Raw genomic sequence first — 288,358 nt, forward strand, 5'->3', positions numbered from 1 at the left:
AGTGGTTCTTCTCTATTCTTTGTGCTTCAGTCTCATCTTTACTGTTGTTCTCCGGTCCGCCCCTACCTCAGAGGTAAAGAGACTGGGGCTGGGAATAGGACCCAAGGGGGTGCACTTTACCGAGAGAGATTGACAAGTGCAGGGTTGTGAAGGAGATCTGTGCTGGGATCATTCCTGGTGAAAGGGGAGAAAAATACTGTGATCAGGCACCCTGTGTGTGTGTGTGCACTGCAGTTCCCATGATTGCTACAAACATACAGTACAAAAGGAAGTGGGAACGAACAATGCACACTCCACTGAAGATCACTGATGTAAAGCCAACTTGTTTATTTCAGAAAAGGACACAAGCAGAAGCTGTGGACCCGACACAGCACTGTGTTTCGGCGTCTGAGGAACGCCTGCATCAGGGGTCACTAAACATAAAAACATAACACAACATATTATTATTAATAATAATAACTATATTTTTATATACTTGCCATACCACAAACAGTTCTAAGTGGTTTACAAGAAAAGAGACTGTATACAGACAGCGACATTATAGCAAACTTTCTAATTTACATTGGCTTGTTAAGTTTAGACAGGTTTATCTGGATGTGTATTGAGAATACATCAGGTTGAGGTGGAGGTCAGAAAAATTTGTCAACTAGGTAGGTTTTTATCGATTTTCTAAACGTTTGGTACGAGAGTGCGTTTGAGATGAAGTTGCTTAGACATTTGTTCCATTTGCCTGCTTGGAAAGATAGTGTTCTGTCGAGGTATCTTTTGTAGGTGCAGCCCTTTAGGGATGGAAAAGCGAACAAGTCGGTACTGCGTGTATTAAATCACATCATATAAAAATTACAAAATTTTTCATAAGCCATACAAATAAATCAATACCAGAGGCCAATCAAATAAATAAATACATACATATAAATACAACAAGTGATAAATATGTCACAGATATGTATATGTGACAAACAAAACATATGATAATGTATATGTAAATTCATAAAAACATACACCAGCCTCTCACAAGTGAAGAAAGAATAACTTTTACGGTACTGTTAAGTCCCCTGATCTGACTTTGAAGGACTACACTTGAGTACTCCGCAAGTAAACAGCAGTCCTGTTTAGGTAATTACATCAATGGAGCCAGGTTGACCTATGGCGCATTTCAGAAAAAGGCTGTACTGTTTGATAGATTCATTTCCTAAAGAGAAGTTACACTAATTACAATAATTTTACTCTGTCTATTCTTAAGAAATATGTTGTACTTTTGCTATTTGCATTTTGTATTTCGCTGATTGTCCAGCTCTCTTCAGTGTAAACGGTCTATAAATTGTCTGATTGTGGCGGTATAGAAGAATAAAGTTATGGGAGGGGAGGGGAACAGCAGAGATATTTTGCACAACCTTAAGTTATATATAATGCAAAAGGAGCAAGAATATTTAGCAAGAGGTAATGACAGGGCGTATATTCAGGACTGGAATAACATGAGGAGCTGTCATCACAAATATGGTGGTGGATGCATGAAAATGAAATCGCCTCCTACTGGAAACGAAGACAACATTGAAAATGACAGCAGATAAAAGACCATATGACCTATCCACCCCCCTCCAGATGGTGTGACTAACTTGAGGAAGGACCTAGTGAAGCTTGAAGAATGGTCTGATATTTGGCAGCTAAGATTTAATGCTAAGAAATGCAAGGTCATGCATTTGGGCTGCAAAATAATAATAATAAAAAAAACTGTACAGTTTAAGGGTGAACTATTGTGCATGAAAGAGGAGAGGGACTTTGGGTGTGACAGGAATTTTGAACTGTGTACTGTTTGGATTTTGTGTGGTTAAGTCTGGACACTGATTTTCACTTTTGGGTGGTTTGGGGCAACTGAATCTGCTGCTCATGAGGTCTGTGCTACTCCTATGGGATTACAGAAAGAAGACCATACACTTCTCACTCCGTATTTGCCTCTCCTTCAGGAATAGACCAGGTCTCCCACCATGTTATTCGCGGTTTCACTATATTTTTAATAGAAAACAGCAAATAACATATGAAAAAGTTATTCGCGGTTTTTCTGTATTTACAGTTCTGTTAATCCCCTATCACAGCGAATACGGAGGGAGAAGTGTACATGGATAAGTGTTTTTTGGGTTTCAACTGATATGTTTTGAGCATTTTTGGAGGTAGGAAGGGAGTGCCATGGTGCATTTATTAACACCACTTTTGATTCACTGTTGCCGGTGTTAAGAGGTGTTAATGTGACTGAGGACTATGATTCACTTAGAATTTTATTTTTTATTCATTTAGATAGGGATTTTTTTGTGAGAATTTATATGATCTAAAGGTGGCTAAACAGGCTGAAAAGGCGACAAAGAAAGCTAGGATGCATAGGGAGAGGAAAGGCCAGTACGAAAAAGGAAGTATCGATGCCCCCATATAAGACCGGTGAGACCTCATTTAGAATATTATGTACAATTCTGGAGAGCACACCATAAACAGGATGGAGTCAGTCCATAGAAAGGCTATTAAAATAGTCAGTGGTCTTTGTCATACGGCATATGGGGGCAGACTTAAAGATTTCAATATGTATACTTCAATATGTATACTTCAGAGTAAAGGTGGGAGAGGGGAGATATGATAGGCAACATAACATAACAATCAGCTTATATACCGCAGGACTGTGAAGTTCTATGCGGTTAACAAAAGATTATAATAGTGTAAACAATTGAATAGATTGGAAATTATGTAGTTAAAAAAAATAAAACTAACAGAATAAATTGCTAATGTATGATATCCATAAGCATGGAAATTAATTACCCAGATATTTAAGAAACAAGTATGTCTTTAGGTTTCTTCTAAATTTCACATAACTCGAAGGCACGATCAGATTTTCTAAATCCTTGCCCCATAATGCTGCCTGATACGACAAAAGGTGCTGATGATGTTTTTTTTAAGTTTGAAACCTCTGACGGGCGCAAAGACAAAGTTCAAGAGTGTATGAAATGACATGTGAAACAGTTGCGGACATGTGAAACAGTTTGGGACTTGAAAAGACGGCGCACGGAGGGATCATCATAGAGATCAATAGCAGCCACAACCTCCAGGTCCCAGATAGGGACCCTAAATCATCCAAGGACACAATGGATCCTTGAGGTAATAAAGGCATGGAAAGGGATTTCCAGTTCTCCCAGTCCTGCTCCGAATGGCTATTGACGCTTGGAGCCAACTTGTTCCGAGATGAGAAAGCCTGCTTGGGATGAAACTCCCTCCGTACCAGAGCTGGCGTGCTCGCAGACAGCGCAGTGCTCCTCAAGCCCGTCAAATAGGCTTTCCATAAGAAAAACTGAAAGTCTGAAAACCCCTGGACAGGTGGTCCTGACTGGGGTAGCTGGATCTCCACGCGCCTACATTTCATACCCTTGTTGTGTGTGACTTCTGAAAGGGATCTCTTCTCTGCAGGCCAGGCCTTTTGGGGTTCTCTCGCCCTGGAGGACTCTAAAAGAAGGCTGAGTCCAAAGCTCCCGCCCCTTCCTCCCGTGCCCCGCTGCACATGGAGCACAGTCACTCGTCTGCCAACATAGCAGCGCAGATTGGTTTGAGGAATCCATTACAGATGATCGCTGGGCAAAATGAGGGATTTTGAGTCAGAAAAATGCTATTGAAGACTGATAAAAATCCAAGATGGCCATCGCCAGTAAAACCACACGAAAAATGGCCTGTGGCAGCTATCCTGAAAAGTGAAAAAAAAAAAATTGAAAAAGATGTTTTAGAGGTGGGGGAACCTAACTCACCCCAGAAACCCTCTGACCTTGCCCCTCCCCTCCTGATTTTCTCCATAGGGAATAATGGGAGTAGTCACTGTGGCTTCTGGTGCCTGTCAGCTTGCCTGCCTGCAGGGAAACAATTTATGACTCAAACTGCTGGGAACAAATCCACCACTGGAAATCTGGCTGCTGGTCAGGACGACTCTGACCAAAGACTCTAAGTCACGAAAATCCGCACGGTGCATGGGAGGGAGATAATTGCAGCCGGCTCCCTGATACTTATGGGGTTGTTACACAGGGGGCCCCGCAGCCTGCACTCAAGCCTCTGATAAACCAGCAGGCGAGCAGGCTTCTAGGAAAATGGACCACAAAGCAGGCTAGCTCCACAGGTATTCCAAGAGATTGGCTTGCGGCAGCAGCTGGCCCTCGCAGGTCTGCAGCCTTTCCCTGGAGGAGTAAGCCCAAAAAGAGGATCTCTGAGCACTGAAGCCATTCAGGACAAAGAACTGATGGACAAAAATATCCAAAAATAATAAAAAGAAAGCAGAGCAGAGCAGAACACACCTTCTCAGTTCACTTTGCAGAAGGAAAAATGAAGAGGGAGCTATTCTCCAATGCTGAAGAGGAGTTGAAAGATGTGAGTGATTTCCTTTTGCAAAGTTTGTGACTGAAGGAGGGCAACATTTTCAGTACAGAATCCTATGTCTTTGTAACAGAATGATAATAATAACAATTTATTTATTTACCGCAAAACCGTGAAGTTCTATGTGGTTTACATCATTTAAAATACTTCATTTAGTATACAATAAAAGTTGAAGAGAATTAGAGAATTAAAAACAATGGCTAAGGGAGGCGCTAGTGAGCTCTGGCACATATGGCAGCTTAGCGTGCGAGCTCCGTGGAAAGCAACGTATCATTGTTTGAGCCGTTTTTAGAATCTCTACCTCATCCCACTGTTTCTGCTTCTGATAATGAGATCTTATCAGCTCCTTTGACTGTAGCTACTATTCAAGAAGCTTTACTGCAGATGGCAAAAAACAAAGCTCCAGGACCTGATGGTTTCCCTGTGGACTTTTACGTAACCTTTCAGGATCTTTTGCTACCAGAGTTATACCAACTTTTTAGGCATCTGATTTAATCTGGTGTTGTAAGTGGAACATTCACAGAAGCAATGACGGTAGTACTACTAAAGCCGGAAAAAGATCCTTTACGAGTGGCTAATTACAGACCTTTGGCATTAATAAATACAGATGTGAAGCTTTTTGCCAAAGTATTGGCTTTACGGCTACAACTAGTACTTCCTACTATCATTCATAACGATCAAAATGGATTTATGCATGGTCGTTTATCATCTGAGAACACACGTTTATTTTCACATATTATCCATTATGCTCAGCAAGTCTCGACACCACTGGTGGCTGTAGCTTTAGATGCCGAGAAGGCCTTCGATCGTGTGGAATGGTCCTTTCTCTTCCATGTGATGTCCTGGTTTGGAGTCAGTGCAACCTTTTTAAAACTCGTGAAAATATTATACTCTAATCCTACAACTTACCTTAGGATTAATGGTACTCTGTCTCCGGCTTTTCATCCCACTCGCGGAACCAGACAGGGTTGCCTGCTTTCACCGTTGTTGTTCAATATAGCATTGGAACCACTACTGATAGCGATTAGATCCAATTTACGTATTCAAGGATTTCAATGGGGAGACTTTCATGCCAAACTATTGGCATACTCCGATGATGTCTTACTGTACTCTGTTCCAGAATCTTTACCTGCTGTATTTAGCACTATTGTCAGTCAGTCACTAGGGAGGTACCAGGAGTGCATCTCTGGCTCTGGATGTCTGTATGCTCTTCTACTGGGCAAAGCTTCACGTTCAGGCGCTCTCGGCAACACATGTAGCGGGAGATGACAATATTCAAACAGACTTCCTTAGCTGACAGACCTTGGATCCGGGCGAGTGGATGCTGTCTTTGGAGATGTTTCAGGCCACTATGCACGAATCTCTGGTTATAAGTTGAATAGACATAAAACTGAAATAATGCCCCTTAATAACCTACTGGATGCTGAAATGCTTAACAACTTATCTCTGACATCAGTAGGCCGGAAGATGAAATATTTAGGAGTCTTTTTTGGACCTACTTTGGAAGAAACTAGTGATTATAATGTAAACCATCTACTTCATCTTATTTCATCGCTCACTGATCGTTGGTCCCCATTGAATTTATCTATGGTGGGGACGCTTGGATACTATTAAGATGATATTGACACCTAAAATTAATTACATACTCTCTATGATTCCCTTCTTGTTCCCTGTCAAAGTCTATGCTAAGATTGAATCGAGCCTTGTTAAATTTCTCTGGAAACATAAAACTCCGAGGATAGCGTTGAGGAAATTGAAAGCCTCGAAAGAAATGGGTGGAGTCAATTTTCCAAGCTATTATGAATATCACTTGGCCTTTTTAAATAGACAGGGAGCTCAATGGATTACTGATTCCTCACAAAATGTGATACCATCCTGGCTTCTATTGGAAAGAACGATAGTCTCCAAGGAACAACTACAATTTGTCTCCTTTACTTCTCCAAAATGCTCTACTATCAACCATGCTATCTTTGCCTCCACTAAAACAGCAGTATTGGCCATTGATGCGATAACAGAATACAAATGGAATGATACTCTTCATTCGTCTATATGGCATAATCCTCAATTTAAGATTCAAGGACAATATATTGAATGGAAATCTTGGATAAAATTGGGAATACACTCAGTTGCTCATGTGTGGGATGTTACTAAATTGGCAACATTTCCTATACTTGTAGCACGACATAACTTACCTGCTAATCAATTTTTTCGTTGGTTGCAACTTCACCATTGCATATCTGCATATATCTCTGCAACTCCTTTGAAATGTGATCCTCCCTCGTTACTGAATTGGGCTATGGAATTTAGTGGAAAGAAGGGAGAAGCTTCTGCTTGGTATAAAGTACTAAGAGAATATAAGTACTCTGCATGTACTGCGTTACAAGATATATGGAATAATGATGTTCATATTGCATTCACGATGTCAGATTGGGAAAACATCTGGTTATCAGCTCGTAGATCTTTTCGCTCATCTACCATGGCACAAATGATGTTCTTTGTTTTACACAGAGCATACTGGACTCCATATAAATTATCAAAAATTGATAAACGACACACTAATGTTTGCTGGTCTTGTTCTCTGGACATTGGTACTTTCGAACATATGCTATATTATTGTCCCAATGTTACTAATTATTGGAATTGTGTGTGGAAAATTATATGTGATATTTTGCCGATCCAATCTAAAATCTCATTTCCAGTGGTGATTTTTGGGTCATTAGCTTTAGCAGATATATTAGATTCTCACCAATCCAAACTTCTGTCCTGCTTGTTACAACTTGCACTTAAATCAATTTTCTCCAATTGGAAGGACTCTGCGTCCTTACATTCCAATATATGGTGGAATACTGTATGTTTATTTGTTAAATTTGAGAAAGTAGCTGCGGAAAAAACTAATTCATTGTCATCATTTACTAAAGTTTGGGCTCCTGTTACTGACATATTATCTGTTCCCTAATTATTTTTTGATCTATGATAAGTATGTTCAGACTTATGTAATTATTCACTGTGCTTACTGCTTTTCTGCTTGGTTGTACCATACTGTATCTTTTTGAAGTTTCTGGATGTTTTGACACTTGCTATTATTAGCATTGTTTTCTTCTTTCTTCTATATGTTTTTATTTCTAAATAAAGAAATACATTGAACTAAAACAAACAAACAAACAATGGCTAAAAACCCTAAAAGATCTGATTATTGCCTAATAAAAATGTTTTACAAATTAACCATCTAAATGCTTCAGAAACAAATATATTTTTAGATGTTTTCTAAATTCCCCATAAATTTCATTAAGTAGCAGTTGATCTAAATCTTTGCCCCATGCATACATAATTATGAACACAAAACAGAAATTTACATTTCCATTCATTCCTATCTAAAAATAACAAAATACGACTCCCTCCCAGCAAACAGTCAATACCCAGCCTAGAATATCCCCCAAATAATCAATTTATAGCAAAGACAGCTAGCAATCGGTCTACTTGAAGACTTAAATGACCAGAACAAAAACAGAAACTATAGTACCTAGTCCATGAAGTATATTACTTTATAAGCTGGTATGGCTCTACAAATAAGCGTCCACAAACAGCGGTCAGTGCATAATCTTAGATGTCCCGACAACTTATTCCAGAGAGACACTCCAACCAATGAAAACATCTTAGATTTAGTAGCTCTGCATCTCACACTTTCTTCAATATTCACTAATAATCTCATGCCACCTTGTGATCGCAAAGCTCTGTTTGGTCTGTAGACCTTCCAAAGAGACTGAAACCAGAAAGGGGCTGATTGATACAAAATCTGATATGCCAGAGATAATACTTTGCAGTGAATTTGATTTATAATTAAAATTTAGGTCGAGCTGGGCTTTTGCTATAGTGGAGTTTGTGGATTAATGTATTTGATACACTTAAATGATGCAGGGAAGGACACATTCCTGGAGCAATTCTGCACAAGTGCGCAATGCAGAATTTGCGCAGAATTCCCTACCTCTACAGACTGCACTGAATTCTGTGCAGTCTGCTGTTGTGGTGAGGTGTGGTGGGACCCAAGTTAGCTCCAGGAAGTGATACATAACTGCACATCGAGTCACTTCCTCCTTTTCTGCCGCCTTGGTCCTTGGCTGTTCCTTTAAGCTGTGTGGCTGTACCAAGGCCCGCATGGCTCAAAGGAATGGTAGGGCCCAGGATAGCAGAGGAGGAGGAAGCAGCCTGATGTGTGGCTGTGCAACGCCTCTCTTGTCACTGAGAAGTACATCTTACTTCACTCCAACATCAGAGGATGATCTTTGAAGGCACATAAGCCCTTTCTTCAGCTGAAGGACATTTGAATTATTTTAATATAATAAAAGGTAGAAGAACCTGTAAAAACCCCAGTTTTCTCAAGCAGCAGTTCGACTGCAAATATGCCGGCCTTCCTAGATAAATTATTAATTCCTTACAATACTCTAAAATCCCTGACATTTTTTCGGTTACAGCCCCTCAAATCTGGAACTTACTACCTCTCTACTTACGAGAGGAATCCTCATTAGAAAGATTTAAAAGTTCACTGAAGAGCTTTCTCTTCAGAGACGCTTTTGGAGACTAATAAGTCAGTTGATCAGCAATCGTAATCAGGATTTTAAACTCAGCCTTTTTTCTTTTTTTATTATTCTTTTTTTTGTTTTCTTCCCCTCCCTGCTTGATGTTATTACCTTACATGTTTTCTATTCTATTAAGAATTGTAGTCCTTCCTCTCCTTTTGTGATTGGTTAGTTATTATTTGTTCTGTTCTGTACATGTGATTTTATTTATCGATAATACTGTATCCCCTATTTTTTTAACTTGTAAATCGCTTAGAATTATTGATAAGCGTTCAATCAAATTTTAATAAAACCTGAAACTGTGGAACTTGTTTATAAAGATGGTAATTGCATAAGTAGCATGTGTTTTATGTAGCAAATGACATGCCTACTATGAGATATTTCAGTCATTTATGCATGGATGTGGTCATATAGGCACATAAATGATCTTTTCAAAAATAACCACTGGAACCAGTGTTCCCTCTAAGATGCGTAGCTGGGCAACCGTGCACCTCCTAATAAAAGGTCGTGCAGTTGTTCTGGGACACTGTGCAGCCTACCCACTGGAGACGCTGCTCTTTCTGCTTTCTCGCTGCTGCCACCACTGCTGCTGCTTTCCCAGATCAGCAATGGCAGCAAAAACAAAATACAGGACTGCATTGTACCTAACCTTGGCTGCTGGCCCCGCCCCCTCCAGAGTCACTTCTTGTTCCGGATCAGAGCCGGCAGCCATGGGTAGGTCCAGTGCGGCCCCGCAACAACTATATTTTGTTTTACCGCTACTGCTGGTTTGGAGAAACAGCAGCAGCAGCTGTGGGGGTGTCAGGGAAGGATCAAGATGCTGGATAGAAGTAGGGAAGTGGGACACATTGGATGGAAGTGGCGAAGACAGGGGGCACATGTTGGAAAGAAACGGAGAGGATAGGGGGCATATTGGATGGAAATGGGAATACAAAAACGCACATGCTGGAAGGAAGAAGAACAGGGGGCATATGTTGGAAGGAAATAGGGAGGGTAAGAGGGCTCATTGGATGGAAGTGGGGAGGACAGATGGGCACATGCTGGAAGGAATTGGAGAGGACAGAGGGGTATATGCTGCATGGACATGGGGAGGAGAGAGAGGGTACATGTTGAAGTAGGGAGGAGAGGGGGGCAGATGATGGATGGAGTGTGGAGAAGAGAAAGGATAAATGCTGAATGGGAGTTGGGAGAACAGAAGGCCACATGCTAGAAGAAAGTGGGGAGGAGAAAGACGAGCAGATGATCAATGGAAGTGGGGAGGAGAGACGGCCAGATGATGGAAGAAAGTGGGAAGGAGAGAGGGGCAGATGATGGATGGAAGAGGGGAGGAGAGAGGGGAAGATGATAGATGAAAATGAGGAGGAAAGAAGGGGCAGGTGATGGATGGATGTGGGGAGGGGCAAATGCGTAATGGAAATAGGGAGGACAGAGAGGCACATGCTGGATGGAACAGGGAAGAGAGAGGGAGCAGACACTGGGTGGAAGCATAGAGGAGAAGCAGACATTGGATGAAAGAGGGAGAGAGAGGGCATATGCTGAATGGGGGGAAGAGGACAGAGTTAGAAAATAATTGGAAGTGAAATAGGAGAGTCAGGGTGAGTGAAAAAGGTGGCAAGCTGTGGGTAGACACAATAAAAAAGGGAAATCAAGGATTGTATAGTAAAAAAAAAAAAAATCTGGATGGAGGCAGAAAATTGAAGAAAGCTGAAAGGAAAAGGAAGAGAAAAAACTGACAACTGATCAGGAAATGCTGGCAAGATGAGAAAATCAGAAACCACCAACACAACTGAAAAAAAAAGTAAATAGCCAGACAACAAAGAATGTTATTTTTAGTTTAAGATAAAGTAGAGTGGTAGCCGTGTTAATACATGTCACTAAGATTTAGATTCTTTAAAAAGTGCCGTTGCCAGCGGCTGCCGATTGCGTGTCAATCACACCAAAGCGCTGTTTAGAGAATCGCTCTGCTGACAAAGATAAACACCGGAAATGTAGGCCAGGGTTTTACAGACCTACGTTTCTGGCGCCTACCTTTGACATGAGTCACAACTCTGTAGGCACTGTACGGCGTCTAATGCCATGTCCAACGTTAGCCATGCCTACAATTTTGAGAATAGCCAAGTTTGTAGGTTTTTGCGAAAGGATTGAAGTGAACCTAATTCTCTTAACCTTAGGGGAATATCGTTCCATATCTATGTTAATTAAATGAATAAGATCTCCCTAGTTTACTAATAGAAACAATACCTTTGAGTGATGGAAAAGAAAGTTTAAGTTTTCACATAGTCCTCACCAGACCGTCTTTGAGAATTCCAGGTAAGAGGTACAAGTAGAGAGCATATGTCAAATAGAATCTTAAAAGTTAAACAGGCACATTTAAAGTGTATCCTGGAAAATATTGGAAGCCAATGGAGTTTAGCCAGCAGCGGTGATACATGATCAAATTTACCCTTGTAAAAAATCAACTTAGCTGTGGTGTTCTGAATTAACTGGAGCCTCTGCAGGCTACTCTTGGTTAAACTTAGATAGTTTGAGTTACAATAATCTAACCAAGAACGGATAACAGATTGAACGAGAATAGAAAAATGCTGATGATGAAAGCAGGAGTGGACTCTCCTTAACATGTGGAGGCTGAAGAAACATTTATTTTTTTTTACTAGTGAATTAATTTGTTTAAAAAGAAGAGAAAACAGATGCCCACAGTATGGAAAATATGCATATTTGACTCACTCATTGGAAGTACACATTGCGATGATTCTTCTTCGTTGTGTTGCATATTTCCATACCACTGCAAACAGTGAACAAGGAACAAGGTGTTGATGCACAAATCCCATTTTTCCACTAGAGTTAAGGTGACTTTCCTTGACAGGTCCTCTGTTTTGTTTTCACGGAGCAATGTCTGATGGTATTCCTGGGATATAACATCTTTTTCTAACAGTTCTTGAAGAAACATCTGGACTTCAGCAGGTGTCGCATGAGAGAGAGTTCTTCTAACGCAGGGCAGCACTTCTTCAAAAAGATTCATGTCTGCAGCAGGAAAGATAGTAAAGCGTTTTTCAACCCAAACTTCATCATAAACAAGAGAAAATGCAATTCTGTGCAACTCAAAAGATGAAGTGAAAAGTCAAGATTCACTCTAAACACGTTGGTTTTCTCTGTAAGCAGAGATATTTCCTCATTTGAGCAGACCTATGAATAAATATTATTCCTCCAACTTTTTGGATGTGAAACCACAGAGAAAAGTATTTGAGCCTTAAATCACTCCAAGTAGTTTTAATCAACTTATATCCATTCTGAAAAAAATATAGTGATTGCAACGTTGCATCCATTATTCAGTTTCAAAAATATGGACGTGTATGGTGCACTGTTCCCTATAAGGTGTGCGGGAGTCCTCCACTTATAGTCCTTCCAGTGGGGGGGTGCTGTGTGGTGCAATGGCTAAACTAAACTACAGCCTCAGCACCCTGGGGTTGTGGGTTCAAACTCACACTGCTCCTTGTGACCCTGGGCAAGTCACTTAATCCCTCCATTGTCCCAGGTACATTAGATAGATTGTGAGTCTGCCGGGACAGACAGGGAAAAATGCTTGAGTACCTGAATAAACTCATGTAAACCATTCTGAGCTCTCTTGGGAGAACGGTAAAGAAAATTGATTAAATAAATAATCACATTTTCAATAATGAGAGACAAGCTGGTTCTGCAAGACTCCAGGGAGCCTGCTTTTCCCTAACAATTGAAAACATAGTATTGAAGCAACACCCCATACTGGTAGCAATGCAGTTGGAGGACTCCCACTCAATTTAGAGCAGGGATCTCAAAGTCGCTCCTTGAGGGCCGCAATCCAGTCGGGTTTTCAGGATTTCCCCAATGAATATACATGAGATCTATGTGCATGTGCTGCTTTCGATGCATATTCATTGGGGAAATCCTGAAAACCCGACTGGATTGCGGCCCTCCAGGAGGGACTTTGAGATCCCTGATTTAGAGGGAACAGTGGTATTTATTTATTTAAAAATATATATACCACCTAAGATCTAAGCGGCTTCCATAATATAAAGAAACATAGTTTAAACACAAATCTTAAAATTAACAAACTTCCATTCACTCCAAAGTGAAAATATCCTACCACTCACTCTCAACAAACAGCCAATTCACAACCTAGAGCAGGGGTAGGGAACTCCGGTCCTCGAGAGCCGTATTCTAGTCGGGTTTTCAGGATTTCCCCAATGAATATGCATTGAAAACAGTGCATGCAAATAGATCTCATGCATATTCATTGGGGAAATCCTGAAAACCCGACTGGACTACGGCTCTCGAGGACCGGAGTCCCCTACCCCTGACCTAGAGGTTCCTACAAACAGTTTGTCCACAACAGAGATGAACACACTTAAGGCCCTGTTTTACTAAGGTGCACTAACCGATTAGCGCACGCTAAGCACTAACGCATGCATGTTAGTCTATGGATGCGTTAGCGTTTAGTGCGCGCCAATCGGTTAGCGCATCTTAGCAAAAGAGGGGGGGGGTAAGTGTTTGTGGACTCCAAAAACCAATATGGAAACTATTTTCCATAAGGAACAAACTTAACCTGAGCTGGAGTAGTTAGAAAAAGTGGAGCGGGACAGGTTCTTCAAACTTTCGAAAACTACAAGAACGAGAGGGCATTCGTAGAAATTGAAAGGGGACAGATTCAGAACCAATGCCAGGAAGTTCTTCTTCACCCAACGGGTGGTGGACACCTGGAACACGCTTCCAGAGGGTGTGATAGGACAGAGTACGGTATTAGGGTTCAAGAAGGGATTGGACAATTTTCTGAAGGAAAAGGGGATAGAAGAGTATAGATAGAGGATTACTACACAGGTCCTGGACCTGATGGGCTGCCACGTGAGCGGACTGCTGGGCACGATGGACCTCTGGTCTGACCCAGCGGAGGCGCTGCTTATGTTCTTATGTGTCCACAAACAGCTCATAATCTCATGCCACCTTCTGATCTCAAAGCTCTGTTTGGTCTATATTGTGCTAAATCATTAACATGAATAACATTTTCTTTACCACTCGGTTCAATACAGTGTCACGTTCTATTTAATAAAAGAGAGTAGCTCCTATCCCCTTTAAAATGACTTTTATGCTTAGTGAGCTTCAGTAGAGCTTTCTACTACTAGTTATCGTTTCTATAGTATTACGAGATGTACGTAGTGCTGTACACATTGTTGGCCCCTATTGCACAGATGGCGGTAGTGATTCATGCGCAGCAAATGTGTCGCAGCCCATTCAGTTCCTATGGGCAGTGTTGGCACTTGCTACTGCTGCTATGTAAAAGGGGCCCTGTATGAGGGTACTTTCTATGGCCCTAGTGGGCTTTCAATCAAAGTTTTGTTTGTTTGTTTGGTTTTTCACCTGGGGCAACGGAAGGTTACATAGCAACTTGATGGCAGATAAAGGCCAAATGGCCCATCCAGTCTGCCCTTCTGCTCCTCTTCCTATTGGCTAAGGCTCTTAACATTTCCATCTCCTCTTCCTATAGGCTAAGTATCTTTACACCTGCATTGTGATGTCATAGAACTTTGTGGTTATAGAAACATAGAAACATGATGGCAGATAAAGGCCAAATGTCCCATCCATTCTGCCCATCCGTAGTAACCATTATCTCTTTCTCTCTCCGAGAGATCCCATGTGCCTATCCCACACCTTCTTGAATTCAGACACAGTCTCTGTCTCCACCACCTCTTCCAGGAGACTGTTCCATGCATCTACCACCCTTTCTGTAAAAAAGTATTTCCTTAGATTACTCCGGAGCCTATCATCTCCTAACTTCATCCTATGCCCTCTCATTGCAGAGTTTCCTTTCAAATGAAAGAGACTCGACTCATGCACAATATACGCCACGTAGGTATTTAAACATCTCTATCATATCTCCCCTCTCCTGTCTTTCCTCTAAAGTATACATACTGAGATCTTTAAATCTTTCCCCATATGTCTTATGACGAAGACCACGCACCATTTTAGTAGCCTTCCTCTGGACCAGCAACATCCTTTTTATATCTTTTTGAAGGTGCAGCCTCCAGAATTGTGTACAATATTCTAAAGGAGGTCTCACCAGAGTCTTATACAGGGGCATCAATACCTCCTTTTTCCTACTGGCCATACCTCTCCCTATGCACCCTAGCATCCTTCTAGCGTTCGCCGTCATCTTTTCAACCTGTTTGGTCACCTTAAGATCATCACATACAATCACACCCAAGTCCTGCTCTTTTGTCATGCAACATGAGTTCTTCACCCCCTAAACTACACCGTTCCTTTGCTTTTTTGCCAGCTTGCAGTAAAACGCTCTACTTTGGCTTCATAAAATGGGCCTTAGTTAACTGACACTACAGGGTCCTTATACTAATGTGCACTAATGGATTTAGGCCCGGATTCTCAAACCATTTAAATGACATTTATAACTGAGTTTCAAGGTACCTACTGGTGCCTGAAAAATCAGCACCAGAATCGCGCCTCCATAAGCGCTTTTAAGTCGCATAATACCACTCATGCAAAATTGTCATTTCTTTAATAAGATATTAACTATTTTTTTCTGAGGCCCTCCAAGTACCTACAAATCCAAAATGTGGCCCTGCAAAGGGTATGAGTTTGAGACCACTGCCCTAGAGAAACATATGCAAGTAGAATCTCATTCTATGCTTGTGGTTCTATACTGGAGAATATACTTGCTCTGGACAGTTTCAATCATAGTTGTTTAACTGATGGAATATACATATCTGCACGTGCCAAAGAACTCAACTTTGGAAGCGGAACATATGGCAGAATACTACCCACTAAGCACTTTGGAGCTAGTCCATGCACTCAGAGATACACCCTTACCAGCAATTTGAAACGTATCCGGTATTCTAATATTGCAATTAAATGCTTCAATTTTTCACGCCTTTCAGTAAATACATAAATTTAGTTTAAGCATTTTACTTGTCTCAAAACAGCTAAGGAGAGAACATCCAACATTTACCCTCTCAATGGGGGAGTGTGTGGTGCAGTGGTTAAAGCTACAACCTCAGGATCCTGAGGTTGTGTTGTTCAAATCCCAAGCTGCTCCTTGTGACCCTTGGCAAGTCACTTAATCCCCCATTGCCCCAGGTACATTAAATACAGTGTAAGTCTACCGGGACAGATGCTTGAGTACCTGAATATATAAATCACTTAAATTATAAGTGGTATATAAATACCAAAATAAATAAACTATATTCTCAATCACGGCACTGGTGAAAAAAAAGCCCAAATCCATAGCTTGCATATATTCACAAAAAAATGAAACAGTGCACTTATCTTACTCCTGTTTGGATCCTCATGTGTTTCACCGAGGCTGTTTCAGATGACCCTTACTGCCAAAGTCTTCAACGTGGAAGTGGTCTGTGAAAAAAATATATATGTTACAACCCTAAATACTTAACTGCTTCTTAAACTCACTATAAACATGAAGTCAGGACCCAAAGTGATTAAGACACGTGCATTGTTTCATTTTTTTGTGAATATACGTAAGCTGCGGTTTTGGGCTTTTTTCACCAGTGCCATGATTGAGAATGTAGTTGAGACAAGCCAACGAGGGTTAGGATTTAAGCACGGGCATGTGCATCAGGTATAGAGATGGCGTAAGTGGCCATTCCTTAAATTTAGGTGCACTGTTGATCATTTATATTAGTATTCTATAAGTGAATCTAGGCACTCAGATGCAGTTATGGAATACTAGCTGAGTACGCAGTATTGTTGCGCCTTTTATAGAATTACCTCCACGACGAACAAATGAACTCTTTGAGGGGTAGGCAAAGTGCATAACTGGATGTTTTTAGCGTTATCGGATATCCTCTTTTTTCTTGAATGTAAATAGTTTTTCAAATTATGTCTAATTTTTGGCAAATGAGTTTTCTCCGGAGAAGTGCTTATCTATACTTTTTTCCATCCTACTTATTTTTTTGATTTTGCCATATTTATAGCCAAGAGAAAATTCCACTGAATAGAAAACCAGTTCTCTTGAAAAAAAAATGTACAGTATTTAGAAAAATACAATGCTGTGTGTATGTAAAAGAAGAACTGCAGCAAACTCATCACCTTCCTCTTTTTTAGGGATACATTTTTAAAAAACATTTTTTCTCTGTTTTATGCTTGCTGTGCACATTCTACTGTGCTGCTTCCCATTTCTCAGCACGTTCCATGAATCTAGCTCATAAGCACAGTCTGGGGAGGGCTTAGGAGGGGGCATTGCCCACCAATGTGGCAGGTGCTAATGCTGAATTGATTCCTATCCCCCACTGCCCATATGACTTTCTTGCCCTTTACTCATACAAAAACTCAGTGGCATAGTAAGGGTAGGAGGCGTCCCCGCACCCTCCTCTCTGTACCCCAGCTCTTTCCATACCCTCCCTACTCCTTCCCGCCCCCACTCCACACTCACACTCTCCTTTCCCCCCCCGTACCTCTAAATCTTCACCAGTACAAGTGGCTTTTCTCCAGCATGCTCTTCGCGCCAGTGCTGGATTTCCTCTGATGTCACTTCCTGGCCCCGTGACTCGGAAGTGATTCAGAGGGGAGCTAGGCTGGCGCGAGCAAAAGGCAGGAGAAGTTGCTCACACTAGCGAAGAGCTACAGAGGTACGGGGTGGGGGAAGGGTTGGCGCGAGCGTAGCGTGGTATGGCATCCTCACTGACACGGCACCTAGGGTGGTCCGTCTTCCCCCTTAATACTCCACTGTACAAACTACATCTGTAATTTCAGATTCATGCTGTAATATTCTGTGAGCTATAAGTTCTATTCACAGCCCTGTAGTAGACCAAAGTAGATGGCAGGGCCTTTGTTTTGTATGGACTAAATGTATTTATTTTAAAATGTATTTCCTGCCTAAAACCTAGGCAGGTTATAAACCAACATATATAATTTAATTTCAAAACACAAAACATATAAAACAGCCTCAACTCTTCATAATGAAAAATGCTTGCATAAAAGACTGTGTTCTAAATAGACCAATGTACCTAAACAGGCTACAGGCTCCTTTTACAAAGGTGTGCTAGGGCCTTAACGCGCGCAATTCCTGAACATGCTAACCACTACTGCCTCCTTTTTAGGATGCAGTAGATTTTCGTCTACCGTGCGTAATTTTGTGCGTGCGCTAAAAACCCTAGCGCACCTTCGTAAAAGGAGCCCTAAATGTACCTAAAAGTAGAATGAATGTTGTCACCTGTACCTTTGGCATGTTCTAGCTAACAAGCATATTGAGTCCACATAAGTACTCTCATAAAGTGGACCCTGCATGGTTCTGACTGCAGAGGAAAAGCAATAGGTTAAGAGGTGCTGTGTGCTGAATCTTCATGCCAACTGGAGGACATTGCCCCCCACCCCCATTTCTCTACCTGAAAACAGCTGAATTACCAGGTGTGACAGGGTGAAGTTCCCTGTTACTGGCATTCCTCCAGAGGGAGTCTGAGCAACTAAAAGAAGGAGCCTAACTGATTTGCATAAAAGCTGCAAGTGCTGCTAGGAGCTGTCCACTCACCCTGAGTGAGCTGAGGTGCTGAAAAGGCTAGTTCCTAGGCAGAGAACCAGACAAGAAAGAGTTCCTACAGGAGGCAGAATGTTGGCCTCTGGTCTAACTCCCAGTAAGCCCTGAAGGCCAGTGCTGACTGGCTGACAGGGAGCATGATGTAGTAGAGTGGATAGGCTGACCAGTCCTGGCAGGGGGTCTGGTACAGTGGAGAACTGGTAGTCTGGTGGTGTGAGGGTCCATGGGGACCTATACACTGGCAGAGAGATCTGGCCCTGTAGTGAAGTCTGATGGTGGGAGAGTTCATGGAGACCTATACACTGGCAGAAATGAGCTAGAAGAAGTATTGTTTTTGGAGGGGACAAGAAACAGTGAGGAATTAAGGGGGGGGTGACTTCCCCATATTCCTCCATTGGAGCACTGCACAAAACAAGCACTTTTCTGAAGATTAGATGCCCTGTGGAGCAGATGTACATCCCAACATTGATCTTCATGGACATAGGGTGCATTTTCTTTCTGAAATGGGGAATGCACATTTATAGGCCCATCCTAGTCCTACTCAAAATATGCCCACACCACATCCCCTAACCAGAGGTGAGGTGTTGCTTAGTGCATAGACACCAGAATGCTTTCTTGTTGGAGGGAGGAGGGGGGCAAAAGCTCTGCCCCAGATAGGGTTACCTTATGGCTCCAGAAAAAGGAGGACGGATTGAGACATCCGGGTTTTACTTCCATTGCTTTCAGTGGAAGTAAAACCCGGATGTCTCAATCCATCCTGCTTTTTCTGGAGTCATATGGTCACCCTAGCCCCCAGACCCACACAAGTTCCACCTTAGACCTCACCCCATGATAATAGTACTAACTGTAATGCCATTTCTTCCATTCATTCTTCACATTCACAGAATATAATCGAGATACGTGACCAGACCCCCTGTACTTTGCAAAATATATAGATAGCAGGTGTAAATTTCAAAAACTGACATATTCCAATCACTAGCTAACAAATACAAATAAAACATTCATTGCATTCCAACATCTGATAATTGGTGTCACCATCCATTCAGGGATAGGGGAGGGGAGGGAATAGGGGGGATGATTGTAATTTGTTTGGAAATTTTTTAATGGTATATTTGTTTATTTCATTCAATGTTATAATTGGTAATAAAAGGAATGGGGGGGAGGAAGGGGGGTAGGGAACAGGGGGGTGTAGAGAGGAATAAAATAGGTCTTATGGAAATATATTTTGTAGGAATGATAAAAATATGTATGGATATATTATAATTGTGAATCAAATTGTAATTAATATCTCCTTGTTTGATTTTATTGTGTATATATATTTGATTCCTTCAATAAAATGTTTTAAAATAAAACAAGAAATTGAAAAATATGATACAATTTCATTGGACAAAATACATTTTTTCATTTAGTTTTCAAAAGCAAAATCCTTTTCCTCAGATCAGCACAGTATATTGCTGTTATGGTATCCTGATCTGACCTGAGGAATGTAGGTTTGGTCTCTGAAAGTTAGTCAAAAAATATTAAAATTAGTCCAATAAAAAGATAACACCTCATTTCCTTTTAAAAAAAAATAAAAATTAAGTGACTTCAACTTCTTGCAACTGCAATAGAGATAGAGGAGACTCAACTGGCCAGCTGGCTGGCAGTGCTAGCATATAAGTTTCAAGTTTCAAGTTTATTAAAATATTTGTTATACCGCTTATTCAAGTTTCAAGTTTCAAGTTTCAAGTTTAATTTGCATTTGATGAATCGCTTATAACAATATCTAAGCGATGTACAATTTAAAAACCATCAGAATGTGGCAATACATATAATTTGAACAAGTTAGACAACTGACAAACAAATTGGACGAACAAGAGTAAAATGGAAAGGCAGGGGAAAGTTACAATTTCGTTGTTTGTTAAAATTTTTACATAAAAAGGAAAACACATTGGGTAATAATGGGGTGAGGTAAAATAAAATATTTTAAGTGTGCAGAGATATTAATTGTAAAAGAAGAGAGAAAATGAAAGGACCTTAAAATATTGCATTTCATGAATCAAATGCATCTTGAAATAAATATGTTTTTAAAATTTTTTTAAAAGAAACGAGGTCTTTTTCACTTTTAATAAAATTTGGAAGAGAGTTCCACAGTGTAGGGGCCATCACAGAGAACATATCATTACGTCTTGTGCCTATAATTCTCAACGAGGGGACTGATAGCAATTGTGATGAGGATGATCTTAGAGAGCGGGAAGAATTATACGGGACAATCATTTTTGATATAAATTGGGGTTCATTAAAGATCAATGTCTTATATACCAGAAATATAATTTTAAAGGTAATTCGATGAGATATGGGGAGCCAATGAGATTTAATAAGTAAGGGGGTAACATGGTCGAACTTTCTTGCTTTGTGAATTAATTTAACTGATGTGTTTTGGATAATTTGAAGTCGTCTCTTTTCTTTCTGAGTTATATTGATAAGCAGAGAGTTGCAATAATCTAGTTTTGAGATAATTAGAGAATGAACTAAGATGTTGATTGATTTGGAATCTAAAAAGGTCAAAATTGAACGAAGGAGCCGTAATCTGTAAAAACATGATTTAACTATTTCGCTAATGTGGCTGTGAAATGAAAGATCTGTATCAATTATTACACCAAGGATTTTAAGTTGAGAAACTGATTCTATAGGAGTATTATCTAGTACGAATGGTATTTTTAAAGTTATATCTCCTTTCCAAGTAAAAAGCATTGTTTTTGTTTTTTGAGTATTTAGAGCTAGTTTATTATTGTTTAGCCAGCTTTTTATTAGTTCTAATTTGTCATTGATAATTTTTATTTCTTCGGCGTTTTCTGGGTTGAGAGGGTGCATGAGTTGAATATCATCGGCGTATGAAAAGGCTGTAAAGCCTAGTGACTGTGAAATAGTAATGAGTGGGGATAGAAAAATGTTGAATAAAAGAGGAGATAGTATTGATCCTTGTGGAACACCATAAGATGAGGAGAAGGTAGCAGAAAAGGCGTCATTAAATTTAACTCTCGAAGTACGATTTGATAAAAAAGAGGTTAACCATTTTAGGATTTGGCCTTCTATGCCTAATGATTGCAGACGATTGAGTAGGAGCTCATGATCAATTGTGTCGAATGCAGCAGATAGGTCCAGAGAAAAAAGGGCTACAGATTTGTGGTGATCGAGATAGTAGTGTATGTTTGTTACGAGACCAATCATTGAGTGTTCCGTACTGTGGTGTTTTCGAAAGCCGGTTTGGTTGGGATGTAGTGCGTTCGAGGATTCGATGAATTCAGAAAGCTGTTCAAAGACTAATTTTTCAGAAAGTTTCATTAAGAATGGTAGATTGGAAATGGGGCGGTAATTGGATGCATCGTCATGACTGGATTTGAAATTTTTTATTATTGGTATGACGATAGAGGTTTTCCAAAAGGAAGGGACGGTAGCAGAGGAAAAACTGAATTGGATAAGGGAAAGAATAAATGGACCGAAATAAGGAAAAAATTTCTTTAAAAAGAACGGTGGCAAAAGTTCTAAAGAAGAACCTTTTAGGTTGATTGATTTAAGATGTCTTTCAATGTCATTAATGGATGGTATTCTGAAGTTTGTACATTTGGCTGTTGGAATAGAGTTATTTGTGTTTAAGTTTTCCAATGAGGAAGAGAATGTTGTATTATTTGAGAATTTTTGTCTTATTTTAGATATCTTTTGGCAGAAATAATCGGCTAGCTCTTGGGCATTTAATGTTGATTTTTGGTTAGATATATTCTTTTTTTTTTCCGGATTGATCGACTTTAGAATATTAAAAAGGACCGCAGTGTTTTTAGCTTTTTGGATTTTATTATTGTAGTAAGATTTTTTTGCCTGGGTGAGTTCATTTTTGTAATGAAGAGCAGTGTCCTTAAATTTTTGAAGGTTAGAGGAGGTTTTGGAGGAACGCCACTTCCTTTCTGAAGCACGGAGTTGTGTTTTTATTTGAGATAGTTTTTTGGAATACCATGGGTTTTTAAGTTTTCGGCTGAGTATTGTTTTAGTGATTAATGGTATTTTAGTATTTACTATAGATTCTAAATTTGAGTTCCAGTATTGAAGTTGTTCTTCGATAGTTTTAAATATTGGAATGGTAATAGAAGGGCTGAATTTGGGCGAAATATCAGAAATCTCTAACTGAGAGAAGTCTCTATATGAAAATGTTTTTGTTTTAGAGCAGTGATTTGGGGTCGACGATTGGGAAACATAGAGTTTTAGAGAGATCAGATTATGATCAGACCAAGGAACTGAAAGAATGTTCGGGGCTGAGTGGGAGATCAATTGGGAAGAGGGAATCAAAATCATATCTAGTATGTGTTGGGCTTGGTGCGTGGGTTCATTTATCAATGTTATCAGATCTAACTCTTTGAAAAGCTTAATAGTGTCTATAGTATGTGGGTTATTAAAATTATCAAAATGAATATTAAAAGCTCCCATTATAATTGGACAATTGGCAGTTGAACAAAAATCAAAGAGTAAGTTATGAAATAGTGATAATTTTGAGCAATCTATCGGAGGAGGGATATATAATAAAAGAAGATCAATTTTTTGTTTGAGATTAATTTTGATATGAAGATATTCAATGATGGAATTATTAATGGAATGATCCTGAGGTTTAATTAGGTCTTTGAGAAAAATAATGGCTAATCCTCCGCCTTTACGGTTATGGCGGTGGTTCCATATGAAATCATAATTAGGGGGACAACAAAAGGAAAGGTAAGCTTCCTCTCCATCAGAAAGCCAAGTTTCAGTAATACAAAGAATGTGTAGGTTTTGTTGGAGAATGACTTCTTTTATTAGGTGGTATTTCGTTTTAAGGGATCTTGAATTAATTAAACCTAATTTTAAATTTAAAGATTTGGGATTATTGTGTGTTTGAAGAGATAGAGTAGTTTGAGGAAATGAATCAGTTAATTGAGAATTAGAAGTAAGAATTGGTAAGAGTGTACGTGGAATTGGTCTGGAGGGTTTAGAGAGAGTAGGTCTATTATTTAATTGAACCTGGATTTTTTGAAGGTCCAAATCCATAATTACATTTATCTGGCTGAGTATCTTTAAAAAGTATAGAGAGAAAAAAAGGAAAGTCAAAGATGTATAAGTAATTCGTGTAAGATTGAGTGTAGATCGTTTTGAAGAGATATTAGAGTGGTAGTTTTTAGAGGCGCCCTCGGGAGGCGAACGAAGGAGCGAACTAAGGAGCAGGTCCTGCTCCTTTTGTGTGCTCCTTCGGCGCGCGCCGCAAAGGGTCCTATTATGTAGCACATGCGCTAACCTGATTGGGGGAGGAGTCCGCCGGGTCGCGGCGGCAGAGGTAGAGAGAGCAAACAGACTATAAAACAAATTAAAAACAATGAATATAACTTAAGACAAGTAAAACAGGTAAAAAACCATTAAATTAGTAAGATAGTTCTTCGTGCAGCCTGGAGGTGAGGTGAGTAGAAGTGCAGTAATCAAGGCGTGCGCCGCAAAGGGTCCTATTATGTATTATTCAAATTTCTAAGCAGTGTACAGCAATAAAAAGTAAAGTTTATAAAACAAACATTTAGTATTAAAATAATAAAAACAAGACAGTGTTAGTCTAATAAGGGTTAAACAGGGAGCACGTAAGTTGATTACACACAAGTAGGAAAGGGGGAAGAACTACAATAATTTAAGTAAAGAGAACATTAAAGGTAAAGGCACAAGGTAGGTAGGGAGACTATCATGGTTTAGTCCTGAAAAGGACAATTTTTATCCAAAGGCATCCTTAAATAAAAAAGTTTTGAGGTTTGCCTTAAATTGCTTTATTGAAGATTCCATTCGTAAATAATGAGGCAATGAATTCCACAGGGTAGGCGCGGTAACAGCAAATTTATTAATTCTTAAAGTATTGATAATCTTGAGAGATGGAACAGTTAAAAGATTTTGTGATGTAGAACGAAGAGATTTAGCAGGGTAATAGGGAATAAGTAATCGGTCAATAAATTCTGGTAAACTAAATGAACGAGTGGTGAAAATTAATAGTAAAATTTTATAGCTAATTCTGTGTTCGACAGTGGGCATTAATTATGTTCAAATCTTTTTATTAGAAGGAATAGGAAACATCAAATAATAAATACAACAATGGCAAGGAATAAGCTTCCAGAAATACACAAGTCAGTCCAGCTCCTTGATAAGGGTAGCCAGGCTCCCCTAGAATACATGCTAGCCTCTGTCAACGATGAGCTTCACCCGCATCCACTAGGTATCCTGCTTCTATATCGCCCACCCTCGTCCCCCTGGAACAAATCCTCCGACCTTGTCCTTGAGACCATTACAAACGCCTTCCTCAGATTCCAAAGATTACTAATCATTGGGGATATTAATCTTCACTTAAACGACACTACCAACAAAGATGCATCGGATCTCATCATCTTCCTCACCTCTTTAGGCTTCCCCCCCCCAGCCCCCTCCCCAACCCATGAAAAAGGGCATGCATTAGACATCATCAGCTTCATCGACCTCACTGAATACAAAACCTCGACTGACGACACTCGTTGGGAACCCGTTCCCTGGTCCGACCACTTCCTAGGGGCTTTCTGCCTCCCCATTTTCATGTCCCGCATCGAACCCCCCCCTCGTTCCCCCAATCCTATCACCTTCCGGAAAAAAATTGCGAGCGAATTGTTCTGGGCCAAATTCCTCAACCTAATCCCCACCATCCCCAAAGTTCCCAACCCCGAATCCAACTGGCACAACTGGATCACTCTCTCTGAGACCACCTACCACTCCCTTGCTCCACTTTCCACTAAAACGGTCTCCTACACCCGCAAAGCCCCCTGGTACCTTCCCCTCCACAGACATCTAAAGCAGAAATGTCGTACACTAGAACGAAAATGGAAAAAATCAAAATCCCCCACCGATAGACAGTCCTGGAGGACTTCCATTAAGATCTACAACACCGAATTAAAAAAATCTAGGAAGAACTACTACGGCAACAAAATCTGCAGCTCCAACAACCAAAGTAACACCTTGTGCAATATCTGGCGTTCCATATCCTCTAAACACGACTCCTCCTCATTTCCCTCCTCTCCATCTGCTAATGATCTAGCAACATTCTTCAATGAAAAAGTAACCACCCTACGATGCTCCTTTCCCCCAACCCTTGCCTACAACTCTCTGGTGCTTACTACCTCCACCCCTAATCTAAACGAGGCTAACCATATCCCAGCCGATAGATCCTGGACTGCCTTTGAGCCTGTTTCCGACTCCCAAGTCTCTAAACTTTGCCTCAAACTAAAATCTTGCAACTGCACATTGGATCCTTTCCCTTCCTACTTATACGAGAACATTCCAGCACAGGCCATTGCATCACTCACCAAACTCTTAAACTCCGCCCTGCTCTCAGGCCTATTTTCGACCAAAATGGGACACATCTCCCTATCCCCTCTCTTGAAAAAAGCTGATCTGGACCCCTCCACCCCTTCCAGCTACCGCCCAATAGCCAACATTCCACTTCTGACCAAAATGCTGGAATCCATCATAGCCACCCAACTCTCATCCTACCTTGAGAGATTCTCCATTCTCCTACCCTTCCAACATGGATTCAGACCCAACTATAGCACTGAATCTCTTTTATCCTCTTTAATTTCAAAGGTCCAACTACTCCACGCCTGCAACAAGTTCGCTGTCCTTCTTCAATTCGACCTCTCTGCTGCTTTCGACATTGTCCACCACGACATTCTAATCCTCCAACTTTCCGATATTGGCATAAACTCCACAGTCCTAGATTGGTTCTCAAAATTCTTGCGCTCCCGCTCCTACTTCGTCAACATGAATGGCACCTCATCCTCTCCTTGGAAACCGCTCTGCGGAGTCCCCCAGGGTTCACCTCTATCCCCGATTCTTTTCAATGTCTATATGTCCTCCCTGAAACTCCTCCAACTTTCTACCACTGCGACACTCTACACCTACGCCGACGACATCCTTGTCCTTCTCGAAACTGACTCGAATCTCACCAACCTCTCTGAAAACATCTCAACCTGCATAACTAATCTCCAATCCTGGGCTCTCTCCGTTCAGATGAAACTAAATGAGACCAAAACAAAACTTCTCTGGCTCGGCCCAAAATTGGATCACCTACCCTCCTCCATCCCTCTTTCCTCGGGCTCCAATCTACAGCTTGAGCACTCTAGCAAAGTTCTGGGAATCACCATTGACTCTACATTGTCCTTTAACGACCACATCAACTCCCTAGTAAAAAAATGCTTTTTCAATCTTCATATGTTAAGGAAAATCAGATCCTGCTTTCACCAGCATCATTTTGCTGTCCTTGTCCAATCCATCATTCTCTCCAGACTTGACTACTGCAATTCCATCTACCTAAGCCTAACAAAGAAAAATCTTATCAGACTCCAACGGATTCAGAACACCGCAGCTAAACTAATCTTCACAAAAGGCAAATTCGACCATGTCTCCCCGCTTCTATCTAAGCTTCACTGGCTCCCAGTCTTCCTCAGGGTTCGTTACAAATGTGCCTGTCTTACCTTCAAATCTCTTCACGGCATCCTTCCCCCCCTCTTTCCTTTATCTTGGCTCTCGAACACTCATTCCACCAGATCCACTCAGAAATTCAAACTATCCTTCCCTTCTCTAAATGGCATCTCTCATACAGGAAAGCTCGGAACATCCCTCCTCTTTAGGATCACCGAGCTATGGAACAGCTTTACTGCCCACCTCCGGTGTACGACCTCCCTCCAACACTTCAGAAAACATCTGAAAACCTGGCTTTTCGCCAAAATGTAACTCCCCCCTCCCTTCCCCCCTCACCTTCCTACTTACCAAACCCTCCTCCCTTCCATTGGAGTTCCTTTCTTTGTTTTTAATTCCTGTAAACCGTGTCGAGCTCCACTTCTGTGGAGATGACGCGGTATATAAACTTAAGGCTTAGTTTAGTTTAGTTTAGTTGTAGAGACAAAACAGAACAAAACAACCCCCCAGCCCCAAACTCCCCCCCCAAACAGCCCGTTCCCCCCGTACAAACCCCCCACCCCCATCCCCAACAGCTAACAGAAGCTAAAAGATGTAGCTCCAAATTGCCAAAGACCCGTGTTCTGGTGGCCCCCGGCAGACCCAATGAAAAGCCCATCCCACCCTCAACGAACCTGAAGAAAAAAAAAAAAAATTGCGGTGTCCGATCCCAGGAGAAAGTGCCAAGAACCTCAACCCAGCTAAGCCAGAGGATTCAACAGGAGACTACGCTCTCTTGGAATTAAGGAGTCCAGATATACTCCCCACACAAGCAAAAAACGACGACGGCGACGAGGGTGGCCAACGGCCTCCCGGGCCTCCCACATGGCCAAATTATGCACCATCGCTCTCCAGGTCCAAAAAGAGAGAGGCTCTGAAACAGTCCAGGATTTCAAAATGCATTTGCAAGCAAGGAGACACACCTTACGACACCAAAGCCGCCGTTATACATCGCTCCACCCAACCCCTTATCAATTTAGCGTGTTCGAAGTCAGTAAGGTTTGTCTCCTGCAACATAGCAATATCCGCTCTCTGTCTCTGCAGGTTTTGTAAAATTTTTGCCCGCTTAACAGGTGAGTTAATGCCTCCAACATTCCAAGTAATTAGTTTCACCATTCAACTTACAAAAAAATGAAACAAATACAGTGAAAAAGTGATGAAAAGTATGAGGCTGCCAAGATGCTGCCCCAGCCTACAGCATCTAGCAGAAAACAGAACAAGTCCCCAGGGCACCAACTGGCCCACAACTAAAAAACAAGTATTCAAAGAAAAGGAGTGTCTCCCGGGATCAGGCACCGCAAAAACAAAAAAAGAAAAGCCACCCCACCAAACCAAAAACAAAACCCCCCCACACAACCCCACCCCTACTCTTCCAACCCCCCGACTGTTCCCAAATCCCAACTCAAAACCCATCCCAGAAAAAAAAAACCCCAACCCTCTAAATCCCCCCCAACAAAGGCTTTCCCCAAAGGAAAAGCAAATCACATACAACGCCCACTCCCTACCCCAACCCCAAACACCAAAGAAGCCGAAACTGCCCAATACCCAAACCCAGCAGGAAACCCAAACAGACCCCAAAAGGAACCCCACCAAGGGAAAGCCCAAGGAGAGGGCAAAGAGGCCAACAAACCCCAGCCCTGCCAGGCATCAAACAGAAGCAAGCAGGGACTAATCCAAGCCCAACCAGAACCCCCAGCTCTCTCCACATACAACCTAGGGAAACCCAGGACAATCCACCCCACCCCACTGAGTAGCACCCGCGCCAAATGCAACCTTCAGCCATGCAGATTATGACAGATACGAGACCCAAAAAAAAACAAACTCATCCTCACCTCCACCAGATACTCACAACAACCATCACGCACCCTACCCAAACACTCACCGCCACACTAAAGTCCAAGCCCACCCCCAGTCCCCACCCTCTCAGATCCCTCTAAACACACAGAAGGAGCCCCAATGGAACCAAGACAGCAATTCATCCAAAGAGTCCACAAGGAACGCAGCAAGCAAGAAGAGTCCAAATAGGTAAGAGAAACCCAGGGTCTCCGAAGCTCCTCCGCTCCATGTTCCCAGAGACCAAGAGGAGGAGCTCAAGGACATCAGCAAAAGACCAGAGGACCGGCAGACAGAGCCACACACCTTGCAGAGCTCCGAGGCGCAGGAGAAGTCCAGGCACGGTGCTCTCCACCCCAGGAGGAAACATAAATGGCCCCAGGAATGTAGATATATCAGAAATAGCTCAGAGAACCTCTGAGTAACCAAGGTCAATAAAAAAAAAAAAAAAAAACCACAACAAGGGCAACTGGGCTATCAGTCACTCTGCAGTCAACAAGCAAGCAGTTGCACAAGTCCACTTGATCAACAGGTCACCCCCTCACTCTGCCGGCCCCTCTGAAGATGAAATTGCACTGGTAGAGAGCCCCGCCGTAGGCTCCTGGGCCAGGAAAGACTGCGCCTCCGCCACAGTAGTATAGTAAGTAGTAGCCCCATTGCTCTGGACCCGAAGTTTCGCTGGGTACAACAAGGCGAAGCGAATATTGCGTTGTATCAGCGCCGTACACACCGGAGCAAGGGCTCGACGCTGCTGCGAAACTTTGGCAGAGTAATCCTGGAAACATAAAATTCTCTTGTTGTTATAAGTCAGATTCTGACCCCCACGAAGAGCCTGGAGAATAGCCTGCTTATGAACATAGCTTAACAGTTTAATAATCACCACCCGCGGTCTTGCCAGCATGGACCGCTTAAGGCCCAGCCTGTGAGCTCTTTCAATGCACAGGGGCCCCAAACCAGGTGGCAGAGTAAGGGAGGAAGTAATCCAAGATTCCATAGTAGAACGGAGATCAGACTCTGGCAAATCCTTGGGCAGGCCAACAAACCGCAGATTGCAGCGCCGAGACCGGTTCTCCAGGTCCTCCAGACGATCCTCCAATGCAGCAAGAGTTGTGGCATGGCTACTCAGCAGGCCCTCCACGCCCAGCACGCGGTCATCCAGAGCCTCCACTCGTTGGTGAAAGGAAGACACTTCCTTCGCGTCTAGCTTCTCCTGTACTCGCTCTAGCTTTGCATCAATGGGGAGCAGATGCTTCTCTAATATCAGCTCCATCGTGGCAGTCACCTCAGCAGCAACCTCCGAAACCCACGCCGGACTCCCCGCCACTTCAGGGCTAGCAGGCACCGCCATCTTGCTGTCCCCAGCTTTCTGTCGGTCCCGGTCTTTCCTCGGGGCTTTCGCCGACATCGCAGGCAGCTAAACACAGCCGGCTGGAGTAGGGGCGTTAGGAGATGAGCCCGAACGGCAACGCGGTGGAGGGCACGGAAAAAAAAGTGCTGATAAGAAGGGGCTGTGAGAGGAAGCGGCAGGAGAGATCGCAATCAGCGTCTGTCCTGCTTCATGGTGTCATGTGATCCTCCTTCAGTGGGCATTAATTAGAAGGGGGGAGACATGGTCGTATTTCCTAGCACCGTAAATGATTTTAATAGCAGTATTTTGTATAATCTGGAGCCGCCTTATTTCCTTTTTAGTGATGCCTTTGTAGAGGACGTTACAATAATCTATACAAGTAATTACTAAGGAATGAATTAGTATATTAAGAGATGATAGATTTAACAGTTTGGGAAGAGAACGTATCATCCTGAGACGGTGAAAACATTTCTGGACCACTGTACTAATGTGATTATGGTAAGAAAATTTACAGTCAAAAGTAACTCCTAAAAGTTTGAGAGTAGTGACCACTTTAATCGGAATTGATTCAAATTTCAGGGGGGCCTGAAGGGTTAGTCCCTCTTTAAGAGGGAAAATCATCAGTTTAGATTTATTGATATTGAGTGACAACATGTTGGTGTCGAGCCATAGTTTAATTTTTTTGAGTTTTAGATTAATAGAGGCAATTTCATCAGTATTATTCAGATCAATGGGATGTATTAGCTGCACATCATCAGCATATGCGAAGGTGGTAAAGCCAATAGACTGGCCCACTAACAAAAGGGGAGAAAAGAAAATGTTAAAGAGGAGAGGAGACAAAATAGATCCTTGTGGAATCCCGTATTTAGTGGGAAAAGAAACAGAGGAAGAATCATTAACAATAACCTTGGAGGATCTGTTAGAAAAGTATGATGTAAACCAGGGGTGCCCACACTTTTTGGGCTTGCGAGCTACTTTTTAACTGACCAAGTCAAAATGATCTACCAACAATAAAATTTAAAAAAAAACCACAAAGCACACTGTACGCATAGAAAATGTTAATTATCATTCCTATTCCAGGGTTTTTCAAAGAGGTCAAAGCAGATGACTTAATGCACTGTCACCTTAGTAACAACCATACAAAAATAAGACAAATATACCCCCCTCCCTTTTTCCAAAACCACGATAGCAGTTTATAGCGCAGGGAGCTGCGCTGAATGCCCAGCGCTGCTCTCGACACTCATAGGCTCCCTGCGCTAAAAACCTCTATTGCGGTTTAGTAAAAGGGGACCTTAGTGTAAAATATAGATAGCAGATATAAATTAAGACACATTTTGATCACTAAATTTAAAATAAAATCATTTTTCCTACCTTGTCTGGTGATTTCATGAGTCTCTGGTTGCACTTTCTTCTTCTGACTGTGCATACAATATTTTTTCCCTTCTTTTAGCCTGTAAGCTTCCTCTCCTCCAGACCTCATTCCTTCCCCCAACTTTTCCTTCCTCTTCCCTGCCCTTTCTTTCTCTCTGCCTCCCTTTCTTTTTTTTCTGTTTCTCTTCTTTCCTTCTGTCTCCCTGCCTGCCCTTTTTCTTTCTTTCTCCCTGCCCTCCCCCAAGCCACTGCCACTGCCATTGCCATCGGGGACCAGGACCCAAACGCCACCAATAACAGGCCCCAAGCTCTCCCTGCTTCGGCCAACCAGCATTCCTCTCCCCGACGTCAATTCTGCCGTCGGGAAGAGGAAGGCTGATCAGCCCAAGATCGTGATCAACCTATTAGGGGAAATGCTGCCGGGTCCTGCCTTCGCGGAAACAGAAAGTAGGCAGGACCCGGCAGGAAAAAGAACAAATGCTTCACTAACCTGTCTCCCGCATTAGCCCGTAGCGAACGCTTGCTTCAGGGCTCTCAACATGTGCGTGCCAGCTTCCCTTCTCCCCCCCCCCTCCCGGACATAACTTCCAGTTTCAGAGGGAAGAGAAGAGAAGCCGGCACGCACATGTTAGAGCCCGGAGCATAAGTTCGCTACGTGCTGAAATCTCCAAGCCGGTTTTTTTGGGGTTTTTTTTTTTAATTTTCAGCAGCGGCAGATGACAGCTGGGCGGACCGCCCAGCTAAAAGGCCCTAGGGAGAACACTGGAGAGGAAGGCTGATCGGCCCGTAGATCAGGACGGCAACACGAGTCTATCACGGAGCCCGGGATGGGCTCCTCGATCGACTCACGTTGCCTTCCTGAGCTACTGGTCGATCGCGATCGATGCATTGGGCACCCCTGATGTAAACCATTCCATGACTTGGCCAGTTATTCCTATTTCTTGAAGGCGAGAAAGTAATAAGCTGTGATCAATAGTGTCGAAAGCAGAAGAGAGGTCAAGAGAAATGAGCAGGACTGACTGGTGATGGTCAAGATGGTAAAGTATTTTAGTAGTTAGACCCAATAGGGAAAGTTCTGTGGAATGATGTGGGCGAAAACCGGTTTGATTGGGATGTAAGACATTTGTTTTTTCAATGACGTCGGATAATTGGTGAAACACAATTTTTTCGGTAAGCTTGGCTATGAATGGAATGTTAGCTATTGGGCGGTAATTGGACAGTTCATGGGTACTAGACATATGATCCTTAATAATGGGAAAAATGGTTGATTGTTTCCAAGCTTTGGGTAGATAGCCTAATGATAAGCTAGAATTGACTAAGTCTTTGATGTATGGTCCAAAAATAGAAAAGAATCGTTTTAGGAGAAATGGAGGAATAACTTCAGATTTTGTTCCTTTTATATTAACTGAATTAAGACTTCTTTGTAATTCTTGCAAGGATGGAAGGATAAAGCTAGATAGTGTAGAAAAAGACAGTTTAATAGTTGTAGGGCCAGTTGTATCAGTGACACTATTGGAGTTGAGGGTTTGCGAAAAATTCTCCCGAATTTTTTGTACTTTGTCTGCAAAGTAAGTCGCAAAAGCTTGTGCTGACGGTGTTTGAGTTACTTTGTTTGAATCTGTTTTCTTTGAAGTTAGAGATTTAACTATAGCGAATAGTGCAGAAGTATTTTTTTGCTTTATTGATTAGCTGGGAATAGTATTCTTTTTTAGCTTTATTGATTTCAGTTTTATAATAGGTTGCATGATCCTTAAACTTATTAAGATTAGAAAAACATTTTATTACTTCTCCATTTACGTTCTAGAGAGCGTAGTTGTTTTTTAATAAGATTCAAGCTTGCTGTGTACCAGGGGCTTTTCAATGTACGCGGGAAAGCGTAATAGTGGTCATAGGTGCGAGAGAATCTAGAAGCTTAGTGATGGCAAGATTCCATTCTAAAATTTTATTGTCAATAGAGAGACTAGACAGTCTATCAAGAGTGAGGTCAAAGTTAGACATAATAGAGCCGGCATCCAGATTATTAAAGTTTCTAGAAACGACTACTTTAGGTTTTGGTTTTAAGGTGCAATCTACGGTTAGTTGTTGAAAAGAAACTAGAAAATGATCTGTCCAGGGAACCTGTAAAGTGAGAAGGACATGAAAATTACTGTGGAAAGAAGCTTGAACAAGCACCATATCCAAAGTATGACCGGCAGTGTGGGTAGAATTGTATAATAACGTCAAGAGCTCAAGATCTCTTAAAAAAGTGAGAATTTCTGAAGTTAAAGCATTGCTTGGGTCGTCGAAATGAATATTAAAATCACCTAGAATGACAGGATTAGTAGTAGAGACGCAAAAATCCAATATAGTGGATTGTAGATGCGTAAGAGTTGTAATACTGACTGGGGGTGGGAGGTACAAAAGCAAATATTCTTAAGGAGGGGAGGTTTTAAGCGTAACCTCCATGTATTCCAATGTACTATTATTAGGAGAGACTTCAAAGGCAGCTTGTATGGTGGAACGATAAATGATGGCTAAACCACCTCCTTTTTTACCCTGACGATGATTATATTGATGTGAAACCTGGTGGACAAGAAAAAGACAGATAACATTCTTCCCCTTTGGATAACCAAGTTTCTGTAATAAAAAGAAAATCGAAGTTGTGTTTGATTATAGTGTCATGTATCAAGTGATGTTTTGTTTTGAGAGATCTAGAGTTAATTAAGCCTATTTTCAAGGCTTTCAGAGAAGTAGAAGAAGGTATAGCATTTCCGGCAGGGTAGGTAGAAGTGCCGTTGGGGGGGGGGGGGGGAGGGGGCGGTACATGGGGAGTGAAGGAAGAGAGACTGACTGCGGGAATGCCATGAGAATGATTCCCATTCCCACGGCACTACTGCGGAAGAGTCTACCGTTCCCATGGCATTCCCAGGGGGTTTGCCAATTTTTGGAGGGCCACCATGGCCCCTGTGGCCCCTTCCCATTCAATACCTATGTTAAAACTGCTGCCTCAGCACTCTGAGGTAATGCTGCCCGATTCAGAGAAAAAAACTTTTGATTCGATTTGACCCATTGAATTGATTTTTTGATTCGATTCACTTTTCCTACCCAATTGGTTGTTGGTTTTTTTAACATTCTGGCAGGTTTATTTTGTAGCCTCTTCACCCTCCCCACTTCCCTCTCTCCCCCTCCTTTATAAAGAAGAACACCGTTAAGGGAGGAGATTGCCTTGAAACAGCTTATACTGGTGAAACATGGATTCGTGTCAGCTGAAGTAACACCCCCCCATACGAATACAGATAAGTGAGTGGCTTTCTAAGAGATTATTTTATTCTACAATTGAAAGATTCAATATATGAAAAAAATAGATGAAAATGTACATATTTTGGATTAATGAAGAGATTTGGTGAAATCAACTCCCATTGACAACACTTTGAGAGTGTCACCTCTGATTGTCCTATGGATTAAGTGAAATTGTTTAATAGCTTTTTCTGACATTTATTTGAATAAGCAGTGTTATATTTTGTATCTTACATGATACAAATAACAAAAAAAATGTATGAAATTAAACATTTTTTTTAAACTTTATTTAGTTTTTAATGGCAACAAAAAGTGTAATACAATTTACATACAAATAATAATAATCAAATAAGCATTTATAAATAATCAGAATCTATACAAAAGAAAAAAATTCACTCCCCCATCCATCATTACCATCAGGAATAATACCAAAACAAAAGATATACCCCCTTCCTGCTCCCACCTCCCCTGGATGTGTGGGTGCAATACAATGGAAAATAAAGATAAAGGGCAACTATAACAAATCTACATAAGATGTAAATGGACCCCAAACCAATTTGAATATCTTATTATGCCCCAGCGAGTCAGCATTCATTTTCTCATACTTATAAGTTAAGCATAAGCTCGCCCACCAGAAAGGAAAAACTAAGGCGATCCCAATTCTTCCAATTGCGAGTAATCATTTGCATGGCTATCCCTGAAATTTTTAATACATACGAATGAGAGGAACCTCAAAGTGAAAGAAACTAACATGATCTTTAGGTCCACGAAGCTTGATTCCAAACCTTTCTATGTGCGCTGTTGCTTGTATTTGTAACATCTTTACTCAGGTTTGGAAAATTTCTATATTTTTTCTGTATACTGTACACTGAACCTTTTTAGATATGCATATATCCTTTAAATGTGTTGTCAATCTGTGTTGTATTTTATTATTACATTATGATGTTTATAAATCCGTGTTTTGGTGTTCATCTTTTTATGCCTGTTTGACCCCTGAAGCAGGCGTATGACATGCCGAAACGCAGTGCTGTGTTGGGTCTATATTTTTTGTGGATTGACATACAATAAATGTTTTATGATTACTTTGGTCTTTTTGGCTCTTCTCCTTTTGAAAGACCATTGTCCGATCCCACTTCTTTGTATGACTCTTGTCTTCTTCGTGGGTTGGTCTTCTGTTAGACTTACATGTATTTTGTGTTTGCTTTTCTTTTGTCTGCCAGGCATCTAAGCCAACACTTGTGTTCATGTTCTCCATTTCCCCAGTGTTGGGGTGGGGGGTGGGGCACAGTACTCTTCCAGTGAAGTGCAATCAGGCATTTAGCAGCAGCAAGGCCCAACCATAACAGACGATTTTTCCACTTTGACCTCTTCTCATTGTACAAGCTGAAAAGACAACTCTGAGGTGTGGGGAGCACAGGATCAAGCAATACTGTTGATAAATGATAGGCTACTGCCCACCAAGTATGTATATACCCTCTCTGACGTACCTGTGTTATAATGAAAATATTTCACTTTCCTGCCACAACAATATCTAGAGTTTTTTGTTATAATGATAAAAAAGATGACAGAACAGTTCATTAAGGGCTCTTTTTACAAAGCCATGGTAGAGGTTTCTACCATGGGCTGGCAATGTAAATGTTCCAGCGCTCATAGGAATTCTGTGTATGTTGGAGCATCTACCTTACCAGCCCGCGGTAAAAACCTCTACTGCGGCTTTGTAAAAGCTTGTATAAGTATTAGCATGTACTTAAATTATTTGCAAAAATAATAATTATATCTCAAAGAGGTGAAGTTTTTAATTTCTGTGAAATTTTAGTAGCTAAATTTTCCATACTAATTTTCCGCTAGAGCAAAATATCACACAGAAAATCTAAAATCGTACCCACAAAAAGAAGCCCTTTTTATATGAATCTCAATGTTACAAATCTTTACATAATTGTCTGTTTTTAAACTGAGGTATGCCCTTGCTCTACAGATGGTTTGCGCATGCGCGGGGATTGCTATTGAGTGATCTGGAAAGTCAGATTGGGACGTTCCTCCGATCTCCCCCATCTGCATATTGGGGCTTTGTGAATTCATTGGACCTGCCCAGATCGGGCCCAATCAAGCAGGTTTGTGAATCTAGCCCTTAGTATGAACCATCACTGAACCAAAAAAAAGAGGGGAAAACAACACCACAAGCTGAATATGTAAAGACCAGAGTGGAATTGTCCAAATAAAAGAGATGTGCACTTAAAAAGTGGTCCTCCAATCCGTCTGATGATATGAAGATCTTTATTGTTCAAAACATCTAAATAACACATTCACGACTCAATGACTCGACATGTACATGTTTCGGCCCTCAGGCCTGCCTCAGGAGTCTATAGATAAAATCCAAATGGATTGATAAAATATTAAAAAATTAAAATAATATTTTAATATTTTATCAATCCATTTGGATTTTTAATTAAGGATAATGATGTTTATTGATTTTTTGACAATTTTAGTAAATTTAATTAAAGCGTATGTTTTTAATGTTTGTACATGTGTTTATAAACATAGATATTCTTTTTAGCAATATTCATTGTGTTGTTTAAGTGTTTTATTAAGATTGATATGTTTATGATATATATGCATGTCTCCATGATCTTTAGTGGTAATATATACATATATGTATTTTTTTATTGACTTTTGTTCATTAAGTTATTTATGTTTATATATGTATCTATAAACTCCTGAGGCAGGCCTGAGGGCCGAAACATGTACATGTCGAGTCATTGAGTCGTGATTGTGTCATTTAGATGTTTTGAACAATAAAGACCTTCATATCATCAGACGGATTGGAGGACCACTTTTTAAGTGCACATCTCTTTTATTTAGACAATTCCACTCTGGTCTTTACACCATCACTGAACCAGCCAGGCAACTGTCATTTCCAAATTCTAACACCTATTCTTCAAGTACATAAGACAAGGGCCACTTTTATCACATGGACCAATAAATCTACAGCTCTAGATAATGGCCTTGAAGTTACTTAATCTTGAGTGAAGTTTCCACATCAGAAATTGTTGTAGCCATAGACAGGAGAAATGGCTGGGTGCTGATGGGGGACTTTCCAAGTTGCTGGTTAACTATGAAGAAGAAAAGCAGTGGTTGACCACAACTTCCCTTAAGTACAGCAAATAAAAATAGCATGAAAATACAGATTTTATTTGGTAAGATTAAGATAGCACGTCTTTAAAGTAACATTAAAGTGAATCTCTCAATTAGGTTTCTTTTAAATTTCTTAATTTTGATAGTATGTTGTTCATTTCGGTGCAATCCACAGCAAGGGAAATGTTAATTGGGAGGGCCAAGTCCCCCCTTTGTGATTCTGCCACTGATTATGTTCAGTGCAAAATTAAACGCATTTCTGTTTTTATTTCTCCAATGTTGTAATACTTTCCAATTTTACCTTCTTGATTTCTCAGTTTAATTTTGGAGATACATGTTTCTAATTTGTGATACCTTGCTTTGAATTTGGTAAAGATCTGTCTGTGTTTTGTGTGTGAATAAGTAATTTAAAATTGTTTTATGTGCTGTAGTAGTGGCAAGTCAGGAAATAGCGGGAGGGAGCAAGGAGGAGAGGGTATTGGGGGCCCCTCCTTAATTTCTACCCTGGACTCCAGCATGTCTAAAAATGGCCCTGGTCTAGGCAGTTTACAAAATTAGTAGTATGTAAGCTATGAAATCTTTTTGTGGCCCTCAGAGCTTTTTCGTATTCACACTGCGGCCCTTTACATGAAAAAGGTTGGAGACCACTGTGTTAGGAGGTAGGAAGATGAGAAAGTGATATTATTTTAGGCAGGTTTATGAGTTTATTCATTTGAATCCTGCTTTATATAAAGCGGGTCACAGCAAATAAATATACAGTAATATAAAACATTAATACATAGTATAAACAGTTTTATTGATGGTAAGAGAAAAACAGCCAGATAAATTTTTGCAGAACACTTTCCAATATAGCACGGAACCATAAAGCAACAGTGCCAATGTAGTGAAAAAACCCACCTTCATACATTTTTATACAGAGAGTGCTTCTAACCTCTTCCCTCCCATTCCCCACAAGCCCCTAACGACCTAAAGCACCTACTACATCATGGATCTGGGCTCTTATGGCCCCACATACCCCCCTCTTTTACTAAGGTGCGCTCTGCTTTTTAGCACGTGGTAAATATTAGCGCGGGCTAAACGCTAATGTGTGCATGTTATCCTATGGACGTGTTAGCGGTTAGCGCACGCGTTGATTTAGCGCGTGCTAAATCCACGCTAAACCGCTTAGCGCACCTTTGTAAAAGAGGGCCATAGTACATACTTAAAACAAAGACAAATCAGTGATCAGTGCTCAACATCTACAATGGACTTAATTTTCATATTTCATCTTACAGAACAGGTGTCTCTTCAATAATCACTTAAAATTACACTTCCCCCTCCGTATTTGCAGGGGTTAGGGGAAGAGCCGGCCCGCGAATTTGGAAAAACCGAGAATAATATTCGGGCCGGTTCTGCCCTTATCCCCCGCTTCCCCTGGCTATTTTTAGCCCGGTAAGCCCCCCCTTAAGCCTTACCTGGTCTAACGGGTCTAATGGGTTTTCAGGCAGGAGCGATCTTCCCACGCTCCTGCCCCATGCAGATCGCTCACAGGAAATGGCTGCTTTGAGCTTCCATAGTTTCTCGAGCCATTTCCTGTGAGTGATATGCACGGGTCAGGAGCGTGGGAAGATCGCTCCTGCCTGAAAACCCGCTAGACCACCAGGTAAGGCTTAAGGGGGGGGGGGGGCTTACAGGGCTAAAAATTGCCCGAAAAATGAAAAAAAAATTTTCTGGTCAAAAATTGCGAATAACCGAATCCGTAGATATGGAATTCGCAAATACAGAGGGGGAAGTGTACATACACTTCCCTGCTGGCGTATCTGCACTGGAATCTCATTCCATTCCCTGGAATGGCGTATCTGCACTGGAATCCCATTCCATGCAGGTAAACATGCTCGTCTTTGACATCTTCAGCCTTAAACGCCCAACAGATGGAATATACAAATCAGCACGGCATACAGAATGCAATTTGGGTAATAGAACATAGGGCTGAATACTATCCACCAGACATCTCGGTGCCAATCCAGGCACTCAAAGATAGACCATCACTAACATCTTCTAGCGTATTCGATATTCCAATTTTGACCAATAAGACTTCACATAGTATTCTGACACATGTTCATCCCTCCCTAATCTAAATAGTGTCCTGACAACTAAATTTTGTGCAACCGGCAAAGCACTACAAGTTGGGGGAAGAGGAAGGGGATGTGATTTTGGAGGGGATGGGGAAAGAAAAAAATGATGTAATTATATTAGATGAGAGAGGGGCCGAGGAAGTAATGCAATTATACTTTTATTTATTTTCTATTTTTTTTTCTATACCGCCATAGTCGAAAGACTTCTAGGTGGTTCACATTGAAAGAAGGCTGGACAATCAGCGAATTACAGAATGCAAGAGGAGAAATGTTACATAAAAACTGGGGTTATATGAGAAGTGTTACATGAGGTATTGGAGTTATATGAGAAATTACATCAGGTTTGTGAAGGGAAATATCATAGTGAGAGAAGGTCATTTGTTTAGGCGTAATGTGTGTGTGTGGCGTAATGGGTGGGATCCCAATATGCTTGATTGCCAGAAACCCACCAAATAATTAACCCTGCTCTGATCAGACTAAGTATTTGTATATGTGAGTTGGAGGAGAGGGGGGTACAGGAAGGGAGATATGAAATAGATGAAAAATATTCCCTGATATTTGTGAATGAATGTTAATGGTGCTGGACCTCAGATCTGGCTCTGACTGAGTTGGAATGAGACAGAAGGAAACTGCCAGGTCAGAAACACCATACAAGCAGATTAAGTGCAAACAATACGTATACTTGCAGGGCCATTTTCGATAGAAAATCTAAGTCCAACTTTGTATGTTTTACACAAAATGTACAAAATTGGGAGTGGAGAAATGCCTATTTTCAAACATGGCACATTTAGATGTCCAAAATAATCTTTTTTTTTTTTAATCATCTACTTAGACATCTTGGCTGCCAGGATGTCTAGGCTGCCAAAACATCCAATTTTAACCCCATTTTCAACCACAGAAATGTCCAACTTAAAATCCACACCATTTAGATGTGGGATGGTCACTAGAATAATGGATTGTCCATATAGACATCCCAACAGAGCAATGTGGCACCATAGAGGGCACTGCTGTGAACTTCACATAAAGGGTTCCACATGTACATCTCACCAGAACTCCCTTATAATTTAGGGTGAGCCCCACTATACCTGTCTACCACCCCAATAACTTTTACTGCTGCAGGTGGCACCTATAGGGCAGTATAGTAGGGTTTTGGAGGACAAACATTTTCCACAATAAATGTAGTTGCCAGAGTATCTTATGGGTCTGGGTCCTCCTCTCTCTGGTTCACTAGCCCACCCACTAGCCTAATTAAGCCACATGTGTGATGCTCTACTAGCCTTTCCTATACCAGATACTGACTGCTGTTCTACAAACAGGATGTACTCTTTAATTCAGAGCTTTAGGGAGTGTGAGGGGGGTCATTTGGTCAGTATAGGTCCCCTCATTGCTCTAGTTTCATACTAGGATGTCTTTGTAAAGCTTGACTTATAGCTGCAAGACTTTCAAGTTTAAGTATGCCCATAATATACCCCCATCATCCTCTAGATGCACAGAGGCAAAGAAGTCCCACTGGACATCCATAAAGTTGGTTTTGAAAATCGGTACTTGGACGTCCAGGTGATGGGTTTTTGGATTTTTTTTAAAGCTTTGAAAATGCCCCTATTGTTCTCTGCACATCTGTAGTTTATTGCATGGCAGTTTTCAATTTCATGCCAAACTTTCTTTAATCTTCTGTGTCAGCAGGAAAACCCCTTGTCAAACTTGTCTGCTTGGAAAGAACCCAAATTAGTTAAACCAGTATTGCCAGATAAGGGAGGATATTTCCAATGTACTGACATTCAGTTGCATGATCTCATATGTATAGGGTGGAACAGATGTGTTTTTCTTTCTTTCTTATTTTTTTTTTTGCATTTTCTATAAATTTATTTAAACAAAAATATAAAGAATCTTAGATAAAAGTGAAAATACACTTACAAGTTAATGTTACTTCTATTGCTATGAACCAAACTTCAGACTTGTGCTCTACAAACTTAAAATGCAAGCACCAAACATTGAAAGTGAAAATAAACTCTTGTTCCTTAATGAATAGTTTTGTTGTGACTCTTCATGGTCGAAGCAACAAACGGCTGAACTACTCAAAGTTTATTTCCTCTAAAATACTGGTTAAGTTCTTTATTTCAGTATTTCAATACTTTTTCTTTGAAAATACAGAAAAAATATAGAACGAGGTGATATTTTGATATTCTAATTCAAATTTAGGAATTATGATTTGCAGTATACATGGTGTGACATTTTTGGAAGGATGTCCAACTTAGAATAAGGATGTCCATCTGCTATGCTGCCACTTGTCCATATCCTTTGTTTCCTGCCCCTTCCTCCTTCATAATTTCAACATTTCAGTTAGTAAATAGATGTTCATGTTGGATAATTCCAGTACATGGACATCCATCTCATGTGCATTTTAGAACAGGATACGACCTGTTCTAAAATACTTGTGAGATGGATGTCCATGTACTGGAATTATCCAGAAAGAACATCTATTTACTAACTGAAATGTTGAAATTATGAAAGACGGAGCGGCAAGAAACAAAGGACATGGACAGGTGGCAGCATAGCAGTGGCGTGCAGTCAGGGCCTTCAGGGTATTCGTGAAGGTCCTGACTGGGGGCTGCTGATTGCTCGCTCCCAGCTCTTTACCTCTATGCCGGCTGCTGGCTCCCGACTCCTTCACCATGTAGGATGCTTGCTCCCGGCTCCTCCAACATGCCTATGGGTCATGCCGGCGTTATGCCATCAGGTGATTCTCTACAGATATTGAATCCCCTGACAGCTGAAGGCTGAAGGCCAGCACATTATTCGGGCTTTTTCCTCTGCAGTCCTCAAGCACAGGAATGTCAGGGATTCAGAGGTAGGACAGACTTCCCAAAGGCATTTCCCTCCCCCCTTTTATGAAGCTGCGCTAGGCTTTTTTATAATCGCCGGCTGTGGTGGTATTAGCTCCTTAACTCATAGGAATTCTATGAGCATCGAAGCTAATACCACCATGGCCAGTGATAAAAAAAAGCCTAATATGGCTTCATAAAAAGGGGGTGGGGGTAATTTGATTGGTTGGCTGGCAGAACTTCTGAGCCTGCCCAGCCAATCAGTTTAAAACAAGGCAAAGAAAAAAGCCTTTGGAATCCTAGTCTAAGGGCACCACGTAGGTTTGTGCCTTTCAGAATGTCTGGCTGAAGGCTTCCTCCAGTCCTGTACTGTTTGGTGCCATAGCCTGCTGCTGTTTGATGAACCCTTGGGGTAATATTGACCCTTCATATAGGTAAGCACTGTTCCTTTGCAAATAGATGCAATAAAAAGGATTGCAGTGAGGTACACAGTGCAGAAATGTTTAAGGCACTGAAAGCTGATTTCTGTCTCTGGTGTATTGTGCAGGGGTCAGGAGTCCCTACTGTAGCATCAAGTCTTCGCCCCAGGCTTTCTACCAATTTCAATTTGGTTTTTTCCCCCCCTCTGTGGACTAGTAGTATTGTTCTAAAATTTCGGTTCTATGCCTTCAGGAACCAACCTCCTTCAAAGGGATCGGTGGACCCAGCGGGAACACTGCATCGGTGGATCTATTTTGGGGGAGACAGACTCTGCAGGTCATCCTGGGCTGTGCGGGTACTGATGCACATTATAGCATTGACAGATCACCGACATGTTTATTATAAACACATGCTCAAGTAGGTGCAATTGCAATTTTAAGAGTAACAACAATCACCAACTTGCTCCACTTGTAAGGCTGAGAGTATTAACTGAACGGAAGAAAAGGCCTCAGGTTTGTTCAGGCAGGGCACAAATGCTCAAGCCTCCTCCACCCACATCATCGGCAGAAAAAACTTCCGTAAAGATTGTACCATTGCCACTATGCCAGGGGTAGGGAACTCCGGTCCTCGAGAGCCGTATTCCAGTCGGGTTATCAGGATTTCTCCAATGAATATGCATGAGATCTATTTGCATGCACTGCTTTCAATGCATATTCATTGAGGGAAATCCTGAAAACCGGCTCTCGAGGACCGGAGTTCCCTATCTTTGCACTATGCTCATTTTAAGTGTGGGACTGAGATGTTATCTAGCGCAGTGATTCCCAACCCTGTCCTGGAGGAACACCAGGCCAATCGGGTTTTCAGGCTAGCCCTAATGAATATGCATGAGAGAGATTTGCATATGATGGAAGTGATAGGCATGCAAATTTGCTTCATGCATATTCATTAGGGCTAGCCTGAAAACCCAATTGGCCTGGTGTTCCTCCAGGACAGGGTTGGGAACCACTGATCTAGCAACCTTGACAACTGTGCTGTAAAACTCTTCAGTGGCGCCTTGTCTACTAGCCAACATTTCACGGTATACAATCATTTCTTCAGGGCTTTCTGACTCCCACTTTCTTTACACACATCTGTAAAAATAATGATATAAATCAGTGCTTCCCAACCCTGTCCTGGAGGACCGCTAGGCCAGTCGGGTTTTCAGGCTAGCCCTAATGAATATGCATGGAGCAGATTTGCATGCCTCTCACTTCCATTATATGCAAATCTCTCTCATGCATATTCATTAGAGCTAGCCTGAAAACCCGATTGGCCTGGCGGTCCTCCAGGACAAGGTTGGGAACCACTGATATAAATATCTCTCATCTTTTTTCATAGCAAAAACTCTCTCAAAAAGACATAAATATAAATTACTCACTGCATTGTTCACTTGCACGATCTCACCAGCGTCCTAATAGCATAGCAGCATAGTATACGTTAGTGCTAAAAGCCAACACTGTAAAGTGAAATTACCCATTCTTCTATTATACTGCGCTGTTTTTAGCGCAGAGAGCTGCACTGAATGGCCCACGCTGTTCCCGACGCTCATAGGAACTCTATGAGCATTGGGAGCAGCGCGAGTCATTCAGCGCGGCTTCTCGCGCTAAACACTGCTAGCGCAGTTTAAAAGTAGAGGCCCTATATTTGAAGTCTGGAAAATATGGGGAGCCCAGGCCGTTTTTATGGTTTTCTCATTGTAACCAATTTTTCTTTTTCTTATCGAAATCTATTTGTAGATGTACTGTTGTACTTATTGTGATTTCATTTGAATTTGTTAGAGGGCAGGTTTGCGCCTGGTTGCTCTGAGAATTTTAATATTTTGAATTGCAACACTTTTTAGAGACATAATAAATAATGTTTTTTATAAGTAATCCCAATTGCTATTTCAAGCGTTTACAACTGTGATTTCACTAAATATGTTCTCAGTCAGTGCTGCCATGGGTGTTGATGTTTGCACAACCTGTCTCTTTGGATGGATCTGCCGATGCAGTGTTTCCTGTTGGAACCATTGATTTTTTTTTTTTTAAAGCTGGTTGGTTTTGAAGGCATAGAACTGAAATTTTAGAATACTCATTGTTTTTTTAAATTCCTTCCAACGTAGATATCGTAAGACTGTCAATCAGCTCAAAGGTGCAAGATCACCATTCATAAATGAGAGTGAGCATATGCTGTGTGATTTGCACGTTGAGCATACTGAAAAGTGATTAACAATTGCTAATACTCTGACATGGTAAACTGCTTCCCATTATCCCTGCAGTATGACCTTTAATTGAACAAGTCCCCGGAGGAAATGTCCTTAGCCTGCTATCGAGACAGAAATGGGGAAAGCCACTGCTACCCCTGGGATTGGTAACGTGGAATCTAGCTACTCTTTGGGATTCTGCCAGGAACTTGTGGCCTGGATTGGCCACATCTGGAGGCAGGATACTGGACTAGATGGAAACAGTACAAGATGTGGGCAATGTTTATTTAAACAAAGTAATTGTTGCGCACAAACAGACCACCGACACGGTCCGTATTTCGATCAATTCGTCTTCATCAGGGGTCCCTAAGAATGGTGGTCTGAAAAAAGCTCACAACAAATTTTGCCTGATTCTGTAAAGTCTGGGGAAATGTTGCAGTGCTGCAAAAACAGTAGCAATAGCTTTTTTTCGACCATCATTCTTAGGGACCCCTGATGAAGATGAATTGATCGAAACATGGACCATGTTGGGTCCTATGATCTGTAAAAAGGTGGTCTGTTTGTGCACAATGACTTTGTTCAAATAAACCTTGCTTGCATCTTGTACAGTTGCCTGCAGTTCCTTTTTGTTTCTACTGTACCCTTCCTGCAGATTTGTTGGATTTTGTTTTTGGACAAACATCAGTCTGCCCCAGGAAGACATGCATTTATTTCTATTTCTCTGGTGTTGCATGACAGGCAGTCTAGAATTTCTGCTTTCAGTTTTTGCCTCCATGTTTTTTTGCAGTTCCCTGTTTTGTGAGAGTCATGTTCTGCCTCTGCAGCTGAGGTGAAGGGTTATTCTGGCAATGTGGTGTCTATGTGGGAGTCTTTGGCAGGCCATCGTGTTCCAGTTTCCCAGTAAGTAATGAGACAGTTGAGATTGGTGAAATCTTATTTGTTCTGAACATCATTTTGCATTGGTGGTTCAGATGCTGATATATCATAACTCGATTATTGTAATTTTTTGTATTTGAACTTAAAGTCAAAAATGGTAAAAAATAAAAAATTTCAGCTGATTCAAAATACTGCAGTGAGGTTGATATATGGTCTGAAGAAATATGATACTGTTTCTATATTTTATAAGAAACTTCATTAACTGCCTATAGAGAAATGTATAGAAAACTGTTTGTCTGATTCATCATATTATTGTGTTTCCTCGAAAATAAGACGTACCCCGAAAATAAGCCCTAATCGGGATTTGCCAGAAGCGCTTCCCCCCGCCTAGCCATCCTTCCCTCCCATCCGAACCGCCGACCGTAAGTGAGCCATACATCTCGGTACCTCCCTCCAAATCAGCGTTGAGCCAGCAGCATTCTAAACAGACTGCTTCGGCCTTGTCCGCCAGTGAATTCCTCTGCCGTGTCAATGAGTAGTACATTTTTAGATTGAGTGTTTCCTTCCTTCTGTAGCATAGGAGCATCCATCTTATAAAATGCCCACACAGATAGCCATGCAGAGTAGAGGGACAGTGTAATGGTTGAAGCAATGGGCTGAGAATTAGGGGATCAAGGTTCAACTCCCACATTAGCTGTTTGTGATTTTTAAAAAAATTGTTAGCCATCCAGGAACAGAAAAATAGCTACTGTGCCTGAATATGTGACACCTATTGAAATGGGGTACATTCAGGTACAGTAGGTATTTTTCTGTCCTTGGAGGGCTCACAATTGAACAATAAAAAAGTAGAGCTGAATGGGGATTTGAACCTAGGTCCCCTGCAGGGGGGAGAGGGCGGACCGCCCCATGTGCCATCTTGGTGGGGGTACCAGCACTTCTCCACCCCCGCATGCCACCTTGCGCCCTCCGTTCCCCGCCCCTCCATAACTCTTTAAAATCTTCTCCAGGGCGAGCAACTACTCTAGACTGCTGCTTGCGCTGGCCTGGTTCTCTCTGAAATCATTTCCAGGTCGCAGGGCCAGGAAGTGACATTACAGGAAAATCTAGCGCAATCAGCAGGCTGGAGAAGCCATTCGCGCTGGTGAAGATTTAAAGAGGTACAGGGGTGGGAAGGAAGGGTGCGAATGTGGCATGACGGCATGGAAGGAGCATAATGGAGAGGAGGGCACGTGGGCGGGGGCACCATTGCCCCGGGCGCCTTCTACCCTCACTATGCCACTGGTCCCTTGGCTCTCTCTCCACTACTACTGCTCAGATCTACAAGCTGCTCTGTTAAGAGTGCCCATAATAGCTGAAGATGCCATAGAGCCTGATAACCCTGGTTGGTTTCACATACAGGAGAGAGGGAAGGGAACAGCAACCACTGGGGGATTAAGGAGGTGTCATGCGTTAATCCCCCAATGGACAGCTGCTCAATCAAAGCACCTTTCGGTAACCTGGACGCAGGGACAGACTGACAGTGATCTGAGTCCCTGGGCAATAAGAGTCATGGGCCCCTAACCACCTATCAAAAGTGATTAAACTATATGGAATCTAGGAGGGAGTAGTCCCCCATTCTGTTGTGTACCCTCAGACACTGCCCTATTGTCCCAATGGTCAGTCCACCTCTGCCCGGACATGTCAAGTACCAACTCTAAATAACAACGTCCATCCTTTTCAGATGTGAACATCCCTTCCCTTCTGCGATCGGAGTTGGACGTCCATATTTTGGGCCCTCTCACTCAGATCATGCCCAGACTATGCCCCCTTGCCATAAGGACGTACTGCAGTGTTAGACATCCATATTCTGTCTTTGTAAATTTTAATGTTGGGTGTCCATACAATAGGACATCTAAATGCAAAATTTCAGAAGTCCAAAACAAGAATAGAACTTCTAAATAATCATTGTCCTAAACAATATATTAAACTTGAAATAAGACATTTGAAGTCTCTATAGCAGGACTGGACAACCTTTATACATAGAGCAGAATGGCAGTACTATCCCTAGCAGGCTCCACACAGAAAATTAATATATGCTTCAAATAATTTAGTGCCAACAAAACTCAATGCGATGACTGAATGAACATAAATTATTACTGTTGCCGTATACTTCTGTCATTACTTTAAAAGTTTAGTGAGATCTCTGCCACTATTCTGGAAATATATGCCAAATAAAGTATTTAAAATTGCCAAAACTCTAGTTAATAATGTTTGTGTGGGACACTATCTGTGTATACTTCCCATGGTCTCAAGTAGAGAATGACATGGGGACAAATTTTTTCCCCGTCCCCGCGGGAGCTCATTTTCCCTGCAAGTTCTTTTCCTGTCCCTACCCCATTCCTGCAAGCTCTGTCCTCATCTGCACAAGCCTCAAACACTTTAAAATCATGAGTGTTTGGGGCTTGTGCGGTTAAGGAATGTGGCAGGGACAGCGACAGTGACAAAACTCAGGGAGATGGAATGGGAAAATTGAGTTCCTGCGGGGACAGGGACAAATTTGTCCCCATGTCATTCTCTAGTCTCAAGGACCACATAAAATTCAATGGCGGGCTGCAGGCTGCCCACCCCTGCTCTGGTGCATGAATTTGCAATCTTTATAAATACTGCAATCTGTGGCACTTAATTTTAAAGCATGCTTACTTGTTATCCATCAATGTGTCTTCATCTTCACTCTTCCAGCTGAATGCCTGCTCTGAATTGGTATAGTAAGATCATAAATATCTATGTAACTTTTTGATGCTCTCAGACGGTAATTATGTAAACCACATCTCAGTAGTATTGAATGCCTGTTAACTTTAGTAAGCCTTGGTCTTCTAGGGAGATACCCTTTCTTTGGAAGCATTACTATGTTTATTTAAGAAAAAAAATCCCCTAAACTTACAAGAAGCAACAACTACCAAGCAAGAATGTGTTAAACCAGGGTTCTTAACCAGTGGTGTCCACGCCCCAAGGAGTGTGGGAAGAGAGCAAATGGGGTGCAAAGAAGGGTCTTGAAATCTGAGGCCATTTATTAAAACATTTTAGACCGAGTGAAGGTAGTTATTAGGATGATTGATAGAATAACTGTATATCATTATAATTTTAGTGGTGTGATTGCTGAAGGGTTAGAAGGTAAGATTAGCCTTTTGTGGATGATACCAAGATTTGTAACAGAAGTCATTAGCACTCAGACTTAATGGGGTGGATCAGAAGAGTGGGCAGACTTGATGGGCTATAGCCCTTTTCTGCCGTCATCTTTCTATGTTTCTAAGTGGACACCTGGAGGGAGTGGAAAACATGAAAAAGGATCTGCAAAAGTTAGAAGAATGGTCTAATGTCTGGCAACTACAATTCAATGCAAAAAAGTGCAGAGTGATGTTATTTGGGGGGGTAGAAATCCGAGGGAACCATATGTGCTGGAAGGTGAAAGGCTGATAAACACTGACAGAGAGAGGGACCTTGGGGTGATTGTATCTAAAGATCTAAACATCTAAACAGTGTGATAAGGCGATGGTTGTAGCCAGAAGGATGCTAGGCTATATAGAAAAAGGAATAACCAGCAGAAGAAGGGAGGTGTTGATGCCCCTGTATAGATCGATGGTGAGGCCGCACTTGGAGCATTGTGTTCAGTTTTGGAGGCCATATCTGGCGAAGGATGTAAAAAGACTTAAAGCGGTCCAGAGGAAGGTGACGAAAATGGTAAGGGGTTTGAACCAAGAGAAGTATGAGAAGAGACTAGAAGACCTAAATATGTATACTCTGGAGGAGAGGAGGGACAAGGGAGCTATGATACAGACGTTTAAATACTTGAAAGGTATTAATATAGAACCAAATCTTTTCCAGAGAAGAGAAAATGGTAAACCTAGAGGGCATAATTTGAGGTTGCAAGGAAGAAGACTCAGGAGCAATGTTAGGAAATTCTTTTTCATGGAGAGTGTTGTAATTGCTTGGAATGCCCTCCCAAGGGAAATGGTGGAGAGGAAAACGGTGATGGAATTAAAAAAACAAAGGATGTAAATTAAAGAAATAAGGTCTGGTACTGGACAGACTTGCATGGTCTATGTTCCATATGTGGTGATTTGGTATAGAACAAACTGGGGAGGGCATCAATGGGAACTCTACTCACTTGGAACATGAGGATTTTACTGGCCAGGCTTATGGTAGATATCCTGCAAACAGGATGGCTGGATAGGCTGGAGAGAGCTTGGACGGCAATTTCAGCATTTGGAACCTAGGACAACACCAGGTGGACTTTACAGTCTATGACCCAGAAATATCAAAGAAGAGACAAGTTAATTTAATCATGTATTTTTAATGGGCAGACTGGATGGACCGTTCAGGTCTTTATCTGCTGTCATTTACTATGTTACCTGGCAGAAACCCAAAGAGTAGCAACATTTCAGAGATGAGATGGTGATGTCATAATGCCTCATTCCACCAATGCCTAAGAGCCAACCTCAGCAGTGATGTCACAATTGTTTGATTAGATTACAACTTCAGCATTTGGAACCTAGGACAACACCAGGTGGACTTTACAGTCTATGACCCAGAAATATCAAAGAAGAGACAAGTTAATTTAATCATGTATTTTTAATGGGCAGACTGGATGGACCGTTCAGGTCTTTATCTGCTGTCATTTACTATGTTACCTGGCAGAAACCCAAAGAGTAGCAACATTTCAGAGATGAGATGGTGATGTCATAATGCCTCATTCCACCAATGCCTAAGAGCCAACCTCAGCAGTGATGTCACAATTGTTTGATTAGATTACAACTTCAGCATTTGGAACCTAGGACAATACCAGGTAGACTTTACAGTCTACAATCTAGAAATATCAAAGAGACAAGTTAATTTAATCATTAATTTTTAATGGATATAACGGGCAGACTGGATGGACCGTTCAGTCTTTATCTGCCCTCATTTACTATGTTATCATGTTTTTTTTTATTAGCAGTTAGCACTGTTAATGGTTAACAGTAACATATGTATCTGTCAGTAGTAACCAACAATACATTTTCACAAAAATGGAAAATCAAAAAGGGTACTGTGTTAGTATTGGAACATAAGCACATAGACCAGTCTTGATGGAGGAAAAAGAGCCTCAGACAGGGGCCCGCCCACCTCCACAATGGTGGAATAACGGTGTTCGAGCGGTCACTTCACTGGCTAAAAAGCTCCTAGTAAAAATGGTTCAAACAATGTGCTAGTCTCCAATTGCTTTGAGAATTATGTATAAGATAGAAGAGAACGGTACACCGATCTTGAAGAAAGAAAGATAAGTTGTTCTCTTCTATCTTACACATAATTCTCAAAGCAATTGGAGACTAGCACATTCGTCAGGGGTCCATGGTGTAATACACAGGCATTTGTTGTCACTTTCATTTGTTGCGGCACATTGTATACCTTATTTACCATGACGAAGGCATGTTGTCCAAAACATGGACCGTGTTGGGTCTCTTGGTTGGTAAAAAGGTTTTTTATTACTGCATTTAACTTTGGTACAATAAATTCTTGCCTGCATCGTGTACATTGTCTGCAGTTTTTGTTTGGTTTTCCTGTTTTGGTGGTTTTTCTGCAGATTCAGTTGGATTTCTTTTTTTGTTGATCTTTTGTTATAAGTTCTCAGGGCACTGCACTATTAGGCTACTATTGATCGGTTAAAGGGGCGCAGGAACCAAAAAAGGTTAAGAATCTCTGTTTTAAACAGACTGATACTATACACACACACATGATCTATGCAATATGGAAATGTGTGGGTCAGAGCTTTCTTTACAAATAACTATAGAGTGCACACAATTAAGACACCAATAGGATGAAAGCCAGCATTACTTTACAATCCTTCCTATTTTGACACGGTGTTGGCATATAGTATAGCTCTCATTCAACTAGGCACCCTTCATTATCCATCATGCTGAGGCGTTTGACCCAGCCCACAGCTGATCATACCTAGTAGCCACATGGGGGCAATCTTACACCATATCCTTCAGCACATAGTTAGCCTTGGCAGAATGAAAGAAATCCACAGGTGTGAACGAAGGCTCATGGCACCAGGTCCCAGCAGTGTTTCTAATTGAACTGAAAGCCTCAGGGCGTAAAAGGAAATGAGAGGATGAAAAATATATATATTGGAACAAAGTAGGCATGCACTGTGTGTGTAATTCCCCCTATGTAATACTTCATTGAGGAGATTTTCTGTATTATGTTGCAAAGACCTTTCTTTTTGTGCATAAAATCTTATCAAAGAATCAAAGGAAAACCTTGTATAATGGGCAAATAAAATTTTGTGCAGTTAGGCAATCAGGACTGGAAGATTAGGCAGTTAGGCAATCAACTGTGTCCCCCTGCCCCCCCCCCCCTGAGTTTGACATCTCTCCAATCAGTGATGTAGTAAGGGGAGTTGAGGGTGGACCGCCCTGGGTGCCGTCTTGGTGGGGCGCTGGCACCTCTCCACCCCTCCATGCTATGCTCATGCCCTTTCTCTGTCCCACACCCCCCGGTACCTATTTAAAATCTTCGCCAGCGTGAGCAAGTACTTCTAGTCTGCTGCTCTCGCTGGCCTGGCTCCCTCTGAAATCACTTCTGGGTTGCGGGGCCAGGAAGTGATGTCATAGGGAAAGCCAGCCTGAGCAGTAGGCTGGAGAAGCTGCTCACGCTGGAGAAAATTTTAGAAGTATGGGGGTGGAAAGGGAGGGCACAACTGTGGTGCAGGAGCGGGGGTTGGAGGGGCGGAGAGGAGAACACATGGGAGCACCACTACCCTGGGCGCCTCCTATCCTCGCTACGCCAATGCCTACAATCTCAGATTGCCAGCATTCCCCCTTCTCCTCACTACCTTCCCCCAGGGGGGCTAGCTCAAGGTATGGACCAGGTGAGGCACTGGCTTAAGATTGAACAGCCTCAAGGACTCAAAAGTCTGTCTCACCTGTTCCCTTGCAGCAGCCTAACTTCCATTTCTTTCATTCCTCAATCTCTCAGGTCACCTTCTCTGATCCCTGGTCTACCATCAAATGGAGTTGTTTCACCTACTGCTACCCGCACCAGCTCTGGCATCTGTCCTCTAAATTGCCCCTGTGGAAACAGGAAATTACAACAAAATGGGGGAAGAGGGAAAACACTAGAGTTGGTGTGGGTAGTTTGGGGTGAAATGCTCAGTAGGAAACAACTGCATTTAAAGGTAGACCTTGGGTCATGGAGGGTAGCCTGACAGAGGGGGGGTGCATGCCAATGGGAGGGACTCTGACCTAAAAGTTGGCTCATGGTTCCACAGTCCCTTGTGCCAGTGAGGGAAAGAAGAGATACTGGCCATGGGGTGGGGGAGGGGGGGGATAGAAAGAGGAAGAAAACATGCTGGCAACTTGGTGGACAGGGCAGGGAAGGGGAAATTCTGAATAACGGGGTTTGGGGGGCCTTGAGTAACACTAAGGGGGGGGGGGTTACAGGGCTGAAGCTTCACCTAGGGAATCCCATATCCTTGGGTTGGCCTCAGGGTGTTTTCACTGTTCTGTAAATTCAGAGACAGGGCAGGAAGGTGTGCGTGTGTGTATGTAGTGTGGAGGGCATTGGCAGGCCCAGCAAGGTGAAGGCTTTTTATGTAAGACAGAGCAATGCCGTCACCCCACACCACAAAATTCTGCCACGTTAGATGCCTGGTGGCTGGGGGGTCTCTGTAGGCGATCGCTGTGCCAACCTCGATATCTGGCCTAGTTTTTAGGAGTTTGGTGGATCTGTTGGGCCACAGTGCAACAACAGACTCGTTTTGGTAAAAACCAAGCGACGCTGAAGGCTGCATATGCTCCGCCGTGCAACTGCACCGAACGTTGCTCCTTTCTTCTCTTTCCCTCCCATTGCCCCAGCTGTGTAGCAGCACGAGCCACCACCCAGTCACCTTGTACCGCCATTGGCGGGCGACGTCAAAGGCAGCCAATCAGCGCCGCTCCTCTTATCCTCGCGGCGCCCTCAGCATCTCTCGCCTCCGGGAGAGCGTGAGCCAGCCGGTTGTCTCGGCAACCCCGCACTCCGAGCCCCCCCCCCCCTCCCCGGAAGAGGCGCAACTGCAGACTGGCCCAGCCTGGCGGGCAGCGAGCATGAAAGAGGTACGGGGAGAGAGGATGAACGGCCGCCAGGGATAAACAGAGAAGCGTCCGGCTTCGGAGGAGGTGGGGGGAGGGGGCTCTCGGGATAACAGATAAGCGAGCCCCGATTTATGCGTGTTTGTGTATTATTTCAGGCCCTGGTGGACGACACAGAGGATGTGTCGCTGGAGTTCGGCCATGAAGAGGAACTGGCTCGCTGGAAAGGGAGAATAAGGTAAGCAGTCAGGTGGAGCATCCACCAGGGCCTTGTACCTGGGGATTTTTTTTTTAAAGCATGATTTGGTTAGGAGAGGCAGAAACACATAAGGAGGGGATGCTGAAAAGTTCTCTCAGCTCAATCCAGAAGAGAATGAGGTGGCTATGGCTCAGTCAATGATCTGAAACAATGACAAAAAACAGAGAATTTCGTTTCTGCAAATTGGCATGTGACGAAATAAGATTACACTCTTTTTCAGCTACAGTTATAGCAAAATAACTCTCAGAATTTAGGAAGTTGGTTGGTTGTGCTGAGAACTTTTCAGCACCCCTTGTATACAGCATAGTTACTTACCTGTAACAGGTGATATCTGAGGACAGCAGATATTCTCACATGTGGGTGATATCATCCATGGAGCCCAGTAAGGACAGTGTAAAAGTGTACTGGCACTTAAAAAAAAAATTCAGAGTCTTGAGACTGTCGGTGCCTTCCCGCCTGATGTAGGCTTGCAGGACCATCAGTTCAGTAAAAAAAAAAAAGCTAAGAAGCCAACTAGGGGAGGTGGGAAGGTTGTGAGAATATCTGCCTGCTGTCCTCGGATAACATCTGTGCTTTATCCCAGGACAAGCAGGCAGCATATTCTCATATGTACAACTCCTTAACTGCCAGGGTCATTTGTGAGTCTGGTGAAATGCAAAGGGTTGGAGGGAAGTTGGCATTTAAACAGATAATAAATTTTCTAGAATTGCTTGGCTGAACCGACTATCCTGTTTGGAATGATTCTCCAAACAGTAGTGGGATGTGTAGGTAGGAATTGAGGACTAGGTGGCTGGTTTACAGATGTCCTCAATGGGAGTGGAACGTAGGTGAGCTACTGAAGTCGCCCTAGCTTGAACTTTATGTGTAATGACACGGCCCTCCAATGTCAGCTCAATCTGAGTATAGTAAAAAGAGATACAGTCTGCTCACCAAGTGGAGATGATTCTCTTGGTGATAGGAACAGCTGAGTGAAAGTTCAGTGAGGCTTGGTCCAATCCAGGTAATATACAAGAGCCTGCTTACAGTCCAGTGTGTGAAGCACAGTTTCACCAGGTTGAGAATGTGGTCTTGGAAAGAAGACTGAAAGAACTATAGACTGGTTGAGATGAAATTCCAAGATGACCATTGGTAGGAACTTGGAATGAGTACAGAGAACTACTCTTATAATGATAAAATGTTATATAAGGTGGATCTGACACCAGTGCTTGAAGTTCACTTACTGGATGTACAGAAGTGAGAGCTATGAGGAATACTACTTTCCAGATGAGATGTTTGAGAGATGAGGCTTCATCAAGGCAGAAAGTAGGACATTAAGATCCCAAGTGACTGGAGGAGGCTTGATTGGTGGTTTTGTATTAAAAAAGCTCTTCCATAAATCTGGAGACTAAAGAATACACTGATAAATGCTTATCTAGGAGTGAATGAAAGACTGTGATAGCACTGAGATGAACTCTGATTGAAGTAGTTGTGAGACTGGAGGTAGAGAGCCTGAAAAGATAGTCCAGAGCCAATGGAATAGGACAAGTGACTGGATCTAACAAGTTGAGATTACGCCAAGCTGTGAAGTGAATCCACTTGAAATGATAACAGCGCTTGGAGAGGGTTTTCTTGAAGCTTCTATGATGGCTGCTACTGGTGCAGAGAGGATATCTAGTGATTAGATACATTTCTAACAAATGTAGGTTGGGATGGAGAAGAGCTTTGTTTTTTGTCAGCAGTAATGGAAAGATTCGAAGTGTGATGGGTTTCCTGATACTATATTGAAGTAGGAGAAGGATTGGAGGAAAACATAAAGAAATTTATGTTGCCAGTTGAGGAGAAACACATCTGACTCCAGACGATTGGGTGTGCAGAGTCTGGAAAAAGGAAGCTTGTGATTGTGGGATGAAGCAAAAAAACCTACTTGTGTAGTCTTCCAATGTGAGAATATCTGACGCAGGACGGTTGAGTTCAGTGACTATTTGTGAAGTTGAAGGAGTCTACTTAATCTGTTTGCTAATATATTCTGTTTGCCTGCTAGATACACTGCCTTGAGGAATTGCCCAAGCCTAAATTTGAATTACTTCTTGACATAGTAGGAAAGACCCTATGCCTCCTTGTTTGTTTATGCAGTACATGACCACTTGATTGTCTGTTTGCATGTGGAGAATTCTACACAGACGGGGAATTCTGCACAAATTCTGTGCTGCACAGTTGCACAGAATTCCACCTTGCCCTCTGTAAAAATGTGTATATTTATCAGAAGGGCATCCAAATGTTTGGACTGGCTTGTTGTTTACATACATGTGAAAATATTTGTAAATTTAAAAAAGCAGTATAAATAATGAAAGAGAATAAGTGGAAGTTCTGAAAAGTAACATAGATAGATAGATAATTTTAGAGAATGACACGGTGAGAAAATTCATCACCGGTCCCATCCCCGCGGATAACCATGGGAAAGCATTCCATGCCATTGTTTAGTATCCATCTCAAACTCAGTCCTTCTACTCCAGCGTTCTTCAATGCAAGGCTTGAGGGCCAGTGGCTGGGCCCATTCATACTCTGATTCTTCCCTCTCTCCTTAAAGAATAACATGGAGATGGTTCCCCGCGGTTATCCGCGGGGACGGGAACGGTGATGGATTTTCTCACCGTATCATTCATAATAGAGATATAATAAAATCCATTCAAGAATTTCACTGTGATTGTAGCAAATGTTCACGATGAAGGTTCTACCAGTACACTTAGGATTTCTTTTACAAAGCCGCAGTAGCCGCTGCTGCTGCAGTAATCGTTCCGATGCCCATAGGGGTTTAATGAGCATTGAAGCATTTGCTGCGCGGCAGCTTCTACCACTGTTTTGTTAAAAGGGGGGTTAATACTTAAAATTAACATTCCTAAAATAACAAGGATGCAGTGAGGTGTGTTTGGACTTATGGAATCTAAACTTTACTAGTAAGGTAATCACATTAATATTAATGTTAATATTTTAGTGAAACCTGATTAGTTTGATGTTTGTTATTACATATTTTTTTCCATTGAAACAGTGAAACACAAAACAGTAGTTCAATGTAAATATTCCAGATAAACAAGCTATGCCCCCAAGTACTCCAAACAACCTAGTTCTACTACTCCACAAACAAGGGGGCCTTGGTTATTATGGCCCCTTGCTCCTCCGACAAAAGGTGAATACCCCTTTCTCTCTCTTGATCCCTGATTAGTTTGATTTTACACAAAACTAAAGATACATTCTAAGCAGGAATATCAAAGCGGTAATCTTAGGGCAGAAACAAACTCTAGAAGTCTGATTCCTCCTGAGTATTATTTGTTGTATCTAAAGCTGAATTAAAATGGTGATGATGATGATGATATTATTACAGTTGCTTATTAACTACTTTACTGAGTAAACCTGTTATTAATATTCATTTGGCATAGAAGGGTTAAATGCCTAGTTTTGTAGCTTAAACAGAGCAGACTGTCAAGTTATTTTAATGTGACTATACCAGGGATAGATCTAGGAATTTGGGGTGGGCAGATGTCCAAGATGTATGGGGGATGAGGAAACACAATTTTTTTTTCAGTGGGAAGTGAGATGGATATGTCACATCCTTTTTGCTATATTTTATACCCCTCTGTCCATTTGTTAATTCCCTTCACTTTTAGTCTCCCTCATTCATCTTTTTCTGTCACTTCAGCTTCCCACAATCATTCTTTCTATTCTGTTATTCCTTCCTTTACTCTTTCACCTTTCACTCCTCCCTTTCACACCCTTAATTCTTGGTTTTCTTCTCTCTCGCTTTCATTCTGCCCCCCATTTAGCATCTTTCAGTATTTCTTTTTAGCATCTTTCAAATTTACTTTTTGTTTCATTATGGATTTTTAAAATATTACTTTGATCTATTTTATTGAGGTTGCTAAAAGAGCATCAACCAAATGAGAGAGTGCTACCCCTAAGAGAAACCTCTGGAACTTAAATTTAAATCAATCTGTTTCATTTCCCCCTCCCCCCATAGCTTCAGGCAGCTCTTCAGGGTATCTGCTGTTTAAACAGTTAATAATTTAAAAAGGTTAACTACTTAAATTTCAGTAGTTAAATAATTAAAGTTGTAAATGGCTTAATTTGTAGACAAAAAAGGAAATGGAACTGGGGAAGAGGGTCAGCAGCAACAAGAAAAGAGGGACTGAGGGCAGGATGCACAAAGCTCCAACACGATAATAAAAACCATGTTGGGAGTGATTTTAATTTACCAGGTGATGCTCAGCACAATAGCATGCAAATTATATGCATGATATTTGTGTGGAGCAGTCCTGGTAAGAGGGGAAGGAACTGTGCCTGGTGCCTGCTCAGAAGAACAAATTGGTAGGCACAGCTCTTCCCCCTCCTGTCAAGCCTGCTGCAAAAAACCTCTTCTCTTCGCCCCTGCCTGTGATCAGCTGAGCAGCACCAAAGCTACAATCTTCTGGGCAGGTGATCAGCTGTGCTGGTGGTCCAGTGGTGGGCTGGGATAGGAGGGATCCCTCCCGCCTCCTGTCCTGGCCAACTCTAACAACTCTCACCTTCCTCCTGCCTCCTCGATTAGTAAAATGCGTACCTTTAAAATCCCTGGTGGTCCAGGGGTGAACTGGGGCAGAAGTGATCTTCCTATGCTCCTGCCCCATGTAGAGCCTCTATCTGAATGGCTGCTACAAATTCCCACAGTTTCTTTGCCATGAGAACTCACAGCAGGAGGGATCCCTCCTGTCCTGGCCCACCTCTGGACAACCAGGGCTTATGGCAAGTCTGGTGGAGGTTTGCAAGGCATTGGGAGAGCCAGGCAGGGTAGGGAGGCTGGGAGTAGAGCCTGAAGGGCAGGGCACTTGAATATAACCCCCACCCCCCTGGTTTATGTTTGAGCCAATTTTTTTTTCTCTTTTTTTGTGGGGGGGGGGGAGGATTACTTCGGTTTATATTCAAGTATATATGATATATCCACTGTGTTTTACAGTTGTTATCAGCAGTTTTATTCCCTTCTCTTGTCTTTACTCTCACCACTTATTTTCTACTTCAGACTCATGTCAGACGCTCCCTGTCTCGTATTCAGCCTAGGGCAGTTGTCCTTGTTAATATTTAAGCTGGGGCTATTTTGGATTCTAATGAACTGAAGGAGAGCCACCAGATATCTTCCCATGACACTGCTGGCTAATGTGTGTAATGTCATCCATCCTCATCAGCCCATATTCAAATTTCATGGGGGGGAGAGTATCCTCAAAGTTATCTATTGAGAAATGGCCTTGTCATTCAAGCTTGCAGCTCTCCCCCCCACCTCCACTTTCCTATTTGTTCTGAGCCTGAGAAAAAGCAGAGTAGCAGAGAAAAAACCCAGAAAGACAATGGGGGCCAATATTGAAGAACACTGGCCTAGGGAATTACTTTTCTCACTCGTTTTTTTACAATCTCTCTCCTAAAGGAAAATCTTAGCTATTGTCCCTTCTTTCCTTTGCTGTCTTCTGCATGCTCATCTTTTATCTCTTGTTTTTATTTCCTTTCACCCTCTGTACTCCTTCTTTGCTTTCTCTCTCAGAATTTTTCCTTCTTCATTTACTCTTTCTGTTTCTTCTCCTCACTGTTATTTTGAATGCAGGAGACTTGAAATGATTTTGGGAGGTTGGGAAGAGGGACTAACACACAAATTGTCAGCCTCTAATGTATAAATAGGCTGTCCAGAAATATTTATTAATGTTTTGCAATTGTCTGGTTTTTGTAAGTATTTTGGATTGTTTTCCTAGGCATCCATTGGCCACCTTTTTTCACCTGTTTTTCCGAGTGAGCGCTATTGTTACGTACTTGTTCTGTGACTGGTTCAGCAAAAGCTTTGTTGCCTGTTTTGTCACTATTCTTCTTCTTCTGTCCTTTGACTTTTGGTCTGTCAAGGTAAGACAACTTTCTGAACCAGCAGTAGAATTTAAGCTTTTGTTTTGATGATTTTTGTTTTCTCTTTTGACCATGTTAATGTTATAGCAGTGCTTCCCAATCTTTTGGTGACTGTAACCCCATGATTATTGTAAAATAAATTGTGTGACACCCTTCCCCCCTCTGGAGGTACAGAATAATAATGTACCTATGGAAAGCCTATCTACGAGGGGGTGCTGAAAAGTTGTCAGCTTAACCAAGAAAGGGACAACGTGGAGCCATGAAACTTACAAGTTATTCCACTTATTCACCTTAAGTTCAACACACTTGGCAAATCATGTCCGAAGTTTCTGTAACCCTTCAAAAAATACTCTGATGTCTGGTCACTGAAATACTGCTCCGCTGCTGCAATCATCTCTGAATCACTCTAAAATTGTCACCCTTTCAAATTTTTATAAGGTTTGGAAACAGAAAATAGTCAGATGGAGCAAAATCTGGTGAGTAGGATGGATGATCTATGCACTGAATCCGCAACTGCATCAAAACATCTATCGATTTGCCAGCCTTATGAGTCGGTGCACTATCTTGCAAAAAGAGAACTCCTTTCTGCAGTTGCCCTCTTTTTTCTTTCAATGCCTCCTTTAATCGGCACAGCAAGTTACAGTGGTATTCTGCATTAACTGTTTGGCCCCTTGGATGACCTTTCCTGCAGACTTTTGGATCTTGAATTTCCTTGGCCTTGGAGAACCTGAGTGCCACTATTGCATGGACTGTTGTTTTGTCTGAGCTCATAGTGGTACAACTATGTTTCATCAACAGTAACTAGTTGTTCCAGAACATTGGCACCAGTTCACTGAAAATGCTGCAAAATCAACTTGGAAGTGCCCACTCGATGTTGTTTCTCATCAGCATTCAAACATTTGGACACCCATTTGACTGACAGCTTCTGCATACCCAACTGCACATGCATTATACACCCAGAATGCGCCCTGGATAACTGTAGTGTCTCAGCAGTTGTTTTAGCTGCTATTCACTGATCTGCCAAAATCAGGTCTTGGACATGGTCAACAATTTCAGGAAGTGACACTGTTTGAGGCCTCCCAGACCTTACTGTATCTTTGGTTTTGAAATCTCCACTCTGAAAGTTTGCACATCACGGTACTACTCGAAAGGGTCCAGAGAAGAGCGACTAAAATGGTTAAGGGGCTGGAGGAGTTGCCGTACTGCGAGAGATTAGAGAAACTGGCCTCTTCTCCCTAGAAAAGAGGAGATTGAGCGGGGACATGATCGAAACATTCAAGATACTGAAGTGAATAGACTTAGATAAAGACAGGTTGTTTACCCTCTCCAAGGAAGGGAGAATGAGAGGGCACTCTCTAAAGTTGAAAGGGGATAGATTCCATACGAACGTAAGGAAGTTCTTCTTCACCCAGAGAGTGATAGAAAACTGGAACGCTCTTCCGGAGTCTGTCGTAGGGGAAAACACCCTCCAGGGATTCAAGCCAAAGTTGGACAAGTTCCTGCTCATCTGGAAAATACACAGGTGAGGCTGGGCTCATTTAGAGCACTGGTCTTTGACCTAGGGCCACCGTGTGAGCAGACTGCTGGGCACGATAGACCACTGGTCTGACCCAGCAGCGGCAATTCTTATGTTCTTATGAAATATGATGGGCATTTGTCACTCAATGTTTGCATCATACATTCATGGATTTCCTTTGGAGTTTTCTTCTGCAGGAAGACAGCTAGGAGTTCCACACTTTTTGTTGACATGGTTCAAAATTAATGATCTGAAACAATTCAAAACACAGTATTATGATTCTGCAAATTGGCACTTTGCAAAATAAAATAACACTCAGAATTTATGAAGTTGGTTGGGCTGAGAACATTTCAGCATCCCCTTTTAGGCCATAACCCCAAAACCAGGTTTTGTGACCCCATTAGGGATCCTGACCCACAGTTTGGAAAGTTCTGTATTAGTGTTGCCCGATTCACAATTCAAATCAATTCACCGATTCATTTCGGGTGAATCGATTCGAATCGATTTACCCCACCAAAAAATCGGCCTCCGGATTCGTTGACTGACCCTCCCCACTCGCCCTCTAAAGCAGGAGCGGAAGCCTTTGCTGGTCTGCTGCTCCTGCTTTAGAGGGCGAGTGGGGAGGGTCAGTCGGGAAGTGGCTTACCCGCTGCTGTGCTCTCCGTCTTCCCCCTGGCCTCCTGAATCAATCTCCCAAACTTCAGCAGCCTGCAATAAGATCTCTGGTGCTAGCGATCTTTGCAAGCTGCTGTACGGCTGCTGAGCGTCTTCTCTTTGCCGCGGTCCCACCCCTTCTCTGATGTCAGAGAAGGGGCGGGACCGCGGCAAAGAGAAGACGCTCTGAAGCTGTTCAGCAGCTTGCAAAGATCGCTAGCGCCATCGATCTTATTGCAGGCTGCTGAAGTTAGGGAGATTGATTCGAGAGGCCAGGGGGAACAGCAGGCCTTCCGGAGGGGGTGTGTAGTCCTTCGGGGGGGGGGGGGGTGCAGCCTTCCGGGGGAGGTGGGTGCAGGCCTTCAGAGGAGATAGGAAGGCAGGCCTTCAAAGGGGGGGGGGAGGACAGGTCTGGCAGGCCTTCCTGGGGGGGGTGCAGGCCTTCAAAGGGGGGAACAGACAGGCAGGCCTTTGTGGGGGATGCAGGCCTTCAAAGGGGGGGACAGGCAGGCAGGCAGGCCTTCGGGGGGGGGGATGCAGGCCTTCAAAGGGGGGGGGGGACAGGCCTTCAGGGGGAACAGGCAGGCAGCCAGGCCTTTGGAGGGGATGCAGGCCTTCAAAGGGGGGGACAGGCCTTCATGGGGAGGTGCAGGCCTTCAGGGGGGAACAGACCTTTAAGGGGGGGGACGGGCAGGCAGGCATTCTGGGGGGATGCAGGCCTTCAAAGGGGGGGCACAGGCCTTCAGGGGGGACAGGCAGGCAGGCCTTTGGAGGGGATGCAGGCCTTCAAAGGGGGGGGACAGGCCTTCAGGGGGAGGTGCAGGCCTTCAGGGGGGGACAGACCTTCAAGAGGGGGGACAGGCAGGCCGGCCTTCGGGGGGATGCACCGATAAAGGCCTTCAAAGGGGGGGACAGGCCTTCAGGGGGGATAGGCAGGCAGGCAGGTCTTCGGGGGGGATTAGGCCTTCAAAGGGGGGACAGGCCTTCAGGGGGAGGTGCAGGCCTTCAAGGGGGGGGACAGACCAGGGGAGAGGGGCCCTGGTGTAGAAGTACACAGAGGAAGAGAGGGAGGGAAAGGGGGGTTCAAAGAGATGTGCATATGCCGGACTTTGGGGGGGAAGAAATAATGGGTCTGAAAATAGAGAAGAGGAAGAGAGATGATGGATAATGGGATTTAGGGAGCGAAGGACCAGAAAGGGAGAGAAGTTGGACACAAGGGATGATGAGGAGGGTAGTTGGGAAAAGAAAGGGAGATATGGTAGACCCTGGGGTGGTGGGGAAGGAGATAGAGATGCTGGATGAAAGGATAGTTAAGAAAAGATGGATCTGTGGATGGAGACAAAAAAAAAGAAAGATGCCAGACCTCCGGGGAAGGGAAGGGAAACGGAAGGGGAGGACAGAGATGGCAGATGGATGGTTAGAACGGAGAAAGAAGGAGACCCTGGCAAGCAAGTTATCAGAAGACAACCAGAGCTTGGAACCAACAAGATTTGAATGACCAGACAACAAAAGGTAGAAAAACTAATTATATTTTCCCTTTTGTGATTACAATATATCAGATTTGAAACGTGTATCCTACCAGAGCTGGTGTTAGACCGCAAATGTGAGCTAGGATTTAAGTGAGAGAGGAAAAGTCTTTTTTGTTTGTTTATTTTGTTTACACCACAGCGCCAGTGTGGTTAGGAGAAGGCAAAGGGGGTGAAGAGACTATAAAATAAACCCACCAGGATGTTTGAAAAAAACACCCAATTGGGCAGGTAAATCGAATCGAATTGAATTGAAAAACCAATTCAGTAGGCTGAATCGAATCAAAATTTTTTTCCCTGAATCGGGCAGCACTACTCTGTATTATAGATTTGTTTTCCATGCATAATGTATCATTTAGAAAATGATGTGCTACTACATTGACACAATCAACATACTCATAATGTTTCAGTAGCCCAATAATGTTAATGTTTATTTATAATGTTAGGCCTTCTACATTAATCAAGGAGTTTGATTTTGGGTAAATGGTTTTGCTTTGGTTTTAGATATGCACCTTAGAAAAAGAATTAGGTAATGCCCTGGTGTACCCTCTAATAGCATGTTGCAAGATATTGTCATGCAGTCAGGTCTGTTTGAAATAATTAACTAAGCAAGACAGATTATACATGAAATGGAAATTTTGCTTTGATATACCGTGTCCTTACAAATGTTCAGAAAAGTATTAGATATACATACAAAGTTAAATTAGTGAAAGTACTTCTGCAAAAAGTCACTGCTATTGATTCTGTCCTTAATATAATGGAAATTTCTAGTGCAAGAGGTGTGTCATTCTGGATGGTAGGATATTCTCCCAGGCTTGTGAGCTGTGCAGAAGTAATCCATTCCAGGATTTCAACGCCTCCTCCATCTCCAGAGGGAGGAGCCTATCCCTTCAGTTTTTCCTTGTGCATGCAAGATGGAAGGTGTCTTTTTGATCTGCTTTGTATATTTCTGTATTATTTTCGGTGATTTTGCATTTTTTTTGCAGCATCAGTGCACCAATGTAGTGGAAGGCTCTGCCTGTGTGGTGAAGAAGCAGACTCTGTTCTGCAGCCAGCAGGTTAATCTCTTGGGGACCCATTTAGCCAGCCTGCAGAAAACGTTGTGGAGCTTTGGGTCCGGATCCTAGAAGCCTAGCTTGCCAACTAAATTGCAGGGGCTTGAGCGCAGGCTGTTAAACATCCGCAAGGGGCTCAGTGGGGCTCTTTAGGGTGTCAGATGTGTCATCACCTCACGTATGCAGTTCCAGGGGGGGTTGAGTGTGGCGCAGTGGTTAAAGTTACAGCTTCAGTACCCTGAGGTTGTGGGTTCAAATCCACACTGCTCCTTGTGACACTGGGCAAGTCACTTAATCCCTCCGTTGCCCTAGGTACATTAGATATATTGTGAGTCTGCCAGGAAAGACACTGAAAAATGGATGAGTACCTGAATAAATTCATGTATACCATTCTGAGCTCCTCCGGGAGAACAGTATAGAAAATTGAAGATATAAATAAATTGAGGAGTGGTCCAACTAGCAGCCCAAAGATTTCAGCATTTTCAGGACTGACTGATTGAGACAGTGATTCTTCTCCAGATCCAGATTCTTGGAGGAGGTTGAAAAAGCTATTTTTAAAGGTTTCTGCCACTTCCTGCAGGGTCACCTACCTTTATAATCCTTTTTTATGAGGTTTCTTTTTGTTTTTAGTTAAGGCGTTTTTGTTTTGTTCCAAAACACTGCCACGGCAGCCATCTTGGATTTTGTAGTTTTGTTTTTTTAAATGCTCCAGATTCTTCAGAATACCTTGTCTTGCCCAACAACTGGCAGGAATGGTGTGCTGGGGCTCTTTTATCTCTAATTCATGTCAGATTTGTGCTGGGTTGGTGCCAGAGGAGCACCTTTGTGCCACATGCCACGCAGCATATGAAGGGTAGGTGGGAGTTTCGGGCTTAGCCTCCTCTCTGGTTTCTAAGGCTGAGGAAACATTGGGGAGGTGTCTCTGCCAGAGAAAATCTCTCCCAGAGCCCGAGAACAGCAGCCTTAACATAGGAGCATAGAAGGCGCAGAGCCCAAGAGACATAAAGTGGAGTTATCTAAAGGGGACTCGGAACTGCCTAGTAAAGTCTTTTCTTCTGAATTTGTTAATTTGATGTGGAGAGCTTATTTGGATAGCTGAATCCTCATATGAGGTCTGGCAGTGAGCCAGGGGTCAAGTAAGGGGGCTTGTGGGCTCCCAAAGTACATGTCTCAATTTCAGAGGCTAGCCAGGATCCTATAGACATTTCTGACAGGGACTCGGAAGACTAGGGGGTCAGTCTGTATGCCCTGCTGTCACAGAACGAGGCTTCTTTACTGGGAGAGACAGGGTCACAAGCAGGAAACAGCGGTGGTCCTCAAACAAGGGGATGACCCCACGGTATGCCGGCTGTTCAAGCCTAAGGCACTTTTAGAGCTCATTACTGACTCCCTGTGAGAGTTACAGTTAGACTTCCAGCAAGTGCCGTCCACTCAGTGTCCTATCCTGAGCAGAATGAGAGCGCAGCCCACATCATTTCCTTGGCATCTGGATATGAGTGTTTTGGTCACGGAGCACTGAGATGCTCCTGAAGGCCCTTTAAAGGTAGCCACAACAATGACTAAGCTGACTGTCACCAACCTTTATCTTCTCCAAGTTGATATATTACTTCATCAGCTTATTTCTTTGTAAGTGGAATTTTCATACTTGATTCATATCAGGCCTCAGCAACACCATTCCACTGCTCAGATCACTTTCATAGCAGCGAGCTTTATGTGTTTAATCGTCACTGGCCACTTTTCATTTAAAGCTATAAATCTATCATAATTTTCATAAGATTAACATACTACTGTAACGCTTTTTTCCACATCTCCCTATTTGTAACAAGTGTGTACTTATCTTAATTGTTCTGTTCTTATATCTCTTCCATTCACTTAGTGAATTCGACCTGGGAGGGCTGGATCTGACATGTTTCACAAAAGTTTTATCAAGGATCCCCTCAGAGCTGCCTGGTTCATAGACAACAACGCAGAAGACAAAGGCGCGCGCCGACAACTGAGCGCAAGATGGAGGCGCGCGCCGAAGAAAATTACTGTTTTTAGGGGCTCCGACAGGGGGTTTGTTGGGGAGCACCCCCAGTTTACTTAATACAAATTGCGCCGGCGTTGGGGGGGTTTGGGGGGTTGTAACCCCCCACATTTTGCTGTAAACTTAACTTTTTCCCTAAAAACAGGGAAAAAGTGAAGTTTTCAGTAAAATGTGGGGGGTTACAACCCCCCAAACCCCCAACAACGCCCCCACAACGCGGCGTGATCTGTATTAAGTAAAGTGGGGGGGGGTTTCCCCTCCACGCCCCCCCATCGGAGCCCTAAAAACAGTAATTTTCTTTGGCGCACGCCTCTGCGCTGTGCTCAATTGACTGCTCGCGCCTTTGTCCCGGCGCGCTTTTGACCTGACACTGAGCTGCCACTGTCACAACTCACTGCTATAAAAGTGATCTGAGCAGTGGAATGGTGTTGCAGAGGCCTGATATGAATCAAGTATTACAAAGAAATAAGCTGATGAAGTAATATATCAGCTTAAAGAAGATAAAGGTTGGTGGTTTAGTGATACAACCTCTGAGTAAAATATATTTACAGGAAAGATACCATCTAAGAAGGAACTGAGTAAGCTGACTCTATGCCACAGGAGTGTTACCAGATGTTCGCTCAGCATATGGTGGATGCCTTGGTAGCTCAGGTAACCAAGCACATGTCCCTGACAAGTGAGGGAGATGTAGTATTAAAGGATATGCAGGATCGCATTGTAGATATTGTCCTAAAAAAGCAGTTTGAAGCACTGGCCTTAAGAATCAAAGTGGCTGCAACAGCCTCTTTTGTGGCATTTGCTTGTCATACCAAATGTGTGGGCTTACCCTCGGAGAGGGTGAGACTTTGCCCAGCTTTTGCTAGTAGGGATGGATTATGTGGCCGACGCTCGCTGTGATATCATTAGGGTCATGAGTAAAGTCTCAGCTTATTTGATCTCAGCCCGCAGACTGCTTTGGATCAGGCAATGGGCGGGAGATTCCACCTCCAAGGCTACTCTCAGCAGACTTCCTTTCAAAGGATAGATTTGTTCGTAAAGGGTCTGGTTGATCTGATGGCCAGCATGGCAGATTGTTGGCCTAAATCTCTACCTGACAGCAGACTGCAGATCTCTAGAGCAGTGGTTCCCAGCCCTGTCCTGGAGGACCACCAGGCCAATTGGGTTTTCAGGCTAGCCCTAATGAATATGCATGAGAGAGATTTTCATATGATGGAAGTGATAGGCATGCAAATTTGCTTCATGCATATTCATTAGGGCTAGCCTGAAAACCCAATTGGCCTGGTGTTCCTCCAGGACAGGGTTGGGAACCACTGGTCTAGGGCACAAATGAAATTGGCAAACAGGACTAACAGAGAACAACAGAACCCAGAAGGACAACCAAAAATGGGGAAGCAGGCTGAGGACGAAACAGACACACCACAGGAGGAGGATGACCGAGACGAGGCTTGGGGACTGGCAACTCACGAGGGGGTCGCCAGGAGCGCCAAACGACGAGGAAAACCAGCAAGAAAGGCGAACAACCGGGACTTACATTGCCTATACACAAATGCTAGGAGCCTAAGGGCTAAAATGGGAGAGTTGGAAGTCTTAGCCAACAAAAAGGGCCTAGACATAATCAGAGTCACAGAAACGTGATGGACTGATGACAATAAATGGGATGTGGCTTTACCAGGGTTCAAATTCTACAGGAGAGATAGGCCACGCAAAAAAGGTGGAGGAATAGCGCTATATATAAAGGATTCCATACCTTCAACCAGGATGGAAACAACAGCAAGGGCGGATGACTTGGAATCACTATGGGTTAAGCTATCCAGAGGAACTGGAGCAGACATAAAATTGGGTCTGTACTATCGCCCACCAGGACAAACGGAAGAAATCGACCAGGATCTGGAGGCTGAACTGGGGCAGGTATGCAAAAGCGGAAGTGTGGTGGTGATGGGGGACTTCAACTACCCGGGAATAGACTGGAGTATAGGGCACTCAGACTGTATGAGGGAGACCAATTTCCTGGAGGTCACGAGGGACTGTTTCATGGAACAACTGGTCACGGAACCAACACGGGGAGATGCCACTCTTGACCTAATCTTCACCGAACATGGGGGACCCGCTAAAGAGGTTGCGGTACTAGCCCCACTAGGAAACAGCGATCACAACAAGATCCAGTACAAGCTAGAAATTGGAACATCAAAGGTGAAAAGAACTACAACGACAGCATTGAACTTCAAAAAAGGGAATTATGATGCCATGAGGAAAATGGTGGGAAAGAAACTCAACAACACCGCAAGGAAGATGGAGTCCGTAGAAAAAGCCTGGACCTTACTCAAGGGCACGGTGCACGAAGCACAAAACCTGTGCGTCCCCAAGTTCAGGAAAGGGTGCAAAAAAAAATAGAACAGAAAACCCAGTGTGGATACTGACGTCACAGCAGATCTCCCCCCCATAAAAGGGCTCGAGCCAACGGCGCACGGCCTTGCGAAGGGCCTCAAGAAGGGCATCAAGGAAGGGCTATCTATTTCAGCTGGTCTCTAAAATCCTACAACTAGCCAATTTACCAATCAACGTCAGTCTTTCTTCAATCTTTCCCTCTTCCAGGTCTTTCAAATTTCAACTCTCTACTCCTACCTAACTAACAAGCACACTTAACAGGTGGACCACACCAACCACTCTATCCTAACTTATCCCTCCAACCTCAACACATTCTGACATATCTATAAAAAAAAAAAAAAAAAATTTTTTTAAATAAATAATTAATAATACAAAAACCTTTATATATGGCAGGCAGAACTAGAGGCAGCAAGACTTCAGTCAAGACAGGCAGCTCAGTCGCCGAGAGTGCCCAGGGGATGGCTACGGTCTTCGTACAGACTGAGGGGGAGCCTGGACAGAGGACAGAGGTCTCTGTACAGACCGAGGCCATCCCCTCAAAGATGTCTTCAGCCTCCACTCAGACAGAACCAATTGATCAACCAGATGAAAGCCTTATGATAGAGCTGAGGAGTCTGAGAGAAGAGATCCAACGCTTAAGGAGTATCCGTGATGACGAGACCTTCATCGACGGAATAATCCAGGAACTGTCTCAGATCGCCGAACCAGAGCCTGACAAGACCATCCTTGAGTCACCCAGAGCTTCCAGAACTTCAGACTTGAATCCTACCGTCGGAATTCAGGAAGTCACTGGAGACGCCGATACCTGGCAGCTGGTGACTTCATCCACAGGTAAACGCAGAAAACCTAATTCTGTTTCTCTCTCTCACATACAGGGCAGCTCTACATCGACGCCACATATCCCCCTTAAGAACAGATACCAGCTGCTACAGGAAGGTCCTGACAACGAGGTACAAGAAGTGGTTGAACAGACGGTTCCGATTCCAGAGTCCACAGGTCGGCCCACCCCTAGGAAGCGCAGAGTTGTGGTCATCGGGGATTCACTGCTAAGGGGCACCGAGGGACCGATTTGTAGACCAGATCTGCAGTCAAGAGAGGTCTGCTGCTTGCCGGGGGCCAAGATCCGGGATGTAACTGCTAGCCTTGGCAGACTCATCAAGCCCCAAGATCACTTCCCTATGATTCTCATCCATGTCGGAACCAACGACACTGCCAGGGGCACCCTAGAAAGCATACCCGAAGACTTCAGAGCCCTAGGAGAGAAGCTGAGGAGGATGGATGCGCAGGTGGTCTTCTCCTCGATCCTCCCAGTGAGGGGCAAGGGCAGTGCCAGGGAGGATCGTGTCCGGAGGGTGAACGACTGGCTGCAGGAATGGTGCAGGGAGATGAACTTTGGGTTCCTGCACCACGGAGAGGCACTGCAGGGACTGCTTGGACCAGACGGGTTACACCTGACCAAGAGGGGGAAGAACGTCCTTGGACACCGTCTAGCCCGCCTACTACACAGGGCTTTAAACTAGGTAAGTTGGGGGAGGGTACGGGCTTTAAACTAGGTGAGTTGGGGGAGGGTACGGGCTACCAATACTATTTTGGAACTGAACTAAGTAAACACTGCATTGGGTCACATTACAATTCTGGGTCTAAGGGGAGTACACGTAGCAATTCTAGGTCTAGAGGGAGTACACACTGTAATTCTGGGACCAGCGAGAGTGCACACGCTGCAAATTGCACTAAAGGAGCTCAAGTAGCCCAAACGGGAATACCCCCACAGGGTACACACATTACCAAGTCTCTGATAGGAGCGCACTGCAGTTATGGGGAGTCCGGGATAGGTACAAGCTGTAGCTCTGGGTCTAGGGAGTGTAAGAGACAAGCGAAAAATACTAATGGTGGTCTAGTTGATATAGAGGGATTGTCCCCACTGAGATACAACAAGCACACAACATGGAGGGCTATGTACGTCAACGCCCACAGTCTGGGAAACAAGATCCTAGATTTGGAGATAGAAATGAGGAATGCCGACCTGGATGTGGTGGCGATATCTGAGACCTGGCTCACAGACTCCCACGCGTGGGACATGGTCATACCAGGTTACAACTTGCTTCGTCGGGACAGGGAGGGCAAAATGGGAGGTGGGGTAGCATTATATACTAAAGATGACATTAAGGTCACCAGAATCACAGATGTACAGTACACTGGGGAATCCCTTTGGGTAAATTTGGCCAGAGGGAAGGACAAATGCCTATATCTTGGCGTGGTATACAGACCCCCAAAACATCAAGAAGACCTAGATTTGGAATTAATCGGAGATATAGAGAATATCACCTTGCGGGGGGACACAGTATTGGTAGGTGACTTCAACATGCCCGATGTGGATTGGGTCACGCTTTCCTCTGCTTCCGGCAGCAGCAGGAAGCTATTAAACTCTTTGAATGGAGCAGGACTCAGGCAACTGGTAATTGAGCCAACAAGGGATCAGGCAATTTTGGACCTGGTACTTACCAACGGAGAAAGTATCACAGAGGTCTCGGTGGGTGAAACTTTGGCCTCCAGTGACCACAATATGATTTGGTTCAATCTCAGGAAAGGTTTCACGAAATCTACCACATTGACCAAGGTTCTCAAGTTCAAGGACACAAATTTCCAGGACATGGGAGACTTCGTTCACCAGGCGCTACAAACCCAAGCAGATACCGACAGCGTGGAAGAAATGTGGTCAACTTTGAAAACCACCATACAGGAAGCAACAAACCGCTATGTTAAATCAGTAAGCAAACGAAGTAGGAACAACAAGCCACAGTGGTTCTCTATGGAGATCTCAGACCTCATCAAAGAGAAGAAAAAAGCATTCATCTCTTACAAACAATCAGGGACACAGGACTCCAGAGTAGATTATCTGACCAAATCAAGAGCCGTCAAAGCGGCAGTTAGAGAGGCCAAATTCCGCATGGAGGAGTCTCTAGCAAAGAATATCCAGAAGGGAGATAAATCCTTCTTCAGGTATATTAGTGACAGGAAAAAGAACTCAGGCGGGATAGTACGACTCAGAAAACCAGACGGAGACCATGTGGAGACGGACTCGGAAAAGGCCCAACTGTTAAATGAATACTTCTGTTCAGTCTTCACCCGCGAGGTGCCGGGAATCGGCCCTCAACCACATACAAGGATTAAATCAGTAGACCCGTTTAGTAATTTCAAATTTACACCCAGCAGCGTCTACTGCGAGCTGTCAAAAATCAAGGTCAACAAGGCAATGGGGCCTGACAACCTACACCCTAGGGTACTCAGGGAGTTGGGAGATGTCTTGGCGGAACCACTATCCGCGCTCTTTAATCTCTCCCTTAGTACAGGTAACGTCCCGATGGACTGGAAGACGGCTAACGTCATTCCACTACACAAGAAAGGCTCCAGGGTGGATATGGCAAACTACAGACCAGTGAGTCTCACTTCAATAGTGAGCAAACTAATGGAAACCCTAATCAAACACCAAATGGATAGGATCATGGACGAGGAGAATCTGCGGGATCCCCGCCAACATGGATTTACTAAGGGGAGATCGTGCCAATCCAACCTGATCGGCTTCTTTGACTGGGTGACGAGGAAGCTGGATGTTGGTGAGTCCCTGGACATCGTCTATCTGGATTTCAGCAAAGCATTTGATAGCGTGCCACACCGCAGGTTGCTGAACAAGATGAGTTCTTTAGGTTTGGGCGACACTTTAACAAAATGGGTTGGGAACTGGCTTGGAGGTAGGCTTCAGAGGGTGATGGTGAATGGCACTCCCTCCGAGATGTCGGAGGTGATAAGTGGAGTGCCACAGGGCTCCGTCCTAGGCCCGATCTTGTTCAACATCTATATAAGAGACCTGACAGAAGGGCTTCGAGGTAAAATAACATTGTTTGCCGATGATGCCAAACTGTGCAATGTAGTGAGCAAAAGCACAACAGACAAAAAAGCAATGACAGACGATATGGTGCATGACTTACTTCTGCTGGAGCACTAGTCTAGGTCCTGGCAACTCAGTTTCAATGCCAAAAAATGCAAAGTCATGCACCTGGGAAGCCAGAATCCATGCAAGATCTACACCCTAAATGGCGAGATCCTGACAAGAACTGTAGCAGAAAGAGACTTGGGAGTGATTGTCAGGGAAGACATGAAGTCGGCAAACCAAGTGGAGCAAGCTTCATCCAAAGCAAGGCAAATCATAGGTTGCATACGCAGGAGTTTCATCAGCCGTAAACCTGAAGTCATTATGCCACTATATAGATCCATGGTGAGACCGCACCTGGAGTACTGTGTGCAATTCTGGAGGCCGCATTACCGCAAGGATGTGCTGAGACTGGAGTCGGTCCAGAGAATGGCCACCAGGATGGTCTCGGGACTCAGGGAGCTCCCGTACGAGGAGCGGTTGGGGAATTTGCAGCTCTACTCACTCGAGGAGCGTCGAGAGAGGGGAGACATGATCGAGACATTCAAATATCTCACGGGCCGCATCAAGGTGGAAGAAGACATCTTCTTCTTCAAGGGTCCCGCGGCAACAAGGGGGCATTCGTGGAAAATCAGGGGCGGGAAACTGCACAGTGACACTAGGAAGTTCTTCTTCACTGAAAGGGTGGTTGATCGCTGGAATAGTCTTCCACTTCGGGTTATTGAGGCCACCAGTGTGGCGGATTTTAAGGCCAGATGGGATAGACATGTGGGATCTATCCGCAAAGATAGATAGTGAGGATCACTGGGGTGGGCAGACTTGATGGGCCTTGGCCCTTATCTGCCGTCTATTTCTATGTTTCTATGATAACAAATGCAGTGAAAAAGGCGATAAGTGACAAGAAGGCATCATTCAAAAAATGGAAAAAGGATAAATCAGAGGTCAACCAAAAGGAGCACAAAAAACACCAAAAGGAGTGTCACCGAGTGGTTAGGAAAGCAAAAAGAGAATATGAAGAGAGACTGGCAGAGGAAGCAACAAACTTCAAATCATTCTTGAGGTACATCAAGGGGAAGCAACCAGCAAGGGAGGAAGTGGGACTCTTGGATGATGGAGACAGAAAGGGAGTTGTAAAAGAGGAAAAGGAGATAGCTGACAAGCTAAATGAGTTCTTCACTTCAGTTTTCACGAGGGAGGACACAACCAACATTCCGGAACCCGAGGAGATCGTAAAAGGAGATCAGGATGAAAATCTGGTCCAACTAGAGGATGTCCCCAGGCAGATAGACAGGCTAAAGAGCGACAAATCGCCAGGTCCGGACGGCATTCACCTAAGGGTACTCAAGGAACTAAGGAACGAAATAGCTGAGCCACTTAGACAAATATGCAACCTATCCTTAAAAACTGGAGAGATTCCGGAAGACTGGAAAATAGCAAATGTCACGCTCATCTTCAAGAAAGGCTCAAGGGGAGACCCAGGAAACTACAGGCCGGTGAGCTTGACCTCGGTCCCAGGAAAGATGATGGAAGCGCTGATTAAAGACAGCATCTGGGAATACATCGAAAACACTGGGCAGCTAAAGCCGAGCCAGCATGGCTCCTGCAAGGGCAGGTCATGCCTCACTAACTTATTATACTTCTTTGAGGGGGTAAACAGCCAGGTGGATAAAGGGGAATCTATAGACATCATTTACTTTGACTTCCAAAAAGCCTTCAACAAGATACCATATGAAAGACTGCTAAGGAAGCTATGGAACCACGAGGTGCAAGGGGAGGTCCACCGATGGATCAAAAACTGGCAGGCAGACAGGAAACAGAGGGTCGGAATTACTCAGACTGGCAATGGGTCACGAGCGGAGTTCCGCAGTGGTCGGTGCTGGGACCGCTCCTGTTCAATATATTTATTAACGACCTGGAGGCAGGAACAAAATGTGAGGTTATTAAATTTGCGGATGACACCAAACTATACAGCAGGGTTGAAAACAAGGAGGACTGCAAAAATCTCCAAAAAGATCTGACAGCGCTGGAAGAGTGGGCCAAAAAGTGGCAAATGAGCTTCAACATAGGGAAATGCAAGGTCATGCATGTAGGGAAAAAGAACCCGATGTTCACTTACAAAATGGGGGGATCACCGCTAGGGGTGAGTAACCTTGAAAGAGACCTGGGAGTGATGGTAGACACATCATTGAAGGCATCGGTGCAGTGCGCCACAGCCTCAAGGAAGGCAAACAGAATGTTGGGCATCATTAAGAAGGGTATCACGACCAGGATGAAGGAAGTCATCCTGCCACTGTATCGTGCAATGGTGCGCCCGCACCTGGAGTACTGTGTCCAGTACTGGTCGCCGTACCTCAAGAAGGACATGGCGGTACTTGAGAGAGTCCAGAGAAGAGCAACTAAGCTAATAAAGGGTATGGAAGACCTCTCATATACTGACAGACTGAAGAAGCTGGGGCTTTTCTCCCTGGAAAAGCGGAGACTTAGAGGAGACATGATAGAAACCTTCAAGATCATGAAGGGCATAGAAAGAGTAGACAGGGACAGATTCTTCAAATTATGGGGAACCACAAGTACAAGGGGGCACTCAGAGAAATTGAAAGGGGAAAGGTTTAGAACAAACGCCAGGAAGTTCTTTTTCACCCAGAGGGTGGTGGATACATGGAACGCGCTACCAGAGGATGTGATAAGCAGAAGCACGCTACAGGGCTTCAAAGAAGGTCTGGACAGGTACCTGGAGGACAAAGGGATTGAGGGGTACAGATAGGAGTAGAGGTAGGTAATAGGGATAGGATTAGAGGCAGTTACAAAATTAGTCAGGGACATTGTTCAGGCAATTAGGCCTGATGGGCCGCCGCGGGAGCGGACCGCTGGGCAGGATGGACTTCTGGTCTGCCTCAGCGGAGGCAACTTCTTATGTTCTTATGTTCTTAATATCAGAACATATATATGAAAAAGGACATGGAAATCGATTTACAATAACTATTCTGGAACAGAACAGAGAAATGAATCCAATTATATTAGAGCAGGGCAATAAGGTAAAGTTAAAGAAGTCACTGTTCTGATATTCACTGATGCCTGTTTTATCTCACACCGTTTTGTTCCTATGCATTATGCAGTATATATCTTTTCTTTTAATTTATTGTTATTCCTCTTTTAGTATGTTTTATGATTGGGCAACCTATCCATGAGTATTGCCTTACATCCTGGTATGGTATGTCATGTACTTTGCATGTTTTCATTTTAATTTTTTAAAAATTATGTTGTTATATTTTTATCAAGATTTCATTTAAATATGTTTTAGGACTCCTGATGCAGGCTGAAACACGGCTCGTGTTGAGCTTGTTTAATTTCCAGATATTATACTTTTCAGAGCAGAATAGAAATGTATTCCTTTTATGTATCCTTTACTATACTTATTGTAGTTCTCCCTACTTTCCTTATGTATTGGTACGTCATGTTCGTCTGTGTTGGTTTTAGTTAATAATTAAGACCCTGTTTTAATTGTAAATCGCTTTGAATTAATGATATTGTGATGCATCAAAATTTTAATAAAACTTTAAACTTGAAAACTTGAATTTCAGGGAGTTCCCCACATACCACTCCTTATGTGTTTCTGTATAGGGCTTTGCCTGCATTGGTACAAACTGAAGGGGAGTAGCAGAGCCCTCTGGAGAATTGAAAACCTGGAATGGATCCCTTTCGCACAGCTTGCAAGCATGGGGAGAATACCCTACCGTCCAAAATGACACACCTATATGCTAGAAAAGATATTAGCAATGTAAAAACCTAATCTCTTTTTAGGTACTGAACACTGTAGCATTATTATCAAATTTCTGAATAATAAAAGTGATTAACAGTGCTGAAGTGGTAAGATGAATAGAATAAAACTCTCATTAGTTTTACGCATAATACTTAGTTTTAATTTGAGTTATAGATCTGGCCTGGACTAGTAAGGGCTGGAGTTCATACATCAGTGACTCCCAGGGTGGAATTCTGGATGCATGCATACTAGGTTCTGAGGAAAGTCACAGGCTATGGTCCCAAATAAGGACTTGTGATTATGATTGATGGGTTATAGAAGAAGGGACCTATAGGAATAAAAACAGAGGAAAAATAGGTGGTTGTGAACAATAGCTTATGATGGCAGTAGTTCTGACTGAGCAAAAAGATATAAGGGAATCTGTCAGCCCAAAATCTTATGCCATTACTTTTTCTGTACATTGTTACATAAGTATTTTTTTAGACTGTCTTAATTGGGTTAGGCTGAATTACAAAGGGTGTTTAATGTGCTTCTGAATTGTCACATGTGATAGCCATTTCTCAGGCTGCTTTTAGTTAATCAAATCCGTATCCCTTTCATCATTATTATCATTTTGCCTTCAAAAGATGATAGTGTGACCGTATTAATGTTATCAATGTTTTTTTTTTGGGGGGGGGGGGGGTTGTGTTTTTTTTTTTTTTTACTATAAATACAATTAGGATTAGGTAAATGAGAAACAAAACTTATTTTAAACCATAAAGCATATCATAGATCATTCTTCTATCCCTTTGAGAGAAAAAAAATAAAGAGAGAGGTCCTCTTAAAGGTATAAACTGTATATATTAAACTTCTGTGGATCAGCATTCAAAAGCATTTATCCAGGGGGCATCACCTACTATTTGGTAAAAGCTGTTGGTTGAAATATGCAAAGGCAGTATCTTGATAGTGCTGGAGTGGAGAGCTAGGCCAGTCCCAGAACTTATCTGGGTAGTGGCAACATTCAGTTTGCTATCTGAATAACTTAGGACAGATAAAAGGCTAGCTATATAAGTTCTGGTGCTGACCACATTATCTGGATATTCAGCACTGGTCCCTAGCTGAAAAGTGGCACTGAATATCTGGATTTTTTTTTGACCATCACAACCAGCATTCTAGTGCAATGTGTCTAATGGTCTACTCTAGAACCATAGAGTCTTGGTTCTGAACCAGCAAGTTGCTTGCAGAAAACTGTCAATCATGTTTTCAACTCCACTTCCTTCCCAGGGAGCTGCTCCTGCTCCTCAGTTTGTTTTCTGCAAGCAAGTTGCTCAGAGCTGTTTCTGATCTGCTCTGCAGTTTTTTTTTATTTTTGGGTACTTTTTTCCTTAATATTTGTTTGGAGTCTTAGTGCCTAGAGGTTTCCACTGGCTGGTATCTCTGTCTGGGATAAGACGTAGACTTATGCCACGGAAGTCTGCTGCTAGCAGGATCAGCCCCTCAAGGACATTTAGCTAGCCAGCTTGTTGGTATTTTTTATAGCACATCCCTGATTCAGTCAGGAAATTGAGTGCAGGCTATTTGGGCTCCTTTTCAGCTCAGCCAAAATTAATAGTGGGCTGGCTGCGTGGTCCTCCCCCCTTTGCGACGAGGTTTTATGGGGATTGAGGCTCAGTCTGACCTCAGTCTAACTGGCAGCCCAAAGACCAGGTTTGTCCAGCGAATCTGTGAGGCAGATCTCTTCTCCATTTGTTCCAGCTGAGTTCCTATGCTGAAGCAGGCAGGCACCACATGGCATAGTGAATAAGGCTATTATAGCCTATGGGGAAAATCGGGGAATCTTCAGAAGTTGATTTTGAAGGTTTCTGCATCCAGAACCTAGGCCCCCTCCTCTAAAACCCCTATCCCTGTGGTGTTTGACCATCAGGAAGGTCTCCATGGGCCATTTTTGGTGTGAATTTCCTGGCGGCATTCATCTTGGATTTTAAACGATCTTTTTTTTTCCTAAAGCCTCTATCTACCTCAAAACCCCTCAATTTTGCTTAAAATTGACAGGGATAGACTCCTGAGGCCTTTTTACCCCTATATCATGCCAGGTTTATGAAGTGTGGTTGGCTGAGGAGTGCCCATGTCCTGTGTGCAGCGTTGGGCATGGGGGAGGGGCAGGAGCCTCAGGCTCAGCCTCCTCAGAGTCCTCCAAGGCTGGGGATCCACAGGAGCTGAATTCGCAGAGGAAGAGACCCTTTCCAGAGCCCTCCAAAAGTGCATTGCATGGGGGCTGGAGAGCCCAGAAGGACTGGTGGGAGGGGGGTCCCTGCCAGGGTCCTTGAGATGACCAGTCAAAGGCTTCACCCCAGATTTTGTGACCCTCATGTGGAACACCTGTTTTAACTGCCGAGGGTCCTCTGTGTTTCCTTGTAGTGCATCAGAGGTAGTGGCATGAGGGAACTCCCCTCAGCAGATGCCCCAGCCAGTCGAGAACACAGGTTTGGAGCAGGAGGTTCAGTCATAAGAACATAAGAATAGCCTTACTGGGTCAGAACAATGGTCCATCAAACCCAGTAGCCTGTTCTCACGGTGGCCAATCCAGGTCTCTAGTACCTGGCCAAAACCCAAGGACTAGCAACATTCCAAGCTACCGATCCAAGGCAAGCAGTGGTTTTCCCCATGTCTTTCTCAATAACAGACTGTGATAAGAACATAGACTGGGCAATTCAATTAGTGCTTCAGATACTGGAGGAGCCTCTGGAAGGCAAGGCAGTCAGAGTCTTCTCAGACAATGTGACAGTGGTGGCCTATGTCAACAGGTATGGAGGCACCAGGAGCGCTCCATTGTGCCTAGAATCTCAACTCCTCTTCTGGTGGGCAGAAGATCATCTGCAAGGTCTCTCGGCTACATACATAGTGGGAGTAGATAACGTGCAGACCGACTTTCTGAGTCGGCAGACACTCGACCTAGGGGAATGGTGATGGGGGCCTCAACAGTTGGATGTGATGGCCTTGGCAGTAAACACAAAAGCAATGCACATCTACAGCCAGAGACATGAGCCAGAAAGCGAGGGATTGGATGCTTAGGTCCATTGGACCATTGTTCTCCAGCTGTGGCTAGAGGAAGAGCTCTTATACGTGTTTGCCCGTGACCCATGCTCAGGCAAGTTATTCACAGGATTGTGAGACATACAGGATTTGTAGTCTTTGTGGCATCCAATTGGCCCCAAAGGCCATGGTATGCAGATCTAGTTTGTCTCCAGAGGGCCTCAGGCTGTCAGTTCAAGTGAACCTTCTCACTCAGGGTCCAGTCTCTATCAAGAATCCAGATCACTTTGAGATTACAGCATGGTTCTTGAGTGGGCAGCCCTGAGAAACAAGGGATACTTGGACTTGGTAGTCACCACTTTGCTCAGAGCTAAAAGGCTGTCCACAGTAGCAACCTATGTTAAGGCCTGGAAGTCCTTTCAGCATTGATGTGCTATGGAAGAGGTAGAACCCTTCCGAGCTCTTGTTTCAATAGTCTTGGACTTTTTGCAGGAGGGATTTAAGAAAGGCCCGTCAATCAATTCACTGAAAGAGCAGATCGTAAGCCTTTCCAGTTTCTAAACATGGGGGGACAGAGGATCCCTAGCCTTTCACCCAGATGTTACCTGGTTCATTAAAGGGTCTCTTCGGTGATGCTCTGAAGTTCGCCCCCTTTTCCTTCTTGGAATCTTAACACCGTATTACAGGGTCTCAACTGATCTCTTTATGAGCCCTTGTGGAACGCTTCCCTTCTGGATTTTACCGTCAGGGCGGTATTTTGGTGGTGATTATGTTGGCAAGATGAATCTCCAATTTGCAAGCTTTTTTCGGTATGAAGCCTTTCCTCAAGATTACGAAAGCGGGGATCTCCTTATGCACGATTCTATCCTTCTTACTGAAGGTTGTTTCGGCATTCCACGTTAATCAGGGGTCAAAGATAAAGGACAGGGTATTGCATTTGCTAGATGTCAAGAGTGCTGTCCTCTGGTACCTCAAAGATATCAATGAGTTTCTTGTATTGGATCATCTCTTTGTCCTGACCAGTTATGCGAAGAAAGGGAATCTGGCGTCTAAAGCCTTGATCTCCAGATGGATCAAGATGGCCATTTTTTCTGTGTATATGGGCTGTGGTAAGTAGCCACCGATCGCATTGAAGGCTTTCTCCACCAGTCTCAGTCACATTGAAGGCTTTCTCCACCAGTCTCTGGGGCAGAGACTAGGGCTGTCTCGCCCAAAGAGATATGTAGAATGGCTACATGGTCTACCCTCCATACCGGAACAAAGAAGCAAGTGGGAAATGGGACTATACATGTCAGCCTTGGAAACAAAGAACTTTGTTAACCACAAATGTAAACTTAATACATGTATAAGTACATGAATATAATGTCCTTTTTCTTATTGACCCGACACGGTCCGTGTTTCAGCCTTCAGAGGAAGCCTGCCTCATGGGTAGGGGAGTCAATTCAGTAGATGGCACTATAGAATGAAAATCAATGCATTGAGCTGTGCGGGCATGAATCAGGTTCTACAAGGTGGATGTAGCAGCCAGGAAAGATGCTACTTTTGGGTCCTCCGTCCTGAAGGCAGGCTTTGAGAGCCTGCCCTAGATTCTGGGGACTGATTTGGTACGTTCCTACGGTTCAGGCACTAGAAAGAAAGTTTAGATTCTTACCTCATTAATAGAGAAGAGAGGAAAGCTATTGAAAGGCAGCAGAAACAGATGTGTCTAGTGGTCCTGAAGCCTTGCCCTGTATGTGGGCATCATCTGCTTTCTGCCTTGGACTCAGTCTGGTGCTGGAGAAATCTCTGCCTTTCAGAAGAGCTAAAGAAAAAAAAAGAAAGAGACCACTCCAGACAGTGTATAGTCTGCTTCAAGTCTCTGCTAGATAGCAGGACATGCGAGTAGCTTTGAGCTCTATATAAGTTTTTATATCTGTTTTTATAACAGCTGTTTGTGTGTTGTAATGTTTATTGTTAATGTTTGTTGCAAAACAGAATAGAACTGTACTGTCGGGGATTCTTCCCCGTTTCCTTTTTTCCAGGAGGTGGAGTTGAAAACATGATTGACAGTTTTCTGCAAGCATCTTGCTGGTTCAGATCCAAGACCCAACGGTTCAGGACCACCTGACACATCTACAAGAAAGAACCTAATCTTTCTTTTTCAAAAAAACACTGACCACAGCTGCTAATTATTCACCCACTAATTTTTCAGGATCAGAAAGATAATTCTCTCAGCCTCATGTAATAAAACTGCATTGAAAATCAGCATTAGATTTTTTAACAGTTACTTCCTTGCTGATCAAAACCTTTGTGCTAAAATGAAAATGCGTAAGGAATAGCCATTCTGGGTCAGACCAATGGTCCATCTAGCCCAGTATCCTGTTTCCACAGTGGCCAATTCCGGTCAGAAGTACCTGGCAAAAAAACCAAATAGTAGCAAGTAAAAATCCTAAATAGTAGCATAAATAAAAGGTCTAAATAAGAAGTAATGTATTAGATGAAAAGTAAAGATAAATTTAGCATTAAAATAGAAGAAAAGTTAAAATTAAATTTAAACTACAGTCTATCAGGTTCAGGCAGACCTCCTTTATGAAGATCTTGACCAGGGTACCTCAGAGATCAGAGACCCTCCAAACTTCTGGCACCTCCCTATAGACCACTTGCAGCTGGTCTACTGACGTGCCCTCTCTTGTCCTCTTCAGCTGGTAGGTACCAATGTAAAGAAGCCAAACCACTGCCAGTTTCCAAGATGGGATCCATTGAAGAGGACAATGGAGGATGCTTTCCTGGGAACAGGTATGTGTTATTAGTCCACTGTGGGGAGACAGGGGATATTAAGATTTGGTAGCTCCCTGTGCCTGGGGCCTAGGTGAGGAAGCCCTTGGGACCTATGAATCACATTTTGGGGAATCCAGCAGATTTTTTAAAATAATGCATATACATGCTAATTCTGCTAGGATTAGCACTGTGGTATAAACTGGTATAAGTGAATGAAGAAAAAAAAGCAGTGATGACCAAGGGGAGTAAATGATAAACAACTGAGGAGAACACCTTGGTTCAAATATTTATTGAATTGTTCAATAAAAATTTGTGGTAATCTGACTAGCTGTACTCTGCCTGTGCCAGGGGTCCATACTAGAGAGTTGCACGGGGACAGAAATCAAACCCGTCCCCGCCCATTCCCACTAGGAGTCAAACCCGTCCCCGCACGTCCCTATAAACTTCAGAAGTAGTTATTTCATTTAATTATGCTACTGAATTAAAGGCTGTGGTAGAGACCCATTTACAAATAAGCAAAGACACTTTATTAATTTGGAAATATTAATTGGGAAGAATACATACTTTGTAAACGGGTTTCTACCACAGCCTCTAATGTAAATATAAAATATAAATACTCAGCTGATGAGAACCCCCAAGCAGTCAGCTGAGGACTTCCTTTGCAGTTGGCTGGGGGGTCCCTTTTGCCAAGTTTGGCAGGCAGCAGTAGCATTCCTGAGTCACAGATGCTGACACCTCAGTGGCTCATGGATGCTGCCAGCGACTGCTGCGCTTGGTGGAGGGGAGTTCTGGTCATCTCTAGAGGAGGTCCTCTGCTGGCGGAGCTTGGGGATCCCCATCAGCCGCAGCAAGGGTCAGCAAGTACTTCAACAATGTAGAAATAAAACCAGAAATGCGTTCCTTTTCTTTTGAACACAATACAAACACATCTGCTGTATACATTTCCCAAAGCTAACATATTTTAGTCAATAAATTCATTTTTTTACCTTTGTTGTCTGGAGACTTATTTTTCCATAAAGTTAGTCCCAGCTTCTCTTTTCCGCTCTCCCATCTTCTGTAAATTCTTCTGTTGCTGTCCATTGGTTCCTCCTACCATAGTCCAGCATTTATCTCTCTCTCATCCCCAGGATCATGTGCAGCATCTTTTGCCCCTGTCCACCAGCCCCATGCCCAACATTTCTCCTTCTATCACCCCTCTCCAGCACCATGCCACATCTCTCCCTCCATTCTCTTCACCATTATGTCCAACATTCCTCTCTCTTGCATCCATTTCAATCTGTCCCACTGTTCACATTCTACCACAACATTTCTCTCTCATCTTTCTCTTCCCTATCATTTGTACCTCCTTCCCTATGACCAAAAATTATCTTTTCTTCCATTCCCCGTGTACACGACCTTCTCTCTTTCCCTCTCACTGACACACCCACACCCAAATCTCCCTTTCCATTCCCTCCCCCACGTCAATATCTCTTTCCCTCCATCTTCTCTCCCAAGTTCATGCCTTCTGTGTCCAAAAACGCACTCCCTCCCCTCCCTTTTGTGTCCCGTGTTTACCTCCTATGTTCGACCCCCTTCTGTCCTGCATTTTCCTCTCACGTTCAACCCCCTTCTGTCCAGCGTTTGCCTCCCACATTTGACCCCTTCTGTGTCCTGCGTTTGCCTCCCATGTTCGTTTCCAGATAACAGCAGGGGTTGGAGGCAGCTCAAAATCTTGTTTTGTATGGTACTTGTAAGAGATATAAGAAAAAGGAAGGAAGGCTGGTGAAGGCAATAAAAAGTGTAAAGGCAGTCAGTCAAGTGTTTCCATTAATGTTTCAAACTCCACTTGCTAGTGGGATCATTCCTTCATTAATAATGATAATAATACAACTAAAAGGGGAGTCGTAGTAGCATTTCTTTATGACAAAAGACTGTACAATTTTCATGCAGAATCTGAGAGCCAAAGCCATGGAAAGTACAGCTCATTAGACTACAGTTCTGGCAGGTCCAAGGGGAGAAGCAAGCAGCAGTAATTCAAACATCTTTAAAAGCAGTGAAAACACATGCAAGAGGAAGAGAGAAGGCAAGGGAAAGGGGTTATAAAAAATAAAAAAATAAAACAGAAACATTACCAGAACAGAAGGAGAGGGAGCTCTTTCTAAGCATTTTCTGCACATGAACTCTGCTTTATGTTCAGAGAAGCAATGTTTGTGTTGAGTTCTTTGGAAACCCCATCCAGCCCCCGAATGTTGCTGGCACCAAGCAGAGGAAATTCCAGCCTGTTGCTTCTGGCTAGCAAAAGCCATAGATCAACCCTCATCTTCCAGCATATTACCTACTCAGTAACTTTCTCATCATCATTTAAATGGAGCTCTAAGAGGCAGCTCGAGCCGCGAGGCTCATCTTTTTTTCCTGCCTGCAGCAGCGCACGTAGCCGATCGGAAGTCTTCCCCCGACGTCAGAGCTGACGTTGGATAGAAGGCTTTGCGTCAGTCACGTGCAGGGCCCATTGCCCTACACACTACACGTAACTGACACAAAGCCCTCCCTACAATGTCAGCTCTGACGTCAGGGAAGATTTCCAGTCGGCTATGTGTGCTACTGCAGGGCAGGTAGGAAAAGAAGATGAGCCTCGCGGCTCGAGTTGCATCCAATCCTGTGGGATCCCCGAGACCACAAGGGGGGGTCCCCACGGATTCTTCCTGACCTGAGGGGGCATCCCCACGTGATCCCCGTGACACGAAGGGGGAACCCACAGGTCCCGTGGGATTCCTTTCGTTCCCGTTCCCGTGTAGCTCTCTAGTCCATACTAGTGTTTATTTATTTATTTAAAAATTTATATCCCGCTACATCCACAGTTCTGAATCTCATTCAGGGAAAACATTTTTTGATTTGATTTGGCCTATTGAATCGATTTTTCGATTCAATTCAATTCGCTTTTCCTACCCAATCAGGTGTTATTTTTTCAAATGTCCAGGTGGGTTTATTTTGTAGCCTTTCCACCCACCCCACACCCCTTTTCCTCTCCAACCCCACACCAGCGCTGTGGTGTAAACAAAATAAGACTTTTCCTCTCTGTTAGGTCCTAGCTCATGCTCGCTAACACTAGCTTTGGTAGGATACACATTTCAGATCTGACATATTGTAATCACAAAATAGAAAATAAAATTATTTTTTCTACTTTTCACTGCCATATCCAACATTTGATTCTTTCCCACTATCTGCCATCTTTCTCTCTCTCTACCTGCCTTAAGCCCTGGGCCTAACCTCTCTATTCCCCTCTATGCATCATCTTTCCCTTCCTCCCCTCCATTAGGATGTGTAACATTTCTTTCTCTCTCCTAATGCACCATCTCTTCCTATGTCCAACATTTTCCCTCTCTCTTCTCCATGCATATCTCCCTCCCCTCCACCATATCCAGGATTTCTCTCTCACCCCTTTCTGTCTATTCTCTCCTTTCCTCTCCTCCACCCCAGTTCTCCCTCTCTCTCCCCCATGTGCAGCATCTTTCCTTTCCTCCCAACCCCCTGAGCAGCAGCTTTCCTCCCCTCCCACCCATTCCCCTGTGTACCTGCTTTCCATCCCTCCCACCTGAATCTTTCAACCCTTCCACCCTCCTATGCAGTAGTTGTCCATCCCTCCCTCCCAACCCCCTGAGCAGCAGCTTTCCTCCCCTCCCACCCATTCCCCTGTGTACTTGCTTTCCATCCCTCCCGACTGCATCTTTCAACCCTTCCACCCTTCTGTGCAGTAGTTGTCCATCCCTCCCTCCCATCCCCCTGTGCAGCAGCACCCCACTGATTCTTTCACTGTGAGATCTGACATACCTCCGAGGCCTCCTAAAGTGGCAGTGGATGGTCAGCAGCAGCATCGCTCTGAAGAGGCTACTTGTGGCTTGCCTTGCCAGGGCTTCCCTCTGCCACATCATCTGTGACATAATCAATGACATGGCAGAGGGAAGGCCCCAGCGGGCCATTCAGAGCGATGCCGCTGCTGGCCGTCCACCAACGCTGCTACTTTATGAGGCCTCGGAGGTATGTCAGGTCTCACCGGGGGAGGGGGTGGTGTTCGCTGAATTGGTGAGTCCAATTTTCTCAGACAACGAATAGATTCACCAAGTGAACTGATTTGAGGTGGCAAATTAGGCAGCACTAGTCCACATATTAAAATGCTAGATCCAGTACACTTAAAGCTTCATAGGATACTTTCTCAAGTCTATCAGGGCTGATCTGACGGGAGCAGCAACTAACACTGAGAGCTTGTCTAGGAAATTACAGACCAGTAAACCTGACATCAGTGTCTGTCAAAATAGCAGAAACTATTGTAAAGCATAAAATAATTGAACATATACAGCAGATAAACATGGTTTAATAGGACAGAGTTAACATGAAGTCAGCTAAGGGAAGTCTTGCTTCGCTAGTTTGCTTAATTTCTTTGAAGGCATGAATATTTATGTGGATATATAGGAAAAGTCTATAGTCTGCTATTGAGATAGTAATGGGGAAAGCCGTTGCTGACCCTGCGATTGGAAGTATGGAGGCTTGCTAAGATTAGGGATTCTTGGCCTAGACTGGCCACTGTTGGAAGCAAGATACTGGGCCAGATGGGCCTTCTGTCTGCCCCAGTATGGCTGTTCTTATGTTCTTGGTCATAGCCCACACAAAATCGGTATTCAGGTTTATTTTTGATATACCACAAAGTAATACAAAAATATCCAAGTGGTTTAAAAAGGAAAAATTTAAAAAGTGAAGTTAAAAAATAGTAAAGAACAAAGATTAGAGGGAAGAAAGGAGACACAAGAAAAACATAAAAGAGACAAAATTAGAAATTCATCTGAGGAAATCAGGGAAATAAGGTTAGGTAGGGAAAAGAAAAAAAGGTCATGTATTATGCTCGCAAGTCAAAAGGCAGGTCTCAAAGACTATAAAGTCAGATTTGTGAAAAGGCCTGACTGAAAAAAATATGCCCTGTGATTACCTTTACATTTTTATGTGTGAGCATTCTGTCTTAAGAGGGAAGGGACAAAAACACTAAGGGGCCCTTTTACTAAAGCTTAGCTTATACCTATGGGCTTCTTAGCCCATAAAAAAATAAAAACTAAGCTTTACTTAAAGAGCCCCCCCCCCCCCCAAAGTAAGTATTTCAAAGGAAATCAAATCATATATGTAAGGAAGGGACACAGTGAGCATTTGCTGTTGGGAGGAGTGACGTATTCAAAATGATGCTTATTAAAAAGTAAACTGTTGCATGTAGATTAATGCAGTCTATTATTACTTTGGAGCCTTTTTAGGTAGTTCTTTCCATTTGGGAAGGGTAGATCCATTAAGTGTATTTTCATTTACCTAAAATATTCATGTTGTTCTACCCCCCTCACGCCCCCCCCCAAAAAAAAAGAATTAGGTAGGTATTTAAAATATATAGAAAGTCTAATAAAGAAAGTGCAAACCTACTCAGTGTTGAAGGAATAATATTAAAAACTAACTAAATTTGATGTCATTAGAATGTTACTGGAAGACTCTTGGTTGGTTTACGTTGGTGGAATCAGATTGATGAAGATGGCAAAAGTCACTGGATGTTTGAAGCAAAAAAGGTACTACAATTATAAAGACCTTATAAAAGATAGTTGTATATTCTTGAAAGATTAAAGATTCCCTTTTATCAAGCCGCAGTAGAGCATTTTATTGCAGACCAGCGGGGTAAATGTTCTGAGACTCATTCAATTCCTTTGAGCTTTGAAACATTTACCTCTACTGCAGCTTTATAAAAGGGGACCTAAATACTGTTACATTGTATCATTTATAAGAAATGGATTGTTTTACATTTTGATACTTTAATATTTCATTTTGCTGATATGAATAGTTACTGGCATCTAGATTTCCTGCTTGTTTCTTTTGTACGCAGGTCTCTACACAGAAATGTTGGTCACAAAAGATAGAAATGCACTTAACATATAGTTATAGGATGTAAAATCTCAATTCTAGTGCAATAGGTACTTCAGTCTTGAACCAGTGGGCTGTGTGTCTCTGCTTGTGAGATTTGGGGGTCCTTTTATCAAGCTGCGGTAGGGGTTTAACGCACGTAATACCGCACGTTAAACCACCTGCCACGCTAGCCGCTAACGCCTGCATTGAGCAGGCGTTAGTTTTTTAGCCGGCTGCGGGGGTTAGCCCGTGATGAAATGTCCGACGTGCTAACCCCGCTAGCGCGGCTTGATAAAAGGACCCCTTGGTGTAGAGATCCTCCCCTCACTCTGGGCTGAAGTTACATCCTGATTTTGAGGGGCGGAATTGAGACCGGCAGAGCCTATATTGATTTGGCAAAAGGGAAGGCCCCTGTGGCGTTTAGTTTCATTATTGCCAGACAGTTTAGTGGGACAGGGACCAAAAGCAGGGCTGCTTGCAATCCGGATGCACCATTGACTCCTCACTCTTCCTTCCTCCCGACAGCTGTCAAACAGCATGGAAGAATCAGCTGCCTGTATGTCGGGCTTGCCCCTAGTAGGTTTAAATTTTGATATTTTTTAAAACTATAGTACAAAAGAGAAGTACTTATGTGTAGACTTGAATATAAATCGAGACCACAATTTCTGGGCAATTTTTTTGGGCCAAAAATGTATATATGGTAAGTAAATTAATGAAAATGCTTTTAAAACAGAATTAGTGATGTTTCTTAAACCCTGTGGATTACAGGACCCAATGCAACTTGGATTCACTAGTGACAAACTGGGTCAGGGACTGGTTGAATGGAAGGTAACAGAGGGTAGTGGTCAATGGAGATCTCTCTGAGGAAAGGGATGTTACCAGGGGTGTACCTTAAGGTTCGGTTCTTGGGCTTGTTCTTTTTAACATTTTTGTAAGTGAGATTGCAGAAAGGCTGTCAGGTAAGATTTGCCTCTCTGCGGATGATACCAAAATCTGCAATAGTAGACACTCCTAATGGTGTGAATAACATGAGGAAGGACCTAGCAAAATAATAGTAGTAGTAGTAGAATGGTCTGAAATTTGGCAGCTAAGATTTAATGCTAAGAAATACAAGATTATGCATTTGGGCTGCAAAATGTTTAGGGAGTGAAGAACTATTGTGCATAGAAGAGATGCAGGATTTGGGTGTGGTAGTATATGATAATATAAAGGTGGCCAAACAGGTTGAAAAGGTGACGGAGAAAGGTAGAAGGATGCTAGGTTGCCTAGGGAGAGGAATGGCCAGTAGGAAAAAGGAGGTATTGATGCCCCTGTATAAAAGACTGGTGAGACCTCATTTAGAATATTGTGTACAATTCTGGAAACTGTACTTTCAAAAAGATATAAAAAGGATTGAGTCAGTTCAGAGGAAGGCTACTAAAATGGTCAGTGGTTTTCATCAAAAGACGTGTGGGGACAGACTTAACAATATGTATACTTTGGAGGAAAGGCGGGAGAGGGGAGATATAGAGATATTTAAATACTTACGTGGCATAAATACACATGATGCAATGCGCTGTCGCACAAAATTCAAATGTAAAACGATATCTTTGAGATTAACTGGGATCTCAAGTGCTCACAGCCATAGTATTGAAGTATTTTTCAAAATCAATGGCCAATACCGTGAGCTATCATTGAACCCTTATGTAATCTCTATTTTCTCTTCTACTTATATTCTATACTTTTTATTATTTTCTTTTATAATTTTTCCTTTTATAAAATGTATAAGTTATTTGCTTTTATAAAATGTATAAGTTATTTGCTTTACTCTCCCACTATATGGGAGAGTAAAGCAAATAACTTATACATTTTATAAAAGGAAAAATTATAAAAGAAAATAATAAAAAGTATAGAATATAAGTAGAAGAGAAAATAGAGATTACATAAGGGTTCAATGATAGCTCACGGTATTGGCCATTGATTTTGAAAAATACTTCAATACTATGGCTGTGAGCACTTGAGATCCCAGTTAATCTCAAAGATATCATTTTACAAGACTACATTTGAATTTTGTGCGACAGCGCATTGCATTAGGTGGATAGTGAATTTCACAATAATAGCTTGAGTGGTGATAAATACACATGAGGCAAATCTCTTTCATTTGAAAGCAAGCTCCAGAATGAGAGAGCATAGGGTGACGGACAGCAGCAGCATGGCACTGGCATGTACAATAGCAGCAAAACAGTGGTTGGCCTTTGAGCACTTGCATGCCCAAATGAGGCCTGTCATGTTCCACCCCATCCTTTGCATCAGAGGGAGTGGAACTCTGCAGATCTTGAGTGCATGCAGGTTTTTAAATGTCTCTGTTATGTTTAAGGCAGAAAACTGAAGTAGGATTGTGGCAACAGTAGCAGGGAGAAGGACAAGATTATGAATACGAAGGTGAGATGGGATGGGGGGTGGGGTTTATGGTTGAAGTTTACCTACAGTCTAAACAACAGAGGGAAAAAACCACCAGCAATAGAAGAAACAAAGCAGTGAAGATGACTAAGCAGTATAAAAATTGCTTTATTGTTTGCTGTGGCTTCTTAATGACTCAGTGACTTGACACAGACTTGTGTTTTGGCTAAACAGCCTGCATCAGGAGTCTAAAAATATATATAAAAATCAAAAAGGGGAGAAAACAGAAACCAAATGTATTGAATAAATAGATAAAAATTGATAAATATCGATCAAAATATCACAGCGTACAACAATGAATCAATCACCTGTGGGCCAGTCCTACTTATGATATGTCATAGTGTCTGCATCCTTAACTAAAAAGTATGTACTGAATTACAAGCTGCCTTTTCATTAGGAAGCTTCTAACATTTGTGTCATATGAGTGCAGCATTTTGCATGTCACAAATGGGGTAAAAACATGAAGCAGGAACTTTGGCCCTCTTTTACTAAGCTGCAGTAGAGGTTTCTACTGTGGGCTAGGGCGCTAAATGCTCTGATGCTCATAGGAATTCTGAGTGTCGTAGCATAGAAACATAGAAAAATGACAGCAGAAAAGGGCCTCGGCCCATCCAGTCTGCCCACACTAATGACCCACCCCCTAACTACCTCCATGAAGAGATCCTACATGCCAATCCCATCTTTTCTTAAAATCTGGCACGTTGCTGGCCTCAATTACCTGTTGTGGAAGATTATTCCAGCAATCAACCACCCTTTTGGTGAAGAAATATTTTCTGGTGTCGCCATTAAATTTCCCACCCCTGATTTTCAGCAGATGCCCTCTTGTTGCCATTGTTCCTTTAAGAAAAAAGAGATCTTCTTCCACCTCGATACGGCCCGTGTCATATTTGAACGTCTTGATCGTGTCTCCCCTCTCTCTGCATTCCTCGAGTGAGTATAGCTCCAACTTACCCAATCGTTCCTCATACGGGAGATCTTTGAGTCCTTGATCCTTGAGCAGCGTCGGAGCATTTAGCACTCCAGGTCATGGTAGAAACCTCTACCACAGCTTACTAAAAGGGTGAGGGGGTGTTTGTATTCTATTTCATGAACCATACTTTTAAGGAAAGGAGCCGAGGTGATCACATGTATGACTGGAAGGTTTTAGTCATAATAAATAAAATTAAAACAGTTTTAAACTGAAGAAAGAGGGTATGGGACATTAAACAAAAAATGGAAGTAAAGGGAAAGTAGTTTTCAAAATTTCTGGAAATATGGAGAGAGAGAGAGGGATAGAGAAGAAAGCAGCCTCTATTCTTCCTTCCTAATTGTAATTCCCAAAGATTAAATTTTGTTTTAGTTTTCTGGAATGAATATAAAAATAGACAGTGCAAAAGATTGTACTTCTTTGCAGTCCATGTTACAGCAAGTTAAAATGTTGTTTTAATAATTATAGACAAATAAAATGTTCGGATGCAATTAACATTTAATAATTCACATATTGTACTGTTTGTGTCTTAGGTTTCCACAAATTATTCCACATCAACGGAAGTGGAAGTTCAAATTTTTTGGTTGGGTCTGATTATTTGTCCAATGATCTGGACAGTCTTCCTTTTTAGCACTTTATTCTCCTTGAAGCTGAAATGGCTAGTAAGACATTTTCTGATTACTTTTGGTAGTACTTTAATCAGATGTACATGCATCTTCACCAGTTATAAACACATTTATATCCCTCAGCTCCCTGAGAATATGAAACCAACTGCCTCTTTTACAAAGCCACGCTAGCAGCTGCCGTGCGGCAACAGCCCCGAAGCCCTTTAAATCTCTATGGGCTTCGGGGCCGTTAGCGCAAGGGCAGCTGCTAGCACGGCTTTGTAAAAGAGGCCCCAAGTGTCCAGAAATGACAAATGCAAAACTGAAATAACTTATTGCGGAAATCCCTTTTACCAATGTTCATTAAACCTTTATTAATGCCATGCATTAGTTGCAAAAATTAATATGCAAAGCTTCTTACAATGAAGAAACTATACAATTTACTGTACTCAACTACATTGTAAATAATACTGTATGGATGCACTTCACTCCAATTATTTTGCCTAGTGGACTTCTGCATTGTTTATGTGTAGGGTTTTGCACAGCATTTCCCCATCATTTGAACTGAAATTCCTTCCTGCCTTTTCCTTCCTCAGACTCCAGCCTCCAGTTCTCTCTCCCTCTAGCTCCCAGAAAGACCTCAGTTGTACAGAGCAGGTGCAGAATTCTCCCTGAGTAAATTATTCAGGCGACCCTAAACTGTACCATCCCCCCCAGCTTAATGTAATGTAATGTAATGTAATGTAATTTATTTCTTATATACCGCTACATCCGTTAGGTTCTAAGCGGTTTACAGAAAATATACATTAAGATTAGAAATAAGAAAGGTACTTGGAAAATTCCCTTACTGTCCCGAAGGCTCACAATCTAACTAAAGTACCTGGAGGGTAATAGTGAAGTGAAAAGTAGAGTTAGAGGAAAAATAAAAATAAAATAAACATTTTAAAAAGACAGCATTGATCTAAATACTTTGGAAGGTAGAAGAGAGGAGAGAAAGGAATAGAAGCAGAATGGGTCAGCGTCAGTGATGAAGTGGAGCAAGTAAGTTTAGGAGGAGCGATTGACGTATCCAGAAAGGGCTTCTTCTGGCCGACAGTCCCAGGATGCCTATGTCTCCTCCCCTGCGATGTTCTCCCATCCATGCATTCCCTCCCAGTGTAACTTAACCATGTACTGTTAATTAATTGTAAGGTACTTACCCACCCAGTCCCTATGCCATACCACACAATCTAGCTAATGCAGGAATTAGCTAAGTGTCAAGCTACTTTGTAATTGGCAAAGTGGGCATCTGCAAACAGCATACACTAATGCCCATGTTAACCGCTTAGACACAAGAGACTTTTAATAAGAGGCATTGTTTAACTGAAAATATTCCTCAATTAAAATACCTAAAACTTAGAAGCTCTTTTATTAGTGCAGTATGTTTTGCACTTATTGCACATTAAAAGCAACACTTTAAACATGCAAAGCCATTATGGTACATGCAAGAGGTGTGCCGTGACTCTGCCCTGCATTTAGTACACAGAACATAATTAATGCACAGCCACCATGTTACAAGTCTGGGCTGATGGTGAAGGCATGTAAAACTACAGCTGTGCATTAAGACACAAACATGACAGTTAACCATGGTGGTGCTACCCATTCCTGGTCCTCTCTTCCACCGCCTGAGCACAACCCTGATTCTCCTGATCAGATCATCAGTTCTGCCCCCCCCTAGAAAAGAGGGACCAAGGAAGAATAGGGCTCTGGAGGGCAGGGTTTTGTCAGGGGCAGGGCTTTTGGAGTTGGGTTTGTCACCAGGGAGTCAGGGTAGAGCTCGAAGGGGTGGCTAGCTGAGTACCGTTTCAGCTCGTGACAGCATGCTGCGCTATTGCACTACCAGTAGCACAGCTACATTTACTGCCTCCTCTTGAGGTAACAGTTAAAGTTCTGCTAACTTATCAGCAGTTATGATGTACTGTATACTAGCTGTCGCACCACCATCCACTCGTATCATACCTATCCCTGCTCACTTCTGCATTAGGCAGCTAACACAGCGTTTTTACTCTAAGTTGCTTTTAATGCAGTAGATGGCATGAACTACTACACCGTAATAGAGCCCCTTGGTTTCTTAATGGTTTCATATTGGCAATCCAGTGGAATATTTGTTTGTAGTAGGAGCATAACATGTTAGTGTAAGATAATATCATTATACTTTCATATATGCAGTATACACACACACACAAGGGTGGTTTGAAGTTTGGTTAAAAAAAAAAACCCCACCAATTTAAACACATATTTAAAAAAAACCCACAAACCAGTTATATTTCTCAACGTAGTGTATAACCCTCGTTGGAGACTTAGTCCAGGAAGTTTCCAGTTTTACCATCCTGTTGGAAAAATAGTTTTGTTTTTGTTTTTTAACTTTATTTAGTTTTTAATGCCAACAAAAAGTGCAATACAATTTATATGCAAATAATGATAATCAACCAAGCACTTATAATCAATCAGTATCTATACAAAAGATAAAAATTCCCTCCCCCATCCATCATTACCATCAGGAATAATACCAAAACAAAAGATATAGTTAGATTGTGAGCCTTCGGGACAGTAAGGGAATTTTTAAGTACCTTCTTACTTCTCATTTATAATCTTAATGTATATTTTCTTCAAACCGCTTAGAACCTAACGGATGTAGCGGTATATAAGAAATAAATTACATTACATTACATTACATTACATATACCCCCTTCCGCTCCCACCCCACCTGGATGTGTGGGTGAAAAGGTTTTGTCAAATTAAAAAAAAAAATTAACTTGCTTTTTTTTACCAAACTTTTCAAACCACTCTCATACTTGGGATCTAGCTAGGGATCTGGGTTGGTCACTGGTGGAAACAGGATACTGGGCTTGATGGACCTGCAATCTGTCCCAGTATGGCAATTCTTATGTGTGTATTTCTAGTGCAATAGGTATGTCATTCTGGATGGACAGGTAATAGCCCCATGCTTGCAGCCGTTCAAAAGGAATCCTTTAAGCTTTTGAATCCATCCTCCTTCACTAGAGAGCTCTGCTGCCCCCTTCAGCTTTTCTTTCTGAGCTGGAAGGAGTCTTTCTGATCTGCTCTGTATATTTCTTTTATTTTTTTCTGTCTTTTCTGTGAAGTTTTTAAGGCTTTTGGTGCTCAGAACTCACCTCATCAAGGATTCAGCTCTGCCTGCTTGGAAAAGCAGCCAATCCCTCCGTGGTACTTGTTGGTCTGGCTTTTCAGGAGCTCGGGATCTGTTCCCCTTGTTGCATTGCTTGCCTACTGCATTGCAGGAGCTTGAATGCAGTCTGTCACATCCGTAGGATGCTCAGTGGGGCTCTGCAGGGTGCCAGCTGCATTTCACCTCCCCTCTTTTGTGTACATGGGTCCACGGGGGTTCTAGGCTCAGTTAAACACTGGTCTGACTGTCAGCCCGAAGACTCAGCGTTGGAGGAGCGGTCCAGTTGAGGCAGTGATTTCTTCTCCCGGATCTAGCTACTTTAGGAGCTGGGCAGGCTGCAGCGCAGTTCCAGCACCGGTCACAATGAGTAAGGCTGTTACACCTATGAGGAAAATTGGGGTTTGGAGGAGATCTTTAAAACATTGTTTTTCTGGTTTCTTCCCCTTCTCTTAGGTTATTCCACCCCCAAAGTCACTGATTTTTTTTTTTTAATTAAGGCATTTTGGTGGCATTTTTTTATACACCAAAATGCTGTTGCAGTGGCCATCATGGATTTCCCGATTTTTAAATTTTTTTAAAGTGCTCCAGAACCTTCAAGTCTCCTTGTTTGCCCTCAAAACTGGCAGGAATGGAATCCTAAGGCTCCTGTACCCCTAATTCTTACCAGGTAACCATTCAGACTCTTTGCCACCTTTCCTAATTAAAAAATACTTTTTCATCTTTGGACCTTTCATTCAAAGTTTGATAGCAAAAAGCCTCTCCATTGGCACCATATCAAGGCTCTGGAAGTTAGCTTGCATTAGACCGATCATGAAGCAACCCTCGGCTAGTCCTGACAAATGCTTTAATTATCACCCAATAGCCAATATCCCATTTCTAGCAAAACTAACTGAAAAGATTGTTTTCAATCAACTGATACCTTTCCTGGAGCAAACTAATGCTATGCACCCAAATCAAACCAGCTTCAGGCCACACCACTCCACCGAGCTCTCACATCTAGGATTAATTACTACTATAAGTACTATTACTACTATAGGGAAAAATGCTGGAGCACCTGATTGTAAACCACTTAGGCTATAAGTGGTATATAAATACTAAAAATAAATAAATAAAACTATAAGGAACTACCTGGATCAAAGAAAATCAGTCCTTCTGATTTCATTGGACTTAACAGCAGCGTTTGATACGATTGATCATTCAAGTCTCCTAAACCGACTCGAATTTCTAGGCATCTCAGGGATTGCTCTGGAATGGTTTAATTCATATTTTTTTCAAAAGGCAATACACTTCTCCTTCCATATTTACGGTTTCAGCAATCGTAGTTTCGACTATTCGCAATTTTTAGCAAGGTGGCTCCTCACCCCAAATTACATTATCCATGAATAAAGTACTGTACAGTACCAATAAAAATTTTGGTGCTTACTAGTTTCAGAGAAAATCGCTTCTGGCTGAGTTGTTTCGCTGCACTACGGAGCTGGAGACTAGGGTGGCAACAGTGGAGGAGGTGACCACATCAATCTCATTGGATCTTGAGGAACTTCATACACAATTACGTTCTCAAGCTGCAAAGTTAGAGGATCTCATAAATCGATCGCGTTGAGACAATATCAGGTTTGTGGGCCTCCCGGAATCAGTTGCCCACTCCCGCCTAATCTCTGAGTTGGAATGCTGATTGCAGGTGGAGTTACATTTGCCAGAGGGTTTGGGCCCCATTAAATTGGAGCACGCACATCAACTGTGCCGGCGGGAGGAAAGTCGCCGCAGCCTCGGGTGGTGATTGCCAAAGTTCATAATTATCTCCACAAGGCTAAAAGGGAGTCGCTTAATTTGAAGGAGAATCGGTGCGTCTCTTGTTATTCATGATTTCATTATATTAACGGTGGTTGGATAACAAACTTTCCTTTAATGTACAAATTAGCTCAGTAATACAGAAATGTTTCTTTAAACTTAAGATGATCCAGTCTCTCTCATCACTACTGGACTCTAAGGGCTTCTTTTACTAAGGTGTGTTAGGGCCTTAACGTACGGAATACCCGCGCACACTAGACTTAACGCTAGCATTGAGCTGGTGTTATTCTAGAAGCATACCGCACGATTTAGCATGCAGTAATTTTGTGCGTGCGCTAAAAACGCTAGCGCACCTTAGTAAAAGGAGCCCTAAATCTTTTAATATTTTCATTCATTCACTAGTCATTTCCAATTTAAACTACTGCAAGTCTCTCTACCAGGGAATCACACAAAAAGAGATCAGGAGACTCCAAATTATCCAAAACACAGTCATAAAAATAATCTTTAATGCTAAGAAATTTGACCATGTTACCCCTTTTCTAAAAAAAAAAGGCCCACTGGTTGTCCATTTCCCATAAAATTATGTTTAAAATTCTTTTTCTTGCATTCAAAGTACAATCTAATCATTCCCCCTCATTTATTGATAGTTTTGATCCCATACAAAACCTTAAGATCACTTTGATCATCAGAGCAACATTCTTACAATCCACCCGTTCTACAGCTATTCTTTTTAAAAAAAATTTTTAGAATTTGAATGATGTAAATTACTTTGGAATTTAAAGCAGTATATCAAGCCATAATAAAACTTGAAACTAGATAGGTGTGTCATTTTGGAGCCCCACCCTGTTAGTTTTCTCCTGTGCCTGCCTACTGTATCAATCAGAAAATTCAAGTCCAAACTGAAATTTGGATGTTTGTCAGACATTTGCGGGTATGAAGAATAATCTATTCTATTGGAGTATTATTTGAGCTCCATAAATATTTCTGCTTGGCATGATTATTTCGCTGTTTTGATTGTTCATTGGCAATGTTTGTTATATTTTCAGAGCAGAACAGAGTTGTAGTTGTAAGTTTCCCCGTACCCCTCCTTCACATGTGTTGCTATAGGGGGCTATTACCTGCTTTGGTATAAACTGAAAGGGACAGCAGAGCCCTCTAGTGAAAGAGGAAGGAATCAAAAGCTGGAGTGGAATCCTTCTGCATGGCTTGCAAGCATGGGGATATATTACATGTCTGTCCAGAATGACACCCATCTACTAGAAAAGATTTAGCAAGTAAGAAACTAAACTCTTTAATTTTTATTTATTTTTTTACCTTATCTAGATTTCTTGAATCCTTTTTTCTTATACGGTAGTTGTGGGTTAGATTGGTTGAGTATTAATTTTTTTATTTTGTTTTATTATTTGGAGTTTTTTTTTTTTAGTGTTTATATCATAACATGTTATCTGTTCAAGATTTATGGTTGGAAATATAATTGGAATAAAAAAATATACCCCCATCTTTTACAAAGCCACGCAAGGTTTTTAGCAGCAGCTGGCACACTGAATGCTCTGCGCTGCTCCGATGCTCATAGAGTTCCTATGAGCGTCGGAGCAGTGCAGAGCATTCAGTGTGTGTCAGCCAGCACTAAAAACCTCTTGCGCGGTTTTGTAAAAGGGTTGGGGTTAGTAAAAAAAGGAAATAAGTTTATTCTATATTGATACTGAAACATCAGTTTCCTTGTTCTTAGGCTCTTGTGATAGCTGGAATCTCTCTTCAAACTGCTAACCTTTATGGTTATATCCATTGTAAGCTTGAAGGGCAAAAAAGTATCAGCAGAAAAGCTTCAAGACTTTTATCCCAACAGTTGTTTCAGAGGGTAAGTTTTAATGCTGGTTGTACAAATGACACTGACAAATATCTTTACTATGAAAATAAGTCTTTTTCCTACATTAATATACTGTATTTAGTTCCAATGTACACAATTGTTTCCCATGTATTCACCTTTATAGGACCCCTGAAGACTTTTTGATGAAACGCAGACCGTGTTGGTCCTGTATCCCTAGCGGACTAGGTCCTTTAAGGCTTTTATGTGAATTACCTATTTTTATGTGGATGATTTTGGTGTACCTTTGGAACTTTGACTCTTTCAAATAAAGTCCATTTAGGAACATCGTCACTCCTTAGAGTTTTTTTTAAATTTTTCCTGTATCTTTACCTGCAAGTTTTTTGCAGAAGACATTCCTCAAATGTTTTAGCTTCACCTCCTTGACTCACTGGGCAATACCCCCTCTCCTGAGTTTATTCTTCTGCTAGTGAGTTGAGAAGATATCTTTTCATCTGATCTGCTTTTTAGTGTGTTGTTTTTTTTTTTTACCAAATTCTGAGGCTTCCTTGTGCTACAGAGGTCCCCAGCAGTTCTGAAGCAGATTTGCCTGGGAGAAGAGACAGATTCTAGGATCAGAAGTCTGTAGATGGGAGTTCCACCCTTTTCCAGGGAACCTTCCTAGCCAACCAGCTTTAATACTTGACACAGCTCAGGGTTCACTCCCCTGGGAGTTTGCTTGCCCCTGATCCGTTAGGCACTCGAGTGCAGGCTGAAATTACCCCCATTTCGGCCTGGGAGACTTTGTGGGTGCTGGCTGCATATCCCCCGTGATGAGGCATGTAGAGCTAGTGGGGTAGAAAGTTTCAGTCTCTTAGAGACTGTTTAAAAGGAAGCCTAAAGAGACAAGCCCCTGGAGCTCCCTGCACTCTTGTCAGAGGCAAAACTCTTCTCCATTTTTCAGCTGCAGTGAGAACTGAAGTAGACAAAGTGCATGGCAGAACTGTGAGTATGCTTTATTATTGTCTATGGGAGACATCAAGGTGATATAGAGTTGGAAGTTTTAACTGTTTCTGGGACCTCCTTGAGGGTCCCCCACCTCCAAAATCAGGTTTTGGGAATTTTTGAGTCCTTCATTTAGTAACCCTGTGCTGATTTTTGGTGCCAAAATGCTGCTGCAGTGGCCATCTTGGATGTCCTGATTTTAAAGCCTTTATTTGCCTCAAAACATCTTTTTACTTAATAATGGTTGGGATGGACTTCTCAGGCTGTTTGACCCCTGTATCATGCCAGTTTTGTGCTGGTTGGCCATCAAGAACCACCCATGTGCCACGTGCTGTGGTGCACATTAAGGGGGGGGGAGCCATGGGCTTAACCTCTCCTTGTACTTCAAAAGCTCAGTTGCAGAAAACAGGAGTTGCAGCAGGGTCGTACAGTCTTGTTAGAGCCCCTTAAACACTTTTTGTCATCAGCAAAGTGAATTTGCATAGACGCCACTGACCCTGAGAGGACGCAGGAGGTATACCGACAGAGGTCCCTGGAGGAGCCAGGTCAGGTGTTTGATCCCAATTTTGTGACTTTGATGTATGCAGCAAATAAGACATAAAAATTGTCATCTGTACCATCTGTGTGGCAGCCGGTAAGTGCTAAGAGGGGTTTGCCTCTACAAAGCAAGGTTCCGTTGCGGACAGTAGGGCTGCAAGAATTGGAGGTCCAGTCAGATAAGGACTGGGATGATTAGGGATTGGATACAATTCCACTGCTCTCCAAGAATACTGCCTTCTTAGTGGATTCTGGTTCTCAGTTTGGGGCAGACAGCCAGGAGTCTGTGACAGCCGCAGACCAGGGAGAGGATCTGCTGGTGCATAGACATTTCAAATCAGCAGATTTGACCGAGGTCATTATGGTATCTCTGCAAGAGCTGGATTTAGAGTCTCCACAGGCTTCTTCCGCCCAGCTTTCACTGTTAAGCAGTACCAAATCACAGTGTACGTGCATCCCTTCACATCCAGAGATTACCAGAATGATAATGGAGCATTGGGAAATGCCAGAGGGCCCTCTACCAGAGGCCAGGGCAATGAAGAAATTATATCCCATGGCTTCTGAATTTCAGCAACTGTTTACACCGTCTAAGGTGGATTCACTGGTGACACAGATTACTAAGTGAATGAGTGATCCTAAAGGATACACAGGATCGCAGAGTAGACTTGGTCCTCAAAAGACAATTCGAGGCATTGGCTTTAGGCCTTAAAGCTGCAGTTTTTTTGTGGCACGAGCCATACTATGCCAGACTCCGATCATGGAAAAGGCAGTTTGTTCCCCTGTGCTGCTAGCCAGGGTGGATTGTGTGGCTGATGCTATTTATACATGCTTAGAGTTGAGTAAAATGTCAGATTATACCATCTCCCCCTCAGAATGCTATGGATCAGATAGTGGATGAGAGATTCGGCATCTAAAGCTACCCTGAGCAGACTTCAAGGGTCAGCTGCTCTTTGGGAAAGGATTGGACAATCTGATGACATGTTATGGTTCATTGTTCCAAGTCCATACCAGACAGTAAACAGGGAGTTCCAGTCATGGTTTCTTTCATGGTAAAGAAGACCACGCTATGGGTCTGCAGGGTCCTTGTCCCAAAGGTCCTTTCAAGGATCTAAATAGAGCTTTGGAGGCTACAGAAGAGCTCAAACATCCAGCTCACACTTAGCAGCCTCTTTAAAATAAAAAAAATCCCAATGATGCCAGGTCTGCCCCTGAGCTTCCCTCTCATAGGGAGGAGACTTTCAGAGTTCTGGGAGACATGGACACAGATTTCTTCAGAAAAATGGGTGCTAGACATCATTTGCAAGGACTACAAGCTTGAATTCTGTCAGGCCCTCAGGGAGATCTTTCTGGACTTTCCAGCAGAACAAACGGAGAAGGCTACTCAGATCAGAACAATCACAGAAAAATAGGAAAATATTCTTCTGTCATCAAATATAAAAATGTAAACTCTTGCACTAAATTATATGTGAATGAAGAACTAAACATGTAACCAAATCAACTGAGAGGATTTTTTCCAACAGTTTTGCTAACCTTCATTCAAGCTAATTTTAGAATAAATATTCACTGGTCCTCAGCGGGCCACCATGCACTCGAATGCTCTCATTGTGAATGGCTTTACGCTCCCACTCGTCATAGGAACCAGCCCGACTTTGATTTTTGCATTGAAAATATAGTGATACTTAAATATATGCTAAAAGTACTTAGCTTCAAGTGAAGTAGTGTAGGGAGAATGTATTCTTAACTTCTTAACATGTTTCGCCCGTTAGCGTTGATGGGCTTTATCAAGATTGCTACTCCCTAAAATATAAAACACGAAACCTAAGTTTCCACATTATCATATACCTACTCAACTTACAGTGCAGCTAAGCTAAATTAAATGAAAGCTTTCCCCAATATAACCCCTCTCACCTTTCAATAACTTTCAACCGCCATTGCATACATGTGAAGTGGCGGGTCGGCTCATAATCGCTCATTTTATAGACTCACACACCCGACGTCAACTCCCCAACCAATCAGGGGAGAAGGCGTCAGACGCTAGAGGCCACTTGCTAATCAAAAGGATATATCTGTCAAACGTAAAAGTAACTAACAATTCTTGTATATTGATACAATTACATAAATGTAAGAATTCTGGACAACGGATGTTAAGAATACATTCTCCCTACACTACTTCACTTGAAGCTAAGTACTTTTAGCATATATTTAAGTATCACTATATTTTCAATGCAAAAATCAAAGTCGGGCTGGTTCCTATGACGAGTGGGAGCGTAAAGCCATTCACAATGAGAGCATTCGAGTGCATGGTGGCCCGCTGAGGACCAGTGAATATTTATTCTAAAATTAGCTTGAATGAAGGTTAGCAAAACTGTTGGAAAAAATCCTCTCAGTTGATTTGGGATCAAATATAAAAAGACATTATGCTAAAAATTTAGCAGCATTTTATTAAATAAACCTTCAATACCTGCACTTTATTGTAGAAAATAACACAAATTAACATACTTTGCCAGTAGCTAAACATGCACACTTTGGTGTAGTCATCTACCACTGGCATTCCAAACACTCAAGCATTCAATGTGTTCTCGAGATAGTCAAGATAAAGCCTATGATGCTGCTCAACTCACTACAAGGCCTCACACTGCCTATATATACTGTGTATAGGCTTAACATTCAGGTGTAAGTTTTAGCACCTAAGTGCAGCAGATGGGTGGTGAGAACTCCACCCATGCTTTACATGTTTATGCCTCCATTGCAAATACAATATAAGTTAAGCAGAATAACACTTAGGTGTGCATGTTGGCATATGCACATACTGTTATGTTAGTATTCTAAACATTTACATGCATACTACGCATTTTTTTTTTTTTTTACATACACGACAGCTCAGTCCAGAACTTGGGAATTATCTCTATTTACCAGCAGGATGAGACAGAGTATGAACTGAGCTCTGTACATAAAAGGTTACTGATCTCCAGTGGATGGTAGAAGCTCTCCTGTCCTAGTTTTTTTAGGTTCAGTTGGGCTGAGAGGGAAGACTCTAATCTACTCTTTTTTTCACCCAATTTTTTTTTTTTTTTAAAACAACCTTCAATTTAGTATCTCCCCTGTTAAATATGTAACCAGAGGCATAGAGTGACGGAGTGACCTTAAAACATATTTGCTCAAGTTGAAAGGTTTTTTTTCACCTGTAAGCAAGAGGATGAAATGCCAGTGGTCTGAACTGTCTATTATGGAATGCTTCAAAATCAATTAATCTAGAGGAAAATGCTCCTTTTATATTGTATATTTGTTGACCGATATACAAGAGGTCAAAGTAGAAAATACAGTAGTTACCTAGTTAAGAGACATTTTGGCATTTTCTCTAGAGAAGTAGAAAGACAACTAAATACCAGTGTTCTGAACTAATCATTATAATGTTTGAAAAATTACTATTATTTTATTAATACCCCCAAATCAACTGGATTAATTTTGGTGTTACCTTCTTCCTAGACAGAACACAAACAAGCAAACAAAAAGACAACCAAAGTGGGAGACTGCTGAAAGAAGAAATGCTGCCTATCATACATGCTGGAAGAGACGCAGCATCCAAACAATATTTAAAGTTATTTAATCAAAGCATGAGATTACAAAGATCAAAATTCCCCCTCCCCTCAAAAAAATGTATTCACCAGTCCTTCTAAAATGGCACAATCCCATATGTAATCAGTGCCTTATGTTATTTTGTTTTAAATCCATAACTTATATTTCACTAATGTAAAGATTTTTATAAATAAAAAATTTGCATTGTTCAGTGCTTCAGTTAGTTTTTGAGTACATTACAATCTGGTGCTAAGACAGAATTTCAGGGTTGCACTCATTGTTCTCTCTAAGGTGTGACAATGTCCTCCACCCATATTCTTTACTAAGAGTAGTATATGAATATTGTAAATTCAGTCAAAAAGAACTGGTCTGCTGGGATTCCTACACTGTGCTTCCCCTTGTAACAGAAACTACACTATTGCTGCACCACTCCTATTGATAGGAATACTAATGGAGGACAGTTGCTCACCTTAAAGAGAACATCGGTTTCACTGCGCTTCGTTGTCAGAAGTTAAGCTGTTTGTGCAAATTTCTAGCGCAGTACTGCTGTTACATGTATTTACTTCCAGTATGGGCTACGATGATGCCAGACTTGGCCTTACAATATCTACTGCAGTCTTGGTTTCCCATTATATGATTGCTGGAAGGGATACTGCAAAGGAGGGTTAAATCAACATGCCACTCTGCTAGATCAGCATCAACCCAATAGCTTCCTGTTTTGTCAAGCCTATATCATTTTTGGGGGTCTTGGCAGTGCTGGAACAAAGGATGGGCTCTAGCTTTGAGGGCTATGTTATATACTATGCACAGTCAGTCAGATCAGCTGACCTCCAGGGAAGATGGGGACACAGAAGTTGTTGGGTGCTCTCATAGGAGTTTCCATGATGATGGGCACTGGTTGAGTGTTCCTTGCACAGTGCAGGTAAGGGAGATCATGAATGTGTGCTACAGGTAATGGTTATATGTAGGGAGTCCAGTGAAATTACTGCAGGAATGACTTGTTGGCACTAGGCTGCCTCAGGAAGATTCTTTTGCCCCTTCCTTAACACCAATCTGGTACCAGCTATATTACCTCTGACTAAGTATGCCTTGGTATCTCTGCACCACTTTTGCTCTTTTTAGTAATATGACTGTTTGCTTCTCTCAAAGGATTCAGGTAATAGAAAGTCAGCTGGCCACTCCCAGCAATTAGAAGAGATTACTGTTAAGGGTTAACAGCAAAATGCAATCGTCCTTGGTAAAGAACGAGCTTGTACATAGAAAATTAAGATAATACCAACATTCTAAATTATGAATACTGAATTTTCTTCAAACCTTCAATAGATCATCTAGAGATGTTTCATAAATCTCTTAAGGAAAATTTAGGAATGCCCAAGACATGTTTTCTTTACAGAAACTTTATTAGCTGCTGGTAAGGAGCAGGGACTTGTCTGGAAATCTTGAGAGGATAGGGGAAGAGATTAGAAAATAGCTTCTGAACTTCTTCAGGACAATGATTCAATTTTGAGATTATATTTTCTACATCAGTTCACAATTTTTATGAAAGCTAGAGTTCAAATATTCCCTGATGTATATAAAAAGACACAGTTCCTGGTCAAAGACAAAGAAGTCCTCTTACTTGGTGCTATATATTCTTGCGATTTTGTTGTAAGATTAAATTTCAGAATGATTCCTATATTGTTGAGCCCTCTTAATTACATTTTTACTTATGTTGTGGAGGAGTTAGATCCCAAGAAGTTCCCAATGGTTAAGTCCTATTTGCCTATTTCAAATTAGAGGCAATGATTACTTTTTTTTTTTTTTTTTGTTACTTTATCTTTGAGTCCATCTCTCTAAGTTTGTTTTTGGCCATTTTTTTTTTTTTTTTTTTTGCTGCTGTTATTTGGAATGCATTATCCTGTTAATTTTTTAATGATTGTAGTTATATTTCATAGCATCTAATTTGGGTAAATTAAGCATTCTCCTTACTTATGAAAAGTTTATCTTAATGTTTTTTTTAATAACATAAAAAGTATTTTTACTCTAAGTCAGGGGTGTCCAATGTCGGTCCTCGTCGGGTTTTCTGGATTTCCCCAATGAATATGCATGAGATCTATTTGCATGCACTGCTTTCAATGCATATTCATTGAGGAAATCCTGAAAACCCGACTGGATTGCGGCCCTCGAGGACCGACATTGGACACCCCTGCAAGTACTACAGGGTTATATGAATATGCGTTTATGCCCTACCCTCCCAACTTATAAAGCACTCATATCTGTTGCTATTCCTTTTTACTCCCATACCTCGAGACTCTTATATTTCCTCACCTAAGTAACATGTATAAGCCTTTGTCCTATGTCGATCTTAATTAGATTTTAAGCTCTTTCAAGTAGGGACTGTCGCTTGCATGTTTGTTGTACAGCGCTATATGCATCTGGTAGCACTTTATAAATATTAGTAGTAATAAAACTGAAAACCATAGCCATTCTCAGAAGAAATAGATTAGAATACACTTCTCCCTCCATATTCGCGGTTTCAGCAATTGTGGTTGTGATTATTCATGGTTTTTAGTGTGCTGGCTCCTCCCCCCAAATGATGTCAGCTATCATAGAGAAATTGTTGATTCCAAATGTTTACAGAGAAAATCGCTGATTCCCAGCACTTTCTTCACCGTGTTTTGCTTCTCCTTCAGGAACAGGCCAGGACTCCCACCATGTTATTCGCGGTTTCACCATATTCACAATGGTTTTTAATAGAAAACAGTGAACAACATATGAAAAAGTTATTTGCGGTTTTTCTGTATTTGCGGTTCTGTTAATCCCCTATCACAGCGAATATGGAGGGAGAAGTGTAGTACATTTGTATCAAGTTTCATTCTTATGAATGACACCGTTTTAGACTGGTGTCTTATAGCATGGACTCTACAGAAGATCAGTAGCTTCATTATGCATTTATGCCTTCGTGGTAAAGATGCATATCACAATACTCCTGAATTCCTGCATGAGTGAAAAATAAATTATGTATTAGAAAATACACCTAAAACAAAGCTCTTTGTTATACAATAAACATGAAGGAGAATTTATAAAAGCCTACTGTTACAATAGGGTCACAGAGCACCACATGCTCCATATTTTAGTCTGCTTTGTGCCCATCACTGCCCAGCTGCAGAGATTGGCCCAGGTCTTATACAGAAAAATACAAAGCTTGTTAATGTTCTTTGATAATATGATTTAGCAGCTCTAAAATTATCCTCAATCCCCCTTATTTTATGATTGTGTGCCTAAATTTGGCAACCTTTTTAGCATTGTCCTCAATATGCTCATATTTTTAGACTGTGTGATACAGAAGTACTGATTAACAGGGGCTTATTCCTTATCCCTGCAGGTATACAGAAAATGAATAATTTTGGGACTTGTTGAGGACACATAGCAGTCACATCACTGTATAATCTTTTACAATGCCACTCTTCTCTGTTAAATGCTGTCTAGTACAAAGTGCATCATAAGTTGTTCATATCTAAAAATTGTTACTTATGAAAGTTCAATATAATTGCCTGTGTATGTCACCAGATCATATTTCACACATATACAACTAATCTTTTAATAGTTATTCTTTATGAGCACATCTTTTTATTATGTGGCCGTCCCATGTAAGTCAGTTTTCTTATTGCATGATTTTATAAAAGTGTTGTTTATTATTTTAATTACATAATTATTTGATTAATTATTCATGATTATAATGACGACTGTGTTTTTACTTGTATGTTTGATTTTTTGTGTGTGTTATAGCCATTACCCTTGACACAGCCTGTAGGAGAAACATGGCCACATTGGGTCACTGACATTTGGGGCAAGCTAAACTCCCCAGAGGTCTGAACCCCAAGCTGTTTATGATATTAGTGCAGGCCAGCTAGGTAGGTTCCCTAGAAGAAGGGTTGTCCCCCTAGCTATAGACCCCATCTTTCCAGCCCTCCGGGCAGAGCACTGGCTACCGATCAACTAACGCTGTACATTCAATGCCTTGGTAATAGCACATAAAAGAATCTACGCCACCACCCCAGCCTACATAGGATCCAAGCTAATCCTGTACACCTCCACCTGCCTCCTCCACTCTGAAACACCTATGCATCCCCCCAGGAAGGTCCCTCCTGTCAGAAACCACCCACAAGCGCTCCTACAGCCACTTCATCCCCCATCTCTGGAACCAACTCCCCCCGCAAATCAGACTACAGAACTCTTTGATGATCTTCCGGAAAGCAGTAAAGACCCTCCTCTTCAACTGAAATTCCAACTGCAGTCATCCCTTGACCCCCTTATATTCCCCCCTCCTTTCTGCACCCTCTTCACTTTTCCTGACCTGTACTTAAGTTGCTGTTTAGTCTTTGTACTGTCCAAATGTATTCCACTGTGAATGTTTGCTTGTAACCCGTTCTGAGCTACTGGGAGGACAGGATAGAAATCGAATTAAATAAATAAAATAAATAAATGATGACAAGGCACCAATTCATAACTACTAATGTGTCTTGTACTTACTTTGGATTATTTTCCTGTAAGATGTGGCTGCAAGGGAGTCAGGCACTTCAGACAAAAATGACTTTCCTTTGTCACAACTTTTTCCTTAAAATAAAATGAAAAGCTATAAATTAAAAATGCCATAATAATAGACGGGCAAAGACAACATTGTACAGGGACTACAAATTTGAAAATTGTAACTGTGACCCTTTCCAAACATCCCTAAGGTTCAATTCAGAATTAAACCTGATTTGCCAAAAGAACTGTGTGTTGCTCGATTTAAAATAACTTATTTAAATATGTTTCTTTCAGAGTTGCTTACAAATAGTGTGCATTTGCACTATTTGTCACAGAGCCCACGGCAAACAAATGAGCCCTGCTGCAAGTATGCATCACCTATAAATCATATGGGAGTTCATTTACTAGCAATACAATTTTAAGAACACTTCATTTCATTAGGATTTATAAGCCACTTTGTTTTTGTTTTTTTTTGCTAAACTCATAGTGGTTTACAATCAAACCAGTACAATGAACAATTTTAACTTTCTATTTTGTTTGGTTTTATTTAATCAGAGCTACTAAATGCATGTTGAAATAGCCATGTTGAAAAGTTTACAGTGAATAGGTTTCTGTGGGGTAATCTGTACCCTCTAAGCCAGAGACATGCTTGATCAAATAGGGAGCTCTATTGTGATGATCTGGCAAACTATACGAGGGCCAATCGATAAAGTCATGAGACTGCCTCTGTTCAGTATTTTGGTGATGGAAGTTTTCTTCAGATGACGTGACAAAGGCCACAACTGCAGGACTAAAAGTGATGTCGCAAACTAATCTACTGCATGTCTTCAAATTATTTTTGAAACACTGCAAAATGTGAATTGAATGTGAAGGATGCTACTTTGGAGTCATTCGATTCTGAAGCGAAAGTACGATCGTGTTTCTCCTTTATTGAGAAAATCTCACTGGCTTCCAGCCCACTTCAGGATTCAATTTAAATTTGCATGCATTATCTTTAGTTCCCTTATATTGGAACCCCTTCAGATCTTGCCATTTGAGAAATACACAGAGATATAAATTATCTTTCCCTTCTTTTAAGGGTATTAAATCTATAGGAATGCTTAGTCAATCTTTTGCCTTCAAGCTAGAAGAGATGTGGAATGGACTTCCTGACTCCATTAAACTGATAGGCCAGCTTCAACAATTTCGTAAAGCCCTGAAAACTCTGCTCTTTACATAAAACTTAAATGGCTTAACTATAGTATCAAAGAATTGACGATAATCCAGTTGTTTTTTTTTCTTTTATGCTCTTTCTTATGTACTCTGGTCTTAATTACACGTGAACCGAGTCGAGCTCTGTTGGGAGATGACTCAGGTTTTCAAGTTTCAAGTTTATTAAAAGTTTGTTGTACACGCAATATCAAATACTTCTATGTGTATGACAATTTAAAATTGGGAGACAAAATAAAATAATTTGTATACATAAACATACAATGTATGTATACAAGTAGTTAGCGATACAAAAGGGAAGAGGGGTGAACTACAATCTTTAAGGAAACTAAAAGTACATTTAAGGAAAAACAACATCAGGAGGGTAATGAAGAATGTTTTAAAAATATGGCTAAGCCTAAAAAGAGGATGGGGAGGTTGTGACCTATACATAAGGTCTGGTTAAAATTAGGTATTTGAACCTGGGATTAATGATAGATGAATTATCCTATCTATGACTCAAATGCATCTTTGTACAGGTAGCATTTTAATGTGCTTTTAAATTTTTCTAATGAGGTTTCTCCACGTAGATAGATTGGTAAATTGTTCCAAAGCTGGGGTGCTGTGACTGAAAAAATTGTAGCTCTTCTGGTACCTATTATTTTTAGAGAAGGGATAGTCAGCAAATGCTGTTCCATTGATCTAAGTGTCCTGGCTGGAGAATATGGTATTAAAAAATGATCTAGAAATATTGGTGCATTGGTTTGTTGGATTTTGAAGGTTATCAGTGCAATTTTATAGATTATTCTGTGCGAAATTGGTAACCAGTGTGCTTTTTGTAGAAGAGGTGTGACATGATCATATTTTTTTGGAGTTAGTAATAATTTTTATTGCTGTGTTTTGTATAATTTGTAGCCTTCTTATTTCTTTCTGAGTTATGCCATGATACGATGTATTGCAGTAATCCAGCCTAGAAATAACCAAAGAATGAATTAGAATGTTAAGAGCATCTGGTTTTAAGGCTTTGGATAAAGATCTAATAGAAACAGTTTTTAACTACGAAACTAATCTGATCATGAAAAGAAAGTTCTTGGTCTAATAATACTCCTAATATTTTCGTCGTTGTTACTTTTTGTAATGGAAAATTATCTAAGAGTATTTGTGATGAGAATGTAAGATCCTTTTTCCATGGTATATAAATTGAAGACTAGATTACTTTTCAAATCAGCTCTCATATTTCTAACAGAGAAGTAAAGTGGCTACTATTAATGCCTAGCGATAAGTAAATTAAGGACAAGCAGCAGCTTTCTTATCTAAACATACAAAGTATCAGTAGAAAATGGGATTTGCACCAATATTCCAGCAGTACTCCTTAAGTTGTTTTTTTTAAACTTTATTTATTTTTTATTATAAACAGATAAAGATCACAAAACTCTACTTTTCAAAAAGATTTATCCAGATATCTTAACCCAACCCTTCCCCCTCCTCCTAGATAAATTCTCCCCCAAAACCTCCACTTAAATAATCTCTTCCTCCCCAAAACACCAACCAAGTATTCAGATCCCTGAAATGTAACGTAATCTTATTTGTACTCTAACTGTAATCTATTTGTTATATCACACAGTAACGTATAGTCAATTTAATATCCAATTTGCAAGTTCTTCCGGAATTAATCCAGCTACCTCTCCTCCCTTGTAACCAAAAAAAAAAAAAAACCCCAAACTGTTGTAACTTCACTGGAAATGTCCAGTTAGCTCTTTTGTAATCTGCCTTGAACTGCAAGGTATAGGTGGAATAGAAGTCTGTAATGTAATGTAATGTAATGTAATGTAATGTAATGAACCAGGCAATAACTGACATACTGTATTCATTCAGTACAAAACAGAATAAAAGAAAATAGAAGCAATACCCTAATCCCAAAACTATCTTCTAGAACTCAAGCCCTCCCAAACCCTCACCCCAGGTCCTATGTAGGAAAAGGTACTAAAGCCGACCAGCTCCCCATCCTCACTACAGGATAGTCAAACTGTCCATTAATCAGGGAGACCTCATTACTCTTGCCACCAATTCTGAAAAGGTTTTGAGAAAGGTCATCAATTTAGTCACCAAATGTGGCATTGATGGTAGACACAGTTGTTTCCAGGCTGAAGCCAAGGCCATGTGTTCTTCTGTGACTATGTGGGCTAACTGCTCCTTAGCCCATTGCTCTGGGGGGCCCACAGTGCTTGGGCTCCATTTCATCTGTTTGCGCAATAGGATCTTCAAGATCTCAGAATTTTTGGGCCTAAGGGCACTGGCACTGGCACCAAATATGCAAATAGGTTCTTTGCTCTCCACACAATTGCTAGCATAGCCTATCCCCTGAACCATAATTATGTTGTAATCTTACAGGTGTGCAATACCACATATACAAAATTTTATAACCATTTTTCACTATGGAGCTCGCAACACAAACCTTTCAGTAAGTATTCTACACCAGGCTTTCTGCTCATAATGCCTTCCCATGACTTACTCCCAACTCCACTATATATTGGACTGGGGGAGAACCCTAACTGAGCAAGGCCCTATACGAGTTATACTCCTGTCTTAGCTTTAATTAAAAGATCACTTAGGAGTAACATAAGGAAATATTTTTTCCCAGAAAGGATAGTGGACACCTGGAACACTCTTCCAGGAGAGGTAGTAAAGTCAAATTGGTGAGTGACTTAAAAAATACGTAGGATAGACATGGGAGATGCCTAATTAGAAAGAGCAAGGAAACATAACATGGCTGTTGAGGTGTTTATGTTGGGTAAGAGTAGTAGGAACTAAACTGGATGCCAAACAGAGTGCTAGGGTCTGTGCCCCACAAATAGCAAAAGACCGAAGAAGATTTAGCAACTCAAGTGTTTAAACTCACTTTTTGTCATGTGCTGTTGGGGGAGTGGAACACATCTTGACTGATCAGTTGAATCCTAATCAGCAATATTTGGGGATGATCCATGGTTGTAACAGAGACTCCCTCATGTTTGGCTGCCTATATAGGTTGGCATGGTGGAGACTCGACAACCAGTGTTTATGCATGGGTGGCAGGCACTGCTCTGGCCACGTTGTTGAGCAGACTGGATAGACAGCAGATAAAAACCCAGTCATTTACTGCGTTTGTCTCCTCCACTTAAAAGCTAGAAATATCTTTGTTTAGGAGGATTACCTTTGGTTTAGTCAGATCATCATTTTTTGAACATGAATGCATAAGTTTTGTGAGGGGTGGTTTGGGGGGAGGGGAAGAGGGGAAAGGAGGCAAACACAAAAAAGTTGCTTCTAGTGAACCAGCAATAAGTCATATAAGCTGCTAAGTAGCTACCATATCAAACTTGGAATTTGACATCATAATCATGCTTGGGAATTACGTCAGGGCAGCAGCAGGAGGAATGCACTGAAAATATTCCCTTCAGAGAGTAATTACAAATAAATAATTAATCCTTGCCAGCTCTAGGCAAAATTCAAATTAATGTGTTTAAAAATCAGTATTTTTTTGAATTGCAATATGGATTACATAATTGACAAGCATTAAGACTAGATATAGTGTATATATATATATATAATAAAAGCACTATATATTACTATGCATGAAATACTACGTATTACACTGTAAGGATTGGTTATCCTATAAATGCTGTGCTTTACTGAAGGACACATGTTGCTGGGTGAAATCATTAACAGATCTTTGCACTGTTATGAAAACCAGAAGACTTTCCAGCCAATCAAACCTTTTTGTAAGTGGGAACTGTTGTTTCTCCTTACCTATCTGGGGATCAAGAGGCACTTTACCCAGGAGAGTAATATTTAAATCTTGACACATTTTCTCTGCACCACCAGTTGTTGGAGGGAAGATCTGAGATTCAGTCTAAAAAAGGAAAACAATATTAACACCAAGGTAAACATAAGAATTGCCGCTGCTGGGTCAAAGACCAGTGCCCTATCTGAGTCTAGCCTTACCTGCATACATTCTGGTTCAGCAGGAACTTATCTAACCTTTTGTTGAATCCCTGGAGGGTGTTTTCCCCTATAACAGCCTCTGGAAGAGCATTCCAGATTTCTACCACTCTCTGGGTGAAGAAGAACTTCCTTACGGAATCTATCTCCTTTTAACTTTAGAGAGTGCCCTCCACCTTGGAGAAGGTGAACAATCTCTCTTTCTCTACTAAGTCTATTCCCTTCAATATCTTGAATGTTTTGATCATGTCCCCTATCAGTCTCTTTTTTTCAAGGGAGAAGAGGCCCAGTTTCCCTAGCCTCTCAGTGTATAAAGCTTGTTCCTGCCCGCTACACCTCTGGACCGCCAGGGATTCCAGCGGCAGAGGTGGTACGATGGACAGGGCAGGGAGGGGGGACAAGGTGGGGAGCCTGGGAGAGAAGGATTGGGGCTGTGTACAGTGCCTGGGTGCAGAGCCTGACAGAGGGAGGGAAGGGGGCTGGGTACAGTGCCTGGCAGGGCACTTGAATATTAAGCCGCCCGACTTATATTCAAATCAACCATTTTTCCTCCTTTTTTGGGGGGAAAAATGGAGGTCTCAACTTATCATCATGCTTTACACTGGAAATGATGGGTAGTAGTAGGTCTAATATTGCTCCTTCCCTCATATGTTTTCATCACCGTTTGTCTAAGCAGAGTCCCTTGAAGGGCATTCATGATCTCTCTCAGCAACATCACATCTCCCTTCAAACCTACATTCTGGATATCATGGCTGTACAGTTCCCCTAAGTTAAAAGATCCGCAGACCCTACCAGTGTGGATGAAGAGCCAACCCTGCTTTGCCCATGAATTTCAGTTGTTTTAATATTTTTGATAGAGCAACTCCTCCCCCATTTTCTGCCAGATTATAGCCTGGTATGGACTAATAGCCCACTCATGGGACTCCATGAACCACATCTCTGTAACAGCAACCATATTCAATTTCCACCATTTAGGGTTACAAATCGGCAACATTACTGCTTAGATTCTGATCTGTTCCAGCTGTTTTTGATTTGTATAGCTTTGTGCCTGCTATACCCTTCTACTTTGTAGCTGATGAGTGAATTACAGGCAGGCCCCGGGTTAAGAGTTACATCTTTAAAGCTGTTCTTAAGTCAGATTTGTATGTAACTCAGAACTTGCAGATTTTAAGATTCTTTCTGCTTACCTCTGCTCCCAGCTGACAAAAGGGCCAACTGTCCCAGTGTTCCCTCTAAGATATAGCATGCATAATCACACACTGTTCTTAATGTGGCCATGCATCATTCCTGAATCTGATGCAGGAGAAGTGTAGGAGCCTATGCCACTGGAAATACTGTTCAGTGAAATCAAATGAAGCTGCAACTGCGTTCTTAAGTACGAGTCGTACTTAAGTCAGATGTCTGTAACTCGGGGATTGCCTGTACACGATTTCTTTTGTCATTCCCCCACTCTGGTCATGCTTTTGCTATCTCCAATCCATCTCTAGTTTAAACACCTGGCAACATATCTTAATTTCTCTCTTAGGATTCTCTTCCCTGCCACAGAGAGTTATAAGTCACCCTTACAATACAATTTTTTGTAATTTTGTTTGATATTGCTCCAGCTGCTTCTCTCTCTGTAAAATATTCTTGCTTATACCAAGTTTTGTGCTACACATTGAAGCGGGTTCTATGACATAGAGGCTCATTTTCAAAGCACTTAGGGCTCCTTTTACAAAGGCGCGCTAGCGGTTTTAGTGCACGCTATCCGCTACCACCTCCTTTTAAGCAGGCGGTAGTTTTTCAGCTAGTGCGCACTAATCTTGTGCGTGCACTAAAAACGCTAGCGCACCTTAGTAAAAGGAGCCTTTAGACACACAAGGTACCATAGAAACCTATGGTACTTCATAATTTTATACACACACACAGGGGAAAGATATGGTTCATTACAGACACTATTCAGTCCATTTTCACTCGATTACTACTCTTTCTGTGCCATGAATAAGCAAATATTTTAACTACATAAACTCTTACCTTACATTTTGGGCATATAAAACCACTCATATTTTCTACAACACCTATGATGGGCAGCTTGACTTTATGACAGAAGTTAATCTCTTTCCTGACATCTTGAAGCGATACTTCCTACAAACATAAGATAGTGCAATTATTTCAGTCAAAACAGAAAAAGGCTTATTTCTAATGTAAGAGCCTGATTTACTAAATTGTTTCCCTCTAGAATTACAAGTCTTTTAGAATAATTTATAGTTAAAAAGGGGGGGGATAGACAGACCGTTCTATAAGTTTATACCAAATAGACTGGAAGTCAATACATTTTCTTTTAAGAAGAGTTTGTTAAAAAGAATACTGTTCTATGCTGGATTTAGTTCCCGAGCCTGGTTTCTGCTTCTCATGCTGGCCAAGTATGCATGTTATAAAAGACTCCCAGCCATTCAAATACAGTGACACCCACTGACCAGATACAAACTTGACACCACATTGAACTATATGACAATGCTCACGTGTTACACTAACGAAACTGGTAAGGCAATGCATTAATTATTTGTCATGCTAATATTCGCTCTTAGTCATTGTACTGTTTTCCCCTCTTCTGCCCACACTTTACCTGAGGGGTGGTGATTACCACTGCACCATCTATCTGTGCAGCTCTGAGATACTGTACAATAGAGAGATGTTCATCTGAAGTGCCTGGAGGTGTGTCGATAATAAGGTAATCAAGTTCGCCCCAGTCCACATCCCGCAGAAACTGTTTGATCATGCCTAAATAAAATAAATAAAAATTGCCCAGGAATTGCTTTCTTTAAAACATGCTGAAATGGCACAGTCTTTCCAGATTCATCCATGCCCATAGGTACAATGAAGCAAAGCTGGACTGGGTCCTAATGACCTGCAGCCATTTTTTACCCTTGTATAGGGGGATAAGGAAAGTCATGGGATCCACACAAAAACAATGAATTCTAAATGGGAGAACAGCAGATCTCTAAAAGTGAGGAAGATGACATGGTCAGGCAGACTAGAAAGGCCATATGATCTTTTATCTAATTTTAATTACTATCGTCAACTGCATTGGCTTCCGGTTGAAGCATGGATTAAATTTAAGTTTGGCATTAACAGGTCTACTCCCAGAGTATCTTATGGAATCTTTCATTATTACAAACTCTAAACATTCTAGGAAATCTCATTCATTATTCTTGTTTCCTTCTGCAAAGGGATATTTATTTATTTATTCAATTTTTTTAGCCCGTCCTCCCAAAGGAGCCCAGAACGGGTTATAAAGTGCATCCATAATAATCCAGACAGAACAGAGATGACATAATTTACATAAATTACAATATAGACATGACAATAAAACATATGCACTAAGTAGCATCTGGTGATATTAGGTGGCGTAGGTGTGTTGAATGAGTAACCTTTCTGGGTGAATGACTACGGCGCTGGGTTAGTAAAGAGGAAGGTTTTCACGGCCTTCCTGAAGTTCCAGAGTCCATCTAGTGATCTGACAGATGGGGGTTGGTGTGCCAAAATTTGGGTATGAAATGCAAGTAGGAGCATTTGCGGGCTGTTTCAGTTTTGAGGGAGCGTCTACTTTCCTTTCAGGCAGCTTCATGGATTAGAGATCTAACTCACATATTCACATTTTCAAATTCGTATCAACAGTTTCGGCGTGCTCTAAAGACGCATCTCTTTACAGAATCTTTTGGAAGTTAGATATTGGTCATTCATCTCGCTGGAGCTTAAAAATTGTTAATTCATTTGTATTGCTAATTTCTGTGAACCGCATAGAACTTAATGGTATTTGCGGTATACAAGTGAGCTTTTGTTGTTACTTACAATATACAGTACAGGGAAAAAAATAAATACTACATAGAGATGTTAAACCAACAAAGAAATCTTTTAAGTCCACATCTAGAGATTCCTTAATTTTTCTGTTTCTAAGGCTGCATTAATTATCTCTTAGGTTGATGTACTTATCTGCAAAGCTATTTGGCAGAACTGGATATTCTATGAAACAAGCATAAAATACCCTTAGATGTGCAAAAATGATGAAAATTTGATATTTTTCCTTCAAAAAAGACCCCTTTTGCCAAACAACTGTATATCTCCCCTTTGCAAATCATATACTTTTTTGAATGTTTATTAAAGGAAAGGCAGTACTATATATCAAAACAACTATTTTCATAAAATTCTGCATTACTGAACTACTGTAATGCAATATCACACACACACACACACCTCAAAATAGAATTCAGCAAAAATCAGCATGTGAAAATGTGTTTGCAAGCTGATTTTTTTTTTTTTTTGGGGGGGGGGGGAGAAAAGGCCATGTTGCAAGTTTCTCATGCAAGTTATTAAGGTTTTCATATGCATTTGAAGCAAACCTGGTCTTTTTTCAATCCAATCCAATCCTTGGTCTTATATACCGATTCATCCTTTACAAAAAGGGCTAACAAGATTTCCTAAATTCAGCTAGAGAATGAGATGATTCTATTCCAAAATTATCTTGGAACAGAAGAATCAACCAGAGATTATTGAAATAGATGAACAAAAGTTAGCAAAGGAATCATGGCTCATTTACATCTGGATGGAATTTTTTAAAAAATTTTCAATTAAAGCTAAAAAGGTCTCAAAATAGTGACTGGACATATCCTCTCTCTAGCAGGCCACCATCATGACCCCCTTCCATCCCCCTTTGGGGCCTTTATCCACCGAGACCTGTCAATGCTCTGCCATCATCGCTTCTCAAATCCTCGGCTTCCTAGTATCAGCGTCACTCCATGCTGTACATCGTGCATCACCCAGCCACACATGCATAAGTAGCACTGGAGATGATAGATGTTTGTACAAACTGCCTATATATATATATATATATATATATATATACATACATCCCTCTGCCACTATTACACTACCTAGTTACTACCCATATATTGTACATAACTGATCTAGGGCATTACCTTGAGCAATATGTTGGGGGGGGGGGGGGGGGGTTAGGCATCTTCTGGCATTGCTTTATGGAAAGGGCAAGGAAGGGCTAAGCACCATTCCGTTTCCCGTAGTGGTACACTGGGTGCCACAACAGTTAGTGTGGGATGGTGTGGGCAGGACCAGAACACACATACACCACCCATCTCATCCACTGGGAGAAATGTGCCTTTGTCCAATACTCTGAGCATGCATTTTTCAACTTGTAAATTTAGCTTTTAAGGAGTTTCTTCTTTACTGTATATTCTTTAATGGAAACCAAGTAAATAAAATGGGCCAAAATGATCCTTTTCCTGCCATCATTTTTAATATTTCTTTGTTAAAGATGTCCCACAAAAAAAAAAAGATGTTAATATTTATAGGCAACTTATCCCTTCAAAAATACTGCCACTAACTAATCCCACTAACTTAACAAGCCAGAAGCAGGATCACAGATCAATCCAGTGAGAACAGAACAAAAAGATTCTCACTCAGTAAGAAACCGCTGTTAATAAACTGGACTGAGAAGAAAACAGAGTTTACTATAATGCAAAGTTAAAACCCAGAAAAAACAGTGGGAGAACAAAATATGGGGTGATGTGGTGTAGAACGGGCTGGGGAGGGCATCAATGGGAACTCTACTAACTTGGAACATGAGGATGTTACTGGCCAGGCTTATGATAGATATCCTGCAAACAGGATGGTTGGATAGGCTGGAGAGAGCTTGGACGGCAACTTCATCATTTGGAACCTGGTGCAATACCAGGTGGACTGTACAGTCTATTTTCCAGAAATATCAAAGAGGAGGCAAGTTAATTTAATCATGAATTTTTAATGGATATAACTAATGGGCAGACTGGATGGGCCATTCAGGTCTTTATCTGCTATCATTTACTATGTTACTATGTAACTTACCGACAGCCAAAATAAAACTGCTAAATGTGCTTCGTCTAAAAGGAAGGCTAGTGCATATACAAACTTCTTTCTGTCTCCATCTGCTGGTCAATGGATACAACATCCACTTGTCTGGCCTGAGCCTATGTATGATAAGGAAGCAGCTGTCTCAAATCATCAAGGCATGGCTGCGGTCATAAAAAACGGGCATGAATGAAGAATGAAAGTGTTTCTTATAGTCATTGCATTTGTTGATTATGAATTACAGGATTTGGTCTGAAATCCTCCCATCTAGTTTTCTGGCCTCTCTCATCTCATTTTTCCCCATATATTTTTTATTCTCTTGCAAACAGCTTAGCTGCTTTTTAGATTGATTTGTGGTATATCAAATAAATATGAACTTAGATTGTGGCTACCTGATAGAGAAACTAATGCTTTTTGTGCTGAAAGGCCTCTTCAGTTCTCAATGGAGATGTTTTTAAAAATACCTGATAAGATAAAGTTGCAGTGCAAACAGCAATGTGTTTTTGTAGAAAAGGGGCTGTTTCTGAAGAATTCCATTCCCTTTGATTTATGTTATGTGAAGTAATATTTCATGTTTTGAACAAAAATAAATGCCTGGTTGTTTGGTCAAACTTTCCCTTAAGGCTGATTTTTAGCTGAAGACTGGTGGTCTATTATTTAGAAGCATATTTTTTTCTCTCTTTATCCTTTCATTCTATCCAGTTATTGCATTTTAAATTGCATCTGGCTATGTGCTATTTTGTACTGTAAATTGTGAAGCTTACAAGTACCAGTATATAAAATAAACTGCAGTAGTGTGGGCTAGAAATATTGGTGGGCATTTAAGTATGTGAGTTGGGTAGTTATGTTTTTAGATGTTATATATTTGAATTTTTACTTGCTTCAAACTTAATTTGAAAATGGAGGTAATCAAATGAAAAATATTAAAGATAATAAAAACTACCTTTTTTTTCATTGTATTGCACTTCTGCAATCCACTAAGTCAACAAGTGCATAACATGAGCAAGATGGAGCTTGTGTACACTGAATGACTGTTTTATAAGTTGAGAGAAGAAAGGGGGCTCATTAACTGATCCAAAAGGGCTGGCAAGGAGAATTAGTATCCAGGGACATGCTGATACAAAAATTAGCCTGGTTTAATGGGGAGGAGAGTCAATAGTAGACAAAACAAAACAAACCCCCACACTATTTTCCATTTCAGATATAATAAATAAGAAACAAAAATATCAAAAGTTAATTATAGCATCCCATAAACCCCAAGACTAATGGTACAAATAGGTTGTTTTATGGCCTTGTGTGCTGAAACCGTGAACAGGTTTGGTTAAGACATTCATCAACTCACAGATATACCAAATATAGACTATGTGGATTCCAACCATTTTTCTTGGGTCCCCGCCATATAACAGCATCATCAGGACTGTTGAGCAGGAAACCAATTGACATCACTGCTAAGTTGTCATCAACATACTGAAAGAGAATAGATGGACAAATGAAAGCCCACTTTAAATCAATAGCCAGAACTTGCACCACAATTGTAAAATGACTTAAAGCAGTTGCATAAAGTAGCAGTTAACACACCGGGGTGTGGTTGCAGTCATATAAAAAAAGGACATGATTACGCAACGCCCTTGTGGAAGTCATTGCATTGGTTGCCTGCAACTTACAGGATTCAGTTTACGTTACCGTCTTTAGTTTTCCAGCCCTTAATTCCCACAGAGGAAGCAAAAAGAAGAGATGTACTTCTGGAACTTGGGCATGGTTAGCTACTGATCACTTTAAAACACTTCAAATCAAAACTGAAAATTTTTTTATTTCCCGATGCTTTTGAAATCTAAAACTATGCCTTAAAGGCCCATCTCAGACAGGATTCCCTTGCCCTTTTGTAATTCCCCTGAATGTCTCTCTATCCTATTTATTGAGTTCCCCCCTTTTATCCTCCTGTTTCTCATACATTAGTACGTCTTATTAATGTTGACTTGTATTGTTAATTTGTAAAATCCTCTTTTTTATAAAAAAAACTGTACACCACTTTAGAAGTACGAAAGGCGGTATAACAAACCAGGACAATTCCCAATGGAAACAGGAAAACGAAGGGATGATGATTATAACACAGATGGTACACTACTGGAATCCTAGCGATGGCAATGGCTTTTTTAAAATAATAATGATTTTCAGCTATTTGTATTGTTTCAGCATTGAACAGTCTCCTAATTTAGGGGTCTCTACAGCAAATATACAGGTACTAAAGTCTCCACCCCCAGACAGATTATAACAGAAAGGGAACATGACAGAAGCAGGATTTGAATGCTGGCTCCCTACTTCCTAGCCTTTTATTCTGTTAAACCATCCTCTGGCTGAATTGTAATTTCTGAAAAGGATCCCTTCTATAGCAAGATGCATTTCTTGGACTTTTACTTAAGCTCTAGAGGGTGGCTTGGAAAATAATAAAGTCCTGTAGTTTCTACAGCCAATATTGGTCGCTATACCTTAAGAAGGATATGGCGACACTCGAGAGGGTTCAGATAAAGGGTATGGAAAACCTTTCATACACTGAGAGGCTGGAAAAACTGGGGCTCTTTTCCCTGGAGAAGAGGAGAATTAGAGGGGATATGATAGAGACTTACAAGATCATAAAGGGCATAGAGAAAGAAGAGAGGGACAGATTCTTCAAACTTTTGAAAACCACAAGAACGAGAGGGCATTTGGAAAAGTTAAAAGGGGACAGATTCAAAACCAGTGCTAGGAAGTTTTTCTTCACCCAACGGGTGGTGGACACCTGGAATGCGCTTCCAGAGGGCGTGATAGGACAGAGTACGGTATTAGGGTTCAAGAAGGGATTGGACAGTTTTCTGAAGGAAAAGGGGATAGAGGGGTATAGATAGAGGAATACTACACAGGTCCTGGACCTGTTGGGCCGCCGCGGGAGCGGACTGCTGGGCACGATGGACCTCTGGTCTGACCCAGCAGAGGCACTTCTTATGTTCTAATAAGGTTTCTATCTTACTTTTATATGTATTGTTAACGAACATCATATGTTGTGTTCTCAAGAGACAAAGAAAAATTGACTATGGGCTCCTTTTACAAAGGCGCGCTAGTGGTTTTAGCGCAAAATGCCACGCGCATTAGCCGCTACCGCCTCCTTTTAAGCAGGTGCTAATTTTTCGGCTAGCATGCGCTCAAAACGCTAGTGCACCTTTGTAAAAGGAGCCCTATATTTCATTTGAAAGTTTAATAATTTTGATATTGATTTATTAAACTTTAGTTAAACAGTATGCAAGTTCACTTTCACAGTACAAGATGACAGCGTGATTCTCCAAATACTGGTTATTAAAATTCAAAAGCAAACATTCGACCTTGTCAAGAGAAAAAAATAAAATTCAATTGTTCCAAAGTGCTCATGGAGAGCATTAAAATATTGTTCCTTGTGTAGTGTCATCGCAACATCCTGGCATTAACTCCCTATCAGATCTCTGATAAGACCAGCAACCCTCAGCTAAAACCCCTAAAAATAACTACTCCTGGGGGAACTCGATGGAACCACAAAAATTGGTACAAGGTGGTTGCGAGATCAGCAGCAGCATGCACAGACCCCAACAAGAAGATGGCAAGGTTGGCCAACAAAAACACTGAAAAGAAAGTTCAACCCAAAGGGTGGAAAGCGGAGCGAGGCCGGCTTTTCCAGTCTGTGTGGATTAGACAATAAGCTGCAGCTGCATTATTTTCTGCTGCAAAAAGATTAAACTTTGGATGGCATGAGCTGCTGCTGCCTTTTACTGCACAGCTGAATGGTGAAGGAAGTGGTAGGGTCAAGTATGGGCAAGACAGAAAAGAGCTGGGGAGTTAAAGGAAACAAAAAGGAAAGAACAAAAAGGATAGAGACAATATTTTGGTTTTTTTTTTTTAAAATAGCATGCACGTAGTTTTATTCTTTTACAGGAGTAACAAGACTAAGAAAATGTTATTTTTGTTATACAGCATGAGTGGCAAGATTGTTTAAAAAAGCTCTGCACTATGCATTAACTTAGGACTCCTTTTACTAAGCTGTGATAGTGGTTTTAGCGCGCGCTTAGCGTGCTCAGAATTGCCGTGCGCGCTAGACGCTAATGCCAGCATTGAGCTGGCGTTAGTTCTAGCCGCGTAGCACGGGTTTAGCGCGCGCTAAAAACGCTATCGCAGCTTAGTAAAAGGAGCCCTCAGAGTTTCTCAAACTGTGTGCCACGAGAGATTCCAGAATTTTACTTTTTAAAATTCCTTTCATAAGTATACACTAGAATATGTGTACGCCGCGAATGCAAGAATCTATCAATATTATAAGCGTCTGCGTATGTAAGGACACAACCACCCAGACAAGCATCATTCTTTGACATGATTGGCAAGTAATTTTTGTTTTATTTTTTATACAGTAGTTATCCTAAATTGAGCAACAAAGCAATCGAGGCTTTGTTACCGTTATCTTCTTATCTTTGCAAACTTGGATTTCAGCTCTGACAGAAATTAAATAGAAAAAGAGAACGACTGCAGTTGGTAAATGATGAAATGCATGTTGACTATCAAGCTGCATTCTCGTCATTTGCGCTCAAAAACAAGTGCATCCATCACATCAATTAGCAATTCTATTCTATCTACTTTAGTTTCACTGTTGTTACAATTACCCATACATAGCTTAAAGAACTTAGGGCTCCTTTTACGAAGGTGCGCTACAATGCCGTGCACTAACCCTGCGCTACACGGAAAATACTAATGCCAGCTCTATGGAGGCGTTAGCATCTAGCGCGCATTGTAGCGCGTGCAAAAAACGATAGCACACCTTCGTAAAAGGAGCCCTTAAATAAATAACTCTCAAATTTAATTTTTTGTTGGTTTTGCAATTTTATAATTTCAATTATAATGTGCCACGAAAAATATTTGCTGTTTAGTGTGCCAGAGCTAAAAAGGTTTGAGAGACAACTGCATTAACTTCTGCAGCAGAGTGCTTGTGAAAGAGCATTAAGCATAGAACTTACCACAGGAGACCACCCAGAACCACTCTGGTGCACCTAGAAGTAAAAACGAAACAAAACAACTCACTTTTAAAGGATTAAAAAAAATATCACAATTTGATGTCAGGAACATGCATAATTCTCAAAGAACTATGCAAATTCCTGTGAAAAATATGCATATATTTTCAGATCTCTATGGACCCTCCCAGTATTTCAGAAAATTGCAAACTGAGCTAAATAGACAAATTGCAGTTATTTTTTTCATTTTTTTGAATAGCGATTTATATTGAATGTCACTGGGTTTGTGGACCAATCTGATACACTTGGACTACTTAATAGATATATATGGGAAGATAAGTTATTGTACTGCATACTCAACACTTTTAGGCAATTTCTTCTACACTACACATACGAGAGCTGGATGATTGTGTACTGAATACAAATGATAGCTCCTTCTGAGGCCCATATTCTGCCCAAGCCCCGCCCCTGACCCACCCAAGCTCCGCCCGACTCCACCCCATAATAGTACTAATTGTATTGCAATTTCTTCCATCCATTTTTCATATACACAATATAATCTTAATACATAATGATAATCACAAAATTTTAAAAAAACTGAAAGCACACTGTATGCAGGGAAAATGTTAATTATCATTTATATTTGGTATTTTTTCAAAGAGTCAAGGCATATGACTAAAATATGCAATGTCACCTTAGTAACAACTATAGAAAAATAGACAGTGCAAAATATAGAGAGCAGATATAAATTCTTAAACTGACACATTTTGATCACTAAATTGAAAATAAAATAATTTTTCCTACCTTTGTCTTGTGATTTCATGAGTGTCTGGTTGCACTGCCTTCTGACTGTGCATCCAATATTTCTTTCTTTCTGCCTCCTGCATGCTTCCTCTCCTCCGAACCTCATTCCCTTTCCCAACCAACATCTCTCTCTGTCCCTCCATGAGTCCAACTATTCTTCCTCTCTCCTCCAACCCTATTGGCAACATGTTTCACTCTCTCTCACTGTCCACCTGTTTTGAGAGATCCAGGCATCTCTCCCACCACCTCTACTGCCACATCCAACATTTCTCCCTCTCTCTCATCTCCCAGATCATGTGCAGCATTTTTCACCACTGCCCACCAGCAGGGAGGGAAGGAGGGATCCCCGGAAGCAGCGGCTTCTACAGGGGGACAGGCAGGGATCCCCGTCGGCAGCAGGGAATATCCTCTGCAGAAGTAAGGCCGCATACTCCTAAGGATACATGTACCACATGTTGAGAAATATTGCTATAGAATTTAATGAAAGTGTATAGAGAAGACCATGTCGTAGATCTACCTTTTTCTTCCGGAGGAATTGCCATCCGGAGGTTACTCCTCTGGTCGAATGTGCTTTCAACAGTACCGGCAGTTGTTTGCCACAGACAATGTGGTGGAGGAGATCGTTGTCCAAATCCACTGGGAAATGGGGCCTTGGAGGCTGATCTGCCTCAGCTCATCTCTTTGCTTAGTACAAAGAGATGGTCCGATAGATGAAACTCAGTCACTTTCAGGTAAAGTAAGAACACTGCGGACATCCAGAAGCAAAGCCTTGTCTTTCTTCTTATAACCCCTTGGGTTGAAAAGCTGGTAGGTCTGACTTCATGATTGATGTGAAATGCTGAAACAACCTTTGGCAAAAAGGAAGGTACTATACACAAGGTCACTCCCATTTCTGTGATCTTCAGAAACAGTTCCTGCATGACAAAGCTTGCAATTCTGAGACTCTTCTGGCCAAGTTAATTGCAACTAGGAATACCGCTTTGATCGTAAGATCCATGAAAGAAGCTTCCTCCAAAAGCTCATACGGGCCCCTCCTAAGACCCTCTAAAACAATGTTGAGATTCCAGGAAGGAAAGGGATCTCTGATCTGAAGCCTGAGCCTCAGGGCTCCTTTGAAGAATCTAATAATGTCTGGGTAAGCAGCCAAGGAAACTCGCTTCCCTCAGCCTCTAAAGCAAGCCAGGCTTGCTCATCTGCATCTTAAAGGATGCCACTGCTAATCCCTTGTCCAGGCCCTCTTGAAGGAAGGCCAGTACCGACGATACTGGGGCTTTGTTGAGCTCGATTCTCCTTATTGCACCAGCACTGAAATTGTCCCATGCTTTGGCATATAGTGGATGATTTCTTGGCTTTCAGTAGGGTGGTAACGACTACTTCTGAATATCCTTTCTTGACTAAGACCATGCACTCAAGAGCCATGCTGTAAGACCAAAATGACCCAGATCTTCTACAGCAATCAGCCCCTGTGTGAGCAATTCTGAATTCACCAGGAGCCGGAGACAATTGGATGCCTGGGCCAATCCAGGGCCATGAGGATTGCCCTCCCTGGGTGACATGCTATGCGACGGGCCACCCGGCCCTATCAGGGGCTATGGAGGAAACTTATATGGCAGTCTGAACTTTGGCTATAATTGTACCAGGGCATCCAGCCCTGCACTTCTGGTCTCATATCTTCAGTTGAAAGACCGAGGCGCTTTCTTGTTGTGTACTGTTGTCATCAGATCAGACATCCCCAACCTGCCTTGGAACACCCTCAAGGTCAACGACCACTCTTCCGGGTCCAGCAACTAGAGTGAAAAACCGCAAAACTATCACAAAATAAAAAATAAACTGAGCAGATCAGAAGACACCTGTCATGCTCACCTGCAGAAAGAAACTAAAGGGAGCAGCAGCAGACTCCTCGGAGAAGAAGGTTTCAAAAGCTGTGCAACATCTTTCTGCAGTATGCTCGCAAGAATAGATGAGTACCCTAAAGTTCAACATATCATTCCTATTACACTGGAAAATGTATTTTTATGTAGATGAGCTTTTTATGATGCGGCAAACTTATTATTTACACATCCTGGATATTTCTATTTAGAAGCAAATCCAATAGACAATGCTTACCTGCTCACCTTCCAGACCCATCATTTTTGGAATGGATGGTCCGCAAATGTCAATATCGAGCAGAGCAACCTAAAAAATGCACATCAGGAGTAAAAGAAAGTGAGAACTGCCCAAACTATCCATTCCCTCAAAACAGCAACAAACAGAGGGAAACTTAAGATATATCACTCTTGGGCAAGATTCATGGAATTGCATTTGCAGTTACAGCACCTCAAATTTGGAACTCCCTGCCCTCCTATCTGAGGGAGGGATCAAACATTGATAAATTTAAAGGAGGATTAAAAAGCTTCCTCTATAGAGATGTTTTTACTCTATAACTTAGGACTCTCACAATCTTTGAAAAGGCAGCTCTAAACTAACTTTTTTCTACCCTCTTGTGATGTCCTTAACTGTTTTCTTTTCTGATAATATTGTATTTCACCCTCTGCCCTCTTGTTTCCAGTTTGTCTGTCAGTCTCGTCCAAGATTTGGCTTTTGTTAATTATTTTAATTTTGCTCCCCTCATTTTAATTGTACTGTATATCGCCTAAAATGTAAATAGGCGATTAACCACATTTTTAATAAAACCTTAAATCTTACAATTACAACCCTATCAACAGTAATACAATAGCACTGAGCTTCCAAGAAATGCAGGGAAAGGGGTTTTAGAGGAGGGACTTAGGCTCTTGCTGTAGAAACCTTCAAATTTGACTTCTGAAGACACCCCCCTCCCCCGATTTTCCCCATAGGCCATTCACCATTGTTATGTGGCACCTGCCTGTTTCAGCATAGGAATTCAGCTGGAACAAATGAAGAAGAATCTACCTCACAGATTCACTGGTCAAACCTGGTCTTCGGTCTGCCAGTCAGACCGAGACGCAACTCCTAGAAAACCTTGTTATGAAGGGGAGTTGGGGGGAGGAGGCCCACACAGCCAGCCCACTATTAATCTTGGCTGAGTCAAGAAGGAATCAAACAGCCTGCCCTCAAGCTCTTGAAAAAAATGCGAGCAGCTATGCAGGGGATGGCTCCTGAGCTTCATAAGATAGAAAAGCGGGCTGGCTAGCTATGTGTTCCTGAGGGCCGATCCTGCTAGCAGCAGACTTCAGCAGCGCAAGTCTGCATCTTCTCCCAGGCAGAGGTCCTTACAAGCGGGACCCTCTGGGCACTGAGCCTCCAATTGAACACGTGGAAAAATACCCAAAAATAATAAAACTGCAGGAGCGGAGCAGAAACACTTCTGAGTAACTTGCTTGTGGGAAACAAATGAGGCGGCAGGAATAGCTCCAGGGAAAGAGGCACCAGAAATACTAATGTAATGTTATACTATTGGCATAGATTAAGCTTTTTAAATAAATTAAAAACTAGGTGTCTTATAGAATCAGGGCCAAAAGTAACAGAAGGCAGAGCCATAATAAAATGAGCACCTTCAGTTAAAGGCACAAATCAAAGTGCAGCAAAAATCAGGACCTAGTAATAAGAAGGAAAGCAGAAGGACGGCATAAAATTGAGGGTCAAGGTGATATTTTTAAAATATCAATACAGAATGGCTGCTGTAGTATCATATGTTCTAATTTAAATGTCTCAAATATGGAGACATGAACTTTCATGTTAAATGAAATGTTCAGTGTACTTTGCAGAGAATATTCTTTGGAAATAAACAAATCACCTGCCTAGAAACAAATTTGTTGCTAATGCTTTGCACCACCTGTGAAATTTTTAGCAATAACTTTTCATTATTTACCTTCTGCACCCAGTTAGTTAAGCTAGGAATCTACAGAATACATCCAGGATGTTAACAGCCTATTAAATTATGCTCACTGTCTAAATGGTAGAACATCTAAAAGTTTTTCTGTGTACATCATGACAGGCCCGAGCCTAAAAACTAGAACAGGGTATATCCTTTTGGAAAATGTGGTATTGATAGAACTGCACAAACCAAAGAGAACTGACACCAGAGAATCCACAGAGAATGAGTCCAAGAGAAACAAAGAAAAACAAAAAAAACCCCACTGTGGAGTGATGATGATCCTGAAATGGACTTTAATGAAAGAATCAGAGTTCCAAATATGCAATGAAACAATCCACATACAAATCAAAAGGACCTAATTCGCTAATGGTGCAGGACCCAACACGGTCCACGTTTCGACAAGATGTCTTCTTCAGGGGTCCCTAAGAGTCTATGATGATGTACACGTGAAAAAACTGTTGTGTGGAGAGACAAATGCTGCTGGAAACCAAAGCAACACAACAGTTTTTCCACGTATACATCATCCTAGACTCTTAGGGACCCCTGAAGAAGACATCTTGTTGAAACGAGGACCGTGTTGGGTCCTGCACCATTAGCAGATTAGGTCCTTTTGATTTGTACGTGGATTTTCTATTTTTTTTTGTGGACTGTTTTATTGCATATTTGGAACTTGGATTATTTTATTGTATATTTGGAACTTTGATTCTTTCATTAAAGTCCATTTCAGGTTGATAGAACTGCAAAAAATAAAGTTTACAGACAAAGGATATATGGAAAACACATATAGAGATATAAATTTGAATTGTCTTCCTTTGAAAGGGGAAAGAACCTTTTCAAGGAACCAGACTTTTTTAAAAAGCAATCAGTTACTGTTAAGGACTCTGTTCTCTGCCTCTGCTTGAAAGCAAGATTTAAATATGGCAGAAATAATTTTCTAGGGCAGAATCAGCCCCACACAATAGAAGCTGTTCTTTATGAAAGACATTCATGCAGCTCCTGTGCACACAGTCAGTCACCTTGCATTCATTTTTCAAATAATTTTTACTGTAGAAACCCAGGGATCCTAACACAGGTTCATAGAGATTATTACAGTAAGATACCCCCCCCCCCCAACAATAAATGCTACCAACCTGCTTTGTTTCATCCTCTGCCAATCCATGGACTAAGTGGGCACTAAAAGTGCTCTTGCCAACACCTCCTTTTCCTGATAATACCAAAATCTTGTGTTTCACCATTTTCATTTTCTCTTTTATTTCCTGTATAGCTGTACACGAAACAAACATTCTTATACCATTCTGGGTTAGATCAAAGGTCCATCAAGTCCAACATTCTGTCTCAGACAGTGGCCAGTTTTAGAACATTAGAATATACCCAAATAAATCTCAAAGACCAAGTCAATTTTTTATAGCTTGGTACCAAAGATGAGCAGCAGCTATCACATCTACTTGGCGTAGAACTGCGACTCTCTCTCTAGGAAAAATGTGACTAAAATCAAACAATTCTTTCAAGGCATCTTTCCTAGAAACATATCCAAACCCATTTTGAATCGGCTACACCAGATGTCTTGAGCACAGCAAGATTAGACCAGAGGACATTTGCAAAGAGCCATAACATTTGTATTTTTAGAAAAATGACATGAGAGAGAAGATTGAGGTAAGAACCTAATATTTCCTTCTTGTATAGAGGGACATTAGTCTTGAACAACTGGGTAGTCACCCTCAAACCGCAAGTTTGTTTGCAGGAGATGTCAATCATTTTCTTCAACTCCACTGCCTTCCCCAGTAAGCTGTGCTGCAGCTCCTCAGTTTGTACCAAAGCAATCAAATACCACTGTAAAAAAAAATTAAATGGAAAGGAGGGAATACGGGAAAACTCCCCCACTAACCAATACTGTACTGTTCTGCTCTGTAAGCAACACGAATAAACATTGCAACTTTCATAAAATGAACCTTAAAACAAGATGGAATAAAGAAGCAACCTACCCGAGTGCAACCAGCACTAACCGTTATGGATCTTGAGATACCCAGTCTCTTGATAAAGCTGAAGCCTCTTCACTCTGCGACCCTGCTTCACAGAGAAAAACAAACAAACAAACATCTATTAAGACATACCTGTCTGTGGCAGTTAGCTCAGTCCCATGCAGCACAATTCTTAAATCTGAAGCAGACAAAACATGAAACACTGTCAGAGTGGGCTTCAAAACTGATGTGCCTCTTTACAAGAAAGAAGATTGAGGTAAGAACCTAATCTTTTCTTTCTTGTGCCAAGAGTCTTGTGCCAATCAGTCTTGAACAATTGGGAAATACCTAAACAGTCCCTGAAGTCCAGGGTGGCATAGATGAGCCTAGCACTGAGAAACCAAAAGTTGTGTCCAGGGGTTGTGTTCAGGTGAGTCACGATATCAACCCTGTAGAACTTAAAAAAAGGTATGAAGTGTGGCCCAAGTAGCCACCCTACAATCTCAGGCACAACTGCCCAGGACTCCACCCACGAAGCCACAATACCTCTGGAGGAGTGTGTTTTTATAGAAATCAGGAGCTGTTTTGCACACTCGATGTGAGTTGACGAAATGGCCATGTGACTCCATCATGAAATGGAAGCCAGTCTTCCTTTGCAGATGAAATTTGTCAATACAAAGAGATCTGAAAGACGAAACTCATTCTTCACCTCGAGATATCTTAGGAGGACTCTCCTAATATCCAACAACTTCAGCATCATGTCCTGTTTCTTTGAATCCGTAGTTCTAAATGCAGGCAGACAAACCTCTTTGTTAACATGAAACGCTGAGACTATCTTTGGCAAGAAGGAAGGTACTGTATGGAGCAAAACTCCAACCTCCATAAATTGAAGAAATAGTTCCCTGCAGGACAGGGCCTGCAGTTCCGAAACTTTTCTTGCTGAGGCAGTGGCCATCAAAAATACCGTCTTCACTGTAAGGTCCATCAGGTAAGCTTCCTGTAAGGGCTCATATGGAGCTCGACAGAGAACCTTAAGAACTATGCTAAGACTCCACAACAGGCGGGTGAAGTCACAACGCCCCTTTCAGAAATCTGGAAATGTCCAGGTACGAAGTCAAGGAACTCCTATCCACTCTTGCTCAAAAGCACAACAGACCTGTGAGCTGCATCTTGACAGAAGAGATGAGACTGCTAGGCCTTTTTCTAGATCAGCCTGGGAAATTCTAGAACTGCAGAAACTGTCGCACCACCTACAAAACATTTTCTAAGCCTTCACATAGGCCAAAACCGTTGCTTGCTTCTTGGATTTTAGGAGAGTGGCAATGACTCCCTCAGAATATCCCCTGTGCTCTAGAGATGAGAGCTCAAAAACCATGCCATAAGCCTAAAGTGTTCCGGAACCTTCAGGGCAACTGGACCATGAGAGAAAACAGTCAGATATAAGATGGAAGCATCAGTTAACTTCTACATCAGATGGACTAGATCAGCGTACCATGGTTGTCGAGGCCAGTCTGGAGCTACCAAAATGATTCTGGCCTATCATGGGTTAAGATGGAAACAAGTAAAGGCAGACCAGACTCTGTCCACCTTTGTACTACTGCATCCATGCAGGTGCTTCCGGGATCATATCTTTGGCTGAAGAACCTCCTGGCTTCCTTGTTCTCCACTATCTCCATCAGATTGAAGGTCTGTCACTCCCAGCAATATATTATGCAGTCAAACTCTTTCTGCAACAGGGACCATTCTCCAGGATCCAGTGCTTGATGACTCAAATCGACCTGAACACTGTCCACTCCCGTCACATGGGTGACAGGAGTACATGCAAGTGAGCCTCCGCCCACTTAAACAATAATTAGGCTTCCATTTTCAATGGAGTGCTTTTGGTGCCTCCCTGCCTGTTGATGTAGGCTACCGCCATGGCAATGTCTGAAAAGACCCCAACACTTGCAGATAATGCCAAGCTATGGGAACTGGCCTCGCCAGAAGCTCAAAATCTGGTTCCACAATTTCCATCTGCATGGCTCTGGAAAACACAGCCCTCCGCCATGTTGAAAAGACCCCTAGGTACTCCAGGGATTGTGTTGGGTCCAGATGACACTTCCAAAAATTGATTTTCCAGCCCAGATCTTACAGATGTTTGGTTCACCATTAACTTCCCTTCAGAACTGAATGGGGCTCTGATCAGCCAATCGTACAGCCAATGGATGTACCTGGATTCCAGATTTGTGCGTGGTCACTACTACCATCACCTTGGTGAAGGTGTGAGTGTGGAAAACTGAAAATATCACAACACATACATTATTTTTCCTGTGAGTCAGAAAAATGGGAATATACAGATAAGCCTCCATGAAGTCTAGCAAGGCTAGAAATTCCCCTGGTGCCATTGAAGCAATGACCGATCTTATGGTCTCCTTGTGGAAATGAGGAATCTTGAAGGTCGCATTTACTGACTTGTCCAGGATCAGTCATATACATCAGGTGATGTATATGGAATGTCTGCCTAAGGCCAATTCTGACTCTGCCACCAACTCTATGACTCAAATGGCTAAGAGCTGTATTACCTTGGCTAGGTACTTTCCCCATCTGGAGAGTCTAGAAACAAGTCTAGCCTGTAGCCCTCCTGAATAATGTCTAGAACCCATTGGTCACCCAAAGCTCCTAGTAGGCCAACAACCTGTTCCCTCTTTGTGTAGAGGATCAGCCGTGGACCTGGCGTCATTGTTGTTCTTGAAGGCTGAAAAAGGTCGGGGACCAGAAGACGCTTAGCACCTCTGCATCTCTACCTAGAGCCCTGGTAGGATCTCTGTGCAGTAGATTCTTTGGTATACTGGTGGAATCTGCTGGAGCCACAAAAATTACTCCAACCCGAACCCTTAGCATTCCTAGAGCAGGTATTCAGAAACAACTTAGCGCGTCACTCCATTACACTGGTCATTAGGTCATCCAGACCCTTGCCAAAAAGCATTTGCCCTAGGTTTGAAAGGTAGCTTGCTCAGTGTGGCTTTGGAAGTCAAATCTCCCATCCGCTACCTAATCCAGAGCATTCTGTGGGTGGAAAAGAGTAAGCAAAAACTTTGCCCATGACTCTGAACATGTCATATAATGCATCTGCTACATAATCCATCCCCTCCAATACTAAATGAGGATAAGCACTATCATCCAACAAAGGTGCATGACACAATCTAGTATGCACAGCCCGTGTGATGAAGGATGCAGTGGCTGCTGCTTTCAACCCTAACGCTAGGGCCTCAAACTGCAGTTTCAGGACTGAATCCAGCCTGCGACCCTGCACAAACTTTAGGACAACACCCCCTTCACTGGGCAAAGAAGTCCGCTTGGTAACCTGTGTTACCAGGGAATCCACCTTAGATGTTATCAAATACTGCTGAAACTCCAGTGCTTTCAGATACAGCTCAGACATGGCTTTAGCCACTTTCAGGGGTCCCTCAGGGTCCTCCCACTGCTCCTTGAGGAACAGCGTAATGTCCAGACGCGAAGGAAAACATGTAGTCTGAGCTTTAGAACCATTCATCACTGAAGACTGAGTAGTAGTAGACTGCGGAGACTCCAGCTTTAATTTCTGCAAAGCCTTCGTGACAATACCTAAGAGACCTCCAGGCTTACACAGTCTGCACACTGTCAGATCATCTCCCTGATCCAAAGCAACCTCCCGTCTGCTGGTCGCCAGCATCAGTGCGAGAGACAGAACCTCCATAACACGGACTGATCACTTTGGGAAAGAAGTGGCATGAAATCTAAAACCAAATCCCAATCCCAGCCATTGTCCAATAGATCATTCAGGTCTGCAGCTGCTCCCAGACTGATAAACCCTGCGTTCCAAGGGGGCTGATCCCCCTACACTTCTGCCTATGCGGTCCCATAGCAGGCAGACTGAGTTTTATAATTCAAATAAGCATTATATAAAACGGTCACAAAATCTAGAGTAAAGACCTGCCCAGAAGGGACCACTGCCCCCTGGAGGAGCTCCTTTTTGCTGCCTTGAGTACCCACATCCTCCTTGCGGAGCTTCTTCACCACAGATGCTAACTCAGACTTTGCCGCCCCTGGGTTTTATCCCCAGAGCAACCCAGCTGAAGTCCAAAGGGGCTGAAACAGAGGTCCTGCCCCCCCTCCCTCCTGTGCCACACAGCATACTGAACAAGGACAGTCCTCCGCTGGCCATCCAGCACAAATATGGCATGAATCTACAACATCAGAGCAGGAGAAGTCCATCTATGCTGTTTTTAAGCAAATGTGAGGCAAATTAGAGTACACTGAGGCTTTTAAAAGAAAACGGAAATCCAAGATGGCAGCCACGGCAGCAATTTTGGCACCAAAAACGGCTCCAAATGGCTAAAATAAAAAATTCAAAAACACAGAAATGGAGATTTTAGAAAGAGGGGACCTCCAATCTGGCCCCAGAAACTCTTAAAAGGGAATTTTAGATATAACCCCCCACCCCATTATTTTTCTCTTAGGCTTCAATAACCAGATTTACTCACTATGCCTGCTTCTGCTGGGAACTGATGCAGTTGCCCCAGCAGCTGAAAGGGAGATATTTCTGCTTCACCAGATGCTTATTTCTTCAGACTGCCAGCCGATCCAAAATAGGGTGGGCTGAAGACCTCAACCCCCTTCTGACTCCTTGTGTAACAACAGGAAAAGAAAACGTAGCCAGCCCCACTCCACCCCTCTGGTCCGCCTCAGGGCCCCCACAACCAGTGCTTGAGCCCCTGCCTAAATCAGGGATGAGCTTTGCTCCAAGGGAATGGTCCATGAGCATCCACAATGATTACAGCAGGCTGGCCAGCCAGGTACTCCAGGGAGAAGCCTGCTAGCTACAGAATCCTGCACCCAAGGTCTGTGTCTCTCCTGCAGCCAGAGCTGTTTCAGAAGGAGCCTCTGCAGCACAAAAAGCCTCGCAATTTAGGATTTAAAAAAATCCCACAAATAAGAAAACACGTCAAAGCAGATCAACAAAACATTTTTATAATTCACTTGCAAAAGGAAAACTGAGAAGCTGCTGCCCAGCCTACTGAGGAAGGAGGCAGAGCTGAAGAAAATGATTGACATCTTTTGCAAACAAATTAGCAGTTTGAGGGCGACTACCCAATTGCTCAAGATGGATGTGCCTTGTGCACTAGAAATATGCATTCAGAACAGCATGTAAGTGATACAAAATATATGACAAGTCCATAGCTTCTGATCATCTCTTTAATGGTAAAACCTAACATTAAAAACAAAACATATTGAATGTCAGTCTGGTTTTATTTTAAAAAAATTCATAAGCAACAAGACTCACTTATATCTTAAACCCCAAACAGCACAGTTACTTACCGTAACAGTTGTTATCCAGGGACAGCAGGCAGATATTCCCACACATGGGTGACGTCACCGACGGAGCCCCGCAGCGGACAGCCTCGAAAGCAAACTTGCTTGAAGATCTCGATCTTTCGAGCACTGTACCGCGCATGCGCGCGTGCCTTCCCACCCGAACTAGGGGGCGCATCTCCTGAGAGGATCCTCAGTTCAGATACCTAGCCAAGAAGCCAACCAGGGGAGGTGGGAGGGTTGTGGGAATATCTGCCTGCTGTCCCTGGATAACAACTGTTACGGTAAGTAACTGTGCTTTATCCCAGGACAAGCAGGCAGCATATTCCCACACATGGGTGACCTCCAAGCTAAGTAAAAAGGGATGGAGGGAAGTTGGCAATTTACAAAAAAAGATTTTGCAAAACAGATTGGCCAAAGTGGCCATCCCTCCTGGATAAGGAATCCAGACAATAATGAGAGGTGAAAGTATGAACCGAGGACCAAGTGGCAGCTTTGCAGATTTCCTCAATAGGAGTTGATCGAAGGAAAGCTACAGATGCCGCCATAGCTCTAACTTTGTGGCCTGTCACTCGACCTTGCAGAGGAAGACCAGCCTGAGTGTAGCAGAAAGAAATACAAGCAGCCATCCAGTTGGAGATTGTGCGTTTTGATATAGGACGTCCCAACTTGTTTGGATCAAATGAGATGAAAAGTTGAGGAGATGTTCTGTGAAGTTGAGTGCGTTGGAGGTAGAAAGCCAAAGCACGTTTACAGTCCAAGGTATGAAGAGCAGCTTCTCCAGGATGAGAATGAGGCTTTGGAAAAAACACAGGTAGAACAATAGACTGATTGATGTGAAATTCTGAAACAACTTTAGGTAAGAATTTAGGATGAGTACGGAGGACCACCTTGTCATGGTGAAAAACTGTGAAGGGTGGATCTGCAACTTAAGCTTGTAGCTCACTGACTCTTCGAGCAGAAGTGAGAGCAATCAAAAACACAGCTTTCCAAGTGAGATACTTGAGGTGGGCTTTGTCAAGCGGTTCAAAAGGAGGTTTCATAAGTTGAGCTAAAACAACATTGAGATCCCAAACCACTGGAGGTGGTTTAAGCGGTGGATGGAGATTGAGAAGTCCTTTCATAAAGCGAGAAACGATAGGATGTGCAGAAAGGGGTTTTCCATCCAAAGGCTGATGAAAAGCAGCTATAGCACTAAGATGGACTCGAATAGATGTAGTTTGAAGTCCAGATTGTGATAAATGGAGTAAGTAGTCCAGAACGGATGTCAAGGAGGAAGATCTGGGTGGCAAGTGACGTGTAGAACACCAAGCAGAGAATCTAGTCCACTTCTGGCCATAACATTGTCTAGTTGATGGTTTTCTGGAAGCAAGTAAGATATCTTGAACAGACGGAGAGAATTGAGAAAAGTCTGTTATGCAGAAAGGTACCAAGCTGTTAAATGTAGAGACTGCAGATTGGGATGAAGCAAGGATCCTTGACTCTGCGTGAGTAGAGAGGGAAATACTGGTAGAAGAAGAGGCTCCCTGGTGCTGAGTTGAAGTAGAAGGGAGAACCAAGGTTGTCTGGGCCACCGAGGAGCTATCAGAATCATGGTGGCATGTTCTGACTTCAGTTTGACTAGAGTCTTGAGAATCAGAGGAAACGGAGGAAAAGCATAAAGGAACTGATTCCTCCAGTCCAGTAGAAACGCATCCGCTTCGAGACGTTGAGGGGCATAGATGCGGGAGCAAAATTGAGGCAGTTTGAAGTTGAGAGGTGACGCAAACAGATCTATCTGTGGAGTTCCCCAACGGGCAAAGATTTGGCGAAGAGTAGGAGAATTGAGTGTCCATTCGTGAGGCTGTAGAAGACGACTCAATTTGTCCGCCAAATAATTGTGTTGACCCTGAATATAAACAGCTCTGAGGAAGATGTTGTGAAGAATTGCCCAATGCCACAATTTCAGAGCTTCTTGACAGAGGGAGTGAGAGCCCGTCCCTCCCTGTTTGTTGACATAATACATGGCTACCTGGTTGTCGGTACGTACAAGAATCACCATGTCGTGAAGGAGATGTTGAAAAGCTTTGAGAGCATAGAATATCGCTCTGAGTTCCAATAGACTGATATGACACCGACGGTCTGCTTGAGTCCAGAGACCCTGAGTGCGAAGACCATCCACATGAGCTCCCCATGCGTACATTGATGAGTTGGTTGTGAGGACTTTCTGATGAGGAAGAGGGTGGAACAGCAAGCCTCTGGAAAGATTTAAAGAGAGCATCCACCAACGGAGAGACTTCCGCAATGAAGGAGTTATGGAAATCAGTCGAGTTGGTGGATCCACTGATTGCTGCCATTGGGATGCCAGTGTCCATTGAGGAATACGAAGGTGAAGTCTGGCAAAAGGAATCACATGAACTGTAGAAGCCATGTGACCGAGCAGAACCATCATCTTTCGTGCTGGAACAGTTGAAAGTTGGAAGAGTTGTTGAGAAATCTGAAGCAGGGCGGCCTAACGTGGTTGTGGAAGGTATGCTCTCAGATTGATAGTGTCCAGAGTTGCTCCTATGAATTGGAGATACTGAGAAGGAGTCAACTGAGATTTGGGAAAGTTGATGTGAAATCCCAAACTTTGTAGAAAAAGAATAGTCTGTTGGGTCGCTGCAATAACCCCTGAAAAAGAGGGAGCCTTGATGAGCCAGTCGTCTAGGTATGGAAATACTTGGAGACCCTGGTTGCGAAGAGCTGCAGCCACGACCACGAGACATTTTGTGAAAACCCTGGGAGAAGAAGCCAATCCGAAGGGGAGAACTCGGTACTGCAGATGAAGGCTTCCTACTTGGAATCTGAGGTACTTGCGAAATGCTGAATGAATAGGGATATGAGTATACGCCTCTTTGAGATCGAGGGAACACATCCAATCCCTTTGGTCCATTAAGGAATATAAAGTTGGCAGTGTGAGCATTCAAAATTTCTCTTTGACTAGATATTTGTTGAGAGCTCTGAGATCCAGGATCGGTCGCAAATCCCCCGTCTTTTTGGGAACTAGAAAATAACGGGAGTAGAATCCCAAGTTCCTTGGGAAAGAGGAACTTCCTCCACAGCTCGTAGGAGAAGCAGAGCTCGAGCTTCTTGGAGAAGAAGGGGAAGATGCGACTGATTGGAAGGACACTCTCTTGGATGGCGATCTGGAGGCACCTGAAGGAGCCGAAGAGAGTATCCCTCTCGTAGGATGGTAAGCACCCAGAGATCTGATGTAATGAGCTCCCACTGGTGATAAAATGTGGAAAGGCGACCCCCTATGGGGAGGGGAGAATTTGGAAACAGAGAAATTTGAATGCTCATGTCGAGATTGTCAAAAAGACTGAGCAGGCTTGGTGGCAGCAGGAGTCTGAGATTTTTGTTGTCGCTGTTGTTGAGGAGGACGAGGAGGAGGAGGTCTTGAAAAAGCAGGAGTCGTTTTCTGAGGATAATGACGTGGAGTCTGTTTGAAACCTCTAGTTGGTGCAGGTTTAGGTTTTGGTCGAATGAGGGAAGCAAAAGAGCATTCATGTTCTGAAAGACGCTTGGTAGCTGCCTCAATAGAGTCATCAAATAATTCATTTCCCTGACAAGGTAGATTTGCCAATCTATCTTGAAGGTTGGGATCCATGTCCACAATATGTAACCATGCTAAACGACGCATGGCTACAGCAAAGGCCGATACTCGAGACGAGAGTTCAAATGCATCATATGAGGCTTGTAACATGAAGAGTCGTAATTGAGAAAGAGTCTTAAGGATGAGTTTAAATTCTGAAAGACGAGTGGTAGAGATATCCGGGTAAAAAGATGGTAAAATCTTCAGAAAATGGTTGAAGTAGGACGTAAAGATGTAGCTGTAATTAAGAACTCTATTTGCCATCATAGAGTTTTGGTATAAACGGCGACCAAACTTATCCATGGTACGACCTTCTCTACCTGGAGGAACTGAAGCATAGATTTTGGAAGGATGTGCTTTCTTTAAAGAGGATTCTACTACCAGGGATTGATGAGATAGTTGAGACTTTTCATAACCTTTACATGGAACTGTTCGATAACGGGATTCCAATTTAGATGGAATGGCAGTGATGGAATAAGGAGTCTCCATATTACGAACAAAGGTTTGTTTCAGAACAGGAGTCATAGGTAATCTGAGGGACTCTTTCGGTGGATGAGGAAGCTCCATATCTGCTAAATATTCAGGAGTATATTTAGAATCTGAATGAAGATCCAGTTTGAGAGCTTGTCCCATATCAAAAATAAATTTGGCAAAAGAAATGGATTTGGAATCAGACGCTTCCTCAGGAGATACACTGCGAGATTTAGGAAGAGCTGAGTATGAGGGAGAAGCCTCTCTAGAATATGGTGAAAGTGGTTCTGAGTCTAGACGTAGAGTCACAGAAGAAGCTGCACTGTGAGGTGGAGTAAGAGAATGTTTTCTCTTCAGGCTCCTGGATGGAGAAGTACCAGGTGTACGTGGTACAGAATGAGTCGAGGTCTGTGGTGAACTGTCTCGACGGGGTGGCTTCGATGGTGGAGTCTTCGGTCGAGAAGGACTTCTAGTCGATGCGCGATGGTGTCGAGATCTGTGCTTCTGCTTCGAAGAATGAGGCAGAGAAGTCTCGGTATCCAATGCTGAAGACTCCCTCCGAAGCTTGGGAGCAATAGGTCTCGAATGCTTCGACCGGTGCTTCGGAGGAGGCGAGTCTGGAGAAGAATCAGACGAAGAAATTTTCTTCGGTGTCCTGGATCGGCCTCGAGATACTGGAAGCTCTGGTTGTGTGACAGGCTGATCAGTCCGATGCAAGGTCGAGGACGGGACCAATTGAGCCACTAAGGAGGAAATCTGAGTGGTGAGTATAGATTTCAGCATGTCCCCAGCATCGGCACCGAGACAGAAGATTCTGACCTCGTAGGTGCAGCAGTACGCTCCGAAGAGGGCGACCTCGAAGGTGAGTATTCCCTTATCCTGGAGGTACGCTTGGAAGATGGACGTGCAGAGGAGTCTGGTGGCTTCTTGGGTACGGTACCTGAAAGAGAACCCGGAGACTTACCCCCCATAGAAGACTTCGCAGATGGCACCGTCTTCGAGGGAACCGAAGCAGGTAAGGTCGAGGCCTTCGAGACCGAAGCTCCAGCCGGAGCCTTGGTCGAAGCCTTCGAGACCGTAGTCGTCGGAGTCGAAGCCTTCGAGACCGGGGCAGCCGTCAAGGTCGAAGCAGAATCCGAAGGTTGCTCCATGTCTCCGAAAAGTTGAAAAAATTGAGCGCACCGGCATCGAAAAGCCCGTGGAGTAAGAGTGAAACAACAGTGACAATCTTCTGGGGAATGAGTGGGACCCAGGCACTGTAGACAGCGGCAGTGGGGATCGGTGACCGAAATCACACGATTACACTGGCGACAATGTTTGAACCCGGTAAGAGGCCGGGACATGGAAAAAATAAAGTCCGTGTCGAACGAAAGGAGCAAATGGGCCTAGGCCCAAGGCTCACCGGCCGGACACGAAATCAAAGAAACAATTGAAACTTTTTTATTTTTATTTTTTTTAAGAAAAGAAAACGAAAAAGAAATAGGAGAGCACAGCGACCGAACTTAACTGAAAGAAAAGAAACAGCCGCGGTGAAGAGAAGGCAATGCTGCAGAGATGTAGAAAAACGTGTCTTCTTGTCTCCGCAGAATTAAACGAACTGAGGATCCTCTCAGGAGATGCGCCCCCTAGTTCGGGCGGGAAGGCACGCGCGCATGCGCGGTACAGTGCTCGAAAGATCGAGATCTTCAAGCAAGTTTGCTTTCGAGGCTGTCCGCTGCGGGGCTCCGTCGGTGACGTCACCCATGTGTGGGAATATGCTGCCTGCTTGTCCTGGGATAAGTGGAATTTATATCGAGAAATGCGAATGAAAACTCCAAATATTTTCTGTTATTGAAAATGCAGAGCAATTGGCTATAATATAAATCAGGACAGTTGTCAGTGCAGAGTGTGGGAATGCAGCTCAATGAAATCAGTCAGTCACGAAGCAGCTTTTTAAATAGCCTGCATTATATAAAATCTCTGGGTGTTGTTAGATATGGTTCTCCTTAAAAATTTACTAATCTGAATAACCGCACTTATTTGGAAGGAAAAAAATAAATAAAACAGCACTTGCACTTAAAAAAAATCCTATCTACTGTATAATTGCGTGCTCAGTGAATGTCCTTTTTTTCTGATCCAACTAAAAAGGATATGTGCATACTTACAGCTGGAAAGAAGAGAACAAGCTTCAGATAGGTCAAGTTACTTAGGTAAACTTCTTGACTAAATTAATAAGAAACTTGCCCATAACTGTACAGCACGCATGGTGATTGCTAAACTCTCTCAGTCTCTGAAAATGTTGATGTATGAGTTGCTTTTAAAGATGTAAAAGGAATAAATCTTTGGAGGAACATCTCCCCAGTTTCGATTACATGCTCTTGGGTCAACAATGGACTCGTGATTTGGGGGGGGGGGGGTGTCCATTTTTGCCGACCTTTTGTGTTGTAGTCTTCGGGTGATATCCCAGAAGCGATTCTCGGTGGTTCTTTGGAAACACAACTATAAGATGACTATGCGCTTGCATGTCTCCCCGGCGCGCCCAACAAATTGCACTCCAACCAGATGCTTGCTGTCCTAAATGTAATCTTCTGGGCGCTACTTTGGGACATATATTTTTCACCTGTCGCTGGATTCGTGCCTTCTGAGAGAGGATCTTGGATCATATTTCCTCCATGTGGCATGCCCGCTGTATAGTTTCCCCTCAGCTTTTGCTCTTTCAGTGTTGGATACTTGCTCCAGTACCGAAGGACTTACATTGCTTTCTAAGAAAAGCCATTTTGCTGGGGGAAAAAGGTAATACTTCTGCGTTGGCTGGATCCATCGCCCCACTCGTTACAACAATGGAGGGCGACTATGATCCAATTGCTACAGATGGAGTATCAGATGGTTCCTCATATGGAGTCCCGAATGGGTCAGCGTTTCCAAGATGTATGGGCCCCTTTTTGGAATACATTAACGCCTGCGGCAGGTAGCTATCTACTTAATATGTAATGTTCGTCTATGCTTGTTAACTTTTCTTGAATCACTTACCCTGTTATGGTGCTTTTACAGTGGTGGTTCAGGAGGCATGATTTTATCTGGGTCACACATGCAGTTTGTTTAGAGTGGGGGGGTGAGAAAATTGTAAAACTGTTTCTTGCTGTGTTGCAGACTATGGGGCTCATAATCGAAAAAGAAAAACGTCCAAAAACCGGCCTAAGTCGGCACTTGGACGAACATTGTCAAAATACGTCCAAGTGCCGATAATAAAAATGGGTTTTGGATGTATTTCTAAATGACCTAGGCCTTCATAGTGCTGCTGAATGACTAACGCTAAATGGGGCGTTTCAGGAGGAATGTTGAGGGCGGGAGTTGGGCGGAACGTGGGCCAGCTTATACTTAGTCGTACTGCATGTATAACCGAAAGTTATACAGCCCAGGATCAACTGAACTTGGACATTGTGACTTAGACCATTTAAAACATAGAAATATAAAAAATGACGGCAGAAAGGGGCCTCGGCCCATCAAGTCTGCCCACTCTAATGACCCACCCCCCAACTTCACCCCCCAAGAGATCCCACATGCCTATCCCATTTTTTCTTAAAATCTGGCACGCTGCTGGCCTCAATCACCTCCAGTGGAAGTTCATTCCAATGATCAACCACCTTTTTGGTGAAGAAATACTTCCTGATGTCACTATGAAATTTCCTGCCCCTGATTTTCAGCGGATGCCCTCTTGTGGCCCGTGATATATTTAAACATGTCAATCATGTCTCCTTTCTCTCTACGTTCCTTGAGTGAGTATATCTGCAATTTACTCAGCCCTTCCTCATATGGGAGATCCTTGAGTCCCGAGACCATCCTGGTGGCTATTTGTTGAAACGACTCAACTTTCAGCACATCTTTTTGGTAATGTGGCCTCCAGAATTGTACACAATATTCCAGATGAGGTCTCACCATGGATCTGTACAACGGCATTATGACTTCAGGCTTCCATGGTCTAAGTCACAAAAACCCACCTAAAGTCACCAGATAAGCACTGCAAACACATAATACAGACCCCCACACACTACCCCAGTGATCACCAACCCCCCCACCCCCATCCCCATAAAAATATTAAACACAACTTGAAAATTGTGCCTCCAGACCATCATCCCCTGGCATAGGAAAGCCTAGTCGTGCTGCACAGAGGCATCTTAAACCGTCTTGGGGGTGGGTTAGGGACCCATAGAGAGGTGGACCCATGCCCATAAACCCCTGTAATCACTGAATTGATATTGAAACATGTGCACTCCCCTATATACCCCCAAAACCCTTTTTTACTAGCATATAAGTGACTCCTGCAGCTATCAGGGCTATTGGGATGGTACATAAGTGGGTCTAGGGGATTCTGGAGGTAGTTTGGGGGGCTCACCATGACCTATAAGGGAGATGTAGTGAGATGAAGACATGGCACCCTTTTTGTGAAGTTCACAGCAGTGCCCTTTAAGGTACCCCACTATTTAGGTGTCATGTCTGGGTATTCAGTCCATCACTTTGCAGACCCCTCCCACGTCCAACAGGGCTTGTTCTAGCCGTTTTTGACTTGGACGAAAAGTTGGACGAAAATGTGGTATAAAGATGAACGATTTAGCAGCTTGGATGATCAGATCAGCAGGACGTATAGTTAGATGCTTTTCGAAACGAAAAAAAATTTGGACGTATTTTTCAAAAATGTGTCCTAAGCTATTTTTTACTTTGGACGACTTGCGACTTGGACGAAAATGGACTTAGACGTTCCTTTTGATTATGCCCCTCCACGAATCTTTGTTATTGTATTGGCTATTGCTGTGTATCTTTGCCAGATATTATTCTTTGTTCTGCTCAATAAAGATGATAATTAAAAAAAAAAAAAAAGATGTAAAAGGAATATTGCCTCAGGTGAAAACAGAATAAAGATATTTTTAAATAAAGATGTAAGAGGAAGTAGAAATGTGTATATGGCTTTATCAATCTCTATGTCAACAAACCTTAAAAAAACCCAACAATCCAGTATTAAAAATGTTAATATAAATTTTAATGTGAATTTTAAAGACCAAGTAGACTTCTGGAAAATGGGAGGAAAAGAAAAGACACTCTGCTGACCCAGCCACACATGCTGACCAGCAAAGTAAGAATGGAAAAGAATGTTGCATGGATTCCCCCGAAGAAGCTTCAAGTGAAACGGGCTCCCGTTGGGAACTGTCATTTACTGCATCTGACTCATGTCTGTAGTCTGCTACTGCATTATGTGCTGTGAACATTATTACTTGTGTGTCAATAGTATTCACAGAACTAACTGATATATAAGTTTGGTTAAAGAATTCAATATAAGTATGATTAGATAGGAGGGAGGTTTTTGACGACGATTACATTGAGCCTGTAAGTGGTCAGGTCATTGATTATCAAGACCCAGGGCGTCCAAGGTCTTTTCTTCCCATTTTCCAGAAGTCTACCCGGTCTTTAAAATTCATATCAAAATTTATATTATGATATGGTTTGATTAATATTTTTGACACCGTTTTTCTTGGGTTTGTTGACACAATTGGATTTTGCAGTGTTGGTTCAACTTTTTTAGAAGTTCTTGTTTGTATCAATCTTTGAACATACAACCTGTATGGTGAATAGTTTAGGAGATACACTCAAAGCTATCAGTCACTGAATATGTACAGAGCTACCAAGTTACCCAGTTCCAGGTTTTGAACTTACCAGTGGTTTTGAACTTACCAGTGTGGGATTTGTAGTTGTTATGTTAAATTTTATATCCTGCTAAATCCTCATAAATCAAACAGTGGTTGTGCAAATTTCAATAAAAAGTGAGTTTCACACTTTTGCTATTTGGTAGCTGAAAGATTTGCTATTATATGTCTTGTATTTTATATCTTTCAGAGTTGGGAATGATAGGATCAGATAGTTAGAGTTACTTTGATCAACAGATAGACCAAATAGTTCTGTGAATCTTGAGAAACTACTGGGGACATCACCATATAGCATGTTGAATGCTAAAGCAGCATAGTTTGAATTCTGTTTGTTTTTCTATCGGTAACCAGTGTAGTTCCATGAGCAGCGGTATGACATGGTCAAATCTCGATTTGTAATACTTTTGCTCACGAGTTTGTTTTTTTAAATCAATTGGAGCTTTTGGGTTTTTTTTTTCATTAGTTTCACAGAGATACCTGAAAGTAGTGCTGCAAGTTCTATAATGCAATAGGATGGGATGGCCAGAAATCAAAGACTATTTTGAAGTTTCCCACTTGGAACTGGGTAACCTGGCATCTCTGACGTGTACCATCTTCACCAATACACCAACCACCAACCATGCATCGCCATTGTATATGAATGATTCTCACCTGGGTCTGGACCTGCCGCAGCCCCCGAAGCACAGAAGATCTGGCTCGGGCAACCCTGGCATGCAGAACTTTTGCCAGCTTCACTACTATTAGTACCCGGACAATCTGGGAAAAAAACCCCAAAACAGCAAAAGTATGATTTAGAAAATGAACTCTTAAGAAATTTCACTCCCACCGACTTTTAGGTTCATTCTCACTCATGCTGTGGTGCGTTCTCTGGGACTTCTCCATGGACAAGGAATCCTATCAGACCACACAAATGGCCGACGTCATGGTGTGATAGCACTAGCTGGTAGTAAAAAGCACGGAAATTTCTAGTATAATTTCTGCACTTGTCTTCCCCTTCCCGCCTACTGTACTTAGAGGAACCACTCCCCCTCTCAGTTCCATTTTTCCTTGGCAGTGGTTAGATAAAGTTTCAAGTTCAAGTTTATTAACTTTTAATATACCGACCATCAACAGGTATCTGGCCGGTTAACAATAAAATTTTAAAAAGAAGAAAAAATAATAGATATTTAAAAATAATGAGAGTGAACATCAAAGACATTAACTGGACAGACTTGAAAGTGAGGGGAAAAAGGGAAAGGAGGGGAAAAGTTGCATATTTTGAGAAGAGAAGGAGAAAGTGGGAATAGGGTAAAACATATTGGGTGGGGTCGCTTTTTTAAAGCGGTTGGTTGAGTAGAAGAGGAACAGAAAAGAGAAAGAGAGAGAGAAGAAAAAAAAAGAAAAAAGAAAAGAGCTCACAAAATAAAAGCATCATGAAATAAAAAAGTCTTCAGGCTTATCTTGAATTTATCTAGATGTTGTTCATCTCGGAATTGCTGTGGCAGAGCATTCCACAACATTGGGGCGTATAGTAATCCTCCCTTCAGAGAGCGTTTTGTCACTCAACATACTGCAATTAGAAAAAATTTGATTTTGCCCATAGGAGCCAACTTTTGAAAATGATTGGGAGTGCTGAACTCAAAGCTCAGAACAAATTTTCCCTCACCCAGCAAAGGAAAAAAAGAACAAAACCACCACATCTGGTAGCAAATGACCAGCCTGTATCTAAATGTCAAAAGCAGGGCAGGTAATGTGGACAAATCAAAAGCTGCCACTCAGTCTTCCCCTTGCAGCTTGTTAGCATCATACGCTTTTTTTTTCTCCAGGCCATCTACAATCCTTTTCTCCAACCAGTCTCTCAGCCCATCATCTATATCACACTTTTCCTTCAATTTTTTCCACTTCCTCACTCCTTGACCCTTCCTCCCTGCACTTTTTAAATTTTGTTCTGCTTTTGCACAGGCATAATTTGATGTTTTGTATTTAGGGGCAGTGAGTTTAATAGCTCTCTTCCTGCTTCACTCCCTAGATCTTTTTTTAGCCCGTTCTGCTTCTCATTTCCCCTGGACCAAGACTTCTATTTCCCTGCACTCCCCAGCAAGCTCTAATGTACCTTTGCCTAACCAGTTGCTGTTCGATGCAGGTTTAGTTCACACATTCCTTCACTGCTTCCCACTTCTCACTCTCATCAATAAGACTTCCTTTCCTTGTAGGTTTAGCTCATCTTCAATCTGACTCACTATTGATCCCAGGCATGGATCATTTCTCTGCTCTCCCTGGCTCTAGGCACATTCCTGTTTTCTGGGACTGCTTCTCCACCCCCTTTTGCACTACACCACTCCCACTAGTAGTCACAGATTCCAGATATGGAATATTGTTACTCCTTTGGTTTTGGCCAGGTACTAGTGACCTGGATTGGCCACCGTGAGAAAGGACTACTGGGCTTGATGGACCACTGGTTTGACCCAGTAAGGCTATTCTTATGTCCTTATCAATGGTCACCCTCTGCCTGTAGAGTCTATATTAGATTCTTTGTCACATGCTCACCCTGAGCTCTGGTAGCCCAGCAAGGATCACAGTTTGAAACCTCAGAGAGGTGGGAAAACATATTCCAGCAGCCCAGGGCCTAGAAGCATATACTAAGCCACTATATTCTGGGCTGCCTGCATGATATTGTTTCAGTAGCCAAAAAACAAGTATCCAGCTCAGGGAGCCAAGTTGAGATCTGGGAGATGGCTGCAGAGTTGAGCCAAGAGGGGTACAACGATTTAGCAACTAAACATGAGGAATGCCAGGTAGTCAAACAAAGGAACACAGAGTTTGAGAGAGAATATATCCCTTCTCTCCCTCTCTTCAACTTTGTCAGTGATCTTCTGCCACTGCTGCATTACTTTTGTAGACTCACACAGCCCAGAGCCTATCTTTACCGCCTGTGGGATATAATTGAGAATAATTTTCATGAGGAATTGGAACAGTGCTACATAAGAACAGCCTTACTGGGTCAGACCAATGGTCCATCAAGCCCAGTAGCCCGTTCTCATAATGGCCAATCCAGATCACTAGTATCTGGCCAAAATCCAAGGTGTAGCGATGTTCCATGCTACCGATACAGGGCAAGCAGTGGCTTCCCCCATGTCTTTTCTCAACAACAGACTATGGACTTTTCCTCCAGGAACTTGTCCAAACCTTTCTTAAAACCAGCTATCTGCTCTTACCACATCCTCTGGCTACTCTCCATTCCCCCTCAGTTCAAAACTTGACTATAGCCCCTGTCAATACCAGAGTTGCCAAGAAAACATAAGTTTTAAAAGGGAGATTTCCAGTGCAAGAAATTACATGCCTCCACAACCTTGCTCCCTTTCCCAATCTTTCTAATGAAATACCTTATTTATCACTATGACTGCAAGGTTGAAAAAAATAGATACCCAAAACAGACCCAGCGCAATTAGCAATATCATGCATCCCCATTCCATGATTTTTGGGCTTGCTCAGTTGTGGGGGAGCAGCTGAGATTTGAACCATGCCTCCAAAAATCTGAAATTTATTTTTTCTTTGCTTGTTCTTTTCTGCCTAGTTTCACCTCTCCTGTCACTTCCATCCCTCCAACTTGTTCCTCTCTCTTCTAAGAGCCCTTTTCTCAGCTTATCTCCCCTATCAGCCTCCTCCTTTTGAACTTAACTCAGCTTCTCTCCCTGACCTCATCTGTTACTTTTTCTTCAGCACATTCCTCACCCACTTTTCTTTGTATTGAAGCCCATGACTCACCTCAGCTTGCATTCACTTCAACTCTGTTCTCCCTTTTACATGCCATATCTCCTCTCAGCCTCTCTTCCCTCACAAACCATGTCTTCCAGTTCTCAGCGCCTGTGTCTGCTCTTTCCTTCCTCATTCCTAAGTTCCCAATGCCTCCCTTAGAACTTCTCCCCTCTTTATGGTAGCCCAACAGAAGGAAGCTTCTCTTAGTTACACTGCAGCTTTACATATTGAAGATTTCAGCTCTGATGTCTGAGCAGTGCTGGAAAGAATATTGGGGGTGCTCTAGTATCTACAGAGCTAGTGCCTATGATTTTGTATCTTTACTCTTCTTCAACATGGCTGAAAAGAAGCCAGGATTTAAGCATTGCTCTCTATGCAGATATAAGATGTCGCTTACCAACAATCCTCATGACTCCTGTGTTAGGTGTCTGGGCATCCGACATATCATCAAGGCTTGCCAAACTGTATAAAAATGACATCAAAGCCTTTAAAGATTTCAGAATTAAACGTAAGATATTTCCTTAACCCTTTAATTGGCAGATGGTGAAAAGTTGTAGGAAAAAATGTATTGATGTTGAAGGAGAGCAACAGCGCATTTGGAGATGCTGATCTCCCATAAGAGCCATAGAAAACACATGTTGCTTCTGAGCAACAATGCCAAATAAAGGGTTAAAGTGCAGGAACAGCTGAGGGATAATCAGACTGGGGCCCCAAAGTACAAAAGGTTTACTTGGAAGTAAGACTGGTTTGAACCAATCTTACCTACAAGGAAACTCTCTAGCTGAGGCTTAAAAGGTCCCAGCAGCTACCAAGAACCCCATGTAAATGCATTGCAAAGAGCTATTAGTATTCTATGAGATGTCCTTGTAATGCACTAAAGGGCAAGCCCAATAGCACCAAATAGGTACCAAAATTGTAGCTGCCGTGCGTGTGTTGTGTGATACGCACAGCAGTTGCTTCCATAAAGTAAAATAAAATAAAAAGCATCGCGATGCCGGGACCCTCCCGGATACCCCCGTGCTTTTATTTTTTTTCACAAATCGGCAGAAGGGATGCCCACTCCCACCAGCCTGAAGGACCCCCGACCCTCATACCTTTTAGCTGAACTTCAGCAAAACAAATGCCTACTTCCTCCCTCTTCCAAGATAGCCAGCCTACCCCTTTCCGGTGCATCCGGGACGCACTGGGAGGGGCCTAAGGCATTGATTGGCTCAGGCACCTACAGCCTTGTGCCCCTCCCAGTTGCACCGGGAAGAAGAAGGCCAGGCCTGCTGGCAGGAAGGGGGGTATCTCTCCTGTCGATCTTCATATTGAGGTTGGGGTCCCGTAGGGGGGAGGGGAATCGGCGGGAGGGCTCCGGGGTCTTTTTTTTCTGTCTTTCTGCTGGCCGATCGACTGCGCCGGCAGGGTAAGCCCCAAAGCGGCGGATTCTAAGCTTCCCCTGCCGGCTCAGTACAGTAGATCGGCCCATAGGGAGACAGCAAAAAAAAAAATTGACAGAAGGGATGGGGGTGGGGGAGGAGCTGTGCCTAGCAATTGCTTAGGCATGGCAGACGGGGGCCTAGATGTACAAAGCCCCGGCACCATGGTTAAAATTACCATGGTGGCGGCTCGTTGTTAACCGCAGAGAGGTAATAATTTGGAGAACTGTTGTCACATTAGTGTGATAGTCTGCCTCGCCAGAGCGGAGGACCAGGGCACTCGTGGCTCACCTCCCTTCCCCCCCCCCCATACACACACTCGAACTGCTCAAAGGCAAGAGGAGGGTCTGGGTAAAACCAGGATTTCCAGGATTCTCAGGATCTAGGGCAGACCACCTTAAGAATGGAATGCTCTTTTATGACAGCAGCAGGCTGTCTTTCAGTAGGGAATCCCCATGCTCTTTCACCGTCTCTGTAAAGTCCCGCCCCCTATGATGCAGTACTTTTCTTCTGTGGGTGGGATTGGCAGAGAAGGGCCAATGATGTCAGCATAAGGAGAGGGGACTTCATGCAGAATGACAGAAAATGAGTCAAATCAGTTGGTGCAAGTAACAGTATCAATATGTTCCAGAAAGAAGCAAAATAAATAATAGACAAAGTGAAGTGAAGAGGTGAGGGGGGGGACAGTGGCAGGAAACATCCATATTCTGTACTCCTCCCCCATCAAGAGCACTGGATCTGACAGGATCCTGCAATTCTGACCCCCAAAAGGCTGTATACACCTGGATTCTGCATCTTTCACAACCTATAAGTGAGGAAACATCCATTCCGTGCACTCCTTCCCTCTGCTGTTGAGGTCTGTATTCTGCTTGGTTGTGACCCTTTTCACTTTCAATAAAAAAAAAAAAATATATATATATATATGTATATAAAAAAAGCAGAGGATCTGCCAGGATCCTGAAGGATGTGCAGAATCCTGCAGGATAGCCAGGATCCTGCAATTCTGACCCAGACACAGAGCCAGTGAGTTAGCACCTAAATACCACAGATACACGTGTAATTTATAACCGTCTATAAGTTACACGTGAAAGTTGCATGTGTAACTTGAAGACAGTTATAAATTACACATGTATCTCTGGTATTTAGGTGCTAATACATTGGCTCTGTGTCTGATGCCTAACATTTAAGCACATATTTAAGCTGTTACGCTAGTATCCTGAAAAAAAAAAGTAGGTGCCTACCTTCCTTTACAGAATAGATTCCAATCAGGCGCCCAGTTATAGAATTGCCCTTCATGTGTCTTAGTTATTTTTTGCTCTCTGATAATAGTTATTTTGAGTCCCAAGACAACTTTTTTAAAGTAATCTTTTAGTTCAAAACCCCATTTCTGTCCTGGACTGAGTTATGTATAATGTATGTATAATGAACCTCCATTCCTGGGCACATTCTGTACAAATGAAATTAAATGAGTCCAAAACAAAATTACTTTGGCTCGGCCCAATGTTAGATCATTTACCCACCTCCATCCCATTATATTCCGGCTCCACTCTTCAGCTTGAGTTTTCAAGCAAAGTCCTTGGCATCATCATAGACTCCTCTCTCTCCTTCAATGACCACCTCAACTGCTTGGTAAAAAAAATGCTTCTTTAGTCTTCATATGCTGAAGAAAGTGAGATCGTACTTTCATCATTCTCACTTCACCATCCTTGTTCAATCCACCATCCTCTCTAGACTGGATTATTGCAACTCTATCTATTTAAGCCTAACTTTAAAAAAAACTCCATAGACTTCAGCTAATCCAGAACGCCGCAGCCAAGCTTATTTTCGCAAAAGGCAAGTTCGACCACGCTCCCCACTCCTGTCCAAACTTCACTGGCTCCCAGTTCACTCCAGAGTCCTCTTTAAATGTGCCTGTTTAGTCTTCAAGATCCTACATGGCATCCTCCCTCCTGTTATCCCACTCTTCTGGAATTCCTCTAACCCTAATTCCACTAGATCCTCCCCAAAACTGAAACTATCATTCCCCTCTACAAAAGGTATATCCCGCGTAGGAAAATTAGGAACATCCCTCCCCTTTAGAACCACAGAACTCTGGAATAACCTCACATCCCCGCTCAGAGTTTCAAGTTCCCTCCAATCCTTCCGCAAACACCTGAAAACTTGGCTCTTTTAAAAAACCTAACACTTCCCGCTTTTTGGTTCCCTGTCCCTCTTTATCTTCCTAGCTCCTTTCCTATAACCCTTCATTGTAGCTCCTTTTCAACCTAACCCTGTAAACCGTGCCGAGCTCTATGCTTGTGGAGATGGCGCGGTATACAAACCTAAGGTTTAGTTTAGTTTATTGAGTACTGGTGAAGTGTGGATTCATTTATCAAGTTCCCCCCTGTCCAATTATACTAGTCCTGGCTGGCATGAAAAGATTTCAAGTTCTGAACAGACATACTTGTCTGAGACAGTAAGGTGAATAATTACATTGACAGGGAGGGGTGTCAGGATTTGTATGCCCTGTTACCAGAAAGATTATTGAGGTAAGAACCTAATCTTCCCTTCTGATGCACAAAGCATACGAGTCCTGATGAGTGGAAGGTATCAAAGCAGTCCCTTGAATCTAGGGTGAGACAAATGAACCTGTCCTTAATACTGAGGACACAAAAACCAGTGTCTCTTGCGCTGCTACATCCACTCTATAAAACCTTGTAAATGTATGAAGTGTGGACCATGAAGCCGTCCTACAAATCTCCTTGGGCAGGATTGCCCTGGCTTCCGCCCATGAAGAAGCCTTTCTTCTCATGGAATGTGCTCTCAAAGCCCCAAATCCACCAAAATATTGGTCTTCAGAACATCCCCGCCCTCCCCCCGATTCTCTCATAGGCTAAAAAAACCCTGTACCATATTTCCCTGCATATAGGTCACCCTAGTGTAAATGCCACAAAAAATGCCTATACAAGTTTTAAAACTAGTAGATAAGCCACCCCACTGTATTAGCCACAGCTTATCTACCAGTAACTGGAGCAGCCTAAACAGTTTTTAACCCCCCCCTCCCTTTGCCTCTCTCGCTGGACGAACTGGAATCCCTGCTTCTCAAATTGCGGCCAGCGGTGCAGGGCAGGAGAGATCTTTTCGATCTCCAACCCGGCCCCGTGCTTCTTTTTGCATGCCTTTGCCAGAACTGATGGTAAAGGCATGCAGGAAACAGCGCGGGGTGGCTGGAGATCGAAAAGATCTCTCCTGCTCTGCACGCTGAGATTTGAGGAGCAGCGATTCGTTCGTCCAGTGAGGGAGGTAAGAGGGGAGGTGATTTTTTTTAACTGTATAGGTCACCCCATTTTTGCAAGCCGCACCCACTGTGCTGGCTTACAAAACTCATATATAGGCCGCGGTCTATATATAAGGAAATATGGCACTCATTGTGCTGTACTGATGCTTATTGCCTACTTCAGTTCACACTGCAGCTAGAATCTGGAGAAAACCACTGCCTCAAACAAGCATATTAAAGGGTCCACAACACTGTGATCTTTGGGCTGCCAGTTGGACCGAAGTCATACTGAGACCTCAGACTTCCACAGATCCACTTGTTGCAGTGGGGAAAGAGAACACAGCTGGAACATGCTAAAGCCTGTCCCAGACAGCCAAGAGCCAAATAGCCTGTGCTCAAGCGCCTGATCAATCAGGGGCAAGCCTAGCTTACAGGGGAATGGACCCCAAGCTCCACAAATGGAAATGCAGGCTGGCTAAACAAGTTCCCTGAAGGGTTGCCCTCATAGCTGTAGACTGCTGCTGAGTCTGTCTTTTCCCAGGCAAAGATGCCCTAGGCTACTGGGGTCCTCTTGAGCACCAAAAGCCTCCAGATTCAGATTAACCCCCCCCCCCATAATAATAAAATACATACTCTGAGCAGATCAGAAAGACATCTTAACTTTCAGAAGGAAAAACAAAGAGTCAGTACAGCCCACCAAGGAAGGAGGCAGAACTGAAGAAATTATAGATGATGCCTTCTGCACAGCTCCCAGTTAAAGGAGTTAACTCACTCGTATGTACTGTGCACCAGAATGGATGTTTCCTGCCTTATAGATGGTTAAGGGTGCTGAATCCAGGGGGGGCTACAACCTTTCCTGGGGTCAGAATTGCAGGATCCTGTGCTTTTAATGGGGAAGGAGTGCAGGGAATGGATATTTCCTACCATATAGGTGGTTAAGGGTACTGAATCCAGGGGGATACAGCCCTTCCTGGGGTCAGAATTGCAGGATCCTGACATCCTGCATTATCCTAGTAAGTCCTGTGCTTTTAATGGGGAAGGAGTGCAGGGAATGGATGTTTCCTGCCTTACAGGTGGTGAAGGGTATTGAATCCCGATAGATACAGCCCTTCCTGGGGTCAGAATTGCAGGATACTGGTACGGAGTATTGTGAACCCTGTCCTAGCCCTCTTTGTTTAGGCCAGTCTGCTCTTACTCCCAGGGAGTTTTGTCAACCAATTCTTGATGCTATATAAAGGCCAGGTGACACTGCTAGAGCCAGAATGAGGGGGCTGGGGTGTACTCAGGTGGGGTTACCAGATTACCTGTTTGGAAATCCGGACTCCTAGACCCGCCCAGTTCTACCCATCCCCACCCCAGTTCTGCCGCCAATCCCACCCTAACCCTGCCCCCCACTGCCATCCGGGTTTTCAAAAGCCATCCGGTCGTCTGGTAACCCTACACTCAGGTATCCCTCAAAGCCACACAAAAAGCAAAACCATGCTGCAGCTGGTGTAACTGCAGGGAGAAGCATTTTGCACTTCTTTTACAGGATGTCTGAAGTTAATTTACACTCTGGGTTAAAGTTGAAAAACTCACGTCCAAGAAACATGAGGAGAGGGCAATAATCTATAGTGCACCTTGGAGTCATGTAACTTTTGAACACAAGCATGTTCTGGTAGAAGATAGATTTCACTTTTTCAACAGTTTCACACATTAGTCCATCCAGAAAGTGTTGATTTTCTCCTGCTGCAGGTTTAGAAATATTAATGGAAGGAGGAGCAGCTACATCCTACTGCACTGTTTAAAAGACAGTAACACAGGGAGAGTGTGGCACTGTGGTTAAAGCAAGTTCGGGGACAAGGCCATTCATCGCCCCGTGGAGCTGTGAATTGTAGCACGGGGCGGTGAACAAGTAGTGAACGTGCAGTGAACGAGCGTTCGATCCGGCAGCCCACTCTCTCCCACCAGCCGTCCATGCATCTCCCTCCCTCCTTTTCCCTTACCTTTTCTTCTTGAAACTGGCGATTTCTATACGGCTACGAGCTGTATTACAGCCGGAGCCTTGAAGTCGCGTCGCGTTGCCTGCTGGAAAAAGTCTCCTCTGACGCAACTTCCTGTTGCCGGTTGCATCAGAGGAAACTTTTCTAGCAGGCAACCCGACGCGACTTCAAGGCTCCGGCTGTAATACAGCTCGTAGGCTTATAGTAAAAAATAATTTAGACAGAGGCAGAAAATAAATTGAGAAGGAAGACCAGGGAAGAACAGGAGGAAAGGAGTGGAGAGAGAGATGCCAGAGCAGGGGGGAAGGAGAGGAGACAAATACCAGACCAACGGGGGTGAAAGGAAAGATGGAAGGGGGAGGCATACAGTTTCTGGAAGGGGCATAGAAGGAGAGAAGATGCCATATAGGGGCAGAGAGATGGCAGACAGTGGATGGAAGGAAGAGAGTAACAAGAAGATGAGGAAAGCAGAAACCAGAGAAGACAAAGGTAGAACAAAAATTTTCTATTTATTTATTGCTTTAGGAGACATGTGTCACTGTTTCTGTGGTGTTGCATTGTATGCAGAGTCCAGCTTCTTGCTGGTTCAATTTAACCTTTGTCTATGTATTTCTATTTTATCCCCCCTTTTACAAAACTGTGGAGCATTTTTTAGCCCAGCCATGGTGGTAGCAGCTCTGATGCTCAGAATTCTATGAGCGTCAGAGCTGTTACCTCCGTGGCTAAAATACACACTACAGTTTTGTAAAAGGGAGAGGGGTTAGTTTGTGATGACATTCCATACTAGGCGTACACATACTGTGTGTTCGAAAGACATGGTTTTCTGTTAGGATTGACGGTGTAGGATTGATCTGTACTAGTCTGGCTTGTTTAGTTTTACAATGGGTGTATTGCTGTTGTACTGCTCACTGCAGTATGTAAGATGCTGCCTTTTCCTAGGTACTCATGTGTGACGTGTGGCTTGTTACTAAAAATCATGTTTTTCATACAGATGGGGGGGTGGGGGGGCAAAAAATGATGGGACCCGGGTGTCACATATGCTAGGTACGCCACTGCCTGGAAATCCTGGTTTTTACCATGTTCCGTTCTCCTCCTCTAAGTCGTTTTCCTTCTTCGCCTTATAGCCTTAGAGGATTGATCTCCCCCCCTCCCCCTGGTGTCTGGATGCATATTCTAGTGCAGTGTTTCTCAACTTCTTCAAGCCAAGTACCGACCGCTAAGTCTAACAAATATCAACTGAGTACCCCCCAGCTCTACCCTGACCTCACCCCCATAATAGGGTTAGACCCACCCCCAACCCAGCCCCACCCATCCCTGCCCCATCACACCCTGGCCCCGCCCCATCCCTGCTGCCCGCTCTGGTCGAGCATGAGGGCATCCGCGCATGCAACACGATATCACATGCAAGCGCATGATGTCATTGTGCTGTCCTCCTGTCTGACGGCGATTTTGAAAGCGGCTTTTCAAAACCTGGATAAAGTGCCAGGTTTTGAAAAGCCATCTGGGGAAATCCATACATCTGGTAACCCTACCCCATAATAATAGTACTAATTGTAATACAATTTCTCCAATTCATTTTTCATATACACACACAATATAATCTTATTAACAATACACAATGGTAACCACAAAATTAAAAAAACACAAAGCACACTGTAGAGAAAATGTTAACTAACATTTATATTTGTTTTTTCAAAGAGGTCAAGGTAGATAACTTTTAGACATCGAGCAGATTTCACATATATTGCTCTGTATGCATATTTCATGTTACACTACCTTATATGCAGATTCATATTCAATATAATGACATCTGCTTCACTACTGACTTTATATGCATATCTGTTAACATTGCCTGACATGGCTATGTAAATTGTCATACCTATTACTGTTATGTATATCTTATATTGTTATTGTGTTTTATTTCTGAAACTAATAAAAATATTGAACAAAAAAATAAAAAAAAATGCTATGTCACCTCAGGAACAGCTACCAAAAAAAAAATAGACAAATATAGTGCAAAATATAGACAGCAGATATAAATTCTCAAAAACTGATGCATTTCAAACACTAAATTGAAAATAAAATAATTTTTCCTATTTGTTGTCTGGTGATTTCATGAGTCTCTGGTTGCACTTCCTTCTGACTTTGCATCCAACATTTCTTTCTTTCTGCTTCCTGCACGCTTCCTCTCTTCCAGACCTCATTCCCTTCACCCAACCACGAGTCCAACTTTTTCTTCCTCTCTCCTCCACCCCCATTGGCAACATGTCTCCCTCTCTCACTGTCCATCTGTCTTTCTCTCATTCCCTCCCTTGCTGCAAAGGGAGTGAGGAAAGGGAGAGAGAGAGACCCAGAGTGCATCTCTCCCACCCCTTCTATTGCCACATCCAACATTTCTCCCTCTTTCACCCCCCCTCCCGATCATGTGCAGCATCGCCCCATGCCCAACATTTCTCCTTCTATCACCCCTCTCCAGTACATGCCACATATCTCCATTCCCTCCACCACTATGTACAACATTTCTCTCCCTTGCATTCCTTTTAATCTGACCCAGTGTTCCTTCTCATGACCATATCCAACATTTCTCCCTCTCTTCCTTCTCATTCCCATGCATCTCTACCTCCCCTCTCTCTATACCCAACAATTTTCCTCTTTCTTCCTTTCCCCATGTGCACCATCTCTTTCCCTCTCCCTCACATATTCATGCCCAACCATTCTCTTTGTATTCCCTCCCTCCCTTCTGTGTCCCAAGTTCATGCCCCTCCCTCCATCCACATGCATCTTTTCCCGGAGGGAACAGAAGGGGAAATAATAGACTAGGGTGGAAGAGGGAGACAGACCGAAGGAGAGAAACTGGACAATTTAGGAAGCGGAGCGGGGCTAGGTCTTTGCCTTAGTCCAGTCAGATGCAGGGGCTGGGGATTGATGTGGGATAAGAGGGTTAGGTTTGGATTTGATGCAGGGACTTAATATGGGCGAAGGGATGTGAAGCTGGGGATGGCAGAAGGGTCCGATATTGGAGTAGGGAGAAGGGTGCTTCCAGAGATCAGCTTGACAGGGCTCCCTCCTGTTCGCCCTGTGTTGGAAAAGGCCATCAGTGCAAATGTGTTTTATTTCATGTGCGCATAAAGCCCCGAAATGAAACCCATCCCTCCCGCGCTTGAGCTGTGGCAGACCTGGCGCGAGGCCGCCCACATTGTGTCTTCATCAGCCCCAGTGATGCCAGCAGGATGGTCGCGAGGGATCCGGCCAAAGCTCTGAAGCGGCCAGAAAGACGCCCCGCGAGCGCTTCCTGGCCGCCAGCATGTCGCTGTTGGGAACGACCCGCACCGCCGCCTACTACCTCCCCAACCCGGTGGGCTTCAAGCCGGTGAGCGTCACGCACTCCAGCTACCGCAACCACTACAAGCCGCTCGAGCGGCCGCCCCAGGCGCAGACCGAGGCTGGCGGCTGCCTGCGCGCCCCCGGCACGGCCCCCGCCTGTGCGGGCGGCTACATGGTGTCCGACCTGCCGCCGCAGGTGCAGACGCCGCACTACGCCAAGAACTCGCACGACGAATGGCAGGCCTACACGACCGAGCAGATGAAGGGCCTGGACCTGGCGGCCGACCGCTCGGCGCGCTACCGCGCCCACCTGTCCAACACCATCTACGAGAAGGAGCTGCTGGCGCGCAGCCTGCAGGACGACAGCCGCAAGAGCATCAGCCGCCGCCTCACCGACCTCAACCGCCTCAAGGCCGCCGTCAACCAGGAGCTACTGCGGCTGCTCAGCGAAAACGCCGCCATCAAGCAGGTGTACCAGCGGCTCGTCAACGTCCTGCAGGATGTGGGCGAGGTGCCGCTGCAGGTGGGCCTGAGGAGGCGCGCGGGCGGCCTGGAGATGCTCCCGAATCACAGTTTCCCAAGGGTTAGGGGGCAGTACGTCCTCTTCCCCCAATCCAAGAGTTGGGAGCCAGAAAGGGCTCTGCAAAAAAACAAACAAAACAAAAACCAGGTTCATAAATCCGGGCATTGTCCCTGGAGCAGGGTTGGAAGAGAGAGCACGTGCCTGCTTTCCAAGGTCTGGCGCTAGAAGCGCTCCCGGGTTTTTGATAGTCACTCTCTCTCTCTCTATTCGGGCGCGGGCAACCGCATCACGACCCAGTTGAACATTTCCACAAAGAATATGCGTGAGACTGATTTGCATGCAAATAGATCTGGTGTGTATTCAGTGTGGAAATCTTGAAAACCTACTGAGCTATGACCCTCAAGGCCGAGGGTTCCAACAGCTGCTTTATCAGACCTGAATCATATATTTATTATTTCTGCTTTCATGTTTCAAATTGTAGTTTTTGCCTTATTTTACATTACATTGATGTCTTCTATTCCGCCAGTACCTTTTAAGTTTAATTTTCCTTTTTGCTGTACAATACTTTTGTTTTTAGATGTTATTTTCATTGTTAACAAACCCTAGATGGTGGTAGTTCTTGTGGAGAGAGATATCAATAAGGATGAACCTCAACTTGGTTTTGCAACCTAATCCTTGGGAAACCCTAAACCGGTATGCCTTTCAAAATATCCATAATGAGTATGCATAAAATAAATTTCCATGTGCTGCCTCCATTGTATGCAAATATATCTCGGGCATATTCCTGAGCCTTTTCACTTAGTGCTAGGGACATCCTCTTCGTATCTGAGCATTTTGTGACCTTGACACCAGTCTCACCCTATTCCACAAATAACCACAACAATATGACACCATAACAATGCAGCCAGCAACGGTTGTTTGCCTATATTTAAGGCCTGCTCCTACGAAAGTGTAACATATATTTTCCCATCAAACATGTCTCTTGATCAAGATAGACAATGTGTTCATACTTGCTTTTATACAAATATTGCCCTTTAACATAATAGCTAATGTTTTGGAACTTTGGGCTCCTTTTACTAAGGTGCGTTAGGGCCTTAACGCGCGGAATAGCGCGCGCTAGATCTTAATGCCAGCATTGAGCAGGCGTTATTCTAGAAGCATACCGTGTGGTAATTTTGTGCGTGCGCTAAAAACGCTAGCGCACCTTAGTTAAAGGAGCCCTTTATGTTTTGGTGAATTCCATATCTGGGAATCACTTTTATCAACAATCAATAATTTACTTTTACATATATAACTCCCCCCCATGTTAAAACAAAAGTGTAATTTTTCAAAAATGTATTTGCAGATAGCTTATGAATGCCTGTTTCATCGCGAGAAGCGGCTGGGAATTGATTTGGTTTATGATGATGTGGAAAAAAATCTTGTAAAGGTAAGCACTTATCTATATGCATTTATGGGAAAGAAATGAATGTATGCTTTCGTAGGCTAGGACGGTCATTTTGTGTGGATGTTCAAGTTACAATAACATGCATGCTGCCATAGATTTGATTCCTAGGCCCAGGTACTGCTGCTGTTCATTCTACAGTCTCCAGTGACCTGCTGCTGACCAAATCAAAGGGCTTCTACTCCATCTTCATTCTCCTTACTCTTATCTGTGGCTTTTGACATGGTAAATCACCACCTATTCATCGATACATTGTCCTTTCTTGGTTTTCTTCCTATTTCTCCTATCTTTCATTTAGCGTATGCTCCTCCACCACCATCCCACTATTGGTCTCTGTCCTGGGACCACTTCTTCCTTTGGCGTTCTACTTAGCTTCCAGTATCACCTCTATGCTGACGACTCACAGATCTATCTCTCTGCACTTGAAATCTCTATAGACATTCAATCCTGGTTGTCAGCCTGCCTGTCTGACATCGCTACCTGGATGTCTCACTGCCATCTAAAATTAAACTGAGCTCCTTATCTTTCCTCCTAAACCCGCCTCTTCTCCCGTTCTCTACGTCTGTGGACAACGCCCTCATCATCCCTGACTCTTCAGCTCGTAACCGCAGGGTAATCTTTTGACCCATCTCTCTCCTCTTCACAAATCCAACTGCCAGAACCTGTCGTTTCTTTCTCTACAACATTGCTAAAATCTGAGTGCACTACTAAGACCCTCATTCATACCCTCATCACCCCTCGCCTAGACTACTACAGCCTGCTTCTCACTGGCCTTCCACTAAACCATCTCTCTCCCCTTCAATCTGTTCAGAACTCTTCTGCATTCCTCTTATTCCGCCAAAGTTGCTATGTCTACACAAACCCTCTCCTCAAGCCATTTCATTGGCTCCCTATCCCTTTTTGCATATAGCTGAAACTCCTCTTACTGACCTTCAAGTGTATTTATTCTGCAGCTCTTTTGTATCTCTCCTCTCTCCCTATTCTCTTGACTTACAAATACTCAAAGCTTGCATTTATCTCTTGACTTACAAACTGCTCAAAGCAATTTCCAAGCAAACAGTTACTGTACCTGGGTGAGGTTACAATATGGCTCCAGAAAAAGGAGGACAGATTGGAACATCTGGGCTTTATTTCCATTGTTTTAGATATCTCAATCCGTCCTCTTTTTTTCTGGAGCCATATGTTGGAAGTAAAACCTGGATATCTTAATTCATTGTCATTAGTTAATGATATAGAATATTTAAATAATAAACAATAAGTCCTTCTTTTTCTGGAGCCACATGGTAACCCTATACCTAGGTTTACCATTACAAGACAGAAGTTGTTCAATATAGTATATCTACCATGTAGCTTTTCAGGGATGTCAGTTTAACAGAGTCATGTTATAGTTATTTTATGGTTGTGGTTCATGCACATTGCTCTATAACAGGGGTAGGCAATTCTGGTCCTCGAGAGCCGTAGCCAGGTCAGGTTTTCAGGATCTCCACCATGAATATGTATGAGATGGATTTGCATGCACTGCCTTCTTGATCAGTGACGGTCTTGGGCCCGATGCTATTCAACATCTTGGTAAGGGATCTGACTCAAGGAATTCGAGGCAAAATTACATTATTTGCCGACGACGCGAAACTATGCAACACTGTGGGCAAAGCAACAGAACCAAATATCACAACCAGGTCGAGCACTATGGAGCAGGACCTGCTTTTACTGGAACAATGGTCCAGTACTTGGCAACTAAACTTTAATGCCAAAAAATGTAAAGTAATGCACCTTGGGAGCGGAAATCCATGCAAAACTTACACCTTGAACGGGGAAAACTTATCGAGAACTACTGCAGAAAGGGACCTGGGAGTCCTCATCAGGGAAGATATGAAGGCTGCCAATCAGGTGGAGAAAGCTTCAGCAAAGGCCAGACAACTGCTGGGATGCATCAGAAGGAGCTTTATCAGCCAAAAGCCTGAAGTCATACTGCCATTGTATAGAGCCATGGTGAGACCTCATCTGGAGTAGTGTCCAGTTTTGGAGGCCGCATTATCATAAGGATATGAAGAGGATGGAGTCAATCCAGAGAATGGTCACTAGGATGGTATCAGGACTTAAAGACATCCCATATGAAGAACGTCTGACCAGGCTGCGCCTATATTCTCTCAAGAAGCGCAGAGAAAGGGGGGACATGATAGAAACATTCAAATACATCATGGGACGAATTGAAGTGGAGGAAGAAATCTTTTTTCTAAAGGGTCCCACGGCGACAAGGGGGCATTCGCTGAAACTCATGGGGGGAAGACTTCATGGTGACACCAGGAAGTACTTCTTCACCGAGCGGGTGATTGATCAATGGAATGGTCTTCCACGCCAGGTGGTCGAGGCCAGCAGTGTGATTGACTTCAAGAATCGATGGGACAAACAGGTAGGGGTACCACAGAGTTATGCTTAAAAATGGATATCCCAGGGAGGGAGAGTTAGTCTTGAGTGGGCAGACTTGTTGGGCCGCCGACCCTTATCTGCCGTCATACTCTATGTTTCTATGATATCCTGAAAACCTGATCTGGCTCCAGCTCTCAAGGACCGGAATTGCCTACCCCTGCTCTATAAGATGGTGCCAAGTAAAATACAAAACAGAAACTCGGATACGGAGGATACTAGTATTCACTACCATAATGTGTTCTTTCCCCTGCTTATTGAACAGGAAATTGAGATAGTTAAAGCTTTTAAAGAAAGACTGAGAAGAATTTGTGACGCCGTTGAGACACAGTTGCAGTAAGTTTATATTTCAGTCCGATTGGGAAAGTGAGTCCCACTTCTTCATTGTTTTAAGATAGTTTAGGAAAGGATATCTGGACAGCATTATGCACAGTTGCTAGTGCTGTTGAAAAAAAGTAGTAGAATTTGGGAAAAGATATGTTGGAGAATGCCATGGGGACAAATTTTTCCACAGGAACTTATTTTCCCGTCCTGGCGAGTTCTTTTCCTGCCCCTGCCCTGTTCCTGCAAGCTCTCATCTGCACAAGCCTCAAACACTTTAACATCATAAGTGCTCAAGGGCTTGTATGGTTAAGGCAGAGCTTACAGGAATGGGACAGGGACAGCAACAAAACTTTGCGGGGACGGTATGGAGAAATTTAATTCCTGCGGGGACGGGGAAAAATTTTTCCCGTGTCATTCTCTAATATATGTAGGTATATGTGCATGTATAACATAAACATAGTAGATGACGGCAGATAAAGACCCGAATGGTCCATCCAGTCTACCCAACCTGATCCAATTTAAATTTTTTTTCTTAGCTATTTCTGGGCAAGAATCCAAAGCTCTACCCGGTTCTGTGCTTGGGTTCCAACTGCTGAAATCTCCGTTAAAACCTACTCCAGCCCATCTACACCCTCCCAGCCATTGAAACCCTCCCCAGCCCATCCTCCACCAAACGGCCATACACAGACACAGACCTTGCAAGTCTGCCCAGTACTGGCCTTAGTTCAATATTTAATATTATTTTCTGATTCTAGATCCTCTGTGTTCATCCCACGCTTCTTTGAACTCAGTCACAGTTTTACTCTCCACCACCTCTCTCGGGAGCGCATTCCAGGCATCCACTACCCTCTCCGTAAAGTAGAATTTCCTAACATTGCCCCTGAATCTACCACCCCTCAACCTCAAATTATGTCCTCTGGTTTTACCATTTTCCTTCCTCTGGAAAAGATTTTGTTCTACGTTAATACCCTTCAAGTATTTGAACGTCTGAATCATATCTCCCCTGTCCCTCCTTTCCTCTAGGGTATACATATTCAGGGCTTCCAGTCTCTCCTCTTACGTCTTCTGGCGCAAGCCTCCTATCATTTTCGTCGCCTTCCTCTGGACCGCTTCAAGTCTTCTTACGTCCTTTGCCAGATACGTATGTTGTTATTTTATTATGATTTGTTTTTAAGTCTGCATGTAATGCTGTTACCCGCATAGATGTTTGATATGTGGGCTATAAATGTTTTAAATAAATAAGAGAGAATCATTATAGATGGGCAGCATTCTTTGGATCTGGATCATTTGGAGGAAGATTAAGGGTTATCATTACTAGTTCAGGGATGTCAAAATCATTTTGATGATGGGCTATCTTATGAAAACATGTATGGGCTAGTGTATTGGGGGGGAGAGACATATACATATGTTTGCATAGTCAATTATGCATATTTACATTTTAAAAATAGTCTTTATACTATATTACTTCTTCATCCACTTAATTTATTTTACCCTTCTGCCACCTTCCCTTTGTTCAGCTTCCTGATTGTTATGCTCTTTTGTCTTATTCTCCAAGCATTCTCTCTTCTCAGTTTATTTCTTCCATCCTACTTCTTATACTCCTCCATCCCTAGCATCTATCTTTCTTTCAATGACATCAGTTTAGCCCAGAGGTCCTGCTATTTGCTGCAACATAATTAAATTGCCTGCTGTCCTAATCCGGCACTGTTTTATGCCGGTATTGCATATGTTGATACCATTTATCACAAGATCATCATAAAAGAAATGCCTCCCCTCAAGTTTTTAACCGGCTTGTGGTGCCAGTATAAAGCAGTGCCAGGGACCTGCTCTGGCACCTTTTGCTGCAGTGAAGTTCATGCAGACTAGGGTTGCCAGATTTTCCAATTGGAAAATCCAGACCCTCCTAGACCCGCCCTCAGGCCTGCCCAGTTCTGTCCATCACCACCCTGTAACGCCCTTATTGCCTACCCCTGGTCTAGGATATTAGTGTTTCAGGCAGACCAACAGACATTCCGACAAACACAGACTCTGGAGTTTTGGAAACAACTGCTGGCTCAGATGATGTAATTACCAGTTGTGAGGAAACCCCCCCCTTGTAATTGAGTACAAAACTACCAGTTTGAAGTTAGGATTTCTTTGATCCTGGGGAATGTTTAAAGAAGCTTGCTTGGCATTTTTTGTTAAAGTCTGATGTGATGTAGAGTTGTGCTAGGACTCTCGCATTTTAAACGTTTGGATTTTGTGCACTTTAATCGAATGTTTTCATGGAAAGTTCTATTGAACTTTGCACAGAAATCTATGTACAGATTTGGGATTGTTTGTATTGAGAATGACAGAGAAGGCTCAGTGGGAGTGTTGAACACTGTCATTTGGAGGCCTTGCATTTCATTTCTGGATCAGATCTTTCATTCCCTAGGTTTTCTGGGGTTGGGAATGCTTCACAGGTAGCAGTCCAAGTTCTGGAAAGGGCATGGGGGGGGGAGGAGGCCTGGCGTTTTCAGTCATTATGCGACAAGAACAATAAAATGACCTTGAAGTTGCCACAGAGAGAAAGTCCAAGAGAAACCAAAAAGACACTGGAGAAATGATGTTCCTGATATGGACTTTTATGTTTATATATATTTATTGAATTTTCAATATATTCAAGTTTAACTTGTACAGAAAGGAAATTCAGCAAGAAAATAAATTCAGCAAGAAAACATTATAAAACATCAAACATCAAATAGAAGCTTAAATTTCAACTCAAGTCCTCAAATAAGATCCAAGTTGGATGATAGGCGAAAATATAAAGAAAATTTAAATTACAAAAATATACTAGTTGACTAAGGTCAGTACACCCTTTCTTAAACTTAGCACTCATGTTCCATCTTTCTCCAAACACGAAGTTGAGAGAAAGGTTGTTAGTTGAGATGGCTCATGGACTTTTATTAAAAATCAACTTAGCAATCCACATAAAAACCTCTAGAACCCAGTCCGCTGGAAACGTTGGACTCAACACGGTCCTTGTTTCAATAAGGATGTCTTTTTCAGGGGTCCCTGAAAGGTAGAAGAAACGTAAGAAAGCTAAACAATCCAAAAAGTGCTAATCTGCAGAAGCTCCGTGTGAGACGTGCTCGGGCAATCAAATCAGTAAAAAGAACATCATTTCTCCACAGTGTCTTTTTAGTTTCCAGTCATTTATACAATGGCAACAGTATGACCCATGACTATGGAGTATCAGAGGGAACCAAGGATTGCCTGCAGCGAGTGATCCAAGTGGGTTGGGAGGGATATTAAATGGGCTAGTCTCTCTTGCTCCAATTCCCATCACAAGTAGCTACAAATGAAGATTCATGGTAGCCAGTAATTGCTGTTTCCATCAATGCCTGATGACTTAGAATAAAGTCGGTGCAAAGAATGGCCACCCGGATGGTCTCGGGACTCAAGGATCTACCATACGAAAAACGGCTTGACAAATTACAGCTATACTCGCTCGAGGAGCGCAGAGAGAGGGGGGACATGATCGAGACGTTCAAGTATCTTATGGGCCGCATCGAGGCGGAGGAAGATATCTTTTTTTTCAAGGGTCCCACGACAACAAGAGGGCATCCGTTGAAAATCAGGGGCGGGAAACTACGAGGTGACACTAGGAAATTCTTTTTCACTGAAAGAGTGGTTGATCGCTGGAATAGTCTTCCACTACAGGTGATTGAGGCCAGCAGCGTGCCTGATTTTAAGGCCAAATGGGATCGGCACATGGGATCTATTCACAGGGCAAAGGTAGGGGAGGGACATTAAGGTGGGCAGACTAGATGGGCCGTGGGCCCTTATCTGCCGTCTATTTCTATGTTTCTATGTTAGCTGGAAATCTGAAAGCAGGAAGAAACTTCCAGGCCAAAAGAAGAGGAAACTTTACTTAGCCTTTTATAGTTTTACAATTTTTAAACTTGAACTTTCTGCTAGAGATAGTCTCTATCAGGCATAGCAGGGTCCGTCTTAGTCTTCATTAAAAAAAAAAAGAAAGGCATACTTTAGAACTAGTTAATAATATAGTATACAACCCTTTTTCCAATAGTTTTAAAGGTGAAGTTAATATTATTATCTTTTTTAACCAGAGGTAGAATCTTAACTGTGACAATCAATATCATTAAAGTTAGGAGCAGAGCTCAAACTTTCTACTTAAAACAAACAAACAAAAAGTTAGTTTCTATCTTTGCCATAAGAAGCAGAAAGCAGTGCTTCTGACCTGAATTAGGTGTTAATTAAGATCCTGTGAGGAAGGTTGAGTAGCTGGTCACCAGGGGTAAAGTAAAATTTGGTAACCCTATACTTACCTCTTGAGTCGCCTGCCGTCTGACTCACTTCTGCCCCTTCCTCCAATTCTAGTTGTCAGACTTGTTTTGAAAACTCATCTGTTGATCGTCCTTCAGCTTAAGTCCTTTTTTATTTTAAATCTTTATTGATTTTCAAACTTTGATAGTGCAATACAATTAATTGAACATAAAAACAACAGGAGGTCCCCCATTGGTGTGCTCAAGTTTCTGGGGTTGGGGGAGGGGATGTGGGGTTCTGTTTGAGGGAGGGTATCAGAATTGTTGTTGCACTGGTGGTTTCTGCTTTTTGTGCTATCCTACTTTGCTGATTGTTATTTGATTTTGTTGCTGTTTTGCATTTATGATGTCACTGATATCCATATCTCTGTTTTACATTTCAAAAATTTTCAATAAACATTTAATGATAAAAAAAATACTGCATAAAACGCACTATTAGCTACACAAGTAATATATAAAACAATCATTTTCTCCCACCCTTCTCCCAATTATTAATACAATAAGACATATGATGTGATTACAATATTATAATTAAGTAATTTAAATCCTCAAAATGCATTTCCCTCCCCCACCCACCCTGGATGTGTAAGAAAAGGCTTCCGCTAAGTCCTGTCATTTTTTTTTGCAGTGCTAACTTAGCTATCCAGTGTGAGTTGGAGAGAGATGTCTATGATAAGAATCTAGCTCAAAATATTGATGACAGGTGCTTCAACTTGAGGAACACATCTAAAGAAATCGACTTCTACCCAAATGTGGAAAACGTTGATGAAACGTGAGTATTAGAGGTGGGATTTAGTCTACCATTGTTGCCTAATCTAAATTGTTCCATTGATGTCCTTTCAAAATACATTATAGAAATAGGTTGATTTAGCGGTATCTTGTGCTGCACCGACTCTTCGGGGGCTGGATTAGCATGGTCGTTCCAAAGTGTGAGCAGAAAGGGTGACACATGTAACATCTTTTAACTTCACCCAAATAAAATGTCAAAGGTGTCAGGTCAAAAGCGCGCCCAGACAATTGAGCGCAGTGCGCGCCGCTCTAAATTACTGTTTTTAGGGCTACGACGGGGGGGCGTGGGGGTGAACCCCCCCACTTTACTTAATAGACATCGCGCCGCATTGTGGGGGCGTTGTGGAGGGTGTGGGGGGTTGTAACCCCCCACATTTTACTGAAAACTTAACTTTTCCCCTGTTTTTAGGGAAAAAGTTCAGTTTACAGTAAAATGTGGAGGGTTACAACCCCCCAAACCCCCCATAACGCCGGCGCGATGTGTATTAAGTAAACTGGGGGGGGGTTCCCCAACAAAAACCCCCGTCGGAGCCCCTAAAAACTGTAATTTTGTGTGGCGCGCGCCTCCGCGCTGCGCTCAATTGTCGGCACGCACTTTTGTCTTTTGCGCCGTTGACTATGAACCAATGTCAAAGGTGCCCCTCACTCAGCATTCTATTGCATATGCATCTGGTATAAACAGTCGGGGCCAGATTCTATAAATGGCACCTGAGTGCCATTTATAGGTGCCACTCGGCACAGTTGAAGTCAACCACTAGGCTCCGCTTATAGAATCCCTCTTAGTGGCATCTAGGCATGCTTAGGTGTCCCTATGCATCCCGGAGGTAGGCGCTGGTATATTAGGCCAGGTTTTACTTGGCCTAATTTGCCAGCATCTAACTTAAATGCCTAGCGTCACCTAACTCAACCACGCTTTTGTTACGTTCCTTCTGGATTCTATACCCTAGGAGGGCTCATAATCGAAACAGAAATACGTCAAAAAATCCGGCCTAAATCAGCACTCGGACGATCAGTAACACAAGTCGAACAAGTGCCGATAATCGAACCGTGTTTTAGATGTATTTAAAAAACGGCTTAGGCCTTCACAGTGCTGCTGAACGACCAGAGCTAAAAGGGACGTTTTAGGAGGAGTGTCGAGAGCGGGATTTGGGCGGGACGTGGGCTGTCCTAGACTTAGTCGTACTGCATGTATAACTGAAAGTTTTACAACACTGCCTAGATGGAACTTGGATGTTGTGACTTAGGCCATCTAAAACCAGGTCTAAGTCCACAGAAGGTATCCAAAGTGACCAGATAAGCACTGCAGACACAAAATGCAGACCCCCACTCACTGAACCACCCCCCCTAAAAATTGTAATAACAACTTTACATATCTGCCTCCAGAACATCAGCACCTGGCAGCCTGGCATAGGAAAGCCTAGTAGAGCTGAACAGCGGTGGCTTAAGTGGTCTTGGGGGTCAGTTAGTGAACCATGAAGAGGAAGACCCAGACCCATAAGACACTCTAATCACTGCATTCATAGTGAAAAATATGCACCTCCAAAAAACCCCCAAAACCCTTTTTTACTGCCATATAAGTGACTCTTGCAGCAATAAGGGCTATTGGGGTGATAGTTAGGTGGGTCTAGTAGGTTCTGGGGGTGTTTTGGGGGGCTCACCATGATCTATAAGGGAGCTGTAGTGAGATGTTTATGTGGCACCCTTTTCGTGAAGTTCACAGCAGTGCCCTGTAAGGTACCCCCACTACTCTGGTGCCATGTCTGGGTGTCCAGTCCATCACTTTTTTGGCCCCTCCCATGCCCAAAAGGTCTTTTTCTAGGCATTTGTGACTTGGACAAATTTTTGGATGAAAATGGGGTATAAAGATGGACGACTTAGCGGTCTGGACAATCAGATGGCTGGATGTACAGTTGGACAATTTAAAAAAAAAAAACCAAACAAAACGTTGGACGTATTTTTCGAAAATGGACCTTGTCCCGTGTCTGACTTTGGGCGACTTGCAACTTAGGCCCAAAATGGACTTAGACATTTCTTTTGATTCTGCCCCTCCACGTGCTCAATCCCAACATGCAATCTGGGAGTTGCAGAAATCCACGAGTTTTTCTGAGCACATGCTCCATCCCCTTAGCCTGAGAGCTAGCAAACATATCCAGTTACAATTTCTGCAAGCAATCTGTGCAGAGGTCTTTTGCAGTTGCTCTGCTTATTTTTTGCCTTAAAGTTTGTTTTCTTGGTGGCTTCAGTGCCTTGAGACCCTCTTCTCGGTGGTCCCCTTTTGGAGGAAAGGATGCAACTTTGTGGTGCTGGACTGCTGCTTCACAGAGAAACACTGGTGGATCTGTGAAACCACCATTTCTAGACTTGGGGGTCCCTTCCCCTAGGAGTCTGCTTGCCGGTGACCTTGTCATAGATTTCAAGTGCAGGCTATGTGCATCTGGAATGAAACCCACCCCCAACTGCATGGATGAGGATCCGTGGGGGCGGAGGTCATAGTCAGTGTTTGATCGGCTGGCAGGCCGAAGATTTCAAGTCTGGATCCATTTGGAGCGGTTTCTGAGGCAGAAAATCCTTTTCCTCAAATTCAAATGCTGTTTAAAGCTGCTGACAGTCTGGCACTGCATACTGTGAGTAAACCTCCATTATCTCCTATGGGGAATTTGGTGGTGGCATATTACAATCTTCCCGGAGCATTGCAGGTTTCTGCGCTTCCATGTTCTGCAACAGCATTTCCATTTCGCAGCTCTGCCCTTTGGCCTCGTCAAAGTGATGGTAGTTGTAGGGGCTTACCGCCAGCAAGGGGGTCCAAGTCCACCCTTCCTGGGACAACTGGTTGATCTGGGCTCCATCTCGTCGGGTGTACAAAAGTGTGGTGGAGATAGTAGTGTCTCTACTGCAAGCATTGGCAAGTTCAGGAAAAGACGCTTGGCATCCTCCCAGTCCCTGGAGTTTCTGGGGCTTCTCTTCATCTCCAGGCAGGGTCTGTATTTCTTCTCCAGGCACTTAGACAGAACCTTCAACAACAGATCAGAATTCTCCTGGACCGTCTGGCTCCCTCAGTCTGGTTTTATCTGCAGGCTCAATGTTCAAAGTAGCCTCAATTCTATGGAAAACAAAGATGAAACTGTTATAATGCTTTTGTATCACTCTGTGGTGCGGCTGCATCTCAAATACTGTGTGCAGTTCTGGTCACCATATCTCAAAAAAGATATAGCAGAATTAGTAAAGGTAAGGTACAAAGAAGGGCAACAAAAATGATAAAAGGGATGGGACGACTTTCCTGTGAGGAAAAGCTAAAGTGGTTAGAGCTCTTCAGCTTGGAGAAGAGATGGCTCAAGGGTGATATGATAGAGGTTTATAAAATACTGAGTGGAGTGGAAAGGGTAGATGTGAATCGCTTGTTTACTCTTCTAAAAATACTAGGACTAGTGGGGCATGTGATGAATCTACTAAGTAGTAGATTTAAAACACACCATAGAAAATATTTCTTCATACAATGTGTAATTAAACTCCGGAGTTCATTGTGGAGAATGTAGTAAAATCAGTTAGCTTAGCAGGGTTTAAAAAAAGGTTTGGATAGTTTCCTAAAAGGGAAGTTCATTGGCAATTATTGAGATGGCTTGGGGAAATTCACTGCTTAATCTTAGGATAAGCAGCATAAAATCTGCTTTTATTGGGAACTAGATAGGTACTAGAGACCTGGGTTGACCACTGTTGGAAAAAGAATATTGGACTTGATAGACCTTTGGTCTATCCTAGTATGGCAATTCTTATGCACTGTTTGTGCTTTGTGTGTGTAGGTGATTGCGCATAATTAGTTTGTATGGCGCCATCTAGTTTGCGATCTGCACCTGAAAACTGGCTCCTTGGGAAGCCAGTCTGTCAACTGTCAACTGCTAGACTGCCACATGGATTGGATGTTCTTTAACTGGTCAATTATCATCACTATGATGAAGGAAAACCTTTACCAGAAAGCTATAAGTTGGCATGTGAGTCAGCGATGGCAGTATAGCTCGAGCCAGGATACTGATACAACACATAGACTCTTGTGTTAGGAAGTTGAAGAATCTACATGAATAAAACTGTTACAAACAAGGTGGTCACAGCGATTTTCAGACATCTGTGGTTTCTGTCCAAGCACCTAGCAGCACTTGCCTATTATGATGACAGAATCACACCAGAAACAAAGCTACGAATGGTAAAAAAAACTTACAACGTCTACCATTGCCAGACATTCCATGACATCTCATGTGTACAGATGAAATGGAACCTATGATCTTTGAAAGTCTTGTAACACAGAGAACACACTCATTTTTTGATCTCTTGCTTGAAGGAGGATAAACAAAAGCAAAACTATTCCTGAAGAAACATCCCGCAGAGTGGTCTGACAATCCAGTTTTCAAGCAACTTCAGAATCGGGCATCCAAGTTGACTGTTGTTAATGATGCAGCAGAACGAGTGATGAGCCTCATTGAAAAATACAAAGCTATATTGACCAAAGTTGAAGAACAGAAGCAATTTGTTCTTTGGCTAGTGGCCAGCCACCGAAAGAAGTTTCGTTCTGCATCAAAGGCAGCTCTTATTTATTCATTCCTTCCATTTGTGCTTCGCACATACCTATACAAGCTCTAGGTGACATAGACCGTTGATTATTTGTTGAGTGCAAAAGAATTACATAAACTTTTAAGCTTAGCAGTACAGGCAGTCCCCCAGGTTCAGAATGGGTTCTGTTTTTTAAACCGTTCTTAAGTTGAATTTGTATGTAACTCGGATCCTAGTATTCTTCCTACCATCTCCACCTCCTTGAAGTCCCTCTTACATTCCTTTCTATCCATCCCACTGTTCCCTCTCCACCACCACATCCAACATTACTCCCTTTCATCTCTCTCTTCCCCATGCATCTCTACCTCACTACTGTCCCACCACCATGTCCAATAATTCTTTCTCTCTCCCTATGCCCAACAATTCTCCTCTTTCTTCATTTCCCCATGTGCACCAACTCTCTTTCCCTCTCACTCAGACACCCAATTCTCCCTTTCTATTCCCTCCCCCACCTCAGCATTTCTTTCCCTCACTCCCTCCATTCTTCCATCCTATGGCTTATGCTCCCTTCCCTCCCTCCATTCTGTATCCCAAGTTCATGCCCCCTCCCTCCTTCCTTCTGTCCATCCTTGTCCAAAATTTGTGCTCCCTCTCTCCCGAGTCCCAATGTGCTCCTCTTCCTCCCTCCCGAGTTCCAACATGCCCCTCTCTCTCTCTCCCTCCCTCCATTCTGTGCCCCAAGTACGTGCTTCCCTCCTGCGGGTGTTTACCTTCTTCTGGCTGGCTCTCTTCTCCTTCCAGCCCAACTATGGAACACGTGTAGGAGTCACCGCCCTTGGCTTTTGTGCAGAGAAATGACTGTGGCTAGAAGGAGGAGGTAGCTAGCCAGAAGAAGGTAAACACCCTCCGGAAGGAGGCATGTACTTGGGGCACAGAATGGAGGGAGGGAGGGAGAGAGAGGGGCGCACTGGAACTCAGGAGGGAGGGAGAGAGGCTTGTTGAGACTCGAGAGGAAGGGAGAGGGGCGCGTTGAGACACCGGAGGTAGAACAGGACCCCCCCGTTTATAAGTATGAGTCCGATGTAAGTTGGATGTTCGTAAAACAGGGACTGCCTGTAGTTATAAAAATAAACCAAACAGTGAGTGGGGCAACCCCTTAAACTTTGTTTGTTTTAAGTAAAATTATGTGTGTGGTGGGGGAGTTAATATAAAGGAATAAAATTAGCCTTGTGGACAAACAAAATGTGTTAAATTATTTTGAACCACCCTAATGTGTATTTGTAACCTGTTCTGGGCTCTTTTAGGAGGAAGGGCTAAAAAATTGAGTGCTTAAATAAATAAATTGTTGCTCTATAGCAGTGTTTTTCAACCACCGGTCCGTGGACCAGTGCCGGTCTGCAGAAATTTCCTGCCGGTCCATAGGGCCGGCAAGTGCATCGGGCACGAGACAGTGTTTTTCAATCGCCAGTCCTCGGTACGATAGATGCGGCATAATCTTTGAGCCAGCTCCCTCTTCCTCAGTGCTGCAGTGCACAAAGCTGTGGGCAGCATCTCCTATGCGCGTACTGTGCCTGAACTGGAAGCCTTCTCTCTGATGTCGCAATGTCAGAGGGAAGGCTTTCAGATGAGCCACGGGACGCGCACTACCCATGGCTTTGTGCACTGTGTCAGTGAGGAAGAGGGAGCTGGCCCAAAGATAACACCGGGGGCGGCATAAAATGGCCAGGTGGGAGCAGGCAGAAGGTAAGGCACAGCATGGAGGTAGGGAGACAACAAAGATAGGGGGAATGATTTTACTTTTAAATTTAGTGATTGAATTGTGTCAATTTTGAGAATTTACATCTGTCTGTATTTTGCACTGTTCGGGAAGAAATGCATTTGTTTCTTTTTCTCTGGGGTTGTACTGCATGCAGAGTCTTGCATTTTAGAGTTTGTTTGTATATATTAGTACTTTTAGTCCCGTATTTGCATAGGGGTCTGTGTTCTGGTAGGATTGAATGTTGAGAAGCATATAGTGTGCTTTGTGTAGTTTAATTTTGTGGTTAACCATAATGTGTTGTTAATAAGATTATATTGTGTGTATGTGTATATATGAAAAATGAATGGAAAAAATGGTGTTACAATTAGTACTATTATGGGGGGCAGTCCACAAAATAATTATTCTATTTCCACCGGTCCATAGGTATCAAAAGGTTGAAGAACACTGCTCATTAGAGTTCACTGTGCCAAGCATGTATGTGTCAGCTAAAAATGTCCTGCAATTGCTAGCCCTACAACCTTTAAAACTGTACAAGTTCAGTTCTCTAATGTCCTAGAGCTCCTCAATGTTTCAGACTCAGAACTGAGGCTGGAAAGTGTTTATGGCAGGTTGGATACACTAAAGGTGTAAACCTTAAGTGTGTGCAGCAGAGGGCAGTATTCTTGCAGTGAGAAAACTTGCTGTGTTACGTTTTCAGAGGCAAAGCTGCTAATCCTTGAAAGCTCAATAGGGAGACACATAAGAAGGAACTAAAGGACACACCTTAAACTTCTGGAGTTACTCTGGACTTTCAGAGAATAAAGCTGGAACAAGCACTGTAAAAAATCCAAAATGAGAATCTCCCCTTTTCACTGAGGGCCGGTTAAGACGGAAACATATATTTTGCTTCTAGAAAGGTGGAAAAATTGAGCACTTAAATCTAAGGAACTTTTCAGGAAACCATTTTTACTGTTAAGAGACTCCAGTTTCTCGGTAATGGCTCCTACTTTGTGGCACTCTCTTCCATTATACTTAAGGGCAGAAAATATTTTAAAAACTTCAAGTCTCAATTAAAGGCTTATTATTATAAACAACTCTTTTATACATTTTTTAAATAACTTTATATACTTTTGTTGTTCTTCCCCCCTTCACCTTCTGTTGTTTCTCTTTTTGTTTTTCCCTGCAAATATTGTTAACCTTCATGTCCTCTTTTTGTTTTTACTCCATTTGTGTTTGTTTTCATCATGGTTGATTTACCCTGTCTGTCCTTTATTGATTTTTGGAATGTTGCTCCTGTTTTTATTATTGAAAACCGCTTTGGTTTAACATTTTTGTTAATAATTGCAGTATATCAAATAAAGTAACTGTAACTTCCCACTTATGTTCTATGTTCTACAGCACACAGAGAGTAAAAGATAAATTATCTCGATTGTTGCGAATGTCCGGGTCTTGCCATGTCTGAGTATTTATTATTTATTTTACCGTATTTGCCGGCGTATAAGACGACTTTTTAGTACCTTAAAATCCTCCCCAAAGTCGGGGGTCGTCTTATACGCCGGGTACAGTTTACATGCCCTTACTTGCGGGGCTGGATGTACTCAGTCGCGGCTCTTCTTCTCCCTACCTTCTCTGCTTGCAGCACAGAGCCGAACGGAAGTCTTCCCGACGTCAGCGCTGACGTCAGGAAGACTTCCGTTCGGCTCTGTGCTGCAGGCATGGCAGGTAAGGAGAAGGAGAGTAGCCTCGTGGTACCAAGAGAGAGGGGCGGCCGCCCCGCCCCGGTTGCAGCACAGCCGGCCAGGTTCCCTTACTTTTGCGGCACTTCCCCGACCGACCGATAACAGCCCGGGTCCGACAATCCTCCCTGCCCTGTAGCCGCGAATCTAAATTACCTTCTTACAGCAGCTGTAAGAAGGTAATTTAGATTCGCGGTTAAGGGCAGGGAAGTTTGTCGGACCCGGGCTGTTGTCGGTCGGTAGGGGAAGTGCCACAAAAGTAAGGGGACCTGGCTGGCTGTGCTGCACCCGGGGCGGTAGAGAAGGAGGGGGGAGAAGGACGCTGAAATGCCATGGTGAAGACAGGAGGGGGGGGGAAGGACTCTGAAAGCACTTGAAGACAGAGGAGGGAGAAGAACGCTGAAAGCACATGGGGGGAATACAAAGGGGTGGAGAAGGAAGAAGGGGTCGTCTTATACGGCGAGTATAACACAAAACTCTATTTTTTAACTAAAAGTTGGGGGGTCGTCTTATACGCCCAGTTGTCCTATACGCCGGCAAATACGGTATTTTTATTTCTTATGTACCGCTATACCGTGAAGTTCGAAGCGGTTTAGTAAGTGGAACCATTGTGCTATGGCTTTCTTTAGGGAATGATGGCTGAAACATCGGTTCCCCTTACTCAGACGTGGCAAGACTTGGACAACTGCAACAATCAGGCCTTTGGTGCAATCTTTGATTCTGAGCACCTTAGACTATTGCAATCAGATTTATCTAGCCTCGAGTAAAAAAACCAAAAAACCATTAAGAAGCTACAACTTATCCAGAACACCGCTGTCAGATTGATATTTAACCTTAAGAAATTCGATCGTGTCTCAAGCTACTACCAGAAACTTCACTGGTTGCAAATTGAATCAAGGATAATATTCAAATTTGGGTGTTTCTGTTACAAAACTCTATGTGCTTTAATTCCAATTTACATCTCAGCATTTCCTCTTTGCAAATAGTAGACGCTTGTTCTTGAAATTAGATTCTTTGCTTTTCCCACTTTAAAGGGCTGTTGGTATAAGAGATTTTTCAGTCAAACTTTGGCTTACCAGGCTGCCTTTTGGGGTAAGAGCTTTGGTAAGTTGATTTCCAGTTCCTAGTCCTACATTAACTTCAGGAAATTATTTAAAAAACCCATCTTTTTAAGAAGAACTTTTAGCAACTTACCGTAATTGTCAAAATTCCTCTTTTTCTTTTTGAATACCTTTCATTATAGTATTGTCATATGACTTCGTATGTGCAGTTCTCTTTCTTGTAAACCGCACTGAGCTGTGAGGTTATAGCGGTATATAAGAGTACTGTTGTGTTAAGCCTCCTGATTCATAGACAAAAATCCTTCCACCGCTCTTATGTTTGCTTAGACACAACAGGAAATACCATTATCTTTTCCCCAAAAAAGACACATTCCGGTTTTTGAAACAAATGGAGAACATGTCCTTTATCATGAACAAAAAAAAAAAAAAAAAAGGATATCAGAAGTGTAGATCTTCCAACTAGAGAGTTGCATGGGGACAGAAATTGTATGTAGAACCCCAGCCCTGCCCAAATCACACTGTCTGGAACACCTGCTTGTAGGCAGTATCTTTCAGTGCATCTACTTTTTACATGTCCCTGTCCCCGCATAATTTTATAATAGCTATTTTACATGTGCAAAACATGCCTCACACATGGAAAAAGCTTGACTAAATTATCCCTTATGCAGCAAATTTACACATTACACCTTTCAAAAATTTCCCCATAAAAAGTACAAGCACATCTACACATGCTCTTTGGCATACACAGATTTTCCTATTTTCTTTTGTGCACAGGTCTGTTTTGCATAAGATTATATTGTGTGTGTTTGTGTGTGTATATATATATGAAAATGAAGGAAAAAATGGTGTTGCAATTAGTACTATTACAGGGGCTGGTCCACAAAATAATTATTTTATTTCTGCCAGTCCATAGGTGTCAAAAGGTTGAAGAACAGTGCTCTTTAGAGTTCACTGTGTCAAGCATGTATGTGTCAGCTAAAAATGTCCTGTAACTGCTAACCCTACAACCTTTAAAACTGTACAAGTTCAGTTCCCTAATGTCCTAGAGCAGTGTTCTTCAACCACCGGTCCATGGTCCAGTGCCGGTCCACAGAAATTTCCTGCCGGTCCACAGGGCCAGCACGTGCATCAGGCCCAAAACAGTGTTCTTCAACTGCCGGTCCACGGTGCGATCGATGCGGCGTTATCTTCGAGCCAGCTCCCTCTTCCTAACTGATTCAGTGCACAAAGCCACGGGCAGTGGCTCCTACAGGCATCCTGTGCCTGAACCGGAAGCCTTCTCTATGACGTCGCAACGTCAGAGGGAAGGCTTCCAGATGAGGCACGGGACGTGCAAGGTGTAATTCGTACTATTATGGGGGCGGGGTCTGGGGTAGAGATGGGCAGGGTCTGGCCCACAACTTAGCCCAGTGTTCTTCAACCGCTGGTCCATGGACTGATGCCGGTCCACAGAATAATTCTTTTATTTCTGCTGGTCCATAGGTGTAAAAAGGTTGAAAAACACTGTCCTAGAGCTCCCCAATGTTTCAGCCTCAGAACTGAGGCTGGAAAGCGTATATGGCAGGTTGGATACACTAAAGTAGTATATATTTAGATTTCCAGAGCCTGATTGAGAGAAATTCCAAATATAACAGCAACGCAAGTAACCTCACACCGAAAGCCCTCAATTTTATGGACTATCAGAATTTTATATCTTCTTTCTTTCTATTTTTTCTATCTTCTAAAAGAGGAATGAAGTAATTTGAATTCATATTCCAGAAGATATAAAATTCTGATAGTCCTTAAAAATGAGGGCTTTCAGTGAGACGTTACTTGAGTTGCTGCATAAAGTGTAGAGCAGTGTGCCTCAAACTTTTTGAAGCCGCGGCACACTTAAACTTGGGGCCACGGCTGGAGGGCAACCGGAAATGCGTGGACGTCAATGTGATGACATCACGTGCACGTGTGATGGCGTCACATCGACGTCCATGCGTGTGCAGATGCCCTCCAGTTGCGGCCACTGGTGGGAGAGTGCTGGAGAGGGAGGTGTGCAGAGAGGAGGACAGGCACGTCCTGTAAGCAGTCAGCCAGCACCAGGACCTCTCCTCCTCATCGGTGTCTTGCGGCACACAATTTGTGATACACTGGTTTAGACACAAGTCCAAACCTTTCCCCATGCAAATGCCTCAATCTAGATTGGATACATCTATCTGCATGTACCCTAAATATGCATGTTGATCAATTGCATTCTGGGTAATTTAGAAAAGGACATTTCTGCTTGTAAAATGTCTTTAAATTACTCATTTAATTATTAGCATTCACTGCAGGACAGTTGTGACCCCTATCACACAGGGTTATTAGCTCAGTGTTTCCGAAACTGTGTCCCACAGTGCCCCTCACAGGGGTGTCATGGAGAAGACACAAATGAGCTGCAAGTTTGACACCCCACCACCCTTTTCCCAGCAGGAAACCTCTCTCACTTCCCCCCTTGCTGCAGCTTACAATCTTTGGGCTGCCGGCAGTTTAAATGTGCTGCTTTCTATGACCTGGAAGTTTTTCTTCTGCTGCAGCGTCCTGCCTCTGTGGCGACAGGCAGTTGAAGCTGAGGGGAAAGCTTCCAGGGCTGCTGAAGGCAGTGTGCTTAAGCTACCAGTGGCCTGAAGATTGCAAGCTATAAGGTGGAAAAGGGAGACAGAGGTACCAGATCCTGGGGGGAAAGAAATGCCACACCCGATTGAGAGGGGTAAATGAGAAAACTGCCAAACTGGGGGGAGGGATAAGGAAGGAAACAGATTCCAGACCATGGAAGGGAAGAAAAGAGAAGGGAGGGGAGAGAGCTGGCAGACCACAAGGGAAGGAGAGGAGATACCAGATTGAGGAGGGAGAGAAGGAAGGAGAGGAGAGAGATGCCACACCATGGGGAAGGGGGATAGGAGAAAAGGAGGGAGGGAAGGAAAGGAGAGGAAAGAGATGCCAGATTGGGTTGGGGTGGGGGAGAGAGATGCCAAACTTTGTGAAGGAACTGTTAGGTATTTCTTTTGACCTAGGGGTGCCGTGAAAAAAATAATCAGCAGAGAGGGGGATCAAAAAGAAGTCAGTTATCAATGGAAAATTAAACTCCCCTAAAGTCACTAGTACACTTTAAAACTTGACTGCTACTTATCTTAATTATATAATCAAAAATATGCTCAGAGACCTGGCTCCAAAAGATTGGTACCTACAGGATAGGACAGTTTTTGCGCCTTAGACGAATATGTTCCAGTAAATCTGAATTCATGGTAAAAGCAGAAGAGAGGAAGGAAAGATTCGCTGCCAGGGGATATCCTTCTTCAGTAGTCAAGAAAGCCTCTAAGAGGGCCTTGTACGCTCATCAGGCCAATCTTTTGGAGCCATCTTGCAAAACTACTGAGTCTACCATGGTTTGTGTGTTACCTTATTCTCAGTATGCCTTCTCCATTAAAAAAAATCACATTGGATAGTGTTGCAGTACCACGAGATCTTTCAGAATTTACTTTTCCCGAGGCAAAAATCTCAGACAACATCTTATGAAGGCACAATACGAGTCTTATTTCTCCAGCGCCACAGATAACATGAACTAGCAGTCCTGTCATGGGTTTTGAAAAGCTGTGGTAAGCAGCTGACAGATTGCAACACCTTAGGAGTGGTATATATTATCCAATGCCCATGTCCAAAGTTGTATATTGGGCACAGTGTCAGATGTGTTTGGACACATATAACTGAACATGTAAGCAGAATCAAGAACCAGCTGACGGATGCTCCATTAGTCCAACATATCAATATCCGAGTAAAGCCCTACAATTTTCAGTATTAGAAGCCCCTGTGCTAATGCGAGGAGGCAATAAAGCTGAAGTACTATGGAACAAGGAACAACACTGGATCTATAAGTTACATACATTGTCCACTGAAGGGCTTAACAGCAAAATCGAATAGAGTGCTTTTTTATGAGCTGTCAGCCTAGCAGGAGTTGTTTCTGTCATCAAGTAATTTTTGTTTTGTATTGCTGCTTTTTAAGTTTTGACATCAAGTACCCGGCTCCCTTAGGTATTTTCTACCTTTAAGATTTTTGTAGCCTTTGGTTTGGCTGTTCCTTTTGAAATTTTGACAGCTGTGATGTCAGCATGCTGTTTCGTGCTGACGCAGTTGCCTTTAAATTCAGTCTGGCGGCATATTTTCGCTGGTTCTCTGCGTCGGTTTTTGAAGTCCAGCTGACAGTTTTGTGAGGTACCCTCCCTGTTTTTTCACCTGAAATCTTTTGCATATTAACATGCTCCAGTATAAGTAGTTCACTTTGTTTATGGTTGATTTAAAAGCTATTTTGTTTTACTTTTTCAGAGACTGGCATCCGATCATTAAAGCTGAGCATTTCCCATTTGTTCATACCATACCATACTGATTCTTGTATCCCGCAAATGTCGACTAGGAATCATTGCGGCTTACATAATATTAGAAATGATACAGAGGTATATGCTACATGTACACGAAAATGTTGTACCAGATCAGCGCAGTGAAGAGAACAGATGTGTTTTCAGTGCCTTCCTGAATTGGAAGTGTGTGGTAAGTCATCGTAAGCTGCTTGGGAGTTTGTTCCAGACTTTGGGTCCTTGGATTTCATAGGTGGTCTCGAAGAGAGCTTTTCTCTGGACCTGGGGGAGTGACAGCTTCTGGTGTTGAGTTGTCCTCGAGCCATTGAAGGGTATGGCAGAAGAGAGTCCAGCTGAGCTTTCTCCATATATGGCTTTATGGACCATACATGCAATTTTGAACTGAATCCTGCTTTCAACTAGTAGCCAGTGCAATTCCTTAAGCAGTGGACTTGCCCTCTCATATTTGGTTGTGCAAAGGATGAGCCTTGCTGCTGTGTTTTGGAGTACCTGCAGTTTATTAAGATCTTTCTCCCGCGATGTTGCAGTAGAGGGAGTTAACAGTGGTCCAAGTAGGGGAGAAGGACTGCTTGGACCACTGTCCTGAAGTTTTTCGGGCTTAGGGCTGATCTAATTATTATCCCAGGACAAGCAGGCAGCATATTCTTGACTGATGGGTGACGGCACCGACGGAGCCCTGGTACGGACAATTTTAGAGTGATTGCACTCTAAGAACTTGGAAAGTTCTAGTAGGCCGCACCGCGCACGCGCGAGTGCCTTCCCCCCCGACGGAGGTGCGCGGTCCCCAGTTTCTTAGTTTCCGTGGAGCTAAGAAGACGTGTCCTTTTCAACGGCTGTTGAAAAGTTTTTTTTGTATCGCCTTCCCACTCGCGAAAATCCTGTGAGGAAATATTATTTCCTTTTTTTCTATTATTCTTTGTTGTTTAAAAAAAAAAAAAAAAACTTTTGTTTTTTCGGTTCGCCCCGGCGGGGCCTGTTGCCACCATCGAGGCCTCGGCCTTCGATTTGGCAGAAGCCGTTTTTACTTTCATGCCCCCCCAGCCCGGATTTAAGAAGTGCCAGCGGTGTGCACGGCCCATTTCTCTGACCGACCCGTACAACTGGTGCTTACAGTGCCTGGGTCCAGATCATCGGGCTTCCACCTGCACCCGCTGTGCCACATTGAAAAAACGAACTTTGAAAAACTGTCAGATCCAGCAACGGTTACTGTTCGGTGCCGATATGTCTGACCCTGCGGCATCGACACCGACATCAGCCCCGTCTCAGTCGGCACCCACCTCTTCGACACCGCGCGACACTGCGCCGGCGTCGCAACAATCAGGTAAGCCGGCTAAGAAGCCTTCCCCGCTGGAGCGTCCTCCGGTCTCTGTGGTAGCGAGCCCAGTCCTGCCGACCACGAGGCGCCCGCAGAAGCGCTCCGCCCCTATTAAGGTGAGTCCCTCGACCTCGGGCTCCTCATCCTCGGGGCGTCAAGCGGCACCGCAGGTACCGCAGAAGAAAAAAGCGGTACCGGTGCCTTCGCTGGACGAGCGAATTGCGGCCGTCCTCCAAGTGCAGCTTAAAAAGCAGTTGCAACAGCTCCTTCCTGCTCTGTTGGCACCGAACTTTCCAGTCCCGGTCCGGTCTGAGCCCCCGGTACCGACGGTGGGGCAGCCTCTATTGTCCGCTTCCACCCTATCGGTACCGGTTCATTCGGCTTCCTCAATCTCCATGCCAATTCTGGCACCGGAGCCGAGAGCGCTGCATCAGGCTGTTCAAACTTCGGCACCGATACAGCCTTTAACATCTCCTGGTACCGCTTCCTTGAGATTGGGCAAGTCGGTACGTAAATCCCGGCACCTTGAACCTTCCACACCGGAGTCTCGGGATCGCAGTTCCCAAATTAGGGACCCTGATCTGTGGGGCGACTCCGAAGAGCCTCTTCTCTCTGAGGGTGAGGGTTCATCAGGTGATGAGGATCCTTCTGTTCCAGATCCCTCCTCTAAGCCAGATTCTGCCTCTTTCACTTCTTTCTTGAAAGAGATGTGTGAATCTCTCTCTATCCCCTTGGAGGTTGAGTCCAAGAAATCCAAAGCGTTTCTTGATGCACTGGACTTTGACCAGCCTCCAAAGGAATTTCTCAAATTACCCCTCCATGATATTCTGAGAGAAACCTTTTACAAAAATCTTGAGACTCCTTTGACTATCCCAGGAGCTCCGCGCAAATTGGATTCCTTATATAAGGTTATCCCCATACCTGGCTTTGATAAGCCGCAGCTTCCACACGAGTCTCTTTTGGTGGAATCTGCGCTTAAAAAGTCTGCAGGAGCTAGTGTGTACGCCTCAGTCCCTCCTGGCAGAGAAGGAAAGGCCATGGATAAATTTGGCAAAAGACTATACCAAAATGCTATGTTGGCTAACAGGTCAGGGAATTATGCTTTCCATTTTTCCTTTTATCTCAAGCATCTCATCAACAATTTGGCTACCTTTGAGAAATACCTCCCTGATCGCAAGAGACCTGCTTTTCGCCAGTGTTCTTCCTCTCTTCTCCAGCTTCGTAAGTTCCTCGTCCGTTCAATCTATGACACGTTCGAACTTACCACCCGAGCCACGGCCATGTCTGTTGCCATGCGTCGTTTAGCTTGGCTCAGAGTGTCAGAACTTGATGTCAACCATCAAGATCGCCTGGCTAATGCTCCATGCCTGGGGGATGAACTTTTTGGCGATTCCATGGACTCTACCACCCAAAAACTATCCGCCCATGAGACTCGATGGGATTCTCTTCTGAAAACCAAAAAGAAGACTCCACCTACCCGGCCTTTTCGACAACAATCGGCCTATCAACGCCGTTATGTGGCTCGCCCTTTGCCACCAGCTCCTCAACAGCCTAGGCGTCAGCGTCAGCAACAATGGCAAACCCCTAGGCCACCACAGCAGCAACAAGTAAAGCCTCCTCCTCAACAGAAGTCTACCCAACCCTTTCGACTTCGTTCTCCAGGGCATAGCCAGTGTTCTACCATCTGCCCACCTCCCTCAACCCATAGGAGGACGTCTTGCTTTCTTCATCAGCCGTTGGGAGATCATCACCTCGGATCAATGGGTCCTCAACATCATCCGCCACGGCTACTCTCTCAACTTTCAGACTCTTCCTGCCCAAAGTCTGCCAAGAGAGTCTGCTTTCAACACTCCTCAGTCTTCCCTCCTTCTTCAAGAGGTTCAATCCCTCCTCCTGAACGCAATAGAGGAAGTTCCTCTAGATCAAAAGGGGCAGGGATTCTACTCCCGTTACTTTCTGGTCCCCCCAAAAACAGGGGATCTCAGACCCATTTTAGATCTTCGCGATCTCAACAAATGCTTGGTCAAAGAAAAATTCAGAATGCTTTCTCTGGCCACTCTTTACTCTCTTCTCTCTCAGGGCGACTGGCTATGCTCCCTCGATCTCAAAGAGGCCTACACTCACATTCCAGTCAATCTGGCGTCCAGACAGTACCTCCGCTTCATGATCAATCACTGTCATTACCAGTACAAGGTGTTACCCTTCGGTCTCGTTTCCTCCCCCAGAGTGTTCACCAAATGTCTGATTGTGGTCGCTGCTTTTCTACGCTCTCACCACCTTCAGGTCTTTCCTTACCTGGACGACTGGTTAATCAAGGCCACTTCTTCTCAGGCAGTACTCCTTGCCACCAACCAGACCATTCTGTTTCTCCAACTTCTAGGGTTCGAGATCAATCTACCCAAATCTCATCTCATCCCCACTCAGAGACTTCAATTCATTGGAGCGGTCTTGGACACAGTCCTCATGAGATCGTTCCTACCGTCTTCAAACTCTCTGTCAGCAGGTGCTTCCACAACGTTCCATCCCTGCCAAGCAAATGATGATACTCTTGGGTCACATGGCTTCGACAGTTCATGTCACACCCTTCGCACGTCTTCACCTGCGCACTTCTCAATGGACCCTAGCTACCCAGTGGTCCCAAGCGACGGATCCTTGCTCACGACACATATTTGTGACATCATCGTTTCGTCAGTCTCTACAATGGTGGTTGATATCCTCAAATCTCTCCAGAGGTCTTCTGTTCCATCTACCTCCTCATCAACTAGTCATCACCACCGACGCCTCCCCTTATGCATGGGGAGCTCATTTGAACGAGTTCCAAACTCAAGGCCTTTGGACGGCCCAGGAAAAGAGGCATCACATCAATTTCCTGGAACTCCGAGCGATGTTTTATGCTCTCAAGGTTTTCCACCATCTCCTCTTTCCTCAGGTTCTACTACTGTGCACAGACAATCAAGTTGCAATGTACTACATCAACAAACAGAGTGGGATAGGCTCTCGCCTCTTGTGTCAGGAGGCCCAGAAGATTTGGTCTTGGGCGACAAATCACCACTTATTCCTGAAGGCTGTCTACATTCAGGGAGAGCAGAATTCCTTAGCGGACAATCTCAGCAGAATTCTCCAGCCTCACGAGTGGACTCTCGATCCTTTGACTCTCCAGTCCATTTTCGCTCAATGGGGCACTCCTCAGATAGACCTCTTTGCAGCTCCTCACAATCATCAGCTGCCCCTCTTCTGCTCCAGACTCTACTCTCCTCACCGTCTGGCAGCGGATGCATTTCTTCTGGATTGGTCCAATCTGTTCCTGTATGCTTTTCCTCCTCTCCCTCTCATGTTACGAACCTTGTTCAAGCTCAAGAGAGAACAAGCCACCATGATTCTAATTGCTCTACGGTGGCCCAGGCAACATTGGTTCTCCCTTCTACTTCAACTCAGTTCCAGGGAGCCTGTTCTTCTTCCATTGTTTCCTTCTCTGCTTACACAGCATCAGGAGACCCTTCTGCATCCCAACCTCCAATCTCTGCACCTTGGTATCTCTCGGGCTGACTTCACATGCTACTCTTTTGTCTCAGCCCGTTCGTTCTATTCTGGATGCTTCTAGGAAACCGGCCACCCTGCAATGTTACCATCAGAAGTGGACACGGTTTTCCTCTTGGTGTCTTCTTCATCATCATGATCCCACTTCCCTTGCAGTGGAGACCTTGTTGGGTTATCTTCTTTCTTTGTCTGACGCTGGTCTTAAGTCTACTTCCATCAGAGTCCACCTCAGTGCTATTGCTGCTTTTCATGAGCCAGTTCATGGTAAACTTCTCTCAGCTCATCCTTTGGTTTCCAGATTCATGCGGGGTCTTTTCAATGTGAAACCACCTCTTAAGCCCCCTCCTGTAGTCTGGGATCTCAATGTGGTTCTTTCCGCCTTAATGAAGCCTCCATTTGAACCTTTAGCTACAGCTCCTTTCAAGTTTCTCACTTGGAAAGTGGTCTTCCTTATTGCTCTTACCTCTGCCAGGAGGGTCAGTGAGCTGCATGCACTAGTTGCGGATCCACCTTTTACAGTCTTTCATCACGACAAGGTGGTTCTGCGTACACATCCAAAGTTTCTCCCTAAGGTTGTCTCTGAATTTCATCTCAACCAATCAATTGTTCTACCTGTATTCTTTCCAAAACCTCATTCTCATTCTGGAGAACAGGCTTTACATACTTTGGACTGTAAGCGGGCTTTAGCTTACTATTTGGAGCGTACTAAGCCCCACAGATCAACTCCCCAACTCTTTCTGTCCTTTGATCCATATAAATTGGGACATCCTGTTTCTAAACGCACGTTGTCCAATTGGCTTGCAGCGTGCATTTCATTCTGTTATGCTCAGTCCGGACTGACACTGGAAGGTTCTGTCACGGCCCATAGAGTTCGAGCTATGGCAGCATCTGTAGCTTTCCTCCGCTCCACTCCTATTGAGGAAATCTGCAAGGCTGCTACTTGGTCCTCAGTTCATACTTTTACATCTCATTATTGTCTGGATGCTTTCTCCAGATGGGATGGACACTTCGTCCAATCTGTTTTACAAAATTTGTTTTCCTAATGGCCAACCTTCCCTCCATCCCTCTTTTTGTTAGCTTGGAGGTCACCCATCAGTCAAGAATATGCTGCCTGCTTGTCCTGGGATAAAGCACAGTTACTTACCGTAACAGGTGTTATCCAGGGACAGCAGGCAGATATTCTTGCGTCCCACCCACCTCCCCGGGTTGGCTTCTTAGCTGGCTTATCTTAACTGGGGACCGTGCGCCTCCGTCGGGCGGGAAGGCACTCGCGCATGCGCGGTGCGGCCTACTAGAACTTTCCAAGTTCTTAGAGTGAAATCACTCTAAAATTGTCCGTACCGGGGCTCCGTCGGTGCCGTCACCCATCAGTCAAGAATATCTGCCTGCTGTCCCTGGATAACACCTGTTACGGTAAGTAACTGTGCTTTCTCAGCTGTCTTAATCAAAAGAAGACCTTCTTGACCAGTGAGTTGACTTGGTCTCTCTTGGTCAATTCCGAGTTGAGTATTACCCCAAGCACCCTTGACGTTTTGCTTATAGGTATCTGATCGCCCATGTTCAAGGTGATTTCCCGTGGAGGTGGTGTGATTTGGCTGCCAAACAAGAGCACCTTTGTTTTCTGTTTGTTCAATTTAAGAAAGCGCTGGTGAGACCATGAGTTTAAGTCTTCTATTAGTGTAGCAATGTACTGATTTGTGACTGGTACCGAGTCTTTAGCCAAGCATAAGAGGTAGAGGTCATCTGTGCAGGAGAAAGTGTGAATGTTGGGGTCAGCGATATGTTGACCCAAGGCACTTACGTAAACATTGAATAGGGATGGTGAGAGAGGGGAGCCTTGAGGGACGCCACAGGATACCTTCCATGTTCAGTAATTAGGTTCCCTAATGCAGGGACGAAACATGATAGGCTCACGTTGAACCTTGAAATGAGATAAGTGATATTTTTACTTTTTACCTGGAATTAAACATTTGAAGGTCCAGTACCATTTTTCAACATTAATATTATATCTAATATGCTGTGATTGGATGGAGAGGCTGTATATGGAGTTCACTCTCCGGGTACAGTCTCCAGTTCTCTGGGCATATTTTTGATTATATAATTAAGATAACTAGCAGTCAAGTTTTAAAGTGTACTAGTGAAAAAAATAATGTCACTCTAAGGTTGCCTTGAACCAAAACACTGTATTAACTGGTTGAGCTTAGAAATGATTCTTCCCCCCCCTTGGCTCATTTAGCGTGTACCACATTCTTTCAGCATCTCAGATCCTGAAACCTGGGCAGAGTATTCCAACAGAAACATTGTTCACTCCCGACACCAGCGCTCTCTCTCTGCCAAAGTTCGGGAAGAAGCCGAAAACCTGATGGACACCGCAGCTAAGGAAATGAGGAAGCAGTTCAGTAAAACCAACGCAGCCTTCGCCAAGCGCATTTCTGAAATCATTGAGGCCAGGAATACCTTGAAGGTGCACATGTCTAAGGTAAGGAACGAGGAGCGAAAGAAGTTTGTGGCCTGTTCTCTGGTTATCAAATGAGAAGTTTGCACTTTTGGTAAAAATCTGTCACGTTATAGTGCTTTAGTGTAGAATCACCGTGTTTTAGATATTCATAAACTGGCCTTAGATGTCTGTATTGCATGGATGTCTAAATCCCAGTGTTTACAAAACCAAGATATGAATGTCTAAAAGTGTAGAATGTGCGTCTGGCAAGGGGATATAGTCTGGGCATATTATAGTTGGGACATTGGTAGGAAAGGCAGGTTTAAAATTTAAGACACATTCATTCCCCATTGCTGAAGGGGAAGGAATGTTCATGTCCAAGGAAGTACATGTTGGGAGTTAGACCACCTGATATGTCCAGAGGGCCCTGTTTGGTAAGTGGAAAAGCCTGTGAGATATATTCTAGGAATACGCTCAGCATCCAGAGACCCAGAACCCCCGAAATCCATAGTGATGTACTGCCAAACCTATGTCATCTCTTTTCAGCCCCCCTGGCAGATCCAAAGCCACTCCACCCCCACAAAAGGTCTGATCATCCTCTTGACCCCCCTCCCCCATTACGTTTGACCACCTCCTTCCCGCATTCAGTGCCACTCCCCCTACTCATACCATACCCTGTCCTGGCCACAACAGTGGTGGCTCCCAGAACCCTATCCGCTCCCATCACCCACCCCCACTGTGACCTACCCAGGGCTGTGGTAGTGTTGTCAGGTAGCAGTGGTGCTTCTCTTCTCCTGCCCAGAATATGCTGGAAGGCAGTGATGCCATCCTGGATTCTGGTGCCATCCTGAGTAGAAGTGAACAAGCACCACTGCCGCCTGCCAAAACTGCCTTGGTCTTGGGTAGGTCCCAGTGGGTGTGTTGGGGGGATTTGGAGGGTAGGAAAAGTTAGGGCTCTGGAGAGGCCGCTGCCCTTGTGGCTGGTGTAGGATTTGAGGTATGGGGGATTGGCACTGAATGAGGAAGGCCAGTGGGAGAAGGCATTACATGTACTAATGAATTCCACAGCTAGATTGATTTCAGGTGTTTCCCGGCAGGCCGACATTATGCCGATCTTGAAGCAGTTGCATTGACTTTCAGTACAGCAAAAAGTTCAATTCAAGGTTTTGTCCATTGTACTCCAGACTATACCATAAGGCCCCTGATTGCTTTCAGGATATGTTGAAATTATACTCTCCTACGAGACAGTTACGATCAGAACAGGCTATGAGATTAGCCCTGGCTAAGGTATGTAATATAACTCATGCAAGAATTGAGATATCAACGTTTTCTTTAGCAGCTGCGAAATCCTGGAATGCATTGACTGGGCAATTGCGCCTGTGTAAGCCTAGAGATGTTTTTAAAAAAACTTCTGAAAACATACTTATATGTGTCAGCATTTATGTCCGTGTCCTGCAAACTTTCTTGAGCCGCGGCACACTAAAGGTAGTGGCCGTGGCTCGAGACACCTGGAAGTGCATGGATATTGCCGTGATGACATCACGTGCATGCGTGACCTCATCATGTCAATGTCCGCGTGTGTGTGTGTGAAGGCCCTCAAGAACTGAGACACCAGTGGGGGGTACCAGAAGAGAAGAGGGCCAGAGAGAAGGATAGGTGCTGGCGCTCACTGATTGCCTACAGGATGTGCCTCTCGCCACGAGAGGCGTGTCCTGTAGGAAGTCAGCTGGTGCTGGCATCTCTCCTCCTTCCCAGTGTACCGTGGCACAGCTGAAATCTCAGGAGGCACACTAGTGTGCCTTGGCACACAGTTTGAGATACACTGATTTAGGGAAGGGGTAAAACGCGGACCTCACGGATCATGTGGATCTAAACCCGCACGTCCTTACAAATCAGAGATCCGTGCCACTTTTAGTTAGTTTCTGGCTCTGACAGACCTCGGTGACAATTTAGCGCTGACGGATCCATCTACAGCATAAGGAGAGGAAAGTATTAGGATCCGTCAGCGCTACAATGTCACCGAGGTCTGTCAGAGCCGATTTACTGGGGCTGCAGGAAACCAGTTTAAAGGATTCGTTTTAGAGCCGCTCCAGCACTAGCACTAGTCTCTGGCTCTGACAGACCTCGGTGACATTTTAGCGCTGACGGATCCTAATACTTTCCCCTCCCTATGCTGAGACGGATCCGTCAGCGCTAAATTGTCACCGAGGTCTGTCAGAGCCAGAAACTAACTAAAAGCGTCACGGACCTCAGATTTTTAAGGACGTGCGGGTTTATATCCGCGAGGTCCGTGAGGTCCGCGTTTTACCCCTTCCCACTGATTTATGTGATTTCATGAGGTAGGTCTTATACATAGAATTCTGCTTGAAATTAATGTTTGATGTGTTAAATGTGTCTGCTCATTTTGTATGTTGATTGTACACCGCTTTGGTTTAAAGCAGCATATAAATTTTTAAATAAAAGAAATAAATATATCATAGTGGTCAGGAAATGGAATCAGACTTAATTGTGGGGAGGTGAATGACAGCACTACGAGTATCTATGTTGCTATTGCAAAACATAGACATCAGGGGTTATGAAATGGACATCTCTGTGTCAGCTGATTCACTATTCATATTTTGGTAGGGTTTGTTTCTGAATTGGCAATTCCTGCTTCACGTAGCGACACATAGATGTCTATTTTGACTTTTTTTTTTTTTTTAGAACAGCCTCCACATGGCAAATCTTCTGATGAAATAATAGGGGTACCTTCAGATGTCCCAACTTAGATATCTGATTCCCACTTGAATGTTTTTTTTCCCAAAATGCTGTTATGAGTTGGTGAATGGCCCGGTATTTTGGAACTCTTTACCTTAACACCTACAACAACAATTTGATCCTACTGCAAACTTTTGCGCATCGGCACCTGAGTACGGATCCTCAGGTTAATACTATTGCCAAAAGTTCTTTCTATAAATTGAAATTATTTTCCAAGTGCATTTTAGAATATTAGTTCAGTTTACCGTTCTATCTCTGATGGATTACTGTCATTTGTTGTATTCTGGTATTTCAGTGAAGCTTAAGAGGAAACTTTGTCTGATTCAAAATACTGCCACTAGGCTGATATTTAATAAAACAAGATCTGATCATATCATCCCTTTGTGATTATTGCAGTTGTACAGGTCTCACCACGTCTGGGTAGGTAGAACTGATATTTCAGACATCATGCTGTGGCTTTCTTCAGGGCGTGCTTTGAGGTCTGAAGTTTGCCTTTATATATAGTGGGTCCTCCAAACTGATTGGCTGGGGCTCGAGGTGATTAAGGCAGGAAAGCTCAGTGGTCACAAATTTGAATTTTGGCGGGAAAGTTTGTTGGTCACAAGTTTGAATTTTGGCGGGAAAGTTCATTAGTCACAAATTTAATGTGGACTGAAAGAACCTTGTCACAATTTTAAATTCTAGCGGGAAAGTCCATTGGCACAATTTTTAAATTCTAGTACGAAAGAGGCGGGAAACTTTGATACGGAGGGAGGAGGCATTTATCCTAGGCCCTAGTCCTCTTTGTGCTACATTTCTTTTGGATGAGCGGTCCTTTCCTGTTTAACATTCGCAGGAACCCCCAACCTGCTGCTCATGCCAGCATCGGCTCTTCCTCTGATGTCACTTCCTGAACCCCTGCCTAGGAAGTGACATCAGAGGAAAGGCCAACGCTGGCACGAGCAGCAGGTTGGGGTTGGGAAGGGAAGGGTCACCCGCACGGGGAAGGAGCAGGTGGGGGTGAGGCAGAGAAGAGGGTGGGAGAGGGGCACCATCTCTCACCCTCGCTACACCACTGAGTGAGCCCATCCCATCAGTGATGGAGACCTCTGCCAAATGCAGCAAGTATCTCCTAAAGAGGAGTGCTGTGGAAGTGGCCAAGTAAAGACCATCCTGTTGGGCCAAGTAGGATTGTTGCTAGACCCCAAGAGAGCTGTGTCCTGCTCAGCCCAGCAGATGGAGCCATGGCTGTATCTTATTGGCCAACATATATCGGGATTGAGACCAATTCTGTACAATGTCAGCTTTTATATACTCTACATAATTATTTTTAAGGCATAAAAAGATATTGCTGTGGTTGTCCTAAAATCATATCATTTGCAACATTATTGCATCCCTTATGTATATCCTAAAATTAAAAGAAAGTGTTTCCATCTCGCCAGGCCAACCATAACTAGGAGAGAAAAAAATTGAATCTTTTCAGTTTCACAGCAGACAAGAAATATTTCCATCAAGCAAGCCTACCACAAGCCAAATTTAAATCAATTTTCGAGCACATGTTGATAAGTTGCTTACTCGGTCTATGCTTTGGTGCTCTGGGAACTCCAGAAAAAAAAAAAAAGCTCTCTTTGGCATGTTGTGAGTATTAAGGCAAGCATGAACGGTAAATTTGAGAGATGGAGATCATACTCCACATACACTGGCTCAAGAATGAGGTTCATTATGGTCATGGTACACGCCATGCTATTTGGGAACATACTGTACTCAAGACAAGACGGTGCAAAAGGGAGGACTTTCATATTTGCTTCATAGACCCATAGCCTAAGCATTTGAGGATTTTCGCGAATAAGAGCAGTTTTGTAGACTTGTAGGTGGTGTTGAAGATCTCACAGTGCAGCACTGAAATCTTTGCGTAGTTGAGATTGCACAGCTGTAGGATCTGTTTGGTGCGGAGCTTAAAGAAAACTCATTGTGTCAGGAACAGGGTGCGGGATTTGTACATTTTTCTTCACTGCTCATATGAAATCCTTAGTTCTGGCCTGAAGTCTTATTCAGTAGACTAGTGTTTAAGCCCGTAAGATTAACGGGTGCTAGAATAGATGTGTAGACTTAACAGATCACGAAATTTAATGAAAACTTACCGTGTGAGCTGTCTGTCTATCTTTTTTTTTCTTTCTCTCTCTATCTCCTTGGCTGCTAGCTGTCTTTTTTTCTTTCTCTCTTTCTCCTTGGCCACCGGCTGTCTGTCTGTCTCTCTGGCCCCATGTCTGTCTGTCATTCTTTCTGTTTGTCTCTTTCCCTGGCACCTGTCTGTCTGTCTTTCTTTCTTGCTTTCTGTCTGTCTCTCTCCCTGGCCCCCTGTCTGTCTGTCTTTCTTGCTTTTTGTCTCTCCCTGCCCTCTGACTTTCTGTGTGCGTCTGTCTTTCGTTCTTGTGCGCTGCCTTCCTGTCTTTCTGTCTCTCTTCATGGCCTCCTTCTGTCTCCCCCCTCCCCAAGCAAACCAAGATTGCTGCTCGCCCCCCAGCATACCCCTACCCCCAAAGCATAGCACGTTTGCTATCTGGCCTCCTTTCCCTCTCCCCTCCACTTCCCTGTGCAGAATCAGCATTTCCCTCCCATCCTTCCCTGTGCAGCAGCACCCTTGATTGCTCCCCCTGTCCAGCAGTAGCCCTTCTCCCTTCCTTTTACCTACCCCCTTGTCCAGCAGCACCCCTACCCTGCTCCCCCTGTCCAGCAGTAGCCCTTCTCCCTTGCTTTTACCTCCCCCCTCTCCAGTAGCACCCCTTTCCTGCTCCCCCTGTCCTGCATTAGGCCTTCCCCCCCCCCTTTTACCTCCCCCCTGTTCATCAGCACCCCTTGCCTGCTCCCCCTGTCCTGCAGTAGCCCTTCTCCCCCTTCCCTGGTTTTCGTTCTCCCTCTTTCCTTCTGTCTCCCCAAAAGGTTGCTGTTGCAGCGGTCTCACACAGGCGTCGACAGCATTCCCCCCCCCATCCGCGGTCTCACACAGCCATCAGTAGCATTTCTCATCCTCCTCTCATCCCATCCCCCTCTCATCCCATCTCTCCCCTGCTCCTGCTTGCTTCAGACCTTCGTCGCTGCCGGTTCCCATCTACTTTCTTTTTGCGCGAAGGCAGGAGCAGGACCCGGCAGCGAGGAAGGCCCGAAGTGAGCAGGAGCAGCGAGTTGAAGCCTCCCTCCCTGCACTAGTTTGGAAGCAACGTTGGCAATGGGGAAAATTGGCACCGCAGGCTCCTCTTACACACCGCAAATCAAACCGCTACAGGCTCCACCGCTGCACACGCGCCGTACGCCGTACTGCGCATGTCTGACACGGAGGCACACATCACGGACGCAGAAATCACACCGTTTCAACTGTGAATGTGCGGGCAAGGGTTTTATTATACTAGATGACACTTAGTCAATTTTACAATTTTACATCAAACCACTAGAATCTGCATAGGTGGATTGGGAGCTGGGGGTGGGGATGGGGGTAGGGGAGAGAGTTAAGGAGTTCTAGGAGAGGGAAATGCACCCAAACATGATTGAAAATACCTTTCCCTGCTAAGCGAGTGACAGATATAAGAGTTTAAGATAGAGAATGACATGGGGACAAATTTTTCCCTGTCCCTGCAGGAGCTCAATTTCTCTGTCCCGTCCCCACGAGTTTTGTCACTGTCCCTGTCCCTGCCCCATTCCTGTAAGCTCTGCCATATTTTAAAGTGTTTGAGGCTTGTGCAGATGAGGACAGAGCTTAGGCATTGGTGGAATGAGGCATTATGACATCACAATCTGAGCTCTAGAACGTTGCTACTTATGATTTTAAAGTGTTTGAGGCTTGTGCATATGAGGACGGAACTTAGGCATTGGTGGAATGAGGCATTATGACATCACACTCTGAGCTCTAGAATGTTGCTACTTATGATTTTAAAGTGTCTGAGGCTTGTGTAGATGAGGACAGAGCTTGCAGGAATGGGGCAGGGAAAGGAAAATAACTTGTCAGGATGGGAAAATGAGTTCCCACAAGGATGGGGAAAAATTTGCCCCTGTGTTATTCTCTAGTTTAAGATTTGTGGCATGCAAATAAAAGTAACTTTTTATTGTCCCCTTAAGAAAACACATGTACTGCACAGCCAAGTAAGGAACTTATTTTTTTTTGGGGGGTGGGGGGAGGGTGGTTCTGTATAATATTTTTTTTAACTGACCATTTCTAGTAGTATAGGACTAATTGTTGGCATGTGTGCATGCTGACTGCTTTAAGAATCAATTGTTTTGTCTCCCACATTGTTGAATATTTATGATTGTTGAGTTAGTGTCTGTTATTGTATTGATTATGTTTACATTGTAATTTTAAGCTGTGGATTGAATTACTGTTGAACTCAAATTGTAAATTGCTTCAGGCAAAATCCAGGGAATCTGTTCATAAATTTAAGCAAATAAATGGCCAGCCAATCAGATTACAGAGCAGTGGAAAGCATATTATACTATAAAAAAAATCCCCCACATCTGTATTATATTAGGCAGAAAATTATACTACCCTCTTGGAGCTGTGTTTGGAAGCAAAGTGAAAAGCAGCACCTTATGAATTCTTTATTATGATAAATCATCGTAAAGAGGATGGGAACAGCAGAGATGGTTCCTGCTGCTAGTTAATTGGTCACCTTTTGTCCAGTTTTCAGATGCTTTACCTCCTCCCTGTCTGTTCTTCATGCGCTACCTTTGCAATAGGTTAGAAAAACACCATCCACTACTTTATAAAGGCAACTCTCAACTTCAAAGCTATATTTTGACATATCTAATGGGGCTCATTTTTGAAAAAGAAAAACGTCCCAAAACGTATTTTATAGACAGATTTCTATGGTGCTTGTCTACTTTGCTTGAATATCTCAAGGGAGCGTGCTAGAGATGTGGTTTAGGATTAGGCTGGATTAGGACGGGTTTATGATTTAGACCTTTTTCTAAAGATAAAAACAACAGACTGTGGATGTGGATGTTCTGAAAGATGATTTTTTATTCGTTCTTCACAATAAAAATACAAATAAAAGTCTGAATTAATAATACACGTATGATTGTCCTGACGGACCCTACACGGTCCATGTTTCGGCGAGACTGCCTTCCTCAGGGGTCCAGATGTTGTAGGGTAGAAAGATAAAAATATGAGCAAAACAATGTATGTGTCTTTAAGCATAAAACCTGAGTATGTCCATGGCACAATATGGATGTTTGAGGTTAGACCTGTTTTCATAATGAATGTAACCAACAAAAATGGATACAGCCAGACTAAAGTATGGTTACTTGAATAATTATTTAATTCTATAATTAAGGGAGAAAAAATGACTTCATTGAGTGGGACAGCCTGCGCCAATGAACATTCTGCATCACTGTAAACCAAACTCAGTATAATCATAGGTCTAAACCCTCCCCCCTGTAACCGTGGTTGGGAAGGGAGGGAAGGACAGATGCTTCATGGGCTGAGGGGGTTGGGAAGGCAGGGAAAGACAGATGTTGCATGGATTGGAAAGGCTGGGAAGGACAGATGCTGTACAGGCTGGGGGTGTGGGAAGGCAAGGAAGGAGAGATGCACGGGCTGGGGGGTTGGGAAGGGAGGAAAAAGAGATGGGGTAGGGGCTGGGAATAGAGGAAAAGACAGCTGCCAGTGGGGGAAGAAAGAGAAAGGGAGAATTGTTGAACATAGGTGTATGTAGTGGGAGGGTGAGTTGTGCAACTGGAGAAAGGAAGAAAGAGGGAGAATTGTTGGACATGATAGTGGTGGAGAGGAGGAAGGAGACATTTTGGATAATGTGGTGGAGAGTAAAGGGTGGTACAGATGGAAAGAGATGCAAGAGGGAGGAATGTTGGACATGGTGGTAGAGAGGGAAGGGAGGAAGAGATGCAGCATGGTATTGGAAAGGGTTGATAGAAGAAGAAATGTGGGCATGGGGCTGGTAGGGAGGGTCAAAAGATGCTGTACAGGGGCCAGGAGATGAGAGAGGGAGAAATGTTGGACTTGGCAGTAGAGTGGATGGGAGAGATGTGCCCTAGATTCCCCCTCTCTTTCTCTTTTCCCACCCCCTTTGTAGCAAGGGAGGAAATGATGGTAAACAGTGAGTGAGAGAGAGGGAAACATGTTGCACATGGGAGTGGAGAAGAGAGAGGAAGAAATGCAGAAGACAAGAAAGCAGAAAAAAAGAAACTGGTACCGACTTGATGGAAAAATACATCTCCAGACAACAAAGATAAAAAAAGCATTTTATTTTGAATTAATTTACATACAATAAGTCAGCTTTGGGAAATGTATGTAGCTATGTCTTTGTATTGTGCTCAACAGAAAAGAAAATGCTTTTCTGTTTTTCTCCTGTGTTCTGCATTTGTGAAAGAGACATGGCTTCTTAACATTGTACAGGATTGATTTGTACTTCTCTGATTTGTTTAGTTTATCCTTATGTGTAGTGATGTTTTAGTGTCTGCCACAATGTTTAAGGTGATGCTTTTTCATAGATAGGCTCTTGTTGTGTGACACATAGAAGTTACTATTATAATTGTATGATAGAATTGCAATGTTGGTCCTGGTATGCCAGGTACTAGATTTTGATCACATCTTTCTCAAAAGTAGCTCAAGGCAAGTTACTTTTAAGTACAGTAGGTATTTTCAAGTTTCAAGTTTATTTATTAATTTGATGAATCGCTTATCCATAATTTACTAAGCGAATTACAATGAGTTATAATAAACATATTAATAAACAAACAAATAGAATTAAGTAAAAAAGGTATAAAAACAGACTCATAAACAAACATAGCAGAAATACGGGAGGATAAAGGGGAAAAGTTACATAGTTAATGTTTAGAAAAAAGAGGAGAGAACCATTCAGGGAAAAACATAAGGAGGGATGACTTGGCTACACTGCATAAATTATGTTTATTTTAAAGACTAAAGGCATCGTTAAAAAAGACTGAGTTCTTTTTCATCCCTTATGTATTGTGGTAGGGAGTTCCAAGTTTGGGGGCCACTATTGAAAACATGTCGTGACGTCTAGTGCCTACAACTTTTAAAGAAGGAACTGCCAGTAGTCCTTGCGCTAAAGATCGGAGAGTGCGTGATGAGTTATACTAGATGAGCATCCGATTTATAAATAGTGGTTGGTTCATAGACAAGTCGGCGAAAGACAAAGGCGCGCGCTGACAACTAAGCGCAAGATGGAGGCGCGCGCTGAAGAAAATTACAGTTTTTAGGGGCTCCGACGGGGAGTTTTGTTGGGGAGCCCCCCCCAGTTTACTTAATAGAGATCGCGCCGGCGTTGTGGAGGGTTTGGAGGTTGTAACCCTCCACATTTTACTGTAAACTTAACTTTTTCCCTAAAAACAGGGAAAAAGTGAAGTTTTCAGTAAAATGTGGGGGGTTACAACCCCCACACCCCCCACGACGCCCCCACAATGCGGCGTGATCTCCTATTAAGTAAAGTGGGGGGTTCCCCCCCACGCCCCCCCCCCCCGTTGGAGCCGTAAAAACAGTAATTTTGTGCGGCGCGCACCTCCACACTGTGCTCAATTGTCTGCGCGTGCCTTTGTCCCGGCGCGCTTTTGACCTGACACCATAGTGGTTCACTCGTGGAGGACTTACAGTCTAAGTTTTTCAAGATCTCAAGGATCTGCAGTGACATTTGAATCCTGGCTTTCTTGGTTCAGAGTCTGCTGCTCTAGTAGAGCATCGGGGAGGGGAGCTGTAGAGGAGAGCATCAGGGAGGGGGGGACTATAGAAAACGGCATCATGGGGGGGGCTGGAGATCATGGGGGCTGTAGATGGTTAGGTTATGTACTTTTACCAGCAGATGGAGACTGAGAAGAATTGACTTATGAAAACCCCCTGCCAAAATGCCAGCAGTTCTTCTACCATGTTCATTTGATATTTTAATCATTTTACAGTTTGTTGCTATTGTTTGGGTTTCTGCCAGGTACTTGTGGATTGGCTACTATTGGAAACAGGATACTGTGGGGCACGGGGCTGTTACCTAGGGGCTTTTTAAGGGTTTGGGGAAGAAATTAGGAGGGGGGTGGGATATGACTATACATCTACTGTATTTTTGTGATGACTTGTGTTGAGAGTGGGCGTTGAAGAACTCGCAACTCTTTGCAATTTGTGCAATGTACGATGTTTATTAGAATTAAATAGTTACAAAAAAAAAAAAAAAGGAAACGGGATACTGTGCTAGATGGATCGTTGGTTATGCTCTTTGCAGGGTTTTGTGTTACTCCTTAATGTACTTTGGCACTGAAGGGGAGTTTGCATTGACCTCTGAACAAAGCAGAATATAAATGATAGTTAAAGTTGTCCCTGCACACAGTGTGCTTTGTGTACTTTAATTTTGTAGTTAACCTTATGCATTGTTAATATATTGTATGTATATGAAGAATGAATGGAAGAAATGGCATTATAAACGGTACTATTATTATGGGGGTGGGGTCTGGGGCAGAGCTTTTGCTCCCCCCCCCCCAAAAAAAAAGCATTACGCCGCCTATACCCTATACACTGTAAGGGGGTTATGATGAGATATATACCTGGACCTTTTTATGTGAAGTTCACTGCAGTACCCCATAGAAGCGCGAATACTATTCAAATTTGCATGTATCTGTTTCAAACAAGTCTGGGGACTAGCACCTTCCTACCTGCAAACTCACTTCATTCTGCACAACCCCACACGAACAACCAGAAACAAATATCTTTGCCTACCCAAAGATCTCTGGCTGCAGATAAAAATCCTTCCTGGATATAACCTTTATATTCCAAGCGAATAGACAACAAGTCTGGTTGCGAAACTGCATAAATGAACTCAAACTGACTTACAATGCATTCCGAAAAGCAATAAAAACCGCCCTATTCGACAAATTCATTGACTAAAACAGACCACCCTTAAACTAAAACTAACCCCCTGTAAACGCTATTCAATCTCCAGGAAGCTCCAATTTTCATGTATTCTTTACCCATGGAACTTAAACTAGTATATACCTTGTTTATGTAACTTTTCTATTTTAGACTCCTTATCATTCGTTGACTGTCCAGCCTTCTTTCAATGTGAACCGCCTAGAAGTCGCCTGACTATGGCGGTATAGAAAAATAAAGTTATTATTATATGGTGCCTCACTACTCTCCTGGGATGTCTGTGTGACCAGTCTACTAAAAGTGCTGGCCCCACCTACATCCCAGTAGCTTGTTTTGTGTGTTTTTGGGTTGGGGTTGTTTTTTTTGTTTTTTTTTAATGGTTCAATAAGATAGATGCACTGACGACAAACACATCTGAGAAATGACCATTTTCGAAACAAAAAGATAGGCGTTTTTCTATTTTTGTGATTCTTCTGCAAACCGTTCAAAGTCGGATTTGGACATCATCAAAAAATGCCCCTCCACATCACCTTTGTCCTCCTGGTCGCATAAACTGGCCGTCAGCAGATAGCAAAGGACTAATTAAATAAAGAAACAAATTTTGTTCTGTGACCCTTGACCTTTAGTTTCTTTAGCAGCAAGGAAAATTTTAACAACATTTCCCAAAAAATCTCTTCCCTTTGCAAAGCTGGGGAAATGTATTTCTTATGTATGTCGTCTCGGTTGCCAGTTTTGAGGTGGATGGAAACAATCATACAAGAAAGTAAAAGTGATCTTTCTGTGCTACTGATCAGGCAATTCCATTCTGCATTGTTTGCATCTGTTTTCTCTGATCTTTACATTTCCCTCGTGTGTTTGTCTTGGCAATGCAATTTCTAAAGTGCTGGGCAGGCTATTTACATAGGTCACACAAGGAAATAGGCAAGTGGGACCATTAACATAAATTGTTATATTTTCTCAATTAACACCTTTTGTGGTTTATGGAGTAATTGGGAAAATTTGTAAAGCGTACCATCCACATAGGGTTTGCAAAACCCCTCCAGGTGCAGCCATACCATCTCTGATGGGTTACATCTTCGTGATTCACATGTGCATTATATCACCTTTGCTGTAAATTCTAGTGTGAAATTTAGAGATTGAACTATTGGATTGGATTTAGAGAATTAAGCGGTTTACAATACTACTACAATAGAAGTAGAGGTTTCAAAACCCCCCCAAAAAACATTAAGGACAGGAGTTACATATTTACAAACCATCAGAGGATAGAAGAAAGGCGAAAGGGTTGATAGAGGTCATGAAAGCCCAGATGAGAAAAGGGGCGGGGATAATGAAGATATGAGAATCAGAGACACAAAGGCCTAAATTCACTAAAGATAGTTGGCCAACTGTTGGCCGACTCTCTTGCTGATTTTTAAACAGCGATTGATTCACTATCTAGTGTGCATGCAAATGATTTGCACAGAGGTGCAAATCATTTGCATGCAAACTCCCCAACTCAATCGCTCAATCGTTGCAGAGCCCTGACAGTAGTGACAGGAGAAGCAGCCTCCTGTCACTGCTGTTGGGCTTCTGCCAGCTTTTTTTCTTTTTTTTTAAATGGGCCAGATATTTGGCGTGTATTACACACGCAAAATATCTGGCCAATAAAAAAAATGAAAAAAAAAAAGCCTCCCCCCCCAACAAAGTGCTCCCTCCCTTCTCCCCTTCCCGAACTCAAAAAAATGGCAGGAGGAATGGCCACTCCCTCCTACCACCAGTTGCCCACCACCGCAAGTGAATGGCAGGAGGGATGCCCACTCCCTCCTGCCCGCGGAATGCCCCCTCCCTCGGCCTCCCATCCCCCCTCCTCCCAGTTACCTTCGGTTGGGAGCAGGAGGAGTCCCTCCTGCTCCTCTGCCAGCCGCCGCTGTCTGCAATGCATCATCAGGACGACAATGGGAAGTTGTGAGAGTGAACCTGTGTATAAATGATTTAGGGTGAAGATCAAAACTGTGATGAAAAATAGTGAAATACCCATGTTATTATGAACTGATTAGGCAAAGAGTAAAAGTTTGGAGAGCCTCTTAATCTACATACCAAGATGTGGAGGTACATCAACGCAGAGGACCTAATTAAATACCTATCCTAAAACATAAAATGTTTTAAAATAAGAAGAGACGGCAGACCAATTAAACAAGAGTAGAAACCATAATTAAAAACCATAAAGTGAATCCTAATGCAAAGATGTACAGCGGTTACTCACTACAGACAATAAAAAAGGTCTGTTAAAAAAAAAAAAAAAAAGAGGGTAAGAGTGACCGGATTGGGCACCCAAACAATACAAACGAAAAGAGCTATAAAGGAAAAATGCCTGGATTAAAATAAACAAAGTTTTGACTCATACTTGTGGATTGCTCATTGGCCATTCCCACTGCTTTCTCTGCTACTATGTATGTTAACCTGTAACCTGTCCTGAGCTCTTTGGGGTCGACGGGATAGAAATCAAGTTAAATAGTATCCTCCAGCATTTGAATTATTTCTGGTCTTTGTGCCCGTTTTTAAGAATATGATACTTTAGGAAATGGTCCATTGACCTACTGGCATTTAGTTAAGATATACAGCGGATAATATCCTTCAGTGACCGAGGACACAGCATATACCCAAAGGGGGAGCTTGTGAGTGAGAATTATGCTGCTTTTCTGTTTTCCTGTTTTCTCTGTGACTCTAGGCCATGACTCTTTCAGTCATCATCATTGTGATTCCTAGAATGTTTGCTTCTGCGGTTTTCTAACTTTCATTTATTGCTATGGTGACCTTTGTAGTCCCATAGTGCAGTCGGGGATAACCAGATGCACAGGAAGAGGCGAGCAGAAATAAACATAGCACTGCTAAGGCGAACTGACCGACCACATCACAGAGGTTTATTCAACTGCATGAATCAGTCTGTCTTGTTAGAGAATGGCAAGTCTGCTAGGAATTGTTGTGTATTATGTGTGTAAAATGATTACCTCAAAGGTTGAAAACATGTCAATTTCCAAAAGTGACAGCTGGGCACTTTTATCTGACCCTGTAGTTTGAAAGGTAGGCCATTCTCGAACCCCCCCCCCCCCCCCAATTTGGACATTTCTTTTGAGAATGAACATGTCCCTGCTGCCTACTTTGTGCGCCTAGGGCCTTAGGCCAAAAGGGGACTTGGACGTTTGTTTGTTTTTATTATGCCCCTCCACGTGGTTTACATTCAGGTACTCATTCAAGGTTTAATGTACCTGGGGCAATAGGGGATTAAGGGCTAGATTCACAAACCTGACTCTCCGTGGCCGATCCATGCAGGCCCGACCAATTCCCGAAACAAAAAAATTAAAATGAGGGCGATTGGAGGAATGCCTCCCTCTGATCGCACGGATTGCTAGTGTGCGATCCTGACGCATGTGCAGACCATCTTCCTTGCCTGTAGTTGGTCTGCGCATGCTCTCAGCATTTTTTTTTTTTTTTTTTTTTGCAAGCTCTTTGTGCCCGGCAGTGCTTTTTTTTTAAAAGTTTTTGACTTTTTTTTTTTTACTTCACAAGCCCGTGGTTTTAAGTTTCAAGTTTATTAGGTTTTTATATACCGCCTATCAAGATTATCTAAACGGTTTTACAATCAGGTACTCAAGTATGTTTCCCTACCTGTCCCGGTGAGCTCACAATCTATCTAACGTACCTGAGGCTATGGAGGACTGAGTGACTTGCCCAGGGTCACAAGGAGCAGCATGGGGTTTGAACCCACAACTCCAGGGTGCCGAGGCTGTAGCTCCACTGTGCCACACACTCCTCCCACTTTAAACCCGTGGATTAAAACCACGGGCTCACACTGCGGGGAAGGGCAGGAAAGTTGGGGGCTGAACAGGGCAGGAGATCGGGGCTGAACAGGGTAGGAGATCAGCTGGAATGTCGGGGGCTGAGAGCAGGCCGTGGCAGAGAGCAGAAGAGCCGGGGAGGCAGAGAGCAGGTTGCGGTAGAGAGCAGAGGCAGAGAGCAGAGCTGGCAGGACAGTCGGAAAGGAGGTGAGCGACTGGTCCCCAGAAGTTGCTTCTTGTTGATTGGCCAGCCCAGTTAAAGATTTTTGTTTTGTGAATCGCGTCCCTGCCCTCTTTGCATGCCATTTCCCTCATTTGCATGCAAAGGTGGATAAGGGAGCCAATGAAGTAATTTAAGGAGAGGGTTAACGTAATTAAACTCTGGAATTCGTTGCCTGAGAACGTGGTGAAATCAGTTAGCTTAGCGGGGTTTAAAAAAGGTTTGGATAATTTCCTAAAAGAGAAGTCCATAGGCCATTATTGAGATGGCTTGGGGAAATCCACAGCTTATTCCTAGGGTAAACAGCATAAAATCTGTTTTACTACTTGGGATCTAGCTAGGTACTTGGGACCTGGGTTGATCATTGTTGGAAACAGGATCCTGGGCTTGATGGCCCTCTGGTCTGTCTCAGTATGGCAATTCTTATGTTTTGTTCCTAAGTCTTAGGGCTCCTTTTACGAAAGTGTGCTAAGCATTTTAGCGCACGCACCGGATTAGCACGCGCTAGCCAAAAATCTACTGCCTGCTCAAAAGGAGGCGGTAGCGGCTAGCGCGTGCAGCAATTTAGCGAGCGCGCTATTCTACGCATCAAGGCGCTAGCGCGCCTCTGTAAAATGAGCCCTTAATGTCTGGCCTGGTTGGTATATCCTGTGCTAATGTGTTTCTTTGAGCTTGTAAGGGTATATAGACAGGAAACAGATGAGAATCAGTTTAGACAGAAAAGGGATGTAATGTTCCGATATGTAGCTTGAGGTGAAAAGTTGGTTAATCCTCTATTCTGCTTCAGGTAGAAGCCAAGTGTCCACCACCCTGTGTAACTTGTCCTATAACAATATTTGTTCAGTGCTCTGAATGCAAAACATTTTTTGTTTGCATTATTCGCTGTTGAACATGATTGATGCTGTATGAAGGGAACAAAATACCGTACAACATCATAAAACATTTTTATCAGTGTTTCAGTGTGACATTTTTTTCAGTAAGTCAATGAATCCTCTTTTTTTTTTCCTTCCACTGTCTCTCCCTGATCCCCTGTCCATATGTGTGTGTGTGGAAATCTTAGGGGAATGTCAGGGGGCTGTTGGGGAATATGCCCCTTCTCCCACCTACCTTTTTTTTTTTTTTTTCCAAGCAACTGGCAGAGAGTAACTTGAAAACAGCACAGAGTAAGTTGTATGAAGGAAATCGGCACAGATTAACTTGTGTAAGTTAAACTGCCAATCGACAATCGTTGGAAAGGGAACGTGCGATCTCCGAACGTGTGCACGCACCAAATTGTTATGGCGACCGTCAACCGCGCATGCTGTTACCACGGAGGTGTTCCAGGAAACTTGGCAATGTGATAGCACCACAGCTCGTGCATCCCGTTGAAGAGGAACTTCCGTCTTGCAGCAATTCACTTTGGGGTCAGGTGCGGTTCGTGATAGGAGCTGCTGCCGCGGCTTGAAAGTTAGCCAGCCAGACCGCGAGTGTGGGGCCCAATTTATCTTGAGAGCGGCAGCGGTGTCTATGTAGCATGAAACGTTGTGCACATTGGTGGTGGTGGGGGGCAACCTTTTCTTCAATGTCCGTGCCTTCGCCAGCAAGGGAAAGATGCCAGGCAAACAGCTGACTTCTTCAGCTTCCTCCCCTATTATGTGGAGTCAGCTGGGGCAGGGCTCGCTGTAGGCTCCTTTTATCACCTGGGGAAAATGAAAAACTCCACCGCCGTAGTCTCTTTTTTAATCTGGGGAAACCGCCGTGCAGAAAATGCCTTTGCTGGAGAGCAGGTAGTGTCGCGCTTTAAAAATTTCTCTGCCGCGCGTGGGGCCGTAGTAAGCGTGCATGCGCACTCTTGCCAACCATGGACCTATGGATCATGGAACACGCCGGTAAGAGTGCGCAAGCGCGCTTAGGGTTTTATTATAAGAGATTATTACTTATCTGAGGCTCTTGGTTTTTCTTTCAGGCAGATCATGAAATCAAGCAACTAGAAGAATCAGTTGAGTTGCTGAAACAGGCAATAAAGGAGAAGGAGAATCCAAAGAAGGTGGCTCAGACATGTCTTGAAGAGAGAACAAGACGGCCTAATATTGAGCTCTGCCGTGATGACCCACATTATAAGTAAGTACATTCTTTCTTGCCATAACCTTCAGGCTGAAATTGTGTTTGATAAATGAGTTACAGATCAATTCATTTAGATTAGAGAGTTGCGCGGGGACAGAAATCCCACCCGTCCCCACCCGTCCCCGCCAAAGTCCCACCCGTCCCCACCCGTCCCCGTGAGGACTCCCACCCGTCCCCACCCGTCCCCGCGAGGAATCCCTCCGTCCCCACCCGTCCCCGCGAGGAATCCCTCCATCCCCGCCCGTCCCCGCGAGGAATCCCCTACGTCCCCGCGAGGAATCCCCTACGTCCCCGCCCGTCCCTATAAACTACAGAAATAGTTATTTCATTTAATTATGCTACTGAATTAAAGGCTCTGGTAGAAACCCATTTAAAAATAAGCAAAAAGACTTTATTAATTTGGAAATATTAATTGGGAAGAATACATACTTTGTAAACGGGTTTCTACCAGAGCCTCTAATGTTTATAAATTTTTATCAACACAACTAATATACTACTTTATCCTTAAGCAAAAAAAAAAAAAAAAAGAATTTTTTTCCTACCTTTGTTGCCTGGTTTCTGCTTTCTTCATATTCTCATTCAATTCCTTCCATCCACTGCCTCTCTTCTCTCTGTGTCTTCCATTTGCTCTGTTACTGTGCCTCTCCCTTTCTCCCCCCTCCCAAATTGGTCTGGCACCCATCTTTTTCCTTCCACTCCCCCCATAGTCTGGCACCTCTGTCTTCTCCCCATTCCCTCTTCCCCATTTCCTTCCAGTGTCCTTCTCCCCCACCATCTTCCCCATGTCCTGTCAGGCAGCATCCTTCTCCCCCCTCTGCCTTCCCCATGTCCTTTCAGCGTCCTTCTCCCCCCTCTGTCTTCCCCATGTCCTTTCAGCGGCCTTCTCCCCCCTCTGTCTTCCCCATATCCTTTCATCGGCCTTCTCCCCCCCTGTTTTCCCCATTTCCTTTCAGTGGCCTTCTCCACCCCTGTTTTCCCCATGTCCTTTCAGTGGCATTCTCCACCCCTTTGTCTTCCCCAGTGCTTTCAGGGTCCTTCACCCCCCTCTGTCTTCAACATGTGCTTTCAGCATCCTTCCCCCCCTCCTCCCGTTTACCCCATGTCCTTTCAGCGTCCTTCTCCACCCCTTTGTCTTCCCCAGTGCTTTCAGCGGCCTTCTCCCCCCTTAAGCGTCTTTTCTTCTCCACTCCACCTTTCCTCCCTCCCTGCCCCTTACCTTTGTGGCGTTTCCGCACCCGACCGACAACAGAACAGGCCCGGTCGGACAAATCTCCCTGTCTTGTAGCCGCGAATCTAAATTACCTTCTTACAGCAGCTGGAGTATTGAAGCTGCTGTAAGAGGTAATTTAGATTCGCGGCTACAGGGCAGGGAGGTTTGTCGGCCGGGCCTCTTGTCGGTCGATCGGGGGACCTGACCGGCTGTGCACATTCTTCGGGGCGGACCGCCCCCTCCCCCCTCTTTCGTTCGCCATTGCCTTCTTCCTACCTGCCCTGCCGCTCACAGCCGACCGGAAGTCTTCCTGATGTCAGCGCTGACGTCGGAGGAAGGGAGGGCTTTGCTTAAGCCCTCCCTCCGACGTCAGCGCTGACATCGGGAAGACTTCCGTTCGGCTGTGTGCTGCGACAGTGCAGGTAAGGAGGAGGAGACTACCCTCGCGGCTCAAATGCAGTGTACTGCGATCCAACCCCGCAGGAACCCCGCGACCCTCGGAGGCGTCCCCACGGGATCCCCGCGACCCTAGGGGGCGTCCCCATGGGATCCCCGCGACCCTAGGGGGCGTCCCCACGGGATCCCCGTGACCCAAAGGGGGAACCCGCGGGATCCCCGCGGGTCCCGCGGGATTCCCGTCATCCCCGTTCCCGTGCAGCTCTCTAATTTAGATCAGTGATCTCAAACTCGCGACCTAGGAGCCACATGTGGCCCGCCAGGTACTATTTTGAGGCCCTCGGTATGTTTATCATAATCACAAAAGTAAAATAAAACAGTTTTTTGATCATATGTCTCTTTAGCTATAAATTGCAATATTATTATTAAGACTTAGCCAAATTGTCATTTCTTTAATAAGACATTAACTATTTTTTCTGAAGCTCTCCAAGTACCTACAAATTCAAAATGTGGCCCTGCAAAGGGTTTGAGTTTAAGACCACTGATTTAGATGTAAATCAGTTGAAGTCCCTGAAGGATAAAAAGTTGTTTTGATACTTGGTTAAATTGGAATGTTTAGAACTATAACCCCTCCCCCCAAAAAAAATAAAACCTCTTAAAATTCATAGGCAATTAGACAGCAGTTGTACATTTTTAAATGTTATGTCAGATTATTTGAAGATTTGTGTATTACATTTTTGGTTTGGATAATACTCGTACGTTGATATTTTTTACATCCTATCTTGGTATTTTTAACGTGGATTCTACATGGCACAGTGAGGCATTTAACTGTCCCATATCAAAAGGAATAGTCTACCAGGAATCCAAAAGCCACTTTGACACCTGACTCCTGAGGTGTCTAACGCGGGGATTCCCAAAATTGCCCTAGGGGGCAAAACAGCCAAATGTGGTTTCAGAATATCCAAGTGAATATGCACTAGATAAGTCTTTATCCACTAGAGCAGTGTATTGCAAACTGTGTGCCATGGCACACCAGTGTGCCTCCTGAGATTTCAGGTATGCCGCGACACACTGGTGAGGAGGAGAGTCATCCGTGCCAGCTGATTGCCTACAGGACGTGCCTTTCGTGGTGAGAGTCATGTCCTGTAGGCAGACAGCCGGCAGGATGATTCCTCCTCGCCGGCATCTCTCCTCCTCTCCGCACCTCCCCGCCTCCCAAATCACTCCACCAAAGCGGGTCGCAGCCAGATGGGCCTCCATGCATGCATGGATGTCGATGCGATGACATCACGCATGTGTGTGATGACATCACATCGAAGACCACACACTTCCGGGTGCCGCCGGCCGGAAAGTTTGCAAGACACTGCACTAGAGACTCAGCAGATGCAAATTTGTCTTGCATATTCATTGTGGGTATCCTGAAAACCCAACTGGTTGAGGCCTCCCCAGGACAGGTTTTGTTCCCATCAAAGGCCAGATTCAGAATGGAATATAGAATGTGACAATTTTTTTAACGATCCAGTCCAACAACAGAGGTGTCTTTGTTTCAATACATTTTCTCATTTCTATTGACAAAAGATACAAATAACCAGAATATTGCTCTAATGGGAGTGTCCCCAGCATCTCTTTCTTTGCTGCATTCCTGTAGCTTAGTAGAACAGCAAAATTATGTAGAGCTGTGTTCCAAAAAATCAAGAATCGCGAAATGAACATGTTTTGCATTTTTCAACCAGAAGTATGCAATAGGAATTTTGATTATTCCCTACATTTGGTTCTCGCGTTCACAAGCAAATTAGCAAAATTTGCCTTATTGCATACCTCACGATAACTTAAGAGGGTGGTTATTAAAGTGTGGTAAAAACTGGACTTTTACTGCACCTTAGTGTACCACAGGAGCAACAAATCTGTAGAATTTTAGTACTCTTGCAGTACATGAAAAGCACAGCCTGACCTCTAGTGGTAGTACTGCAAAACTACTGCTAAGGCTTGCCTGTGCCAAGATGAGCCTGACAGGGGCAAGAGCATTTGTGGATTTCTCTTGCCCTGTAACCGTGAGACAGCAGGGATGTCTTGGGTTAGCCCAGGGAGTGTTTGTGGAGGAGAGCAGTGGCATAGCGAGGATGAGCAGAGCCCAGGGCAGTGGTGCCCCTTCCCCGCCCTCTTCCCCCTGCCACGCCCCTTCCCTGTATCTTTTTAATTTCAGCACCAGCAGCCACCAACTTACTGCCCATGTCAGCTTTGGCGCTCTCTCTCTGATATCACTGCCTAGGTGCGGGTCCCGGAAGTGATGTCAGAGAAAGTGCCAAAGCCGATGTGGGCAGTAAGTTGGTGGTTGCTCGCGCCAAAGTTAAAAAGGTATGCGGCAGGGGAAGGAGTGAGAAGGGGGGGCGGAGAGGAGGAGGGTTGCCGGCTTCCCGAGGAAGGTGGCACCCAGGACGGACCGCTCCCCCTTGCCCTCCCCTTACTACTGCACTGGAGGGGAGCTTTGGGAAGGGGTGTTATAATGGGGAAGGGATTTCAAAGGATGGGGAAGATTTAGCTTTTACTGCTTGGCTCCTTTAAGATCTGGGTTAGTGACCCAAATGCTCCCAGGGAGCAAAAATAATGCCAGCTTTTTGCTGGCATCTTTTTTTCCAGGAATAATACAGCTTGCATTGTTCACCACAGCTGTGTTTCAGGAGTGTGCATCCTGCAGTAACTTATTTAATGTATGTTATGGTAATAAAACACATTATTGCCATTTAAAACACATTAAGGGACAAATACTGTGCATTATGGCTGTAACATACCTTAATTTGTGTGTTACCAAGGTTTTTATTTATTCAGTTACATTGATGTCACCTGTCCCTCCAAGGAGTACCGTATTTTCTTGCATATAACGCGTGCGTTATATGTGATTTTTACGTACCGCGCATACCCTTACGCGTTATACGCGTGAGCGCGTTGTACAAAATTTTTTTTACATAATTCCTCCCCCCCCCAACGTCCGATTCACCCCCCCCGCAGGACTGCTCGCACCCCCACCCCCAAGGACCGCTCGCATGCACTCCCACCCGCATCCCCACCCTGAAGGACCGCTCGCACCCCCACAGCCTCCCGACCCCCCCCCCCCATCATGTAGAAGCTCCTACCGGTGTCCTGCTGCTTCCTCTTGGCGGTCCCGACACCCGACACGATCGGGGCAAGAGGGAGCTCAAGCCCTCTTGCCCCAGCCAACCGCGGCACCCCCGACATGATCGGGGCAAGAGGGAGCTCAAGCCCTCTTGCCCCCCCGACTCCCCGACACGATCGGGGCAAAAGGGAGGCCAAGCCCTCTTGCCCCGCCGACTCCCCAACTCCCCGACAATATCGGGCCAGGAGGGAGCCCAAGTCCTCCTGGCCCTGGCGACCCCCCCCCCCCCCGCTAGTTGTTCGGGCCAGGAGGGAGCCCAAACCCTCCTGGCCACGGCGACCCCCTACCCCCACCCCGCACTACATTACGGACAGGAGGGATCCCAGGCCCTCCTGCCCTCGATGCAAACCCCCCTCCCCCCAACGACCGCCCCCCCCAAGAACCTCCGACCCCCCCCCCTGGCCGACCCCCACGACACCCCCACCCCCCTTCCCCGTACCTTTGTATAGTTGGCCGGACAGACGGGAGCCAAACCCGCCTGTCCGGCAGGCAGCCAACAACTGAATGAGGCCGGATTGGCCCATCCGTCCCAAAGCTCCGCCTACTGGTGGGGCCTAAGGCGCCTGGGCCAATCAGAATAGGCCCGGGAGCCTTAGGTCCCACCTGGGGGCGGGGTCTGAGGCACATGGGCCCAACCAGACCATGTGCCCAAGGCCCCGCCCCCCAGGAGGGACCTAAGGCTCCCGGGCCTATTCTGATTGGCCCAGACGCCTTAGGCCCCACCAGTAGGCGGAGCTTTGGGACGGATGGGCCAATCCGGCCTCATTCAGTCGTTGGCTGCCTGCCAGACAGGCGGGTTTGGCTCCCGTCTGTCCGGCCAACTATACAAAGGTACGGGGAAGGGGGGTGGGGGTGTCGTGGGGGTCGGCCAGGGGGGTCGCGGGTCGGCTGGTGGGGCGGTCGGAGGTTCTTGGGGGGGGCGGTCGTTGGGGGGGGGAGGGTTTGCATCGAGGGCAGGAGGGCCTGGGATCCCTCCTGCCCGTAATGTAGTGCGGGGTGGGGGTAGGGGGTCGCCGTGGCCAGGAGGGTTTGGGCTCCCTCCTGGCCCGAACAACTAGCGGGGGGGGGGTCACCAGGGCCAGGAGGACTTGGGCTCCCTCCTGGCCCAAACAACTAGCGGGGGGGGGGGGGGTCGCCAGGGCCAGGAGGACTTGGGCTCCCTCCTGGCCCGATATTGTCGGGGAGTTGGGGAGTCGGGGGGGAAAGAGGGCTTCAGCTCCCTTTTGCCCCGATCGTGTCGGGGAGTCGGGGGGGGCAAGAGGGCTTGAGCTCCCTCTTGCCCCGATCGTGTTGGGGGTGCCGCGGTTGGCTGGGGCAAGAGGGCTTGAGCTCTCTCTTGCCCCGATTGTGTCGGGGAGTCGGGACCGCCAAGAGGAAGCAGCAGGACACCGGTAGGAGCTTCTACATGATGGGGGGGGGGGGTCGGGAGGCTGTGGGGGTGCGAGCGGTCCTTCAGGGTGGGGGTGCGGGTGGGAGTGCGTGCGAGCGGTCCTTCGGGGTGGGGGTGCGAGCGGTCCTGCGGGGGGGGGGGGTGAATCGGACGTCGGGGGGGCATCAAGCTTTCAGGGTGGGGACAGGACTTCAACTAATAGAGAGATGTACCTATAGTTTACCAAAAGGTTATAGTTTACATAAAGGTCTTAAAAAAAAGTTTAAAAAAAAGTTAAAAAACTATATTTATTCAAACCTGAAGTAAACTGTATAGTATATACCCTCAGGTTTTTTGGGCCAGTGATTGGAGCAAGGAGCAGTTAAGCTGAAGTTTCAGTCCATGATAGGACTTTGCGTAAGCTCCTATTCTGAGGCCTTTTCCTGAGCAGTTATAACCATTGTAGAATTAATTTTGGATACATACTCTCTGGAAGTGGTATTTGGTATCATTTTTTGTATATTGTGTTTAGAACCACTTCGGGTGACCTGCAATCGAGACACACGTTTTGAGAATCAGGCCCTAAGGGCTCATGTGCTAATCCTGCATTAATTAACACACAGAAATGTAGATGTGCTAACTACTAAGCGCAGAAATGTTCATTCTCCAGACATGCTTCCTCCCCCCAAAAAATTAAAACATTTAAAAATTTTAAATTTTTTAGCTTGTGGTTTGTGCTCGCAGATCCAAACCTTCCACAAAATGATTTAGCACTTTCCACGGTGGGCCATTTTAACCTGTGGTGAGTGCGCGCCAGCGCTTATTGCTACTTAGTTAAAGCATCCCCTAAGATGGCACCTGAGAAGTAATTTACTTGCTTCTTGTTCTTTTAGACTGGTGAAAGAAGTTCATGCCATCGATGAAGCCGTCGAAACATTGAAGCAGCGCTTCCAAGAAGCTCGGGACACTCTGGAGGTGCTTGCCTTTGAGAAAGCCAAACTGCAGCATGAGATACAAGTGAAGGAAAACTCTCTCTATATAGATCGGGATAAGTGCATGGTCATGCGTAAAAACTTCCCTAGTAGCGTGCGGCTCATTGGCTATATCTAAAGAACAGCTGCCTTTACTTATCTGTGCAATGTATGATGTGAAGTTTAAGATAGAGAAGGAGGATCATACCAAGCTTAAAAGGAAATAAATTTTCCAAAAGCCAAATTCTTTGCAGGCCATCTTGGATGCATAGATACAAAACGTCAACAAATGCAAAATATTAGTAGTATAAGGTAATAATTTTGTATTGAAGACATTTCTGGACCAGCTTTTTGGTATTAACAGCCCCTTCTTCAGATCCAAACTGAGGGCCGGATTCTGTATAGGACACCCAGTCTCAGGAGCCCAATGTTACACCTACCATTTTATATTCTTGTTCTTTGTTTTGCCTGCCCAGGTGCATCACTTTGCATTTTTCTATATTAAATTTCATCTGCCACTTTTCCGCCCATTTCTCCAGTTGGTTCAAATCTCTTTGAAGTGCGTCTCTGTCTATTTGCGACCCAACTGCCCGACATAGTTTTGTGTCATCTGCAAACTTGATTATGTTACTTGTTGTTTCCTCTTCTAGGTCATTTATGTAGATATTGACAGAGACCACCATTCTGGAATTCAAGGGCAAGTTGGATGCATATCTTCATGCAAATCACATTGAGGGACACTGGTGAACAAGGTGTCCATTAGAGAACACCTAGCTTGGCCTCCACGAGTGCGGGTCGCCGGACTAGATGGACCTAGGGTCTGATCCGGTGAAGGCATTTCTTATGTTCTTATGTTCTTATAAGCGGCTTTTGAGAATCGCACAGAGCTAAGCCTGCCTAACACCAACGATTCTGTAACCAGCATCCATGCCACAGGTGCCGGTTAGAGAATAGGGCTGTCGCTGAGCTTATTGCCGTGATAAGTTTAGCGGCAACTCCTCCCCACAACCCCGGAATATTGCTGGCAGGAGGCCAGCCCTTCCTGCTGGAAACCCCCTTTCCCCCCTGAACATCGCCGCAACGATTGCCGGCAGGAGGGATGCCCAGTCCCTCTTGTCGGACAACCCCCCCTCCCACACCGCAAGTGAATCATAAAATGCATTAAAATAGCATTGTGAAGAGGGAAAGTAATTCAATGTTAGTGATAAGAAGTCAGAATTATTTCTAATACCCATTACATTATAATGCTATGTCTGTATCATTCATCAACACTTAAAAGAAAGAGCAACCACCCCTGTGCCTTGCATTTATATCAATGTTAGATCTATTGTCAACAAACTACTATTACTAAATGAACAGGTATCTGCAATTGACTTAGGCCTTGCCTTCTTCTCAGAAACCTGACTCAAAGACACAACCTCTCCAGAACTACCCCATCAACGCCCACCAGGATACAGTGCTATCCACATACCCAGACTGAACAACCATGGAGGTGGTCTCACACTAGTTTAGTCTACAAAAGCTTCTTCCAAATCACATTAACAGACCCTTCAGTCCTACCTGATCTAGAATATGGTATGCAAGAAAAATATAAAATGTATCCCTGCAACATGGATATACTTCTAGTATATGCCCCCCCCCCACAGACCATTCTTATATAATAGAAAACTACAAGAAATTATCTCAAACTTCACCTGCCAATATGCAACAGTAATTGTCAAAAAGGAGAGAATTTAGTTTCTTTTGAAATCTGGGGTAGTTGGGTTCTGTCTTGGAGAAATCTACTGCTTATTCTTAGGATAAGCAGCATAAAATTTGTTTTATTGGGATCTAGCTGGGTACCTGGGACCTGGGTTGGCCACTGTTGGAAACAGGATACCAGGATTTATGGACCTTCGGTCTGTCCCAGTATAGCAATTCTTATGTTCTTATGTAATTTTTGGAAGATTGTTCCAGATCTTGATATTCCATTAGAGTCCCAAGACAATGGTAATGTCTCCAATTAAATACAAAAAATTCTCCTCAGTAGTCAGCTAGACCTAAAACCATCTGGTCCTACACATGAAGAAGGACACACTTTAGATATTATAACATTCACACCCCCATCATCAATACAGAATGGACTATAGTTCCTTGGTCAGATCTCCTTCAATCTTACCCTGTATATGGGAAGTACATCCACTAAGGAAACCAATAAAAAACCACTAACGAGTCAGGATAAACACAAACCATAAATTCTCCAAATTATTAAACACAATTTCAAACAATCCTACTACAATGTTTACTAATTGGAACAGACACTACGCCATCGCAACACAAGAACTACCAAACCCTTGCCTTGGTTTATCGAAAACCTAACAGCTGAAAAACAATCTTGCCGAAGACTTGAGAGGTAATGGCGAAAGAGCACACAAAACAGTCTGGAGGGTTGAAATCAATAAATACGTTCAATATCGCTGAAGCCAAACCCCCCCCCCCCCCCCCCGCTATGCTCACAAAATTGAAAACAAAAATTTTGATATCAAAAACTATTTTGCCTAATGCACACCATGTCTACACCTCCAAAATTAGGTCTGTCTGACGTTAATTCCCAGCCAAATGCCGAAATACTTGCTGACTTCTTAAGATCAAAAATGTACAAATTGATGTTGATAAGACAACCATCACTGTAAGACCAGAATATACACTACATTCAAGGACAATAGACCCTGTATGGCTGACCGAATTTGGAGTACCTTCAAGCCTCTAACAACATCTGACACAGCCTCCCAGCTAAATAAAAAAAAAAGTATCCACTCACAGCAGCATCCTTGACAAATGCCCTTCTCGTTTATTGGCGGATGTTCCAGATTACATCATATCCTGGCTGACCAAACTCCAAATAACCTACTACAGGATGGCCAACTACTACCTCAAATGGGTCATATTGCCCTCACCGCTATTCCCAAGACCTAAAACATAGATTTCTCAAATCCTTCAAATTATAGACCCATCATCGTCATCCCTATACTTACTAAATTTTTAGAAGGGTATGTCTGCAAGCAACTCTCAACTTATATAAAAAAATTATCCTGCCTCCATCCCTCACAGTTCAGGTTTCACTCACAACATAGCACAGAACTCCTTCTATTAACCTGAACTACCAAAATTAAACAGACCTTAAGAATGGGACACCAGGCAGATCTACTCCAATTTGATATATCAGCTGCCTTTGACTCGGTCAACCACTACCTTACTTCTAACCAAACTAAATGAAATAGACATTGAGAGGGCACTGTTCTAAGCTGGTTCAGAGATTTCCTACAGATAGGAAATATATTGTCTAGAAAGATGGAACATTCTCCAGAAGCTGGAAAGCATTCTGCGGCGTCCCTCAAGGATCACCACTCTCCCCAATACTATACAACCTCTTCATGAGTTCCTTGGGTCACATTAATTTTAACAATAACAAATGCTTACTATCTTATGCAGATGACATCCTCCTGCTCATCCCGATCAAATATGGTCTCTCAACAATATCCAATAGCATAGACAAAATATATACCTAGGCTACAATCAATAAACACAAACTAAATACAACAAAAAACAAAGTCTTATGGTTTCACAACTCATCACATACAGTGTCTACAATTGTTACACTTCCCTCAGGAACATTTCTAAATATAGACAAAACCTCTAACGTCCTCAGAATTATAATTGACTTTACCCTATCTTATGAACCGCAAATTTCCAACCTATGGAAAAAAAAACCCCTTCTATAGCATGAAACAACTAAGACTAATCAGATCTTACTTCCATGATCATCACTTTGCTGTATTGACACAGATGTTTGTGCTATCCCAACTAGACTACTGTAACTCTCTATGCTGGCATTAACTACAGCTGATATAAAATACAGCAATAGGACTAATATTCAAACTGAAAGAATTTTATTCCATCTCACCTTACTACAGTAGACTGCACTGGCAATCCATTAATGCTTGCATCATCTTCATACCATTGTGTAATGTTCCACATCCTATATGTGAACTCCGCAGAGCCACTTATAAAGCTTTTTGTCAACCCCTGGTCCAATGTCAGCTAGAAAACTTAAAATATTTCAATTGATATTTCTTTCTTAAAGGTATAAAAGACAAGCGCATATTTAACTCACTACTCACTTACCTTGACCCCCAAGACCTGGAACAATCTTCCAACAATTATCAAGACAGAACCCAACTACCCCAGATTTTGAAAGAAACTGAAGACTTTCCTTTTTGAGAACATATACTTCATCAATACTTAACAAGTATGCTCTTCCACAGTAACCTACAAAGCATTTCACCCTTCCAGAAACCACAAGAGCTCCCTCCCCAAACTCTACATAACAATCGCACCAATCTATTTGTATTTAACCCAACTGTATTGTACTTCAAACTGCTGTACTCTAATTCTGATGACAGCTCAGTGTTCCCATTAGTAAACTAAACCTTAGGTTTCTATACCGCATCCTCTCCACAATCGTAGAGCTCGGCACGATTTACAGGAGCTGGTATAGAAAAGGAACTCCAATGAAGAGTTATAGGCCTTAGTATAAAGAGTGTTTAGAGGGGCTTAGTATACCAGAGAGGGAGGAAGTATTACATTTTTGAGAATAGCCAAGTTTTCAGATGTTTACGGAAAAGTTGGAGGGAGCTCAGATTCTGAAGTGGGGAGGTAAGGTTGTTCCAGAGCTCAGTGATTCTGAAGGGGAGGGATGTCCCTAGTTTTCCTGCATAGAAAATGCCTTTTAATGAGGGGAAGGATAGTTTTAATTTTTGGGTGGATCTGGTGATATTAGGATTTGAGAAATTCCAAGAAAGTGGAATAAAGGGAGGAAGGATGCCGTGTAGGATCTTGAAAGTTAGGCAGGCGCATTTAAAGTGGACCCTGGAGATTACTGGAAGCCAGTGAAGCTTGGACAGGATGAGACATGGTCAAATCTACTTTTTGCGAAGATAAGCTTAGCCGCGGCATTCTGAATCCGCTGAAGTCTTTGAAGGTTTTTCTTTGTTAGGCTTAAGTAGATGCAATAGTCCAGTCTGGAAAGGATGATGGATTGGACAAGGATGGCAAAGTGTTTTTGATGGAAGCAGGATCTCACTTTCCTCAGCATGTGAAGGCTGAAAAAGCATTTTTTTACCAAGGAATTGAGGTGGTTGTTGAAGGACAATGTAGAATCAATGATGATGCCCAGAACTTTGCTTGAGTACTCAAGCTGCAGTGTGGAGCCAGAGGACAGTGGGATGAAGGTGGGTAGTTGGTCTAATTTTGGGCCTAGCCAAAGTAATTTTGTTTTGGACTCGTTCAGTTTCATTTGTACGGTGAGGGCCCAAGATTGGAGGTTCGTTATACATGAGGATATATATGTTCTCAGAGAGGTTAGTGAGGTTCGAGTCGGTCTCAAGGAGGACAAGGATGTCATCAGCATAAGTGTAAAGTGTTTCTAGGGGGGATAGATGGAGGAGTTTCAGGGAAGACATATAGATGTTGAAAAGAATAGGAGATAGAGGTGAGCCTTGTGGGACTACCTCATAGTATACTGCTTACTTTATATTTCATTGTTGTAACTCCTAAACATAATGTAAACTTCTTGATTTGTAAGTCGCCTTGAACCTAGATAGGTATAGAGCAACCCAGAAATTGAAAATTAGATGGGATTAGATTAGATATTATGCAAATACTGTAAAGTTCTATGTTGATCCCAAACAAATAGACCCATTGACATAGCTGAGATTCAGTGGGCCTTGGGTGAGAGGATTGAGGCGTACCCCCCTCTCGGGTCCGGCCCCTCCCCCCCACCCAGTCAGCTGCTTACCCACCCGCTGGGTCCTCCTCAGCTACTGTGTCAGAGACAGTGCTAAAGGCTGCTTTTATGGCCAGCAGGGCCTTTCTTCCTTGTCCTACCCACAGGAAGTTGCATTAACGTGGCAGGTTGCAGCAGAGGATAGACCCATGTTGGGCAGAGAAACAGCTTGTAGTGCTGTCTGATGCTGTAGCTGTGGAGGACCCAGCGAGTGGGTGAGTAGCTGAGTGCAGAATGCGGGGAGGTGCCGGACCTTGGCGCACTGAAGGGAGGGTTCAGCTGTAGGTGACCTCTACCATTGGGCAGCCCTGGGCATTTTGCTAGCCTTGCTCAGTAGCAGTTATGCCCCTGACACAGTCCTTGGTAGGAACATTATTTTTTTTTTAATTGTTTATTTCTATATTCAACAAAACTTACAAGAATACATCTTGCTACAATAAACACAGGGAGGTAAACAACACAGAAGTATTATAAACTCATTCATATGAAAATAAAAAGTATTTCTTTATCCCCTTCTTAGACCTCAATTTTGGGGGGTGGTCATTCAAGAAAATATATGAGAGAAAAATTAAAGAAGAATTTAATTGACAAATAGGCTTAATGTATCTAAGCACCAGCTATTAAAGTTTCGTTATCCCTCAGTCCTTGATGATCTTCTTCACATCTAGGAATTCCTTCAGATGGTTTGGAGAAAAAAAAGTGTATTTGACTCCCAAATACTTAACCAAGCATTTGCAGGGGTATGCTAGAAGAAACGTTGCTCCCAAATTAATAGTATCTTGACGCATAGAAAGAAATTATTTCCTCCGTTCTTGCGTAGTCTTTGCGACGTCAGGGTATATCCATATTTTCTGTTCCCCAAATAACTTTTGTGAGTTTTTAAAGAACAATTTCATAATCTTGTTCACATCTTGTTCAAAAACAAATGATACTAAAAGCGTAGCTCTATCAGTGTCAACAGTTATTGTTTGTTCAAGAAGAGCAGTCACGTCAGCAAATTCTATTTCTTTATTTTTTACTTTCTCAATCTCATTCTCTCCTCCTTCTCTTCCAGGTATCTTCTTATTTGGTAAATAGTAAATTTTGTTTATTGGAGGAATACAATTTGAGGAAATCTTTAAATTTTCAATCAAATATCTTTTCAATAAGTCAAAAGGCAATATACCCAGAATTTGGGGAAAAGTTAAAATACGGAGGTTCAAGCGTCTATTAAAATTTTCAAATTGCTCTAATTTTTTATGTATAGAAGTACTATCTTTAATAGAAGCCACCTTAAACTGTTGTAAATGCAGTATCTCCTCCTGCATCTGCTTAGTTTGAGCAACAGAATTCAATTTCATTGTTTCCACAGTTTTAGTCAATGAGTCTAAGTTCTCCACTATTTTAGTTACCTCCTCCGAAGATTTTTCCATTTTTGTCTCCATCCGCTGAAGCAAAGACCAGATGTTGTGTAAGGAAACCTCCGTCGGTGAAGACAAATTCTCCCCACTCTTGCTTACTTCCATCAGCTGACCAAACTCGGATGCCGTACCCCCGCCAGGAGACCCCACGCCTCCACTTCCGGGATCGCGTGCCTCCCGCCCCAGCGCCTCGGCGGTCGCTGGACATGGAAGTGTGAGGGCAACCGGAGGAGACAAGGATGTTTCAATACCCGAAAGGGCAAGCGACTCCCTCAACTCGCCGCCCAAAGCCAGGCTCTCCACTCCGGAAAATACTGATGCCGGAAGAGAAGAAAAGAAGCGGTCCATGGTTTGCTGGAGCGGGGTGGACGCCAGGGCCGGAGAGGAGGGACCCCTAACCACCCCTTTCCTCTTCGTATGGGGCATCGAGGTATATATTAAAGATATGCAAACTCGGTAAGATCTCGTCTCGTCTCTCCCTGCTCCTCACATCGCCGCCATCTTGACACGCCCCCAGTAGTAAACTTTAAATTTCTGGTAGGAACATTATAACAATAAAGGAAGAACTGGTTTAACACTTCACTAATAATCACTGTCTCAGAGAATCTAACCTGTGATAAATGTCCTTTTTACTAAGTTGTGTGAACATGCACCTTAATTAGATGCTCTAGTATGGCTGCTTTACAGAATAGAACTTCTTTGGTGATTAACTCTGGGTCAAGGATCAAGTTTGCCCGAAGTGGATCATTAATCTAAGCCATGCCAGTGTCCTATTCGTAAGGAATCCATCTGTTATTGGCAAGAGATTAAAAAAATAACAACATGGCTTTTGTAGTTACTGTATTTTTCTTGGAAACAGTCAAAATAAGCATGCAGTACAGCTGGAAAGCCCTAGCTTTATCCAACTGACCTTTTGTTTTTGCTCAAAGCAGTTTGGATGGGAACCAATTTGTTGCAACCGGTGAGCAGACAGAATGAATGCGGTTCCTGCTTGGCGTCTATTTAGGTCTTGTAAACTCGATGCTTTGTGCTATTTTAAACAGGTGGCATACAAATGTAAGAAATTAATAAAAATTAATAAAATGCACTGTACTTGTATTATTGTGGTGGATGGCATGGCAGATGAAATGTGAAAACCACTGCAGACTTTCTGGCTTTTGAACTTTAAATGGTGTTCCCTTTGTATTACAAGCACAGGAAGCAAATTCCATGTTTGTTTATGGTCCTATTTCACAATTTGCCCTCGATTTCCTCCTCACCTTATGAGCCCTGGTCTGAAATGTCTCAGAAACGTCTGCTGTACAGATCTGTAAACCCCTCTCACCAACTGCCACGTGAAAAGCATTTGGATTGTTTTCATGAATAAGAGACTTCTTATCTCCCAAAAGCTGCCTATCTAGCCCCTAATTAACTATTTCACTAGCACAATGAAAATGCAAGTCTTCACGTTTCAAGAAATTAGCGCAGTTCCCTTTTTTTTTTATTGTAATTTCTGCAACAGCCAGCATGTACTGTAATCTCAGCTTGGAAAAGCCCAGGAGCCTTAACATGGAAACATGGGACAAGATCAGTTTGATAAATAACTATGCTCACGATGGTGGTCAATTTAGGGTAAGGTTGGTGCTTGCCTGCCTGTTGGCCATTAAAGAATTCAGTCGGTTTATGATTATCAGCTGCACCCATCAGTCCCTTGATCAAGTGATTTCTTTAGAAATAAAACTGAGCCAAGAAACCAACTGACAAAAAAGATGTGGCAAAAAATCATGGGTACAATTTTCAAACAGCCTACATACTTACAATGCAGATGGGTGCTTTTTTTTTTTTTCCTTTATTATTTCAAATGAAACTTACAAGAAAGACTCGTTATAGAAATATAGTAAGAATATCTTTCATTAATATCAAAAACAAATATAAGGAAAATATTTCCTTAAACCACAGTTAACTTGTTGAGGGAGTTAAAACAGGAAAAATGAATGAGAAATACATTTTAGGAATTAGACTTAAAGGAAAGGCAATAACACGGAACAACTGTCCCTTTTTCCATTAATCAGTTAAGTTGAGGTGATTTTCTTTAAGTCCAGCAAGGCTCTCAGTTGCTCTGGGATAAAGAAAACGTAATTAACATCTGCAAATTTCATAAGACACTTACAAGGGTATACCAATAGAAAAAAGTAGCTCCGCAGATGGTTGCTTTTAGTTTGTGTCCTTATGCTAATTTTCAAAGAGAAATAGGGAAGGCGTTTTTTTTATTTTTTTAATGATAAAATACACAATGGTGTCCTTTTACTAAAACTTAGCACATGCTAAGGGCCAGATTCTATAAATGTTGCCTAAAACATAGGTGCCAGAGCGCATATGTCAAATCACAAGTTAGGTGCCATTTATAAAATCACGCCTAGTGGTGCCTAGGCACCTACCTGGAAGCAATAGGTGCCTACCATCGAATTAATTGCTATTATCAATTAACGGTACTAATTAAGGTTTTTAAACTAATTAAGTTAGGCGCCTAGATTGATTAAGCATGCCGATCTAGGTGCCTAACTTTCAGGGCCTGAATTCTTAGAAACCCATAGGTTTAGGTTTTTGTTGGGTTTTTTTTATTTTAAATATACCGCCTATCAAGGTTATCTAAGTGGTTTATTACACTCAGGTACTCAAGCATTTTTCCCTATCTGTCCCGGTGGGCTCACAATCTATCTAACGTACAGGGGGGGCTATGAAGGACTGAGTGACTTGCCCAGAGTCACAAGGAGCAGCGCGGGGTTTGAACCTACAACCCCAGGGGACTGAGGCTGTAGCTCCACCCACTGCACCACACACTCCTGGGTTTCTTAGAACTTGGTTTATGCTAAGCTTGCGCTTGTCCTAAGCTTTAGTAGAAGGGCTCCAGTTGCGCTTGCTCTTTTTCTGGACATCAGAGGGGGAAAAATGCCTGTGAAGATGTCATATATATGCACTAGTTTCCTCCTCCAATCAAAACACTCAAATCAGGCCTTGAAGTCAAAAGTTTGCAAACTATGAAAGATTCCAGAGATGGCAATTTTCAACCAAGTCATTTTTACCTGGGTAAGTAGCAACTTACCTAGTTACATAGAAACATGATGGCAGATAAAGGCCAAATGGCCCATCTAGTCTGCCCATCCACAGTAACAATTATCTCTTTCTCTGAGAGATCCCACGTGCCTATCCCAGGCCCTCTTGAATTCATCACAGTCTCTGTCTCTACCACCTCTTCCAGGAGACTTCCACGCATCCACCACCCTTTCTGTAAAAAAGTATTTCCTTAGATTACTCTGGAGCTTATCATCTCTTAACTTCATCCTATGCCCTCTCATTGCAGAGTTTCCTTTCAAATAAAAGAGACTCGACTCATGCACATTTATATTACATAGGTATTTAACCGTCTCTATCATATCTCCCGCCTTTCCTCCAAAGAATGCAGATTGAGATCTTTAAGTCTGTCCCTATACGCCTCATGACTAAGACCACGCACCATTTTAGTAGCCTTCCTCTGGACCGACTCCATCCTTTTTATATCTTTTTGAAGGTGCGGCCTCCAGAATTGTACACAATATTCTAAATGAGGTCTCACCAAAGTCTTATACAGGGGCATCAATACCTCCTTTTTCCTACTGGCCATACCTCTCCCTATGCACCCTAGCATCCTTCTAGCTTTCGTGATTTTCAACCTGTTAGGCCATCTTAAGATCATCACATACAATCACACCCATGTCCCGCTCTTCTGTTGTGCACATAAGTTCTTCACCCCCTAAACTAGGGGGTGTCCAACCTTTTGGCTTCCTTGTGCCGCATTGGCCGAAAATTTCTGGGGCCGCACAAACGCTACAGCAAGACAGAGGAGGAAGCCGGCAAGACGGTAAACATCCGGGAACAGCAGAGGAAAACATTGCATCGCCCTCAACTGGGGCCTTACAAAATATTTCACGGGGCCGCATGCGGCCCTTGGACCACAGGTTGGACACCCCCTGCCCTAAACTGTACCATTCCCTCGGGTTTTGCAGCCCAAATGCATGACCTTGCATTTCTTAGCGTTAAATTTTATCTGCCAAATTTCAGACCATTCTTCAAGCTTCACCAGGTCTTTCTTAATGTAATTCACACCATCCGGTGTGTGTACTGCAGATTTTGGTATCATCCACAAAGAGGCAAATTTTACCCGACAACCCTTCAGCAATATCATTTATAAAAATGTTAAAAAGAACAGAATCTTGAGGCACACCACTGGTAACATCCCTTTCCTCAGAGCGATCTCCATTGATCATTACCCTCAGTCACCTTCCACTCAACCTGTTCCTGACCCAGCCTGTCACTTTGGGACCCATCCCAAGGGAACTCAGTTTATTTATTAGGCGTCTGTGTGGAACACTGTCAAAGGCTTTGAAAATTGTTCTTTATAAATTTAACATTTACCTTACAAAGGTATTTCATTCAGTTGCCAATTAGATGTAAAAACTATGAAAAACAGAACTGTAAAGGGGGGAGAATTTTCAGAGGGAGATTTAGGGAATGCCCCATGCTATCTAGCCCTGCCCATGGCCCCCCTCCCCTCCCAGCTCCACCCAACCTTGCAAATGACTCCACCTCTGGCACAATCTGATGTCATGACCTTCAGGACCAATAGTTGTCTCCCCTTCCAACAGCAGCAGAAGATGCATTAATAAAACATCATCTCCTGCTGCCAAGGGAACAGTCTTATGATAAAATCTGTGGGACTGGTCTTACAATAGCAGGAAATTATGTTTTATTAAGGCATCTCCTGTTGCCACTGGAAGGGGAAGCTGCATAGTGGGAGATTGCGGCTCCCCAGCGAGTGTAGATGACCCATAAAAGTGGATGTCTCCCACTGAATGCGGGAGACTTGGCAGGTCTGGAAAAATGGTGCACCAGTGTGGCGTTAATATCGGGTGATGAAAGGATGAGTCCTGGAAGAAACATGAAGTAAATGTTGGGCTGGTTCAGAGCCTTGATTTGCAGTAGTTTCCAAACTTGTCTTAGGCAACCTCAGCTCGTCGGATTTTTAGGATATCTGTAATGAATATTCATGAGACAAATGCACATGCGGTAGAAGTAGTGCATGCAAAGCTGCATCGTGCTATCCTGAGCTGGAGAGGGCGGCATCCTTGGGAACCTATTACTTAAGAGAAACAAATCATTCAACCTTACCATTTTGAGCTTGGATGCTTAAACTACCTTCTATGGTAGTACGAGTGAAATGATATGGCTGAGATAGAATAGTACCAAAATAATTGTGAAAACAATGGCTCTGATTCTATAAAAAGTACCTAGATTGGCACACCTAGCTGGTCTAGGCCCCTAACCTATGCTGGAGTTTACTGAACCGCGGAAGAGCTCAATCACGGGTCGGCGAGGTAAATGCTCAGACGCTCATAGGAATAGAATGAGCAGCAGAGCATTTACCTCGTTGGCCCACGGTAAGAAGCTCTTCCGCAGTTTAGTAAAAAGGAGCTCTCAAATTTTTAATTGGTTCATTCGGCGCTGTTAAATTGAACAGCACCATTAAAAAAACAAAAAAAAATGTAATTTTCAGGTAGGCCCCTAACTCAGCAGGTACCATGTAGACATCTACACCGAGGCGTGATTAAGTAGGTGTGATTAAGGGCGGAGTTTGGGCGTGGATTGCCGTAGGCGATGGTAGATGTTGACGTTATGCGTCGGCAAGTTAGGCCATGAAAACACTGGCTTAATATACCTGCGCCTACCATGACGCCTAGCAGCGACTAAGTAGAATTAGGCACCGCTAGACACGATTCAACAAACAGCACTTAGCGGTTGTTTAACAATTTCACCGAGTGGCGCCTAGCCGCTGGGTGCCGTTTATAGAATCAGGGCCAATATGTCAACAAAACATAAAAATGGAATAAACTAAAAAAAAGTTTATATTTAGGGCTCCTTTTAGTAAGCTGCCATAGCGTTTTTAGCGCGCGCAGAATTGCCACGCGCGCTAAACTCGCGCTACACAGCTAGAACTAATGCCAGCTCAATGCTAGCATTAGCATCTAGCATGCAGGGCAATTCTGCGCGCGTTAAAACCGCTATCGCAGCTTAGTAAAAGGAGCCCCTAATTTCTACTTTTTTTCAGAATCCTTAGGGCCCCTTTAACAAAGCCGCAGTAGCGATTCCCGCATGGCAAATATGACATAGCCCATTCAGGTCTATTGGGCTATGTTGTATTTGCTGCGTCGAGTCTCGCTATCACTGCTTTGTAAAAGGGGCCCATAGATAGGAGGGCTCTTATTGCTAGATAGTAAATCTTGTCTTTATTCAGGAATGTTAAGAAATACATTGGTATTATTTCCCCCCCCCCAAATACACACATACACACTTTTTATGAAGCTATTTTAGCATTTTTTATCGACGGCATGGAAAAAGCTATGAGCATCGGAATGTTTTTTTTAATATTCTTTATTCATTTTTACAACTTTCAATGCGTGCAACTTAAGATATAATCACTTTACACTTTAAGAACACTTAATATTCCATCAAAAACTAATATACATCAAATATTCCCCTCCCCCTTGTACCATGAATTGAATTTCAGACAAGAAACACAACATATCCCTCCCCCTCACCCTGGACGTGTATAAATAAAGGAAAAAAACCAACAAACAATATTCATTCTGTACAATATTTTATGGCTCCCAAACATCCTTAAACTTCTTAAAATGCCCCCGCTGTATGGCAATTACTCGTTCCATTTTAAAGATGTGGCACAACGAACTCCACCAAAAATTATAGCTCAGCCTATCCCAGTTTTTCCAATTTGTCGTAATTTGTTGTCTGGCAACCCCTGTCATAATAAGCAAAAGTTTGTTATTTTTAGAAGATATTTGGCTCTTAGCTCTGCTGTACCAAATAATACAGTATCATACGATAGTGCCACCGGATTTTCTAGTAAATTGTTTACTTGTCCCCAAATGGACTTCCAAAAGCTAAGTATTATTGGACAATAGAATAGCAAATGATCTAATTTTTACTGTTGTTGCCAGCAATAAAAAACGCGACTTCATAAAGGCATATTAGGTAATTTGTATATGTATGTAGGGTTTTAGTTAGATGAGACCAATAATGGAGCCTTTTCTTATGATTTTTGAAGGTTTTCTTATGTGATTGACTGTTCTCTCCTCCCAATTTCTTTAATGCTCCTTTTACAGAAAGAGTCTGATGTTAAAAATTATTCTTTTTCTTGGTTTTCTTTATGAATCAATCTATGGAGAGTGTGATTTGTATTATGATGATTGTAAATTTAAAATTCGGAAAAAAAAAAAAAAGAAAAAAAGAAATACAACTATAATCCAAACACTTAAAATACAAAAGGGGGGAGGGGAAACACTGACTTAATTAAATCATTCAGGCCAAGAACAGAAAATAATATAACCCTTTTCTGTAAACACGGATTAGCTTTTATTTATCATTGCTCTTATTATTTTTAATATTTATATAATAATAGAAGGCAATGATGAATAAAAGGTGAGCTTGTATACTGAAGGGGGTTACTAGGTAGTAATTTGAGCACTTTTGTTTATATTAGAAAATAGGGATTTTTGGAAAAAATTAGAAATAACAAAATACATTTTTAGATAATTCTAATATATATATTGTTGCGTTATTATTTGGGGAGAATATAGAGCAGGGATGGACAACCTGTGGTATTTGGTAAGTCCAAGTTTCTGAAATTAACCCCCTCCTTTACAAAACCGCGCTAGCATTTTTAGCACTGGCCGCGGCGGTAACAACTTCGATGCTCATAGAACTCCTATGAGCGTCGGAGTTTTTACCGCTGCGGCCGGCGATAAAAGCGCTAGTGTGGCTTTGTAAAGGAGAGCCTAAATATTTAGGGCTGCAAAATATCTGTGCCTGTCGGAGAATGACAGGGGAAAAAATTTGTCCCCGCCAGATTGCCTCCATCATCGTCCCGTCCCTGTGGCCTTGGTCCCCGTCACCGTCCCGGCGAGTTTGGTCCCGTCACCATCCTGTCCCCTCGAGTTCGGTCCCCGTCACTGCCCCGTCCCCGCAAACCTAGAGAGAAGAAGATTGTTCTTTAAGTAGAAGGAGTTAAAGTGGATGGGATTGGGGAAGGGAGGTGGGGAGGTAGGGAGAAACAGCAGGGGAGATTGATAGGGAAGAGTCAAAAGGGGATAGCGAGACAAATATTCTTAATCTAGCCCCTTTCCCAGCGTCTTCTCCTCACTTTCTCTTCCCCAGTTCCCTTCAGGCTGCTTCAACATCTTCTCGTCTCCACCTCTCCCCTCCCTCCAGCACCATTCACGCGGTCCAGCAGCTCCCTCCCGCCGGCCAGCCGTGCATCTCCTTCCCTTACCCTTCGTGGTGATTTCTACAAGGTTATGCGTTTTATTGCAGCCGGAGCCTTGTAGTCGCATCGTGTGTGACTGCTGGAAAGGTCTCCTTCCTGTTTCTGGTTGCATCAGAGGAGACTTTTCCAGCAGCCACACGCAATGTGACTTCAAGGCTCCGGCTGCAATAGAATGCATAGCCTTGTAGAAATCGCCATTAAGGTAAGGGGAATAATAATAATAATTTTTTTATATACCGTAGGACCGTGAAGTTCTATGCGGTTTACAATGATTAAAGATGTTACAGATAGAGTGGAATCAACAAAGTATAGACTTGGTGATTGACAGTTCTAGAGATCATTTGTTGAGGGCTAGGATTGTATAGGTTGGTTTCCTAAATATTTCAGGAACAGATGTGTTTTTAGAATTCCCTATAGGTAGTAGGCACGAGTATTTGTTCTAGGTCTTTACCCCACAGAGCTGCTTGATATGAGAAAAGATGTTGGTGATGACAAGGGAGGGAGGGGGGCTGCTAGACCCCACGCTCGTTCACCGTACGTGCTCACTCCCTTAACGGCAGAGACAAGACCATTCACCGCTCCATGGGGCGGTGAATGGCCTTGTCCCCTTACTCGCGGTGATCTTTTTTTTTTGTCACCGTTTCGTCGGGTTACCATGTCATTTTACAAAGCTGGCAGCTTCTCTGCCTCAATATTGAAATGCAAGCCACAGTTGTTTATAGAAGATTTGGGTGGTACAACATTCTTTCTATTTCAGTTGTTTTTTGTGATTTGATGCCTTTTATATTGTATTTGCTAATGATGTATGTATCTTGTTCCATTTCTATGCAGTGCTGAGTAAATAAAGGTTAAAAACAAACCCAAAACACACTGCTAAATGGTTTGCACTGCTCTGAGGGGATTTTGAACCAGACACCCCAGGACAATAAGACCAGTGCTCTAACCATTAAGGGCTCCTTTTACTAAACTGCGTTAGGGCATTAATGCGCGGAATAGTGCGTGCTGAATTGCCGTGCGCGCTAGACCTTAACACCAGCATTGAGCTGGCGTTAGTTCTAGCCACGTAGCACGCGGTAATATCCTGCGTGCGCTAAAAACACTAACACACCTTCGTAAAAGAAGCCCTAAGTTACTCATCAATTCACCTCCTGGGGTGTGTCTAGAGTGGGGGGCAGATTTTTCAGATGGAAAATCTGATAACACTATCCACATAGTTGCAAAAATGCATTTTAGTGAGCTTGAACTTTTTAATTCTAGTTTTTCATTTCTTTCTTTTTTTTTTTTTTTTTGCATTCCGTCCCCTAATGGCTTTCTGGCCATATTATAATCTTTTCCTGCTTTAAGAATGGCCATTTCTTCCAAGGACAAATATATCCATGTTCTCTTTCTGACAGTAGACAATGGGATGAGTCATCACTGGCACATCACAACCAATCTGAGCACATCACAACTAATCCTGCCAATCCTTTAGGCCGGATTCTGTATAGGACGCCCGGTCTCAGAAGTCGACAGGCATCCTATTCAGAATTGCGCCTAAGCCTGCCTAAAATGAACCCCGATTCTCTAACCAACGTCCATGTTACAGACGTCAGTTAGAGAATCGGGTTGCCGTTGAGCTTATCGCGGCATGGGATCTCCCTGCCGCGATACATTTAGCGGCAACCTGTCCCTACCCCCCTGGGAAGACTACCAGCAGGAGGAATGCCCAATCTCTCCTGCTGGAACTCCCCCCCCCCCCCGGTTGTTCGCCAGCAGGAGGGATGGGGTGGGGGGGTCTGGGTGGTGGTGGAGGGGGGGTCCATGCTGGGCAATCTATGGGGTGGTAGTGGGGTTGCCGGAGAGAAGGAACTGGACATCCCTCCTGCTGTGATCGTTGGGGGGGACGGGCAGTCACGGCCATGGCTGCTAAACTTATCGTGGCAGGGAGATCCCTTGCCGCGATAAGCTCAGCAGTCGCATCTACTTACAATGTAGGCCAGAATTTTGCTGGCCTACCTTGTACATTTCCTGCTGGCCTAGGTTGACGCATATGGCCGCCTAGGTCAACCTAAGGCTACTTCCGGGCCAAACCACGCCCAAACCTAGCCTTAGGTGGGTTTGCACACCTACCTAGGCTCCTGGAGCTGCCTCCAATGTAGGCAGTCCCTAGTAGGTTTAAAAAAACAACAAAAAACATGCATCCCTATTGGCTGGTTAGACAGTGGTAGGATGCCTACCACCGCCTACAATCAGGACGCCGTTTATAGGATCCGGACCTTAATGCGCTCTAATGGACATTAGTGTGTGCTAAGCACCCTGTGGCCCATAGGTATAAAACAGGACATGCAGCATTTAATGCTCCCTAAGCTTTAGTAAAAGTGCCCCTAAGAGAGAAAACTAGTCAGTTCACTAAACCGTTCATTTCTTCAAAGGGTTGAGTCTTGATGCTTACATACTGCAAAATACCACAACATTATTGTAACAGGTAATTCAGCTTTGAGTGTAAGAACATTTTAGTTTCATCCCTATCAAGCTGCTTACATGCTAATGGATTTTATTTTCTAGATCTGTGGCTTAGATTTTCCACACTTCCCAGTGTTTGTTTACTCAACACATGGAAAAGACTAGAGAACACTGAAAGCCTTTTGAAATGACAAATGTAAGAATTCATATAAGGTCTTTGATGTAGGTTGGCCAACCACTTCAAAAATGTTTGCTTTTCTTTGCAACTAGTAAAAAAAACTGTTCACGTTCAGCTAGACAACAATAACTGTGTGTGCATATTTATACAGATTTTAACAATTAAGACAGGCTGGTTTGATTGATGTTAGCAAGCTCTAGGTTGACAATAGAGCCATTTTGTGTTTTTAGTGTAATTCCCTTTATGATATCACAGATTCTAGAAGCAGCAGGCAGTTCTGTTGATGGTGGGACAAGACATAATTCAGAATTTTTTCAGAGGACGCAAAATTTGTAGAAATATTATAGAAATATATTTTAAACGAAAGGGGTTAAAATATTGTTTATTCAGATTGCCTAGACCGCCTTTACGGACGCACAGAACCAAGGGGTTTACAACCAAAAATATATATAAAATACAAAGAAAGGAATGCCATATATTGAATTGGAAGACAAGTACATTCATGCAAAGCAACTGACTGACTGCTCCCTGGAACTCCCTTCCTCCCCCTGGTGGCACCTTCCAGTGATTAACCCCCACAAGGCTGACCAAAAGCTATACTAAATAAATGAATTTTCAATAGAAATAGAAGACACCTTAGCTGCTATCTTACCCCACCTTTTACAAAACCGCGGAAGCGGTAGTTAGACACAGGCCGGCATGCTCCCAACGCTCATAGGAACTCTATGTGAGTTGGAAGCAGCGCAGAGCATTCAGGGTGCTAGCCTGCACAAAAAACCGCTTTTGCGGTTTTGTAATAGGGGGGTGGGGGGTTAAAGGGGTCTTTTTATTAAGCTGTTGTAAGCACTGAGGGCCTGATTCTATAAATGGCACGTAGGTTGGTAGCGCCTAGCCGATTATGGCGCGGAATTTAAAATTTTTAAATTGGCTTAATTGGCAGGATAATTGAAACCACCATTAAAAGCCAATTAAAACACAAAGCAAGCAATTAATTTATGTTTCATGTTGAATTTGGCACGCCTCCTGGCACCTACATCAAGGCACATACAAACACCTACCAGAAAAGTAGGCACGGTTAGGGGTGGAGTTTGACTATGGAAAGCATTAGGTGCCGGTATTTTAGGCCAGGAAAATCCTGGCCTAATATGCTGGTGCTTAAGTTGTGGATGCTTCCTGGCGTCTAACTTGATTTAAGTGCTGGTATGCGTGATTCCACAAATGGCGCCTCAATTTGATTACCAATAGGCAAATTCAGTGCACGTAGGCCCAAATTCTGTAACCAGCGCCTAAAGTGAGGCACCTATTTCGGAGGTGCCCGACTAGACAGGCGCCTACCTAAATTGAAGAACAAGCTCGATGAAGCTTTTTAATCAGCACTGATTGAAACCTAGGCGCCTATCAAGAAAGCGCGATTCTGTAACAAGGCGCCTCTAAAAATTTAGGCAGCCTTCAAAAAGATAGGCGCTATGCATGTTAGGCGTGGGCGTGGCTACGTGTTAGGCGCCTTCTTACAGAATCGCTGCTCTTAAGCGTGCTTAAGCGCTCGCATGGGCGCCTAACTTTTAGTTGTGCCTAGAGCTGGCCTATTTATTGGGTGCCTCCAAAATAGGTGCCCAAATAGGTGCTGCTCTGCGCGATTCACTAAACCACCCAATTTTACTTGAATCGCGCTGAACAGGGCCTATATCAGCACCTAACTTTTGGGCGCTTCTTATAGAATTTTCCCTTTAATTTTTGACTAAGTTATTAAGTTATGTGACAAAGATAACACAGGCCAACAAAAAACATCAGCTCTAGTTTCTTAGATATGGTTGAATTTATTAATTTTTTGATCACTATTTAAAAATCCATACATGAGCATTGGGCAAAAAATGATTTGCCTCTGAGGGAATATATGGTGATTGGTAGACAAAATATAATCAATGAACCACTGGTAGCACGAGATAGAATCATATTGCTACCACTACATATAAAGCTAGGTCTGATGAAACGATTTGTAAAGGTTTTGAATAAAGACAGTTCGTGCATTGAATACATAGCGCGTATGTTACCTGGACTTACCACGGAAAAACTGAAGGCAGGAATTTTCTTTTTTTTTTTTTTTTTTTAACTCTGTATGAATTTTCCATTCAAAAACAGTGCATTAAAATAAACATACAATTGACTTCAGGACAGCACTTACAATTGATCAAAGAAATACTACAAAACATTTACCCCCCTTAATTCAAGAACAAAAACAAAGTGGATACATACAGTAAAAATCATAAACAGCACTTTCATTTGGTCAATGAATACACAAAAATATAATTACCCCCCCCCTCCCTGGATGTGTAAATCAATTAGGAAATAAGGGGATAATCCAGCGAATCAGTGTTAATAAAATTTGTCAGTGGACCCCACGTTAATTTAAATAGCAGGAATTTTCGATGGTCCACAGATCAGACAACATATAAATGACTCACGTTTCATAGCATCAATGAATAAAATCGAATCATGTGCCTGGTCTTCATTTGTTCTTGTGAAAAACTTTCTTGGCAACAAGAAGGCAGACAACTACACACGATTAGTAGAGGATATGCTCTTTCATTTCAACAGGCATGAGTGTTAAAAGCCCATTATCTTCAGGGCATACCACTGTGCCGTGCAGTGGCATGGTAAGGGGTGGCAGTCCACCCTGAGTACCAACTTGATAGGGGCGCCGGAACCCATCCTTTTCTCTGCCTCCCCCATGCCTTCCCCACTCTCACTACTGCCCACACATGCCCTTTTCTTCCCCATACCTCTTTAACATTCAGGGCATGAGTAGCAACCCCCAATCTGCTGCTCGCGCCGGTGTTGGCTCTTCCTCTGATGTCACTTCCTGGACCCAAACCTAGAAAGTGACATGAGAGGAAGAGCCAACGCTGGCATGAGCAGCAGGTTAGGGATGCTACTCCCTCCCAGGACGTTAAAAGCACGCATGGCAGGAGGGGGGAGGAGAAGGTGCAAATGGGGTTGGGGTGGAGAAGGGGACTCCACCACCCCGGGCACCTCTCGCCCTCACTATGCCATTGGTGCCGCGGCACACAGTTTGAGAGACACTGGATTAAGGGGTCAGTTTTCAGAGGCATTTTGGACATTTATTTCTGGTACCTGGTAGTTGGAACAGAGCAACGCTAGACTAGACAAGGGGATTTGTGTCCTGGGTGACTGCCCTCGCTCAGCCCTGAATGTACACAAAACTCCCATCTCATACTCTGTTAAGAGAGTCCCTTAGAAGAGTTAATAGTACTACTGTATTTTCAATGTAAAATAACTGTAGAATTCTGGCTTGGTATATGCAAAGCCCCAGTTAATGAAAACCACATTGGGGATATCAGAAACAAAGTTTTATGATACTTTTGGCTGCCTCTAATTTTTCTGGCCTGATTGCTCTGCAGCAAATTACATCATGGTTTTAAGATTCTCTCCTCTTCAAAGCAAAAGCAAAGGATAAAGATTGTTTTCCTTTCTGCAAATTTAATAATAATAATAAATAATAATAACTTTATTTTTGTATACCGCAATACCACAAAACAGTTCAGAGCGGTTTACAGGATAAGAGACTGTACATTAACAGTGAAGTTACATCAAGGTTACAGCGAAGTTAACATCGAGGTTACAGCATATCAAGAAGACAGTTCAGGGCGATTTATACAATGTAGGTGTAGAGAGTTAGTTAGCAATTATATGGTAAAAAGCCAGTGATAATTACAAACAAGATTTAGTAACTGTTGCATGGGGGGAGGGGAAGGGAAGGGGAGATAGGCAAGGGATAATTAGTTCGGTAGGGGAGGAGCGGGGGTTAGAGGAATTTGTCAAAGAGGTATGTTTTGAGCGATTTCCTGAACGATTGATAAGTAGGGGCAAGAGAGATGAGAGTGGACAGGCAGTCATTCCATTTGCCAGCCTGGAAGGAGAGGGTCCTGTCGAAGAATCTTTTGTGGATGCATCCTTTTGGGGAGGGGTAGGCAAACAGGTGTGCATTACGTGTACGGTTAGAACCTGGGAAGTACTATACTTTGATTCTTTTTGGTGCCAAAGGAAAGAGAAGCCTACCAGGTATAGGTGGGTGATCTCAACACTGTAAAATATCAAACAAATAGAAAATATTACTTAACAGAGATCCCAAGAGTTACTGAAAAAAAATATATATTTTTTAATTAATTCTTGTTTCTCTGAAAAAGATACTAAAATACTTTATTGTAATCAGATGTGGGTCTTTTTATATTTTTAGAAAATTGTTAAAAGCTTTTTCTTTTTAAGGATTGTAAGTTAAATAATTTGTTGGACACATTATTTGTTTAACTGCTTTTATCCACCTACCAGAATAGTGTGGAACATAAATAAATAAGAATAGAATAGAAAAGGCATACCTACTTAAGGGGTCCTTTTATTAAGGTGCGCTAACTGATTTAGCACGCGCTAAATGCTAAGGTTCCTTTAGATTGGGATGTCCGTAGATCTCAAAAATTATTATTACCCTTAGGGGTAATAATAGATCTACCAGGAGATTCAGTTACTTTGGGCTAGATTCACAAACCTGCCCGATCGGGCCCGATGTGGGCAGGTCCGATGAATTCACGAAGCCCCAATATGCAGATTGGGGCAATCGGAGGAATGCCCCCCTCTGCCTTCCCGGATCGCTCGATAGCGATCCTCGTGCATGTGCAGACCATTTGTAGATGGTCTGCGCATGCGCTGGACCTCAGGGCTGGCATAGATTTTTTTTTTTTTTTTAAAGGCGATCGTTTTAATAGAGCCCATGGTTTTAATCCGCTTAATCACCTTCCCCCCACTCAAAGGCACACAACGCAAGAAAATGTTTGACAACCTTCTGGCAACACAAGCAGCAAAAATCAACCATTCCATCTCCAATCTTATGACAATATCAGACAACTTCAAAACATTCAGAAAAGAAATCAAAACCCTGCTTTTCAAAAAATTCATCCAAATATCTTAACCCCTCCTCTTTTACCTCCAGAAGATTCACCGACCTTCAGATAACCTTCCCCCAAATTACCCACCTTAACACCTTCCAATTAAACAAATACCATAAATAGATTGTAACCTACCCTCTCTAACTGCATTCCATATGTATTTTTCATACAGTTCTTCACTGTCAGTTTAATTTCCTTCCTATAAGTTCACATAGAATTTTTCTTTTTTCAACCATCTTTATTTTCTCTTCTTTATTAATTTCCAGGTACTTTAGTTAGATTGTGAGCCTTCGGGACAGTAAGGGAATTTTTTAAGTACCTTCTTACTTCTCATTTATAATCTTAATGTATATTTTCTTCAAACCGCTTAGAACCTAACGGATGTAGCGGTATATAAGAAATAAATTACATTACATTACATTACATTAAGCCCGTGGGTTAAAACCATGGGCTTGCAGTGCGGGGAAGGGAGGCAGGCAGGCAGTGTGTTTGGGACAGGAAGGCAGGCGCGTTCGGGGCAGGCAGGCAGCGTGTTCGGGGCTATAGGATAGGGGCTGACGGGGCAGAGAACAGGGCGGCAGAAGGCAGGGCAGCCGGAAAGGGCTTCAGCGACTGATCCTCAGCAGTCGCTTTTTTTTTGATCGGCCAGCCCAGTCGGTGTTGTAGGGTTTTCTTTAGTGAAATGCGTCCCTGCGTACTTTGCACGCTGTTGCCTTCATTTGCATGCACGGATCAGAGGATGGTCGGAAGAGAGGTAAGTGGATCGGGCCGGGGTCGCAAATCGATCAGTACGCGATCGGTTTGCTTAGTGAATTTGGGCCTTTATTGTTTTCAAATTGACTGAGCTATGGAATAACTTACCGCTTGTACTTAGAAGTTTGGGATCCTTCTTTCACTTCCGGAAAGCTCTGAAGAATTTCCTGTTTGCTAAACAGGAATTAACTTTTGTTAATTTAGATTTTCTGTTCTCTGTTCTCTTAAAGTATTATGTTACCACTCCCTGTAAACCGAGTCGAGCTCCATTTGGTTGATGTCCCAGTCTATAAAACTAAGTTTTAGTTTACTTTAGAAAACATTTTTGTTTGAACATGCTTATGATTAAATGTGGGTGGGAAGGGTGTAGGTTTAGGGTTAGTTCCTGAAGTTGGCTATATTTTGTAAATTATTTTTAATTATGTTGTGAACCGCAGAGAGCAAATCGGATCTGAGGTATAAAAATGTAAATAAATAAATTTCCAAACTCCTCACTTCACATCTGGAGGTCCCAACTAAGCTTTTGAAAATGTATCCCTTTAAGGTTTGAAAGGAGCAGTTGGGAATTCCAAATTTTTAAAACAAATGCCACCATAGTAAACTAGATGAATTTACCACCTTGGAGATTCCCTTCCGGCCTTCAACATGTTTAAATGTTTGTGCATATTCTCAGGCAGCAAGGGCTTTCGCTGAAATTGCTCACTTGCAGTCAACAGGACATTATCCTGTACTGTGCTATAACAGTTGCACTGGCTTCCAAAGGGTTTGCTATAACATTTTGTCAGAGATACATCAGAGTTTGTATGGCTCTGTTCCTTTGAATTTTCAATCTTTGTGGGAGGTATATCAGCCGAGGAGGAACTTAAGGTCTGAGGGTACTATGGGATTAACCTCTGGTCTGTTGGGTGGGGGTTTAGGGGGCCCACAGCTGGCTCTTGTGGTCTGTTGGGTGGGGGTTGAGGGGCCTCACAGCTGGCTCCTGTGGTCTGTTGGGTGAATGGTTGAGGGGGCTCACAGCTGGCTCCTGTGATCTGTTGGGTGGGGGTTGAAGGGGCCCACAGCTGGCTCCTGTGGTCTGTTGGGTGGGGGTTGAAGGGGCCCACAGCTGGCTCCTGTGGTCTGTTGGGTGGGGGTTGAGGGAGCCCACAGCTGGCTCCTGTGGTCTGTTGGGTGGGAGTTGAGGGGGCTCACAGCCGGCTCCTGTGGTCTGTTGGGTGAGTTGTAGAGGGGCCCCAAAGCTGGCTCCTATAGGAAGACTGGGCAACAGAGGCATTTCTTTGCTAGAAAGGGCTGAATATAAAGAGGAGAACAAAGACTGTTCGTCCGTCTGCTTTCCCAAATTTCACTGAACAAAAAGTTTGTAATATACTGCAAGGAATAAAGTTGAAAACAAGTCATTAAAAAGTGACAGGCTTGTTCCTTGCAACGAGGTCTTATTTGTTTTTCATTTCTTTCACCGGTAACGAAGGCCCCCTTTTATGAAGCCGCGTTAGGCTTTTTTTATCGTCAGCCGTGGCGGTATTAGCTCCGATGTTCAAAGGAATTTTATGAGCGTCGGAGCTGGAAACTACGCACCATAAAAAAATATTTCGACGACACGTCATTCTGCCTGCTAGTACAATCCTCTATTCTCAGCATACTGGACTACTGCAATATCATTTACCTGAGCTCCACGAAGAAAACTATCAGAAGACTCAGAATGATCCAGAACACCGCTATCCGACTTATATTTGGCCTGAAAAAATGGGACCATGTCACCCCTTTTTACCACAAACTGCATTGGCTGCCATTAGAATCCAGAGTCCTATTTAAATTTGCCTGTTTCTGCTACAAAACAATATTTGGTCTAGCCCCAAACTACATCAACCCACACTTCTTCCTGAATCACAGAAACAAAAACTCCCGCAGAATCCAGCTATTCGCCTTCCCCCCTCCTAAAACTCTGTCACTCCAACAAATTCCTCGAAAAAACCTTCGCCTACCAGGCCGCCAAACTAAGCCCAATTAATCCTCGATGCTCCCTCCTACCTCAGTTTTAAAAATTACTCAAAACTCACCTCTTCCAAGGCCAGGACACTTAATTGCCCCCCTCAAAGAACCTAATCCTCCTCCCGCCCTTTATTACGCCTTCACCCCCCTGCCCCGATCCACTCCCTCCTGCCCCCCAACCCCATCCACTTCGTTGCCTGCAACTCTGTTCAATTAATACTTAACTGTATGTAACTATGTTTAAATTAATGTGAACCACCTAGAACTCACTGGGTATGGCGGTATACAAAAATAAAGTTATTATTATTATTACCGCCGTGTCCAGCAATAAAAAAGCCTAACGGCTTCCTAAAAAAGGGGGGGGGGAGTTTTGATACGAATGAAGGAATAACCTAATGGTTAGCTTAGTAGGCTGAGGTTATGGGGAACTGTGCTCAAATCCCACTGCACCTCCTTTTACAACTCTTGATATATCACAAAATGTGCACTGAGAGGCACCTAAGTGATTTACACATTGATAAAACAAACAAAAAAGCACCCAAATGCTGAGAGGAATATCAAGAGTTAGCACAGCAGAACAGGCAGGAGCAGAAATTATATAGCAATGGAGGAGAAAGTTGAGATGAAAACAGGGAAAAAGTAAAGTTTTCAGTAAAATTTGGGGGGTTACAACCCCCCAAACCCCCCCACAACGCCCCACAACACGGCGCACCCCCCCCCCCCGTCAGAGCCCTAAACACAGTAATTTTCTTTGGCGTGCGCCTCCGCGCTGCGCTCAATTGTCTGCTCGCGCCTTTGTCCCGGTGCGCTTTTGACCTGACACCGAGGGAACCATAGGCAGTGGAATGCTGTTTGGTTTGGGGTGGGGGGAGGGTGCCCCAGAAGCTCCACCCTAGCCCCAGCGGAATCCTGCAGCACAGCCCATCCCCAGTTTCTGACTCCACCCCCTACCTCCTCCTGGCATTGTACTTTAAATCTTCAGGGCGGCCGCTGCGCAGCATAGAATGAAGGGTTCCAGGACAGGCCTTTTGATTGTTGCGTGAAAGAAATTTGCATATGATGGAAGCAGTGTGCGCAAATCAAGTTTATGCATATTCGTTGTGGATATCCCGAAAACCTGACTGGCAAGGGGGTACCGCAGGACCGACTTGAGAAACACTGCTCTAATTCAAGCTTACTGCGGTCAGGTTTGTAGTTCAGCTTTTGGGTGGAATTAAATATATCAAGTGTCAGGTTGCTTGAGTGAAGCAATTTGCACCTGAGCAGCCAGAGGAGGGACCTTTACACAAATAGTAACTGACCGTGGCATCTTGTTCTTTGAGATTACAAGAACCAATAAGTGGCTTTCATATTTTTTTCTTTGGGATTGAACAAAAAAGCCAGACATGATGTAAAAAAACATACACACACACACACAAAGGGCTACTTTTATAAAACAGCTGTAAACTGCTCCCACGATCAGAAGTCAATCTATGCACAATCCTGATTTTATTTAAAATCCCATCGGAATGCTCTTCGACTTGTAGCTCTCAGAGATGTCAAGTTTCAAAGGGATTTACGCACGTAAATTGACTCTGAAAAGTGCATACTTAATCAGGCTGAAAGTACATATGGTGCTTTAGAAAATCACTTTTTTTTTTAGGTCAGTTGTAATAAAATGTTTTATAGCACATTGGAGCTTTTTTTTTTTTTTTTAAGGCACGGTAAATTGATTTAGCATGAATTAAATTTCTGAAGGCATGCTAAGGAACCAAGCCGAAGGCACACTAACAAAGGCACATCCTTGCTACTTTTAGAATGGGGTAGGTGAAAGGGTAACCCTGGGCAGAGGGGGCATGTTTAGGGTAGAATGAGGAAACAGCATGTGCAGACCATGTTTTCAAATCTATGTATGTTATTTCTCTCAATTCTACTCACATGAAAAGTGCATGCAAAAGTCAGGTAGCCAGGGCAATTTTTAGAGGGAAAATATGCACATACTTTCTCTTTGAAACTTGGTTTAAAATGTATGGTTGACAAGCGCCAAACATGATATTATGAAATGTGACCCCCCAACAAGAATTTGATGTACTGCAACGAAACATAAGAATAGCCTTACTGGGTCAGACCAATGGTCCATCAAGCCTAGTAGCCCATTCTCACGGTGGCCAATCCAGGTCACTAGTACCTAGCCAAAACCCAAGGAGTAGCAATATTCCACGCTACCAATCCGGGGCAAGCAGTGGCTTCTCCCATGTCTTTCTCAATAACAGACTATGGACTTTTCCTCCAGAAACTTGTCTAAACCTATCTTAAAACCAGCTATGCTATCCACTCTTACCACAACCTCTGGCAATGCGTTCCAGAACTTAACTATTCTCTGAGTGAGAAAAAATGTCCTCCTATTGGTGAACAATTCTGTAACTACCATCCTCACATTTATTTGTATATTACATGCATGAATGTTTAGAATACTAGAATTTACATATGACGTGTGCACTGAAGTGGGTAAATGCTATGGTGCCTAAGCACGGTTCTGAAAATACCTGTTTAACTTACGCATTTGCAAGGGGGAGGAGCTTGGGGAATGGAGTATGGGCGGAACACAGGCAGGGCTCCCACTTAGGGACCAGGCAAGCTCAAGGGACTGTGGTGGAGGGTGGTGCCCTGAGCCAACTTTTGGATTGGTACCCCCCCCTGCAATCTGGTATCTTTTTCCTTCCCCTCCACCTCCCATATGTGATCTAGTAGGTTCCACTCTCTCTTGTCTCCCCATTCAGTTGGACCAGGTGAGACACTGGCTCAGGGAACTGATGATAAAGGGTGCCAAAATACCAGACCTGGCATCTATACCTCTAGAAGTCTGAAAGTAGAATGGACTGGGATTTTAGTGCTTTGTATCACTGGCATCCTCAGCCAGGGCCTCACCTGGTCCATAGGTTGAGCTGGCCCTGCTTATGGAAGTAAAGTGTCTCTGCCGTACTTGGATGAAGTGGCATAGCGAGGGTGAGAGGGGCCCGGGGCAGTGGTGCTCTTCCTCCACCATTCTTTTCCCTCTCCCCCGAACCTCTTTAACTTCCCTGGCACGAGCAGCATCACCAACTTGCTGTGTCGGTGTTGGCTCTCTCACTTCCTAGGCACGGGACCCAGAAGTGATGTCAGAGGGAAAGCCGACGCTGGCTTGAGCGGCAGGTTGGAACTGCTGCTCACGCTGGCGAAGAGCTAGAAGTATGGTGGGGGAAAGGAGTGGGAAGGAACGGAGGGCAGAAAGGAGGAGGGGTGCCGGATCCCCCACCAAACCGCCTCCCCTGCCCCCCTCTATTATGCCATTGCTTGGATGTGCACACTTAAATCAGTTCTATGGCTGGCATGAGAGTGCCTATATTTTAGGAGTGTTGATAGCCAGTTATAATGGTGTGGTAAGGGGGGGCGGACCGCCCCGGGCGCCGTCTTGGTGGGGACGCCAGCACCTCTCCTCCTCTTCAGCCCCACTCCTTCCCCGCTGCATGCATGCCTTCAATTCCCCACCACCATACCTCTAGCACTTCGCCACAGCTCCAACCTGCTTCTCACGCCGGCCTCAGTGCTCCCCTTTGAAGTTACTTCTGGGTCCTGCAACTAGGAAGTGACATCAGAGGGAGAGACGATACTGTTGTGGGCAGCAAGTTAGAGATGCTGCTCACGCCGGGGAACTAAAAAGGTTTGGGGGAAAGGAAGGAGAGTGCGAGCGGCAGGAGGGAGTGGCAGAGAAGAGGGTGATGGGGAGGTCTAAGGCAAGAGGAGGGGGTGAGGGGAGAGCCAGGGAGGGGCCTGATTGGCCCTCCTATAGGAGAGGTCTTAGGCGTATGAGCCAATCAGAGCCTTAGGCCCCTCCCCGGTGCATCCCAGGATGTACTGGGGAGGGGAAAGCCCGCCATTTTGAAGAGGAAAGCCTGCTGTCCAGAGGTAGGAGGCATCCCTCCAGCCAGCCTTTGTAAACAAGGTAAGAGTGGGCGGGGGTTGTCAGAGGCACGGAGGTCATCAGGGGTATGACGGTGGTGGGGGGAGGAAGTGGGCATCCTTCCCACTGCTGGTGGGGTGTCAGGGGGGTTGCTTGGTTGTGGGAGGGAGTGGGCATCTATCAGGGGGGGTTGCTTGACAGTAATGGTGGGAGAGAGTGGGCATCCCTCCCACTGATCTTCAATTTGGGATCGTTTTTAATTAACTTATTGTTTTATTTGTGTATTTATTCTGTGCATGTGCTGATTGTTATCACCAGCGACCCTCCATGAATCTCCGCCAACCTCATTTGCATGTGTGTTTTTTTAAAATGAATGACTCGCCTTTCTGAAATCGTTACAGTAGTGGCTTCGACAGCGGCCCGTCGGATTTTACCTGCCAACATTTGAGAATCTTCCCCTCAGTTGTTTCTTATTCTCCTTAGTGGCTTTGGTTGCCAACTCCTCCTAGTGGACCCCTGTGTAAGTGCAACATTCTATTCATGGGGGAATTGAGTATATAAATGTATTGCACATGTTTAGATGAAAAATAACACAGACAAACATCAGATGGATTAGGCATTACTGAGCACTGTAAGGACTGCTTAATAACATTTAGGACAGGATTTTCTAACTTAAAGTCACCGAGAAAAGCTCAAGCAAGAATCTGGAAAAACAAAACTAATCTAGAAAGGCACTTTGTATGTTTGGTGCTTCTTTTTTACTTTCTTAATATACAGTTGAAACGTAGGACAGATATTTCGTATTAATGAATAAAAACAACCTTGTACAAATAAATTGTTTTAGTTACAAATCTGCAAAGATATCTAATAGTAATAGAGAAACTCCTCTCTACTCAAGTGCAACGTTTAAAGCCTGCAACTGTATCAAACTCCCCTGGAAATGTGGATCTCAGGATGTCTGGCTCGAGAGGGTGGAGTGGACTCTCTTTGTTGAATAGACAATGAAATCACACGCATTGACATTTGGCATATAACAGTACCACCATAGTGAACCTTCAGAAAAACATCTGCGTAGGCCGAGGGCCCATGTACAATTCTAACACTTAACCAGTGACCGCCCAGCTAAAAATCATTGAAATGTTAAATTCAATACAATTTTTTTTTTTTTTGGCAAACGTACAGTGGTGAATTTGCTAGAAAAATTAAGTCTGTCTCTTTTTGTACTTTTGAATTTTTCTCTTTTGGTTTTCCAGCAGTCTGTAGCTGGCAAGCAAAAGAATTGTTAGTTCCAGGGTGGCTCCGCATTACGATCTGATACTTCCTGCACAGATCCTCAAGGTCACCATGGGGCACAATGCAGCCAGCTTTCAAAGCAAAACTACCTGCCTTATTTCATTTTGAAAATTAGTTACGCTGAAATTTAGCTAAAGCTTCTGCCTCTCACACCTGCTGTTTTCATGGGCAGCCAAGAAGAGACGAAATATCATGTGTATGTTTGAAAAAAAAACTCTCGAATATACATGTGCTGTTTTATTCTGCTGACCTAAACACGTCTACAAAAATAAATTCATTCTGTTAATACTGAAGGAAACTGTGTGTGCTACAGACACCCTCACACACTTCTAGCTGGGCCAGCAAAGCAATTTTCAGACACAGCAATAACCAGATAAATGGCTTTGAAAATTGCTCACAAAGGCTAATATGATCTCTACTAAGGTCATTCAATTCATTATATCAGTGAGACCTTATAATAGTCGGTTCTAACAATTCATAGGCCTCAGTGTTCCCGTGTGAACAGTAAAGTTCAACAAAACACGGTTACTTATATACACCAAAATTACGATGTCTTTTGAATCTGTATAAGAGGTTAGACACCGCGGCCATGTTTCCCTGCATAAACTGTGAAACGCGGGAGACATCGCTCTGACGGGCTTAATGGTTAGTTCTAAACCTTTTGATATATGAAATATTTGTATAGTTCGACTAAAAGTTTTATTCTGATTAGAAGGACTATTATATGATATCTATTTATTTGAAACTGTGTGATAATTTATATATTTACTTGTAGGGGGATTCCTTGATACAGCCGTTTGGCAAAACATAGCTCTATGTCAGAGTTAACCCCCCCCCCCCCCGAGTCGCATTTCTTTGCACAAAGATGAGTACTACTCTATATTTAACATATTTATAAAGATTGCACTTTATAGATATTAAGCACTTTATCAAAAAATTTGGACCAATGACGATTTTGGTGTATATAAGTAACCGTGTGTGTTGAACTTTACTGTTCACACGGGTACACCACTGAGGTCTATGAATTGTTAGAACTGACTATTTTAAGGTCTCACTGACATAATGGTTTGAAAATTGCTCTTCATATGTCAGGTGCTTGCATTGCCCCTTTCCTGTATACCGTATGTTCACACTACACTCACCACCTACAGAGATGCCAAGTCTCACTCATTAGCAGGCCAATGCTCAGAACTCTGGTGCTGTAAGGAACAGTGCAAATCACGTATTGTACTTTTGGTTTTTCTCAACTTTGTTGTGCACTGTTCTGTTTGTATGCTGGTTGTACAACAATAAAAATAATTTACACTAGAAAAAAATGAAGGAATGAAGAAAAAAATAAAAAAATTAAAAGAATGAAGAGAAACCCAGAAACAATACGAGAATGAGAAAACACACAAAAAAGAAAAGAAAGATCTAGGGAATGAGAAAGAGAAAAGAAGACAAAAGAAAGATTTAGGGTATTTAGTTTATTTTTGTTTTGTCTTTTCTTTTTTTAAATGGAGCTCTTTTCATGACTTTGGATTGGATGATGTTGTTAACTGCTTTGATCCTATTTGGCAAATTGAGCGGTATATAAAGATTTTAAATAAACATAAACATCTAGGGGTCCTTTTACTAAAGCGCGCTAGCCGTTTTAGTGCACGCTAAACGCTAACGCGTCCCATAGACTATAATGGGTGCGTTAGCATTTGGCGCATGCTAATATTTAGTGTGCGTTAAAATGGCTCGCACGCCTTAGTTAAAGAGGGGGCTAATTTGTTGTCCCTGGGCACAATTTCCTACAGCTGTAGGACTGAGATAAAAGCGAAAACCAGGACCTCTGCGCACTTGTTATAGAATACTAGCAGCTGCGCAACTATCTATTAATACCCTTCAAGCCCAGTAGCCTGTTCTCACGGTGGCCAATCCAGGTCACTAGCACCTGGCCAAAACCCAAGGTGTAGCAAAATTCTATGCTACCAATACAGGGTAAGCAGTGGCTTCCCCCATGTCTTTCTCAAAACAGACTATGGACTTTTCCTCCAGGAACTTGTCCAAACCTTTCTTAAAACCAGCTATGCTATCCGCTCTTACCACATCCTCTGGCAACGCGTTCCAGAGCACCTTATAGAGAATACCCTCATTAATGTAGCTTTAAGTCACCGCATTCTGGAATTAAGCACCAGAAATTACTTTTCTGGCTGGAAGCACCAGAGCCCAGATCCCGAGGTGCATCACATCTGCTCTGCAGCCTACCCCTGCTTTTAGTCTGAGTGAGGAAGGCTAACGTAAACATCTGGTTCCCCTAGTCACAAACACATACTAAAAATGCACATTTCTGTTAATGAACCACACATGTTCAATTGCTAAAGTATAAAGTGCTGTCTACGAGGGGGAGACAAAATTGAACTCGTCTAAATGGAGAAGAGGAATGTTTTCTCTTCGATTGTGGGCCGTGTACAGTAAGCATATTGTGCGTTTACTTCCCACACCAGTGGCTGTGTTCAGTGAATGTAACATGCCACATTGCTGTGAAGAGCAAAGACCTTAATCACAAGAAAAGCCTCAATAAAATATCCTACGGTTTGTATCTTTGCTCATTCCCCCCCCTATATATCTCATCCTTTCCGAAGTACCATTTTTTGAGTAGTAGAAAAGCAATAAAGACCATACTCTTCAAGAAATCCCTGATTAAGTCTTAACATCACGATTACCTCATTCCTCCTATCTTCTTCTTAACTCCCTGAGAATACCTGCCCTATTCTATTCCTTCACTAGTCATGACCACTGTTCTCTTCTTGTAACAGATCAACCTTAAATCTTTTGTAATCCGCCTTGAACCGCAAGGTAATGGTGGAATAGAAATCTCTAATGTAATGTAATGTACTACATCAGGGATCTCAAAGTCCCTCCTTGAGGGCCGCAATCCAGTCGGGTTTTCAGGATTTCCCCAATGAATATGCACTGAAAGCAGTGCATGCACATAGATCTCATGCATATTCATTGGGGAAATCCTGAAAACCCGACTGGAATACGGCTCTCGAGGACCGGAGTTCCCTACCCCTGGTCTATGGACATGTTAGAGCAGGGGTACGGAACTCCGGTCCTCGAGAGCCGTATTCCAGTCGGGTTTTCAGGATTTCCCCAATGAATATGCACTGAAAGCAGTGCATGCACATAGATCTCATGCATATTCATTGGGGAAATCCTGAAAACCCGACTGGATTGCGGCCCTCAAGGAGGGACTTTGAGACCCCTGTACTACATTGTTTATACTAATTGCACGGGTCTCTTTGCATAGGGTACCAGACGTCCCAATTGTCCCGATTGCCTCCTTTTCAAGAACATGTCCGGAGGTCCAGATGGCTTTTCAAAACCCGGCACTCATAAACGTCAAGAGACAATTTCTACAGGTTTTGGAGGTCTGTACTCAAGTTTTATCGTTTAGAAGTCGAAGTCAACCACTGAATGCCTTGGGAGATCTGCCGCGGTGCTAGGGCTTTGGGAAGGGGATGCCTTTTTTTTTTTTTTTTTTTTTTACTGTGGGATCTTGCTTTGTGTCTTCTGTTCCGGCAGTTTGAGCTTTTCTTTCATTGGGCAGTTTGTGTTGGGTTTGTGGGGGCTCCCTACTGTCTGGATGGGAGGTTTACTTGACTCTGGCCTCCGGGTTTTGGGTCTTTCGGTCTCTGTTTTATGCTATTTCTATGGACCCTGTTGGGATTGTTGTGGGTTTTTTTACCGTTCTTTTATGTGGGAAGTGGTAAAGACGGGTAGTTTTGGTGGAAGAGGGGATTTTTCACAGATAGGCTTATGGACACATAGTATACTGTATATTCAGTCTGAAGGGTGGTAGACTCAAGAGCAATGTAAGGAAATTCTTCTTTACGGAGAGGGTGGTGAATGCCTGGAATGCGCTCCCGAGAGAGGTAGTGGAGAGGAAAACGGTGACGGAGTTAAAAAAAAAACGTGGGATGAACACAGAGGATCTAAAATCAGAAAATAATAGTAAATATTGAAGAACTAAGGACAGTACTGGGCGGACTTGCACGGTCTGTGTCTGTATATGGCCGTTTGGTGGAGGATGGGCTGGGTAGGGCTTCAAGGGCTGGGAGGGTGTAGATGGACTGGAGTGAGCTTTGACGGAGACTTCAGTAGTTGGAACCTAAGAACAGTACTGGGCAGAGCTTTGGATTCTTGCCCAGAAATAGCTAAGGAGAAGAAAAAAAAAAAACCCCCCAACAAATTTTTAGATTGAATCAGGTTGGGCAGACTAGATGGACCATTCGGGTCTTTATCTGCCGTCATCTACTATGTTATGTTACTAGCAGCTTGCTTTCTTATCGTTTGCACTCCAGCCTTATTTGTTCGCATGTTTCTGTACCGCATGGTGGTCGTTCGTTGCAGCTGTCTTGTTGGATCTGTTCCAATTTTGCTAAGGACCATACTCTTGTTGCATTAGTTGTTCCGATTACAGTGTTCCCGCTAAGCTGCGCTGGGGTGCGCTGGCGCACAAAATATTACCTCGCAGCACACAAGTTTCTCGTCACAGCGCACACAGTGTAGAGCACAGTTCTTCAACCGCCGGTCCGCAAACAAAATCTTGCCGGTCCGCGAAGGATTCGGTCCCCGCCGCAACGAAAGGCCGGCGTCAGCTGACTTGCAACTTCCTGTTGCAGTCGCTGTGCCGGGACTCCTGCCTTCGCCGGGACTCCTGCCTTCCACCGCGTTTGCCTCCTGCCTTGTCTCCGCACCTCCAGACCAGCAGCGGCAGCTGTGTATGCTTTTAACTTCGGCACAGAGCTGCCCCTAATCAATAGTTTAGCGCGGTTTCATAAGGCAGCCTCGGGGCCTTTGCTAGGCCGGCCCACATCGCATCATCGAAGCGGGCCGGCTATCAAAGGCCCCGAGGCTGCCTCATGAAACCGCGCTAAACTATTGATTAGGGGCAGCTCTGTGCCGAAGTTAAAAGCATACAGAGCTGCCGCTGCTGGTCTGAACTCTTGGGCCGCTGAAGGAGGGCAAAAAGCAGCTGTCCTGGAGGTTTCCCTTCCTCTCGCCTTTACAGGTTCCTTTTTTCCACCTTTTTTTTTTTCCTTCAAACGGCAACGGGCCCCAGCATCGACATCAATCAAGTAAGTTCCACTGTCAATCAAGCGGTTCTGCTCGGCCAAAGCTTCCCCTGTGACATGAGCCACCCTCAGGGGAAAGAAAGTGACCCACAAAGGTGAGGGGAAGGGGGCAGATGATGGAAGTTGGGGGGGGGAGAGAGAGAGAGAGAGAGAAGGGGCAGATGATGGAATGGAGGAGATGAGAGAGAGAGAGAAGGGGACAGATGATGGAATGGAGGAGATGAGAGAGAGAGAGAAGGGGACAGATGATGGAAGTGAGAAGAAGGGAGAGAGAGCAGAAGGCAGATGGATGTCAGTTGAGAAGGGAGAGCAGATGCTGAATGGAAGTGGGGAAAGAACACATACTGGAAGGAAGGAGGAGATAAATAAAGGGGGAAGAAAATAGTAAGATAATGGAGGGGTGAGGGAAAGGGGTGACAAGCTGTGTGTAGACACAGTGAAAAGAGGGAAACGGGACTAAATAGTAAGAAAGAATTTAATTTAGATGGAGGCAGAAAATAGAGAAGGAAGACCAGAGAAGAAAAGGGAAGAGAGAGCAGAGAATGATCAGATCTGAGTGGAGGAAATGAGAAGAGAGATATGCTAAAAACCACAGGGGGGAGGGAAGGATAGAGATGCCAGACCATGAGGGGAACAGAAGGAAGATGATGGATGCTAGACCAAATTGGGGGGTGGGGGGGGGGCAGGAGGAGAGATGGCAGGGAAAGACAGACAGTGAATGGAAGGGGCAGATGATGGACTGAAGAGACAGAGAAGGTTATCATGCTGCTGTACCGGGCCATGGTACGCCCTCACCTGGAGTACTGCGTCCAGCACTGGTACTTTAAGAAGGACACGGTACTACTCGAAAGGATCCAGAGAAGAGCAACTAAAATGGTTAAGGGGCTGGAGGAGTTGCCGTACAGCGAAAGATTAGAGAAACTGGGCCTCTTCTCCCTTGAGCAGAGGAGATTGAGAGGGGACATGATAGAAACATTCAAGGTACTGAAGGGAATAGACTTAGTAGCTAAGGCAGGGAGAACGAGAGGGCACTCTCTAAAGTTGAAAGGGGATAGATTCCATACAAACGTAAGGAAGTTCTGTGGTAGAAAGCAACATATTTATTTGGCTCATAACTTGCTGGCGCCCGATATTTTTAGCTCACAGTGAAAAAAGTTTGCTCACAACACCCGCCCGCTTAGAGGGAACACTGGTTGTAAGGTGGGGAAATGGGGGAGGAGTCTGTCCTTGTTTCCGCCCTGTGGTTAACCCCGGGTACTCATCCTCATGCCATTTTCTAGTGCCTATATAAGCGTGCTGTTAAAGAATTACTTGCCCACTTCAATAAGGTGCCCGTATCTGGTGAAGGATATAAAAAGACTTGAAGCAGTCAAGAGGAAGGTGATGAAAATGGTAAGGGGTTTGACCCAAAAGAAGTATGAGAAGAGACTGGAAGACCTAAATATGTATACTCTGGAGGAGAGGAGGGACAGGGGAGATATGATACAGATGTTTAAATGCTTGAAAGGTATTAATATAGAACCAAATCTTTTCCAGAGAAGAGAAAATGGTAAAACTAGAGGGCACAATTTGAGGTTGCAGGGAGGAAGACTCAGGACCAATGTTAGTAAATTCTTTTTCACAGAGAGGATGGTGGATGGCTGGAATGCCCTCCCGAGGGAGGTGGTGGAGAGGAAAACAGTGATGGAATTCAAAAAAGCGTGGGATAAACACAAAGGATCTCTAATTAGAAAACAAACAAATTATATAAATTAAAGAACTAAGGCTGATATTGGACAAACTTGTACGGTTTGTGTCCCATATATGGTGGTTCGGTGTAGGATGGGCTGTGGAGGGCATCAATGGAAACTCCACTAACTTGGAACATGAGGATGTTACTGCCAGACTTTACGGTAGATGTCCTGCAAACAACGGAATGGTTGGATAGGCTGGAGTGAGCTTGGATGGCAACTTCTGCAGTTGTCATGTTTTTATATGATTACTTGTTTCCCCCTCATTTTAATTGTAAATCGCTTAGAATTTTATGTAAAACGATCAATCAGATTTTAATAAACTTGAAACTTTTAATAAACTTGATACTGCCTTCCACATAGCCTATATCTTGAGCTAATGAAGCACGGAGGACACATATCTCAAACCTCACCTCAGTATTAGTTCAGGTAATGATCAGGGTGCCCACGGAAGAGTTGCTTACATTGATTATCTACCTCTGAGAATGTTAATATTCACCGTGATCTCATGTTTCAGTTGTGTGAGGTCATGACAGGTAAAATGAATTACAGGGAAGCACTCTTACAGCCCATGTCTTTTTCCAACAAAAAATCTGAAGTTGTGAATCTTGCAAAATGTGCAGAGTTCAGAAAGCTTGCTTACAAACTTTTTTGTGCTGCGAGTGACTGTTCTGACCTCTGTTTCAACTATCCGGGAATAGACTGGAATCTAGGCACCTCCGTCTGCGGTAAGGAGACCAAGTTCCTGGATGCTGTAGGTCAGGGGTGCCCACACTTTTTGGGCTTGCGAGCTACTTTTAAAATGACCAAGTCAAAATGATCTACCAACAATAAAATGTTTTTTAAAAACCCACAAAGCATACTGAAAGGCAGAGAAAATGTTAATTATCATTCATATTCCGGGGTTTTTTTCAAAGAGGTCAAGGCAGATGACTCTATGCAATGTCACCTCAATAACAACCATACAAAAATAGACAAATATAGCCGAGTTGCGCTGAATGCCCCACGCTGCTCTCAACGCTCATAGGCTCCCTGCGCTAAAAACCGCTATTGCGGTTTAGTAAAAGGGAGCCATAGTGCTAAATATAGACAGCAGATATAAATTCTCAAAACAGACACATTTTGATCACTAAATTGAAAATAAAATCATTTTTTCTACTTTTGTTTGGTGATTTCATGAGTCTCTGGTTGCACTTTCTTCTTCTGACTTCTTCTCACTTCACTCTGGCTGCACTTCTTCTGACATCTTCTGACTTCAGCCCACTCCTGCATCCAATATTTCTTCCCTTCTTTCAGCCTCCTATATGCTTTCTCTCTTCCAGACCTCATTCTCTCCCCCAACTTTTTCTTTCTTTCTCCCTGCCTCCTGTTCTTTCTTTCTCTCTCTCTCCATGCCCACTTTCTTTCTGTCTCCCTGTTCCCTTTTTCTTTCTGTCTCCCTGCCTGCCCCCTTTGTTTCTTTCTCCCTGCCCTCCCCTAAGCCACTAGGTTTGCCGTTGCCACCGGGGAACAGGCCTCCAAGCCACCACCCCCCAAGCTCTCCATGCAGAAGCCTTGCACTGACCAGCATTCTGCTCCCCTTCAATTCTGATGTCAGAGAGGAAGTTCCGGGCCAGCCAGGCAGCGATTGGCTGGCCTAGAAATTCCTCTCTGATGTCAGAATTGACGTCGGGGAGAGGAATGTTGGTCAGCGTGAGGCTTCTGCAGGCCCAAATCTCCGGACGCCCAGGGCCGAGGAAAAGGAAAAAAGCCAGTCTTCCATGAGAGCCGTTCCAGTCTCTTTTTAGCATGACACTTAGAAGAATGCATAGCCCCCCCCCCCCAATAGGAACTACCTCAACTTCTCATTTTCAGGCTCAAGATGTCAGAGCAACAGCAGCAGCTCCGGCATTTTTGGGCAGAGCACCTCCTGCTCCCAACCACCTTTCTCCAGTCTGGCTTGTCGATTCCGTCAGGGGCAGCTGGCGCTCAGCTCTCCAGGGTCATGACTTCCCTAGACCTCCTTCCCGCCTTCTCCCGAAGGAAGTGACATCATCCCCTAGTCGGAAGACAGGTTCTGGCAGTCTGGCAAGGAAGAGCGCAGCGAGAATGAGTGTGCGTGAAGTGATGACCGGTGGGGAACCTTGGGGAGAGGAAGGCTGATTGGCCGGTCGATTGTGATGGCAACACGAGTTTATCACGGAACCCGGAATGGGCTCCGCGATTGACTCATGTTGCCTTCCCGATCGACCGGTCGATCGCGATCGACATATTGGGCACCCCTGCTGTAGGTGATTGCTTCCTGGAACTTGTCAAGGAAAACACGAGAGAAAATGCAATTCTGGACTTAATTCTAAATGGACTACGAGAACAGGCGCAAGATGTAGACATAGAGGGGACGCTGGGAACCAATGATCACAATATGATCCGCTTCAACATGGATGCAGGGGTGAAACATTGATCCAGAACGACGGCCACAGCACTGAACTTCCGTAAAGGGAATTACAAAGGGATGAGACTCATGGTGGGGAAAAAGATCAAGAAGAGGATAAGCACTGAAAAAATGCTTGAGCAGGCATGGTCCCTTTTTAAGGACACAGTCACCGAGGTGCAAAATCTATATATACCACATATCAACAAGGGATCCAAAAGGAAAAAGAACAAAGAACCGGCATGGCTCACTGTAGCCGTGAAGGAAGAGATCAGAGACAAGAAGACTTTGTTTAAGAAATGGAAAAGGTCAAAAACGGACAAAAACTGGAAAAAGCACAAACAGCATCAACGCAGGTGCATTAAAGCAGTAAAAGGGGCCAAAAGAGACTAAGAGGAAAAAATAGCCAAGGAGGCGAAAAACTTCAAGTCGTTCTTTCGATATATTAAGGGGAAACGAACCACAAAGGAAGCGACGGGACCGTTGGATGATCATGGAATAAAGGGAGTGCTAAAGGAGGACAAAGCCATCGCTGATAAACTGAACACATTTTTTGCGTCTGTATTTACCAAAGAGGATATACACAACATACCGGAACCCGACAGGCTATACGCTGGAGGCGAAGACAGGAAACTGACAAGGTTGACGGTCAGTCTAGAAGAAGTATGCAGGCAGATTGATAGGCTTAAGAGTGACAAATCCCAGGGACCGGATGGCATCCATCCGAGGGTCATTAAGGAACTGAAAGGGACTATAGTTGAACTGCTTCAACTAATAGCCAATCTGTTGATCAGATCGGGAAAGATTCTGGAAGACTGGAAGGTGACGAATGTTACGCCGATCTTCAAAAAAAGTTCGAGAGGAGATCTGAGAAACTACAGACTGGTGAGTCTGACCTCGGTACCGGGAAAGATGGTAGAGGCGCTGATAAAGGACCACATCATTGATCACCTTGAGGGACACAATCTGATGAGGACCAGTCAGCACGGCTTCAGCAAAGGACGATCTTGCTTGACGAACTTGCTGCACTTCTTTGAGGGGTAAACAGGCAGATAGACCCAGTCGACATTGTATATCTGGATTTTCAGAAGGCGTTTGACAAGGTTCCGCATGAATGACTACTTCAAAAAATTGAGAGCCATGGAATAGAGGGTGAAATACTCACGTGGATTAAAAACTGGCTAGCGGATAGGAAACAGAGAGTAGGGGTAAATGGACAATACTCGGACTGGAAGAACGTCACCAATGGGTGCCGCAGGGCTTGATGCTTGGACCCGTGCTCTTCAACATATTCATAAACGATCTGGAAATGGGTACGACGAGTGAGGTGATTAAATTTGCAGACGATATGAAGTTATTCAGAGTAGTGAAGATGCATGGGGATTGTGAAGATTTGCAATGTGACATAACCACGCTCGAAAAATGGGCAGCGACGTGGCAAATGAGGTTCAATGTGGATAAGTGTAAGGTAATGCATGTCAGTATCAAAAATTCCATATACAAATACAAGATGTCCGGGGCGGTACTTGGAGAGACCCCCCCAGGAAAGAGACTTGGGAGTACTGTTGACAAGTCAATGAAGCCATCTGAGCAATGTGCGGTGGCGGCGAAAAGGGTGAACAGAATGCTAGGAATGATTAAGAAGGGGATCAAAAAACAGATTGGAGAAGGTTATCATGCCACTGTACCAGGCCATGGTACGCCCTCACCTGGATACTGCATCCAGCACTGGGCGCCATACATGAAGAAGGACACGGTACTACTCAAAAGGGTCAAGAGAAAAGCGACTAAAATGGTTAAGGGGTTGGAGGAGTTGCCATACAGTGAGAGATTAGGGAAGCTGGGCCTATTCTCCCTTGAAAAGAAGAGACTGAGAGGCGACATGATCGAAACTTTCAAGCTAATGAAGGGAAATTTGTCTTAGTAGATAAAGACCGGTTGTTCACCCTCTCCAAGGTAGAGAGAACGAGAGGGCACTCTCTGAAGTTAAAAGGAGATAGATTCCGTACAAATGTAAAGAAGTTCTTCTTCACCCAGAGAGTGGTAGAGAACTGGAATGCTCTTCCAGAGTCTGATATAAGGGAAAACACCCTCCAGGGATACAAGACAAGGTTGGACAAGTTCCTGCTAAACCAGAACGAATGAAGGTAGGGCTGGTCTCGGTTAGGACACAGGTCTTTGACCTGGGGGCCACCGCGTGAGTGGACTGCTGGGCACGATGGACCACTGGTCTGACCCAGCAGTGGCAATTCTTATGTTCTTATAGTAATAATTTGCTCATACCAACCAAATTATAGGTTTAATTTTGTTGTGCAGAAGGGAGTTTGCAAACATAATGCCAGTTCACCAAGGCAAATTGTACATTCAAGAGAAGTGTAATTATTTGTAGATCTGAACCAGTGAGAAGAGCAATCAACTACACAATAAACCACTCGTGATTTATTTTAAAAAGGCAGCTGTGTTCTTTTCTCCCTATGAGATACGCCAATAAAGTTTAAGAGACAAATTGTAGGTGATACCTTTTATTGTCCTTAGTTAAATAGACTCCTTGCAATGTTTGGTGGTTTTTACTTCTGTGTACGCCCTACACAGAAACCACATTACTTTATACCTATGAGAAAAGTTGACAGGCATTCCAGCAATTCAAGAAGCATCAACTGGAGAATTATGGAGGAAGCAACAATATAGTATATTTTCTTGGTATCAAGACAATTTCTAACTGAATAAATTCCTTTGGCCTACTGCATCAAAGAAGATTTGTCAATTTACCACTGAACATTATTCTCATTTCTCCCTCAACTTTCCTACTAGCCAGTTTGAAGGCCTTCTCTGCTAGCTCTGATAAGAACATAAGAATTGCCATACTGGGACTGACCGAAGTTCCATCAAGCCCAATATCCTGTTTCTAACAATGGCCAACCCAGGTCCCAAGAAACTAGCTAGATCCCAAGTAGTAAAATAAACTTTATGCTGCCTATTCAAGAAATAAGCAGTGGATTTCCCCAAGCTATATCAATATTGGTCTACGGACTTCTCTTTTAGGAAATTAGCCCAACCTTTTTTAAAACCCCGCTAAGCTAACTGATTTCACCACATTCACCAGCAACAAATTCCAGAGTTACATGTTGTGTGAAGAAATACATTCTCCTGTTTGTTTTAAATCTACTACCGGTACACATGCCTCCTAGTCCTAGTATTTTTGGAAAGAGTGAACAAGCGCTTCACATCTACCCTTTCTACTCCACTCATTATTTTATAGATCTCTATCGTATCACCCCCGAGTTGTCTCTTCTCCAAGCTGAAGAACTCTAGCCGCTTTAGTCTCTCCTCATAGGGAAGTCATCCCAAAGCTTTTATCATTTTCATTGCCCCTGATATGCTTGTTATTTTAGGCACATGAAAACTCTCGATGAAAGATTCAATGTCTCTGCAGTAAATGTAGGTACGTGGTGTGCTATATTTCTGTATTATGTTCTTAAGGAAAATACTCGGCTGGTTTCCAATGAGCAGGATGCTAAGAATATTTTTCAATCTCATACTTACATCCCAGAGAAAAACTACTACTACTTATCATTTCTATAGTGCTACTAGACATATACAGCACTGTACACATTATATGTACTGTAGGTCAGTGGTGTAGTGAGTTGAGAGGTGCCTAAGGTGGTGGTGCCCCCCCTTTTGCTCCTTCCTTGCCCCCTCCTGCTGCACATGTGCATGCCCCTTCCCTTCCTCCGTAACGTTTGCGGCGCAATCAGCAACCCCAACCTACTGCTTGCGCCAGTGTCGGCTCTTCCTCTGATGTCATTTCCTAGGTGCAGGCCCAGGAAGTGACATCAGAGGAAGAGCCAACACTGATTTGACCAGCAGGTTGGGTTGCTGCTCGCCCCGGGAATGTTAAAGAGGTATGGGGGAAGGGAAGGGGCAGGGAAGGAGTGGGGGGAAGATGGGTGCTGGTGCCCCCACCAAGATGGCACTCGGGGCGGGCTGCCTCCTTGCCCGCCCCCTTAATACACCATTGCTTTAGGTACATTCCCTGTCCCTAGTGGGCTCACAATCTGTTTTTGTACCTGGGGCGATAGAGTTAAATGATTTGCCCAGGGTCACATGGAGCTGCAGCGGGTATGCCCTTTATAGAATACATAGAGCTTAACGCTGAATTTCTTCAGTGCCTAAGTTTCTGTGTCATTTATAGAATTTCCCCCAGTGAGAACATCTTCCCAAAGTTACTTACCTGGGTAAATGGGCTATTCGAAAATTTATTATATTCATTTAGATTTTTGGTCAAAGCTTTTTCAGCTACAGCTCAAGGTGAGTGCATTTAGGCCTGAACATCAAAAAGGATCTGGAGAGGGATGGTGGGAGGGGGCAGACCGTCTCGGGCACCGTCTTCGTGGGGGCGCTGGCGCCTCTCCTTCTCTCTGCCCCCTCCCATGTACCTTTTCAAATGTTCACCTGCGCACACTGCATCTTCCACCTGCTGCTTGTGCCAGCCTTGGCTCCCTTTTGATGTCACTTCCTGCTCACAGGACCTGGACTTGAGAGTCAAGGCTGGTGCAAGAAGCAGGTGAAAGATGCTGCTCGTGCCGGTGAACATTTCAAGAGGTACACAGGGGCAGGGGGAGGCGCTCAAGCGGTAAGGGGTGGGGCTGAGGGCGGGCACATGGCATAGCAGGGAAATGCAGGGGTGGTGCTAGACACCACCACCCTGGGCACTAACCTCCATAGCTATGCCACTGTATGTCTCCACAAATGAAAACTGTCAACTCTCCCTGTGGATAGACATGTCACTCCAGTGTACCATGAGATGCATTGGCTCCCTGTGGAAGCGCCCATTATTTTCAGACTAGGTTGTTTGTACTATAAAGTTGTCACCGGTCAGGCCCCACAGTATTTTACAGAGTCATTTGTTTTTTCATTCCAGAGTAATCTGAGAAAAACCCACGCTCTGTTCGCTTTTCCATCAGACAATGGCTGTGAATTTAAAAGATCTCATGAGCGTCAACTCTTCTTTCAGGCTGCTACGTATGACAGCGATTCCAGGCATTTGTGCTCTATATCTCACTCTTACCTTCAGTTTAGAAGGCAATTGAAGACTCATCTCGTCAACAAATTTATAGGTAATTAGATTTCCTACACTCAGATTATTCCTTGTATCCCTATTATTCTTTTGTGAACTGCATAGATCTATCTGGTTATACGGTCTAGAAATTGATTTATTGTATTGTATTGTAGTTCAATAGTTTCATTATCTAAACTAATGCCATGCTTTGACTGCAGCTGCTCTTTGGCAGTTCAAAGCTGCTGCCGTCTGGAGAATGCCTGGTCTTGCCTTTTAGTTAAGCTGGCTCCAGTGGCGTAGTAAGGGGGGAGTTGACCGTCCCGGTCACCATGTTGGTGGGGGCACTGGCACCCCTCCTCCTCTCCGCCCCCCGCTTTTTCCCATTCCTCCCCTCCACACGTGCGTTCCCCCTTCCCCCACACCTCTGGTTGAAGTTGTTGTTCGTGGTGGTCAACAACGTACTCTCTGCGACCCCCGTCGGCTCTCCCGCAGACGGCACTTCTGGATGCCGCGCATAGGAAGTGACATCAGAGGGAGAGCCAATGGGGTCGTGAGGAGTATGTTGTTGACTGCTGCGAGCAACAACTTCAACTAGATGGATGGGGTAAGGGAAGAAAAGGGGGGGCACGGCAGGCGGGATTGGGGAAGAAACGGGGGATGCACGCACCAGGCGCGATCAGGGAAGGAGTGGGGGTGGAGACGAGGGCAAGGGAGGGACGTCACTGCCTCAGGCGCCTTTTACCCTCGCTACGCCACTGGCTGGCCCTGAATCAATTATAATGCACTCTAAAACAGGGATTATTCTTAATGGAATATGGAAGAAAGGAGGGAGAGGAGAGATGTGATAGAGACATTTAAATACTTCTATGGTATAAATGAACAGGAAGTGAGTCACTTTAAATTGAAAGGAAGGTTTGGAATGAGGGAGCTGGATGTGTGGAATGGCCTTCTGGTAGAAATGGTGGAGACAAAGACTATATCTGATTATATTATATATTCTTTTTCACGGAGAGGGTGGTAGATGCCTAGAATGCCCTCCCGAGGGAGGTGGGGGAGAGGAAAACGGTGAGGGAATTAAAAAAAGCATGGGATAAACACAGAGGATCTCTAATTAGAAAACACATGGTATAAATTAAAGAACTAAGGCCGGTATTGGACAGACGTGTACGGTTTGCGTCCCATATGTGGTGATTTGCTGTAAGATGGACTGAGGAGGGCATCAAAGGGAACTCCACTAACTTGGATCATGAGGATGTTACTGGCCTAGACTTTACGGTAGATATCCTGCAAACAACAGGATGGTTGGATAGGCTGGAATGAGCTTAGATGGCAACTTCATCAGTTGGAACCTACGACAATACTAGGTGGACTTTAGTCTATGGCCCAGAAATATCAAAGAAGAGACAAGTTAATTTAATTGTGCATTTTTAATGAGAATAACTAATGGGCAGGCTGGATGGACCGTTCAGGTCTTTATCTGCCTTCATTTACTATGTTACCTGGCAGAAACCCAAAGAGTAGCAACATTCCGGAGCTGAGATTGTGATGTCATGATGCCTCATTCCACCAATGCCTAAGAGCCAACCTCAGCAGTGATGTCACAAAGGCTTGATTAGATGGCAACTTCAGCAACTGGAACCTAGGACAATACAAGGTGGACTTTACAGTCTATGGCCCAGAAATATCATAAAAGAGACAAGTTAATTTAATCATGCATTTTTTAATGAGAATAACTAATGGACAGGCTGGATGGACCGTTCAGGTCTTTATCTGCCGTCATGTGCTATGTTACTATGTCACTATGATTGGATAGTGTGGGCAATAAATATTTAAATAAATAAATAAAATCTGAATTCATGAAAGCGTGGACTGACCTACATGGGATATGTTAGGGAAAGGAATATAGTAGATGGTATGGATGGGAAAACTATCCAGATAATGCAATTTAAACTTACTTGAATAATGGTAATGTATAGTCTGCTATTCAGATAACTTAAGATAGTCATTTAGTCAAATAAGAAAGGTATCATCTAATTTTTCTTTTGTGGGGATTTTTTTAATCTGTGAAGTTTTTAATGAGCATTAAGCAACTTGTATCTAGTGTTTTATTCAGATTGTTGAATGCACATATTGGGGCCTATATAAAGAGGATTTCTAAAAGCGATAAAAGGATTGTGGAGCTTTGTAGATGAAATATTTGGGCAGATGGATATGCCATATGGTCTTTATCTGTCTTCATTATCTATGTTTCTATGTATTAAAGCGTGTTAAACCATTTTAATGACCATTAACAAGGTGTTAGCCCATGGTGACAAACCTCATGTTATAAGGGAAAATAACAAAGAAGAGGAAAAATATGGGATATGTGGTGGGAAGACAACAGTTTAAGGTAATAAAAATTAAGAACTAAAATACAATAGGTCTGTTATAAGTAGCAGGCTGTCATTGTGATTTATTTTTATGTCTACTCTAGGCCAGAGCAAATGAAGTTGTTTAACTTGGCTCTGTACTTTGTCTCTAAACTTGTTGGATATTCTTCCACTTAATTGTCACAGTTCAACTTCAGGATTAAATTTTCAGAGGTTTTCCACTATCCAGCTGTTTCCATAGGTTGCAACATTGCAGAGTTCATGCACCGAGACCCAGAAATGAGATAAAGGCTATAACAGCCTTGATGTTAGCTCTCACTAAATGATTCCCTTAGACTAACATTTTGGAAAACATTGCTGCTTTCTACATTTCAGGAACTTCAACCACTCATTCCCCAAGCCAGGCATATGAGCAGGATTTTCCTCTGTAATGCTTGTATTCACCCAATAAAATTAAAAACCTAATGCTTATTTCCATGTTTAACTGTCCCTTATTTAAGACAGATATGTAGCTATATCATAATTTTAGAATAAGATAAAAATGATAAAGGATATATGACCAATATCCTCTATAATAAAACCCTAAGCGCGCATGCGCATTTAGGAGGCCGTGGATCCCTGCCGCCGTGATGTGAATTCCATTTGCGGTGTATGCACGGACTTTGGGGCGTGGATTGAGCAGCGGTTTGTCTCTACAACAGCAGGAGGGTGTTGTGCGGGTGCTGCGAGGTGTCTCATGCTGGAAAGAAGTGGAGGGGGAGAGGGAAAGGGGGCTGCTTTGGGGGGAGGGGTGTGCTGGGGGGGCAGACAGCAATCATGCTTTGCTCTGGGAGAGGGGGAAAAAGAAGGGGGCCACGGAGAGACAGGCAGGCATGGCGCAACAGAGAAATACAGGCAGGCAGGCAGGGGGCCAGGGAGAGAGACAGACAGAAAGAAAGACAGACAGACAGGGGGCTAGGTTAAACGAAGGGAGAAGGGCTGCTGCTGGACAGGGGGAGCAGGGAAGGGGTGTTGCTGGACACGGGGGAGGCAAAAGGAAGGGAGAAGGGCCACTGCTGGACAGGGGGAGCCGAGGAAAGAGAGAGAGAGAGAAAGAAAGACACAGCGGCCAGGAGAGACTAGCCTTACTTGCGTATGTTCTGTTCCAGTAGGAACTTATCCAACCTTGTCTTGAATCCCTGAAGGGTGTTTTCCCCTATAACAGCCTCCAGGCTTTATCCTATCTCAGGAAAACAACCAAATGCTTGAGTGTTTGCAACACAACTGGTACATGACTACATCAAAGCATACATGTTTAGCTATTAGCAACGTATGTTAAATTTCTGTTATTTTCCACAATAAAGTGTAGATATTGAAGGTTCATTTAATAAAATACTGCTAGACTTTTTTTTTGCATACAATACCTTTTTACTAATGTATCATTGCTGAGTGTGAAAATATGAAAGTTATAGTTATAATACCAAGAAATTTACTCCATTAAGCAAAAATAATAGCAAATTTTAAGAAAACCAGAGCTTTCTGTAATTAGAGGCTGGACTTTAAAAAATCTTTTTAAATTATTTTATGATCAAACACAATCAAATTCATGGTAAAAAAAACATCAATTCACACAGTTTTTCCAACTCTATGGTCTTCCTTCTTCCCTCCCAGTTTAGTGGCTTTCTCCTTTACTCTTCCCTCCCCCTAAACAGGTGCAACATTTCAAATCCCCCCCCCCATGGGATGGGTACCTCTATCTTTCTCTTTTCTCCTTTAGGCTGCTGGCAGCGTCAGTCAGCTGAACACGCTGCTTTCGGTAGCCCTGGAAACTTTCCCTCTGCAGGACAGGAAGTTGAAGCAGAGGGAAAGCTTCTGGGGATGCCAAAGCAGCGTGTTCAGCTGACTGATGCTGCCAGCGGCCTGAAGATTGTAAAGGTAGCAGCTTGGGAAAGGGACCGGAGCACCCCTGGAGACAAGGTAATCGCAATTAATTTTACTGATTTGTGTTAGTATACATTATTTAGAATGGTTAACCATAAACTTAAATGACATGCATTAATGACTAGAACATAGCATACTTATTCAGTGGAAAGCATCTAAATCTGTATTTGAAAACCATCACAGATATGCATGAAAACAGCTCTGAATGGACTCCCCGTTCATTAGTAGTGTAATAGAAGTTTTAAAAAAAAAAATCTATTCAGCAAGAACCAGAACTTGCGTCTCTGCCATTTTAATATTTATACCAGAGCTGCCAAGTTACCCATTTCAGGAGGGAGACTTTTTGGCCACCCCTAGATGTCTGTGACCTCATCCTGGTGCATTATGGGACCTGCACCACTGATTTCAGTGAATAAAATTATGGATTACAAATATTGCATTGCTTTGGGATGTATGTTTAAAACCAGGACCAGCTCAAAAGTCTCCCTCCTGGAATGGGTAACTTGGCAGCTCTGCAGAACTCTGTAATGAGACTTCTGCCTCCAATACCCATAGCTGCTAAATTACCCAAGTCCAGGAGGGAGATTTTAGGTCAGTTCTGGGGTTTTCACAACTTCATCCTGATGCATTATGGGGCTTGCAGCCCAATTTCATTGGGTAAAACCAGGGACTACAAATACCATTTTATTTGAGGAATGTAAGTTAAAAACCAAGACTGGCCAAAAGTCTCCATTCTGGAGTTGGATTGAAGGAGTCTGGGACTGGTTTTCCTAAGTGTTGAACTAAGTTTTCTCTTTAATAAAATGCTGAATTATGTTTAGCTGCAGACCTAACTTATCTCATGTTCTAGCCTGCCTGTACTGGGTGTTTTAGCTTGGGCATTCTAGCTTCTTATGGCTATCTCAGCATAAACGACATGCAACAGAAAGACTGCAGGGCTTAGATAAGTGACTTGCTAGTGACCTGCTAGTGTGAGCTGAGAACCAATGATTGTTAAGAAAAGTAACAAATGAACAATTTTTTCTAGAATTCAGTTGTATAGCCAGAAGAATGTATAAATATCTCTGTAACATCCTCTTTTCGGGACTTCTGAAGCCAGCTTGGAGCTCGGGAGTCGCATATGTATGCTAATAAACCATTTGTGCTTTCTTCAAGTCTCTAAGTTTTGTGGCTTCCCAAAGTGATCTTTCAGGATAACTGAGCAGCAATGAACACCCCCAGAGCTTCTGTTACCCAGGTCCAAGGAGGAAATTTTAGGCCTGCCCTGGATTTCTAACAACCTCTTCCTGATGCATTATGGGACATGCAGCACTGATTTAAATGGATAGACTCAGAGACTACAAATACCACACTGCTTTGGGTTGTAAGTTTAAAACCAAAACTGGCCAAAAAGTCTCCCTCCTGCAAGCAATTTGGCAGCCCTACAACCCTGTAACAAGAAGGGGGACGGGGAGAGAACAATATTAGACATTATAAAGTGAAGGTAAGTTGAAGTGAAGGTAAGAAAAATAGATGGTAGGAAAAGTAGTATCAGGAAAACAGTTAATTTTTTTCCCATGTTTGTTCATGAACTGCAAAGCTGCCAAGCTACCTAGTTCCAGGATCAAAATTTCAAGTCATTCCTAGATTTCTGGCAAACAATCTAATGCATTCTGGTGCCTAATCTAATCTAAACCTTAAGTTTATATACCGCATCATCTCCATGAGAATGGAGCTCGACACGGCCTAAACTATCAGGGACTACAAATACCAGCATGCATTGGGATATAAGGCCAAAATCAGGACTGGCCGTATCATTTCCATCCTGGAATTGGGTAACTTTGCAGCGCAGGAAAAACTCCCATGCCCTTTAGCATATTTTCCTGGCTATTTAGGACCTTTTTTTTCCTTTTTAAAATCTGCCTGTTTCTTCATAAACATTTCCAAAGTGCAGGGTAGTCAGAGTGCAATGTAAACAGTGCTTGCATATGTTTGCTTTCTTTCTTTTTTGGCTCTTTCTCACTTCAAACCCCACGTGGTTTCCTCTGGGAATCTAAAGTTGACATTCAGTTCCCAGAGGCTTCAGCAATGGAGGTGAGTTGGCTCTTAGTGTGAGAGGCGTAGACTTCAGTTTCAACAAAGTCAATGACTTGTGTGTGTAATACTTAGGCAGTTGTAGAGCGGCTCCACCCTGTCAGCATTTTCTCTCCCGGTATGTTTATTTCCCTTCTCTTCTCTGGGATTTCGACCAGGCCTATAATTTGCACTTTTGAAGTTACAGAGCACTTTTTTTTTGTTGTTATTCAGGTACTATAATACATTCCAGAGACTACACTTCTTAAAGATACAAAGTTCTTATGTTGATTATTAATGTTTGTATACTTCATGGCACTTTGTATTAGTCTTGAAAATTAATAAAGATTTGTAAAAAAAAAAGATAAAAGTCCAGCTCAAGGCCTTAATTTTCCCATAGTCATAAGAACATAAGAACATAAGCAGTGCCTCCGCTGGGTCAGACCACAGGTCCATCTTGCCCAGCAGTCCGCTCCCGCGGCGGCCCGAACAGGTCACGGCCTGTCTGAGACACCAGAAGGGGCCCCCTTGCCACCTTGGTTTCCCATTGAGTTTTATCTTCCCATCGAAGTCCTAACCCTCCGGTCTTGCACATGCACGACCTGGTTGGATTTCTATACTTATTACTTGGTTTGCTTTCTATACCTGTGTTACATCCCAGCACCTCTCTCAGTATCCCACGATCCCCCTATCCCTCAGGAATCCATCCAATCCCTGTTTGAATCCCTGTACCGTACTCTGCCTGATCACTTCCTCCGGTAGCGCATTCCAAGTGTCCACGACCCTTTGGGTGAAGAAAAACTTCCTTGCATTTGTTCTGAACCTATCTCCCTTCAGTTTCTCCGAATGCCCCCTCGTGACTGTTGACCCCTTCAGCCTGAAGAATCTGTCCCTATCCACCCTCTCTATGCCCCTCATGATCTTGAAGGTCTCTATCATATCTCCCCTGAGCCTCCTTTTTTCCAGAGAGAAGAGCCCCAGCCAGCATCTCCTCTTTAGAATTACCATATGGTTCCAGAAAAAAGAGGACGGATTTAGATATCCGGGTTTAAATCTGGATGTCTCAATCTGTCTTCCTTTTTCTGGAGCCATATGGTAACCCTATTCTTCCCTCCCCTCCCCCTCCAAGTGCCCAGCACCTCTCTTCCCCCAGGTGACTGGCAAACCCTTTTTCCCATTCAGCATCTCCTCTTCTCTCCCTATCCTGTTTTCAGCATCTTCCTCCTTCCCTGCCCCTTCTGTCGCTGCCCTGTCTCCTCCCAGACCTGGCCTAAAGCCTCAAGCAGACTCTGCATTGACACAAAGCTTTTAAACACAGTACCATACTCAGGCTCTGCTCTGAATGTACCCCTTCAACACAGAAGTTACCATCAGGGAGAGGGTGGATGCAGCAGTGCTTGAGTGTGGGCCTGTGTTTTAAGACCATGTGCCAGCACAGAGTCTGCTTGAGACCTTGAACTCAGTCTGGGAAGCAGTAGGATTGTGGCAGCAGTGAGAATATGATGGGCACAGAATGGGGTTAAGGAAGGGTAGGGTTACCAGACGTCTGGGAAAACCTGGACATGTCCTACTTTCCAAATCTCGGCATTTGTCCAGATTTTGGAAAGAACCAATGAGCTCCGGCCACATCTGGAGGGCCTCTGAACATGGGAAGGGAGAGTGCGAGTGTGACATGGGGGGGGGGGGGGGGGGAGAAGTGCTTGCGCCCTCACGAAGATAGCACCCATGGTGGTAATCGTAAATAATCCTGTGATTTTCATCAGCACTGTGGCACCAGGAGACATAAGGACTACAGTCAAAGGACTGCAAAGTATTAAAGTGTGATAATAGAAATAGCAAAACTTTATCACAAGCCATGTCGGGTTATTCCTACTGTGGCAGGAGCCTTAGGGAGTGTTATGTCAAGGCTGGACAAATTTCTACAAAACCTTGCAATTTCAGATTTGACAAAAGTGGACACAAAAACAGTTTTGCAGGGTTCAAACTACATTTTATGAAGATACCTAGGTGATTCCTAAGCCTCTGGATGAAATTTGTATTCTCCAATGGTACCAGACAATCATTATGTCATGTGCCATGTATAATCATACTATCATCTCTATGATTCATGGGGCCTTGGATAGAACCCAAATTGATGAATTTTAAACCAATCAGGACTGGCTATAATGTGCCACACATAAATATATTATCATTATTATTAGCCTTTTCCTATCGTAATACATTTTATGTTACACTGATTCCAATCAAAATTATTTTAGCAAAGTTTTGTATTATTCACTGTTATCATTTACGGCTATTGTAAACATAATGTAAATAAGTCATAAGTCTGTAAATTCAAATATTTTGTGTTCCTGGCTCTTTATCAGTATGGGACATACGATGGCAACGACATTTTTGGAATGTCCCGTCATCTGGGACACACAATAGGAAAAGGTTAATAACATAAAATATAGACATCCACATCCCCAAAATGAAGACAAATATTAAATACGCAGCCATTATTTCTATAAGTTCAGGACTTCCCGCTGGGTATGAGGCACCCAGCCAGCCACTAATTCCCCGCAATGAGACATCACAACTCTTCCATTTGTCGAGAGAAACACTACCTTGAAAAGTTCACAGGTTCTTTTGGTGTGTGCCAAGCGACAGAACACATAAATTGTTACACATGTGGAAAAGAGATCTAGAGAGATTTCAACATAATACATGTTTAAGTTGGCCAAGGTGAAATGTGACTTGAACAGAAAGGTGCAGATTTATTGTGAGAAAGAAAAATTCACTTTCAGAACACATGTTTCTGTTTAGTGAAATAATTGCATATGAGAGATCAGCTTTTGTAGTACTCAGAAGAGTTAAAGTCTATTACATAAGAACATAAAAATAGCCTTACTGGGTCAGACCAATGGTCCATCAAGCCCAGTAGCCCGCTCTCAAGGTGGCCAATCCAGGTCACTAATACCTGGCCAAAACCCAAAGAGCAGCAACCTTTCATGCTACCGATCCAGGGCAAGCAGTGGCTTCCCCCATGTCTTAATAACAGACTATGGACTTTTCCTCCAGGAATTTGTCCAAACCTTTCTTAAAACCAGCTACGCTATCCGCTTTTACCACATCTGTAGGGGAATTGGAACAATGTCATATAGTTTTGATTATACACTTGTACATCAGACAACACAATGTCTACTTCTAAGTCAGCCCAAAATTCAACCGATTAATATTCAAGGTGATTTAACCAGGTAGGAGATACTCCTAACCACTGATATTCAGTGATGCTTAATGGACAGTGCTGTTGGATATTGGCATTAACCACCCCTGCACTCTGGTTACTGCTGGGATGGCCTGTGGACAGAGCTTGAGAGAAGCCTAGGTCAGGGGTAGCAATTCTGGTCCTCGAGAGTCAGAGCCAGGTCAGGTTTTCAGGATATCTACAATGAATATGTATGAGATAGATTTGCATGCACTGCCTCCTTGAGATGCAAATCTATCTCATGCATATTTATTGTGAATATCCTGAAAACCTGACCTGGCTCCGGCTCTCGAGGACCGGAATTGCCTACCCCTGGCCTAGATGGAGTTGATCCTTAACTGGTTAATGGTAATATTCAGACGCAGTGGCATAGCGAGGATAGGAGGCACCTGGGGCGGTAGTGCCTCTCCTGCACCCTCCTCTTTGCCCCCTGCTCCTTCCCTCTCCATGCCACACTTGTGCCCTCAATTCCCCCTCCATACCCCTCTAAATCTTTGCCAGCAGCTTCTCCAGCCTGCTGCTTGCGCCAGTGTTGGCTTTCCCTCTATTATCACTTCCTGGCCCCACATCCCAGAAGTGATTTCAGAGGGGAGCCAGGCCAGATAAGCTGCTTGCACTGGCAAAGGTTTAAAGAGGTACAGGATGGGGGGAAGGAAGGGTGCGAGTGTGGCAAGGTGGGGGAGGAGAAGTGCCAGAGCTTCCACTAAGATGGCACCCAGGTCCGGCCTTACTATGCCACTGTTCAGACTACTAACTGTTTAAGAAAGTGGCTAAAGTCAGAACAACAAAAAAGGCTGCCCCAACTACTTAGCGGTCGAGCTAACAAGGCACCAGTCTGAGTGTTGATTGGTGCTCATTTATCTTCCAGAGAGCGACATCAGGATTTCTGATGCCCCTCTCTCTCTTCCCCAATCCAGATCACCATACTCCTGACAACAGGAAGCCCCTGATGAAGCTCCCCACAACCACGTAAACTTCCCTAGGCCTGTCTTGTAAATCTCTTGTGGTTTAGGAGGCATTATAGGCAGGAGTGATATCCATTTGCTTCTGCTCATCATGGCTGTCTTCAAAATGGCTACTGCAAGCTTTAGTGGTAGTCTTGCAGTATTCGCTAGGACCTCAAGGCTGCTGCAAGAGGTTATGGTGGCCATTTTGAGACCAGAGCTGAAAAAGGACCCCCTAGACCAGTGGTTTCAAACTCACGGCCCGCCAGGTACTATTTTGAAGCTCTCGGTATGTTTATCATAATCACAAAAGTAAAATAAAACAGTTTCTTGATCATGTGTCTCTTTAGCTATAAATAACAATATTATTATTAAGACTTAGCCAAAAGGAAAGATTTATAAACTATAAAGAGTTTTACCTCATGCAAAATTGTGATTTCTTTAATAAGACATTAACTATTTTTTCTGAGGCCCTCCAAGTACCTAAAAATCCAAAATGTGGCCCTGCAAAGGGTTTGAGTTTGAGACCACTGCCCTAGACATTAGGGATATACGAGGTTGGCTTGGGAAGATTACAGAAGTGGAGAATTGGTCAGAGGCTTCCTGTCATTGGTGGTGGGAGGGAGGGGAATCCAAATCAGGAAGAGAGAGGGGGGAGTCAAAAGGTCCTGGCTGATATTCAGCAGGGGCTCTCATGAGGGTCTTTTTTGCGTCTCAGATAAGTATCGACTGGGATCTGCATAAGACCTAGTGGCTAGCAAATGTCAGCATCATTCTTGATATTCAGTGGCAATGTCCGGACCTCGCCCATTATTGAACATCCAGCATTTAAGAAAAAGCTGACTGCTGCCGGCTGAATATTAACCAATAAGTAAGCATATCCTCTTACAGACCCCATAAGAAACCAAACAATTGTCCATACATAATGAAAATATATTTTGTATCTGTGAGAACAATGTTTTTACATTTTGCAACATGCCTCTATGTCAGGAGTGTAAGTACCATTGAGTGAACCTGGCAAAATGCCCAGGGCTGTCCAATGGTAAGGGCACCAAGGTCCGGCACCACCCTGCTCCTCGTGCTCAGTCACTTAATCACCCCCCAGGTCTTCCACAGCTACAGTGTCAGAGACAACACTAAAAGGCTGCCTCTCTGGTCAGTGGGACCTATCCTCTGCTGTGCCCCACCATGCTGATGCAACTTCCTGTGGGCGGGATGCAGTAGAGAAAAGGTTCCACTAGCCAGAGAGGCAGCCTTGGAGGACCTGATGGGTGGGTAAGCAGCTGAATGTGGGGGATGAGGTGCTAGTTCTACATGTGTGAAAAGGTGTGGTGGCCATGTTAGTCCACTTTTCCAGGTAATATGAAGAAATAACAAAAACACAAAGGAAAAAAAATACTTTTTTTATTGGACTAATTCAGGGATAGGCAATTCCACTCCTCGAGAGCCGGAGCCAGGTCAGGTTTTCAGGGGATCTCCACAATAAATATGCATGAGATAGATTTGCATCTCAAGGAGGCAGTGCATGCAAATCCATCTCATACATATTCATTGTGGAGATCCTGAAAACCTGACCTGGCTCCGGCTCTCGAGGACCAGAATTGTCTACCCCTGAACTAATTTATGTAGTTTATGATTAGCTTTCAAAGGTAACCCCTTCTTCCTCAAATCAGTTCTACATGTGAATGCACCACACGACGATGAATCAGAAGGCTTAGACCAGGGATCTCCAAGTTCCTCCTTGAGGGCCACAATCCAGTCGGGTTTTCAGGATTGCCCCAATGAATATGCATTGAAAGCAGTGCATGCACATAGATCTCATGCATATTCATTGGGGAAATCCTGAAAACCCGACTGGATTGCAGCCCTCAAGGAGGGACTTTGAGACCCCTGGCTTAGACCATTTAGAAATACACATCAATGCTGATTTTGCCAGTTTGCTAACCGTTTTAGTTTCCAATTGCCTACTCTAGCAGTAGCAGCTGTCACCTGCTTCAGGTGTCTATAATCTGGAGCTATGCCAGTCTGTAACTTAATAGACTATGCCAGCTTGGAACCTAAATCTCTCTTTGCCTTTTTCTTCTGGAAGACAAAAGATACAATGGCCAGGAGCCGCTCCCTTGAAATGTAGAAAATCTGGCTGGCGATTGTCCTGGCCATCTGTTTGCCTCCCCCCCCCCCTCATGTCCCAGATAAATGCAGTGTATGCTTCACCTGGTTGGACCTTTTTCACTGTTTAAATCAAAGGCAATGGGAACAGTATTACCTGCTCCAGTTCAAAGATGCACATGTTTCTTCCTGCCCTGGTTCAGGGAGAGAGTGTGGCCCAGTCAAAGCTGCAGTCTCAGCACCCTGAGGTTATGGAGTCAAATCCAAGTTTATTAGGTTTTTATATACTGCCTATCAAGATTATCAAAGCGGTTTTTACAATCAGGCACTCAAGCATTTTTCCTGTCTGTCCCGGTAGGCTCACAATCTATCTAATGTACTTTGGGCTATGGAGGACTGAGTGACTTGTCCAGGATCACAAGAAGCAGCGTGGAGTTTGAACCCTCAACCCCAGGGTGCTGAGGCTGTAACTCCAACCATTGCCCCTCACACTGTTCCTTGTGAGCTTGGGCATTGCCCCATGCCTCCATGTATCTGTACATTGCCCAATGCACCTGTACATTAGATAAATTGTGAGCCCACCAGAACAGATGAGGGAAAATATTTGAACATAAGAACATAAGAACTGCCATCTCCGGATCAGACCCATGGTCCATCGAGTCCGGCGATCCGCACACGCGGAGGCCCAGTCAGGTATACACCTGATGTAGTTTTACCACCCATATCCCTCTATGCCTCTCATAAGGAGATGTGCATCTAATTTGCCTTTGAATCCTAGCACAGTGGATTCCTTAATAACCTCCTGTGGAAGAGCATTCCAGGCGTTCACCACTCGCTGCGTAAAGCAGAACCTCCTGACATTTGTCCTGGACTTGTCCCCCCTTAGCTTTAAACCATGTCCTCTTGTCCGTGTCACGTTGGACAGTGTAAATAATTTGTTTTTCTGCTCTATTTTATCGATGTCTTTCAGTATTTTGAACGTCTCTATCATGTCCCCTCGCAGCCTCCTCTTCTCAAGGGAGAACAGTCCTAGTTTCTTGAGTCGTTCCTCATATTCCAAGTTCTCCATACCTCTTATTAGCTTCGTTGCTCGTCTCTGCACCCTCTCCAGCAGTTTTATATCCCTCTTTAGTTTGGGAGACCAATGTTGGACACAGTATTCCAAGTGTGGTCTGACCATTGCTCTATAAAGCGGCATTATGACTTTCTCCGATCTGCTCATGATTCCTTTCTTTATCATTCCTAACATTCTGTTCGCTTTCTTTGCCGCTGCCGCACATTGTGCCGACGGCTTCAGGGTCCTATCTATCAGTACACCCAGGTCCCTTTCTTGTTCGCTCTTACCAAGAGTTGCTCCTGACATTCTATACTCGTGTTCCTTATTCTTACTGCCTAAATGCATTACTTTGCATTTCTCCACGTTGAACTTCATCTGCCATTGCTCTGCCCATTTCTCTAACTGATACAAGTCGCTCTGGAGTTCTTCGCTATCTTTCTGCGTTCTGATTGTCCGGCATAGCTTTGTGTCGTCTGCAAACTTAATGATCTCACTGGATATTCCGTCTTCAAGGTCATTGATATAAATGTTAAATAGGATCGGCCCAAGTACCGAGCCCTGGGGCACACCACTAGTCACTTTCTCCCAGTCTGAGTACCTGAGTAAATAAATGTAAACCATTCTGAACTCCTCTAGGAGAACAGTATAGAAAATAAAAACAATGAACAAAAATTAGTTCTTATGGCTTGACACAACAAATAAATCTACTTATGAAATTCCAGTACAAATAATTTTATTCCCAAACAATTCTTTCTTTCTTTTCTTTTTTCCAAAAAAGGTTGACTAATCGCGTAAATATAATTCATCCCTCAAAAACTAGGATGTTAAACCAAGAAAGTTTAAAATCAAGCTCAACAAACCCGTTCTCAGCAATAAACAGAGACCGTTTAAGATTTGCTATCATTTCTCAATAAAGTTTATCATCATCATTATTTACCCAAGCTCAAAACACCAAAACTTATCATAAAAAGGAATCCTGTGCACGAATCCACTCCCATTTATTTTCAATAAAGAAAAAATGAATCTCCACACCTACCCCCTTTTCCACAGGCGCGCTAAATGTTAACGCATGCATGTTATCCTAGGGACGCGTTAGCAGTTAGTGCATGCATTGATTTAGAGCATGCTAAATCTGCGCTGAAACGCTTAGCGCGCCTTTGTAAAAGAGGGCCCTAATCCTTGTCATTGCAGAGGAACACGCAGACATCCTGGCACAACAAAGGAGTCGTGAGGAGGAGATGTCAATAATTCAGCCAAGGGTGTAAAGTTCAAAGTTCACTTTATTGATAGTAGCACTGCGAGGACTAGAAGACTCGACACTGATAGTGTTTCTGCATCTGTGCCTTTGTCAAGAGTTTATTGAGCCGTGACAAGTTAAAAACAATAATAAAAATCATATGAAGCACATAATATAAACTAAGAAAATCACATCGAGAAAAAAAACCAACAAACAAAAAACCAACATCTTAGTGAGGAACCTTAGGGCAGTGGTTTCCAACCCTGTCCTGGAGGACCACCAGGCCAATTAGGTTTTCAGGCTAGCCCTAATGAATATGCATGAGAAAGATTTGCATATAATGGAAGTGAGAGGCATGCAAATCTGCTCCATGCATATTCATTAGGGCTAGCCTGAAAACCCGATTGGCCTGGTGGTCCTCCAGGACAGGGTTGGGAACCACACTGCTGTGAACATCACATAAAGGGTGCCAGGTACATATTTCACCAGAACCACCTCTTTTAGTGTGAGGTGATCCCTCAAAAAGGCCCCCAAAACCTACTATACCTACCTGTCTACCACCCCAATAACCCTTATGGTTGCAGATGTCACCTATATGGCAGTACAGTAGATTTTGGATGGGTTTGGTGGTCTCACACTTTCCACCATAAATGTAGTGGTTAGAGTATCTTATGCGCCTGGACGTCTTGAAAAAGTTTTGATTATTCCTGCAAGATGCCCGTGCTAATCCCGCTCAAATCCCACCCAAAACATGCTTCATACATGTCCACTTAACATTTAGATGTCTCGGGGGGTGAATACCCTGCAAGACGTCTAAAAAATTCATTTCAAAAATTGGCACTTGGACTTCTTGGCAATTACAACGTCCATGTGCCGATTTATGCTATTTTGTGCACACTTGAAGAAATCAGGGCGTAGACTGCTATATCCACAAAAATCATAGAGAAGACCACGCGGGACCCCTGAGGAAGGCCTTTTTGGTCGAAACATGGACCATGTTGGGTCCTCTCCTTTCTACTTTCCTGTGGACTCAGGGGGTTAATTTTTTGGCGTACTATTTTTAAGGACAGCTGCATGTTTTGAAAATGAGCCCCTTAACAGTCTTTTTTTTATGCTGTTTTCTTCTCTACAAACTACTAGCTCTCCCTGTCTCTTCTTGCTCCCCTTTTGAAACCTGATACAAACCAAAAACAGATGCTCACGTATGGTGAAGGGGGAGAGGGGTTAAGTGAGCTTTATTATTATTTTTGTAAATGAAGCAAAAAGACATTAGTACCTACTGCACATTTTAAAAGACAGAAATTATGGAATCCATCAGGCAATGCTTTGGAAGCGGTCCAAGTATACGGCTTTGATCATTTAACATTTGTCATGTAAAATGACAATCCCACTTCTTTTATTCCTGTTGAGAAGATGGAAAATGCAGCATGCTGATGATGGGATATGATCTAATATTGCAGCTGACCATGTTTGATCCCCAGATATAGCTTCACTTCAACATAAATAAGGATCATCTGGGTTTATTTCATGCTCTTCTGTTAAGGTGCACTACCACTTTAGCATGTGCAAATATGCATTAACACATGGTTTATTACAGGTCTGATATTAGGCCATAGGACTTACTACTATCACTATCCATTCAGTCGTGTCCAACCCTTGGACACTCTGTAGGCCAGTCCTCGCCATGCTTCCCTGTTTTCCACAGATTCTTTCAATTGCTTGATGTTCATTCGATGTGTCATTGTTGATGGTATCCAGCCAATGAGCCTTAGGTCTCCCCTGCTAGGTCATCAAATATTCCACACCTCATATATTATAACTTTATTTTGTATACTGCCATACCCAGAGAGTTCTAGGCGGTTCACAGCAATTAGTTAAGATTACAAACGAAGATAACATTGGAGTTAACAATTTTTGGAGTGTACAGGTCATTGAAGTTGACAGGAATATACAAGAGTGTACAATAGGAAGGTAAAATTTTATTTACAGGGAAAAATACCGGTCATAGAAGTTGATTGGTTTGGTGGGTACAATAAGAGGGGAAGGTGGAGGTTCATGTGTATTGATGGGAGTTGAAGAAGTGAGAGGGTGTGTTAGGGGTTCTGCCCGTGGAATAGGTGAGGTTTGAGTTTTTTTCTGAAGTCAAGGTAGGTGTGCCACAAGAGATTTCAGAATCTTACTTTATTTTTAAAAATTCCCTCCATAAGTATATACGGTAGTACACTAGAATAGATGACATGTACATTGTTTACACAAAAGTATGAGCATTTGTGTGCATAAGGATACAACCACCCAGACAAGCCTCATTCTTTGACGTGATTGGTCCTTGAAAACTAACAAGTAATTTTATTTTTTATGTAATAGTTGTCCTAACTTGAGTAATAAAGCTACCGTTTGGATCTTCTTATCTTAGCTTTGACAGAAATTAAATCGAAACAGAGAGAATGACTGCTGATGGTGAATGATAAAATGCGTGTTTGCTTGACGACTATCGAGCCGTGTTTTGAGTTAATTTGCACTCAAAAACAAGCACATCCATCGCTTTGATTAGCAATTTTTTTTCTTTCTCCTTTAGTTTCACCGTTGTTACAATTATCCATATACCGCTTAAAGGACTTTAAATAAATAACTCTCAAATTTAATTTTTTGTTGGTTTTGGAATTTTATAATTTCAGTTATTTTGTGGCGTATAAAACATTTGCTCCATTTAGTGTGCCAAAGCTAAAAACGTTTGAGAGACACTGTATTATGGGGTCATCTTCCTGCATCCATGAAGGCTGCTGGAACTGTTTCTGAGGATGGGAAAGAAGGTAAAAGGCCACTAGCAACCCTGATACTCTTCACTAGCTGCTTCTCCTGGTGGATGCTTTTGACCTTGGCAGTATCAGTCCCTACTTTCTGTGACTTCTTGCCACCTACTTCACTAGGAACTAGCTTATCCATGTACACCTCAGCCACTAAACTTTCAACCACTTCATTATACATAAACGATTCATGGACATTCTTTAAACAAATGGGATCATCACTAGGCTGCATATAGACACATCATGATATCCGAACACAGTGATTAGACTATTTGGAGCTGGTGTTTGTGACAAGTGCAAGGGCTATTTTGAATCAGGCTTTCAGCTGGGAAGTGCTGGTTTGAGATTTGCTAGTAAGTTTAACAGCTTAGCTACTTTTTGGTGAATCGATAGTGTGCATAATAATTAATGCTGTATAAGATCAAACAAGAACAAAAGAGTTGACCCAAATGTCTCCAAAAACCACAAATCCGAGAAGAACAAAAACACTATGGAGAAGTAATGTTCCTGAGATGGACTTTATTGATATAAAAACTTGAGAAACCACATACACAACCTCTAGGACTCAATCCGCTGAGAGCCTTGGTTTTCACAGCTCTTCTCTTCAGTGAAGTTTCTACGGGCTAGCATAATTGGACTGTTCAATTAATCCACATATTCTTACCTTAGGACTTATAGGGACCCCTGAGGAAGACATTCTTGTCGAAACATGGACCATGTTGGGTCCAGGGTCCAAGGCTCTCAGCGGATTGAGTCCTAGAGGTTGTGTATGTGGTTTGTCAAGTTTTTATCACAACAATTCCAATCTGAACAAAAACCTGCTTCACTATAATCAAATGATTCAAGTTTCAAGTTTATTTAAAATTTCTTATTCTGCCTAATCAAACCTTTTAGGCGGTGTACAAAAATGTTAAAACCGTCTATTAACTAAAATACAGTTTAAAAACACACAACACTAGGGCAAATACTAACTCTTTAAAAGACAAAAAAAAATAAAAAATAATAAAGTTACAAACAGAGACAAGAGGGAAAGAAGGGCTAGATTAGAACTACAATATGTAAAAAAAAAAGAAAACATATAAGGGAAAAAACCTATAGGGAGGGGAGCAGGTATTAAGAATCCTTCTAGGTACTAGGTCGTCCTTAAAAGGACAGTTAGGTTTCAAAAGCGTCAAGGAAGAGAAATGTCTTTAATTTCGACTTAAAATCTGTTAGTGTAAGTTTTTCACGTAGGTAGTTTGGAATACTGTTCCAAAGAAAGGGGGCGCTAACAGAAAAAACTGTAGACCTTAATGTATTTATATGTTTCAGTGATGGGATAGTAAGAAGGTTTTGAGCTGTAGATCGTAAAGTCCTTGTAAGGGATAAGTCGGTTATTAATGAATTCGGGCTGGTTGTTTTCTCTGGTTTTAATGTTAATAAAATAATTTTATAGGTGATTCTGTGTTGTATAGGCAACCAGTGAGCTTTACATAAAAGAGGGGTGACACGTTGAAGCAAGTAGGCAAAACCAGTTACAGTATACTGATATCGCTACGTGAGTGAGTCTGTGAACCTCAAACACCCGACACCCCAGATTACAGGTGTCTAATAGGATATGAATATCATCATGAGCTCATAGAGACCTCATCTAAGGCTATTTGAATGACCAAATGCTATAAAATATATTTGAAAATCAGAAAAAAAGAAGCAAAAGTACTTAGCTTATCCCAACGGGAGCTCAGCTGTTTCACTAATTAAAGCTTCCTCAGGGGTTGGAAAACTTTTACGATCTGATTTCATCAAATAGCCTTAGATGAGGTCTCTGTGAGCTCATGATGATATTCATACCCCATAAGACACCTGTAATCTGGGGTGTCGGGTGTTTGAGGTTCACAGACTCGTGTGGCGATATCAGTATAACTGGTTTTGCCTACTTGCTTCAACGTGTGTGATCAATTGTCAAGTTTTTAGATCAATGAAATCCATCTCAGGAACATTACTTCTCCACAGTGTTTTTGTTCTTGCTGTATAAGATCTCTGTTTGACTTGAATGACTTTTTAAAATCAGGATCTTTCAGTTCAGCACTGTCTAGGTCTGAACGTCCTAATTTCCAAGTCAAACAGGAAGTTGGCGCGTTTAGGGTAATATAAGTCCAGAGGGCTGAATCAAATATTTGCAATGACTAAGTTTCGGATGTACAAAGAAAAAGGCTGACCTGACCCATTCAGTTGGCTTTAGCTAATTTACCTAGTTCAACCCTTTCCAGTAAATAAATAAATACCTGATCTCTGTGTCTACCAGTTGGCTTACTCTGCACTCAGGGTTTTTCTGCTTAATTTAAAAAAGCGTTCTCTCCTATTAAGACAACAAAAGGTAACATTAAATAAAGGGACTGATGACCAGTACTTCCATGCCACTACCCCAGCCTACAAAAGTTCCAAGCTACACCTGTACCCCCCTACCCGCCCCCTCCGCTCTAGAGCAGAGAGACGACTGTGCATCCCCCCCCCCCCAGGAAGGTCTCTCCTGACGGAAACCGCCCGCAAACGCTCCTACAGCCACTTCATCCCCCAGCTTTGGAACCAGCCCCCCCACAAATCATATCACAGACCTCATTAACGACCTTCCGAAGAGCTGTGAAGACCTTTCTCTTCAACTCAAGGTCCAGCCGCAAACAATCCCCTCTAAACTCTCTCCCGCCAACAACCACTAGTTGGTGACCCTCAAGTTGCTCCTCAACATTCTTCCTCCCCACCTCTCCACAATTAGTGCAGTGGATTGTTGTCCAAGGGACCCAAGTTCAAATCCCACTTCAACTTTTTTCCCCCCCAATACTTCTGAGCCTTCCAGAAACAGAAGGATCCCTACTGTACTTAAATATATGACACCTGCAATCATGAAGGCTATTGAACATAAGAATGTTTCATTTTTATTAAAATTTGATGCAAACACTTCTAACATAATTTCAAAGCGAATTATAAATGTAATAAAAATTGGGTATATGAAAACCATTTACGGTAGTTGTACATACATGGACAAAAAAATAGACAGACTTACAGACAACAGTAGGAAAGAGGGTGGAACTACAAAAAGTTTAGAGAAAGGCAACATATTGGGCCAGATTAATGGTCCGTCTAGCTCAGTATCCTGTTTCCATAGTGGCCAATTCAGGTCACAAGTACCTGGCAAAAACCCAAATAATAGCAACATTTCATGCCACCCATCCTGGGCAAGCAGTGGCTTCCCCCATGTCTGTCTCAATAGCAGACTTTGGACTTTTCCTCCAGGAACATATTCAAACATTTTTTAAACCCATCTATGTTAATCGCTGTTACCACATCCTCTGGCAACAAGTTCTAGAGCTTAACTAGTTCTGAGTGAAAAAATATTTCCTCTTACTGGTTTTAAAAAGTATTTCCCTGTAACTTCATCAAATGTCCTCTAGTCTTTGTCATTTTTGATGGAGTAAAAAATGTATTCACTTGTACCCATTTTAGACCACTCAGGATTTTGTAGACTTCAGTCCGCTTTCTCTTTTCCAAGCTGAACAGCCCTCTTTAGTTTCTCCTTATATGAGAGGAGTTCCATCCCATTTATCATATTGGTCATTCTTTGAACCTTTCGTAATTCCACTATATCTTTTTTGAGATATGGCCAATAGTGTAGCAAGGGTAGGAGCCGAGGCACCCAGGGCAGTGGTGCTCCCCATGCCTTCCTCTCTGCCCCCTCCCCACTCCTTCCCCACCCCCATGCCACACTTGCACCCTCCCTTACCCCCATACTTCTTTAAATCTTCACCAGAATGAGCAATTTCTGCTGGCTCATGCCGGCATTGACTTTGCCTCTGACATCACTTCCTGGCCCTGCAACTAGGAAGTGATTTCCGAGGGGAGCCAGGCAGACTGGAGAAGTTGCTTGCACTGGTGAAGATTTAAAGGTGGAGAGGAAAGGGGGGGGAGGAGTGGCGGAGAAGTGCCAGTGCCTCCACCAAGATAACACCTAGGGTGGTCTACTCCCCCCACCCCATCTGCCATTGGATAGAGCGATCAGAATTGAATGCACTTCTCAAGGTGAGGTCGCAATACAAAGGCATTATAATATTCATAGTCTTATTTACCATTCCTTTACTAATCATTTCTAGCATCTTGTTTGCTTTTTGACTGCCACCACACTTTGGGCGGAAGGTTTCAGTGTATTGTCTATGATGATACTTAAATCTTTATCTTGAGTGTTGACCCCTAAGGTGGACCCCAGCATCTGATAAGTATGATTTGGATTATTCTTCCCAATGTGCATTACTTAGCATTTGAAGCTGAGTAGATTCATGTACAGTCGGTATTTTTCAGATCCTGGAGGGATCACATTTACAAAAATAGAAAAAAAAAAAAGTTGCCACACACATCCTGTAATGTACTGATAGCCAATGCAAGTTTTTGCAGGAAGGGTATGATGTGGTTACATCGCTTGCAGCCTTCTATCAGTCATGCTACAGCATTCTGAAAAAGTTTGAGCTAGTGCAAACTCTTTTTGGTTTGACTAGTCTACAGACATTGCAGTAATCCAGTCATGATGTTATCTTGGTATGGACCACTATGGTGGTACTCGTCTTTTTAGTGTCCGGAGAGAAATTTTGTAGTTGCCACAGGTGATAGAAGGAATTTTAAAGTTTGGTTGAATTTGTGGGATCAAAGTCAGCGGATAAGTCTAGTAGTATCCCAAGATTCCTGACCTGTGATTCTGTTTTGTATTTTGGTTGAATTGTTTTCTTTTCTATGTAAACTATATTGTTCTGGAACCTGGTTAGAGAGATATAAAACACCATTTTTTAATTAAACTGAATTAAATCATTTATATAGCACATAACAGATGTATCTGGTGCTATAGAGACATATATAATGGACACACCCTCCTTCGAAACTTACAATCTAATCAAGATCGACAGACAAGACACATAAACAAGAGGCTTTCAGTTAAGAGTAAAATCACAACTGAAAAGAAATGATCTGGTGATATTTGTCTGTGTACTAATTGAAAAAGGCCCTCTTTTTTGAAACGGCTGTCAGATACCTATACCCACTGTATCATTTCCCCAACCCTGTAATGGGTTCATAGACAACGGCGCGAAAGACAAAAGTGCGCGCCGACAATTGAGCGCAGCGTGCGCTGCTGTAAATTACAATTTTTAGGGGCTCCGACGGGGGGTTTTGTTGGGGAACCCCCCAGTTTACTTAATAGACATCGTGCCAGCGTTATGGGGGGTTTGGGGGGAAAAAGTGAAGTTGGGGGGAAAAAGTGAAGTTGGGGGGAAAAAGTGAAGTTTTCAGTAAAATGTGGGGGGTTACAACCCCCCACACCCCCCACAACGCCCCCACAACGCGGCGCAATGTCTATTAAGTAAAGTGGGGGGGTTCAATTGTCTGGGCGCGCCTTTGTCCCGGCGCGCTTTTGACCTGACACCCCTGTAATGTCCTGCCTAAATTAGATTGTAAGCTCTTCTGAGCAGAGGCTGTCTATTGTATGTTAAAATGTACAGCACTGCGTACGCCTTTCAGCACTACAGAAACAATAAATAGTAGTACACTTCTCCCTCCATATTCGCGGGGGATGTGGGCAGAACATAGCCATGAATACCGAAAAAACGCAAATAACTTTTTGCATGTTATTCGCGGTTTTGCGGTAAAATAGACCTGAAAAAGATAATAAACCGTGAATAACCTGACCTGCGATTTGCTCCATACAATGCCGGGAGCAGCGATTTCCTTGGTGAACCACCGGGGGCAGCGATTTCCTTGGTGAACCACTGGGGGCAGCGATTTCCAATGTGAAACACCGGGTTCGGTGACAAAAATTAGGGGGTGGAGTCAGCAGCCGAAAAATCACGAATAAGCGAATCCGCAGACACGGAGGGAGAAGTGTAGTAGTTGAATAAGAGCGTTCTTCTTTGCAAACCAGCTAGTCTAAAACTCCGGTGAGAATCCTCTCTGGAAAGCTTTTGTTTACTTGTGTGATTCATTTCTTAACAGTGGCATTAACTGAAGAACCAGAACAATGGGCATTGTAAAAATTCTTAATCCGTGTGAAAGTTATGTACAGTCCGGCGATCCGGTGTTATGTTTGGTCAACAGGCAACATAAGAACATAAGAAGTTGCCTCCGCTGGGTCAGACCAGAGGTCCATTGCGCCCAGCAGCCCGCACCCGCGGCGGCCCATCAGGTCCATGACCTGTCAGGTGTTCCTTGACTTAGCCCTGTAATCCCCCTTTTTCTTCTATCTATACTCTTCCTAACCTATCTCTACTTTTATCTATACCCCTCAATCCCCCTATCCTTCAGAAATCTATCCAATCCCTCTTTGAATCCCCGTAGCGTGCTCTGCCCTATCACAACCTCCGGGAGCGCGTTCCATGTGCCACCACTCTCTGGGTGAAGAAGAACTTCCTGGCATTGGTTCTAAACCTGTCCCCTTTCAGTTTCTCCGAGTGCCCCCTTGTACTTGTGGTTCCCCGTAGTCTGAAGAATCTGTCCCTGTCTACCTTCTCTATGCCTTTCATGATCTTGAAAGTTTCTATCATGTCTCCTCTAAGTCTCCGCTTTTCCAGGGAGAAGAGCCCCAGCTTTTCTAACCTATCAGCGTATGAAAGGTTTTCCATACCTCTTATCATTTTCGTCGCTCTTCTCTGGACCCTTTCAGCATTCAGCCAGTAGCTTAGAGGACTACAGAAATCTGGAAAATTAAACAGTGCAATAGGAAAATACTGCTGTAATCTTCCTTTGAAATGATTTCAATTCAAGCTAGTGGTGTGGCCAGAGGTCCATTCAGGGAGGGGGGGGGGGTAGAGGGGGGAGCAGAGGTTGAATGAGGGAGCCAAGAATGCCTCCTGCTTACCACGTTAAATCATAGCTTTGCTGGTGGGGGTGCTGAAGCCCTGCCAACTTAAGACATCTCCTGAGTGAGTCCCCACCTATGCAGCCAGAGCAGCACTCATATCAGCAGTGTGCTTCAGTCGCCAATGCCAGCACTCCTTCGTGTACTCATTTCAATGTCAGTCTCTGAAATAAGCACGTGCAAGAGAGTGCGGGCATCAGCAACTGATGCGTGCCAGCCAACTTAAGTGGGTAAGGACTCGCGCAACAGACCTTTTCAGCTGGTGGAACTTGGGCATCTCTGTCAGCCATTAAAGTGGAGAAAGCTTAGGCCTAACCGGGAGGGAGGGGGGAGGTAGCCCACGGCTGGTTATCTCCCTGTAAATTCAAGCAGTTCTAGACGTTACATATCCATGGCAAGAAAAATCAGTACAGTAATAGCAGTTCATCTTGCCTTGCTCTGTTCCTGGTGCAGCTTCAGGCTTTATCTAGAGAAGAACTAGTTCCCCAGGTTTTGCAAAAAAAAAAAAAAAAAAAAAAAAGGCGCTGATAAATTTAATTGAACTGTCCAGTCCAGTACTGCCAACCTGACAGTCAGAAAGTCTAAAAAAATTAATTAAAAACACTGAAGTCTTTCAATATTACATATTTGTGTCTGTCTGCTACATCCTGACCGATCCACCTTTTCGGGTTTTGAAGAAGTTCACCTTGAAGGACCTGAGTTTCAAAACAAAATCATGTGAATCTCTTCATAAAAGAAATTAATAAATCTTAATAAATAAAGATGTCTTCCCCTGATTACAGGTGACCTCTCCTTACCTAGTTAAAATAAAAGACAACTGGAAAGGTAAAATCATGTCTCCCCTCTGTTGAGAAAGCTTCATTGGCTCCCAATCCGTTTTAGGATTAAGTTTGAATGCGCCTGCGTCATTTTTAAGCTTCTCTATGGTATATTTGGTCCTTTGGTCCCTTTATACTGGAATACCCTTAGATCTTGCCATTCGAGGAATACACAGAGATATAAACTACTGTTCCCCTCCTTCAGAGGAATTAAATTGGCTGGGAAATTTAGTCAATCTTTCGCTTATAAATTGATAGAAATGTGGAATGGGCTTCCTGACTCTGTCAGATTGATAGGTCAGTTACAACAGTTTCGTAAAGTCCTAAAAACCTTATTATTTACACAATATTGAACCGCTTACCTACAGATTAGATGAACGGATTGCCCTTTAACATTTACGGCCTTTTTTACAAAGCCACGCTGGCAGCTGCTGCACGGCAACAGCCCCGAAGCCCTTTAAATCTCTGTGGGCTTCGGGGCCGTTAGCGCAGCGCAGCCGTTAGCGCGGTTTTGTAAAAGAGGCCGTTAATTTCTTATGCTCTAGTTTGTTTTTTTGCTGGTCTTTAATTACTTGTAAACCGAGTCGAGCTCCGTTGGGAGATGACCCGTTATATAAATCGAAGACTAAATTAGATTAAAAGGAAAGCTGGTAGCATTTTACAAAAGTGATAAAAAGTATTTTTTTTTTTTTTTTAAATGTACAAAATGTTATAAAACAGATACGTGAAGGAGATTCCATGTGCTAGGAGTATTACTCTGAAGTATTTTTGCTCCTATCCAATTAATTTTGTATTACAAGAACCTTTCGTTAATAAAGGCTGCGCTTGAGAGTTTTACTGCGGGCCGGTGCGGTAAATGCTCTGAAGCTCATAGAGTTCCTATGAGCGTTAGAGCACTTAACTCATCGGCCCGCACTAAAAACCTCTAGCGCAGCCGACTAAAAGAGGGGGAAAAGACTTTTTATCTAGTGCCAAATGAAACCCTGTATGAGAAATCCAATAAGAAATCCCAATAACATACAGAGTGAAAGAATACACCCCTTTCTCCAGTCACT

General features: G+C 43.3%; 3 protein-coding genes across 3 annotated transcripts; 2 read left to right on the top strand and 1 right to left on the bottom strand.

The window, feature by feature from the left end:
- Positions 1-54,488: 54,488 nt before the first annotated feature.
- On the top strand, positions 54,489-105,293 carry TVP23A (trans-golgi network vesicle protein 23 homolog A). Its single transcript, XM_033963143.1, has 7 exons — positions 54,489-54,530; positions 54,665-54,744; positions 60,510-60,654; positions 88,754-88,843; positions 93,114-93,242; positions 99,890-100,018; positions 104,993-105,293. The coding sequence occupies exons 1-7, from the start codon at positions 54,522-54,524 to the stop codon at positions 105,041-105,043; spliced, it is 633 nt and encodes a 210-aa protein (XP_033819034.1). The 5' UTR covers positions 54,489-54,521; the 3' UTR covers positions 105,044-105,293.
- A 1,611-nt stretch (positions 105,294-106,904) lies between these two features.
- Positions 106,905-152,242, bottom strand: NUBP1 (nucleotide binding protein 1). Its single transcript, XM_033963142.1, has 12 exons — positions 152,151-152,242; positions 151,454-151,518; positions 147,973-148,077; positions 131,401-131,534; positions 128,542-128,610; positions 125,638-125,670; positions 122,011-122,101; positions 117,360-117,514; positions 116,768-116,878; positions 114,563-114,665; positions 109,595-109,678; positions 106,905-108,058 (listed from the first exon to the last, which is right to left on the bottom strand). Exons 2-12 carry the CDS (start codon positions 151,497-151,499, stop codon positions 108,006-108,008), a joined length of 984 nt encoding a protein of 327 aa, XP_033819033.1. The 5' UTR covers positions 151,500-151,518; positions 152,151-152,242; the 3' UTR covers positions 106,905-108,005.
- Positions 152,243-160,542: 8,300 nt separating this feature from the next.
- On the top strand, positions 160,543-217,154 carry TEKT5 (tektin 5). The gene is made up of 7 exons (XM_033963144.1): positions 160,543-161,562; positions 162,908-162,991; positions 165,696-165,766; positions 170,693-170,836; positions 191,418-191,640; positions 209,187-209,341; positions 216,385-217,154. The coding sequence occupies exons 1-7, from the start codon at positions 161,020-161,022 to the stop codon at positions 216,599-216,601; spliced, it is 1,437 nt and encodes a 478-aa protein (XP_033819035.1). The 5' UTR covers positions 160,543-161,019; the 3' UTR covers positions 216,602-217,154.
- Positions 217,155-288,358: the final 71,204 nt, after the last annotated feature.

This window comes from Geotrypetes seraphini, chromosome 11 (genome assembly GCF_902459505.1).
Source record: "Geotrypetes seraphini chromosome 11, aGeoSer1.1, whole genome shotgun sequence".
Classification (NCBI taxonomy): Eukaryota; Metazoa; Chordata; class Amphibia; order Gymnophiona; family Dermophiidae; genus Geotrypetes; species Geotrypetes seraphini.

Bases quoted from the DNA above. Each gene is read 5' to 3' on its own strand.
- TVP23A (XM_033963143.1), top strand. The intron at 54,745-60,509 runs GTAAGCAGTCAG...TTGTTTTCCTAG, and splicing joins CGCTGGAAAGGGAGAATAAG to GCATCCATTGGCCACCTTTT. The intron at 88,844-93,113 runs GTACTACAATTA...TTTGTGTCTTAG, and splicing joins GGATGTTTGAAGCAAAAAAG to GTTTCCACAAATTATTCCAC.
- NUBP1 (XM_033963142.1), bottom strand. From the start codon at position 151,499: ATGTCGGATGCCCAGACACCTAACACAGGAGTCATGAGGATTGTTG. The intron at 125,671-128,541 runs GTAAGCATTGTC...TTTTACTTCTAG, and splicing joins TGGGTCTGGAAGGTGAGCAG to GTGCACCAGAGTGGTTCTGG. The intron at 116,879-117,359 runs GTAAAGTGTGGG...TTATGTTTGTAG, and splicing joins TGGTAATCACCACCCCTCAG to GAAGTATCGCTTCAAGATGT.
- TEKT5 (XM_033963144.1), top strand. From the start codon at position 161,020: ATGTCGCTGTTGGGAACGACCCGCACCGCCGCCTACTACCTCCCCAAC. The intron at 165,767-170,692 runs GTAAGTTTATAT...TTTTTTTTGCAG, and splicing joins GCCGTTGAGACACAGTTGCA to TGCTAACTTAGCTATCCAGT. The intron at 191,641-209,186 runs GTAAGGAACGAG...TTTTTCTTTCAG, and splicing joins TGAAGGTGCACATGTCTAAG to GCAGATCATGAAATCAAGCA.